This window comes from Pristis pectinata, chromosome 7, assembly GCF_009764475.1.
Source record: "Pristis pectinata isolate sPriPec2 chromosome 7, sPriPec2.1.pri, whole genome shotgun sequence".
Classification (NCBI taxonomy): domain Eukaryota; kingdom Metazoa; phylum Chordata; class Chondrichthyes; order Rhinopristiformes; family Pristidae; genus Pristis; species Pristis pectinata.
Window position 1 is genome coordinate 68,933,850 of NC_067411.1, and position 288,358 is coordinate 69,222,207.

At 39.6% G+C, this 288,358-nt stretch overlaps 2 protein-coding genes across 6 annotated transcripts; both read left to right on the forward strand.

The window, feature by feature from the left end:
• Positions 1-10,707: 10,707 nt before the first annotated feature.
• ror2 (receptor tyrosine kinase-like orphan receptor 2) lies at positions 10,708-213,965 on the forward strand. 3 transcript variants are annotated; one of them, XM_052019645.1, is made up of 9 exons: positions 10,737-11,093; positions 176,027-176,104; positions 187,523-187,810; positions 189,106-189,142; positions 200,884-201,011; positions 203,522-203,836; positions 206,402-206,656; positions 208,286-208,488; positions 211,089-213,956. In XM_052019645.1, exons 1-9 carry the CDS (start codon positions 11,000-11,002, stop codon positions 212,535-212,537), a joined length of 2,847 nt encoding a protein of 948 aa, XP_051875605.1. In that variant the 5' UTR covers positions 10,737-10,999; the 3' UTR covers positions 212,538-213,956. The 3 variants fall into 3 exon arrangements, with proteins under 3 accessions (XP_051875607.1, XP_051875605.1, XP_051875606.1); XM_052019646.1 differs by having other exon boundaries at positions 206,414-206,656; XM_052019647.1 differs by lacking the exon at positions 176,027-176,104 and having other exon boundaries at positions 10,708-11,093; positions 211,089-213,965.
• A 48,777-nt stretch (positions 213,966-262,742) lies between these two features.
• On the forward strand, positions 262,743-272,908 carry nfil3 (nuclear factor, interleukin 3 regulated). 3 transcript variants are annotated; one of them, XM_052019653.1, is made up of 3 exons: positions 262,743-262,998; positions 264,137-264,350; positions 270,822-272,908. In XM_052019653.1, exon 3 carries the CDS (start codon positions 271,088-271,090, stop codon positions 272,597-272,599), a length of 1,512 nt encoding a protein of 503 aa, XP_051875613.1. In that variant the 5' UTR covers positions 262,743-262,998; positions 264,137-264,350; positions 270,822-271,087; the 3' UTR covers positions 272,600-272,908. The 3 variants fall into 3 exon arrangements, with proteins under 3 accessions (XP_051875613.1, XP_051875614.1, XP_051875615.1); XM_052019654.1 differs by lacking the exon at positions 264,137-264,350; XM_052019655.1 differs by lacking the exons at positions 262,743-262,998; positions 264,137-264,350 and adding an exon at positions 264,358-264,628.
• The last annotated feature ends 15,450 nt before the right edge of the window (positions 272,909-288,358 follow it).

Consider the following 288,358-nt stretch of genomic DNA (forward strand, 5'->3'; position numbering starts at 1 on the left):
AGCAACATTTATAAATTAGGTTCAAGATTTATAAGCTGCTAAGTGGCCCTTTCGGTGAGTAAGTTTATCTGAAGGATATAAAGGAGGCATGAAGTGATGATAATAGTCCATTGTTAGATCTGGGTTACTGACTAAGAAGCAAAGGATGGTTCGATTCACTACTTATGTAGAAAGAAGCCACACCACCTATGTTTACAACCGTCCATTTCCTTGAGGCAGAGAGGGATTGAGGGAGAAAGAGAGAGAAGGTGTATCCTGGCTAGGGCTGGAAAGATAAGCATGGAACCAGTTTAGTCCAGTCAGCTTGTTGATGGAGAGGAGATGTTGGAGGAGGATCATACAGTTGACCATACTACAGAGTTCAGATGGATCAAAAAGGATGTGGAGGGGTGGGGGAGGGGGAGGGAGGAGGGTGCTGGGAAGTTTATGTTCAGGGCCATCCCAGGACAAACCTTTGAGTAATGTAATCATATTTACAGATGGAAATTGTCCAGGGAATCCGGGAAAAAAAGTGTGGGACTCATTTGGGGTACCCTAGTGGCTCAGCTGGTGAAGCTGCTTAACAGCTCTATTGATCCAGATTCTGACCTCCATTATCTATGTGGAGTTTGTATGCTCTCCCTGTGACTGTGTGGGTTTCCTCTGGGTGCTCCAGTTTCCTCTCTCATTCCAAAGACTTGTGGATTGGTAGATGAATTGGCCACTGTAAATTGTCCCTAGTGTGTAGGTGAGTGGTAGAAAGAGGGAGGAGTTGATGGGAATGTGGGGAGCGTAAAATGGGATTAGAGTAAAATGAGTGATTGATGGTCAGCACGGACTGGGGGTGCTGAACGTTTGTGTCTGTGCTGTGTGACTCTACAACTGTGATAGTTTGGCATAATATGAGGGCAGAATTAAAGTAGAGAATGCTTTGTTTGATACCTGCACAACTGTTTCAAATCTTTTTGAGTACAAAGCATTATTGACGACATTCAACATTTGATGTGTGACAGTAAAGCTCCTTTATTCAGCGCCCTCAGGACGTTGGTGGTGTCAGACTGGCAGAGTTCTGGACCACTGGATGCAACTGCTTTTAATGACCCAACCCACTTGTAATTCACTTTGTTTTAGATTTTACACAGTAGTATAATAATTTTTTTCAGCGAACCAGGCGTTTAAAGGGAATGCAGGAAATGAAGCCCTTGTGAGTTTAAAAAGAACATGGGAGTGGGGTTCCGTTGAGTGTAAAAGAGTGCCGGACTGAGCGCCAGTGAGTTTATGAGGAGCATTGGAATGGGGTCCGGTTGAGTACATAGCGAGATCAGGAAATAGGGCCCCGGTAAACTTAAAATGAATGTGGGAACAGGTCCTCAATCAGTTTATAAGGAGTGTGGGAATGGGACACTGGTGGAATTAAAGGGAGCAGCCAAACATCACCCTGTTAGCCAGATCCCGAACCACTGGGATTTCCAATCAGACAGTGGATTAGACTTTTAACGTTGTTGGTTTGGTTTGAAGATGTGATTTGCCTTGCTTCTGTTAAATATTGAGAAGTACAAATGGTTAAAATGTTTTTTTTCTGATGTTATCAGAATTTTAAAGACATAAGTTTATTCAAATTCAATTGTGAATTGCAGGGCTAAGTGCTTATTCTTTAAAGCATGTGAAATAAGTAAGCTGTATATCAATCTTTGTAAATCTTTTAATGACAGGTTTAATACATTAAAAATCTTCAACAGATCTGATATATAATTGTGAATGATTATGTATACTTGCCCTGTTTTTTGATTATTATTTTGTCTCTGTATTGGGAATAAATATTGTTTACTTTTGTGAAGATCAAGGCCTTTTGCATTATAGATACTGATATGGAAGAAGGAACTTTGGCCATAGATTGTTGTAGAGCAAGAGAGTCACTCATACAAGTCCATTCTTATGTCAAATACTCGACTGATCTTTCATCTCCATGAGGAAAGTGAGGCCCATTCCCCATATTGGTGTGGTGCACACAATCTCACTCTGATTGTACAAACATAGCATTTGTATGAACATTTAGAGCCAAGGTAAAGCACCTCCACCAATGTACAGATATTGAACTATCACATCTTGACCAACCCAAGATGAGAAGGCATGTGATTAGTTGCTGCCGATACCTTGATAGAGTTGGCAGTGTTCAGCCCATGCATTAAAATTAATCTCAATGTAGCAAACCTTTTGCATGCCTTATAGACCTTTGCCTTTGGTCAGGGTCTTGTGGTCTAATGCCTGAGGTATTCGAGACCTTGGTTACCATGGTAATGATGCTAGAAACAGGCATGTTATCTCTGATTACCACATACCTCCAGAAGTCTTCTCATAACTCTTACTCATACTACTGCCCCAACTAGTTCTGACTTATTTGGCGAGGCATAAATACAATTTTCTCTTAAATTAGGCTTCATAATATGCAAATTAATCATACAGGATTGATCCCTGCCATCATGCCATATACTAATTCAGAAAGAAGAATCTGTATGTTGTAAATTTCATTGACCAATAAGATGTTGAGGGCTGTTTTATTTGATAAACAAAACAGAGCTACAGATGTTGGTTTAATGTTGACTATGTAGAGTTTTTATTATGTATTGTTGTTGTTATTATTATTATTAATATATTGCAGTTGAACCTGAGGTACCCATACAGTTACTGTGAGAAATGTTCAATAGTGAAGGGAGCAGCAGTTTTATTAGTGTTTTTACTTTGTGATCTATGCTGTATAGAGATCAATTTTAGCACACTGGCTGAGCACTCCTAACTCTATAAAGTCCAGGAATTGTATCTGGGGTGTCTTGCACCTCAGCCCTTTTTTTGCTTAAGCTTTCTTTGCAATTGGCAATCTCCAAGGCCCATGTTCTTGACAGTACTTCATTGGTTTCAGAAACACCTACTCAGATTTTAGCTTTATCCTGTTCTCCAATGGATCAAGATGCATCCCAGTGTAGCATAATATGAAGGTTTATAGGGCACACAGATAGGAAGCCCCAGGTTCTTTCCTAGATGTTTGCTGAATTTAGCCAGGGAGGCAGATATGCTATTCACTTGACCTCAGCAATTTCTATTATTGTACCTTAATGCTTTTTAATATTCTGTGTCATCTGCAGTTTTATGTTGATTCATTATAGCTCACCTGTGTGTTAAACCTGTTGAAAGGAAAGCATTTATTTAGGCACCCAAAGATTAGTATAATCCTTCTCGAAAAAAACATAGTGCTCTCTGCATGTTTATATTCAAAGTGTGTGAACACACTGGCAGATGCATAATTATATGGATATTTAATTGTTTACTTCAAGACTTTGAAGCTCAGACATTAGCACTGTATAGCTTATTCTCCTTGATGATATTCGTAGATGTGCTGCTTACTTAAGCATAACAACAGATGGTATAAAATGCCTTTACTAAAGAAAATGGGCTTGGATGTTTTGGAGAAAGTTAAGTCAATATGTAAAATTTGGGGGAAAAAGGAGCAAAAGTCAAAGCATGGTGGTATGGTTAGAAAAGTGGTCCAAAAATGCATTCTGGAAAGCTTCTTAAAATATGCAGGGATTTCAGGAGATGGAACTTGAGGTCAAAGGGCTATGGGCTAAGCTTGTGCATTGGTGGAATGAAGTGAGGTGGGATTGCATAGAGTCAGAATATTAAGCACTGAAGTTATCAGGAGGATTTATGATGCCGAAGCAAGTTTCAGAGATGGAGAAATTTGAAAGCATTTATAGATTTGAGTTTAGTGCTTTCATCTTTTAGATGATGGACAACTACAAACCAAAGAGGACGGGAGGTGTTAAGGGGAAAGGTGATATGAAGAGGCTGAGTTTACTGATGGGAGGCTGGAAGGAAGGACCTTAAGGAAATCTTGTCTCCAGGTCACAGAAACATTGAGAATATATTTGGTGTATTAGGTAGGACAGAATGATTTGGAGGTCAGTGTATACTATCCTAAAAGAATTTCAAACTCCACTCAGGAATGTCATGGTTTTGTGATGGCGCATTTCAGCCTGAGCAACTCTCTGAAAATTTGTCGGAGTCAGTGATGTAAATAAATTGCAAAACTCCTAGTCATCTTACCATATTGTTGGAAGAAATATAGCTTCATCCACAACTTGATACCAGTCCACATGCATTCTGAGAGCATAAAGATAGTTGAAGGAAACTATAGCTCTCACCAATATTCATCTGGAAGGATGCCTCTTGAATGATATCAATAAACACTAAAGTGTATTTAAGATAAGATACCTTTATTAGTCACGTGTACATCAAAACACACAGTGAAATGCATCTTTGCGTAGAATGTTCTGGGGGCAGCCCGCAAATTTCGTCACACTTCCGGCGCCAACATAGTTTGCCCACAGCTCCTAACCTGTACCTCTTTGGAATATGGGAGGAAACCGGAGTATCCAGAGGAAACCCACGCAGACATGGGGAGAACGTACAAACTCCTTACAGACAGTGCCATTGAAGAATTCGAAAGGCAGTGGTCAATATTTGATTCTTGAGGCCAGTTATTAAGAAGTTGTGTAAGAATGCCAAGAGAAGCACTGTTGAAGGTGCACTATCTGCATTCCAACAGGAGTAGCAGAGCAATGTAAACTAGTTCCTGCATAGAACAACAAATACTGGAATTGGATGCAAAAAAACAAACTGCTAGAGGAACTCAGCGGGTCGGGCAGCATCTGTGTGCACGGTTGTTGTTTTGGCTCAAGACTCTTCATTTAGACTGCGAATATAGAGGGAAGATAGCCAGTATAGAGTGATGAGAGGGAGGGGTGGGGCAGGGGCTGGTAGGTGGAATCAGGTGAGCTGGGGAATGATGGGCAGATGGAGGCAGATGAGGGGAGGTATGGACAGAGGTTGGAGGTGATGTGGAATCAGATAAAGGAGGGATGAGGGGCAGATAGAACCAGACAGGGGAGTGTAGGCTAAGAAGGGTAGGCCAAGGGAAAAGAAACACAGGTGGACAGGTGCGTGGGTGATGGGCAGATGGAACCAGGTGGGAAAGGGTGACTTAATCTAGGTAATGGGGAGATGGCGGGGGGGGGGGGGGGGGGGGTTGGAAAAGGTGAACAAAGGGAGAGAGAACTAAGAGGACAGGTAGTAGTGGGAAAGGAACACAGGGTGTGGGTTATCTGAAATTGGAAAATTCAATGTTCATACCATTGGGTTGTAAACTTCCCAAGTGGAATATGAGGTGCTGTTCTTCTAGATTGCACTTGGCCTCACTGTGGCAGTGGAGAAGGCTGAGGCCAGACTGGAAGTTGAAATAACATGTAACAGGAAGCTCAAGACGATCCTTGCAGACAGAGGGCAGGTGCTCTTCAAAAGGCTTGCCCAGCCTACCTTTGGTCTTGCCGATGTAGAGGAGGCCACGTTGAGAGCACTGAAAGCAATAGACGAGGTTACAGGAGGTACACATGAATCTCTGCCTCACCTGGAAGGGTTGTTTAGGTCCCTAGATGCTGGTGAAGGAGGTGCTATAGGGACAAGTGTTGCATCCCCTACAAATGCAGGGGAAAGTGCCAGAGGACAAGGAGGGGTGGGTGGGGAGGGATGACTGAACCAGGGGTCATGTAGAGAGTGCTCCCTGCAAAAAGCAGGGAAGAAGGGAGATGTGACTGGTGATGGGAGCCTGTTGCAGAAATGGTGAAGAATGATACCTTGGTCTTGGAGGCCAGTGGGGTGAAAGGTGAGGACCAAGGAAACTCTATCCCTATTTTGTCTGGAGTGCAGCTGAGAGTAGATGTCTGGGAAATGGACGAAATATGAGAAGGGGCTTCATCAACTATGGAAGAAGGGAAGCCATGTTCCCTGAGAAAGGAGGACATTTCAGAAGTCTTGGAATGGAAAACCTCATCTTGAGAACAGATGCAGTGGAGATGGAGAAACTGAGAAAAAGGGATGGCATTCTTACAGGTGACAGGGTGGGAGGAGGTGTAGTCAAGGTAGCTGTGGGAGTCAGTGGGTTTATCGTAGATAACAGTGAATAGCTTGTCTCCTGAGATGGAAACAGAAAGATCCAGAAAAGAGAGAGAAGTGTCAGAAATAGTCCAAGTGACCTTGAGGGCAGGGTAGAAGTTGGTAGCGAAGGTGATAAAATTGACAAGTTCCACATGAGTGCAGGAGGCAGCAGCAATGGAGTCATTGATGCAGTGGAGAAAAAGTTGGGGAGTGGTGCCAGAGTAGGTTTAGAACAAGGACCATTCCACATAACCAACAGAAAGACAGGTGCAGTTAGGGCCCATTCAAGTAACCATGGCTACATCTTTAATTTGTAGATAGTAAGACCCACTCATCCTGGACATTCTCTCTTTTCCTCCCTCCCATCAGGCAAAAGATACAAAAGCCTGAAAGTACATACCACCTAGCTCAAGGACAGCTTCTGTCCCACTGTTATGAGACTATTGAAAGGTCCTCTTGTATGATAAGATGGGCTCTTGACCTCACAATCTACCTTGTTAAGGCCTTCCACCTTATTGTCTGCCTGCACTGCACTTTCTCTCAAATGGTAACGCTATATTCTGCATTCCGTTATTGCTTTTCCCTTGTACTACCGCAATGTAATGATGTGATGAAATGATCTGTATGGATGGCATGCAAAATAAAGTTTTCACTGTACCTTGGCACATGCAACAATAATAAACCGATTTACCAAGAGAAGTTCTTTAAAGGTAAGAGCAAGTTCTGCCAGTTGCATAAGAATGTGTATGCAAGTAACCCAAGTTGTTGTCAGTTTCACTGGTTTCACCATCAGTGCAACCTCAGATGCTGAGCCATTAATATATTTCATGCACAAATACAAAACACTCCATCCCTAACAGTAAGATAACTCCAACTACCATGACAATGTGTGACCACCTTCCAACTCTTTATTCCAGAGAAGTGATGCATTGGTAGGCAACGTTACTCTGTTTGGTTGTTCTTATGCTCTGCAGTGAGATGCAGACAGCCAGTTCTTGCTGTTATCAGGAGGTAAAAGCTCACAATAGGTCTGGAATATCACCAGTGGGAATATGTGGCTACAGTTAAATTGCAATGTTCTTGATATGAATTTTTTCTAGTATTCATATACAGATATTTTCTTTCATGTATAGACATGCATAGTAATTCAAAGATTAAATTTAAAGTAAGGCAGACAGAGTTATGGCAAACCAATCTTATCTTAATTATGGGGGTGAATCTTCACTTGGCACAAGACCCAACCTGTTGAATTCAATTACCCCTTTTCCAAATATATCCTAAAATTATTGATACATACAAACATTGGGAGTAAAGTTTTCATATAGATGAATGTATAAACATTAAAATATTGTATTACTTTTGCTTATTGAAATTTAAAAACCATCACCTGTTTGCCACTAAACTGTTGACCACACACTTTCTCAATAGTCCTCCATGCTAATAAACAGATCAGTTTTCTCAGGCAGTGTCCTTTCATAACCTGCCCTCCCACTAACCATACCTTCATCCCATTCAAATCTACATTCAACAACCACTTTCTCAAATGAACGTTTAATCTCTCCATCCTTACAAACACTGTCACTTCTAACCTCCATTCCATCTCCAATGTACTTCAATGAAATGTCATCTACCAAATTTGTACCAATTTTTCTTGAAAATTTCTGTTTGAATCAAACCAATCAGGTTTTTGTTCCTGCCACAACACCGAAATGGCTGATCATGGTTCTCCACTACTTTCCAGTGGGACTGTCTTTACCTGTCCTATCTTATCTGTTCAACCGTAGCCAGGAAATCTCCTACAATGGCTTTTCTTCCCTATCTCCATTCCATTACCTCAGAGACACCTGTGTGGAAAGTATTGTCATCGGAGCAGATATAACAAAGATGAAGAACTAGGAGAATGGAATGGAGCCCTTACAGGAGGAAGTACCATTGAGGTAGGTGAGGGAGTGTGTGGGTTTCTAGTGGATATTTACTGCTAGCCTATGCCCTGAGATAGAGACAGAGAGGTCCAGCAAGGGAAGGGAAGAGTCAAAGATGGACCATGTGAAAATGAATCCAGAATAAATTCCTTATTTCTTAACCATAGCTTCCCTTCTATGATAGTTGACAGAGCCATCAGTCACTTTTCATCTAGCTCCCACACTTCTGCTCTCTCTCCCTCTCCCTCCAGAAAGAACAAAGTTAGATTTGCCCAGCTTCTCACTTTCCATCTCACTAGCCTCTGCATTCAATGGATCATCCTACCCAATTTCCATCACCTTCAACTAGATATATCATTCCTTATCCTTTCCTTTCAGCATTCTAAAGGGACCATTCACTTTGTAACTCCCTGGTTCCCTCTGCCATCTCCATCAATCACTCACCTTCTCACAGCACCTTCCCATACAACCACAAGAGATGCAATACCTGGGCTTTTACTTCTTCCCTTCCCACCATCCAGGACATCAATTGGGCCTTCCAGGTGATGCAATGATTCACTTGCAGTGCTTCCAATTTAGTGTACTGCATTTGGTTCTCACAACGTTGCTTCCTCTATATTGGAGAAACCAAACGTGGATTGGGTGGCTACTTTGTACTTACTACAATTGGTAGTACCTACAGGAGGCGCTGCCTCAAGAAGGCAACATCTATCATCAAAGATCCCCACCATCCGGGCCATGCCATCTTTTCACAGCTACCATCGGGTCGGAGATACAGAAGCCTGAAGTCCCACACCACCCGGTTCAAGAATAGCTACTTCCCTTCAACCATTCAGTTCTTGAACCAACCGGCAAACCCTAATCACTGGAGTTTAGCAACGTTATGACCACTTTGATCACTTTGCACTCATATGGACTTTTTTTTGTTCTAATTGTGTTCTTGTAAAAATTGTGTATAATTTATGTTTAATTTATGCTTTTCTTTTGAATGCTGCATATATATGTGCCTGTGATGCTGCTGCAAGTAAATTTTTCATTGCACCTGTGCATACATGTACTTGTGCATATGACAATAAACTTGACTTTGATTTACAAAGCACCTGCGTTCAATCTGCAGGGGCAACTTTGAGCTTCCAGCTGCCTGTTGCTGTAATCCTCCAGTCCTCTCCCATGTTGACCTATCTGTCTTTGGCTGCCTCCACTATTCCAATGAGGTCCAACATAAGCTTGTGGAACAACATCTGATCTTTTGACTTGGTATGCTGTAGCCTTCTGGACCTATTATTGAATGCAACAATTTCACTTAATGTGCTTTTTCTGTTTCTATCAGCACTAGCCAGTTCTGCTCTAAGGTAGTTATCTGTAATGTTAACTTAGTTTTTCTCTTTCTAACCTGTTGGCCATTTCCAGCATTCTCCTTCTGACTCCAGGTCTCAGCAACAACTTTGATCTGCATTTCACAGTTTTTACACGTCCCTTTGTTTTTTTATTCTCTCTCCAACTCTCCTTAACCTATTTACCAGATCGCTCTGTAAACAGCGGTTCCAATGAGGAACCTTTGACCTGAAAGGTTAACATTGTTTCTCTTTCCACAGATGCTGCCTGAACTGCTGTGTATTTCTGACAGATTAATTGGTATTAGTATTGGTTTATTATTGTCACTTGTACTGAGGTACAGTGGAAAAACTTCTCTGACTATTCGTACAGGTCAATTCATACACAGTGCAGATACATTGAGAGTTAGTACAGAGTGCACTGAGGAAGTACTGGTTAAAAACAGTAACAGAATACAGAGTAGAGTGTCACAGCTACAAGGAAGCGCATTGCATGCAGACAGTAAGGTGCAAAGTTAAACAAGGTAGATTGTGAGGTCAAGAGTCCATCTCAACGTATAAGGGAACCGTTCAATAGTCTTATCACTGTCCACAACTCTCTGTAGTTTCTTGTGGTCCTAGGCAGAGCAGTTGCCATACCAAACTGTGATGCATCCAGATAGGATGTTTTCTATGGCGCATCGAAAAAAGTTGGTGAGTGTCAAAGGGATCATGCCAAATTTCTTTAGCCTCCTCGCCACTGGTCGTACTCTTCTCCACTTGAGGTCCATTACCTTGGTCAGCATGGACGATTTGGACTGAAGGGCCTGTTTCCGTGCTGTATGACTCTATGAAGTCCCTACCAATCTTCACTTTCCAAAAGGAGAGAGGCCGCCTTTAAACCTTTCCTGATATTTATAATCTCACAGTTCTTGTATAATTCTTGCTGATCTCTTTACGACTTTTTGTATTGCCTTTGTATTCTTTATAGCAAGTGGACCAAAAATGTGATCCAGGCAAGGACCAATCCAGATTTAGCCCAACTTCACTGTTCAATCCTATCCTTCCAGAAATAAACACTGGCAGCCCAAGTTAAACTGATGGCACGGTAGAGTTAAAAAGTGCCACAATTATAAAACAAACGAATGGTGTTTGTTCAATGTCTATAATTAAAGTGGAGAACAGGGTGGGACCGAGGCGCAACACAAAGAAATGAGGTAGTTTGCTCTTTTGAAGAGTCTTCGTGCATTTGTTCGTGCATTTCATTTTTCTGTTGCCGTGCATTGTCGGAGAATCCTCTGCCGGCTCCGTCGAGCTACATTTTCCCACCTGCAGGACGCGCTGTTAACTTCTGCAGAGGGGCGGTGAGTCCGGGCTCCTGACGCCTGGCTCGCGCGCGGGCGCGGGCTGGCGGGCGCGCGCTCTGGGGTCTCGCCGAACGCGGGAGCCCGTGTCTGGCGCGCGCACACGTACACAGACACAAAGTTTGAGCGGGGGGGGGGGAAGGGAGAGAGACTGTGCAGGACCACAAACCGTGCGCTCTCTCGGCTGCAGGAGATGTTGCAAAAGCCTCGCTGAGGAGCCGAATTCGATCAGCTCGGTGCCAACTGAGCTTTTGATGCCCGATTGGGAGGGAGTGTGCAGAAGAGGCCAGCGGGGCTTTGTGGAGCGGTGCAGTTTGGTGCTGCCCTCTCTCGTGGTTGGGTCTCCCTGGGGGGCACCGCTCAGCCTCTTTGGATGAACACGGCCAGGTCGCTTATTTTATAGTTGCTCTGGTCTGCGTTTAACTAACGAGTGATGTACAAAACCAGCATAAAGTCGACACTGTCTGGGAAACACTTCGTGCTGCTTCTATTGATGTGCTGCCCACTTTTCGGAGAGATTTCCACAGGTAAGAATTTTAAAGGCGGACCGGAGAAATTAATTTTAGAGGAAAAGAAAGATTGCTTAACTTGAAACTGCAACTTGAATATTTCAGCATTGAAGAATTCAGTCCACCGTAGTGTTTAAGCCTCTTTGCAATAACTTTATAAAATAAAAACTAAGTGGTGTGCAGGCTAACTTTGCAAAATATTTGCACCGAGAAAGTATGTTTTTTTTCCTCTCTTCCTTCCCCCACTGTGTGTTCCCAGCAAACAATGCTGGAAAAGGTAAACTCGAATAAACTTCTCATTTCCTGTCTGCTTTGGCGAATCCACGTTTGGAATCGGGAAACATCGCGTTTCACGTTAACAAGCAATACGATTGTTTTTAGAGGTTGCTAAACTCAGTGATTAACATTTGACCCTTGTTTGTGAGTTATAGTTTCTCCAGATTTCCGTTTGGTACATGCGAGTCTTCCACTGGAACAGGCTGCTGATGCATTTAAAAAAAACAAAAATGTGGTTGCGAAAATTTTTAGTACCCAGGGGATAAGGTGATTGCTTTCATTCGAGGCTAATTTTGGTCGAGCGATTTCCTGCATTTTATTTAATTATGCAGACGTTGAAATGGAATTAATAGCATTGGAATCGGGGGTTAAGAAAAGTGTGTGTTGCGGGGAGCGTTCAACTTTCATTAAGGTTTAAGTGCATCGTTGTGTGCGCCACGATATTGGGGTCTGATTTCTGTGTGGTTGAAGTTGGCCAACACCACATTTCCTAATAGGAAGAATTTGAGTTTTGTGTGTATTGGAGACATTGGATGGAGGGGAGCTAATTTAATTAGATGCATGTGTTTTTGTTGCCTGATAGCTAGAACTGTTCAATTATACTGCAGTATTTCTGTCCGGGTACTGGCTGTAAGAGAGAGTCATGATGTTGCAGATTAGGTTGCGCGTGTTAATCAGTTGCATATTGAGAGCGATGTCTTCCTGGCGAATTCTTTGTCGGTCCCTCTAATCCGTTTTCTTCTCAATGGGAGGTGACAGATGCTTACGTTTCCTGTTGTTCAAAGGCAAATTTCCTGGGTTCTGCCATTTGGTACCACTGGGGGTGGGGAATCAAACGCTGTGAAGATAATGCAGTTTAGATGGAGTTTATTTTCAATTGGCTTTTTACAGCCCGCTTTTGAACGCACGGCGATAATGCGTGATAAGACTGGCTGTGTGTGTGCTCTCGCTGCGAAGGAAAGCAGCCTGAAAAGAGATGAGATACTGATTTTTTTTCATTGTAATCTCAAGTGTTTCTTTTGAACCACCTATAAGAATGGACGGAGATATTAGTTCTAGCAGTGTGTGCGTGTGAATGCTTTCACTTAAACATAACCCTTTGTTGTAGCAGTGTTGGAATGCTTAACATTTCAGGCAGCAGCTATGGAGATGTATTCACGGTTCAGAATTTCTGATGTAGAAAGTACCTAAGTTTATAGATACACATTTTTGTTTCATTATCTCTTAATTGGGTCATGCCAAATGGATTAGTTAAGATGCATTAATGCATTATATTTCCGCTTTCTTTCGACACAAAAGTGTTTTGTTTTTAAACAAAGCAGCTGGTTTCTTTTGTGACAGTGACGTGGTTTAATACAGCTTCAAGAGATTAATTTTATTATGCTGTGCCAAATGATCAACTTTTGGATTCACATGAAGCAAGTTTTCTTTTATTATCATCATAATATTGATTGCACTTGTTCTTATTGTGAATAAAACTCGGATAATACTTGAACATGGAACAAATTTGCTGTTTACACCTTTTTTCCCCTATCAGCATAAGAAAATGTTGCAATCAACTTTTTTCCTCCCACCCCAACCCACCCTCCTTTAGGCCTGGGAAGGGGAGATCTGGAATGGTTGTAGCTCTCTGATAATGGAGACATTGGGAGTAACGTCCATCTTCACCTGATGGGCAGGGTGCCTCCATGGCTGTTTATCTCATATTTTCATTCTTTCTGTTGAATTTCACGATGAGGAAGTAGTCTTGTACACGTTACTGCCCAGGTGATCGAGTTGAAAATTGCCTCCCATTGACTGAAATCAGTAGTCTAACCTCTCCTTTTAATGTGAGGGTTTTGGCTCAACCAAAATATCCTTGCAGAACCAAGCTTCTGTCAGGTTAAGCTAACTGGTTTGGAATTGCTGCAATCACAGTCCTTGAAACCATTCTCACATCTGTCGTTTAAATTGTCAAAGATAATGTCTTTATGTCTGTCAATGCAAGTACATAAGGATGACAAGGAAGAGAAGTTTGACTCAGATTTGTCCTTTTGATAGTATGAAGGAATGCATTTGTGCCACTGCACATGTTGTTTTTACTTACAGCAATGATAAATGGTGAAAATTCAGCACACCTTTCAACACACTTCCTCATACTTGCAGAATTGGAATCCTGGTGCTCAGCAAGTTGTTGTAACAAATTCTACCATCCCACTGTAATGTTTTACATTTTAACGATTGTGCCAAGTGTTCCATCCTGAGTGAAAAAGATTTACCAGTCATATTTTGGATCACATTTAGAATCACATTTACAACATCACTTTCTGGTGTACTTAAGGTTGTGTTGATGTGCAGACTGATGTCTGTCCCCTGGTCTCTTCGCCCCTATAGTTCGATGCTTTCTGTTGCAGAAATTGCAGGTGAAGCTCTGCCTGGTCAGTTAATATAGATTAAGACCTGGGAGAATAGAGTTCAGTCTGAAAAAGGTGATTGGCTGCTTCTCAACCAGAGAAATTATTGTAGGTCTGGTTCCTATTTTAACCCACTAACATGTAGTAGCTGGGAAGTATTCATATAGCTCAGCTGCTGCTTGTGCGATGGCCACCTATACCTGTGTTCATAGGATGCTGAAACCTTAGCAATACATCCATAAAAGAATCAGGTTTATTATCACTGACATATGTCATGAAATTTGTTTGGCAGCAGTACAGTGCAAGATGTAAAAATTACTGTAAGTTACAAAAATAAACAGTGCAAAAGAGGAATAATGAGATAGTGTTCATGGACCGTTCAGAAATCCGATGGCGGAGGGGAAGAAGCTGTTCCTGAGTGTGGGCCTTCAGGTTTCTCTACCTCCTCCCCAATGGTAGTAACGTGAAGAGGGCATCTCCTGGCTGGTGAGGGTCCTTGGTGATGGATGCCATCTTCTTGTACCATCTCTTGAAGTCGTCCTCAATGGCGGGGAGGGTTGTGCCCGTGATGGAGCTGGCTGAGTCTACATCCCTCTGCAGCCTTTGATCCTGCACATTGGACCCTCCATACCAGGCAGTGATGGAACCTGTCAGAATGCTCTCCACCACACATCTGTAGAAATTTGCATGTCTTTGACATACCAAATCTCTGCCAACTCCTAATGAAGTAGAGCCACTGGCATGCTGCCTTTGTGATTGCATCAATGTTTAACCCAAGATAGATCCTCTGAAATGTTGACACCCAAGAACTTGAAGCTGCTCACCCTTTCCACTGCTGACCCCGCAATGAATACTGCTATGTGTTTTCTCGACCTCCCCTTCCTGAAGTCCACAATCAATTCCTTGGTCTTGCTGATGTTGAGTGCGAGGTTGTTGTTCCATAATCCATTAAACGTGGATACTGTTCAAATAATGAAATAAAAACTGCTGAGGAATGTATAATATTAACATGTCTGCTTAATTGAATTACATTAACAAATGTTAATACTTAGTAAATAATTACATATACAAATCTAAAGTTTATGGACTTGAAGGACATTGTGGCTGCATGAAAAATCAAAATCACAATCTAGTGTTCTAGCTCATTGTCAGCATCTTTAGAACTGAATAATAGAGGTTTGTATAGTCTAGGTTTAACATGAATATAAATGAGATTGTTGGATAGTGTCCAAAGATTGTTTGCTGTGCTGTTTGTTACTTTTTTGTTGTATTTATCGAAGTTATTTTTCACAAGCTAGGACTGTCCAATGCCTGAAACCTACAAGCTCCTCCTGGGGCAGCAGTTGTTACTTATTGTTTATTACTGTTCCCTGTATGTTTAACACACTTATGATGAGAAAGATTGTGTTGATGATGGAATAAAGGAGAAAATGGCTGCGTTTTGTTTTAGTTGCATCATGCACTGAAAACTCTTTTCAGCAGTAGAAATTGAATGTGCTGGAGTAGTCATGAATGTTAAAATCCATCTACTTATTTTGAAAATGCATAATGTTAGTTAACAAAACTTTAAAAACTGAGACCATTTAAGATGGCCTTGTATAATTTAATGATGGATAATCTAAAGATAAGCTCTAAAATTACAGTTTTGTTTCAGATAATTAACTACATTGATGTTTTAAGTTTAATTAAAACAATACTTGTCTTGTGGACATGTATGGTTTCAAATAGTAAGTTTTAATGCAATTTCTTCTAAACCCGTATTCAGTTAAATGAAAACATGATTTTCAAATAAACTCCAGTGATGACATTTTTGTCCTTTTTTTTTGTAGGGCCATGAAGAATTACTTGCCTACAAAGAGTTTTATTAATTTAATGGATCCCAGCTGGCAGTATTTGAATCTTTTGTGCTAAAAGAAATGTCTGAAATGAAATATAGGTGGTTTTAAAACTTCAAAATGATGTTAAATGTTGGTTTCATTGAAGACAAGCATGTAATGTAAAATTATTAACTTTGATATGAAAGTAATTAATGACTGATCTGTTTCTTTATTTCTATCTCTTGTACAAGTGAAATATTGTAGAAAGGATATTGTGCTTTGGATGAATTAAAATTGGGACACTAAAAGCAATAAATTTCCTCTGTGGCAATAAAATCATAATATATTATCAATGACAAGTTGCTATTATGCTTAAATTGCCTTTTCAAGTTCAACTTGTGTTACCTAAATTATGAATATTCATGTTCAAGGCAGTTTACTAAAATACTCTTGGTCATTTCAACAATAGACCACATTGCATGCAAACTGTAAGAAAATGCTGGTTTGCATAGGGTAAGCCATAAAAGCTTTGTGAGTTAAACATTTTCAAATAATTGCGATCTTTATGTGAATAAGCTAAACGTTACATTGTTAGGTGGCATGGACACGTGACACTTTCCAAAAGCTCAGATCCTTTACTCAGGTAACCACCCAGCTATTCAAACAAAAATCCCCTATGTATAGTTTTTGAAATCCCTCTTTTATTATTTAACTGTATTGACTTGACAGGAAACACTGATAAAATTACACTGAACAAACTGGGAATATATGCCTCTGTAACTGTGGTTCATTGGAAAATCTGTACATTGATATCCCTGTTCTAATCCAGTTTGAGAAATTAAAGGCAGCACAAGTACTAAGAGTTATGGTATCCCAAGCATTCTAGACTAAAGCAACCACTCTGCTATGCAGAACTAATAGCTTTGATTAAGGTAACCACTTCAGACTCTAAAAGGATACAAAGATATTACTGCATGATGGAAGAATTACTGTTTGAATAATATGATGCATCGTTAGTTTGGCCATATCCATGCATTCAGGCACTTAAAATTGTTCTGAGTAGAAGCTGATGAAATATAGTGAATTGAAAAATGGATCCTTAGCTGGCTACCTTTCAACTATATGCAGCAATATGTGGAATAGGAAAAAAAAAGGTCTGTAGAGAGGACAAGTTGTTCTTGGGGATGTTCAATGCAAGTGGTTTTGTATTACAAGCTGTTAAGGGTAGGGTAGCTACTAGATTATTGGCCAGGCCTGAACTATTGATCTGGTGACATCAGTTTGATTCTCACCACTACAGCTGAGGAGTTTAAATTTCAACCTAATTTGGATTAGGATTTTAAAAAAAGATAATTTCAATAAGGGGTGACCATGGTACTGCAACTTCTTGATTTATAAAAGGGATGTGTTCCTGGGGTGATTTTTTTGTTTGAAGTTTTGTAAATCAAAAATGCTGGATGAAATGCAAGATGTGCATTTCAGTGCAGTACAGCATATTCCTGTTTGGAGAGTGGAACACTATTGGTTATTAGTGAAAAATGTTTTTTTAAGTTGACAACCCCAAAGAGTCTATGGTGTTGTAATGAAAATATGTACGTAGAGGAATTACTGGGTTGTCATGAAAGCCCAACGGGTTTCTAATCTCTAATGTGGAAGAAAACGTACTGTCATTGCTCAGTATGGTTTGTATCTGACTCCAGACACACAGCAATGTGGTTGTTTCTTAATTGGCCCCTGAAGTGACTTGGCAAGTCACTCAGTTGAGGGGTAATTTCGGTTGGGCACTAAATAGTCAATGATATCCATATCCTGTAATTGCAGGGGTGGATAAGCAAATTGTGTATCTAAAATAACTAATTTTATTGTGGAGGGATTTAACTCTTTTGACATTTTTGTTGGGTTAGTATTGCCAATACTTAAAAGAATGTGATTGTTAATAATGAAATGTGATATCTCTTTTTATAAAAACTAACTTGATTCTTTGGAATAATTTTTAACTGAACCAGGTTGCTATTTGCTATGAAACATGGTTTTAAATTGACGTGCCAAGGAAATGTGATAAATACTGCAGTTACGTAGGGTTACTACAGGGCGCACTAGGCAGTACAGGGTAAAAGCAATAACAGTACAGAGTAAAGTGTCACAGCTACAGAGAAAGTGCAGTGCAATAAGGTGCAAGGTCACAACAAGGTAGATTGTGAGGTCAGAGTCCATCTCATTGTAGAAGGGAACTGTTCAATAGTCTTATCACAATGGGGTAGAAGCTGTCCTTGAGCCTGGTGGTACGTGCCCTCAGGCTCCTGTATCTTCTGCCTGATGGAAGAGGAGAGAAGGGAGAATGACCTGGGTGGGTGGGGTCTTTGATTATGCCGGCTGCTTCACCAAGGCAGCGAGAGGTAAAGACAGTCTGCTGAGGGGAGGCTGGTGTCCGTAATGTGCTGGGCTGTGTCCACAACTCTCTGCAGTTTCTTGCAGTCCCGGGCAGAGCAGTTGCCGTACCAAGCCGTGATGCATCCAGATAGGATGCTTTCTATGGTGCATCGATAAAAGTTGGTGAGAATCAAAGGGGACAAACCGAATTTCTTTAGCCTCCTGAGGAAGCAGAGGCACTGGTGAGCTTTCTTGGACCGTGGCGTCTCCGTGGTTGGACCAAGACAGGCTGCTGGTGATGTTCACTCCCAGGAACTTGAAGCTGTCGACCCTCTCAACCTCAGCACAGTTGATCTAGACAGGAGCACGTGCACTGCCCCCTTTCCTGAAGTCAATGACCAGCTCTTTTGTTTTCCTGACATTGAGGGAAAGGTTGTTGTCATGACACCATGTCATTAAGCTCTCTATCTCCTTCCTGTACTCCGACTCATCGTTGTTTGAGCTACGGCCCACTACGGTGGTATCATCTGCAAACTTGTAGATGGAGTTAGAGTAGAATCTGGCCACACAGTCGTGAGTGTACAGGGAGTAGAGGGCAGAGGGGAAGTGTTCAACAGAGAGATTTGGGTGATATTTGTTCTCTCACTTTCAATCTTTTTATTGATTTTCAAATTAATACAGATTAATACATCGGTGATTATACACGTGATACAAAGAGATTGGGAGGACAATCATGACATATATAGTCATAAAGAATAAAAATATATTCTCGGCCCCACGGTCTCTTAGTAAGTGAATATATTACAAAAAAAATCAAAAAGGGGAAGAAAAAGATTTATTGTATAAAAAAAATAAGAACACCCAAATTGGAAAAAAAAAATAAGTAATAAATCGAAACAAACTTTTAAAACAAAATCTTTAAAAAAAAAGGTGGGTCAGAACTTGGAGAACTGTGCTCAGTTCTGGTCGCCTCACTACAGGAAAGATGTGGAAGCCATAGAGAGGGTGCAAAGGGGATTTACAAGAATGCTGCCTGGGATGCGGAGCGTGCCTTATGAAAGCAGGTTGAGGGAACTTGGCGTTTTCTCCTTGGAGAGATGGAGGATGAGGGGGGACCTGATAGAGGTGTATAAGATGATGAGAGGTATTGATAGGGTAGATAGAGGCTTTTCCCCAGGGCTGAATTGATGGCCACAAGAGGACACAGGTTTAAGGTGCTGGGAAGTAGATATAGAGGAGATGTCAGGGGTAAGTTTTTTACTCAGAGAGTGGTGAGTGTGTGGAAGGGGCTGCTGGCAACAGTGGTGGAGGTGGATACGATAGGGTCTTTCAAGAGACTGTTAGATCGGTATATGGAGCTGAGTAAAATAGAGGGCTATGGGTAAGCCTAGTAATTTCTAGGGTAGGGACATGTTCGGCACAGCTTTGTGGGCCGAAGGGCCGGAATTGTGCTGTAGGTTTTCGATGTTTCTATTATTTGGCCATTTTAGAGCTCGTGATTAAACTAATGCTAAGAATATCAATGTCAATATAGTTTGAGGATAAATGAGGTTAGTTGGCATAGCAGTTAAGGTAAAGGATGTAGAGCTTTCACTTTCATATAATGCTGTGTAATTTGCTGATGAAGTACTTCGTATATTTTAAGAGTTTTTTTCTTTTAAAGAGACTGCTACCAATAGAAACTGAAGTAGTATTGATAGTAGCTATGTGGACAGATGGTGCTGAATATCTCAGTGAAACGTTTGTTGCATGAAACCGTTTTCCATGAGTTGGCTACTATTTAAGTATCTATTCTAAAATTGGATTGATGTGGGTGGGAGAGAACATGGGAGTTAAATATTAATTTCATTTCTGGGAAGGAGGTCTACAAGGCTTCTTTTCTAAGCTTGGGTCAAGGTGTAATGTGACTGGTTTTAAGGTGATGTAAGTGGAGGATAACAAAGTTAGATTACAGGTGTACATTGGTGTTTCAGTAAGTGGAATAGTGTACGCAACGTGAGTATAAATCTTACCTGCCCTACCCCACCCCTAACTTAATTTACTGCTGCTGCCCTATGATTTCTACAGTGTGTAATCTGAGATGTCAGGGAACTGAGAATTTCTTGGAGTGTGGTTGAGGAAGGAGGCCTTGAGGTCTGATTTCTATCAAAGAAATGTTCATCAGGTTTTCCTTGATAGTTCTACTGTTTGACTCTTAAGAAAAATTGCAGAAAGTCTGAAAATATTTACTTTTCTGAGAGTCGTATATGTTTGTTATCATTAATCCCATGCTGAATTTGTGAAATTCACTTAAGTGATACTACACAATTCATCTGGAATATTTTACAGTATGCTCATAGAATACAAATGCATGTTATTCATCGGTAGAATCTGCATTCTTTTATTCTGTCCTAATATCTTTCATTAAGTCTTGTGGTTTGCATAATGAGTAAATTGCATTAAGGAGGGAAAATAGGTGAGGCAGTTTGATCCACTGTTTGTCTAGTTTTCATGAATAATGTATAGATAGGAATTGTATGCACATTGATTCATTTAGGCCTCAATTTGGCTCTACCTGCTGTTAACTGAGAATTTCATTTAACTCATTAATGGGAACTTATTATAAAGTTTGTTTTGATATCATTAGAATCAGTAAATGTGCTGCTTTACTAACCAGTAGGAGAAAAGGCTATTTGTAAAAGAACAGTGGAGTGAATTTGGTTTTGTTCTTTTGGTATGCTTGCTTTATTTTACAGAATAATAATTTTATTTGTTGACTGGTTGGATAAACAAGATCATTTTAGCCTTTTATTTCAATGAAATTCATTAATATCAAATCGGCTCCAAAATACCTATCCATGTCCATTACACCCTTGGCTCACACAGAAAAAACATACTCTCACCATTGCACATTCTCTAACTTCTTGTTTTAAGAGGTAAAGAGAGAGTATGAGATGGGTCTGGCAGGTAAGGTCAATGAAAATCCCAAGGGGTTCTATAAAAGGGTGGCTAGGGAGAGAGTAGGTCCCCTTAGAGATCAGCAGAGCTGCCTATTTCTCAAGCTGCAGAAGATAGGTGGGATTTTCAATGATTTTTCAGAGTTTACTGATGAGAAAATCATGGTTGTTCAAGAGATAAGTGAAACTAGTGGAGATGTTTTGGAGGAAATTCATATTACCAGGAAGGAGGTGTTTGCAGCCTTACAGCATATTAAGGTGGATAAATTCCCAGGGCCTGACCCAGCGCATCCTTGGACCTTGTGGGAGGCTAGAAAAGAAATTGTGGAGGCACTTGCGGAGATGATTGCTTCATCGTTAGCCACTGGTGAAGTTCCTGAAGACTGGAAGGTGGCTAATGTTTCATTGTTTAAGAAGGGTAGCAAGGACAAGCCAGGGAACTACAGGCCGGTCAGCCTGACATCAGTAGTGGGGAAGTTACTGGAGGGAGTTCTGAGGGACAGGATCTACCAGCATTTGGATAGACAGTCTGATTAGGAGGAGTCAGCATGGCTTTGGGCGCGGAAAGTCATGCTTGATGAACCTTTTAGAGCTTTTTGAAGAGGTTACCAAAAAAGTAGATGAGGGTAGGGCAGTGGATGTTGTCTTGGACTTTAGCAAGGTGTTCGACAAGGTCCCGCATAGTAGGCTAGTCTGGAAGGTTGGGTGCCATGGAATCCAGGGAGAGCTAGGTAGGTGGATTCAAAATTGGCTCAGAGGTAGGAAGCAGAGGGTGATGGTTGAAGGTTGTTTCTCAGAATAGAGGCCAGTGACTCGTGATGTGCCGCAGGGGTTGGTGTTGGGACCCTTGTTATCATTATTTATATAAATGACTTGGATGGGAATGCATGACGCTTGATCAGTAAGTTTGCGGATGATGTAATTTGGAGGTGGTGTTGATCGTGAAGAAGAGTTATCACAGATTACAGGGGGATCTTGATCAGTTAGGGAAGTGGACCAAGGAGTGGTAAATGGATTTCAATACAGATATGTGTGAGGTGATGCATTTTGGAAAGTCAAACCAGCGTAGGACTTGTACAATGAATGGTAGGGCACTAGGGAGTGTAGAACAGAGGGACCTAGGAGTTCATTGAAAGGTAGGGTGATGAAAAAGGCATTTAGCACGCTGGCCTTCAGTCATGGCATTGAGTACAGGAGTTAGGACATGAAGTTGCAGCTGTATAAGTCACTGGTGAGGCTGTACTTGGAGAACTGTGTACAGTTTTGGTCACCCTGTTATAGGAAAGATGTGGTTAAACTGGAAAGAGCACAGAAAAGATCTGAGAGGATGTTCCCCGGACTAGAGGGCCTGAGTTATAGGGAGAGGTTGGCCGGTCTAGGTCTTTACTGCTTGGAATGTGGGAGAATGAGGGGTGACCTTACAGAAATGTTTAAAATTATGAGCGGTATAGATAAGCTGGATGGTAACAGCCTTTTCCCCAGGGTAGGGGGGTCCAAAGCTAGGGGTCACAGACTTAGGGTGAGAAGGGAAAGATTTAAAGAGGACCTCGGGGGCAACTTTTTCATGCAGAGGGTGGTGAGTATATGGAATGAGCTGCCAGAGGAAGTGGTTAAGACAAATAAATTGGTTTATTATTGTCACATGTACCAAGGTGCAGTGAAAAAACTTGTCTTGCATACCGTCCATACAGATTAATTCATTACAACAGTGCATTGAGGTAGTGCAAGGTAAAACAATAACAAAGTGCCGAATAAAGTGTTACAGTACAGAGGAAGTGCAGTGCAGGTAGACAGGTGAAAGGTTACAACAAGGTAGATTGTGAGGTCAAGAGTCCATCTCATCGTACTTGGGAACCATTCAATAGTCTTGTAACAGCGGGATAGAAACTGTCCTTGAGCCTGGTGGTACGTGCTTTCAGGCTTTTGTGCTTTCTGCCCGATGGGGTGGGGGGAGAAGAGAGAATATCTGCGGTGGGTGGGGTCTTTGATTATGCTGGCTGCTTTACTGAGGCAGTGAGCAGTGTAGACAGAACCCATGGAGGGGAGGCTGGTTTCCGTTGATATGCTGAGCTGTGTCCACGACACTGTAGTTTCTTGCAGTCAAGTTAGAGCAGTTGCCATACCAAGCTGTGATGCATCCAGATAGGATGCTTTCTGTGGTGCATTGGTAAAAATTGGTGAGGGTCAAAGGGGACATGCCAAATTTCTTTAGCCTCCTGAGGAAGTAGAGGTGTTGGTAAGCTTTCTTGGCTGTGTTGTTAATGTGGTTGGACCAGGACAGGCTGTTGGTGATAATACAATAGTATCATTTAAGAAGCACTTGGATAGATACCTGGAGGGGCAGGGCTTAGAGGAGTATGGGCTGAATGCAGGAAATTAGGACAGGCTGGGTGGGCATCGTGATCGGTATGGACTCGTTGGGCTGAAGGGCCTGCATCCATGCTGTATTGCTCTATGGCTTTAGGTAGTAGTGGGCACCTTGGGGGACTTCATTGTCCATTGAATGAACTGGATGTTGTTCTGAAGGACACAATTGGATTGGGCTAACAGTAGCTGGTGGCTGGATCAATATGGTGAATAACCTACTCAACCCAATCTTCGTGGATATATTGCTCATGAAAGCAATTGGTTGGAGCCACCATCGCATTTATTGTGGATACCCTGTTTTCTCTCTGAAGCAGATTGCATGGGAATCTAGTGGGATAAGCCAAGAAGATATACTAACACAACTGTGAAGCTTTGGTGTATCTCTTGCTGCAAAATTGTGTATCATTGCAATCTGTAATCTTATGCCTATATTATTGGTGTTGGTTTATTGTTGTCACTTATACCAAGGTACAGTGAAAAGCTTGTCTCACAAACTGATCGTACAGGTCAATTCATTACACAGTGCAGTTACATTGAGTTAGTACAGAGTGCATTGATGTAGTACAGGTAAAAGACAATAACAGTACAGAGAAAGTGCAGTGCAATAAGGTGCAAGGTCACAACAAGGTAGATCGTGAGGTCATAGTCCATCTCATTGTATAAGGGAACCATTCAATAGTCTTATCACAGTGGGATAGAAGCTGTCCTTAAGTCTGGTCTGACTGTAATTCAATGAAAGATGTGGGAGGGTATTAGGCAAAGCTAAAAGTGAGGAGCCAATCATAATGAAATTATGGTATAGCACTGCCTGCATGTCAATGAATGGGAATAACATCCCAATGACTGAAGTCATTTTGGCAATCTGCAATCCTGCCACATGCAGCCACGAATAATACCTTAATTATGAAACTTGCAGGAAAATGGTGGGGGGCATGTACAATCCTTCCTCAGTGGCAGAACATCTGGTGTGGGTGAGTGTAAAGGACAGAGCTGAAGCACTTGTAACTATCTTCAACAAGAAGTGAAAAGTGGATAACCCTCCTTTTGTCTCTTCCTGACCACCAGACCCATTTTTAACCCATTCAGTTTATGTGAGAATCAAAGAGCTAAACACTAGTAGCCTGGCAATAGCTTGTTCTAGGGCAGAGGCCCCCCCCCCCCCGCCCCCCAGAACAAAGTAAGCTAAGTTTTCCCCCAGCACACTATAACACTGGCATCTCCCCAGTATGTCTTACTCACAAAGCGGGTTGCATCCAATGCAGCCAGTTACAACCCACATCTTCTCTTAATCATCAGCAAAATACTGCAGTATTCAACTTAACCCATTTCATTGACAACCTAAATGCACCCTTCATGGCTCTGTCTGTGCCCCTGGCTATTACAATTATAAATCCCTGTAGTTTTGGTGGTAAAAGGTTACATAATTGAAGACCTATGCTTGCCAGTGTGACATTGTGGCTCGAGCATTCCTTGGATTTGAAAGTAAGTGCTGCATGTTTAACTTTGTAATCATAGTGTGCTAACTGTATAAATATCACTTTTAGTTTTAAATATTAGGTATTAGGATAGGTATACAAAATATTAAGAGGAATGGATAGAGTAGACAGCCAGCGCCTCTTTCCCAGGGCACCAATGCTCAATACAAGAGGGCATGGCTTTAAAGTAATGGGTGGGAAGTTCAAGGGAGATATCAGAGGGAGGTTTTTTACCCAGAGAGTGGTTGGGGCATGGAATGTGCTGCGTGGGGTGGTGGTGGAGGCAGGTACATTGGTCAGATTCAAGAGATTACTAGATAAGCATATGGAGGAATTTAAAATAGAGGGATATGTGGGAGGAAGGGGTTAGATAGTCTTAGGCGAGGTTTAAAGGTCGGCACAACATTGTGGGCCAAAGGGCCTGTATTGTGCTGTACTGTTTTATGATTCTATTAAAATACTGCTGTTGGAAATTAACTAATCTTTTTATGGTATCACTTTCAGACTAAGTGGTAGAACACCCTTTTCAACAAGGAATCTGAGTTTCCTATCATTCATCTGTTAGTTGAATGAAATTAATTTATCTGTAACTCTTGGTGAATCTTAATGACAGCAGCTCCTCTATCTCAAGGGTAAAAAGGCAAACAATCAGCTCCTGACGATTCTGATTTGAACCGTAGCACTTGCCTGCTCGGCAGCTATTTTTCTCCTTAGTTGACATTGTATCAGGATGAGACACAGTTGTGAAGAAGATAAATATCTGTGCCCAAGTACCTGGAATAAAAACAGAAAATGCTGCAATCGCTCAGCAGGTCAGGCAGCACTCGTGGAAAGAAAAACAGACTTAATGTTTCCAGCCGACAGCTCTGTTTTCCCTTTCCACAGATGCTGCCTATCCTGCTGAGTGTTCGCAGCATTTTCTGTTTTGTTTCAGATTTTCAGCATGTGCAGTTTTTCTTTTGCATTTCATGCACTAAGTAATATGTTGCTGATAACATTGATAAGAATAACTTCAAAAAAAATCTTTTGTACGACCAACCTTTTCTCTAGGAATCTTTGTTCGAGTGATTGTTAAAGCACTGTCTTTTTTCGCTGTTGTCTTGCTGTGTTTAACTTGTGACCACCTCTGAAGATTTCTGAAGTTATTACTACTTGACATGGTCTACAAATTCACAGGTAGTTTGTTTGCCATGTGTAAAAATGTTGCAATGAAAACGCCTCTTTTTCGGTTGGATCTCTGAGGCACAACATAAGCTGTCTGTTTTTGGCCACCCACTGGCACCTGGATCTAAAATCTCTCTAACCTTTACACATAGAACATCGAAACTAAAAGTAAAATTCAAATTACTTTTTTTGAAACAAAATAGTAAAATCTAATGAACGTGCAATTTCTGTTTTTTTTTTCCCCTATTTTGTATGGGAGAAAGTGGTACAAAAATAAATCTGAGATTTTTTAAACTAGCTGATATTAGGCTTCCACACTCAACTTTTGAGCTCTACACTGCCAGTACTTTGTCTATCATCCACCTTACTGGGTTCTCCTGCTCCCAGTGAAACAAAGTCAACACCTTTGTCCTTGTTATAAATTACTATGTCTGTGTACGATTTACTGACATTCAATGCTTGGATCATATCATGCAGCAGCTTGTTTTAAAAGTTTATTTGAAACCTTTTTTCACAGTAAAATTAAGGGAATAGTGAACCTGTATTGCTACAGATTTTCAGGAACGACATGCATTAAAGATGATTGCTGTTGGTGAAACAAGAATCTAAGAAAACAAAACAAGGACATTCCTGAAGGGACATTTTTCTCATGATTTTCATAATTCTGAGATTTAACTTGTTAGTTGAGTGGATGGCAGTGCATGTAGGAGAAATGGTATATTGAAATTTGTTGACACTGTATACAGAGAAGGAATTTTAAAGTGCAATTGCAATAAGACTTGTTTGTCATGAAACCAAAGGTATCGACCAAACCAGGAGCTGGAACCGCCTGTGGTGCTGCTCCATATTCCACCATTTTAGATGGCTGCCTATCTCCTTTCCATCTTATTCCTGAGGACAAAGATGGATTTCATGACGAGAACTGAGCCTAGAAATTAGAGTTGGGAAAACCATTGGTGCCGTTTTATCTAAGCATAAAAGGCACTACTTGCAATATTTTGCATCTCTTTTGAAGTATGTGTATACTTTTCCTGCTGAGATCCCACCCATCAGGTGATTTGACCAAATAGTTTCTGTTGTGATTCATCTTAACGCTGATGACATTTCTCTGTTGTATTTTGCATACTTGATGTGATCATTTACTGACAGAAATTGGATTGAGATGTAACAACTTAAAGCTGTCATTAATAAACTCCCAGTTTAACTTGAAGTGCACAAAGTGTGATTTAAGTATTTCTCTTCCTCTTTTCCACCCCCCTCCACACGTGCACACACGCACACATACACACACACACACACAAAATTTTATGGTGAAAGTCATTCCCTGTAATTTTCTGTGGCAGCCATTATTACAAATTGAGGTTCCTGTGAAATGCTATCTGTAGTTCACATATCCCTCGAACTGTGATCCAATGCTGTTGCTAGTTGTGGGGTTCAGGAGCTCCGTGCTTGAGGTAGGATGGGGGCCCATGTGGCATGAACACCCCTCCTTCCACCTCTATTTTCCAAGACTTCTTTTGTATATCTCATCCACTACCTCACCTTGTTTGATCTCATTTCTACAGTATCCTGAGATTAATGTGGGGTAATCACTTTAACGGTATTGACCCATTTGAACGGCACTCATAGCAGCAACAAGCAGCTATGTTTGTGAAACATGCAGGTTGGGTTTTGAGGCTGCTTAAAGGGAGTAAATCACTTTTTCTTAAAGCAAGGATTGCATTTTTTTGGTGACCTGATTGGACGTTAGCACTGAATGTAACCCCATTTTGTGTGCCAAATTTAAGAGATCCATTTTCCAGGCACCTATCTTCCCCAAGACCACTGATGCACTGAATTGTTTTGCAGTGTGATCACCCTGATTTTTAACAACTAATTAGAGGCTGCTTATTTTATGAAACACTACTGAGTGGCAGAATGAGCTTAGATTACCTTGTCCATTTCCAATGGATATTTTAGTCGCTCTTTGCTCTCTAAGCATGTTAAGTAATCACTGATGAAGAGTGGGTCCTGTTGTGTGGTGTGGGTGGGGACGTGGTGGAAAGGGCCTTGAGTGTAACATCATCCTTTTTTTAAGAAAAACAATGGTGTGAATATTTGGGTCTAGTAACAGATGTCGGAGAAGAAACAAAATTTTAAGGTTCTAGGTCTATGACCTTAAGTTAGAACTAGGAACAGTCAAAGATAAACAGCCTTTAATTTGCAGAGAGCAGGGGAAGGGAAGCGAGGACAAAAGGGAAGGTGAGTGGGATGGAAGGCAGGAGGGAGTAAATGACCAAAATAGTGATAGTGCAAGTTAAAAAAAGCCTGGAGCCAAATGCAGAATAATTATCTGAAATTGCCAGAGGTATTTGGAAGGAATGCTGGAAATTTCTAAACAGTTGCAAGTGTGACCCTGAGCAAGTTTTCCCAATTAGCTGGAATTGCGTGACGGGGAGATTTGTTTTTGTGTACGTGCATGCTTGGGTTCCAACCATCATTTGTAAAATTGTGTTAGTCAATCAGGGCAGCTCCTGAGGAGACTTAGAGTGGCTGGGAAATTTTAGGAAGTTTAAATGCTTATGTACTTAATCTACATCCATAGCACTAAACTTTAATAGCATTTGAAGTGTCTAAAAGCTTAAAAAATGGCTTGTTGATAAGGTATGCTTTTCTGAAATTAACAGATGGACAAAGTTGAAACAGAATTGAGGAAAGGTTGTATTTCTCAAAATTGCCTTTCTCATGGTGGAAACAGGAGGACTATATTACTACATTACCATATCCAGATGTTTGTCTTCCTGAGAGAGTCACTTATTTAGTTTTGTGCCCCATGAGACTGCCTCCTCCTTCAGGCTGGAATGTACTGCCTTTACTCAAAAGTGTGTGTTTTTCCTCAAGACCCCAAGATAGAATTTATTTCTAGCCCAGGGGGCATTGACAGTGTCTTGTTGATGCCTCAACTAACTCTATGATTATTTTTGTCAAAAGCAGACCTTTTGGCTTCATGGCTGTATGCTCAACTGTGCTTTGGGTAATTTTTTTTCTGAATCATTAGAGAAGTTCCGATTTAATTTCTTTCCAGAAATGTGCTCCCCACCCAGCCATTTTTCTAGGTTTCAATTTGTAAGGAGAGGGGAGTAAAAGATAACTATCTTAATTGTACAACTACACATATGCAGATATTGCTTTCTTTTCATCTTTCTTGGTGTTCATATATTTCTATGTACATTGTACTTTTCTCCTTCCTCCCTCTCAAATTAGCTGATATTACTTCAAAATTATTTGGTTCCATTGCTATGAAAAAGGATTTGATGACATGTAAAACTCCACTTTGTATTTTTTTTAACCACTTCTTAAACTCTCAAAATGCAAGTTTCTGGATCCTGGGCAAAACTGCAAGCAGGTCACTGGCAGGAAAACATACAACTTCAAGAGAATGAATTGCCAGGTGTTGTATAACTAAAGAAAGAATAACCTTTTTTTTTTCTCATACTCGATAACCACTTTATGCTTCCTTCTCTGCACTAATATTTTTATTCTCTCCCACTCCCTCTCTTTAAACCCCCCCCATCAGTAACGAAATTTTAGACCTCAGTTTTGCCGTGCACTCAGTATTTCTGTCTGGGATAGCAGCCTTCAGTGTATCTCTATTACCTCCAAACAGAAAAAGATTTTAACCGGTACTTTCACCCTAGCTAAATTTTCTCCTATACCAGTGCCACGTAAACAAAAAAATTAAAGTGGTCATTTAGTTACAGATGCTCTTTTGGGACATGTGTGCACTTGTCTACCACTATCATCTAAATAACAGTAATGACTGGATTTGTAATGTTCATTACAAGAGGTTCATTTTAACAGCCTGAGGCTATAAAATGTATCCTACAGTATATAAAAGCAAATTCATTACTGTCCACTTATCTCCTACACCTAATAATTGCCTTGTGCTGATCTGATATTTCATTTTCCTCTTCTTGACTAGGTTCTACAGAGTATACAAGTACGTGTACTATGACTTTTGATGCATTGTTGTATTAGGTACTGCTCTTGGTTGAGAGTCTGTTGTCTTTAATGAAGAATGTTCTATTGACAACTTTACCTCGGTTATTTGCCTTTGCAAGCAATAACGGTGGAATGCCTGCTGCCAGTGCAGGTTCCCTTCAAATTAGTTGATTTCTACCACAATATCATTTATTCTTTTGGTTTTGATTGTGAGCCTAATTAGATTGTGGGGTACTTTTTTATTCATGCATTAGGTGCAGGTGTTGCTGGCATGGCAGTTATTACTCATCCCAAAGCACCTTTGAAGATAATGAAAAACTGTCTTGAGCTGCTGCAGTTGGTCTGAAAGTACTGTGGTCGAATAGATTGTTCAAGATTTGACCAGCAACAAAAGGAATGCTGATAGTATTTCCATGTCAGAATGGGAACTTGCAGGTGGAAGCCTTTCCTTGCACATGCTGCCCTTGTCCTTGTTGCAGGTTTGGGAAATACTTCTGGAGTATTCTGAGTGAGTAAATGTAGTCCATTTTGTAGATGGTAATAGTGTACCAGTGATGGATGGATGGGGTGACAGTCAAGTGGCTTTCTATGATTTGCAATGTTATTAAGCTGCATGAATGTTGTTGGAACTGCAGGCAAGTGGCGAGTACTCCATCAGGCTCCTGCCTTGTGAATGCTGGAAAGGCTTTGGGGTGTCAGGAGGTGAGTTGCTCATTGCAGGATAGTTGGTCTCTTTCCTGGGCTTGTAGCCATGTTATGCTGGTGATGGGAAAGTTAAGAATCGTAATGCTGTTGTGCCTGGGGCAGTGGTGGAGGCAGGTACATTGGTCAAATTCAAGAGATTACTAGATTAGCATATGGAGGAATTTAAAATAGAGGGAGATTGGTATTGGTTTACTATTGTCTCTTGTACTGAGGTACAGTGAAAAGCTTGTCTTACAAACCGATCGTACAGGTCAATTCATTACACAGTGCAGTTACATTGAGTTAGTACAGAGTGCATTGAAGTAGTACAGGTAAAAACAATAACAGTACAGGGTAAAGTGTCACAACTACAGAGAAAGTGCAGTGCAATAAGGTGCAAGGTCACAACAAGAGAGATCGTGAGGTCATAGTCCATCTCATTGTATAAGGGAACCATTCAATAGTGTTATCACAGTGGGGTAGAAGCTGTCCTTAAGTATGGTGGTACATGCCCTCAGGCACCTGTATCTTCTACCCGATGGAAGAGGAGAGAAGAGAATGTCCCCGGTGGGTGGGGTCTCTGATTATGCTGGCTGCTACGCCAAGGCAACGAGAGGAAAAGACAGAGTCCAAGGAGGGGAGGCTGGTGTCCGTGATGCGCTGGGCTGTGTCCACAACTCTCTGCAGCTTCTTGCGGTCCTGGGTGGAGCAGTTGCCATACCAAGCCGTGATGCATCCAGATAGGATGCTTTCTGTGGTGCATCGGTAAAAGTTGGTGAGAGTCAAAGGGGACAAACCAAATTTCTTTAGCCTCCTGAGGAAGTAGAGGTGCAGGTGAGCTTTCTTGGCCGTGGCATCAATGTGATTTGACCAGGACAGGCTGTTGGTGATGTTCACTCCCAGGAAATTGAAGCTGTCAACCCTCTTGACCTCAGCACCATTGATATAGACAGGTGCATGTACACCGCCCCCTTTCCTGAAGTCAATGACCAGCTCTCTTGTTGTGTTAACATTGAGGGAAAGGTTGTTGTCATGACACCATTCCACTAAGCTCTCTATCTCCTTCCTGTACTCCGACTCATCGCTGTGTGAGATACAGCCTACAATGGTGGTATCATCTGCAAACTTGTAGATGGAGTTAGAGCAGAATCTCACCACGCAGTCATGAGTGTATAGGGAGTAGAGTAGAGGGCTGAGGATGCAGTCTTGTGTGGTACCAGTGTTGAGAATGATCATGTCAGAGGTATTGCTGCCTATCCTCACTGAATGTAGATATGTGGGAGGAAGGGATTAGATAGTCTTGGGTGAGGTATAAAGGTCAGCACAACATTGTGGGCTGAAGGGCCTGTATTGTGCTGTACTGTTCTATTAGTTGGTTGTTAGCCTTTTTTTGTCAGAAATGATTATTATCATACTTTTATGTGGCACAGATTTAACAGGCCACTTATTAGCCCAGGTCTACTTTCCTTTTGCTTTGTTCGTTGTTAGACTTGGTATGATTAGTAGACTGCAGATTAGAATTTTTCAAAGTCTTGCACTTAATCTAAAATTTAACCCAAACTATTTCCTGTGTTGTTGGTACCATTGAAGCATAGCTTCCATTTGGTTTGTCACCCTTTCAGAGTTTTCCAGCATTTTTGGTGTTTTGCTTTCTTGGATGGGGCATTTATTTGGGAGATCTGATTAGTGCTTTAAAACCATTGATCTGTGTTTTACTTGGTTTTACCACATGTATTTTAGATTTGTTTTTTGTTTTGCTGCTGATAATTTCATCCAGATTATGGAAACCCCTATAACAAATACTTGCCTCTTAGAGATATAGTCTCTCATATCCCTCATCTGCCTGTGTATAGTGTTCTTTCCCTTTTGAGTCCAAATGCTGTAGGTTTCAGCACCATTCCATTGTCTAGAGTCCACAAGTTAAGATGACACTTCTTAGTGTAGGTTTTAATGCTAAATTGCAACTTCTGAATTAGTCAAGGGCTCCTACCCTCATTGAACACACAAGATCCTGTGGCACTGTTTAAGGACAAGTAGGGGATTTCTCCTTGGAGATCACTTCTGATTAAATTAAAATCCAACCAGATCACAGCCAATAAAAATCTGACTCAAAGCTGGGTACTTATTCTTTACTTGATCTGACCAGACCCGATCCTGAATGTTTTGCAGAAAGTCGCATCCAGGCATTCAATTGAGTCCCATGAAATCCCTGCCTGAGAAAGGTATTCCCAGTCTGAGCGAAGACCTTTGTCTGCTTTCAGTTGAGGGTCACCACCTAGCTGTGGCACAGATGCTGACCTGAAATGATGTCTGGAATTGGGGAAGATTTTTCCCAGGTGATGGTCCCTGTCCACTAGCTTGCCAAATGTCACACTCTGACACTGAGTCATTCTTGAATCTCACACTGACAAATAACCCTCCCATTCTGGATCAAGTCTGTAATGCTCCCTGATCAAGTGTCCAGTCAACATAACCACCACCTGTCCACACCATATCAAGCTGGCCTGGATGTAGCCCTGAGCCAGCACGGTCCAACTCAAACCAAACCTAAATGTTTTGGCAAATGTAGATGTGGCCTCCCATATATCATTGAGTCCAGTTTGGCTCAGACTGCCTTTGTTTCTCCTCGTCACATTGCTGCTTCCCTACAACAGTGACAACACTTCAAAAGTCCCTAATTTGTTTTGAAGAATATTAGGATGTCCATGGATTATGAAAGACACTATATTTCTCCAATGGGTATTTACTTTTTCTTGCGTCTACCTTTTTAATTGAGCATTATCTTCATGGGTTAATCCAGACATTGAACATTTTTTTCCTTATGATTCACAAAAAAAGAACAGAAGAAAATGAGAGATGGAGTAGGCCGCCAGGAACCTCGAGCCTGCCCCACCTTTCGGTGTGATCATGGCTGATGTCGGACTCGGCTTCTTTTCTATTCCAGTTCCCCATAGCCTTCAATTTCTTGATTTTTGAAATACTTATCTATCCCTTAAATATTTCTAATGATCTGGCCTCCACCACACTTGTATCTAATCTTTCTCATTCTACCTATGGACATTCTCCCAATATTGCTGCTGTTCTTTATTCCATTGAGTTGTGAAGTACAACCAGTATAACTGTGAATTAACAAAGTTTTCTTGAATGCGCATCCACCCCACCCCACCCCACTGTTAATAATGCAGATAAGAGGTGTTGCACGTATCCTTATCCTTGTTTCTGCTTTTCCTTTGGAGTAACATTAAATTAATATTACAATTACAATTTCAGCTTTTTTTATGCTTCCAATTTATCTGACACTCCAGACTTGATTGCAATTAATTTTTGCTTGTTTGGTCTTGTATCCATGACCCATCATGTCACCACATTTGAGTTCTGATTCTATCTCTCTTGACTTCATCTGGTCTGAGTTCTTTTGCAGATCAAAAACTGCAGCTGGTTTGAAGGGATGTGGCTGAACTGCCTACATATTAAAAATGCTAAACCATTTGAATAATCCATTTCATATAGTATCCATGGGGAGGTGAGTATGTTTTTGTTTTGCCAAATGGCTGAAATAAGATTCATCAGCTTGTGTACATAATTAAATCTTGGCATGCTGTGAAAAGATCTCTATATTCCTGGCAGAGATATCAAATGAAAAATCTTCTCATCTCATCTCTCGAGCTCCTTTTTTTTGATGTTAAATCCAAATCAGAAGGCTGCAGGCTATCTTGTTCTACACTTCATGCAAAATGCAAATTCAACAGAAAAGAATGTTGGCTGTGGTAATTAGATGTAATCTGTCATTTTAAAAATTACTGCAAGTGTTTCAAAAAGGTATTTAATATATTTATACTATTTTGTTATTATAGACAAAGTGTTTGTGCAACTAAATGTCAAACAAAGCAAGTGTGTTCCTTTTTACTATTAAAACTGACGTTTTCTATTGAAGACGAGCTCATTTTTTTTTAAAGAGATTTTGCCATGGGGAATGTACAGGAAACACTTGGTTATGTAGTACAGGGGCTCCCCATTATGTGAAAGACATGACTTGTGGAAATCTAACTTTGTGCAAATTCTCTCATAAATTTTTAAAGAAGCCTTACTTCTTATGGGAACATTTTCTCTCAAGAGTGATGCTCTGGTGGGTGTGTGGTCTCTTTTTAAATTTTATTTACAGCGTGGTAACAGGCCCTTCTGGCCCAATGAGTCCGCGCTGCCCATTTTAAACCCAAATTAACCTACCCGTACGTCTTTGCAATGTGGGAGGAAACTGGAGCACCTGGAGGAAACCCACGCAGACACGGGAGAACGTACAAACTCCTTACAGTGACGGGAATTGAACCCCGATCGCTGGTGCTGTAATAGCATTGCACTAACCGCTACGCTAGCGTGCCGTGTATTGTAGGCAGCAAAGAAGTTTCTTGTTTTACTTAACTAGAAATGGATATTAATTTGATCGATAAAGTATTGCTGTATGAGTATCAACAGAAGAGATTTGTCCTGTCGGTTTCCAAAGCAAATCCCCTTAACTGGCCACCTGCTGTGAACCAACAGCTTTGTGGTCATTAGCCTTGGTAAACTAGATGTTTTTGTTTGCTGAACAATTAAAAGAACAAAACTAGAAAATGCTGGAAGTACTTAGCAGGTCAGGCCACATCTGTAGGAAGAGAAACAGTTAATGTTTCAAGTCAGACACTCTTCATCAGAACACAATGTTTGCTGATGATACTAAATTAGGTGGCATTGTAAGTACTGAGAAGGCTTCAAGAGGATATGGAGAAGTTGAGTTGGTGGGCTAGGACATGGCAGAGAGAATATAATGTGGAAAAAATATGAAGGTCTCCATTTCAGTGAATGTGACAGAAAAGATAGACTAATTTTTAAATGGTGAGAGATTGGGTTGTATTGATGCTTAAAGGGATTTCCATGTGCATAGTCAATGAGGCTAACAGAAAATGTTAGTGTTTTAGAACATAGAACAGTACAGCACAATATGGGCCCTTCGGTCCACAGTGTTGTGCTGACCTTTAAATCTCGCCAAAGACTATCTAACCCCTTCCTCCCACATATCCCTCTATTTTAAATTCCTCCATATGCTTATCTAGTAATCTCTTGAATTTGACCAATGTTATGATGAGAGCATTTGAATGTAAATATATGGTAGTCTTATTCCAATTGTATGAGATCTTGGGGAGACTGCATCTGGAGTATTGTGAATAGCTTTGGTTTCCTTACCCAAGGAAAGCCGTACTTAGAGTGCAGTGATAGTTCATTGGTTCATTCCAAGGAATGGTAGTTTGCCATATGAGGAGAGAAGTAGACTGGGCCTGTATTCTGCGGAGTTTAAATTAATGAAGAGGAGATCTCCTAGAAACTTGCAAAACTCTTGAAGGGCTTGACAGGCTAGAATGCAGGGTGGATGTTTTCACTGGTTGAAGATTCTGTGATTAGGAGCACATTTCAGAACAAGGGGAAGGCCATTTAGGACTGAGATGTGGAGAACTTTCTTTTCTACCCTGGAAATCTGTGGAGGCTCAGTAGCTTTCATTGAAAACAAATATCAGTAGATTTATGGGCATTGAAGGAATCAAGAGAAATGGGGATTATGCTGGAAAATGGTGCACAATTGAAAAATCAGCCATGATCTTTATGAATGGAGAGCAGGCTTGAAGGGTAGGAGGGCCAACTTCTATTTCTCGTGTTCTTGTATGGTCATATGGCATAGAAACAGGCTCTTCGTGCTAACCATCAAGCACTCATTTAAATGAATCCTGCATTAACCTCTCTCAACATTCCTATCAGCTCCCCAAAGATTCTACCGCTCCCCTACACACTTAAAGTGGCCAAATTAGCCTTTGAATCCACAGATCTTTGGGATGTGGGACAAAACTTGAACATCTGGGGGAAACCAAACAGTCAATGGGAGAATGTGCAAACTCCACACAGACAGCACCAATGGTCAGGATCAAACCCAGCTCCCTGGAGCTGTGAGGTAGCCCCTCTACTTGCTGCACCACTGTGATGCCCTGTTGTCATCATTCCAGCAAATCTTCCGTTACTTTTCTATGTCTTGACATCTTTGAGAAATAAATATATTCCTGTCTTTTTTGCAGGAGACACCACAAACCTCCAAGTAGTAGTGGAGAACATCAGGTTTGGCATAAATGAAGAGGTGAAAGAAATAGTAACAGAACTATGACTATCAATGCCTTGGCGGTCATTCTCCAGAATTTTTGTTTGATTCTACACTGATTGGAAGATAGCCACTAACTCCACCATCTATGAAAGGAATGAGAGAGAAAATCCAAAATTGCAGACTATTTAGCCTGAGATTTATTATAGTGAAAATGCTGGAATCTATTACCAAGGAAGAAATAATGGGTCACTTAGAAAATAACAATAGGATCAGGAAGAGTCATCATAGATTTTTGAATGGAAAATCATGTTTGACAAAACTGTCAAGAGTTTTATTGAAATTGTAATCAGCAGAATAGATGAGCGGGAGCCAATAGATATAGTGTATTTGGACTTGGCAGTCCTTCAGCAAAGTGCCATAGAAGTTATTAAATAAAATTAAAGCAAGTGGTTTTGGAGATAATGTACTGATGTGGACTCAGGACTGGATAATGGACTAGAAATAAATGGGTCATTTTCCATGTGGGGAAACTTTGACAAGTGGATTGCTGTTAAGATCATTGCTGGGGTGCTGGCTGTTCATATCAATGAGTTAGAGTCATACCACATGAAAGTGGGACCTTTGGCCCAGCTGGTCCATGCTGACCAAGATGCCCCGTCCTAGATAGTCCCATTTCCCAGTGTTTGGCCCATAACCTTTTAAACCTTTCCAATCCATGTCCCTGTCCAACTGTCTTTTAAAAGTTGTTATTGTACCTGCTGCAACGACTTCCTCCGGCAGCTGATTTGACATAGATACCACCCTTTGTGTTTTTTTTAAAAAGAAAGTTGCCCCTCAAGTTCCTCTTAAATCTTCCCCCTCTAGTTCTTGATACCTCAGCTCTGGGGAGGGTGGGGTGGTGGGGGGAATACTGAGTGCATTCATCCTATCTGTGCCCTTCATGATTATATACACCTCTATAAGATCACCTCTCAGTCTCCTATGCTTTAAAGAATAAAGTCCTAGCCTGTCCGACCTCTTCCTGTAACTCAGTTCTTCAAGTCCTGGCAGCATCCTTGTAAATCTTTTCTGCAATCTTCCCAGTTTAATACCATCTTTCCTATAGTAGGATGACCAAAATTGAACATAATACTCCAAGTGCAGCCTCACCAGCATCCTGTACAATTACAACGTGACCTCCCAACTTTTATACTTGATGCCCTGACTCATGAAGGCCAGCATGCCAAAAGCCGCCTTCACCATCCTGTCCAACTGTGACTCCATTTTCAGTGAACCTTGTACTTGTACTCCAAGGTCCCACCGTTCTACAAGGCTTCTCAGGGCCCTGCCGTTCACTGCAAAAGTCCTACCTGGATTTGAATTTCCAGAATTATTTCGCACTTATTCGAATTATTAAACTCCATTTACTGTTCTTTGGCCCACTTACTCAGCTGATCAAGATCCCTCTAACTTTTGGTAATCTTCATTGTCCACTATACCACCTATTTTAGTGTCATCTGCAAACTTACCAACCATGCCTTGTACATTCTTATCCAAATAGTTGATATAGATGACAAAAAACAATGGCCCAGCACCAACTCCTGAGGTACACCACTAGTTACGTGCCTCTAGTCCGAGAAACAACCTACCATCACCCTCTGGTTTCCACCATCGAGCCAATTGTATCCAATTAGCCAGCTCTCCCTGGATTCTGTGCGATCTAACACACCAGAGCAGCCGACCATGTGGAACCTTATCGAAGGCCTTACTGAAGTCCATTTAAACCACATCTACTGCCCTGCCCTCATCAACTTTCTTGATCTTCTCATCAAAAAAAACTCAATCAAGTTTGTAAAACATGATCTCCCATGCACAAAGCCATGCTGACTACCCCTAATCAACCCGTCTTTCCAGATGTACATATATCTTATCCCTCAGAATCCTCTCCAGTAACTTACCTACCACAGATGTTAGACTTACTGGCCTGTAGTTCCCAGGTTTTTATTTGCTGCCCTTCTTAAATAAAGGCACGATATTCGCTACCCTCTAGTCTACTGGCACCTCATCCGTGGCTAACGAAGAGGCAAATATCTCAGCCAGGGCACCTACAATTTCTTCTCTAGCCTCCCACAGTGTTCTTGGAGAAACCTGGTCAGGCCCTGGAGATTTGTCTATCTTCATACCTTTTCAAGACATCCAGCACCTCCTACTGTAATGTGGACTGTCCCCCAAGATCTCCCTACTAACTATTCCTAGTTCTGAAGTCATCTTGTCTTTCTTTCTCCATGGCAAAAACAGAGGAGAAATATTCATTAAGGACCTTGCCCATCTCCTGTAGCTCTACATAAATCACTTTGGATTTTCCATAATCTTCTCTGCCAAAGTTATCTCATGTCCCCTTTTTGCCCTCCTGATTTCCTTCTTGAGTACACTCCTGCATCCCTTGTACTCTTCCAGGGATTCACTTGATCCCAGCTGCCTTTACCTGACCAATGCTGCCTCCTTTTTCCTGGCCAGGGCCTTCATATCCCTCATTATCCAGGGTTCCCATCTCTTGCCAGCCTTGCCCTTCACTCTAACTGGAACATACAGACATCTCACTCTCTCTCCTTTTGTAGTTGTAGGAGGACAAAGTGTAATTCATCTAAGTTTGAAGTTGATGCATAGCTAGGTTGCAGTGTGCATTGTGAGGAGAATTCGGGGGATATAGATGGAGTAAATGAGTGAGCAAGGACACGTCAGATGGAAATAAAGTAGAATGGCATTTTTAAATGGCAAAAGATTAAAAAGTGATGATTCTCAGAGTGACCTGGCTGTCCTTGTGCACAAGTCACTGAGTTGATGTGCAAGTACAGCGATCAGTTAAGATGGCCTTCACTTTTGTGTCCAAATCCTCTTGCGATATCATTATTGCACCTAACTAGGTTCCTAGTGAGTCTTTACCCGGAATTTTGTCTCACCACCTATAAATGAATTTTCCTGTGATAGACAGAGTGCAGCCAAGGTTCACCAAATTGATTTCTTGAGATGGCAGATTTGAAAAGTTTACATTACAGTATGTCAACAGGAGGAGTTACAAACTTTCCTCCCTCTTTTTGAGTGGAGAAGTACTCCCTGACTTTTTAAAAATTATTGATCCCAATTTTAAGACTTTGCCCTTTGTCATGGTCTTCCCATGCAGCAGAAATAGTTTCTCTCCACTTCCAGTTGCTGTTTCTTGCAAAGCAATCAAGTTATTCCTTAACCTTCTAAATTCTATAAAATGTAGCATAATCTGTACAATCTTTCCTTTTCAAAAAGTTAATCTTTAGAGTTCTGGTCAACCCAGGCTGCTTTCATTCCAAGGACAATATATTCTTCCTAAATCATAGTGCCCAGAACCGCTCACTTCTTGAGGGCTTTCAGCTGCTAATCATTTATCTCCTTCCATTCTAATTTTCTAAATTTAAAGCCCAACATTCTTAAAGCTTTTTTTTTTACCAATTTGTGATATTTAGTAATGTACTTTGTTCTCCTGCAACCTCTAGTTTATTATTCAGAAATCTCCCTTTTTAAGTCTAAATTGCATGATCTCAAATCTGCTTATTATGCTATGACATTCATTTGCCATAATTTGGCCTTGTCTGTTTATAGATATTCAATAATTTAATGCTTTCATCTCCACTACTTGCAACACCAGTCATCTCCGTATCATTAGTAAACTTGGACATGTGGCTTTCCAAGCCATGATTTAAAGTTATTTATAAATAAGGCAAGTAGTTAGTGTCTCCAGCACATCCCTTTTAGATTCAACTGGTCACAAGTTGCCAATTTAAGTACCTGCCTATTATTCATGTACTTGGTGGTCTGCTGTTCAGACATTCATAACTGGGAAGATAAATGACCTTCAGTTCATTAAGCTTCAACTTCAGCTAACAATCTGTTATGAGGATCTTGATCAAATGCTTTTGGATGTCTACAAAAATAATATTAAAAGGAATCCTCCTATCCACTATTTTAGTCATCTCTTTTACAAAAAGAATGCAGTGATACATGTCGGGTTATCGCCCCATCCTTCAAGTAGTGCTGTGTGATCTTCAAGCTCCAACTAAAGGAGTCGTACATTCATCTTGCTGCACATCCAGCAGTAGCATTTCCAATAAAAGGAGGGTTAGCTGGAGAAAAAGTTCAGGGAGGACAACAGTAAGAAAAACCTACAAAAAGTATTTAAAACTTTACGGCACATTATAGCTTCAAAACTTAAACTTTAATGGTGACTTGATTTCCAGTCAGCTAATTCTAAAATAAACATTTTAAATATCAAACATCAGTTACATTAAACATATTAAGTACATGAGCATGTTCAATGCATTGAACAGTAGTGAAACACCTTGGGAATAAAAGTAATTAATATATTCAGTACATACAAATTCATAGATAAAAGTTTTGAGTTCTGCAGTGTTATTATTCCCAACAATGTCATTTTAGATTAGCTTTGCACAAATAGTATCATACAGTCATTCTATGTGCATGCTTCAGGTTTAGTTTTTTTTAAGAAAAGGGTGCTTCAACACTTTCATTGCACTAATGACTTGGGAATGAACAGCAGCACAAAAATGGATTGTTTAAATGTCATTGCTCACTGATGCAAAGCACAAGGCATTCATTGTACACACCATTCAGCTGCTGAAGAAAGAAAATCAAAAACCTTCGTGTTCTTAGTTTCATTTAAAGATTTGATACAACTTCATGACACATCAAGTAGTTCCAGGGGCTAGGAAGTGCTTCGCTATTTTAAACTCAACTTCTAGAACAAGGTATTTAAAAGCTTGTGGTCCTGTAATCCAAGCTACCCGTAAGGGGGGGAAAAAAAGAGACTTATTACAGGTAACAACACCCTATACTGCAGCAGAACGGTATGGCTCACTGAATACACAAAGGTTGGCATTTTCTTGTAGGAATAGCAGTAAGGCATTGCTGTCCAATTTTACTCCTTAATTGGCAGTGTCCAGTACCAAGTCTAACTGCATGTGTGCAGGCATTCAAAAAAATATTTTCTCTTCCACAAGCTTCAGTGCACTGATTATTAGCTGAAAGTGTCTTGGCGTTCCAATATGTGAGGAACATGAATTTGATGTTCTTCTTGAAAAATGCACCTAAAACTGGATATCCATTGAAGTCTGAATACATTTTTAATTACAAATAAATGTATTCACTGCTTTCAAAAGATTTATTTTTGCAACTGTGGATTTTTTTTAGATTTTTACATTTTTAGTTTTTTTTGAAATCTATAACAAAATATTCTTAAATATTCTTTTCACCTCATAGTATCTCCAACAATCCTATCTCTTTTCCCACTATTTTGTTATAGTACATCATTTGACATTAAAATAATTATTCTAACTTGCATGCCCTAGTTTACATACTGAGGATCCTTAAGTCAGAACAGTTATTGTGATGCTATTTTTGTTGTTCACACGGACCACGGGGTACCCAAGAACCCCAAGTTGCTACATAATCTTGGGGTGGTGTGTGAGACAGCTACAAGTGTGACGTCTCGGCCCGTTTGTTGTGGACAGCATAACTTGGGGCGCAAATCCTATTGGCAATTTTTTTTTAACAGAGGAGCTCTCACTTGAAAATTGACCTCTGTGCCTTTTTCTTTTAAACTTGTTATTCCTTTGGAGAGCCAATAGAAAGGCTAGGCTATTTTTCGGCTTAGTCGTCTATTGGCCCATATGTGGAAAAACTGTGTTCAGCTGAAGTGGGACGCACAATACTCTCTTGTGTTATGAGTAAACTATCCACAGCAACTGAACAGGAAACTTGACTTAAATTTCCTTTCCTTACTCCAGAGGTGCTGCAACTAATTAGTGACTTTAGAAATTAAGAACTGAACAAGCAATGTTCCTCATCTGTGTTCAGTGCTACACTAAGCAGTGAATTTAGCCGCCAAAGCTCAGACCAAGCCTGTATCCGGTATCCATGTGTTGATGTTAAACATTTAATAGTCAACATCCTTCAAATATATGACTAGAAAGTAATTTAACTGTTTAATAGTGGAAGCAGATTGTTATAATAATGCACTAGCAACTTGGAAGTCGTGAATTAAAATCTTACTCTGCCATATTGTGAAACCAAATCCAACAACCTGGTCACTTGTGCAGTAGCAGTAACACCATGACATATTACTGGCCCAGTAATGTCCTTGAACAGAATTTGCCAACCATATCCAATTGAATGCAGCACTAAGTAGTGATAACCAAGTAGTGATTCGGAATGAAGTTACGGGCAGACAAGATATTTGTCTTTATCACATGAAGAAATAAAGCTTTTTGCACCATGCCAAAAATATGGAACAACAACACGGGAATAATATTTAAGAGAATTATAAATCATTGTGATGAAGTACTTCTTCACAGTTCTGTCCGAAGTATACAACTTGGCTTTGATCAAGAGATTGAAAGCATCAAGATTTTATCAAGTTTTAATTAAAATAACATCCCCAAATGCTGGTCAGAAGACAAGGATGGTGGTGTAAAGAAAACTTTTATGTAGTGTGGAGGGAGAATTTGCAAGAACGGTGTCGGGATATCCCATGCATTTACAGAAGGAGCACAGGAACACAACAAATTTCAAGGAATCTAATAATTTCCAAACAGAGCCTGAGATCTATTAGTAGGGAGGGTGTTTTCTCTGATGTTCTAGAACCAGGTATCTGTCTCAGGATGGGGCAGAACATTTAGGACAAAGATGAGAAATTTCTTCATTCAGAAGGCAGTGAACCTGTGGAATTTGCTAACATAGTGAGGCCTGGAAGTCAAATTGCTGGATATATTTAGGAAGATAGATTTCTAAGTGCAAAAGGCATCAGTGGATATGGTGAGAGAATGGAAATATATTAAAATAGAGAATTAACTATTGAATGGCAGAGTAGATTTGGAGTCAAATACCTGCTCCTAGTTTTCTGTTTCTTTTAGGGTAACTGGAGCAAGCTGCAGCAGGACTTGAAGCAGAATGTTTTAAAAGCTAAATGAATTTCAAATTCAAGAAGCATTCCAGAATAGTGCACAAATTGCAATTGAGCACAAGAAAACTTTGTAATCCTGGAAGTCTAATGCCATGTGTGCTTAGGTTACCAAATCCCTGCTTAAAGAATGAGAAAGCATATTTCTGGTCACCAGTCATCAAGCATGTAGACAGAATGGAATCGGGAGATGGAAATGAAGATAAGCAGGGAAGAATGCAACCACATTATTGTGCTTTTTTTTTTGCATGAAACATAAACCCAGACAGCCCTTTAACCTCTGAAAATGGTCTGGCTCACAAGAACATTGCGATGTGGCCAGGCTTTTTTAACCCACTGGATTATGATTGAAACAATGATGTAGAGATTATATAAGGCATTAATACACCTCTCTGCCATTCACTTCACTTCACTTCATTTTGAATGTGGCGATGATTTAATTCTGTTATTTTGTTTCTCTGCTTTCAAAGCTTCCAGAAAACTTAGTTCACCAACCGTGTTTTCAGCCAATACCCTCAACTTCTGCTTCAGTGACTTGGCTTTTCAGAACAGCTCAATGAACATAACGTATAATTGGGCATTTTTAAATTATGCTGATAAACACAATTTATTAACACACAAGCATCAGCTGCTCGAGATAAAATTTGTGCCAGTAATCTATTAATCATCTTCCAAATTATCAACTGTAACAACATGAAAAATAAAAATGTTTTCCAAACCACTGCAAAACACTAAAGAGATGATCAAAAGGAAGGCTTGAAGAATACAGTTGAGTGAAAGAGAAGAACCTTCACAGAACAGGGGCTGGCATCTCTGAAGGATCCTTTTTCAATGAAGCAGTGAAAGGGGATGCAAAAAGGGAAGTAAAATACAGAATATTCGAGGTGAAAAAATTAAAGGATGCTAGGTGAAAGTAATTACGGCGTTACAGGGGATTTAAAACTTGAGGCTTGGTGCATTAATGCACACAAGGACCCAGAAGCAACCTTGTTTAACTTGGGAGAATCAGAATCAGGCTTATTATCACTGACATATGTTGTCAAGTTAGTTGTTTTGCAGCAGCAGTACACAAAGACAAAAATTACACTAAGTTACAAAAATAAATAGTGTGAAAGAGGAGTAAGAAGGTAGTGTTCATGAGTTCATGGACCATTGAGAAATCTGATGGCATGGGAAAAAGCTGTTCCTGAAATGTTGAGTGTGGGTCTTCAGGCTCCTGTACCACCTCCCCAATGGTAGTAACGTGAAGAGGGCATGTCCTGGATGGTGAGGGTCCTTAATGATGGATGCTGCCTTCTTGAGGCACCCCCTCTTGAAGATGTCCTTGATGGTGGGGAGGGTTGTGCCCATGATGGAGCTAGCTGAGTCTACAACCCTCTGCAGTCTCTTGCGATCCTGCGCATTGAAGCCTCCATGCCAGGCGGTGATGCAACCAGTTGGAATGCTCTCTGCCATACATTAGAGAAAATTGCAAGAGTCTTTGGTAACATACCAAATCTCCTAATGGAGCTGCTGGTGTGCCGCCTTCGTGATTGCATCAATGTGTTGGCCCAAGATAGACCCTCTGAGATGTTGACACCCAGGAACCTAAAGCTGCTCACCTTTTCCAATGCTGACCCCTCAATGAGGACTGGTATGTGTTCTCCCAACTTCCCCTTCCTGAAGTCCACAATCAATTCCTTGGTCTTGCTGACATTGAGTGCGAGGTTGTTGTGTGACACCGCTTAACCAGCTGATCTATCTCACTTCTATACGTTGCCTCATCGCCATTTGAGATTCTGCCAACAACAGTGGTGCCACTGGCGAATTTATAGATGGCGTTTGAGCTGTGACTAGCTAGAGTCATGAGTGTAGAGAGTAGAGTAGTGGGCTAAGCACACATCCTTGAGGTGTGTGTGTGTGCTGATTATCAGCGAGGAGGAGACGTTATTACCGATCCGCACTGACTGTGATCTCCCAATAAGAAAGTTGAGGAGCTGAAGCACTATGTCATTTCCTGAAATCAGTTTTCTGTTAAAATTCTGTGGTACAGCCCACGTTCTGCTATATGATTAGAATTCTCAGTCGGACCTCCCCAAAAAGATTGAATGTGGTGGGACCCCCCCCCCCCCCCCCCCCGGAAAAAGACTGGAGAAGTGATGTTGAATTGTGGGGCTTTACCCAGACATTGGTTAGAATGTGGAACTTGCCACCTCCAGAAGTATTCAAGGTGACTAGCAAAGATGCATTTAATAAAATGCTCGATAGACACCTGGAGGGGAGGAAATGGGCAGGCATGGTAGTGCAGTGGTTAGTGTAACACTTTACAGCGCCAGTGACCCGGGTTCGATTCTGGCCACTGTCTGTAAGGAGTTTGTACGTTCTTCCCATGTGTCTGCGTAGGTTTCCTCTGGGTGCTCCGGTTTCCTCCCACATTCCAAAGACATACGGGTTAGGAAGTTGTGGGCATGCTATGTTGGCGCCGGAAGCATGGCAACACTTGCGGGCTGCCCCCAGAACACTCTACGCAAAAGATGCATTTCACTGTGTTTCGATGTACGTGTGACTAATAAAGATATCTTACCTTAAATATTGCTGGGGTCATGATTCATGCCTAGCACAGATAGCATGGACCTGTTGAGCCCACTGTCCCATGTCTAAACACTATGTGACATCATTCTGCTCATTTAAACCGGTTTCCTCTAGCTGAGTGTAAATAGTCATTGATACAACATAGAAGCGGACCCTTTGGCCCATCAACCGGCCTGGCCTTCAACCAACCATTTTCACTAATCCCACATTAATCCAATTTTTGTTATTCTCCGCACATTCTCATCAACTGCCCACCCAGATTCTACTACTTGTCTACACTAAGTGCAATTTACAGTGGCCAATTAACCTCCTAGCCCACACGTCTGTGGGATGTGGGAGAAAACCGAAGTACCTGAGGAAACCCACACGGTCACGGGGAGAATGTGCCAACTTCACGTGAACAGCACCAGAGATCAGGATTGAATCCGGGTCTCTGGTGCTGTGAGGTAGCGGCTCTACCAGCTGCACTATTATGCCATGATGCCTACCTGACCGTGTGCTTGAGGCATTGATGCTTAGGCCTGAAAATAAACATGAAGTGAACTGTGTTCCTTTCCTTTTGGCTCTTGGATCAAAAGAACTTGTAACTTTAGGAGAGCAATTCTCTGCATGACTACATTTGAAGTCTTAACAGTGCTTGTCTCTGAATAAGCCAGTTATGGTTCAAGTCTGGTAGGAGGCAACAGCATGAAGTAGAATCTAACCAAATAGCTGTTGATGTTATACCAGTTGCTTACTGGACATGCTGGAACAAAGATCAGTCATTCTGGAGAGAACAGATAAATTGATGTTTCAAGTGTGGTCCCTTCTCCAGTATTGCCTATTTCATTTTTGAATTATGCGTTTGGGATTTTTGTTTTTGTTTTTAAAGTGTGTAATGTACAAGTTCCTTGCAGTTGAAATTAAATGAAGCTGAAACTTTTTACTGCAAAAATTGACCTTGAAGTGTACATAATTATAGAGACTGCAACTATGAGGAGTTTTCAAAGCACAATCCCAAAGTTGTATATATGTTATTCAAACTTCGGATTATGGAAGTGTCATTTAATGATGAATCATAGGAAAATTTGCATGGCTGAAGGGTACTGATCCTCAGCTAAGCAAAACTCTTTTGACATTTGCTGCCTTTAAGTTGAAAAATTTAACATCTAATGCATCAAAAATCCAGGTGAGGATGATGGTGCAAGAAAGCATTGTCAGGCTTTGATAAGTCTTATGAAGGGTCTTGACAGAGTGAATGATTCCTCTTGTGATAGATTCTAAAATTAGAGGTCACTGTTCGAAAATAAGATATTCCCTTTGTACTCTCCATTCGTCCCACCACCTTGCTTACACTTTAAAGCTGTCTTTTTTCCTCCTCATAATTCTCCAGTTCCAATGAAGGGTCTTCGATCTGAAATGTTAAGTTGGGTTTCACAAACCACTGAAATTCTGGAATGTAATACAAATGTGACTGACACACCACTGCACCCTCGAGCTCCTGCCAACAAGAGCTCTGTGTTCCTTAACTGTATTTAATGGCCAGTGGAGTGTTTTCAAAGTAACTCTGGCACTTGTTTTCAGTACTTGGTATTTACTGTTTATTTTTATAGTAAAGGCCCCATAATAAGTAGCTAAAGAATGGCTACTTTTGGTTGCAGTTGCTCAATTCATTGAAATTATTGAAACTGGATCTAGTCAAAAGACTGCTGGCTGGGAATAATCCCAACCAGTGGGTTAGAGGAGTGAGTAAATACCGAAATAATTTTTAAATTTCCTGAAATCTGCAACCCACCCAATTTTGATTCGGTAACATTTTCTTGCTTGTCTCTTTGTGGCGGTTGACTGAGCAATTTGATCCCATATCTCTATGTCAATGCAATTTCTGGATACAGAACAAGTTTGCAAATAGTTCTGATCTCTCCTGGACCCCTCTGCCCTCACCAAAGCAGCACAATTGATATTTGATGGTCAACAATATGGGCACCAAATCTAAAACATATGTTCACCAATGTGTATATTTTAGTTTTTTTCTTCCCCCTCCCCATCTTATTTTGGACAAATTTACCAAGTTGTTTTATTCCTTGGCCAGTGTTTTGGTTATGATATAGAAGCCTATTAAATTCCTTCCATTATTTTAGAACTGCTGTGGTAGCATTTGTTTTTAGCAGAAAATTGTTGTTTCCTGCAGCCCTTGGGGATCATAACAATATTCCTAATGCATGCAAGAAGTAGGAAACAATAGCTGTATTGTGCTCCAGTGATGGAGCTGAGTAACTGTCATGTTCTGTCAGACACATTGAGACTGATCTGTTTTAAATAAATACATAAGATTTCTGGGGTTAGTAAGAATGCAGAATATAATTTGTAGAGGATATATAATAACTAGTCCAATTAACTGCATTTTATTGTCCTGCTACATGCAGCTAAATTGGAATTGCTTTTGGATTCTGGCCTAGAAATTACAGAGATCACTATATGATGATTGCATACGTATGCTAATGACATAGAACCTGGTGCCGGGAAATGTCCATCAGTGCATGGTGCTGAAGTATCTGGTGTTACGCAATTAAATTTCAGTACTGCTATCTCCTTTTTGATTAAGAGGAACAGAAACTGAAGTATGGATTACTGAAGCAAATCTGGGTAGAAAATTATTGAGTATTCAAAAACCAGGTTGTGCTCAATTCAAATTTGAAAGTATTTCTTTTGATTTTAAAAACATGAAGATATTGGAAATGCTTAGCGGGTCAGGGAGCCTCTTGGGAGATCTGCAACATTTAACATTTTTTTTCCCCTTTTTCTACAGATGCTCCCTGACCTGTTGAGCATTTCCAGAATTTTGTGTTTTTACTTAAGATTTCTGGCATCTCCAGTTTTTTGCTTTTTATTTTCTTTGTGGGACTTGAAACTAACTTTAGCAAAGATTAGAAGATATGCAGAACAAAGTCTTGTTATTAGTGGGTTTTTTTTTGGTACTTTATTCTCGTGTTATCTTATCACAGGCCAGCTAATCTTTTTGAATAGAATCTAATCCTAGTTACTGAAAATGGGTCCATCTGACGAATCTAGCTCATATTATAAAACTTGTATTGAAGCTTTAATTATCCATTGAATGCTACAACAGCAAGAATCTAGTGTAGGGTAAGATCCCAGAGCATTCACAGAAGTCCATTCAGATAGAAAGCAATGGCAAACCAAAGGGGAAGAATGACTGAAAAGGGTATTCAATGAGATAGGTTTTGAGGACTGCCTTAAAGGAGAGGGAACTAAAGAGGTAAAAGGTCAAGTTTCCAGAATTGTTGCCTTTACAGTGCCAGCAGGGAAGCTGCTCCATGTGATATTTGCTCAATGTGAAAAGGTTGCCCAAAATGATTGCTGAATATGCCTTTTTCTGTACTACGTCTTGTTGCATTGCATTTCAATTCTTGTTTAACTTTAAGATTTTCACTCACTTAACCTTACTTTTGAAGACAGAGAGTTTCTCTAATCTTAGATCCTGATTCAGGGCACTGATAGGGTTGATTGATCTGGTGGTCTTTCCCTGCTGCTAAAACTTGGCTGTGTCTCTTTTTTCTCATGCCATTTTGTAAAATGACTTGATTGCATTTTGTGTTGTTGCTTGGCCAGAGTCGGCCATATCACTCAGCAGTCTGCATTATGGATCACGTGACAGGCGTTTAAGTGTACCAACACTGCCAGATCTTTCACCTTGTCCCCATAGTTTTGTAAGCATCACTTTATTTGCAGCACCATTCCTCAGATTGTTTCTTTTCTTTTGATATGTTATACCCAGACTCTATTATGTTGAACTTAACCTGTTTATTGTTCTATAAATTTGCTGATATTTGACTGCAGCTTTCCCTTTTGAGTTCCTTGGTATTTTTACAGGTTCTTTTTAACCTTACTGTCTTTGTAATTTGTAAATTTTGACAAGATTTTGTGGTGTTTCTAATTCTAGTTTTTTTTTCACCAACCGTAAGAGCCCGGCATTAATTTCTGGGGCTCAGTGCCTGGCAGCATTGTCTGAAGCAGTATATCCTGTGACTAAAGTGTAAATCTTTTTTTACGGAATGGTTGGTTACAGCATGCAAGGCAGTTTGGCCTGTTGGGTCCATACTGGCTCTTTTATAAGAACAATCCAGCTGCTCTCTGCCCACACCTGTGCAAATTCTCTCCTTTCAGATATTTATCCAGTTCCATTTTGAATGCTACAATTGAATTTACTATCAAACTATCCCTGGCAGTGCATTCTAGACTGTCACCACTTGACCCCAGCACCACTGGGAACATTTTCTCTCTACAGTCTTTCCCTTCAATGGTTCCAAATACGTCTCAATAGATCCCCTCTCGACCTCCTGAATCAGTCCCAGCCCCTCGAGTCTAACTACATAACTGAAGTACCTCATCCCTGGAATCATTTTGGTTTTGCGTTTCTTCTGCACCCTTACTAAAGTCTTCATGTGGCTCTCCGAACCTGACTTGATGCTCCAGTTTGTGACCAAGCTAGTGTTTTCCCAAAGGTTGATTGTGATTTCATCACTCTTGTATTCTCTTGCCTTCTATTTATAAAGGTGAAACCTGTGTGTGTGTGTGTGTGTGTGTGTGTGTTTATATTTATAAATTAACCACTTTCTCGACATGTCTTGCCATTTTCAGCAAAATGTATATTTACCTCTAGGTTTCTTTGTTCTTGTAACCCTTTTTGAATTGTGCTCTGCATTTACATTGCCTCTTCTCATTCTTTGTACCAAAATGTAATGCCATATTTCTCTATTAAAATTGCATTTGCCACCTATCAGCCCATTCCACAAGTGTCCCTAGATTTCCATGAAGTTCATACTATCCTCTCAATTCACCATCAAGTTATTGATTTTAAATGCAGTTTTAAATACTGTGTTTAAAAAAAAATCAGTATATTTACTTGGATGAGATTGGTTTACTGTGAGGGTACGAGAAAAGTATTTGTATTGTTCCTTTAATATCAATGAGCTTAATGACCAATACATGGTTGAGTTGGTAAGTTTTTGGGAAGGTACATAAAGCTTGGGAAGGAAAGCAAAATGTTGGAATTTAATGAAGGAGTTGGAAAGAATAATATCAAAAAAGTTGAAAGCTTATTCTAAGTTGTTCGTGGCCGAATTATCATAAGGCTTCTATAAAGTAAGAATTGCTCATCAATGAATTTCCCAGATTATAAACTGCTTATTTGCTTTGAAAATTTTGGATTGGCCTTGTACTTGCATTAAGACAATTAACTCAGCTCTGGTCACCTAAAAGTAGACTGTTTCTCGCTCAAAGTGGAATCTTCCAAAATCAAGGCTGGAGATTGCCATGTACAACTGTTTGCTCTATCTTGGCGACACGTGGAAAGTGAATTGTACTCTCTAAGCTTGGGCATTTATTTGTACAAAGACCATTCTCTTTTTGACTGAGGAACAAGATTTTTTTTTGGTGGTGATTTCTATCTTAAATGTTCCTGAGAAAAAAATTATGAGGAACTTGCATTGTTTGACTAACCTTTTAAGTATGTCTTTGGCTTATAGTGCTGCATGCAGCTGTTAAATTTTATTCTGTTCAAGATGTGTTCTAACAATAGGTCAGGCAAAGGTAATATTTGTTTTCTGAAATAGCAAGAGTTGTAGGATTATTGCACTATCTGAAATGAGTATACAATAAAGGGAAATTGTTTGCCCAGTGTCAAATAATGTGATGTTCTGGATAATGAGGACTTTGTGACCATCAATGAAAGTTGGACTAAGTGGGAATGAAAAAAATTGAGAAGATTCCCAAATTGCGACAATTGCATTTACTTTTTGCCATTTCCTTGTTCATGCTCCTGTTTTTGAGGCCAATACCATTTGTTGCTCATATATTTCAACAGTAATGCAAGTTGTGGGTTAGATTTTTGTTTCATTTTTTCAGGAATGGGATGCTACTGCCAAGGCCAGCATTTATTGCCCAACCCTTATTGTCCCTAAAGGTAATGATGAACCACCACATTGAACTGCTGCAGGCAGTCTTGTGAAGGTACTCCCATAGTGTGATTAGGTAGGAAGTTCCAGGATGTAGATCCAGTGAAAATGAAGAAAAGGTGATATATTTACAAGTCAGGATAGTTGCAGTTTGGAGAGAAATATGCAGGTGGTGGTGTTCCATTCTTTCCATGTCTTTCTTGGTGGTGTAGTTTCTGAGCTTATGAATTGCTATCAGAGAAGCCCAAGCAAGTAGCTGAACTGCATTTTGTAAATAGTGTACATTGCAGCCTTTTGTGTGTTGGTGACAAAGGAAATCAATATTTAGGGTGGCTGATGCAGTGCTAATTAAGCAGACTGCTTTGTTCTGGATGCTGTTGAGCTGGCTGAGAGTTGCGCAGCTGCAATTATCCAAACAAGTAAAAGGTATTCCATTACAGTCCTGACTTGGGACTTGTCAATGGTGGGAAGGATCTGGGTGTCGCTAGGTGAGTCACTTGCTGTAGGATACCCAGCCTCTGACTTGATCTTCCAGCTATAATATTTACATGGCTGGTCTAGTTGAGTTTTTGATAATTGGTTAATCCCTTGATATTGATGGTGGGGGACTTGGCCATTGAATGTCAAGGGAAAATCATTGGCTAGAAGATGCATCAGTCTCGTTTAGTTTCTCTGTTAATGCCACAGAATTAACTCGCACTAATAACAAGACATAAATTACTTGAAGTTGAGGCAGTTCTGCAAAGCAACTTGGCATAAATATTTTATTGTGCAGCTGTTATATTGTTTACCCTGTTGTTCTGAAAGTTGAAGAATGATATTTTATTTGATCCTCTTGCATTGTTAATATTTAAAATTTCGTGTTTCTTCAGAAGTGAGGATTACTGAGATTTCCATATTTTCTTGTAACATGCAAGGATGCCACGGGCTCATCAGATCTATGCTGTTTCATGAAGCAATCCTATTACTTCCCCTATTTTCCCTGTAATCTATTCTTCCTACATCAGACTCAACCTATCACCTACACAATAGGGGGAACTTGCAGTGGTAAATGAGCCTATCTTTGGGATGCAGGAGGCAACCCATTCGGAAATGGGGAGAAGGTGCAAACTTCACACACAGCTCTGGAGGTCAGGATTGAGCCAGGGTTGCAAGAGCTATGAGGTAATGGCTCTATTAGCTGTACCTCTGCCCAGTTCTCATGCACCATGAATATAAGGATGTTTAGGCAGAAAATCCTATTTTTACAGGATGGCTGTCATTTAGGACTGTTGACTACTCTATCATTACAATCAAATTGATTTAAAATAGTGACTTCAAATTTGGAAACTCCTCAATAATGTCAACAATTGTAAAAGTGCAAATTATGGCAGAAATACTACAAATTGAAAATATTCAGCAATTCGGGCAGCATCTATGGAGAGACAAGTAGTTAATGTTTCAATTTGATGACCTTTCATCAGATTGATACTTCGGGATCAATAGAGAATGGTTACTTACCTATAATAATTGTGATATTTAGAAAACATTGTACACAATTAACTATTGGTTTGGGTACTGTAGTCAGTTGACATGAGAATTCTCAACTTTTTACACATTTTTATGCACTGAACATATGGTTTTTGTAGCATATTAAAATATTTAGATGCATTCCAGATGTTGTAATGAGATGACTAATCTTCACCTGAGCAGGCATAATAAAATCTCACCAGGAAAGTTGAACGTGTGGTTTTTCTACGGTCTTTAACTGCTGTAAAAACATACCAAATGGGAAACATGATGGTATATCTGCCCCATAAAAAGCACTGATATGCAGTCCCATAGAGTTAATTGGTACCATTGACAAAATGGCAAAGCCATAAGACTCTACATTTAAGATGTAAAGATGTGAGAGTTACAGCAGTCTAGGTAAACAGTAGTAAATCTTTATAAAAGTTCTTAAATTTTAGGAGCATCTTTATTAATTAACCACAGTAAAGTTTACCAATAAAATTTACAAGTAATTGATATTGCTGCCCTAGTTATCATTTAATTAAGCATAATGGCTCATGGTGGCTTTTTTAAAAGTAAAAATGCAGCAACTGCCAGAAATTTGAAATAAATTCAAAATGGTGGACATGTTCATTGGGTCAAACAGCGTCTGTGGAGAGAGAAAGAGAGCTTAATGCTTTAGGTCAATGGTCTGTCATTAACACTGGAAAATGTCTTAAAATTTGTCATTTTTAAACTTAGAAAAGGGTGCATGGAGAAATGAAATGAGAGGTCTGTGCTAGGCATAAGATATTAAACCTTGCTCTCTAAATTTCAAGCAGCTGTTTTTGCCCTCTTAAAAGACTGCCTCCCCATTGGAGTTGACATCCAGTACAAAGGAATGGAAAGCTATTTAATCTTCACCCAAAGAATTGTGTCAAGATCTATGCCATTATTGCACCAAGAATGATCTTCAGTCTACACTGGATTTTTTTTGCATAAACTTGCTGTAGCCTGGAATTCTTGCTTACCAACGAGAAGATTAATTGAAGTAATGATCTTTGTGCACCAACTCTGCAGGACCACGCTGCCAAATTCTTTTTTTAAATATACAAACACTCTTCTTCCAGCTCACTTACAATAGTGATCAGAAGAAATGTGACAAAAAATAAAGCATATCTTAAGAAAACAGTCATTGACATCTCAAGCCCTCATAGAGTCTCAATGGCATAGCATTCTCCATTGGCCAGTGGTCGGCTTTGAGGAAAAGCATATTGCCCCAGAAGCTGGAAAGGGAGTGAGAAGGAAGAAAGGAACAAGAGCCCCTTCCAGGAGGAGCTGACCTGTGAGGAAATATCAGTGTCTTCTGTGAATGGGTTTATAGTTCCAGAATTGACTCCTGACTCATCTCTGAACCTGAAGGTAAATCTGTGATAGAGGCCATCCTCAAATTGAGGGATTGCCAGTTAAATAACAAATGGGAATTTGATTGATGTGTCCAAGGTCATGACTGATTAAACTAGGGTAAATACTGGGAGTTCCCATAAATGGTTGTAGGACCAGGAGATTCAGATTTTGGACAATAGGTGTGAGAAATGATTTTTTTTTCCCCACTTGGAATATTTAGGAATCCCATGCATATAAGGGTTTATTGAGGATAAGCAGCTGAGAGTAATTTGCAGCACTATGGGGAAAGGTGGGGGGAAGGGGACTGATGGAATTGGAGCCACCATAGACTCAAGAAACTGAATGGCCTCCTGCTGTAACAACTGTGGTTCTGTGATGGTCCACTGCAGGTGGGTAAAATGGGAGAAGTAACAAAGCACATCATGGTTCTGGAGGGGATGTAAATGGGAAAAGCAGAAACATCTGAAATTTGTTGAATTCGACATGAGGCCAGAAGGCAGTATTGCAACTAATCCAAAGACAAGGTGTTGATTCCTGAGCTCCTTTTGAACAACGCTGGAGGCTGAGGAAGTGGGTCAGAGTGGGAATGAGGTGGAGAATTAAAATGTCAGGCAGCTCAGTCCTGTATACAGTCTGAACGGAGGTGCTTTTCACGCCTGAAACGACCCATGTTTTATCTCCCCAACACAGGAGACGCCATCTTCAGCAGTGAATACATTTTTCCAAATGGAAGAAGCACATGTAAATGGCTGATTCAACTGGAAAGCATGTGGAGACACTTAGTGAGAAAGAAAATAAAAGAGCAGACATTGCATCTTTTGTGGTTACGCAGGAAGGTGCTGTGGGAAGGAAGAGGATTGTTGGAATTGATTGAAGAGTGGACCACAATATTTCGAGGGAATGGCCCCTCAAAAATTGGAAGCGAAGGAAAAGGAAGACTTGTTTTTATTCACTCCAGGGCTCTGCAGGCTGAGCCAGCATTTAATTCTCCATCCCTAATTGCCCTTGAGAAAGGTGGTGGTGAGATGCCTTCTTGCATCACTGCAGTCCTTAAGGCATGGCTATACCCACAATGCTGTTAGGGAGAGATTTCCAGAATTTTGACCCAGGAACGGTGATATATTTCCAAGTCGAGATGGTGTATGGTTTGAGGGCAACTTCCAGGTGGTGATGTTCCCATGCTTTGTTGCCCTTGTCCTTCTAGATGATGGAGTTGTGGATTGGAAGGTGCTATCCAAAGAGTCTTGGTGAGTTGCTGCAGTGCATCCTGTAGATGATACAAACAGCTGCTACTGTGTGTCAGTGTTGGGGTGAGTCCTTGTGGATTGGTTGCCTGTCAAGCGGGTGGCTATGTCCTGTATGGTTTCTTGAGTATTGCTAAAGCTGCATTCATCCAGGCAAATGGATAGTATTTCATCACATTCCTGACTTGAGCCTTGTAGATGGTGGACAGTCTTTGGGGAGTTAGGAGGTGAGTTACTTGCTGCAGAATTCCTAGGCTCTGACCGTGCCACATTTTGTATGTTCTTACTACAGTTCAGTTTCTGGTCAGTGGTAAATCCAGGCCTGGATATTGTCTAGGTCTTACTACATTTGGATGTGGACTGCATTATCTGAGGAGTTGTGAATGGTGCTGAACATTGTGCAATCATCAGCGAACATTTCTACTTCTGACCTTGTGATTTAAGGAATGTCATTGAAGCAACTGAAGATAGTTGGGCCTAGGACACTACCCTGAGGAACTCCTTCAAAGATGTCCTGTAGTTGAGATGATTGACCTTCAATCACCACAGCCATCTTCCTGTTGTGCTAGGTATAATTCCAACCAGCGGAGGGGGTTTCCCCTGTAATTCCCATTGACTCCTATCTGGCCAGATCTCCTTGAGGCCATATTCGATCAAGTGGTGCCTTGATGTCAAGGGCAGTTACTCTCACTTCATCTCTGGAGTTCAACTCCTTTGTCCATGTTTGGATCAGGGCTGTAATGAGGTCAGGAACTGAGTGACTTTGGCAAAATGCAAACTGAGGTTGTGTGAACAAGTTGTTGCTAAGCAAGTGCTGCTTGATAGCATTATCCCCTCTGTCATTTTGCTGATCAAGAGTAGACTAATGGGGTAGTAATTGGCTGGGTTGGATTTGTCCTCCTTGTGGACAGGACGTACCTGGGCAGGTAGATGCCGGTGTCGTAGCTGTACTGGAACTGCTTGACCAAGGACGTGGCAAGTTCTGGAGAATATCTTCAGGACTATTGCTCGAACGTTGTCAGGACCCATAGCCTTTGCTGTTTCAAGTGCCTTTAGCCATTTCTTGATATCATGTAGAGTGAATTGAGTCGGCTGAAGACCTGGCATCTATCATTCTGGAGGAGGCTGAGATGGACCATCTACTTGGCACTTCTGGCTGAAGATTCCTGCAAATGCTTCAGCTTTCTCTTTTGCACTGAGGTGCTAGGCTCCCCCATCATTAAGAATGGGGATATTTGTGGAGCGTGCTCCTCTTGTGAGTTATTTAATTGTCCACTGCCTTTCATGACTGGATGTGGCAGGATTGCTGAGCTTGGGTCTGATCTGTTGGTTGTGGGATCGCTTAGCTCTGTCTGTTGTATGCTGTTGTTTGACATACATGTAGTCCTGTCTTGTAGCTTCACAAAGCTGATGCGTCATTGTGATATATACACGTTTGGTGTGGCCATCATGCTGGAGATGCTGTAACACATTCATCGAGTGTTGAGACCGCTGGGGTGAAGATGAGAAAACAAATTGAGCCCAGGAGAAGCTAAATGTTCTGAGCCCATAATAACAGTTCCTCTTTGTCCTGCTGATACCTTCATCCATAGTTTTATTTCCAGTAGACATGCTGCACTCTTATTTATCCTCTTGTATTCTTGAGGTCATCCTCAACATTAATTCCTTTGACGTAACTTGCCCAGTCCCATTCATTTATCACCACATAGTTACTTTGGCTCCTGGTTAACAATGCCCTGATTTGATAATTTTCATTCTAGTAATTCTCACTCCTTCCTTGGCATCTTCTTTCTCCAATTTCTGTCATCTTCTCCATCTGTGTAACCCACCAAGATATCTATGGTTAGAATGGAAAATGCTGCAGATGCTGGAAATTGGAAATAAAAATTGAGAATGCTAGTAAGGTTCATTCAGCATCTGTGAAGAGGGAAATTGAGTTAATGTTTCAGGTTGATAAGCTCTCGTCAGATATCTGTGCTCATCTGATTCTGGCATCTTGAGATATATACAAATGTACTTGCTCCATTATTGATGGCTGTCAGTGCCCTTGACTCTAGAATTCTTTCTCTAAACCTTTCATTCTCTATCTCATCATCCTTTTTAAGGTGGCCTTTAAAATCAAGCTATTTGATCAAACTTTTTTTTATCATCTGCCCTAATATTTCCTTGTGGCTCAATATCAAATGGTGTATGATGAAGGTCCAAAGAAATGCCTTGGGTTATTTTGTGACATTAAAGGAGCTACGTGGATGATTTTTGGATATGAGTTTTTAAACTTGTGCCATCTAGTCATCATATGCACACTGTACTTCTGACAGCGTGTTGATGCCTTCAACTGAGCCACTAATGGTTTTGAGGAAGTGGTATGGAAGTAAACCATAGTGAGGTTTCATTCCCCTGTGCTGAGATTGCCTCTTGTTTGAATTGTAATGGTGGTTGGCAGGCAATCCCAGAGTGCAGTCCATCATGTACTCTCAAGTGGGGGCAAAATGCAAGCAGGGACAGGCTGTAAAGAAGGTGGAATGTCCCAAGTATTTTTCTGCTTTCCACCACCCAGTTCCCCTGCTTCCCCCACTCTTCTCGTACTCCCACTTGGCAAAGAATATTTATTAAACCATAACCAGGTATAATAAGGTGTGCATAAATAAAGCCATGTGGTTTTGTTCAGTGAGTTATGTGCACTTTTAGTTAAGTAAGAAACAAGAATGTTATTGCCAATTATGAAACAACTTTTTTTAATAAGATGTTTTGTTAGTGCATATAGTACCATATATAATTTAACTTAACGGCCATGCTGTTGACTTCTTGTATGGCTATTAACTTCAGACTTCTGTCAACTGATGGGGAAAAAATGCACTTAAATCTTTAAATTCAGATTTCCATTTATGAGCAGCTTTTTGCTTGATTAAATTACTGACTTGCCTGATAATTGAAAAATGCTTTACTTGATTGCATGCATGGCAGAGAAATTTCATCAATGAAAAACTGATTTTCTCAAACTATGTGAGGAGAGAGATGTCATTTTTGTTAATAATCAGCAAGAAAGAGAAAATTGATTAATCTAGTTACAGTGTCTTTGCGGGCAGGAGGATGGCTGTAGGAGGATGGGGGTTGGCTGTAGGAGTCCTAAGTGGAAACTTGTTAGTATGTGGTAGTAACAAAAGAATTTCCAAAGGCATTTTGCATCAATTATATGAATTCATAGAAACAGCTCTTTAATTTTACATGTTCAGTCAGGAGTGTAAGAAACTGTTTCTGGAAAATGTGACCCATATACAAGTTTAATGTAATTTCTCTTTTCCCCTCCTTCCTGTACCTGATTATTGCTAATTGTTCTATTCAGGTACAGTGTTTCTCTTCAAATCTGATTTTGTTTATTAATCTCAACCCCTTCATCCTTGCACATCAGCACTCTATGGGCAGCACAGTGGCACAGCAGTCAGTGCTGCTGCCTCACAGATGTAGGAACCTCTGTTCAATCCTGACCCTGGGTGCTGTCTGTATGGAGTTTGCACATTTTTCCCTATGACTGTGTGGCTTTCCCCCGGGTTCTCCAGTTTCCTCCCACACATCAAGGTGCATTGGTAAGTTAGTTAGCCACCATAAATTGTTCCTTTTTGAATAAGTGACAAAATGATCAGAAGGGGAGTTGGTGGGCATGTGAGAGAAAATGTGTGTTGGGGTAGCAAGGTGAGCGGATGTGGGAATGATGGGATTACTCTTGTGGGAGCTGGCATGGATTTGATGGATGTAATATGTATTTAATGTCCTTTCTTCTCAAGTCTCATTGTAGCCTCCTGAATTCCTTTACAAGTTTCTGGAACTCCTTATTTTGAAATTTGGAGTCAGGTTATACCACTGCCACAGTACTGAAACGATTCTGGCCAAAGTTGCCTTTTAATATCTTGCACAATTGTGAATATAATTTGGGTCTACAGCAGGACAAGGAAACTATTTGCAACCTTGACTAGTTGACATCATCCATTCTCCAGCAACACTCTGCTGTCATCTACTTAATGCTTCCATTCTTACCCAATCATAATCAGAAGACTACCTGCAGTGGATCCTTTTTTGGTCCTAACGTTATTGTTGGTGTCCTCCTTTCTCACTGCCACCACCCCCCCCCCCCCCCCAAAAGGATCTTTCCTTGGGCATATAGCTTGCCTTGTTGATTCTACATGGCTGTCACCCGTGGTTCCAGCACCATCTCCAAATTGTCTGATATCTGGTACTGGATGAGCAGAAATTTCCTCCAACTAAGCACCATCATTACTCCTCCAGTTCTGGCTTTTTGATATTCCCTGAACTTAATCACTTCACTGTTGTCAGCTCTGCCTTCATCTGGACAGTCCCTGTAATTCTGGAAGTCCTTCGCCAAACCTTCACGCTCTGCCTCCAGTTCCACCTTTAAGATAATTTCTTTATACCTACTTCTTCGATTGTTTTTTTTGGAATCAGCACTAACGTCTCTTTTTGTCGCTTGGCACCAGGTTGTATTTGATGATACTCCTGTGAACTGCCATGTTAAAGCTACCACCTAAATAGAATTTGTTGTTCATCACTTCTGCACTGTTAGAGATTTACAATAATTTAAAGTATTGGAAGTTTAAATTGGCTTGATTAGATAAATAGTTGAACTGTAAAATTTGTTTTTTTTTTAAAAAACTGTTTGTGACCCAAAAGCCTATGAATAAATGTAGAGTGTTATTTACAATGATGAATCATAAAAGAACATTAAGCATGAAATGTTCTTTCATTTCAGAAGGAATCAAATTGATTTATTTAACAGAACGTGAAGCTGGATATATCATGGATTTTACAAACTGTATTTAATCTCCAGAGATATTTTCAGCAATTTTTTGCTTTCCTTCCAAATGGAATCAACTGACATGCCAGAGTATTTATCCATATCCCTCAGACTGCTGCGTGCTTTCTTCAAATGAAACTTCTGCACTCTTAGCCATATGGTATTTGCGGTTTTCCAAGAAACGTTTGAACTTTTCTGTTCGATCATCTCTGTGATCTTAATCTAGACTGCTGACAAGATGCATATCCAGATGCCTTCTGAAGTGACTACCAGATCTTTGGCTTGGTTTCCCTCTGTCCTCAATTATTTTCTCATTCACTAGTTTTGTTTGAGAATTTCATGTTTATACTTTTTTATTTCTTGCTGACTGTCAATTATATTTGGAAACTCTTAGATTTGGTTGATCCCAAGACCCATGTGTGCAGGTTGTCCATGATTCCTGACCTGCAGAGGTATCCTAGCTTCCAGTACAGTTGGCAGCAGATTGAGCTGGCACATCATGCTAGTTAAGTGCATATTTGGTAGCTGGAGCCTGGGAGACAAGTTGGTCTTTAAGTTACTATGGTGTGTTAGCTGCAATTTGTGCAACGTCCCTTCTATGCCACTAGCTGCTCACTCCTGCAATAATAAGGCTCCAGGGACGATTCTTGAACTTTTTTTTGCATGTTCTTCATCACCAAGTACCTGGTATGTGGTCCATTTCTCTTTGTCTTTTTCTACAATTGTGGGAAGATTGGATCTTTACATTTTCTAATTTTACCTGCATCTTGCATTCTCCCCATGGTGGCCTTTCATGGGAGGAAACCCATGCTATGAAGAAATTCACTTTTTGCTATAAAGAAAGAAGTTGCTTTAAAGACGTGAGGTCATGCAAGGCATTCACAACTCCTGAAGCACCATGGGAAATGTGGTAGTCAATTTGTGCAGAGCAAGGTTATACAAAGAGCAATAAGGTAGTGTCCTGTTTTAGTGATGAATGAGGAATAAGTATTGGCCAGGATACCATGGACACCTTCATTGCTGTGCTCAAAATTGTACATTGAGTTTTTTTTTATGACCACCAAAGATGCTTCAGTTTAATCCCTTGTCTGAAAGGCATCATGTCTGTCAGTATAGCTTTATCCCTCAATGGAGATTGACCTAGATTTTTTGCTGCATTTTGAATCCATGTCCTTTAGACTTGAGATCTATTTACTACCTCTGAGCTGCAACTAACATCTGAAAATTTTTGATGTGCTTGATGTCTCTTTAAAATTCAGTTAATGTACTTGGGGAATTGCAAAGTTAACTCTGAGACTTGTACGAGGTTTACCTGAAAGAATATTGCACAGTCTTTGGTAACCAGCTTGAGAACGAATGTTCCATTGACAGAAAGTTCTTCTGTACTTGAGATTTCACATATTCAAAACGGAAGAAAATTTGTTTACCTTCTTCCAGATTAGAGAAACATTTGGAATTTGAATGCATCTTGAGAAGAAAAGTTTAAAAATCCAAGGACCAAAGAACAGCTTGGGAAGAACTGAAAGATTACTAGTTTCAGAAAGGGAAGCGATTATGGGGGAAAAGACTGGTACAAGTGGGAAAACTTTTTTTTAAAAAGACACTTATTGACCATTGTAAATAACTTGCATTGCAGCAGTTACAAGTTGTACCTTCAAACCACAAATGCTTGCAAATTACAGTAAAGGTTTATTCTTGAAATTACAGTCCAAGTCTATTTGAAGTATAAAACATGGAATACTCAGCAACGTGGGGCAGGCAGGAAAAGAAAAGTACCATTGTTGGAAATGCCTCTTAAAAGTATTCATAACATAGCGAAGGCTCTCCATCTCTGGAATTTAATGGTTCCGTGACTGTGTATCTCTGGCACTGAGTGGATTCTTTGCTACTATGAATTTTGGGTAAGGAATTGTATGTTCCATGAAATCCCAAGGGGCTGAAGAACTGAGAGTGAGTGACTGGAAATGGAGGCACAGTATGGGAAAGAAAAGCTGAAGGTTTGGAAGGAGAGAATTTTTTTCCTCCTTTCCTAGCCCTTACTTTTCACATTAAGCTTATTCACAAGTCTCTCCTGCTTTTGGAACTTCTCGCAAAATAGCTGCTAGTACAAAATCACAAATAAAATTATCAACTACAAGAAGTCCAAAACTTTAGACTCCACATGGGCAGAACATCATGTAATCAAACTTCCAGGAATGCTTTCAACAAGAGTTGGCAACTGTACTCCCCTCAGTACATTGCTGATATACTAATGACCCCCCCAACCCACTCCCTAATATGTAAGACATTATAAGCTGGAACTCAGTAATTGGGAAGGAGTTTCTGAACAACATGTTGAAAATAAGGACGTCTGTAAATGACGAACACTTGATGCAGGTCCTTTTTATCTGTGGCTAATTTACAAATTTCACAGTAAGATAAGTACATAAGCAAGTTCAGTTTCTCGAAGCCATCCATTTGTCATTTCAATTACTAGTATACAAAGGACATGATGCTTCAATATGTGCCAATTCTGCTTATCAGACTCATAGTCGTACAACACAGAAACGGGCACTTATGCCCACCAAGTCTGCAATGACCATCAAACACACAATTACACTAATCCTATTTTTTTTAATATATCCTCCTCACATTTCTTTCAACACTCCCCAGGTTCTGCCACTCAACTACATGCAGGGTGATTTACAATAGTCAACTTGCCTAACAGTCTCTGTGTCTTTGATGTGGGAGGAAGCTTGTGATCGCAGGGAGAACATTGCAAACTCCACATAGACAGCACCAGAGGTAAAGATTGAAACGGAGTTACTGGAGCTATGAGGCAGCAGATCTATTAGCTGCGGTACTGTGCTGCTCAATTTTTCTTCATTACTTGTTAAATGAATCTACATCTGAATATGCTTTATTCCTTTCTGACCTTCAACTAACCTTTCCTGTCTGAACTAGAGGTGTAGGATAGCCCAGGACCTAAAAGCATTTACTTAATGGAAATTGATACTTATTTACCCAGGGACATTATTGTTGAGATTTCCAGGCAAAGTTTCATATTCTCAAGAGAATAGGAATGAGTGCTTTTTTAATGTATGTATTATTATTCCAGTGATTCAAGTACAAATACCATAATAATGTAGACTAAAATTGAAGTGAAGAATGTAAATGTATTAATTGTATTATGACTTTGTTTGTGGCTTCTTGAGTCCATTATACAAGATTAATGCGCAGTTATATTTTTCCATTGCAGCAAAGTTGATTCTGTCTTGCAGTGAAATAACTGCAGTACAACTACAAACCAGCATCAATTTTCATAATTTACCACAAGTTATATCAGTTCAGGAAATGCTGCTATATCTGTTCATGTGATTTATCAAGGGGATCACTTTGTGGTTGTCTCACTTCTGGCAGGGAGTTCAAGTGAAGAAGTGAGAAAAACTTGGCAATGATATTTATCGTTGTTCACTGCACTCATTAGATTGATTCTTGACATGAAGCGGTTGTCTTTAGAGGAAAGATTGAGTGGGTTGAGCCTATCATTGGTATTTAGAAGAGTGTAGGATAGTATTGTAATATGATCCTCTGAGGAGGGATTGTCAGGGTGGATACTGAGAGGGCATTCACCTAGTGGCGGAATGTAGAACCTGGGAGGTATAGTTTCAAAATAAGGGATCACTGTCTGAGGTGGAGATTGAGAAACTTTCCTTTGTGATTCTGTACCCCAGAGAGATGTGGAGGCTGATTCATTGTCTGTCTTGGCCTTGAATATATTCAGACAGATTTTTGGTATGTGAGGGAGTTGAGGATTGGGGAACAGGCAGGAAAGCAGAGCTGAAGCCAAGACCAAATCTACAATGATCGTGATGAATGCTACAGCAAGCTTTTACGTTTGTAAAAATAGTTTGATTTGATGTGTAGATTGGTCTCCTTGAGATGCATTCCATTAAACCATGTTAACAGTCTTCCCAAATGGGAATGTGTAGTAAATGATTAACAAAGCCACTTAAGCATGAGAGCAGAAGTAACATTATGGATCATTCAACCTCTCTTGAGCTTTCTCTGACATTCAGTTTGATCAGGCTGTATTATGGTTCAGATCTATTTATCCTGAATATCATTACCTATCAAACGTCTATTTATTTTAAATATTGATTTCTTTTTTAATTGTCAACTGACCTAGTCTCTCAGTCTCATTGTATGGGGAGTTGTAGATTTCCATAACTCTTTCTGTAGAGAGGCGATTTGTGCCATTACTCCTGAATGGTCTCGATCTAAAGGTATATTGTTTTGTTCCAGATTTCTTAGGAAGCAAAATTGTTTTGAACTTCAAGAAATCCATTAATCATTTCAAACACCTGAGTCTTCTAAACCCAACAATGCAACCTTATGTACAATACCTCTAAAATTGTAAATTGATACAAGGAGCTTCCACAGAATTTGACATGACTTGAATGCATATGTTTGCTTTTAAAGAATCTCTTAATGGAGGAAAGTGTGAAAGCTGGGACATTTAGAGAAATTATCCTGGAATCTAGGGGTCAACTGAAGGCATTGCCATCAATGTGGAATGATTACAGTTAGAGGCCATGGTTGGAGGAGTGGAGATATCTTGGAAAGTTGGAGGTCTTGAGGAGGCAAAGCTGCTAGTGTTGGGTGGGGGAGGATTAGAATTTTAAAACAGATTTATTTCTTTGGAAGAGAATATAAGTTGGGGAACCCAGGAGTAAAGGATTTACAGAATGATGCAAGCTCTGGTATGTGCAACAGAGTTTTGGATGAAAGAGATTTGAGTGAGGAAGGCTATCCAGAAATGTAGTCAACCCTATACTACCTACCCTTGTAAATTAACCTTCTAAATCCCTATATCATTCTGACAAATAATCACTCTGCATCTACCAAGATGGATTGTGAAGTATATTGCTGAGAACTCAATTCAGTTATCCAGTTGAATCCAAACCACTATTGTTCAATTCTGGCTTGTATTGCACTCATTTTTGTATACCAACTTCCTTTTTAATTATGATACTCCTTCAATGATTTCTGCACATGGACTCTTTTAGTGATTTCTGTATGCAGCAGTAGGCTAGGAGTGTAAGCTGTTTAGGAAAATACAATGAGCAAGATTATGTCCAAGATTTATAGCCTCAGACTTCCCCACAGTTCGCTTATTCACTTAAAATGTAGCAAGGGGACATGGATAGATTATTCTCCACTACTCAGTTTATTGCCTAAATTAATGTTAGTAGCAAAACTGGGTTGCTGATGAAAGGTCTGTGTACTTTCATTTAAAACTTGAGCACAATCCATTTCTTTAAATTAGAAATAGATATAGAAGATACTGGAATTACTCTGCAGGTCAGGCAGCATCTGTGGAGAGTGAAGGGCAGAGTTAACACTTCAGAATAATCATCTGCCTGAAATAGTAACTGTTTCTCTCTTCCATGGTTCCACATAACTGTTAACCATTTTCAATGCTTTGTTACCATATCAGGTTTCCACTACCTGCAGTATTTTGCTGTATTTTAAAAAGTCGCATGTGGCTCCTGTATTTTTTATATGTGTGTATATATAAAACAAAAAGATACCAGGGAATTTTGTTTAGCTGGAAATCTGTTGATGGGGAAATTACTGGACTCTGTACTGAAGGATGTAGTGACACAACATTTCAAAACTTCAGCTGAATTAGATTGTGATGGATCAATCATGCTTTTTGTTTTGAAGACTTAACTAAAGGTCAGTGCAAAGTTTATGAGTTAATATATTGAAAATGTATCTCTATAATTTTCAGAAGGCATTTAAGTAAAATCTCTCCATTTTTGTGAGTGTTCTTTCAAACTGAAGCCAATGATACTGAAGGCAAATCATTGATCTGCTTGGTAGGTACTTGTACAGAAGGGTTAATGTACAGTGTTTGACAGGACCTTCCCAACCTGCATTCTTGCCATCTAGAATGATGAGTGCAACTGCATACTTCTGATCTGCTGAGTGTTTCTGGCATTTTCTGCTTTATTTCAAAGAACATCTGCTGTTTTTTTTCTGTGACTTTTTTTTACATCTGGCATTCCAAGGCCTGAGAAGAACCACTGAAAGCCAGAAGATGGGACTCTGTTGTAAAAGTGATGTACTGATAGATTGTGGAGAGCAAACCTTTTTAACAGTTGTTGTCCCAATTCTTGAAGTTGGATAGTCACCTGAATTGGCATAGTAATCTTGTATCAGTACTGCTTGGTGTCACTTATCTTAAACTTATTCAACCAATCCTGCTTTTTTTCTCGAAGCTAGCAAGCTTACTAAAATTATCTAATGTCTACTTTTCTTAAAAGGAAAAGCAAATGCAAGATTGATGGAATCTGCACGGCAGTAAAGATATCATTGCAACTTCCCAAGTTGGTTTCAGGTTTGAAATGCTTATTTCAGCATGTGGCAGGATCCAATTAGAGATTGGAAGGGATCAGAGTAAATGTCACAGCAAATAGCATTAGAATCTGATGAAACAATTGGCATGAATTCTTGGGAAGGAAATGCTTAGAATTGGAGTTGAAATGTAGCAAGTAAATGAATAATCAGAGGTTTTAAAAAGGAGCTTGGAAGTCTGGATTATACTTAATATTTGGAAATGTAACCTAACACTAAAGAGAGAAAGTCTCAGTTAATATGGTGTTTTCTGATCCAGCATTAACGTGGTTTTGATTAGTTGGCATTTCATGTTTTTAAACTTCTGTTTCCGTTCATCCCACAAAGCTGTATTCTCCATTACCATGCATCTGATTCCAATTTGCTTTTTCTGTTCATTGACATAAATAGACAGTTATCTGAGGTTGTTATTTTGAAAGCACTGTTCATGGAATCATAGAGAATTTACAACTTAAAGCCATTTGGCCCCTAATACCCATGCCAACTAGAAAAGAGCTACTCAGTTTAATCTTGCACAACTTGGTCCAAAGTTCTGCATATCATGGCTCTTCAAGTATCCAAGTACCATTTTAAATACAAGGTTTTCTACATTTATCATCCATATTGGCCAGTGAGTTCCAAAATCCTTTCAACTTCAGAGTGAAATTTATTTCCCTCATTGAACTAATCCTCTGCCAGTTATTTTAAATCCATACTCTCTTTCATAATTTAAAAAAAATTCTACTGAGGCTCTTAGATCTTTCCTGCCTATTTTATCTTGCCTCCATAATTTGGAGCACCTTAATTAAGATCCTCAGTTGTCAGAGCTACAAAGAAAAAGGAGGAGAGGCTGAGGTTTTGTTTGGAACAGCTTTGCAACCATGGCAACATCCTTGTAAATCTTCTGTGCCTCCTCTCCAGTACAATTGCATCTTTCCTGTAATGTGGTGACTGGAACTGTAGACAGGATTCAAGTTGTGGTCTAACTAGCATTTGTATAAAGGCCCAACATAACCTCCCTGCTCTGCTAGATTCTAGGCCTTGGCTAAGAATGGAAAGCATCTTGAATGTCAATGTAATCACCTTGGCCACCTGACCTGCTGCCTTTTTAAGGACATGTGAACATTCAATCCAAGTGTCCCTTGTTCCTCCATACCAATCTATCCCTCTGTTTATTGTGCATTCCTTTACCTTGTTGTACCTCCCCAGAAGAATTACTTAAATGCATCTCTGGATTAATGGAGACACATGACTGCAGATGCTGGAATCTGGAGCAACAAACAAGATGCTGGAGGAACTCAGCAGGTCAGGCAGCATCTGTGGAGGTAATTGGACAGTTGACATTTTGGTTCAAAACCCTTCATCTGGACTGAGAGAGGCTGGGAGGTGATAGGTGGGGGCAACAAAGGGCCGCAGATGGGAATCTGATTGGAAAGGAAGGTGGAGCATGAAATCAATTAAGGGAGGTGGGGTGGGAATGGTGGGGGGTGGAGGGGGAAGGGGATTAAATTCCATTTGTCTCTTTTTCTGTGCGACTGACCTGACCCCATCTATATCTTGCATCTAAAACTATTCTCCTTGCTGTCAGTCAAATGGTCAACTTTTGAAACATCTGTAAACTGCTTTAGCATGATCCTTGTATGTTTGTCTAAATCATAAATACAGTATGTATTACAAAAAGCAAGGTATTAAGTTCTTGCCCCTGTGGAACCACAGTGATGAGGCCTTTCAGTCACAAAAGCACCCATCAACCAAAACCCTTTCCTTCCTACCACCTATCCAATATGCCACTCTCATAGATTCTGTGTGCTTTTACATTTTCCACCAGTTTGCTGTATAGTACTGTTTCAAAAGCTTTTAAAATCATGTAGACGACATCGAGCGCACTGCCCTCATCTGCAGCATTGCCGTCTTCCCTTCTATCATGAAGATGGCCACAAAGTATTAAGAATCTTGCGTACGTACTCCACCGCCACACATACAGGCTAGCTGTTTAGTCTGTAATAAAGTCTACTCTTTGCTTTAGTAATTCTTTTGATCCTTTTGCACATGTAAAATATCGTTTGATATTATTATTGTAACAGCTGGTATTTTCTCACACCCTCATTGCTTTCCTAATTTCCCTTCTAACTTCTCTCTTACACTTACTATACACCTCAAGACCCTGGTATTTCTTATAAGCTTCCTCCCTTTTTTCCATTTTCTTTTATCCTCTCTGCACTTTGTTTTCTAGGTTTGACAGTCCCACCTGTTTTCTTCATAGAAACATGTTTACCTCTGAATCTCCCTTGAATGCCTCTCTTTGCTCTGACTGATTTGATTTACTTTCAAGTAGCTGTTTCCAATCCACTTTTGCTACATCTCTGGTAAAATTGGCGATATCCCAACTTTTACTGCTGTTTCATCTTTTGTCCTTCTCCATAATTATCCTAACTCTAGCTGCATTTTGATCACCACCGTAATAATGCTCCCCCACTGCTGCTACTCCCACCTGTCTAGCTTCTTCATTTCTTGTACTAGATCCAAAATTGCTGGTTCACCCACCTCCTCAACCATCTACCCGCTCCTCCACTGATCCCCACCCCCGCCACACCTTTTGTTAAACTTGCACTTAATCATGGGTTTCTTAAGCTAGTCTTTGCTCATGGGTGCAATATGTAGCACTCTATTTAAATGTTTTGATTCAAGTTCTGAAATACTGGAGAGAGTGATGAAATTCAGTGCTTCAAAGACCATCTACATCTGGCTGGCTGTCTCTACTAACTGGATACACATGTTAAATTGTCATATGCCATATAACTCCAGATCTGTTTTCACTTTCGAGATCTTTGACTATTTAAAAATAACCAAAAAAATGATTAAACTAAATATATCAATGGATGATTGTGAGAAAAAGCAAGTTCATATCCTGTTTACTTCTGAGCTAAACTGTATGGTTTAGCAGTGTATGTTGATCTAATTATAAAATCAAGGGAGAAGGCTGTTCCACTGCTTTTCTGCACCTTCAACTTAAATTTTGCCTTGATATTAAGCAACATCTGAAAGCTATCGATATGTCCCATTGTGGTATAAATAGTTATTATTTAAAATGTGTATTTCTAAATCCATGATTACTAAGAAAATGTGTTTCTATTTGCTATTATTCTTCGCGTTTATATACAAAATTTTTAACATGCAAATAAAAATATTTGACTCTAATATTTCTGATGCATTTTGGCTGAAGGAATTCTGCCATGTTGTAAGAGTTTCCTTTTATATTTGGCTGGTTAAGGTGGATGTGAAAGATCTTACTCCTATTTAACTATCGATGAATTCTTCCTATGCAGATTGGCTGCCATGTTTGGCAACAGAGGCATTTAACATTTTGGAACCTCCTAAAAACGAAACAGGTTTTATATAATTGAAAGTCTTGTTTCATTGGAGTAAGTACACTTATATTGACTAAGAACCCACGTTCCAGTCTCAGTTGTGTGTGGATGATCGTTTTAATGCACTTTTGCATATGACATCAGAAATCCTTTATCTTCAATATTTGTGTGGTTTTTATTTTGGTTTGAAAGTTGCAGTTGTGTTCGTTTTGTTATTCTATATTGTTTCACTGATGTTTTAACACCATGAGCTATATTCAGTCCAACAATCCTTAAAAGTTTCAGTCACCAAAAATAATTGACAGATATTGTGCTGAAAACTCTAAAGCAAATTAGGTTTGTGAATCTCAAGATTTTCCTTTTTGGAATGACAGTACCAGAAAACTTGTTAACTTCTGTCAATTGTCTTGATCACAGACTTGGAAATTATCCTTACTGGAACCCTACATTTTGAATGCAGTTGCACAGGTTCAGAGGGTTCACAAATCTTACTTGCCAGTCTAAACATTCAAATATACTGTTGTATTAAGTAACATTTTAGTCTTTTGAATTCTAAGTGCTTCATTATCCACTGTTGCCTCTTTGGATCTGTGTTGATCATACAGTCCAGTTACCCTTTTGGTTAAAATACAAACTGGTTTTCATTTCTAAATGTTATTTTCTGTTTGAGTTTTCACTTGATTCCAAAATGGCTTCAGTAACTCATCACATTTATTGATACTAGTAAATTACTTCATGCTGTATTTTCTCATTTGTTAAGCCGATCAGATAATTGAATGAATGCAGAAAATTTGCTAAAAGACATGGGTGACTTTATATTTCTGACACTACACCTTGCTTTCAAATATCAAAATCTAGACAAATGCATGATCATTCAACTTCATAATGAACCACCCCTCTTCTTCATTATAAATACAATAGAATTAAATCTGTTCATAATGAAAGCCAGATGAGTGAATTCCAGTGAACATTTGGTGTCATGTGGTTCCAGTGTAATTCTTAGTTATTATTGCATCAAACCTTGGCATGACAACAAGGTTAATCACAGCAAAAAGCCTTGTTACTGTCACAGTGGGACATTCATGAGTTGTAATGGTTACTAGGAGACAAGGCCAGATAGGTTAGCATTGTCCAATATATTTGCCTAATTTGGAGGTGACTAATTGCATTTTTGATTAAGAGAGAAGTGAATAATTACTGGGCATGTTTTAATATTTGCATACTTTGGTGTGTAATGAACACTTAAACCTTCTTGTTTATGCATTTTCCAGCATACCAACAAATCTTTTTTGTGTGCTTTAGTCTTTATTAGTTATCTGTGAAAATGATGTGTAATGTGGATAAATGTGCCCTAATCATCACCATGGAGATCTGGCAGTGTGTGATGAATTTTCATGATGAACATGCACACATACAAGTTTCTTCATACCTATCCAATGAAGTACATATCCTGCATTCGGGAACCAATGTTTGATGGTTTTGAAATTTGATTAAAAAATCTATAAGGGTTGATTTCTTTTTACTAATGAAATTTCACAGGACTAATGCCCTTGTGGGATATTCATTGGAATATTTTAAACCACTATTTACTTCATGGGAATATAATTGAACAAAAACTATTGATGCTTTGCCCAAAAAAAAGGCCAATTGGGTAATGATCAAATACTTGGTTTCCAGACAAATTTAAGGAATGTCTTAAAGGAAGAAAGGGTGGAGAAATTTCAGGGAAACATGTCTGTAAGCTAAAGGAATGGGAGCCAGTACTAGAGAGAAATTATATTCAGGGTTAAGTAAGAAGTCAGAATTGAGATGACATATATCTCTGCAGAGTTATAGTGCTGGAAGAGATTCAGAATCTTGAAGCGAGCCTACAAATTGATTTGAAAGCAAAGATGAAGATCTTTAAATTGAGGCAATTCACAGGAAGTGAACATTGGTCAGTGAGTGTGAGGCAATGGCTGATTGTACCTTGGTTTAAATTAGGATGTGAGCAGCAAAGTTTTACATGAGTTTGAGTTCTGAAGAGTGGCCAAAGTGTGGTGGATCTTATAATTGGCAACTGGAGTATGACTTCAATCACATCATACTTCTGAGCATGTGCTGTGTGCAGACTTTTCCAGCTCTAGAATGATGAGTAGGTGTATCCAGTTATCGGGGTAGCATTTGAAACCTAGATTACTTTTTTTAAATAAAAAGAATTCAAATGGAGCGAAAAATATCATCAACACTTGCAGTGTTTAAATTATTTGTATTAATTAAATGGTTTTTGTTATGCACTGTTCAAAAAGATTGTGTTTTAGGTTTCTCTATTGGTATTTAGATTGTTTGACCAATAGAATCATTTTTAGTCATATTTCCTTATTTTAGTAATGCAGTCATACATAGTCGTACAGCATGGAAAAGGCCCTTCAGCCCACCAAGTCTGTGCCAATCATTTACACTAATCCTATTTTTTATTTTCCTCTCTCATTCCCATCAACTCCCCTTGATTCTACCACTCATCTATATAAAAGTGGGTATATACAATGCCCAGTTAACCTACCAACCCTGTACTTTGGGACATGGGAAGAAACTGGAACACCTGGAGGAAACCCATGCTGTCACATGGAAAATATGCAAACAGACAGCTCCCGAGATCAGAATTGAACTGGGGTCACTGAACTCCAAGGCAGCAGCTCTGTAGCTGTACCATTGTACTGCCCCAGTTGTAGGTTTAATTTCAAAACATGCCTGCATAATTTTTGAAACTTACTAATTTTATTTTTAAGACTTTCCAAAGAATGAACTTTTCAATATTTGAGGTCTTTTCTTTATAGGACTTAGTTAAATAAAAGTTGGCAACTCACTAAATTTAGTAAAGAGCTAAAACTTTGGATCTTGGTACTGACGTACTCCAGGAACACATCAGGAAGTTGGGCACATCACCCACCCATTTCAATCACCCTTTAATGTTAGGCAGCGGAAGAATTATACTATAGAGCCTTAAGGCAGGAGCATAAACAGAGCAAACTGCACAATGTTTACAGCACATAAACTGACCATTTCGGCCAAATGTTTTCATGCCTGCATTTCTGCACCATCTATTTCATCCAACTCCAAAAACAGATTCTTCGATTCCTTTCTCCCTCAAGTTCTTACCTAACTTCCCCTTCAAGGCAGCTATGCAGTGTGGCACAGATATAGCCTGTGGTCATGAGATAAAGGTAAAGAGGTTTCTTTTGAAATTTGTGTTGGATTTATTAACTATCTTGTACTGCTTAATTTTAATTTCTTCCCTGAGTGAAAATGTGTTCTCTCTCCCTCCTTAATCAGATTCTTTTGTAATTTGGGAAACGTTTGGCTTTTATTTTCTAGCCTCTTTAATCTTTATTAGTTATACCTTTTCATTTCATTGAATTAAAACCTACAGCACAAAAGGAAGCCATTCAGCCTTCTAAGTCTGAGCTGGGTTTTAAAGAGGTGTGGTGTTTATCTTGCTGTTTGTTTTGACAGAAACACTTGTTTTTAAACTTGTTCAGTTCTCTTAAAATGGTTGCTTGGTTTGGTTTCGCTACTTTCTTCAGCAGATACTGGGATTAGTTGGGAAATTCTCTTTTGTCTTCCTTTTGAGAGCTTTGCCTAATGATTTTTAAATGCATGATCTCTGGGCATGGATCCACACATCAGCAGAGTTTTAAAAAAAACTGTGCTAAGATCATCATGTGGTGGGTCACCTCTTTCTCTTGGAATAAAGCTTAACAGCCTTAACATATTCAAACTCTCCATGTAATTCAAGTCCCTCATCCCTAGTAAAGTCCCAGTAAACCACCTTTTATAACCTTTCTGAAGGCTTTACAACTTATGCGCAGAATTGTCCACAATATTTCAGCTGAGTCCCAATGGGATCCCTTTTGTTTTTATATTCTCTGCCTGTAGTTATAAATCCCAAGAAATCCATATGCTTTTATAACTGCTTAAACAGCTTGTCCAGTAACCTTTGAAGGATTTGTGTGCATGAACGCCAAGGTCTCTTGTTCATTTACACTTCACAGAACTGTACCACTTATTGTACACAGTCTCCACATACCAGCCGTCCAAAGAGCATCACGTATACTCCACTTTTAACTTAATCTGCTGTGCTTCTGTTCATTTCACCATCCTATTTGTGTAGTCCTGAAACCACCTAAGTATCCACATCACCATTTATTACCTTGCCAAATTTTGTAGCACAACAATGCTCTTGGCATGCAAGTTTAAGCCATTTATAAAGTTGAATGTGCACAAAACTGATCATCGTGAAATACCACAGCAAATCAACTCAGTGTGGGAAAACATTCAACCACCATTGACCCTTGCTTCCTATCATTTTCTCCTTAATTCCTACAATCTTTTTTTCTATTGCACCTTTCCCATTGCTCCTGTTTCACAGTGCCTTTGTCTACAAAGTCAGGAAATGGTGAATGGGGAATTTTCAAGTAAAGCATTTAGGGTTTCATTGTACCTTCCCACTGCTTTTGATTAATCTCGAGTTGTATATTGTACAGCAAGAAACATTTATGTTTTATTTTTAAGACTTTAAACGATCAAAGTGATTGAAGAAAATAGCTAGGCTAAATATAAAGGTGCCTTGTGTGCACTGCATTACTGTTCAATTACCGTCTATGATGAAGGAAACTACCAATAGCCAAGTACTGAGTTGCCTAAAAACTATGACTTATCTGATTTTCTGCTACCTTTGCTACATGACATCTGATTCATCAAGACTGTCAAGGAAAAGGCAGCTAGAATTTCGGGTGCTAACAGTGAAGGGTTATAATCCATAGAACCAAAAAAACCATAGAACAATACAGGCCCTTCAGCCCCCCCATGTTGTGCCGACCTTTAAACCACGCCTAAGACTATCTAACCTCTTCCTCCCACGTATCCCCCTATTTTAAATTCCTCCATATGCTTATCTAACAATCTCTTGAACTTGACCAATGTACCTGCCTCCACCACTACCCCAGGCAGCGCATTCCATGCACCTACCACTCTCTGGGTAAAAAACCGCCCTCTGACGTCGCCCTTGAACTTCCCACCCATTACTTTAAAGCCATGCCCTCTTGTATTGAGCATTGGCGCCCTGGGAAAGGGGTGCTGGCTGTCCACTCTATTTATTCCTCTTAATATTTTGTTATACCTCTATCATGTCTCCCCTCATCCTCCTTCTCTCCAAAGAGTAAAGCCCTAGCTCCCTTAGTATCTCTTCATAATCCATACTCTCCAAACCAGGCAGCATCCTGGTATATCTCCTCTGCACCCTTTCCAATGCTTCCACATCCTTCCTATAATGAGGTGACCAGAACTAGATACAGTACTCTGTGTGGTCTAACCAGAGTTTTGTAGAGCTGCATCATTACCTCGAGGCTCTTAAGCTCGATCCCACGACTTATGAAAGCTAACATCCCATAAGCTTTCTTAACTACCCTATCCACCTGTGTGGCAACTTTGTGATCTGTGGATATGAACCCCCAGATCCCTCTGCTCCTCCACACTACCCAGAATCCTGCCACTAACCTTGTACTCCGCCTTGGAGTTAGTCATTCCAAAGTGTACCACCTCACGCTTCTCTGGATTGAACTCCATCTGCCATTTCTCAGCCCAGCTCTGCATCCTATCAATATCCCTCTGCAATCTTGGACAGTGCTCCACACTATCCACAACACCACCGACCTTTGTGTCGTCTGCAAACTTGCTAACCCACCCTTCTACCCCCTCATCCAAGCCATTAATAAATATTACAAAAAGTAGAGGTCCCAGAACTGATCCTGTGGCACACTGCTAGTCACAGCCCTCCAATCTGAATGCACTCCTTCCACCACAACAGGCTTCACCACAACTGTACTTTCTACAGGCAAGCCAACTCTGAATCCACATGGCCAAGCCTCCCTGGATCCCATGCCCTCTGACCTTCTGAAGAAGCCTACCATGTGAAACCTTGTCAAACGCCTTACTAAAATCCTTGTAGACCACATCTACTGCACTACCCTCATCAATCTGCCTAGTCAGCTCCTCAAAGGATCCTATCAGGCTTGTGAGACATGATCTTCCCTTCACAAAGCCATGCTGGCTGTCCCTAATCAGTCCACGATTCTCTAAATGCTCATAGATCCTATCTATAAGAATCCTTTCCAACAGCTTGCCCACCACAGATGTAAAGCTCACTGGTCTGTAATTCCCTGGACCATCCCTACTACCTTTTTTGAATAAGGGGACAACACTTGCCACCCTCCAATGCTCTGGTACCACCCCCGTGGACAACGAGGACTCCAAGATCCTAGCCAACAGTTCAGCCGTCTCCTCCCTCGCCTCGCGGAGCAGCCTGGGGAATATTCCGTCAGGCCCCGGGGACTTATCTGTCCTAATATTTTCTAACAACTCCAACACATCCTCTCTCTTGATATCTACATGCTCCAGATCATTAACCTTACCAACACTGTCCTCAGTGTCATCTAGGCCCCTCTCCTTGGTGAATACTGAAGAGAAGTATTCATTGAGAACCTCACCCACTTCCACAGCTTCCAGGCACATCTTCCCACCTTTGTCTCTAATCGGTCCTTCTTTTACTCTCATCCTTCTGCTCTTCACATAAGTGAAAAAAGCCTTGGAATTTTCCTTGACCCTACTTGCCAAGGCCTTTTCATGTCCCCTTCTTGCTCTCCTCAGCCCCTTCTTAAGTTCCTTCCTTGCTACCCTGTATTCCTCATGAGCCCTATCTGATCCTTGCTGCCTACACTTTACGTATGCTGCCTACACTTTATGTATGCAACCCAGTATTTGCAAAAGGCATTGGGAGCCTAACTGAAAGCTACTTGCAAGGATTATTCAAGCTGTTTTACATCAGTGGAAAAAAAAGTGTACATTTGTGCACATCCCCAAAATGTGGCTGGAATACTTTAAAGGTGAAATTTGGTGAACAGAAGGAAGGCTCTAACTTTTAAGTCACCACTTTGTTCCCTTTTTGTCTTTAGGCCTGAAATGGTGACGTCACTCTATTGGAGTCTTCTCTCTTGGCCTTCAAACTTTGTTTTTGTATGCTCTGCCTCCAGCTATAAATCTAAATAATCCATGTGATTCTACAGCCACTCAAACTGCTTATCCTGCAACCCTTCACTGTTGGCACCTGAAATTCTAGCCGCCTTTTCCCTGACACTTCTGATGAATCAGATGTCATGTAAGCAACTGCAGCAGAAAAATATTTTTTAGTTGACCTCTTATTGTAGGCTAAGGTCAATTTTGCCCAGATGCTGAATGTCTGAGTCAATCCAAGGCTCCAGATGATTTTGGTGTCAGTTCTTTTACAATCTTAATAAGTCTTTCCAATTCTGGTATATATTGCAGCTAAGATCCAGCTGAACACACAGATAATCTTTTCCAGAAAAAATGACTGGATAAAGAATCCAGATTAATTTTCTTCAGTATTTTCCTAGCTCGGAGGACCCTATTCTAATATGAATCAGCTTGAATTTGGCCAGGATTGTATATTGGACTTTGACCTACAGAGCTGTTAGGAGTTCATCAATAACATTTTAATGGTGGAACCTTCTCATAACTCAAAGTCATTTAAAAGTTTTTCTTTGCAATGCTGCAAAAAGACCTTGGCAGCACACTACAGAAGTGAGTTTTCCCCAACAGTCTAAACTAAAACCAAATTGTGCCCTGGAGCACATACCCATTGTCTTGTGCTTGACTGCATACTGTGAGGTCTATTGTGAGGTCTATTATATAATTTCTGGATAGTTTACAAAAAGCACTTGCCTGTACTTGAACATGGAAATCTCCGCTATCTATCAAATTACTTTGCTGTCTTAAATGTATCTGAAAATAGATTTATTATATGATATGCCTGAATTATGCGTAATTAATTTTTAATGTTTATTTTCAGATTAATTTACAAGCTGCAGTACTTAAATCTGTTTAATTTGCTATTAATTATCTACTCACCTGTATTATTCATATTTTTCATCTAACTCATTTACTGTGGTTTACCAAAGTGATAATGGCTTTTGTCATGTGGTGATCCTTTGATATGAGTACACAGCCTCAAAACTCTATCACATCATACTTTTTCCTACCATGCAAATAACTCTCTTGTACTTGTGCACAAAATAGCTATTTCCATGCCAGGAAAAACCTGATTTGCTGCATGCAAATAATTATTTTGTGCACAAGTAGTGCACTTCTGGTACCTCCCATGTGTGGCATAGGTGCACAAATGAAAGCCACTAAGCATGTGCAGTGAATACCAGATATTGTTGAGATTACTTGTGCATCATTGTGATCTGCAGTTGAAGGTTAGTTTAAAGGGGTCTGACCTTTTCTGGACTATAAGTTTCCTTCCAGGTAGGGTCTTTTATAAGTGGTATTTTTGTCTGTCTTGTTGACTGCACTCCCATCTCCATTGCCAACAATGAATGATACCAAGGCTTCAGTTGTCAACCAACACCCAACCTCCCCAATACTTTCACCACTGCCCCTGCCCGAGTCTTTCCGTGAGTGACTTTCAAGGTTTGCCACCTGCCCTCAACTGCATTTCTCTTTCTGCCCCTCTTCAGAGTGGCAAGAGCTGAAGGAGAAAAGGCTTTGGCACTAGTGGTTGGTTGGTTCCATAATGTCTGCTGCTCTGTACCTTGAATGCAGTAGAATATCACTGGCTGGGGGTCTCACACGAAGCTCTGTTCAGTCTGCCTGTAGCGTAGCAGGGATCTGTGAAGAAGAAGAAAATCATTTTTTGTCTATAGAAACACAAACTATAAAGGCAAAGACCTAGACTTGATTCTGTATGTTAGAACTGTTGAATTTATTTATACTCTTTGCACATCACGGGGAGTTAGCTGCTTGCATTTGTTTATTTCTACAGCCGAGCAAGGGTGTGGGGATTTTCTTTTTCTCTCCATCAGTCCTGTTAGAAGGTCAAGAAGGAAAGGATTGGTTCTAAAATAGAGACAAATTTAATTACTTCCACTACTTTGGCTTTTTCTTCCTGCTGACGAGCCTTAACAAGAAGTCTGTCACTGGCTTATTTATTGTTCTGCGAGTGGAGTGACAGTGGAATTGCAGGCAGTCTTTGTTATAGGTATAAATCATTAACGGCAAAGCAGTTACCATTCAGATGCAGGAAAATTGGTCTGACTGAAATAAGAGTGTACAGCACAGTAAGGTGCCATTTGACCCATCTTGCCTGTGATGGCACTTTGAGAGAAATGCCTGCACCCTTGTTTTTGTGCTATTTTATTTATTGCTTGTTCAGGTAGTGCATTACAGATCTCAGCAACCATCTGCATGGGAGGAAGAGGCATCTTCTCTTCAGCCTTTAGTTCTTCTTGACATTAAGAATTTACCAACTAGCTTGCCAGCAGAAACAATTGCTCGCAACTTGCTCTATCTAAGCAGCTCAAAGTTATAATTGCCTCCTATCAGGTGTACCACCTTATGCTCCAAGGAGAATAATCCCAGTGTCCCCAGTTTTCCCCATGTGATTTAAGGTCTTTCCTTTTTGGCTTCATCCAGGAAATGAGAGACTCTGCACCTTCACAAAAGCATTGACATTCTTCATAAAATCTGGGGCACAAATTGTATAGTTTGCTTTCTTTAGTTTGTATTTGATCCTTGATTGAATTATGGCACGTGCTCTTTGCTGCACTGTCAATTAGTTTCAATTGCAATGTTTTCTATTTGTAAGTAATTAATGTAATTGAATGGCATGGGCTGCCCTGGAATTGGAAAGGGGCAAACTGATGGAGAAAAGCAGAAGTGGGGAAAGTCTGAAATAAACTGAAAGCCAATGTACAGAAGGAGAACACATCTCAAAAGCAAAACTCTTTGCATCCTGTGCACTTACACCTGGGAAGGCATCACAAGTAACATATCCGATATTGTAGGCACAATGAAACCTTGATTTACCTAAATCTATCAGTGACATCTTAAAAAGATAAAAATCAAACTAATTTAACATTAGGGAAAACGGGCAGCAGAATTAGAGAGCCACAGTGTAATTCTAAGCATTCACACAATGGAGGGTGGGGAGAGAGGGAGGAATTCATTTTAACTCAAAAACAGGAGTGTGAGATCACTGAAGTATTTGTTTTTTTTTAAATATACCATTTTACAAGTGCAGCTTATAGGGGACTGTGCGAAAAGTGGAGTCAGAAGAAAGATTGTGGGGCTGTACTGAGCTGAACAGAGTCCTGTGTCTGAAAAGTGATTTGCAGCTAATGTGTATCATATATTCAGGTCAATGGAAAAAGTTGCCAAACTGCAGTTGCGTTTGACAAATAGTAGATCTAGACATAGTGCTCTTGAGACCTTGGACAGTGAAGTTATGGGTGTTCGTTCTATGCATAGGACCTCACGGAGCTTCATCAGTGACCTTCCAGCAGAAGTGGGGATGTTCATTAATCTCATTTGCAACTCCTTAGTGACTGAAGTAGCCCATGCCTGCAGACCTAGACGACATTCAGACATAGGCTGATTAGTGGCAAGTAACAACGAAGTTATGTGGCGTAATTAGTGGACCTAAACAAAAACAAAACTACCAGACAGTGACTACCTTCACCAAGAGGCAGTGTAACCACCTATTTTTGATATTCAAAGCATTATCGTTGCCAACGCCCCCCCCTCCCCCACCATCAATATCCCAAGGGTAATCATTCTCAGAAAATAACTGGATCAGCTGCATAAATATCGTGGCTACAAGAGAAGGTCAGAGCCTTGTATATTCTGTGTCCATCTGACACTCCAAGGCCTTTGCACTATCTACAGCACAAAAAAGGAATACATTCCACTTGCCTGGATGAATGCAGCTGCAACAATTCTTAAGAATCTCAAAACCAGCCAGGATAAAGTAATACATTTGAACAGCATCCCACCAACACCTCCCAAATCTGTGAGCTGTGTTGTTAGAAAGGATGAGTGCAGCAGGTGTATCAGAACACCACCACCTGTAAGTTCCCTTGCAAGTTGAACTCCATCCTGACTTGGAAATTTATAACCAGAACTTTATCATAGCTGGGTCTAAATCCTGGGGCTCCCTGCCAAGAGCATGATGGGGTACCTTCAGGAAGACTGCATTGGCTCAAGGCAGCAGTTCACTACCACTTAAATGTAACTACTGATGGATAATAAAAGCTGGCCTTACCAGAGGTGCCCAGATCCCAAATATGAATAACAAAAAAGCTATCATAGTGACCAGATAGGTGACCAATGAATTATGGTTTCCTAGAGTTCAGGGTGAATGTTGGGAGTCCTTGGGCAAATAGTTTTCTGTCTGACCTGGAAATGAGACTGGCATAGCTATGACTGGTAATAGAATAAGTTTAGTATGTGGGCTGAAAAGTCTGATTGATTGTGTATGATTGTATCAGGCTATTCTGAATTGACTAGTCTGGGAATTTCATGCATTTTTTTTTAAATTTTGCTTTAGTGGTTTTGTACAACTAGTTATCTTCATAAGCAACATAAGAGCATTGAGTCACACATTGTACTGGGACTGAATTCATGATTGTGGCAGACAAAGCATGAGACTCATGAGACCTAATATGGGAATAGGAGTAAGCAATAAGACACAGGATCTTTTACTTTAAACTCAGTTTCCTGCCTGAACCCCATGTTTCTTGATTTCATTACAGAATGATTTACAGCAATTCGATCATTTTAAGGTCACCATTACTGATAAGAGCCTTTTATTCACAATTTATGTAACTCAAATTCCCCAATTGTTATGGTGAGATTTTAACTTCAAATTATTAAGCCTGGACCCTGAATGTGTGGTCTACTAACATAATCAACGTGCTACTGTACCTCTTTGCAGGTATGAACTCTGGAAGTATACATCCTAGTCAATGACATAACTAGCTAGTAGCTGAGGTAAATCCTTGTTGTTCCTGACAGTGATACCACTTGGGAAAACTAAAAGACACATTATCCAGTCACTGGTGCAGAATTGTACACTTTCTACTCACCATCTGATCATTGTCTTATCTCCTGGTAAAGGCAATGAGAAGGAAAAAAACCTGTAGTGTACTTTGGGTGGGGGAAAAAACATCTCAGACTCCTCTCTGTCCCTAAGGCAATTAAGCTACGTCTGAGAGATTTTAACTGCCCTTGGCTCATCTCAACCACTTCTAATTTGCAACTAAATCCCTATAATTGGAAATGTTCTCATTCAGGAACTTGTCATGTTTCTTTTCATATAGTTTTGTAATGACTTGATACTTGGCACATCTAAGAAGTTTGTTCGTGTGAGTGATAGCTCTCAAAGAAAGTAAACTTTGCACGTAATACCTTTTCGTGACCTTAGGATATCTTATAGCACTTTATAGTAAATGAGATGTGGTCACAAGCATATCTGTGCAAGGCAAGTTAGCACTAATGGTTATATGAAAATGACCAGATAAAGTATGATGTAGATATTGGCCAGTTCACCATGAGGAAAAGAGAGACAAAATCAATAACTCGACTGCTATGAATTCTCTTCAAAGCAGTATGTAGAAATGGGAGACACCAGCTTTCAAAGTTTTTTTTAGAGATTTCTAGTTCATTTCTTCTATACCATTCAATAAAATATGGAAACAATTGATATCAACTTCCATCAATATAAGAACTTATCCCTTTCATCTGCTTTTATTTAAAACACATATTCCTATAATTTGGATATGTGACATCATCTTGGCCACCTTCCTCTGTCCCTTTTTCAGAGCTGTGGTATTCTTCGCCATGTGCAGGGATTAAAGTTAGACACTGCTTGAATTGCAGAGCACTGCTCTAACCATTGTTAAACATTCCACATTGTGATCTAGCTCTATGCTGGTGCACACAGTTCAAAAGGGCTATTAAGGCAGCATACTTGGGTTTTGTTTAAGATGCAGATGTGAACTAAAAAAAATAGATTTTCTTAAAAGTTGTGGGAAAAAAATACTAGATCATCTGCTTTGGAACCAATAAAAGTACTGCTTTTTTCTGTTTGTGGTTAGGAAAACAGTATCAAGAATAGTTGAATAATAACATTCCTTCTCAAAATTTGTGGTTAACACATCTTACTAAGTAGTGTTCACTGGTAAATTGGTAAATGAAAATTCTATGCAATTTAGATGGTCTTGGAGCCTTTCAAAAATGCATCTCCTTGAAGGACTAATAGTTGTATTAAACTGATATTCATGTCAACACAACTTAGTTGTTGGGACTTTGCTGACAACCATTGTGAGTAATGTAACCCATTCTAATGGATAGAATCCATTAACTAAATTGTTAAATGTGAGGTTTATTCACATTTATCCGTATTATTGTAAAAGATTATTGTAAAGCTGTTAACATTAACGATTAATGAGGTTTGGAATTTTGTCCCAAGTGGCCCAAATGATACTATCTTTGATTAATGTTCTTAAATACATTTATGAGTTAACTTAGAGAAATTCTCTTAACTGAATTAACACTGTTTTGCTGAAACAAGATGTCTCCAGATTTAACAATACCAGTACCAACTGGTAAATCCATTGCCATTATCTTGGTCCGGCTTTAAATACTGCGATGTAAGCCCACTAAAATGAACAAATAACCATTAGACACAAGACATTTATTATTAAAAATTGGAAGAAATTGTTTTCAATTCATGAGCCCATTTGGTACTGTTTGAAAATATTTACTAGAAGATGTTTAAAAGCCTAGTTTCCAGCTTAATGGCATTGCTCATGATTTTGTGGTCAGTGAAAAATGAAGGGGGTTCGTTGTATGGACTCAGAGAATTTCTATGGAGAATCTACAGTGCAATTTGCCACAATTAGAAACCCAAAACAATGTGAGCCCCTCTGCTGGGGTTTTGGAATCCAGGCCAGCAATCAACTGAAGAATCCTTACTGACACCTGAAGACTGAATCAGGGAATGTAATTTGCCGAATTTTATACAGAAACCAAACTAAAAGACAGTGGAAAAAAATATGCAATTATGAGAAGGTAGAAGTACTTCTGCTTTTCAATAGTTTTATATCTCCAGCAATAATTAAAATTTAGAGGAAGGGACTCCCATGCATGTAAAAGAGAGATTGATTGGTTACAATTAAACTGTCTCCTCATTTTGAAAATTCTCTTAGTCCTTGATCAGTTGAAGGCCAAACTTTAGAGTATTTTCTTGGTTTTTAATGAGGTAAGCAACACATCCTTGGGCTGCTTCATGTGTTTCAAAGTTCTCAAAGTTGCCCCTCCAGTGAGATACTATTTGATCAGGTGCAGCTTGTGCATGGACCGGGTACCACAGAAAACAGTGTCCTCATTTCTGCTCATAATTGCACGTATGTGACTGTGGGGTCCCCTCCCTTTTCCTTCAGTGAATGTTTTTGCTAAGGGTGGCATATTGGTGCAACATGTAGAGCACAGCTCCAGCAGCCCCTGGGTTCAATCTTGACCTTGCATACTGTCTGTATGGAGTTCGCATGTTCTACCTGTGAATGAGTTTTCCTTCAGGTATCCCTGTTTCCTCAAAGATGTGCTGGTAGGTAAATTGGCTGCTGTAATGTGCCCTTGACATATGTAGTTGGCAGGCAAATCATTGGAGAGTTGATGGGCATGAGAGAGAGAATAGATTGCGGAAAAATAAGTGGAGCAATTGGACTGATGGGAATGCTCTGAGAGCTGGCATAGACTCAATGGGCCAAATGGCCCTCCTTTGTCTTGAAAATATAAAATAAAGAAATTATGGCTGATCCTAGTTGGATAGGTTTTTAACAACTTTGAGTAACTTCTGTCCATGTTTTCCAAAGTACGAGTTGAGACCAACTTCTCAGGAGTAATGTTTGAAATCCATGATTTATGCCCAATGCACCTGAAGGTCAAGCTGAGTCCCTGTCTTCTAAGATGAAGGTAGACAAGGTCGTTAGAGAAGAAAACACAAAATCTAGTTTGGATGTCTGAGCAAACACCAAACATTTTAAAAATGGGAAATGCCACTAATTAAAAAAAAGAATTCCTTCTAAAGAGATTTGTGCAAGTATAACACCGTTGAACTGTACACTAATTCAGAACTGTTCATCAAATGGAATTCTATTTCACCTCCCCAGTTTCTTCAGAAAAGCAATGCAATGATGACATTCATGACTTGTTTGCAACAGATCAACTTGCCCAGTGGTTCAGTAAAATTTTATTTTGAGGGACTGAACTTTTCAAGAGGAAAGTCCAGAGTTAAAAAATGCATTAAATTGTCTAACTCCAGTGGAGAATTGGTAAGGAGAATCAATTACCTCATCGCCCCAGCTTTGTGGAGTGGGAAATCAGCAAGCACCTCTCATGGATTTGTTCACCAGAAATGTGTGAATGCAGGATTAGCACAGAATTGAGTTTGGGTTGCTTGTCGTCATTTCATAAGGCACATGGAGAAACCTGTAACACTCTTCTCTGCAGAGGAAATTATTATTGCCTCCACAGACAAAGGTGGAAGAAGACATGCTGCGTTATCTGCCTGCGTTTTCTTGACTATACCTGCAACCCCAGCCCTCTCCCAGTCTTTTCCATGGGGCAAAAATTGAACATTGGTGTAATTGATTTATCAGATTCTGTAATTATTCAGGAAGAGTCAAAATATTGACAGTCTTTAAGCTGAATCAACAAAAGAAAACCAGATTCATGAAGGTTCTTTAATAAGCAGTGAAAATATTTAACATGCTTAACTTTATAGAAACAGATGGTAACCCATAGATTTGTAAATTCTGGAAAATTAATTGCCTTAAGTGCATTCTCTGGTAATTATACTTTGTTCAGAAACTACCTAAAAATGTTCACAAAAATATTTCTTTGGCCTAATATAAGATATGAGTTACAAAAAGTTGTAACTCTTTAAAATGCAAACACTTTAAATTTCTGTGAACTTGCAATTCTGATTAAATTGTGATCACATAACTTGAGGACACGGTATTCTGTTGCCCATTGTTGTGGCAAGAATAGTCACATGACTTTGGATGTGTGGTTTTTAATTTTAACTTTCGTTACAGTTCTCAAATGCACAATTGTCAGTGACTCTGATGCAGGGTCTCGACCTGAAATGTCAACCATCCCTCTGCCTTCACAGATGCTGCCTGACCCCCTGAGTTCCTCTGGATTTTTTGCTTCAGCCTATAGCATCTGCAATCTCCTGTGACTCTATATTTTCTGTTGGTTGATCAATGAATGTACTTTAATGTGTTTATCGATTGTGCGGTAATCTCCTAATGAGCTATTATGGTCAAGACTGAGTTTTTTCTTTGAGGTTTCTAGGGCCTGGAATGATGTATAAAAACTTCTGTTCATTTTGGCAAATATAACATGTTGGATGAGATTCAACATTATAGTGGCTTTGCATCTGTCTTGTTTTGAATACTGCTTTGGAGAACAGAGGCCTAGAGGTTACAGTACATAGTTCCCTGAAAGTGGTGACACGTGTAGATGGTGATGATGAAGACAAGCATGCCAAATGCTTTCTTCAGACGGGGCATTGAGTACAAGAGTTGGAACATCGTGTTATGGCTGCATAGGATGGCACTGCACCTGTGTAGTTTAGGTCACCACACTATAGGAAGCATGTGATAAAGCTAGCGAGAGTGTGGAAAAGATTCACTCGGATGTTGCTTGGACTGGACAGCTTAAGTTAAGAGGGGAGGCTGGGATTGTTTTCCCTGGAGTGAAAGAGAATGAGGGGTGACCTTAGAGGTTTATAAGATGATAAGAGGCAAAGATAAAGTGGATGGTCACAGTGTCTTTCCTGGGTAGGGGAATCTAAAACTAGAGGGCATAGGTTTAAGGTCAGAGGGGAAAGATTTAAAGGGGATCTGAGTGGCATGTTTTGCACACGAAGGATAATGGGTATGTGGAATGAGTTGCCAGAGGAAGTGGTAGAGGTGGGTACAACTGCAATGTTTAAAAGGCATTTGGACAGATACATAGATATGAAAGGTTTGGAGATGGGTCAAATGCAGGCAATTGGAACTAGTTGAAGAAGGCAACTTGGTCAGCATGGACAAGTTGGGCCGAAGGGCCTGTTTCTGTGCTGTATAACTCTAACTATGTACTACTGTTTCCAGTACACAAAATCTAGTGGCCTCACATTGTTAGTTAGAGGCCTGACTTGAGTTGGTATTGGTTGTTGCCTGATCATCAGTGCAGATGGTATTGTTGAAATGCCATGAACTTGTTTCATTGGAGAAAGGTGAAATTACTACCAAAGACATTTTAAATTTTATTTGCATTTTCTACTGAGGTATCATAATTTACAATATTACTAATATTTAATATTAAGATCTAACTGTATGATAGGCCAGATGGAATTTGATAAACTATAAGTGATATCCTGAATTTATTTGGGGCTTGAACTGAAAATTTTAAGTAACTTGCATTAAGCTGTTGTTAAAATGAATATATCTGTGAATTGTTCAAATATGTTTTGGCTTAATGGAATTATTCTTATAGACATACTTAGGGTTTGAAATCAATGATGTTGAAATATTTGCTTTAATTTATTCTCAATGATTTTTTTGAACATTTTTACTTCAATTCTGAAAGTTTTCCAGTGTTCATCATGTATTTCTCTAGGCATCAATGATTTATTTGTACTTTTTTTGAAATGAAAACATTTTAATTAATCCAGCTGTATGTATCAATTAATCCAGCTGCTTTTCAAAACCATCTTTTAGAGAAAATTAAAGTTCCCAACTAATACTGCAATGCTACTGTGTCCCAAGACCCGTAATCCAGTCCTGTTTGCTTTAAAAAAAAAGCCTCTGGCCTGCTCCTCTCGGTGCTGCCAAAATCCAGACTTCCACCTGTTTTCTTTGGGATTGGATTTCGATCATTGGTAATTTATGCATGCAGAGAGTGCCTTGAGCAATATGACCAGGGTCTGTTAGTTTCGTGGGAGATGTAATCTAGAATTACTTTTAAACCAACAACAGGGCTGAATTTTAGTTCATTGTGGATAGGCAAATTCAGGGATATCTGAAGTTGGGAGCTGAAGAAGAACTTAATTTCACATTCCTATATGTAATGATTTTCTAAACTTTCTCTAGCTTTAGAGGAGGTATTGAACTGGGAACAATTAAGCCTTTCAGAACACCAATTCACTTCACGAGATTTGGTTTTTCCACCAATGTGATGAAGTGGAAATAAACTATGGGATATTTACATTTTTATTTGAATTTGAAAATAAATCTCCTTTTTATAAGCTAAATTATTCAACAAATGCACAGGAGGCAAATATATTTTAAAAAGCTCCAGAAAAGTGCTTGAGAGCTTATCATGTGATAATTGATATTATTCAAACATATATTAAAATATAAAAGCACACAATTCTTTTCATTCACTTATTAAAGTTGGATGGTTTTATTAAGCCTAAGGTGCATTAGGTTAGGAGCACAGCTTCATAAAACCTGGTAGAAAAAGCTATGCCCAACTTATTTGAGTGAATTTTGTGTTTAGTCACAGTTTCAACATTGAGAAGATGGCCACTGACAAAATGAAAGCACGGTGATCTGTGAGATGCAGCTGGCTGAGTGTCCTTGTTGCCGTTAATTCCTGAGATTTTGTGTTTCACTTGGCACTCCAAAGCGTTCTGCGAAACAGTTTGCTTACTGCATTATTCCTTGACACTAAAACCATTGTTTTTGGGGAGTGTGGGGGAAGCTTGGGAGGGGAACATGTTTATGATGTGTTAATTAAAAGGACAGGGACCATTTGTTCAGGTCCTAATGTTTCTTTGTCAGTTTTTTCCTATTAAGTTAACTTCAGTCTTTATTCCACTTTTGGCGCCAACCATTTGTGTTTTTGTTGTTTCCAGCAACCTCTCAATCTTTCCTTCCCCTCTTTCAGCTTTTCATACTGAGGTCTTCCTAACCTGCTTCTTTGAATTCTTTCTAATTAATTGCTGACCTCTTCTCCTGTCCCTCACGTAGGATGATGCATTTGTCCTGCTGTCCCCTGAACTCTGATAGATGCTTTCCTGTGGTGTCTTGCTGGAGTAGGTAGGGTGGGCTGGAGTGGGGACCCACTGGCGAGAGTAGGGAGAGAGGAGAACTGGTGGGGCAGCAGAGTGGAATATTGCTGGCACTGAAATGGATTATTGTGTGCTTTGAAAAGCCTGACCTTTGTCCTGTTGACAAACCTGGGGCTTCAGACTACAGCAATCCCACACGTAAACAGAGCCTCCTATGTCCAGATCTGGTCACGTGGGCACGCCCGCCAGACTGAGAGTGCAGAGCCTTAGGAGGACATCATACAGTAGGCCGGTGTGCTTGTCACTTCAACTGAGAAGCAGTACAAGTGTGAGGAGAGATCCACAACTATTCCTTGCTATGTTAGAGAACATCCAACTGTTGAGCAACAACATAAAAACATTTTTAAGGTGAGTGGTAGTGTGTCCCTGTTAGCTGTGGCTCTGTTGATTGCATTTACACCTCCTGAGCTAGGAGATGCTGGGTTCAAGTCCTACTTGAGCACAAAACATGAGGCAGACCCTCCAGCACAGTATTGATGGAGACCCATGCTGCTGGAGGTGCTTCTGGGGTGAGACATAGAACGGTGCTCCTGACTGCTCTTTACGGTAGACCAAAAGACCCCTTGGCACTTGTTCAGAAGATAAAGGGAGTTATCCCTGGTGCCTTGATCAATGTTTCCTTTAAAGAGTTGACCATTGGCACTGTTGTTTATGGGAGCATTCGGATGCAAGAAAGTCGGCGTCTTTATCATTACACCGCTGATGGCACTTAATGAAGTCTGCTTGAATATTGAATGCTGGGTAAAGTGCATCATAAATTACAGCCTTTCTTGGGGATGTGCTGATGTATTTGTTTAACATAATATTCAAAGAATTTTTTTTCACCTTTTTATATTTAAAAAAAAGGTTTTGAGAAAATATTCAAAGTGTAAATGTATCATTCAGGGCACTGTTGCCTTAACTGTAACAACATTCTATTAATTATCATGCTGTGACAGCCCAGACAACACAGTTCCAGCCTTGTCACTGTGCTGCACAGTACTTCAGCAGTGGTCGTCGGTGGCAGTGGGTTAGATGAGCAGCATCAGGGACAGCGGCAGTGGTGATGAAGGCCACAGGATCCATTGTCTTCCTGTTCTCAGCCTGGGCACGCTGCCCTCTTTGATCAGGTGCCAGGCCGGTCACGGTATAGGAAGTCTTGGCAGAAACCTTTCTGTTACCCAGTCTACGCATGTGAGGAACCTGGCCATGGTGCAACATGAGTATCTGCTGCCACTATGCCAACTTTTATTTAGAAAAAGCTCTTTTGCAAACATTAATTATTGCTCAAACTTCAGACAGGAGCTCAATGCCTTGTGGCAAGGCTGCACATGTAGAAAGAGCCTCGTATGTTCAGATTTGGTCATGTGGGCATGCCCCACCAGACCATGTCCTGTATTTAATTATAAGTGGTACCATTTATAATTTGGAACTTCTGGTCATTCTAATACTGGTCACTGTTGTCTGACCACGTCACGAGTTCACTTTTTTCAAGTTCAACCCTTTTTTGAAATTAAAAGGAATAATGCCCTCCACCACTACTTCATCTTTCACTTTGTTTCCCATTCAAGGACTTTAAAAAAAAATATTGTATTACTATCTCTGAAGCCTCCTGCACCCTTGACCATAGAAGTCTTTGTTACTTCAATTCCTGCCTTTTGTGCCTCCCTCGCACTTTATTCCAAGCATTGACAGCTGTGTTTTCAATTCCATGTCCTTAAATTTGTTCCCAAGTGTCTTTTGTCTCAGCATCTTTCTTGCTTTTAAGATTGTCCCTAAAATAATTTGCTTCACAAACCTGGGTTTTGTTCACCCCTTCTGATCAATTCACCTGCATTTTAGTGTTGTTATTTTTCTCTCCGGCCTCTTGTGGCACTTTTTCTTTGGCAATGTTTTACTATGGCTGAATCTACTGTTTGTAATGATGGAAAACTAATCAATGTTTGGCATTGTTACACTGTTAAAGTGACAGCAACTTTCTGAGTGTGCACAAGAACTATTAAATGTGGAAATTCAGAAAATGGAGTAAGTCACTTCTTGATTCTCCCCAGTTTGAACCATTTTGCACTTTAACCTGTAAATTGGTGACCTCGTGCTCACTGTAAAATGAACTGAAAGTTGAACTTTGTTGCATAATTATTAAATGAGTTTTTAATAAGCTATACTGGATCAAAATTGCCACCCTGCAAACTGGCATTAAAATAACTAATTTAATATGAATAGACTGTAATTCCCACATTTGCAAAATATTTTGGATTTTTAAAAATTATGAATTGTACAATATGTGTATACTCCAGTTTCTTTTTTACACTGTGCAAATGTTTAAAGTATTTAAGGTTGCTTTTTTTAAAAAGAAATGCTGGCTTGTCTGAGAATTCTTCAATGTAAATGATTGCTCTGCCATCTTGATGACAGGATCCTGGCATTGATTGATGCTTTTTGTGATCTCCAACTGCAGTGTCAGGGAAGATAAAATCCATGCCCCAGTGTTCACTAGATCTTTTTTTTATTGACCTACATTTTACTGGGTGGCTTTATTTAAGATTATTGGTGAGCACCATCACTTCACCACTGACCACAAAATGTAGGTCAATAAAAAGATGCTGCACACATGCAAGTCGTTACCACTATAGTGATTTGTAGATATTTAAATTCCTATATTCGCAATAGCTTTCCTTGTCTGCACCACTTTTCCTGGATTTGATCGTTACTCAGGTAGATCGTTATTCTAACTATTGAATAAGTCTTTTAAATCAGGACTTGACTGACAAAACCATTCAAGGTAATGGTGAGCTTTGTTGAATCAAAGGCAAGTCATCAATCCTTAAATGACATCATATTAGGCAAGCAATTATAGTACTTAAGTTGCATATTTATTCTCATCATGGTACTGCCAGAAGGCTCAAACATCAGTTGAGAGCTTTGGACCTCCTTAACAGTTAGTTGTGCTTTACCTCGTCTCAAGAATGGTTCAGGCAGTCCTTTTTCCTTCTGCATTTTAGTTTTGAAACCTTGCTTTATACTCTCTGCGAGTATTGCAGTATATTGCACATCTGAATATTTTCATACATCCATAATTTAACTATTCTTCTGTTTTCCTGCTATTTCTGCTTTTTGTGGATCGTTTAGTTAGTGTTTCCTATAGTTGCAATTGTGGATGAAATTCATATGATGGATTGAGAGAGTCATATGGATGGTAGATTACTTTAGTGCAATATAATTTTAAAACACTGTCTTTAAATGCAATCCAATTTTGGAAGGACAATAAATACCTGCATGGGCTAGGGTTTAACATGGGAAAACAAAATTACATAACATTTTACAGCAAAGTTCAATACCTGAACAACAAAGTACTGTGTGGTCTTGATTTTTAAAACAAAACAAGGCTGCAAGTATAGAAAGAGAAGCTACTCATTAGTCAACATACACTGGAGAAAACCTGGATGTCATTAACATTTTCGGATGCTTAAATTATATCAGAATTACTAGTTTGCTTGCGCTGTTATGGGGAAAAAAAAGTTCAACATCTTACTCCTGAATTTATCCTTTCTCAGTTGTTTTAAAAACAAGGTGACCCAACCATATTCTTGATTTTAAAATAAAACTTATTTTTCTCATGCGGACAAAAATTTAAAACTCGAAGTTTTGCATGGAAAGCTTACAAAACTTGAACAAAGGCATTGTTCAATGGAAGTATTAACCTTTTCCTACTTAAATCACAAGCAGAATCAAGAAATAAAATCAACTGATTCTGAAAATCTGAAAGAAAAGTCTATTTCAAATCATATTGCTTAGTCCCTGAGAGATAGAATAGTTATGTTTTTGGGTAGCATTATTAGTTGGTTACTTCTGAAGGGTCTAAATAAATCAACTTTTGTTTTCAGCCTTGGCTTCAGCATTTTTGTGTTTTATCTGTGAACAATGTAGATGTTAAAATCAGTACTTTGTCATTTGAACTGTGGTGACTGAATTTCTTTTTTAATTTAAAGTTATGATGGCAGAAGTTAAATTGCCCTTTGCTGTCTGATCACAAAGTCATTGTATTGACATTTCTGCCTGCAGCTCTGTGGTGATTACATTTGACATAAGCAAGAATGTCTAAAAAGATCTGTGGCTCAAATACTGCATTCTGTATGTTCTAAAGCCTATCCTGCCTGACCCCAGAAACCAAGTAGACTTGGGCCTGGTTAGTTCTTTGATGGGAGGCTATCTAGTAACACCAAGTACCAAAGACTTTATCTGGAGTGTGCCTGAGATTTGCCAATGATGCAAAGCTGTTGCAGGGGTTAAAGTGCCACTTTGGGACTGATCAACAGTGTGTTTTAAAAATAATTTTATGTTAAAGCATCACAGAGTAGTGGACTTCGGCTGTTGATTCCCTAGAGTTCTTGATCTCAACTTTGCTTACTGGAGGTTAGGACTAACAAATAGGGGTTAAAATGATACTTGTCCCTTGGTTGTGTTAGTGGCCTGCTTACGGCACACTGGCATCAAGTTGGAAGCAATCTGTTATTGGAGTGATTAATCAGGATGAATCGTGTTTCTGAGATATCTGGTATTTACTAGTTGTTACTAAAGGAGCTTTGTGTTGGCTGAGTGGACTAGGCAAATGGAAAGTAAAAGATAGTTACAGAAAATATACTTCTGTTTAAAAAACCATGAATGTTTGGGTGAACAGAGAATCTAGCTTTCATGAGCAACAAAAACTTTGCAATTCAGTGAGTGATTTTCATTGTTGGTTAGTTTACCTGTATAAAGTAATGTTTTATTTAAACTCAAGATTAATTCAAATCTTATTGACCCAGATCTTGCCAATTTAGCATACATTTTAAGTTCCTTATTTATCTTTTTATGATTTCTCTTTACAGTTTAATATTTAATATGAGTAAATTATATTTAATTGTCTGTCACAAATTGGTAAGACAGATACAAAACTGACTTGATCATAGACTACAGCGGATAGTAATGGAGGGGTGTTTTCCTGACTGGAGTTCTGTGACCAGTGGTATTTTGAGGGGATCATTGCTGGGAAATTTGTCTGTGATATGTATAAATATACATTTATAAATGTATAAATTATTTGGTTGAACATGTAGGTGGTCTGATTAGTAAGTTTGCAGATGACATGAAAATTGACAGAGTTGTGGATGAGGAAGGTTGTCAAAGGATACAGCAGGAAATAGATCAGTTGGAAACTTGGATGGAGAAATAGCAGATAATTTAATCTGGACAAGGGTGAGGTAATGCATTTTGGAAGGTCAAATGCAAGAGGAAAGTATGCAGTAAATGGCAGGACCCTTGCGAGTGTGTCCACAGCTCCCTGAAATTGGCAATACATTTGGATTGGGTCCTACAGAAGGTATATGGCATGCTTGCCTTCATTGGTTGGGGTATTGAGTATAAATGTTGGAAAGTCACGTTGCAGCTATCTAAAACTTCAGTAAGGCCTCATTTGGAATATTGTGTGCACACTATAGGAAGAATGTGGAGGGTTTGGAGAGGGTGCAGGAGAGATTCACCAGGATGTTGCCTGGATTGGAAAGTATTAGCTGCAAGGAGAGGTTGGACAAACTTAGATTGTTTACTCTCCGAGGCTGAGGGGCAACCTGATCAAATAACTGAAATTATGCGAGGCATATATAAGGTAGATGGTCAGAGTCCTTTTCCCAGGGTGAAAATGCTAAATACTAAAGGGCATAGCTTTAAGGTGAGAAGGGGAAAAATGTTAAAGGAGGTGTGCGAGGCAAGTTTATTTTTAGGGTGGTGGGTGTTTGGAACATGCTGCTGGGGAGGTGGTAGAAACAGATATAATAGCAATGTTTAAGAGGCATTTAAACAGACACTCGAAGGGGCAGGGAATAAAGGAACCATGAAAAGGGAGATGGGATTATTTGGATTGGCGTCATGGTCAGTGCAGACATAGTGGGCCGAAGGACCTTGTCATGTGTGTACTGTTCTAGGTCCTATGATGCAGGCAACTTGTGTGTTTTGTTTTTGCAAAATTCAGTTTATTACCATACAGTTAATGAGTTTGTATTGCTTGCATCTTGTTGTGGCCAGGTTATATTTCTGCAGTAATAGAAACTTAATTACAGGGGTTAATTTACTGTAAGAGAACTTTTTACCATCAGAGACGTATGAAAATATTAACTGTCTTAATTTGGATTTGGGGAGCCTGATATTTATCAGTCTCAAGAACCTTACTGGAAGAAATCTTGTTCAACATGGTCTTTCACCTATTGAAAAGAAATATCTGCACCCGAGTCTGCTGATGGAAATAGGGCACTGGATTTCAGAGCGAAGATATCAGGAACAAAAAGTGAATTAAAATTAGGGTAAAACTTATCCTTGACCAATATAAGGTGCAGAGGGATTTCCAGTGAACACACAATTGATTTCTTTTGAAGTATTTCTGATGATGGAAACAATAACATCTCGTATTTGCATGTCGTCATAAACAGACAAAGAATCTTCAGGAATGTTAACATACTGATATTGTGCTTGTCCATGGATAAGGAGATACTGGGGCAGATGCCCTAAGTTTTCATCAGAGGTAGGTTTTAGGGAGCAGCTTAAGAACAGAAAAGGGGAAGAGAGAGAAGGAGATAGGCATAGGGAAGGAATATTAAAGGTTCTATCAGGAACTCCCATTTGATGCATGGCAAATCTTGGTTTGTCCACCAAATAATTTCCAGGTTCTGATATCTTATCACCTATGTGGGTTAAGGCAGTATTGGTGGTAGGATTTTTTCTCCGGTGTTCTGGTGGAAATGGGGGTGGGGGAAGCAGATCATGAAGTCAAGAGAGAAGATCTCCTTGGGTGGGACTTTGTGCTTGAGGTAGGAAAGGGTTGGGAGTTTTGTGTGGGGAGTGGCTTGGGGTGTGGCAGCCAGAGGAAGGGGCAGTAGAGTGGCATGGTGGTTAAACTGTTGTCTCAGAGCTCCAGAGACCTAGGTAGAATCCTAACCTCTGCTACCTGTGTGGAGTTTGCATGTTCTCTCTGTGACAGTTTCCTCTCAGGTGCTCCAGTTTCTTCTTGCACCCCAAAGACTTAGAGATGCCCTCGTGTTTGGGAGTGGGGGAAGAGTTGATGGGGATACAAGAGGTCAAATTGGATTCGTGAAGGATTAGCGTAGATGGGTGCCTGACAGTTGGCATGAATACAGCCTGCTAAAGGACCCATTTTCCTGCTGTATGAATGCATGACTCTGAATTGGGAGAGGTGGTGGGGCTGGAGAGAGGTTTGATGCCTTGGTGGTCAGGGAGAGGAATGAGATTTTGGGGAAAGAGTGGGTGCATAGGAGAGGATCGAGAACTGAGGAGGATCAAAACCTGTAGTTGAGGGAGATGGGGTTGGAGAGGATGGAGACCTGAAGTGTGTGGGATAGGGCAGAGTAGCGAGGGTCACCAGGGGAGGGTGGGAGAGGGCCAAGCCTGGTGAGACTGGGGAGGGAGTTGGAGGCAGTGGTTGTTAAAAGAATCACGGAGAATGGAGGGTGGCAAAAGATGGAAGCCCAGCAAGGTTGGGGGTGGGGTGGGCAGAGGGGCTATGGTGCAATTGGGGTCAGAGACTGGAAAATGACCCATATGGGGCAAGTGGGAGAGTGTGAGGTATGGAGTAGAGGCCAATGAGATGGTAAGGAGACAGTAAAGGTGGGAATGTGCCTGAGAATGCCAGGAGCTTCAGTGTGAGTGGGAAGTGATTTCCTCGGAGCAAAATGTTAAAGATGGCCAGTTGGATGAAGTAGGCTCCTTGGGCCATCTGGTAGGTAACACTGAGGCAGGCCCTAACAGTCTCGTTATGACCTGCTTCAATGGTAGAGGGCTGTACTATCAATTAACTTTAAATACCCAGTAGAATTTAATACAAGGGATGCTGAATAAGTGTTGCATGTCACCTCCTATGCCCAGTAATCTGAAGCTCAAGCACACATTGCACAGGGGATTTTAGCAGCAATTTTGGCTCATGGTCCTCAGGTGAAATCTGAGAATGGCCCTCTGAGCACAAAAAGGTTGGATGCTTCTGGCTTGGCCACTGCTAGCGCAGTGATTCATTTTGGGGTGGTCGAGAGGCTGGAATCTGGACACTTGCAGATGTGAGGGTTAAATCACTGGAAGAAATGGGAAGGGGGGGGGGGAAGGTCACGGATGAAAATTTTACTGGCATTGAAAATGCTTTTGTAGCCACAATAGAGATGGCTCCATATAATGTCTTGCCAGACCCTCCCTTCCTATTGGAACCCACTAACTACTAATTTAAGTGCTGAGGTTTTGAGGAGACCTTGAACAGGAAATAACCAGCTTTTTGAATTGTATTTGATATGACATTCTGAAGGGTTTACGTATATGAAAGCTAAAATGCCATACCAGTTTAAAAGCAAAATGCCAAAATAAAAACAGGAGATTGCTGTGTACTTTATCCTTGCTGTCATAGCTCAGAAGCCTGGACGCATTTTACGGGCATTGCCTCCTTGAGGGAGAGACAGTGGGCAGGAGTTAACTACTTTAAAGAACAAGATGGTGGGGTGTACCTCTTGGAGAGACAAATCGGAAGCTGAAAGCCATCTGCACGGAGTGAGCTTCACCATCAAGAAACACAATGCCTCTCCCTGCAGAATTGGTGGATATTTTATGACCCTTTTGCCTTGCTCTGATATGGAACCAACGTACTGTAATCATCAGTGCATAGTCCCCAACCAGGAGGCTATGGGCAAGGCCAAGGAGGATTTCCACTCTGACCTTGCGGGGATGGGGACCCAGGTCTACATGCCAAAGAGAGACCAATTCTCCTGGGTGACTTCAACACCAGGGTGGGAAGGGACAGAACCTTCTGACAAGGAATGGTCAGCAAGGAAGGTGTAGGAAAGATTAACAACTGGATCTTTCCCCGACAAAATTCTTAGAACATGGTCTCATAACCAACACCCTATTTTATTAGCGGAAAAAGCATAAGATCTCATGGTAACACCCTCTGCATATCTGTGCCGTGACATGTACTCAGGACTGTTGGACTGATCACTCCCAATTCTGTTTTGTTATCTCCATCAACCTGGCCCAACAGTGTCAGCATCAACATAAACATTGCTACAGGAAGATTGATGTCAGAGGTATTGAGGACCCCATGATGGTAGCTCTTCTCAGACTGTTCCTCCCAGACAGTTGTCACCTCCTGGCCTATGGGAGCCACAGTGTGTCAACAGTTTTTGGGCTACCCTTAAATTCCTCATAATTGGCACCTGTGAAGAGACTCTGGTCTTAGTTTGGATTAGCAGGATTAGTTTGAAAATGTCAAGGAGATCAAGGAGCTGATTAACTGCAAATCATTCCTGAATTAGAAGCTCCACTCTTCCTCAAAGGGAAAGGAAAGGCTCCACTGGTACCTGAAGACCGAGATCCAGCAGAAAACCCATGATCTAAAGAATGAAGCACTGGAGGCTTAGCAACTTGCTGACACTTGTGATGCATGTGGGTTATTCCATGCTGTGATTGGTCCTCTACAGCCCAAATACCCAAGGCCATGCCCCACAGGAGCCAGGGTATGAACTTGTCAAGGACAGAAGGACTATCAGTGCTTACTGGAAGGAACATTCCAATGACTTCCTCGACCATAATTTTAGCCTTACCACCACTCCTGACCAACAAGGTCAAAAAGGCTAATACCATCTTAAAAGAAGTGCTGGTGAGCAGGTGTATCCCTACTCAGGTTCTAAAACTTGGCAGTAAAGAGCTTCAGTCACAAATCCACAATCTCATCATCCATGTCTGGGAAAGGGAAGATATCACCAGGAGAACTTGGATGCCATAGATATGACTTCAAGAAAGGAGATGTCTGACTGTAGTAACTTCCCAATGTGTGCCACAAGGAAAGCCATGGCCAAGGTTGTCCTCAACCACCTACTCCCAGTGGCCAAACAGCAGCTTCCCAAATCGCAGGGTGGAATCCATCCAATTAGAGGCACAGTCAATGTGCCTCCAACTTAAAGAGCAATGATGGGAGCAGCACCAATCCCTACATAGCTTTTTTTTTAGACTTCACTAAAGCCTTTGACACCGTTAACTAGGAGGGATGTGGGGTACACTCCTCAAATTCATTTACATATTCCATGATAATGAAGAAAATGTAAGTCATGATCCTAACCAATATTCAGCAATGGAACCAATATCAGTGAAGCCTGGTGTTAAACAAGGTTGTGCCATTTCCCCGACACTTTTCTCAATTTTTCTGCGCCTCAGCTCTCACATGTTTATTGGGACAGTGAAGCTAATCTTCAGGACTAATGGGAAACTGTTCAACCAACTGCGACTACGCTCCACAACCATGGTTGCGTAAACCTCAGTAGTTGAGCTGCTTTATGCAGATGACGCTTGCATTTGCATGTGATCGTAGACCAAGCTCAAGACTGAACACAAGAGGACCAGCCTTAACATAAAAACCCACAAGAGAAAAGTGTCCACCATCCCAGCATGCTATGCATCGCTGCCCTCTGGTGATAAAGGTTCATGGTGAGGTGTATGTTTTCCAAGATCACGTCATATCTTGGGAGACATTGCTGATGAAAATCCCTGTTGCCTTCAGTGCACCAGGATGGCTTTTGGTCAGGTGGTGAGGTAAAAAAGTGGGTTAGAAGATCAAAACCTCAAACCTGGCACTAAACATGTATTCAGCTGGACAGCAATGATCCCTACCTTGTGATAGTTCTAAGACCCAGACTACCCAGACGAGGCACTGGAAAGATGTCACCTCTGCAGTCTCTGCAAAATCTTTCAAATCTCCTAAAAGAATGAACAAATCAATATTAATGTCTTCTCGACCAACATCCCCAGCATTGAGGATCAAATTGCACCCATGCCTATGAACAGACAGTCTATTCTGAACTTTATCACAGGAAGAGATTACTAGATGAAAGATTCACCAATATACTCAAAGCCACCTTGAAGAAATACAATATCCCCACTGACACCTGGGAATCCCTGGTTCATAACTGCTTTAAGTAGAAGAGGAATATTCAGGATTGTATTGAGAAACTCAAGTCCACATAGTAGGAGCACGCAGAGGCCCTGCGTAAATAGAGGAAAGAGCACATCATCCCACAAAGAAGCCACTCACCTGCCCCATCTGTGGAAGTCTGCAGTTACCACATTGGCCTCATTAGCCACCTTGGAATTAAAGCATGTCGTCCTTGATCCCAAGGGATTTGCTAAGAAAAAGTTGTTATCCTTGAATGCTTAGGAGCTGACTGAATGTACATAACAAATTAATTTAAGATGTTGCAATAATTTTGATCTAAATTCAAAGTATATTATAGGTGAAAATGTTACTGCAAACTTTGAATTTTCTTAAGATATTTTCATATGGTAAATAGGACTTGGAATTTTTTTGTTACTGTTAGTAACCACTTTGACATGTTAAACTCATTTGCAAAGTTTTGATTTTGTAATGTCAAATTAAAATGATGAGTCAGATTTGCTTCTAGGATTGCCTCTTGAAATTTTATACATTTTTTTGAAAAAAAGCGCTAATCTTTTTCTCTCTAGGCATTAAGTAGAGTTCCTGAACAAATATTTTGCTGATTCTCTTAAAATTGTGTTCAAAGCTGTTCACTTTGTAGATTTGACTGTTCATGTGTTTACAGTATTAGATCTTTAATGTCTGACTTGCAGATTTATTCAATGACTTAAAATAACTTGCCTTTTATGATTTCTTGTCACTTTATTACGTGATCTTAACCTCTTTGATGAATTGCTGAAACAGTATTTAAAAAAACACTGGAAAATTTTGAATTACAATTGCAAGGGATCCACGTGGTCCTACTAACCATTTTCTTCTGGTTATACCTTGTGTTGGCTGCTTATAGTGCACAAACATGCTGATGAAAAGTCAGTTCTGGCTTTGAATCAAGTCAAACTGTGCAGTATAATTTGGCAGTGAAGTTGACCAATTTGTGTAGTGGAGAGTACCTTGTGGAGATTCAGTTAGTGCAGTGCTGCAGATGTTGAGTTACATTTATTGCCATTTCAAACTTAATGCCACTTTTCTCTCCCAAAGAATGGCAGTTAACACCCATGCTTCAAATAGTTCCAGTAACCCACCGTTTCTCTTGAAATCGTACAATCTGTTTTTGGATGGTGCAAGCTGACTGCACTCTGTCATAAGTGTGTGATCTCTATGATTTCTGTTTATATTGTCAAATATTCACTAGCCTGACCTTTTTTATAAGTCCATGCTAGCCTTCTCTCTCAGTTTCTCTTGCCCACTCTTTCTTTCCTTGTGCCTTCTCTCTTAAAACACAGGGTCAACAATCACTCTCTACTTATTTATAGAATCTAATAATTTCTGAACACTTATTGGCTTATGCCATCTAGACTACTTTGGTTTCACTCTCTCTTTTTCTTAATGTTAGAGTGGCCTGCAATTTTTAAATCTAAAAGAATGATTCCTTGAAGTTTCCCATGCTATAATCTTCCATCGTTCTCCCTTACTTCCATGTAAATTGTGGAATGGAACCAATGAAAATACACCATGACCACAATTGCTGGAAGAATTTATCCAATCAAGCAGCATCTGTGAAAAGAGAAACCAGTTAACATTTCAGGTCAAAGACCGTTCATCAGAATGAGAAAGAGTTCCAAAGATTCTCAATCTTATGAGAGAAAAAAAATGCTGCAAATCTGAGATAAGTAGCAATAGTAGCAGGGATATTGAGGAGCAGATAAGGAAGCAGATCCTAGAAAATTTCCCAAACTTGTTTGGCATCTCCAGACAGTGAGGGGTTTGGATGGGGTGGAGTTTGTTAAGTGTGTTCAGGAAGGATTCTTGACACAGTATGTAGATAGGCCTACAAGAGGAGAGGCTGTGCTTGATTTGGTATTGGGAAATGAACCTGGTCAGGTGTCAGACCTCTCAGTTGGTGAGCATTTTGGTGATAGTGATCATAGTTCTATCTCCTTTACGATAGCACTGGAGAGAGATAGGAACAGACAGACTAGAAAAGCGTTTACTTGGAGTAAAGGGAATTATGAGGCTCTCAGACAGGAAATTGGAAGATTAAATTGGGAACAGATGTTCTCAGGGAAAAGTATGGAAAAAATGTGGCAAATATTCAGGGGATATTTGTGTGGAGTTCTGCATAGGCATGTTCCAATGAGACGGGAGTCACGAGAGGATACAGGAACCGTGGTGTACAAAGGCGATAATAAATCTAGTCAAAACGAAAAGAAAAGCTTACAAAAGGTATAGAGAACTAGGTAATGTTAGAGATCTGGAAGAGTATAAGGCTAACAGGAAGGAGTTTAAGGAGGAAATTAGGAGAGCCAGGAGGGGACATGAGAAGGCCTTGGCAGGCAGGATTAAGGAAAACCCCAAGGCATTCTACAAGTATGTGAAGAGCAAGAGGATAAGATGCGAAAGAATAGGGCCTATCAAGTGAAGCAGTGGGAAAGTGTGTATGGATCTGGAAGAAATAGCGGAGGTATTTATTGAATATTTTACATCAGTATTCACTATGGAAAAAGATCTGGGGGATTGTAGTGTGGACTTGCAGCAGGCTGAAAAGCTTGAACATGTAGATATTAGGAAAGGGGAGGTGCTGGAACTCTTGGAAAGCATCAAGTCGCCAGGGCCGGATGAGATGTACCCCAGGCTGCTGTGGGAGATGAGGGAGGAGATTGCAGAGCCTCTGACGATGATCTTTGCGTCATCGATGGAGACGGGAGAGGTTCCAGAAGATTGGAGGGTTGCGGATGTTGTTCCCTTATTCAAGAAAAGGAGTAGAGATAGCCCAGGAAACTATAGACTGGTGAGTCTTACCTCAGTGGTTGGTAAGCTGATGGAGAAGATTCTGAGAGGCAGGATTTATGAATATTGGGAGAGGTATAATATGATTAGGAATAGTCAACATGGTTTTGTCAAGGGCAGGTCCTGCCTTACGAACCTGATTGAATTTTTTGAGGATGTGACTAAGCACATCGATGAAGGGAGAGCAGTAGATGTAGTGTATATGGATTTCAGCAAGGCATTTGATAAGGTACCCCATGCAAGGCTTATTGAGAAAGTAAGGAGGCATGGGGATCCAAGGGGACCTTGCAATGTGGATCCAGAACTGCTGGCCCACAGAAGGCAAAGTGTGGTTGTTGAAGGGTCATGTTCTGCATGGAGGTCGTTGACCAGTGGTGTACCTCAGGGATCTGTTCTGAGACCCTTACCCTTTGTGATTTTTATAAACGACCTGGATGAGGAAGTGGAGCGATGGGTTAGTGAGTTTGCAGATAACACAAGGGTTGGATGTATTGTGGATAGTATAGAGGGCTGTCAGAGGTTACAGCGGGACATAGGATGCAAAGTTGGGCTGAGAAGTGGCAGATGCAGTTCAACCCAGATAAATGTGAAGTGGTTCATTTTGGTAGGTCAAATATGATGGCAGAATATAGTCTTAATGGTAGGACTCTTGGCAGTGTGGAGGATCAGAGGGATCTTGGGGTCCAAGTCCATAGGACGCTCAAAGCGGTAGCGCAGGTTGACTCTGTGGTTAAGAAGGCATATGGTGTATTGTCCTTCATCAAGTGGGGAATTGAATTTAGGAGCCGGGAGGTATTGTTGCAGCTACATAGGACCCTGGTCAGACCCCACTTGGAGTATTGTGCTCAGTTCTGGTCACCTCACTACCGGAAGGATGTGGAAGCGGTAGAAAGGGTGCAGAGGAGATTTACAAGGATGCTGCCTGGAATGCGGAGCATGCTTTATGAAAGCAGGTTGAGGGAACTCGGCCTTTTCTCCTTGGAGCGAAGGAGGATGAGGGGGGACCTGATAGAGGTGTATAAGATGATGAGAGGCATTGATCAGGTGGATAGTCAGAGGCTTTTCCCCAGGGCTGAAATGGTGGCCACAAGAGGACATAGGTTTAAGGTGCCGGGGAGTAGGTATAGAGGAGATGTCAGGGGTAAGTTTTTTACTCAGAGAGTGGTGAGTGTGTGGAATGGGCTGCCGGCAACGGTGGTGGAGGCGGATACGATAGGGTCTTTTAAGAGACTGTTGGATAGGTACATGGAGATGAGAAAAATAGAGGGCTATGAGTAAGCCTAGTAATTTCTAGGGTAGGGACATGTTTGGCACAGCTTTGTGGGCTGAAGGGCCTGAATTGTGCTGTAGGTTTTTCTGTGTTTCCAAGTGAATGGGTCAGACAGCAACAGTCGAGGGAGAAAAACAGAAATAATGTTACAGGGTGTTGACCATGTATTTCTCTTAGTTCTGATGAAGGGTCTTCAACCTGAAATGTTAACTAGTTTTCAGAGATGCTGCCTAACTGGCCGAGTTCTTCCAGCAGTTTTGTGTTTATTTCTGATCCCAGTATCTGTAGTTTTATTTGTTTTCTACTTTTATTTTCCTTGAATGGACCAGGGACAGTCTACTTCAAAGGATCATTGAAAAGTATACAGACTTTGTCTACAGTTAAAATAAAATCTGGAAATGGCAGGTTCTTTGAAGACAGAAACAGTTACTGACCTTTCATCATGACTTTATTGCTTGATTGGTAACACTCTTGATTTAGAGTTCCACTCCAGACGATTGAGCATGAAAATTGCCCCACTGCAATACTGAGGAAATGCTGCTCCCTTGAAGCCATAATCTTTGAAAGAGATTTTGTATCTCAGCCTATGTACTTTCTTGGGTGAATCTTAAAGATCCCATCCAAGGAGTCACCCCCTTTGCTCTTGCCAATATCTATTTCTCAAGTATCACTGAAAAATGTATCTAGTCAGGGTATCATTTTGTTGTTCCTGGCAGCTTGCTGTGTATCAAAATATTTATTTCATGTTATTTTTTTCCCCACGTTGCACCCAATGAGCAACTGCAAAATGTGGTTTAGGATTTCCAGAGATAATGTCATGATACAAGTCTGCTCTTGGCCCCAACCACAACAGGCTTAGCAGCCTCTAAAAGGTAGAAATTGTCTTTTATGAATTCACATTAAATTTGACTTCCATGGGGACTTATGACCCCCAGGAACCTGCAAATATATGAATTGTGTGCAGAAATAGGCCACTTCATCCCCTCAAGCTTCTTCTGCCATTTAATAATATCATAGCTGTTCTGACTGTAACCTCAACTGTGCATTTCGGTCTACTCATGTTAACCTTTCAACCCCTAGCTTATCAAGGATCTGTCTTCTTTTGCCTTAAAATATTCAAAGTCTCTATTTCCACCACCCTTTAAGGAAGAATGTTCCAAAGATTCAAAACCCTGTAAGGGTTAAAAAAAAAATCACCTCATCTCTATATTGTTTTTTTTTAAAGCGGTGATCCTCAGTGAATCTAGTTCTAGTTTTTCCCGAGGAAACATTCTTTCCACATCCATGCTATCAAGTGTGTTTCAATCGAGTCTCCTTACACTCATCTGAACTCCAGCACATACAAGCCTAGCCTGCCTAACCTTTTTCAGAAGGCAATTCATCCATTCCAGATATTAGTTTAGTAAGCTTTCTCTGAATTGCTTCTGATGCATTAACATTATTCCTTCAGTAAGGAGACAAATACTGTACACAGTACTCCAGATGTGGTCTCATCAATGGGCTATATATAACCAGCATAACATCCCTACTTATGTATTTAGTTTCCTATCAACAAAGTTAATATTCTGTTAGCTTTCCTAATTACTTCCTGTATCTACATCCCAGTCCTTTGCAAATTGTGTACTGGGACACGCACTTCTTGGAGTTCCACAATCATCATTTTAGATGCTATACTTTTGTATGTTTTCTGCCAAATGGACATTTTCACATTTTCCCACATTTACCAAGTCTTTGCCTATTCAATTAACCTATTTCATTCCTTTGTAGCTTTGTTATGTACTCTTCACAGCTAAGTTTCCCACCTAGCTTTATGCTTCATCCTGGTCACATAGAAATTTGTATAAAGTTCTGGTCCCGGCACCTATCTCTATGGTACACCTCTTGTTTCCTTGTATCAAACGGAATAAGACACATTCATGCTTGCTCTGTTTCCTGTTAGCCAGTCAATCTTCTGTCCATGCCAAAATATTACCTTCTAGTTCATGAGCTTTTATTTAACTTTTTGATGCAGCACCTTTATCAAATGCCTTCTGGAAATCTAGGTTTAATATATCCTCTGGTTCCTCTATATGAACAACATGTGTTGCTTCTTAAAACTCCTATAAATTGCTCAAATTTAATTTTCCTTTCACAAAACCACATTTACTGTGCCTGATTACCTTGATTTTTTTTCCCCAAGTACCCTGTTATAATGTTTTTGATGATAACTTTTAACATTTTCCCTCTGAAGTCTAGCAGACTGATCAGCAAATCATAGGAAAGAATTTTCATAAGCAGGAAAGCACAAAGTAAAATGCAGTGAAGTTAAACTCGTGTACAGAAAGAAAAATAAAGGTTGGGATGCACATATGTTATTGAAGAAGCGTCATGCTTTTAAATCTATTATTATTTAGAACATAAGACATAGGTGCAGAATTAGGCCATTCCAGCCCATCGAGTCTGCTCTGCCATTCAATCGCAGCTGATTTATTATTCCCTCTCAACCCCATTCCCCTGCCTTCTCCCTGTAACCTTTGATGCCCTTACTAATCAAGAACCTATCAACCTTTGCTTTAAATATACCCAATGACTTGGCCTCCACAGCCGTCTGGGGCAATGAATTCCACAGATTCACTTCCCTCTGGCTAAAGAAATTCCTTCTTTCTATTCTAGAGGGATGCCCTTTTACTCTGATCCTCGACTCGCCCACTACTGGAAACATCCTCTCCATGTCCACTCTGTCCAGGCCTTTCAATATTTGTTAGGTTTCAATGAGATTTCCACCCCCCCCCCCCCCCCCATCCTTCTAAACTCCAGTGAGTACAGGCCAAGAGCCATCAAATGCTCCTCATATGTTAACCCTTTTGTCCCCGGGATCATTCTCACCAACTTCCTCTGGACCTGCTCCAGTGCCAGCACATCCTCCCTTGAATATAGGGCCCAAAACTGTTCTCAATACTCCAAATGTGGTCTGACCAGTGCCTTATAAAGCCTCAGCATTTCATCCATGCTTTTATATTCTCGTCCTCTCGAAATTAATGCTAATGTTGCATTTGCCTTCCTGACTACTGACTCAACCTGCAAGTCAACCTTTAGAGAATCCTGCACAAGGACTCCCAAGTCCCTTTGCACCTCCAATTTCTGAATTGGTACCCCATTTAGAAAATAGTCTACAGCTTTATTCCTTCTACCAGAGTGCATGACCACACACTTCCCTTTGTTATTAAAAATAGGGAGTTCTTGAATGCTGTTGAGAGAGTGAGCCGCCTTAATATTTTTGTAGTTGGTGTGGTTGCATATGGGTATGCCATTTTAAAGCCTATGCCAACAATGAGATAAGTTGTTCATGATTTTCAACTATTGCAACTCTGATTTCATTTGCAGAGAGAGCAACAGGGAATTCTGTGGCATAGCAGGATATCTTGGGTAACTTCTGAGTTTTTTTTAAAGAGGAGACCAGAATTTGCTGTCAAGTTTACAGAAAAAAATGATGACTGCTGATAGTTTGCTGTTACTGTCACAAAATTCAGACCTATATCTTAATTAAATGTTTTTAAAATGATGCTATTGCTTATATAGGAAACTACCACACAAACATTGTACTCTAAAGCTAAAGGACATTTCTGCTGAAAGCAAAATAACTCTCAATAAAATAGACCCTTTCTTCTAATTTTCAGATTTTTTATTTTGTATACTTCATTGCTTAATAAAAACACAGTAATGTTATAGAATCCCAAAAAACCATGTGGGGGTTGTATGTCTTTCCTGTTTCCCTTGTTCTCTCTTTTCTCTGAGGAACATTTGTTTCCATCTGTTTGATAATGCACAAGTTAGAACCAAAGAAACACTTAACAAATGTTACTTTGATGGTGGGGTATCTCTAGATATTCTTCATCAACCTTTCCTAATCTTGTAAAATAAATTTCATTAGATTGGTGATTAGAGAAGGTACATTTTGTATTTCCAAAGACAAGCCTCTTAAAAAGAGAGATTGAATGCAAGCATATCTACATTTAATCAGCAACCAAAAAGCTGAATGGTTTTTAATTAAAATCCAATGAAGATAATTTCAAAGGATAAATATTGAAAAACATAGAATTTATGAACATTCCTAAGATTCCAACGTTTTGCTTGATTTCTTTTAAAAAAAACTGCTGCTTGAAACATAAATTTAGGTTTAAATAACCTAATAAGGGCATGGCGTTCTATCAAGGAAGTAAAACACTAATTTGTACCAGATGGTATAGAAATAAGCCTGAGGGGGTCTTAACTTTCAATGACCTGAAGTGACAACTACCATTCCATACAGCTGCTCCTGATAATAAGAATCTGCTGGGGTGAGGAGGAACACAGCTAAAGATTGATTTTTTCAAGTCTTTCTGAAATTCGTTGAGCATTTCCTACTTAACCAAAATGAAAAGGTCCCAAATTCATTATGCCCTTCTTCTGACACAAACATCCTTGAAGATCTTTTTTTCCTTTGCCTTTATAGCTCAGAAGTTTTTAAGTAATGCTATTGAAGTGTCAAAATAGAGCAACAGGCATGCTGCCAGGCAGTTTGACTCCTTAAAAACCATGGGCTTTATCCAAGCTGCAGACTTTTTTTTGCCCCCACATGTCACAAACATATTCCATAGGAAGTTTTTTTTCAACTTAATGTTTTTCAAAGACTTGTGTTCCAAGAACACCTTCTATAAATTTCCTGTGACCAATGTGAAATTAGAAAAGTATCTTAACAAATTAACTTGTCTCCAATACCTCTTGTCATATTCATTCATTTTCACAATTTGCAGAATTGCTATTTACACCAATTTTGATTGTACTATTTTAAACTGAAGGTTCATTTGAAAGTACAATAACTTTCATTTATATAGCATCTTTATCATAAATCATCATACCAAGGTGTTTTTACAAGACCCTTTTAAAGAAAAAAGAAACATTAAGTTGTAAATACAAGAAACAGGTTTGCTTCATACATTGAAAAGCTTGTTTCTTTTCAATTGCAAAAGATACCTTTTCATCTGAAACTATGCTGAACATTCTTAATATTAGTTTTGAAATATTTTAAGGGGATAAGAATTTTCAGATTCTTGTTTGTGTGTGTGTGTGTGTGTGTGTGTAACTCTGATCTTACTGTTCCTGTAAAGTATTGACTCTGAAACCAGCATCAAAAATATCACTGATGTACACTTTATAAGGAGAGAGATGGGTGGATGGAAGGAGAGCAGAGCCAGGAGGGAACAAGTGGAGGGCAGAGGCTTGGGTAAGGTGGGAAAGGTCTGGACATTGGTGTTCCACCCCTTTCAGATGCACTACTATCAAATTTGTGCAAGTTTGCAAGCTATGGTTCTACAAGTGATTGTTCCTTGCAATGACATTGCCCTCATCTGTTAACTTCAAGTGAAGTGGACTTCACCGCTTTTATTTCTCACAGCGCTGGCCAGCTACCAAAGATCGGCATTTAACTGCTGGCTGCTGCTGCACGAGTGGGGCTTGTTTCACAATTAGGTTGAGCCTCGGTATGCAGGCTTCCCTCCAGCAGTTCCTGGAAGTCCCTGCTGGGAGAATATCTGAGTTTGCAACAGATAAAATTCTGTTGCATTCAGTGGGATTCGGGTAATTTTCTCTGCTGGTTGCAGATCATGGCCATTGGGCCTTTCTTGGTCTGGGACTCGAACTTTATGGGTCAGGGAAATATGACAGAACTAGGGTGTCCAGTACTGATCTTATGCCAGACAGCCAATTTCCCACTGAAATCCAGGAAGTCCTGCACAGTAGAGGATTGTGCTGTCCCCGTGTATACTTTTTAAATTGGTTTATTATTGTCACATGTACCGAGCTACAGTGGAAAAACTTGTCTTGCATACTGTCTATTTAGATCACTTCATAACAACAGTGCATTGAGGTAGTACAAAGTAAAATAACAGAATGCAGAATAAAGTGTTAAAGTTGCAGAGAAAGTGCAATGCAGGTAGACAATAAGGTACAAGGCCATAACGAAGTTGATTGTGAGGTCAAGAGTCTACCTTGTACTAGGGTAGCACTCAGTAGTCTTATAACAGCGGGATAGAAGCTGTACTTGAGACTGGTGATACGTGCTTTCAGGCTTTTGTATCTTCTGCCTGATAGGAGGGTGGAGATGAGAGTATGTCTGGGATGGGTGGGGTCTTTGATTATGTTGGATGCTTTACCAAGGCAGCGAAGTGTAGACAGAAGTCCATGGAGGGGAGGCTGGTTTCCGTGACACGCTGAGCTGTGTCGACAGCTCTCCGCAGTTTCTTGCAGTCACGGGCAGAGCAGTTGCTAAACCATGCTGTGATGCATCTGGATAGGATGCTTTTTATTGTGCATCGATTTAAAAATTGGTGAGGGTCAAAGGGGACGTGCCAAATTTCTTTAGCCTCCTGAGGAACTAGAGGTGCAGATGAGCTTTGTTGGCCATAGCATCTATGTGGTTGGACCAGGACAGGGTATTGGTGATATTCATTCCCAGGAACTTGAAGCTTTCAACCATCTTGGCCTCAGCACACTGCATGCAAACAGGATCATGTGCACTGCCCCCCTTCCTGAAGTCAATGATCAGCTCTTTTGTTTTGCTGACATTGAAGGAAAGGTTGTTGTCATGACACCATGTCACTAGGCTCTCTATCTCCTCCTGTTCTCTGACATCGTTATTTGAGTTATGGCCCACTACAGTGAGCATTGAATTTGATAATATTGGCTTTATCTTGTCTCTGCACTTGGTAACATTAATACTTTGCATCCTTTTTACTTGGCACATGCCACACCAGAGGCACCATGAACGGTATTGATAGTGCTGTTCCTTGTCTGAATTTACAGGCTGTCCAACAATAACTGGATTAAGTTACACTTTGCAGAGAATTTAAATGACCTTGTAGCAGACTGGATCATATTACACTTTACAGACAAAGTGTTGGGTGAGTCTTGTCCTTCCACATCCTTCTGTTAAGAATAAGAAGTCTACTGTTTCCAAACAGTGATGGAAATAGATGCAGCCAATTTGTTCACTCCTCCTTTGAAGAGCCTGTGTGGCCTGAGGGAATTCATCTACAAACAACAAAGCTGTTAACTGCTGTCGCTTTGGGATTGTAAAGAGAGAACGATTAGTTTGCTGCAGTAAGAAGTTTTTGAGTTGAGATACTCAGGAAGCAAATACATTCAACCTACTTGCATTGAATAAAACTCATTGCTAAAGTTGAATACAATACAAAAATAAATACTAGAAACAGTATTTTTTCCATTTTATTTATATTTGGGATCTGAAGTATGAGCTTAAATGTGGTATAGTGATCTTGCTTTCCCGTCTGGATATTTTATGACCTGCAATGTTGGTGCATGTCAGTGTCCAAACTTGGGTATTAATCCAAAACTGGTACCTAATTCTGATATGAGGAAAGATGCGGTCTGCTTCCTGGAGTTGGGTCAGGTCCTGGTTGAGTAATACACTATTATTGCAGTGTCTGTTTACCTTATGCCATGGCACTCTCTTATGTTAAAGTGCATTATAAGAATGTCATTTTTTGTGCATATTTCCCACAAATGGTAAGTTTATCTTTTCACTTTAATTTTTGATTGTCCACTTTTATTAACCTCCTATATTCCATTAGGGTTAACAGGTCATTGGAGAGTAGTCACTTCTGATGCTTTGGTGTGCTGTATGTACTGGGAGAAGAAACTCTGGGCAAGAACTAGTTGAATTGATAGCTTCAGGTCTGATCAACAATGAACAACACTTACACAATTGATTGGTGTTATGTGCACCAGCAAAGGGTTCGTTACCATGTCTGTGAGATGTACCAGTATTGCCCCATAATCCAATTTCAAAAATTGCTAAGAATAACTTTGTTGAAAAAGTTAAAATTCTTTGTAGTTTTGGACTGATCCGATTGAAGCTTTGTGTCGTGACTAACAATAAGCTATTACTGAGGACCTTGTTTAAAAAAAAAGTTGCAATCAGCATCTGTCAAATTATATTTACGTGTATAAAAGAAATCACCTGTGTATATACTTTAAATGTAAAATTATTCCATGGTTTTATGAACTTAGATCTTTGCCATTTTAAAAAATGATATATGCTGTTGTCTTGGTGACTTTAGAATTGTTTCTTTGAAAGAAAAGATCTACATAGTGTTGATTAAGACCATGTGGTCCTATTTTTACAAATATGCTGCCAGTGTGGATTGTTTCAATTTCTCAAAGTACTGTAAACCTTTCCATATTGATGGTATTCCTGGTATCAATTATTAGAATTTATGGGTCAAAGAAAAGGGGGAGAAGTGCCTGCTCTTTGGAGAGGGGAGGAGGATTTCTCCAGTAGGACACACTTTCCCTATTACTTTGCAGTTTCTTCAAAATGTATATCTATTTTCCTTTTGTAGGTTAATATTAAATCCACTTCCATCACCCATTCAGGTAATGTATTTTAGATTATTGTAATTCACTGAGAAAAAGAAATTCATTTCATCTAGTTTTCCCTCTAGTTTGTTTTTTCTGGTTATCTTTAATCTATGTTCTCTGATTACCATCTCTCCTACCAAGGAGGCAGCTTCTATCAAATCTCCTCAAATTTCTGAACAACTGTATGAAACCTATTTTTAACTTCCTTTGCTTAAAGATCAAGTATTCCAACTTCTCTTATCTTTCTCCAAAATTAAATACCACATCCCTAATTGCACAATGTTAAATCTCTTCTGTATCACTGCCAATATTTTAATGCCCGTCAAAAAACGGTAGTGCCCAGAATTGGATGCAATTCCGTAAACTATGTATAGCCAATGGTTTGTAAAGGTTTACCATCAGACCTTTGCTTTTGTACTCCATGCCTCCGTTTGCAAAGCTGAATGTTGTGTATTTTTAACTGTCCCCTCAATGTATTCAGAGATTTGTTTGTGAATGGTCTAATTTCTTCTCCTGCAAGTCTTTTAGAATTGTTCGTTGTAGATTGTTCTGTCCTTTAGTTTAAGACTGTTTGTCAAAAGTAAATTGTCTCCACGTCTTTTGTCACAAGGTTTACACAGAAGTAAAATTTTGAACAAAAAAGTCAGATGACGTGTTGGATGAAATGTTACCCTATTGCAAATTCTGCTTGTGGTCTCATGTTGACTGCAGAAATTCTGGTGAACAGAAAACTGTGGTCAGATACTCATGGATCATGTTGTTGTATTTCAGTCCTTTCATGTGGGAACAAGTGTTCTGCTCAATAACTTTTTTTTAAAGTTTCTAATGGTGAAGTGAGCTAAACATAATTCCATAATAGATGAATGCTACCAAGTTGCAATGAAAAGAAATTTTGCTTCAGTCTCATTTTGCCTCTTTGGTATTTTTTCCATTTCCTCTTTGTTGAGTGCTCTGTATATGAATTTTTGTATTATTCATTTTAAGTTGATTTTATTTTGTACTATAATTTTGCATTCTTGGATCAATTGCCCCAATACAGGTTGCTTGCAATTTAAAGCCACAAGTTAACTTCAAGTGAGCAGATGAAACTTTAGCTGTGCTCTGAGAAACCATTTTTGTATTGGTTCTGTGATGTGCCTCCACTGCTCACTGCCAGCCACATGGCTCTTGTCAAAACCAGAGTAAACATTGCTGGATTTGCTAAGAAAGGCGGCTGGGAACAGGGTCATCCTTGTGTCTGACCTTAACAAATCTGGCGAATTTACTTCGGAGCTGCTGCTAGTTGTATGAAACAGATGCATCAGGTATAGTCAACATAGGCATGGCACAAAACCACAATAAAAGCTTTCAGAGATTTTTATATTTGGGGTCAATATGAACTTTGTTTGAAAATTAGAAAAATTTTATTTGCACTGGACCACTTTGCACATTAAAATTAGATTAATGTTTATATGGAATGGAAAAATAATTATCTTGGCACTTAACTTTCTGGGGAAAAAAGGAGTTACAACGTAAACATTTTTCTTTAAGCCTTGTGCATTTTATCCCTTCTTTGAATCTGGTCTGAGCTGATCAAACTGCATGAAACAAGTGAGATACATATCCATGGTTGAAATGCATCTTGACCAAGGGGGTCAAACATATGGACCACAGAGCAGTCCTTTCAGAGGTTCAGTGTGCCAAGCAATATCTTAAAAAATTTCTTCCTGCCAATCCAGAATTTCAGCCTTCAGGACTGAGAGGAAGAGGAGCCATCTTATGGCAGGGAGTGGTACAGGGCTGGAGCAGTCTGAAAGTGGATAATAAGGAACTGTGAGTAGGCCAGATTGAACTCCTATGATGTGGGGAAGGGTAAATGGAGCCTTTTTTTTATATATATAGCAGTGACTAGAAGTCTTAACAAGTTGCCATGCTAGATCAAGGTTGGAGGACATCACAGAACAAGGTGAACGGTCACAAATTGAAAACACTGCCATTGAAAGTCATTGCTAATGGTGGCATCAGTGGCTAACATAGGTCTGTTTAAGGTCTGACGATAGTTTACAAAGCTAGGCACGAGAATGAAAAGCAAGAGTTCAATCATTTTAATTATAGATTACTTCCTGTCACATCCTGAACAGATTCATGAGGGATATTAGAAAGGTGAAAGTGTGCCTGCGTACAAAGAGGCATTGGAATGAATTCAAGAAGTGTTTCCCAATGGAAAATGACTAGACACTGCTATTAGTGACACTAACTAATTTTATCCTAACAGACATGTACAAAAGTATAGATATACTTCACATACATTTCAAAGCATTTAAAAAAAAAGGATCTAAAACACTTGCATTCAAAAACTCTCACTACTGCTGCTTTTCATCTTGAACATTTTGCCAACAAATGGAGAGGAAGATTGAAATATTGATGCAAGCAACATGCTAATGTAAATTAGGATCATATGCCTAGCAATTCGCTTACACCAGGGACAGCTTGCAGTGGCCAAATTACCCCAGCAGCTTGCATGCCTTAGGGATGTGGAAGGAAACTGGAGCACCCAGGGAAAATGTGCAAACTCCACACAGATGGCACCCAAGGTCTGGTTTGATCCAGGGTCACTGGAGCTGTGAGGCAGTGATTCTTCTAGCTGCAGTGGTGGGGCTCATTACTCATGAACTAGACTGTTCAAGAATAAGGAGTGCTGACCTTTACAATTCTGCAACAAAATTAGTAGTATCTATGTGCAGAAAAAGTAAACAATGGAGGAGAATTTAACTAGATGCTTCAAAGAATGAGGCCAGAGAAATTAAAAAAACAAAGCATTACGATAGAACCAGAACACTTGGAGATAGTGGACATTGAAGAAAAGAAAGAAGCAGTGAAGGGAAAAAGTTTTCTTTGGAACGTAGAAAATCCAGTATTTTATTTTTCTTCCCTAATTGCCGTCAAAGGTGAGGTTGAGCCACTGCCTCAAGCTGATATTCTTTCATCAGAAAGACTATTAACTCGAATAGGGATTTCTAAGATGCGGAACCAGTGACGCTGAAGAACTGGTGTTTTTTTTCTCCAAGTCAGGATTGTGTGTGACTTGGAGAGGAACCCGCAGGTGGTAGTGCACCCATGCATCTGAAGCCCTCTCCCTTCTAGATGGTAGATGTGGTAATATGGGAAGTGCTGTCAGAGTAAACGACGAATTATGAAAGTGATTTTGTTTTTGGATGGTACATATTGGAGATGCTTAACAGCCAGTAGTGGGAATGAACTCTTCAGATGGTGGATGGGATATTAGTCAAGTGAGCTGATTTGTTCAGGAAGGTGTTGACCTTAATTGTTGTTGGAGCCACACTCAGGCTGGTGGGGAATATCTGATCATATCCGATTTGTGCCCTGTAGATGGTGAAATGTTTTGGTATGTTGTGAGGTGGGTCACTTGCTGCAGGATACCCAGTGTCTGACCTGCTACTGTAGCCATAGTTTCTGGACAGTGGTGACTCAGCACTCTGCAATGATAAAGGGTTAGTTAACTACCTTGTTGTGAAGAAGCCCCCAGGAAATAATAACCACAATATTATAGAATTTTATATAAAAGTTTGAAATGATGTAATTCCATCTAAAAACAGGATTTTCAAAAGAATCTGAAGGTATGGGGGATAGGGTGGCTGTGGCAGACTGAGAAACTACGTTTGAGTATACGACTGTGGGCAGGTACTGTCTGGCATTTAAAGAGAATGATTCACTTGGAATATACACTGCTTTCAAAGCACACAAACCCAACATGAAAAAGTGGTATTAAATCCAAGGAAAATGCTTTAGAAAGTTGCCAGAAAAAGCAGGAAATCTGTGAATCAGGACCACTTTATCAATTTCGTGCTCATGCTTTGCAGAATTCTAAAGGAAGGAAAAATGGAAAATCTGTGTAAACTAGCTAGAAATAGGAAAAAGCATCCTATAAATGCTTTAGGTGTGTTGGGGGAAAAAGACTAGTAAGGGCAAAAGTTGGTCACCTACAGATGGAGATAAGAGAATATATAATGGAGATTTAAAAGAAATTACCAAGAAAGTTTAAAAAAAAGTAAATGTGTCTGTCTTTACAGAAGTTGTGCAACAACCTCTCGGAACTACTGGAGAAGAAAGGATCAACTGCAAATGAGGAAGTAAAAAAAATAGTTTAAATAAAAATACTAAAGCTAGTAAACCTGAAAACTGATTTTAAAAAAGACCCAAGCACCTTATGATCTGCATCCAGAGTTTTGAAAGAAATGGCTGCAGACAAAGTGGACCCTCTTACAAACTTCTCTTGATTTTGGAACCGAGGAGAGCAAATGTGACCCCGCTATTTAAGACAGAAGGCGAGAGAAAACATGGAATTAATTGACCTGACATCAATAAGTTAGGAAATGCAGGAATTTATATCAGAGAATGTGAAATCATGACACTTAGAAAATAATAATGACTGAATAGTGAACATGAATTTATGAAGGGGAACTCTATATTTGAGAAATCCATTGGAGTTCTTTGAAGGTGTATCTGGGAAAGTAGATGAGGAGGAAGCAATGGATGTGGAGTGTTTGGATTTTTGGAATGCTTTCAAAGAGGTCTCACAGGAAGTTGCTGAACAAGGTTAGAGCACGTGGAATTGAAGGAAACATAATAATGTAGATTGAGAGTTTTTAAATGAATAAATAGAAAAATAACAGAGGGAATAAATGGGTCCTTCTCAGGCTGGTAGGCTGTGGAAGGAAGATTTAGCACTCTGCACTGATAAGGGGTAATTAATTATCTTGTAGTAAAGGAGCGCCTAAGAAAGAGTGACCATAATATAACAGAAATGTAATATTAAGTTTGAAAATGATGTAATTCAGTCTGAAAATGGGATTTTCAAACTACTGTGGAGATCGTTGCTTGGGCCCCAGCTATTCTATTTATTTCAACAATGTGGCTGAGGGGAACAAAAGACAGGAAACAGTGGGAGTGAGACTAGTGAAGAGAATGGAAAGTGGTTTTGAGGACATATGGATAAATGATGTGAATAGGGATTTAAAAGAAATGGCATCTGTGTCAGATGAAGTATAGTGTGGAAAAACGTGATAATTCATGAAGCTGGATGTGGAGCGGATGTTTCCTCTTATAGAAGTATCTAGAACTAGGGGGTCACTGTTTAAAAGGAAGGGATTTCCCATTAAAGTTAAATAAGGTGAAGCTTTTTCTCAAAGGTTCATGAGCAGTGGGAACTTTTTTTTCCTCAAAGGGTGGTGGAATTGGTATCCTTAAATACATGTAAGGCAGAGGTTGATGTGTACTTGATAAGCAAGGGGGTGAAAAGTTACTGCAGCGAGATGGGAGTGCAGAGTTCATGTTACTAAATGCTGGGAGAGGAAAGTGGTCCTCTGCTCCTAATTTGTGTTCATGGGTCACACACTTGGGTAGAAAAAAACCAGAAAGGATTTGTATTTTTTAGTATGTGAGAGCTTAGGAAAAGTTGATGTTCAAAGTGATCTGGGTGCCCTTCCACAGAAGTCATTGAAAGCTGATATGCAGGTGCAGCAGGAGTACAGGAAAGCACATGTATGTTGTCCATAATTGCAAGATTATTTGAGTATGAGCATTTAATTTTTTGCAATGACTAATTTGTTTTATTTCCTCATTTGCATTGGGCCCTCTTCTCTGGCACTTCTGGGATTTTTCTTCGTCTTCTGTGAAAGTGGATATAAAATATTGTTTAATACCTCCTTTGTTTCCTTATTCTGTTCCCAATTATTCCCAATTTTGGTCTCCTTCCCCAAAGCAGGATTTACCTACCATGGAAAGAGTGTAATGAAGATTCCCCCCCCCCCAGACTAATTTCTGGGTGGGTAGTATGTTATATGAAGAGAGATCAAGGAGGTTAGACCTCTCTTTGGAGTTTAGAAGAATGAGAAATGACCTAATTGGGCTCAACAAGGAAAAGAGGAGAATTTTTATTTCTGGCTGAGGAACTTATTACCGTAAAGGTAGCATCTGACTACATCGAGTTTTTTTAAATAAAACTCATTTGTCATTAGATTTATAATTGCTCAGTGACTTGTTCTACAGAGCTGTTGTTTAAAATTATGAATGAAATATTTAATAAATTGAGAGTTTCCAATAATGACAGACCAACCATTCTAACCAACACTCAGGTATACTGAACTCTAAGTATTCTTTACCTTGAAATTAAGCACCAAACAGGATTAATGAAAACCAAAAACCAGACAGCAACATACACAAGTTTGTAGCATTAGGGGATCAGAGTTGCAGAGTAAGGATCAGCCACTCAGGTAAGTTAATTGGCCACTGTAAGTTGCCCCTAGTGTGTTGGTGAGTGGTAGAATCTATAAGGAACTGATGGGAATGTGAAGAGAATGCTATATGATTAATGTAGGACTAGTGTAAGTGGGTGCTTGATGGTTGTTGAAGCTGGCCTAAGAGGCTATTTCCATGCTGTGTGACTCTGAACTCCAGGTCTGAAATAAGGAGAAATTTCTTCTGGCAGAGAGTGGTGAATAGTTGGAATTCTCAACCCGAGAGGACTGCAGAGGCTCACTCATTGATTGCATTCAAAATGGAAATAGATTTTTGGATATTAAGGGAATCGAGGGAAAATGGAGATGAAGTACAAGATCAGCAACAATTTTGTTCCATGATAGACCAGGCTTGAGGGGCCAAAGAACCTTTTCCTGCTCCTATTCATTATGTTATTATGAAGGTCATTAACAAAGTAGCTGAAGATGGTTAGGCATAATATACTGCCCTGGGAGATACCTGTGGTGATATTTTGGGATCAGGATGATTGACCACCAACAACCACAACCATCTTCCTTTTATGCACAGTAGGAACAGAATCATTGGCGTACTGAGGAGTCCTGAAATAAAAAAAAACAGAAAACGGTCTTTCCAGGTGAAGCAGCAATCCCCTTGCATTTCTTCCAATGGAGTATATGGCATTTGCTGCCACCTCATAGCTCCAGCAACCTGGGTTCAATCCTGACCTCAGGATTTTTGCATATTCTCCCTGTGACTGCACAAGTTTCCTCTCGGTGCTTTGGTTTCCTCCCACATCCCAAAAGACATGGGTTGGTAGGTTAATTATCCATTGTTAAACTGCCCCAAGAGTGTAGGTGTGCGGATGAATCTGGGGGAAGTTGGTGAGAATGTGAGGAGAATAAAAATGGGATTAATGTAGGATTGGCATAAATGGGTGCTTGATAGTCAGCATGGACTTCATGGGCCTGTTTCTGTGCTATATCTCTCTATGAATGTTGCCTCCTCTACATCAGAGAAACCAAATGAAAAATGGGTGGTTAGTCCTTGGGAGTAACCCTAAGGTTCTAGTTGCCTGCCTCTCTGATTCACCATCCCAGTCCCACTCTGACTTTTCTCTTGTGTCTCCTGCATTGTTACAATGAGTCCCAATACAAGCTCAGTGAACAACAACTTATCTGGGCATGTAGCAGCCTACAGGACCTGATACTGAATTCTCCAACTTGCTCGTTCTTTCTGTTTGTGTGAGGAATGGCTATCCTTGCTTGCCATTTTTTTTCACTTTTTTTCTCTGTGTCATCTGGTATGCTGGGCACAATGTTACACCATCTATAAAATATGAGCAATACATTATACAGACAAAGAAACTATTCTGACCTTAGCCACCTCATTATTTCACCCTTTCATAGAAATTCCCTGTGCTCCACCATCACCCTTCCCCATCTTCTCCACTGCCTAGACTAACTTGCTTCTCTCTCATTTCTATTGAAGGGTTCCAGACCTGAAACATTGACCTTCTCTTACCACACATACTGCCTGACCTGAATTTTTCCAGCATTTTCTGTTTTTCTTTAGGTTTATAGTATCTATAGCAATTTTTAATTTTTACAACTATTAGTGTCTACCCCTTGACCAGGGTTTCTTGATGCCACACATGGTTAAATATCAAGGGCAGTCAGTCTCTCCCTAGCTCTGGAATTCGGTTCTTTGATCCATGTTTGGACTAAGACTGTGAAGTCTAGACCTCTGCAGTCCTGGAGAAACCCTAACTGGAAGTCATTGAGTGGGTGATTGGTGAGTAAGTGCCACTTGATAGCAGTGTTGTTACTACCATTACTTTGGTAATTGAAAATAGACTGATTAGGAAGTAATTAGCCAGATTGCAGTTTTCCTGCTTTTTTGAACAGGACATCCCTGGACAATTTTCTACAAGGTTGGGTAGATCCCAGTGCTGCGTTGGAACAGCTCAGCTAGATGCATGGCTAGTTCTGGAATGCAGGTCTTCAGTACTACATCTGAAATGTTGCATGTTCATGCAGCCTTTGCTGTATTCAGTGCTCGCATACATCTCTTAATGTCATGTGGAGTGAATCAAATTGGCTGAAGCCTGTCTCTTGTGATGATGGCAACAATTCACCCACTTAGTGCTTCTAGTTATATGGAATATCATAAAGTTAAAAAAGGAGATCAGATGAAGGTGAGGGTCAGTGTTCCAAAAATACGTCAAAATTGAGTGGTATGCCTGCGAGTTCATAAACCATACAAAAATAATTGGAGAATTAGAACCAGTGAGGGTATTATCCAGTGGAGATGTGATTTTGAATTTGTACAGGACTAGAAATTAATATTTCTGGAGAAATTCCTTCAGGAGGCATAAAGAGTGAAGTTGAAGGTGGTTCTTACTGATGCAAATACGTAGACTGAATAAATTGTCAATGAAATTCTGATTCTTTAAAATACTTGAATTCTGGTCATAATCCAGTTGGAATGCTGTTTAATGACAGAATGCTGCAAATACAGTGCATTGAGAAGCACCTGAAAGCAAAAACTAGATTAATGCTTCATGCCCGTCAGCTATTTTCAATGTTCTGGTATGTATTTCCTGCATTTCCTACTACTTTAGGTTTTTAATATCGTATTTTACTACCATCACAACTGGTGTTTATTTCTACTTATGAGAGTAAATTATCAGAGAGTTTTAAATAGGCGTTTTTAATGCCTCAGATAAGTAATCTATTCATGTGATCTTAAAATTATTCCTTGAATTTATTTGCTTATGTTAAAAATGCACCATACCTAGACTATTCATGAACTGCTTATTTTTGGTGGAGGATGTGATTATAATGAATGTTAATTCGAAGAAGGAAATTGCACATGACTGTGCATACAAAAGAGATACTTTAGGCAATTGGTAGAGTGAAGTAATAAAATCAGTAGGTTCACTGGTCCATGACTTAGAGCTCTTCTGATAATCTTTGATGTTGCCAGTTTGTCTTGTTCATTTTCTGGCTTGACGTAACTACTGTTTATTTACCAAGTAAATGAAATTTAAATTGGTAAATTGGTTTATTATTGTCACATGTATTGAGGTACAATGAAAAACTTAGTTTTGCATGCTATCCATACAGATCATTTCATCACATCAGTGCACTGAGGTAGTACAAAGGAAAAGCAATAACAGAATGCGGAATAAAGTGTTACAGTTGCAGAGAAAGTGCAGTGCAGGTAGACAATAAGGTGTAAGGCCACGACTAGGTAGTTAGTGAGATCAGAAGTCCATCTTATTGTACGAGAGGTCCATTCAAGAGTCTTATAACATCGGGATAGAAGCTGTCCTTGAGCCTGGTGGTACATGCTTTCGGGCTTTTGTATCTTCTGCCCAATGGGAAGGGGAGAAGAGAGAATGTCCAGGGTGGGAGGGGTCCTTGATTATGCTGGTTGCTTTCCAAGGCAGTGAGAAGTGTAAATGGAGTCCATGGAGGGGAGGCTGGTTTCTGTGATGTGCTGAGCTGTGTCCACAACTCTCTGCAGTTTCTTGCAGTCTTGGGCAGATCTGTTGCCATACCAAGTCATGATGCATCTGGATCGGATGCTTTCTATGGTGCATGTATAAAAATTGTTGAGGATCCATGGGCACAAGCTGAGGAAGATGTGATTCATTGATGGTGATTTGAATGTGCCAAGATGTTATTTGTACTGTACTGCTGGTGGATGTTAAGTTCTCTCGGAGCATCCAGTTTGAACTGGAGGTTGTGGCTTGGAGCTGAGAAACGGGGAGTAGGAGTACCGTGCCTAATGGATGAGAGCGCTACCCTTAATGAGGGTTGCTGGTCCACCAGTGTCATATTGCATGAAAGCTGAGGTAACATTGAAATAGTGAGCTGGAAAAGTGCATAGAAGGAAGAGGAAACGGTGAGCCATGATATCTTCATTTGAAGATGAGAGAATTAGATTTATCTAAGCTGTTTGAACAATGCTGCCCTGCAATACTGGTCACAATACAAGTCTGCAAAAGACCATTTAATTATAGTTCAGTCTTCTGACCTGAGAGTTGGGAAATGGAACACACAAGAAGCACAGCTTTCAATAAAACAATAGCTTGCATTTATAGAAAACCTTTAATGTAGTAAAATCTCTAAAGATGTTTCACAATAGTGCTATCAGACAAACTTGGGCACTAAGCCATGGAAAAGGTGGGGGAGGGGTGGGAAGCGAGATTCAGGGAGAGAATTCAAGACCTTAGGGCATTGGCAGCTTGAAGGCATGGCTGCCAGTGGTGGGCTGATGGAAAGTGGAGACTCGGTGGGGGAGGGGGATGCCAGGATTGTTCCAGTGCAATGATTACATATTCATTTGGTATTCTACCATGAACTATAATGTGGTATGATAGTTTACAAATGTATACATTGTAACTTGATAGCTGAAAAATAATTCATTTATTCCTCTGATGGCTTTAGTCCCATTTCTGTCATACGTTTAAGAAACAACATCCTGGATATTTTTTATGTGAGGATTTTGCTTAAATTTTACCAAAGTATCTGCTGGAAATCTGATGAAAAGTTATTGCACTGTAAAAGTAAATGTTTCTCTTTCTGCAGATTTACCTGACCTGCTTAGACTTTTCAAGTAACTTCTATTTATGTTGCTGTTGATTTGTGTAGGTGAGGACAAATAATTGGACATTTTTGTAAGGAAATATGAAAAAGTATATTTAAAGGAGACCATTCTGCCCATCAAATCTATGCTAGCTCTCAGAGCAATCCCATCAATTGCATTCTCCCACGTTTCCACATAACCTATTCTCTCACACATGCCCATCAACTCCCCTATGATTCTCGTACCGCTTACCTATAGCAGGGGCAAAATACAATGGACAAATTAATCAACAACCAGCATGTCCTTGGGATGTGGGAGGAAACTGGAGCATGTGGGTGAAACCCACTAAGTCACAGGGAGAATGTGCAAGCTCCAGACTAGCAGCACTGGAGGTCAGCATTGAACATGGGTCCTGGGCTCTGGAGGCACTTGCACCACATGCAGTGCCACTGTGCCTGCAGAGATGCATTTAAAAAAAACTATTGACTGGACAATAATGACCACATTGCACATTCAATGGAAAGAACATGATCCCTAAATAGGGACAATGAATATATGTGCATATGAACATTATATAAAAATCAGTGTGGTTTCTTTGGGTAATGGAATTGTCCAAACTGATTTTATTTGAGATAATTTTTCTTTTAAACTCTAATGTTAAAATTGAAAATTGAAGAAGCAATATAGAACTGGAATGTAGGACTATGTACAACAGATCCCTAACCAATTAGGGACAGTTAAATATAATCTTTTACCAGAAATTTATGGTTTTTTTCGATGCACATGCACATAGACATGACCTCTGCCTCATCAAAAACTTAAGTTAGGGAAGACTTTCCTTCGACAACATTTGAAGAAAGGGGGAAGTAATCATTTAATTTATGAACTGTAGTATATTCCTTCTCTGTTTTTAGCCCTAACAGCATTTTTTGTGCATCTCATCCCTTTACTGTCTGTCAGTAGTAATATTGAAGTTATTAAATGTTAATCTTTCTATCAGTATTCGCATTCTCTTCAAGGATCTGACTGATCTTCTGATCACCCATTCAATATATTTGTTTCCTTCGATTCATCCCATTAAAAGCCTTCAACTATAGAATGGTTTTTTTAGATCTTCCTGTTTAAGTAGTAACTGGGAAGTGGACACTATTATGATAACTTATCTCCTGCAGTCCACCCAACAAAGGTGCTCCTGCTGCTGGCTGGGGACCTCCAGAATTCAAAGCCAGCAACGATGAATGAATGGTGACATATTCCAAGTCTGCTTGGAATATGATATTGAAAGGAACCTGAAGAAGGTGCTTTGTAACAGCCTTGCTGAGTTACTAAAGTGCATTTGTAGAAGATACACAACCCAAGCACAGTACATTAGTGATGAAGGGAGAGACCTTTAGCCTATTGAGTTAATACATTTGGTCTATGCTTGCTTATGCTACCTTTTGATTTATCTCATGGATTGAACATTATAGCTTATAAAGGTATGATACTTAAGTGTTGGAGAATAAGTGTCCCTCCTTCTACTCATTATCTTCATTAGACTTGTGTCAGTTTTTGTCACTTCAACAGGATATTGTTGGCAGAAAATGTGCTTATTTTTACCAGTTTACTAATGAGACCCCTGACATCTCTGTGGGAAAAGTAAAACTTTCATCTGTGTGAAAAGGTGTAATTAAACATTTGCCATCAAATCAGACCACAAATTTGCAGTGTGTAGAACTCCCATTAACCTTAAGTTCTGAGTGAACAGTTAATCATTTCAATAATTACTACAGTGATAGAGCTATGGAATGCATTACTGGATTGTAATAAAGCTTTTGATGACATCATAAACCACATAAGCAGGGTCTAAGTAGTTTAAATGTCAGAATCCTGGGATTATATTACAGCCTTCAACTTCATTCAGAGCATCTGGTATTTGGTTTTAATAATCTGTGTGAAGTACTTGATAAAACTCAACCATGCCACTTGAGATGGTGATTAAGGTAGATGTTAATAGTTGCGAGTACTGCTTTTGTAATGTCCAATGGAGAGTTTAACAGTTTTTATCCTCGGGGAGTAATTGAGTTGTCTCTTGTAGAATAATAGAGTAACTGTTTGAATGTAACATATCTATCAATTTTTGAGAATGCAATGAAAATTTAGCTTCTACTTACCTTAAATCTTAAATGCATTGTAGCAGATCTGGCATTCCTGTTCAGAGAAACATAGAGCAAACAGAACAGCACAGGAAGCCATTTAGCCCCTCAGTCTGCACCTGATCTAGAAAAGCAATCCACTCCTATCTCTTTCATCACATTCATGCTTGTTTTTCTATAAGTATTTATCCAATACCGTACTGAAGGTTGTTGATGAAGCTGATTACCTCACCTCCAATTCTTTTGCCGATTTTCTTCAATCAGACATTGTAAAGAATTTATTGTTACTTGCTCTTTTGAAATCCCTTATAATTTTAAACAAATTGCAAATCTCCATTTTCTCTCTTCAGTAAAACAGAACAAACCCAACTTCCCCAGTCCATATAATTATAATTCCACATTCTCAGGATCTCATCAGTACTTTTCCCCCAAAACTTCACTTCCTTCCTAAACTGTGGGGTGAGATGCTCCATCTGGGGCAAAACCACCGTTTAGCACAATGTCCTTTCACCCTCACTGCTATTTATAATGACCAGCGTTACATCTGCTTAATTAACTGCAGTGTTGACCTGTCAAACCACTTGCAAAGATATGTGCAGAATCAGGTTTATTATTGCTGACTTGTATGTTGTGAAATTTGTTGTTCTGTGGTAGCAGTCAGTGCAGAACATCCACTCTGTTCTTTTATTGCACCTTTTTATCATGTGCATTTTCTCATTGTTTCTGCAAACTCTTCCACCTCGAATGTGTTGTATGAATTTCTCAGCTCTCTGCAGTTTGTATTCCACCTCCCAGCTTTGTCAGTGACGTTGGATATAACAGAGGCTGTGGGAGCAACTGTAATATTAAAGACCTGTGGTGTGGAGCTAGCTAGACTCCTAGTCAGGCTTTTCCAGTACAGTTACAAAGATGGCATCTACCCAATAATCTGGAAAATTGCCCAGCTATGAACCCATTCATAAAAAGTAGAACAAATCCAAACCAGCCAATCACCGCCTGATCAGTCTCCCTTCGATCATCATCAAACTGATGGTACTGTAGGTGTTTTGGCAGTCATATCAAGCAGAACTTAGTCACCAATACCCAGTTTCAATATCCAGTCTCGACCTCATCATAGCCAAACATGGACCAAAGAGCTGAATTCTAGCAATGAGGGAGAGTGACTTCCCTTGACATCAAGACAGCGTTTTGACAGAATGTGGCAGCAAAGCACCCTGTTTAAAACCAAAGTTAATGGGGAGGCACTCCAGTGGTTGGAGTCTTGCCTTGCACAAAGGAAGATGGTTGTGGTTGTCAGAGGTCAATTATCCCCATTGCAGAACATTACTGGATTAGTTCTTTAAGGCAGTGTCCTAGGTCCAATCATCTTCAGTTACTCCATCAGTGATGTTCCTTTCATCATAAAGTTGGAAAAGGGAATGTTCACTGATATTTTGACAGTATTCAACTCCATTGGTATCTCCTTGGCAAATGAAGCAGTCCATGCCGACATGCAGCAGGACCTAGGCAACATTCAGGGATGGGCTGATAACTGGCAAGTAATGATCATGCCACAAAAGTATCAGTCAATAACTACCTACAACAAGAGAGCTTGACCACCTACTCTTAACATTCAATGGCATTAGAATCCTACCATCAATATTCTGGGGCTAAAGGAGCAAGTTAGAGTATCCAACAGCTGTTGACTTGCATTCTGACACCTGCAGGTCTTTCCACAATCTGCAAGGCACAAGTCAGGAGCACAGACCAGTGCAACACCAGCAACTCTCGAAATTCAGTGTCATCCAGGACAAAGTGGTCTGCTTGATTGGAACTCCATTTCAATGCACCATTAGGATGATTGTTTATAGTGCTTAACATCTACAGAATACACTTCAGTTATTCCCCAGGCTGCTCTGACAGCCCTTCCGACCCTTGACCTCTATCCTCTAAGATTACAACAGAATCTAGATAAACTGGGAAAGTGGGCAAAGGAATGACAGATTTGGGTATGTAAGAAGTTAGTCATTTTGGGAAGTTAAACCAAGGTAGGACTTGCATGGTAACTGTCAGGGCCCTGCTGAGTGTTGCAGAACAGAGGCCTGAGGGGTACAAGTACATAATTCCCTGAAAATAGTCATAGTTGGTCGTGAAGTCCTAAAGCATGCTTGCCTTTGATCGGGATATTAAGTACGAGAATTGGGATGTCATGTTAGCTGTAAAGGACGTTGGTGAGATCACACCTGGAATATTGTGCGCATTTCTGGTTGCCGTACTATAGGAAGGATGTGATTAAGCTAGCAGGGGTGCAGAAAGGATTCATCAGGATATTGCTGGAATTGGAAGGTTTGAGTTATGAGAGGGGATTAGATAGGCAGGGACTGTTTTCCTTGGAGTGAAGGAGGCTGAGGAGTGACCTCAGAGGTTTATAAAATCATGAGGGGCACAGATAAGGTGGATGGTCACTTGTCTTTTTCCCAGGGTAGGGGAGTTTAAAACTAATGGATGTAGGTTTACGGTGAGAAGGGAAAGATTTAAAGGGGACCTGAGGGGCAAGTTCTCCCACACACAGGGTGGTGGGTATATGGAACGATCTGCCAGAAAAAGTGATGGAGGTGGATACAGTTACAAAGCCAAAAAGGCATTTGGACAGGTTCATGGATAGGAACCTGTCCATGGGATATGGGCCAAATGTGAGCAAATGGGACTAGCTCAGGAAGGCAACTTGGTTGGCATGGGTGAATTGGCCAAAGGGCCTGTTTCCATGCTATATGACTCTGTGGCTCTATTTTATAGAAGATTTCTGTTAGCAAGTAGGTTTAAGATTAGTTTGCCTTTTGAATAGCATATAGAGCAAAACCTTGAAATTTGATTTCTAAATTCTGGCTTCATTCTCAATTTTTTTTCAATTAAATAGGAATATTATTCTGTGATTTTTTTTTCCCTGATGGCCATGGCAAGCAATCGTGCATGTTAAAGTTGCATGTTGAGATTTGATAGCCTGTTGATTATATTTGAGTTGACTGGATTGCTTCAGTCCCTCCATGTCCAGGTGGCTCATTGACTGCCCTTTGACATATCTGCAATTCATTGAGTCTGTGATGCACCGCTTGTCCAACAAATAGGAACATCTGTGTCCCAGGTGAATGCAATTCAAAACGGTGCAGGAGTTATCTTTTGCATTGAACATCTGAAAGCAAGATTGTCAGATCTTCAACCCGATTTTCATTGGACACTGATGTTGCAGACCAGATTTTGCACATAGGTGGTTGGGGTGGGAGTGTTTCAGTTTCCAGACTATCTGAAGTTGGAGAATGTGTTATTTAAAATGACTGAGCCTTGATTGTTCATATGGTGGAAGTGCAGAGTTACCCATGACCTTCTCATTCCTTTGAAGTACAATGGAATACCTTCTCTCTCTGAAGACTATAATATTCAAAGACACTTGCAGCGTGGATTTTAGAGCACTGCCTACACTAAAGTGGAGTTCAAACCTGTAAGTTGACATACTCAGGACTCAGCACAGGTCTTCAGTGTATAGGGTACCAGGTACTGGTCTGTCTACAGAGGTTAAGAGCATCACGTCATCAGGGTGATCCAAGCAACTACTTTGTTTCCTCTCGCCATCGTCTTTTTGTCAGAAATTTTGAGGTGTTAGTAGGTCTAGAATTTGATCTAGAATGAGTCCAAGGTACCGTAGATATTTTTCATGCATTATTTTTATTCAACCAAATGGCACGTGTAGCACTTTATTTGCCTGAGAGTTGTTAAGATGGAATGAAGAAAAGGCCAGTTTAGTCCTATTGAATTTCAGAGGTAGTCCTCTGGAGTGTGCACATTGTTTACAGGGAATGTAATTGCCTTTAATCAACCACTGCTTTTGAAGGGGAATTATTCCAGCATTTCGCATCTGTTTACCATCTTTATGATGACCAGCAAAATAATCCTTCATAATACGTGCCAGCTACAGCATCCTGGCTATAGAATTTCCTAGTAAAAATTGTATGTTACTATAAATACAGTTCATTGAAAAAGTAATGACAATGCATATTATATATACTTCCATGTGAATGTCACTGTGTATCAATGATGCATATAATCGCAAATTGTTTGTGTCTTTGTGGACGTAAGTTAATGTCATGTAGGGTTGGAGGATGTTTCAGCACATTAAAACTCCTGGGGCCTAAATGTTAAATTATTGCAGTTGATCTGCTGGTGTCCAGTGTCATGGGAGAAGGGTCTTTCCTGCCTAGCCATCACTTTTAATATGGAATCTGGTATTTGGCAGAACTGATGAGGTTTATTTCAGTGATGCATTCCTCCTGTCTGTTTGCAGTGAAGGAAAGAGGGACATAATCTCAACAGGTGTGTCTTGTGCGTCTGGCAGCACCAAGTTATTAGTTTTTGAAAGCGCTCTGAAAATTTAATTTTGGGTAATTGTGACTGGTTTATTGGCAGCTCTCTGTGCCATGTATTTGCTTGTCTGGTCTCCTGCTCGCGCTCTGCCTCTAATTATTATTGGAAATATTTACCTTCTCTAACTACTTACAAATTTATAAAAATTAAAGCCTATTTTCCTTGAAGCTTTTGGAACTATTTTTAGGGACCAACTAAACCTAGGATGGAGGAAGCTCATCTTAATAAATTTTCTGAACTTTAAAGAATCATTATACTTACAGGTGTACAATATGCACAGTCTGTTTACAAAGTTCAAAATGGGTCTGGTTTTTATTTTCTCCCACTCCTCCTTACATGTCCGCTCACATCTACACAAATGCTATCAAAAATTATGTAGTAATACAAATGATATGATGAATTTTCTTCAGTGTCTTGCAATATTGGTTAACTAAATATTACTTGGTGCAGCATACTATTAATAGTTTTTATATAGCAGTGTACTGCAAGAAGTTGGCCAAGGGTGCTTCATAAGCATTATCTAACAAACTTGACATCAAACTGCAAAGGGGTAGGTAGAGATGACCAAAAGCTTTCAAAGGTATGTTTAGGGGAATGCAAAGGTTACTGAAGACTTGGCCATCATTGATGCCATCATTAAATGTGAGGATGATCAAGAAGTCAGAATTGGAGGGGAACTGGTGTTGGTGGACATAAGGGCTGGAGGAAACCATGTAGATGGGGAATGGCAAAACCATGGTGGAATTTTGGAAAACAAGGTGAATTAAACTGCTAAACTGGAAGTCAGTGTTGGTCAAAAATTATTTAAGAAAATGGCAGCATAGTTTTGGATAACTTTCTTTATAGATGGTAGAATGGGGAAGGCTCACTAGGAATGTGTTTGTATAATCGAGATTGAGGTAACAAGGCAAGGACACACATTTTAAGCAGTAGTAGGGTGAGGCAGTGGCCAAGTTGGGAAATGTTGTGCATTTGGGAATAGGCTGCCTTAATGGTGTTTAGTGGTTAGTAGCTCATCATGGGTGTAGTGGGTAGCGCAACACTATTACAGCGCCAGTGACCCGGATTCAATTCTAGCTGCTGTCTGTAAGGAGTTTGTACATTCTCCCCATGTCTGCGTGGGTTTCCTCTGGGTGCTCTGGTTTCGTCCCACATTCCAAAGACATACAGGTTAGGAGTTGTGGGTATGCTATGTTGGTGCGTGGCGACACTTGCGGGCTGCCCCCAGAACACTCTTTGCAAAAGATGCATTTCACTGTGTGTTTCGATGTACATGTGACTAATAAAGATATCTTGTCTTATGGGTCATATATTACACCAAAGGTTCAAACTTTTCACTTCATTTTCAGGCAGTTACTAAGAAGGAAAATGAAGTTCAAAAGCAAACTACTGTTAATGTGAAAACCTGAGAGAGGACACAAGATATGAGGAGTACTCATCTGGTCAGACAGCATTTGTGGAGAGAGACAGAGTTAAGATGGGAGAAGAATGAAGTAGAGAATGGAGTTTGTGATGGGGCCACGGAGAATGCATTTGGTTTTCCCTATCTTTTTTAGTTTAAGGAAATTTCTGCTCATCCAGTGTTGGATGTCAGACAAGCAGTGTAACAGTTTAGAGACCCTGGAAGCTGGTGATGAAGTGATTATCACTGCAAAAACTGATGCCAAATTTTTGGATAATGTTGCCAAAGGGTACTTTGTAGAGAAAAATAAGAAAAATCAAGCTTAATTCATTGGAGCAAACAGAAGGAATGTAAATGTGTGGGAAGAGAGGCCATTTGGTGATTCTCTGGCTGTGACCAGACTGAAAAGGATGGAGGTAGTCTCGTTCACCTGGGCAATGAGAGAGAGATGATGGAAAAGGATGGTGTCAAGAATGGCAGTCAAACTGAGGAGGAGGAGGAGTTGGAGCAGTTGATTAACTTCTGTTGCAATCACATTGAGTTAAAAGCATCAGCAAGCAGGAAGATGCAAATTTAGCCCCTCGTGCCTGCACCGCCAATCAGCAAGGTCACAGTTGATCTTTTACCTCAAGGCTTCTTACTTGTACAAACCTCATGCATGTTGATTCCCTCAATATCTTAAAATATATCAATCTCTGTCTTGAATATACTCAGCTACTGAACCTCCACAGCCCTCCTGGGTAGTAGTGCCAATGAGTTAAGAAATTTCTCCTCATCCCGGTTCTTAATGACTGACCCTTTATTTTTGAGACTGCGACATCTGGCTCTAAACACTCCAGTCAGCGGAGATGTCGTCCCTGCATCTGTTGAGCTCCATGAGAATTTTGTATGTTTCAATAAGATCACCTCTTGTACTAAACTCCAAAGAGCACTGACCCAGTCTGTTTAATTTCTCCTTGTGTATGTGGCAACCCCACCATTCCAGGAATCAATGTGGGGAACCCTTTTTGCACTCCCTCAATTGCAAGAATATCCTTCATCAAGTAGGGAGACCAGATCTGCGTATAACATTCCAGGTGTGGTCTCAGCAGGGCCCTATATAATTGCAGTAGGATATCTTAACTTGTATCGTCTTGCAATAAATTTGCCTTCTAATTACTTGCTGTGTCAGCAAATCAGCTTTCACAAGGAAAGGTCCCTCTGAACAGTACCTCACAATTTTCCAGGAGAGGAGAGCATGAATTCAGAATGTGACAGCCTGTTGAAGGACTTTGGAGACAAAAGTGAGGTTGGAGATGAGGCAGTAGTTTGCAAGGTTTTTTTTGTATGTGCAGGTTTGATAGAGAGGGGAACAGTATAAGAGATACAATTGTTAATAATATCAGCTATTGTGGTGGTGGATGGGGGGTGCCCATGAGCAAAAGCTGGCTGTTTGGTTATTTAGTTGGAATAGGGTCAAGCTGCAGGAAGCAAGTCTCATGGGCAAGTGAGGGGAGGGAATATGATAGGAGGATAACCAGAGAAAAATGCAGATTCAGGGCGAGGGCAGATCAAAATGTACTAGGAAAGATGGGAACAGCAGAGATATTTGAATGGATGGTTTCAATGTGGAGGAGAAAATGAGAGGAGATTAAGAAGTGGAGGTTGGAACGGAAAAATGAAGCTGGGGGCTATCTTTGCATTTCAGGACAATCTTGGAATAAGTAGAGAACAGTTTTGGCATAACAGAGCAGAACTGAATAATTTTTTTATGTGATCCTGTCAGCAGTGCTGGTGAACAGCAAAACCACTTATCCACTGTATCCATTTAAATCTTCCTCTCCTTTTTGGGCTGTTGGCATAATAAATCTAGACATGTACCGTTGAAAACCAGAACAGTAGAACTGAAAGAGTTCATACCCTGTCATAAATGTGATTAAACAATGCTCTCCTCCCGCTTCTTGAAAGCAATGATGCCTTCTGGCCCAGAGCTCTGTACACTCCCATGCTTCACTCATTTGTTCATTTGGTAGTTTACTAGATGTGTTACTCCCTCATGATCCTAATGTTAATGGCTTCACTCAATGTTTGAAGGACAAGTTTTGAAGATAAATAAAATGTATGTATCCCCAACACCTTTGCTTAACTGAAGTGAGAATAGTGTTTAACTTCTGAGACTTGATGCTTTCCTTATTAAGAGCACAATTAGTTTAAAATTCAAGAATTATAAGATCATTATTACTGAACTAACAATTTATATATTGTCATGGTATTGAGCTAGGATTTCAGGATAATATTTATCTAGTCCTCTGGTTTTCTATTGAAGCTTAAACCAAGGATGCCAATATTGAAATGAACAGATTCAGGCAGCTCAAGAATTTTGCTGATTTTCATTGGTGCTTGTCTCTTTGAGTTGATTTTTTTTTAAAAAATTGAGCAATAACAGGTGTTCATTGTTTAAAATGATGCAAAGATGGGAAAGTATAATACATTTTATAAATTGCCATATCTGGAAATTCTTCTGAGCTGTTGTATATATTTTAGCATGAGTATATGCGTGACTCAATTTGTAGCCTTCTGGTCTGAGTCAAGCTTCTGATGGCAGACATAGCGATTGATTAACTCCATAATTTCTTCCTGCGATTGTTAGTCTGTTCCTACCTTCCACATAGGGACCTGTAATTTTATATTTATTGTTTCCATGAAATTCTGTTGGTGGTTAAGACACCTCCTTCAAACCATTTTTCAAACTGACTGAAAACTTCATGCACAACTTTGCTCCATTTTCTTAGCATTGCTGCAATATTATAATGCCTTTGGTTTTGATCATCATCGTGGGAAGAGTACAAGTGCTTTTAACCATGGAATGTAATAGTGTGAAAGAAATGGAGTAGAAAATGACTCAATTGTCCAGAGCAAGCAACTATAATGACAATACACAATTTAATTGTAGTTTGAGATCTTGACATTTCCTTTGGATAATGTCACTGTTGAAGTGTGACCAAAAGTTTTGATGCTAAGAAATTTTTTTTACAGAAATGAATATTTTTACTTTGATTACACCATTATTTACAAAGCAACAAGCAGTTATTTTGCTGTCCAAATGACTAAAGATACTTGCTCTGCAATTTAGAAGAAATACATATTTTAATTATGTAGCCCAAGATGATTTGTAGCAGGAACCTCAAACTTTAGCCCAAGGCAATGTACACGATATGATTTATTGTGTGTTTTTTTTTCCTCCTTCATCATGGAGATTGCACAGGAAGTGTTGGGGAGAGGATTGGGTTGGTGGATGGGTCAAGGCAGAGAGCCTTGAGGGTTTGACTAGAAAAGGGTGGGGTAGGTTGGTCAGGAAGACTATTGATTCCCAAAGGTTAAGAAGGTTAGGGATGAGGAGTGATGAAGAGACCATTGAGAGCTGAATTGGAGCGACTTTGAAGAGAGGAATGAACCATGTGTCAAAGAGATGCTCAAGACCTGAGGGCATGGGGTTAGAGTCAGTTGTGGGGGTGGGTGTTAGAGGGGGAATTTCATATTAGAATGCCTGACAAACATTTCTGCCTTTCGTCTAAAGCTCCAAAGAAAAATGGCCCTCCAAGGTGTAACTTAATTTAGCCTGTGGGCTAGAGTTCCAGGTTCCCGCTGTAAATCATCTCGGGCTTTTTATCATATAAAGTGTATGGTTTATGCTAAAAGGCAAAGTGGGTGAAACAATTCCCTCTTTGGTCACTTGAGCATAATTGCCCTTCAGGCAATTGATAAGGAAGTGGTAGACAAATAGGGAGACCTGAGCATTAGTTGCATATGTGACTCTCACTAAAATCTGAATTTCCATAGCAACAAAAATTAGAACAAGAGGAAGCAAAGTTACGGTCTGTCCAGAATAATCTGGTAATTCCACAAACAGATCCACTTGTGGTTGATTTACAAATAGAAAATTAATTATAGTTTCAAAAAGGTAGCTGCTAGATTGAGTCTGCAATAGGTAGTGAGCCAACATGAAGGATAAATCTACTTGAACTGGTCCTTACCAATCTATCTGCAACAACATTGGTAGAAGTAACAACCACATAGTCCTGTCTTTTCCACTGAGGATACCCTCCATATTGTTGCATAGCACTACAATCATGCTAAATGAGATGGGCTCAGAAACAATGTGGTAGTTCAGAACTGGGCATTCATGAGGCACTAGGGAACACTGGAAGCAGCAGAAAATATACCTCATGGGCTGCCATATTTCCTTGCTGAAACCATTACTGTTGAGCCAGGCAATCAATCCTGGAGTGCAGAAGGGAATGCCGGGAACAGAACCGGGATTATCAATAAAATGAAGTGTCAACCTGGTGAAGTTCCAATGTAGGACTACATACATGTTTAAGAGCAGGAATAACATGGAGCCAAACAATCTCTCGAGCAACAGATCAAATCAATGATCTACAGTTCTGCCACATCAGTCATCTGTGATGATGAGCAATTAACATGCTCATGAGAGGAAGCATCAAGAGATCTCTATCCTGAACAATGGCAGGGTCCAGCATGCAGTGCAGAACTAACTGCCCCCCCCATCCAAGCTGTTCCTATACAGTTTCCAAACTGACATCTATCTGGCAATGTTAAAAAAAAATGGCCAGGTGTACCCAGTTTGCAAAAAGTAGGACATACCTAATCCATTTAATTACCATCCAATGAGCAAAGTGATGGAAGTGCTTTTGACAATACTATCAAGTAGCACTTACCCTTCAGTAGTCTATTCATGGATGGCCAGTCTGAGTTTTGCCAGCAGCACCACTTGGCTCCCCAGACTTGGTCTGAACATGGACCAAAGAGCTGAATTCTGGAGGTGAAGTGAAAGTGACTGTCCTTGCCATCAAGAAAATGTTTGACTAAATGTGGCATTAAGGAGCCTTGGTAAAACTGAAGTCGATGCGAAAACAGTGCAATGATTGGAAACATAACCTGCACAAAGAGATGTTTGTGGTTGTCAGAGGTCAATCATACCAGCTGCAGGATAGCATGCAGAAGTTCCACAGCTGTCTTTAACTGCTTCAACTGTCCTTCCGTTGTAAAGTTAGAGGTGTGGATATTCAGTGATGATTGTGCAATGTTCAGTTCCATTTGTAACAATTCAGCAAAAGCAGCCTATACTTGGTATGTAACATGACTGAAATGACATTTGGGCATGAGCTGAAAAGTGGCAAGTGACATTTGAATCACAAACATGCCAAAAACTATGCTCAACAAGAGAAAGTCTAATGACCTACCCTTGTCATTCAATGGCGTTACCATCACCAAATCCTCCCTCTCTCCATCGATATTCTGGGGGGTCACCATTGACCAGAAACTTAACTGGATCAGTCACACAAATACTGCAGCTATAACAGCAAGTCAGAAATAAAAACAATGCTCTGCAGGTCAAGCAGCATCAATGGAAAAAGAAAACAAGCTTCTCTTCAACTTGATACGTTAATTCTGTTTCTTTCCATAGATGCTGTCTGACCTGCTGAGTATTTCCAGCATAAGCTGTTTTTATTTCAGATCTGTATTTTTTTTCTTGTTTTCTGGAGGTTGGGTACCCAGCTGGGTGTGACTTGGCTCCTGATATCCCTAAGCCTTTCCATCATCAACAAGACGGACATATCAGGAGTGTGAAGGAAGACTCTTCACTTTCCTGGATGAGAAGCTTGTCATCATTCAGGACAAAAGCAGTCAATTTGACCAGCTTCCCATCCCATACCCTAAACACCAGTGCTGCACAGTGATTGTACTGAATACCATCTTCAAAATGCACTTCTATTATTCCATCAGGCTATTCTGACAAATCCTTCCAGAGCCATCGACTTTACCACCAGGAAAGACAAAAGGCTTCAGAAACCGAGGAGCACCACTACTTGCAGGTTCCCCTCCAACTTGTATGCCATCCTGACCTTTAACTATTCTGCCAATCCTTTCTCATTGCTGAGTTGAAATCCCTTTACTCCCTCCAACAGCACCATGAAAGGACCTTCACCAGAAAGGCCCACAGTGTTTCAAGATGGGCATTCACCACTATATGGATAGGTAGTAAAGGCTTGCTTTCTTGGCAATACCTGGATCCCAAAATATACATAAATTATCAAGAGTAATTGGTTTAGTTAATTAGACCATAGTTAAACTGTATCTCTATTCCAATTACCTGCCATTAATCAGTGTGCTTTTTTTAAACTTCATTTAACAAAAGCAATTGTAACACAAAAGCAATTGTAACACAAAATGACCTTTGTCTCTACTAATGGTTGTAGACAACTCTACTGTCACCTTTTCATGATGTGCATCTGTGCACAAAGCCCAGTCTCATTCTGTTCTGTTTGAAGTATTGCTGCTCTTAACCTTTTCTTCCAACATGTCTCTACTGGTCTGCATGTTCTCCATAAACATTATTTGTGGAATTCTTGTCAGAAACTTCCCAGAAATCTACAAGTATATGATTTTAAAAAAATGCTTCCATCAACATTATTTAATAACCTGGAGGAAGCTGAAAAGATTTCTTTGGCAGGATCTACCCTATTTAGTGGGGGAAAACTACACTAAATACAGTATGATGTGATTTTTGAATTGGCTACTTAAAGCCAATTTAGAAGGAGTCTTTTTTTGCTTCACTATCTTTTGTCTATAACTGCTGTTTTTTTTAAAGTAACTGTTACTTTGACAACTTTGGTTTGCACTCTATCACAGATATTCCCTCTGTGCTCTCCACCTTCCCCCTCTCTACAACTTAAAATGTGCCAGTCTTCTCACTTTTCCAGATCTGTTGAAGGGTCCTTGGTCCAAAATATTGGGTGTTTCCCCCCACTGATGCTGTTTGACCTGCTGAGTAATTCTAGCATTTTGTTTTTATTATGTAATTAGACAGAGAGAAGAAACACTAACACTAATTTAAGCAAAATATAATAGATACGATGCATGTCTCAAGAAATTACGTATTAATGCTAGAATACAACGTTTCTTGCTTTGCATTGCTCTAGCGAGAGTGACTTAACAGTTGAAGTTCTCAGTCAATGTTGATTTGGCTGGGAAAGATGGAACTTGTGTGTGGGCTGAAGACTGCATAGTAATATAGGATATAATGGTAAAGGGGAAGGGGGTGTTATGCTTTTTCAATTTGCTTTCTTTGGTGATGAAATCTTTAACAGCTTGAAGTGTTGATTCTAGCTTGAGGTATCTTAAAAAAAATTTTAATCAGCAGATTCACTACAGTCATTTAACTAAATTGTTACTCATGGGACATAATAATGAGGGAATAATATACCCAAAGGTACCAAAATCCATGCATACAATGATGTCAATTTAAAATATTACTGTTAATTTCAGTTACTTTGAAAGCTAGGATTCTTGTCTAAATTGTGATGAAATGTATTTTTGGAATAAGTGGTGTTTGAAAAATTGCGCAGTAGTTTGGCTTTGGTTACCTAACTGTAGAACTGAATATTTGCTAAATAAATACAGAATTAATTTTTATTTTTTCAGAAAATATTGTGATGTTACACTCTACAATGAGTAGGAGCTCTCTTCCATAACAAAACTAAGTTTTGCAAATTGAACATTTAAGATTGTTGCAATTAAATTATAACTTCTAAATTCTTTTAAGGAACAATTGTACATTGAGAAACCATTTCCACTGCACAAGGTTTCAATCAAGCATAAAACATACCAGAAAGAAAAGGGAAGTGATGATTTATAACTGGGAAGAGTGGTCTGTCTGAGGAGCTGCCAGCACTGGCGGTGAAATACATCTCTGCCCTCTGAGAATTTAGTCATATTTTTGAAATGTTGCCTGGAAAAAAAAATTGGAAGCAGCAAAATGTGAATGTAGATTAACAGTTCAAAAATTGATTCATTTCTTCCCTGTTAGATAAAAATGACTTGACTTCTCAACTTTTTTCCTGTCTAACTGGCAAACATGTATAAATATACATTTTTGAAATAAGTTTTAAAGGGGTCTGATTTTTGGTGAAGTTTATCTATTTTAAAATGACAGCTTACAGAGTAATGTTTTTGAATTTCCAGTGATTTGGAGGATATGATATGGTTCTGGCATTACATTAGCAAATATTTTTAAATTTCACACAGCAGTAATTTATCTTTTTATTAATGTTTCCTGTTTTGAAAGATCAGTAGGATTTGTCATTTTAGGCGTCACTGGGATAAGTTTTAAATCTAAAAAATGTTAACTGATTTGGCCAACTAGTCATTTCAGTACAAAGGCCTTGCATCATAGGGTTTTAATTATTTGCTCAAAAGACTAATGGATTTTCATCTTTTTGTTACAGGCGCAATTTTGTCAGATAATTATGGTTGTTTATTCACTTTCTGGTGGCCAATCAGCAAATTGTACCAATCAGACATTCATCTGGTTGCAAGAGGTCAGATACAATTTCAAGAGATGCAAATTATTCACATCAGTGTGCTGGGCTTTGAGGTGCTTCTCTGGGCAGGATGTTTTGATCATAAGATTAGAAGGGGCAGACACCAGGGTAGCAGTGGCCCAGATTACTACAGTAGCTATGAAAGAGCACTACTGCAGAGGGAGCTGTGTGTGCGCGGATACATATTATTTAAAAGATGACAGAAGGAATGAAAAATACATAAAGGTAAATCTAGCTGATGGTTTTGCTTGAAATGCCCTCTACTCTTGCATCGCACTGAACATTCTTTCACTCGCAGTATGCTTGCTTTCAGAGAAAAGAAGTATTGCTTACAGATCACTGAATTCTGACTACAATTTTCTATACCACATCCCTAATTTCTTAGTATCCACAAAAGTCAACCTCCATATTTCAATGGATGATCTACCATGATTTCCAAAACCTCCCAAGGTGATGCCACCACTGGATATGTTTTACACCCACCGCCCCCCCCCCCCCCCCCCAGTCTTCCTTCTCAACATCTTGAAGGGAGTGTTCCCTCCACAAGATCCTGGTTCATTCATTCTATGCCCACCAATACCCACTCCCTTTCTCTGGCACCTTCCCATGGAGCCCCAGGAGATCCCACCAGCCCCCTTTTTCCTTCCTGCTCCAAATGCAGCTTCCAGTTGATGCAACAATTCACTTGCACTACTTCTAATTTAGTATATTGCATTTGGTGTGCATAATATGGTGGTCTGTACATTGTGGAAGCCAAACACTATCTGGGTGACCATCCTGTGGAACACCTCTGTTCGTTCTGCAGGAGTGATCCTTCCAGTCATTGGCATGACTCAGATTCAAAGACTCTCCATTCAATTCAACAACTTCAGATCATCAGCCATTCTAGTCTTATCTCACTCTGCTCCCTTGCTCATGGGTTCAGCTTTTATCTGTTGTCTGCTATTTATACCTTCTCCAGGCATATCTATTCACATGTCTGTCTCACCCTCTTTTAAGCTGCATCTCCACTTGTCATTCAGTTCCAGCTGATCTCCCGCCTATCACTGAGCTCCCCTTCTGTCCTCTGTCCCAGCCCCCTTTTCTGTGCAACTTAAAACTTTCTTTACCCCATTTCCAGTTCCACTGAAAGGAGAATATGGATATAGAACAGACTTAATAGTCAGATGCTGCCTGACCCTCAGCTGAACATTTGTAGTATCTTCCATTTTTTGTTCCAATTTCTTGTATCTGCAATATTTTGCATCAAACATCTCTGTCCCTTTTGCTGTTTTATCAGGTCTTCTGCTGAATTAGCTTTAAGTCCTATTATGATTAAGCTCTTGATTTTTAATGGATCTCCCTGGCCAAAATTTACCAGTCAGGCAACCCCGAAAACACATGATCTGGTCACTTACCTCATTACTGTTCAGCAGATGTTAATGACTACGTTAACTACTGCATTCCCTTTGTTAAAATTGTGACCACACATCAAAATTACTGCTTTGTCTTTAAAGCATTTTGGGACATCCTGGAGATGTTACAAGATCTCAAATGTAATTTTGTTTTGAGCAAAAACTACTTTTATTCTTATTTTTGTATAACTTTTTTTCATTAGTCCAAGCTGCAAACTAGCTTCACTCTTTTATTCTTCCCTATTGTAACTAAATCCTCCAGACCATAACCTTTCTTTTCATGGATTGTATCTGCACTATTTCTCCTACCAGTTATGACTGGTGGCTTTAATTTTCCTATTATAACAATCACCCCACCCCTCCCCCTCACCAACCAACCTCACTCCAAGTTCCTAGTTTAAAAGCTTTGCCACTTCACTATCGATCTGTTTTGCAAGTTCACTCAGACTTCCCTGTTAATTTATGGCCTCTTTTGGCAGAATATCTTCCATCTGTCCAAGGGCCGATGAACATCCAGTAAAGTGGAACCTCTCTTCCCAGCACCATTCCATTCACAATCATTGATTGTTCTAATCATTTGTTCTTCACCACTCTGTCACGTGGTTGGGGAAATAATCCTTGGAATACCACTGTTCTCAATTCTTCAGATTAATTTCACTGAATTTAGAGTTTGCTTTACCAATATCTCTGACACCCACAAAGACCAACTTGACTGATTTATTCCACTTTTTACATGCTGCCTTTTCTGCCCTAAATTTTAAAGAATAAAAGCCTCACACCTGGAATAGTTGGTCCAGATTGTCTGGATCTTTCTGAATGGGGCCCATCGACTGATGTATGTCAGTATTGTGCACTGAACTTTTCCACATCTGGAAAAGCAATCTTCTTGACCGCAACCATGCCGGAGCTGAACAGTGGCAGGGTCTTGCCCTGTGTAACTGAGACACGAGATCAAACACCAGCCACACAATTTCAAGAACAACGATTTGCTTGGCAGCAAAGCTGTATTCTAGCTTGCTATTTGTCAGAACTCTCAAGATTTCAGTAAAGCCTTCAGCAAGATCGTCGTGATAGGCTGATCCAGGAGATTAAGGCACATAGTGACTTGGTAGATTGGATCCAAAATTGGATTGGCCATAGAAGATAGGGTTGTGGTGCAGGACTGTCATTCTGACTGGAGGTCTCTGACTAGTGGTGTTCTGCAAGGATCAATGCTGGGACCTCTGTTGTCTGTGATGTATAGAAGTGATTTGGTGGAAAATGTCGGTGGTCTGCAGATTGCAGATGACATGAAAATTGGCAGAGTTGTGGATAGTGAGGAAGATTGTCAAAGGATACAACAGGATATATATTAGTTGGAGATATAGATTAGTTGGTAATATAGACAGAGAAATGGCAGGTGGAGTTAAATCTGGACAATTGTGTGGTCTTGTACTTTGAGAGGTCGAATGTATACAGTAAATGGTAGGACCCTTGGGAGCATTGTTGTTCAGAGGGATCTTGGGATGCAAGTCCATAGCTCCCTCAAAGTGGCAACACAAGTAGATAGGGTGGTAAAGAAGGCATACAGCGTGCTTGCCTTTATCAGTCAGGGCATTGAGTATAAAATTTGGCAAGTCGTGTTGTAGCTGTAGAAAACTTTTGGTTAGACCACACTTGGAGTTTGGTGTGTATTCCTGGTCGCCGCATTACAGGAAGGATGTGGAGGCTTTGGAGAGGGCACAGAAGAGGTTCACCGGGAAGTTTAGATACAGGGGAGAGGTTGGACAAATGGATTGTTTTCTCTGGTGCATCAGAGGCTGTGGGGGTGGGAGCAACCTGATAGAATTGTATAAAATTATGAGAGGCATAAATGAGATGGTCAGTCTTTTTCCCAGGGTAGAAGTGTCAAATATTAGAGGGCATAGGTTTAACGTGAGAGGGAGGAGGTTTAAAGCAGATTTACAAGGCAACTTTTTACACAGTAGTGGGTGGCTGGACTGTGCTGCCAGGGGAAGTGGTGGTAGCAGATACTCTAGCAATGCTTAAGAGGCATTTAGACAAGCACATGAACAGGCAGGGAAAGGAGGGATATGGATTATGTGCAGGCAGATGGGATTAGTTTAAATTGGCATCATGGTCAGCACAGACATATTGGGCCAAAGGGCCTGTTCCTGTGCTGTACTGTTCTAAGTTTTCAATGCCTCACTGTCCCAAAGATTGAAGCATGTTCAAAAACTAACAAAAATAAAAGCAATGAGATTTTAAAAATTAAAATAAAATCCCTAAAAACACATTTTAAAAAATTAGAACTGAATATAAACTCAACTGCAAATGCTTTATTTTATTACAAAACTAACGCCTTATTTCTGCCTTCCTTCCTCATACCTTTAAAATCTCCATTCAGGTGAATGGGCCCATGGATCTAGCACCAATGTGTAGTCCAAAATTGCTGGTGGAGCTGGGCCAGTAAGTTCAGGCCTTCTATATTCACGTAAGAGTTGATGACCTCCTGGCATTTACAATGGAAATCTGGTCCAGTGTGTCATATTTTCTAATAGTTAAATTTCCCCTCGCTATGGGATTTCTAGCTGTGGTGCTAGCTCTCTCCCCACTTGTTTGTTTGGGCCATTGGTAGTCATTTGATGGCCAAGCTTAGACTCCATTTCCTCGCAGGGTGCTCAAGCTTCAAATCTGTTTGGAGCTTCAATGTCTCTGGGTGATTCTTTAACTGCACTTTCTTATAATGGGCATTTGCATATCTTTCTCCCACCCCCCCCCCCCCCATCTCTTCTACTTCCTGCTCACTGACTACTTTCTATGAACAAATTCTCAAAATTAGTGCTCCAAAGACTTTTTACGCCCCTTGATTTTCCTGCATTGTCTCCAACTCTACATCGATTCTTAGATGGAACAAACAAATCAGAGATGTATATCCCATAGATGTGATTTTCCTAACGCTGCACCCCTTACTGGGATGATGCATCTTTCTTTCAATAGTGCTATTATAAGGTTTATTGTTTGCTCTAGTTTTTAAAATTTTTTTATGTATCATGCTTAGCACCCACTTAATCTAGTTCACATCACTGTTATCAGCTCATTTTAATAAGGGAATACAGTGTGAGGATGCTACTTTTCAGCACAAAGTACAAGCACTTTGGGAGATTTTTGAACGATACAGTCTTTAAATTTGGAAAATGTCAATTATATCTTAGCTTGTTCAAGTGCTTTGAGATGATTTACTTTGTTAAGGTGCAACTTAATACATGCTCTGTTATTTAAATGATGGCTTGTTCCAGTACTTGATACTTAATGAGAAAATCAAAATAAAATGGCACTCAGCTCATTTTAAGCTTTTCATAACTGTATTTGTAGTTTCTGCGAGAATGCTGAATATTCAGAGCAACAGGGGCTTTCTCTTTGCTATTTTAGAAGGTGGAAAATTTGAATTTGGAGTCACAATATCAAGAATTTAATGATAAACCTTCAGTCCAAGTTGAGACCAAACTGTATCAGAATTATTTGAAAACATTCTTGTTGCATGGTTGCATAATTTTCAGAAACGTTCAGAAGGTACAAGTAGAAACTTTTCATATGTGAAGGACATATTAAGAGGTGGAGCTAGAATCAAATAACATAATTGTTCTTATTCTTGACTTGGTCTCAAATATGGCTTGTTAGAAAAAAATATATTCCTGTTCTGTTTCTCTTGCATTTAATTCACATGATTTTATTTTAAAAAAGTCAAATCATCCATGGTTTGCAGAATAAAATTTACAATGCAAGCTTGTGTACCAACACGCACCCATAAAGCATGAAGATTTGTCTAGTTATACTTCCCCTCTCTCTTCCTCAATTTCCGTTCATGTTACTAAATAATAAACATGATCTATGATCCACAAGGTACCAAAGAGGCATTTTGTACAACAGAATGTGGATTAGATTGCAGCTGTACCTGTGTGATTTTATTTGCACAGATGCTTCAGAGGCAATGTAATTCTGGACCATCTGGGTTTCAATATAAAGTGAACATGCACTGTAGGAATCTTGAAGGTGTTTTTTAATTGTAATTGCCATAAAATGCAACATAGGTTTGGACAGTATGACCCGCTGTTGTTGAGAAATGAAAAAAGACCAGGTACTCGGTGAACAAAATAAAATCAGAAAATGATGGAGATGCACAGCAGGTCAGGCAGCATCTGCAGAGAGATAAACAGAGTTTCATTCTGATGACCTCTCATCAGAACCAGGAAGTGTTAGAAATGTGGGTAGCACAATTAGTAGAGCTGCTTTGTCACAGCTCCAGAGACCTTGGTTCGATCCTGACCTCTGGTGCTGTCTGTATGGAGTTTGCATGTTCTCCCTGTGACTGTGTGGGTTTCCTCTGGATGGTCTGGTTTCCACCCACATCAAAAAAAATGTATGGGTTGGTAGGCTAATTGATCACTTAATTTTCCCTGGTGTAGGTGAGTGGTGGAATATGGGGTGAATTGATAAGAATTGGGGAGTAATAAATTAGATTAATGTAAGATTAATGTAAATACGATGTTGATGGTCAGCGTGGACTTGGTTGTCTCAAGGGTCTGCTTCCATGCAGTATCTATGACTCTAAACATGCTTTACATTGCAGAGAAGGGGGAGCTGCTGAGAAAACAAAGGGAATGCTCATGATAAAAGTAGAAACCAAAAGAGTGAATGATGCAAATTGTGGTGGTGGCAGCTGAGAGAGGGTGGTGAAGCCTTGTTAATTGGAACCTGTCTGGAGCAGATGAGATGAATGAGGACACGGGAGAAAAAAAGTACTGAAGCTGTGACATGCAAAACATTACTGTTTCTGGATGTTGGAAATGAAAGTACCTGGCAAGTCAGGCTGCATCTGTGGAGGGAGAAAAATTCAGTTAATATTACCTGTTGATGATCTTTCATCAGAATTGGCTGGTTCTAATGCAAACTGAAGAAGACCAGTTACCTGAACTCGCCAAATGACACTGGAATATGAAATTATGGGAGTTACAATGAAGCAGCTTTCATTTTCCAGGCAGAATTGTACCTGGATCGCAACCTTTGCAGTTTTAGTTCCTTTTAATTCTAAATCTAAGTAAATAAATGTTTATAACCTTAGTATTGTAAGCACCAGTAGAAAGTTCTTAAAGTCAATTTGATGTTAGATCCTGTGTTTAATAGAACTACTGGGAAATAATTAAGTTACAGGTCCTAATAATATTGTCATGTATTTCCCTCCTCTCTAATGTAGGCATTCACTTGTTGATCAGGTTAAACCGGCATTACTGTGATGAACTGAATCCTGCTGAAGATGGCCAAGTACATCTCCCACACTGACCCTGCAGTTGCATTTGTCTTTTGCAGCCACGCAGCTCTCCAATATCCCCAAACCCTTGCTGCTACGGCATCCCACAGCGGAAAATGGTCCACAAGCTGCAGTCGGGCCTCAGGCAGTGGAACCTGAAGTTGGACCCTCAGACCTCCCTGTTGCTCTTCTGACAGCTCGTGCTGTCAAAAGCCTTTTCAACTGTATCCATTTGAGACCTCCAGAAATAGGTGGAATACACTTAATGGGTTTTTTTTTAGGTAAAATAAATTTCAAATGGTGCATAGAAATACTTTTATGCCAGCATGTAGTTTTAATTAAGAGACTGAAATGAAGTGTATTTATCCCATCAGCTCTGTTTGATCAGAAACTGCCCTTAGACTTGGTGAGTCTAGCAGTGGGGAAGAGGTCAGATGCCAGTGCATTTGATTCCAGCATGTTCAGTATTTGTGAGTTGCAATGCCTTGGCAGGGAAGTTATGAGCAGGAGGACAGGCAGCAAGGAACAGACCAACTCCTACCTAAAATTGGTCAACCTTCTGAAGATTATAACATTCTTCCCTTCTAGCGTAGACTATTCTAGCATATTCACCACTCCAAATAATTAAGCAGTAACTTTATTATGTATACTTCCACTAAGTTAACATGGAATCACAACACTCACACAAGCCACCGCTTCTAAACCAAGTGCAATCTAGCCCAGTATTCAAGCGAGAGAGAGTAAGCACAGTGGCCTTTAAAATTCTATTGTGTAATGTGCTATGACATAGAACTCTTATTAGAAACCCAATTGTGTTCAGCATACCTCTGGATTTTTGATGCATGCACTCTCCAGGCATATACATACAGAAGCCCTTTGGTCTGTGTAGTCATGTCAAATCATATGCAGAATGAGCTTTGTCACTTCTGCAAAATTATACAGCGTAAAACTCGACTGCTATAGGCCACTTGCTGTGAATTAGGCTGTAAATGAAGGGTTGAGGTCGGTTTTGATAGTTAAAGCTGCAAAGGAATCCAAGGTGTCCATTATCTTGCATTAATCTTCTTTTAATTATTGTTTGTAATTACTCTCAACTTTTATCATTACCTTTCAGCTGCTGATGTAATCAGGTAACCTGTCCCACAAACCTCCCTCCTTCAACTCCCCTGATCCCCTTCTTCCTCACCTCCTGGACTTTGCTCTTTCTAACCTAAGGGTTTATGCACACTCCTGTTGTATTTCATGAGGATGTGTCCACACATCATAGATTTTGTATTTCTAATAAAATACCAGGAAAATGTTTGGATATTATACTAAATGCCAATCTTTGAGCTTTTAAAATATACACAAATTGAGATTTTCATTGTCCTTGGTGTGTTTCCAATTATCAAGTATTATAAATATTTACATTTACATTTTTTCTCATTTGTATTTGCAGCTGTTGAGTGTAGTTAAGGGTAGAGCTGGAAAAGAGTGGGAAGAATTGACGAAAGAGCATCATGAAACTATTGGAAAATTCCAAATGGTCTATAGTTGAATTTATTGTAAGAACATTTTGAATTTACTTGATAAGGTATTGAGCAATAAATATTTCTTCAGTACCTCATTATGAAACAACACCATTTTCTTGGACTTTGGAACCAAGATATGTACAATGTATAACTTTTGAAATGTCTTGTTTAAAATCTTGACTAGGAAATGAATGAGTCTAGTTGCATTAATATTGAGGGTCAACTGCAATTTGCCATAGTTAGTTCCTAAGCAAAATACTCCAGTAAGGGTCATTGAGTGTCGTGATTATATGTTAACTTAAATAGAAGTGTGTATAATTAAGGCGCAGTTCACTGGCAGATTGGAATAGTCTACCCAGGGAGATGGAGAATGTTACAAATTTTGGAAGGTTGATAGATTTTAGGCAGAGTTGGCTGTTGAAGAAGAAAAGATGGGATGAAATTTAATGCTAATTTTCCATCTAAAATGGCATATTTGAAATATGGTGCATAAGTATTCAAATTGCATGTACTGTATACTCTACATTGTTTAAAAGTATTAGCTACTTTTCTTGTTCCCTAAAGATATTTTTTGTTGAGCAACGATAATAGAAATGACCAATCTGGTGTCCTTCAAGCAATCACAGTTTATACAATCCTAGAAATTGTTTTTGACCATGGTGGATTTTATAGATGAACTTGATCCAGTTTTAACTGTGTTTATATGTGTACATATTCTCCAGCAAGATTAACCAGTGGTTGACATCTTCTTCCATCCCCTTGCTTCCACTGCAACACATAAAACTCCAAACCGGGGTCTCGGAAGTATGAGACAACGAATATCTTGAGAGCCACTTTTCCTCGGTAATGCATTTAATCAGCCCTCTTCATGACCCTGTATTTTATTGTCTTGAACTACTCATTGGTGGGGAAATTACCACATTTAATAATTTTGTGCCAGGTTATCCTGTTGAAAATAACTCTTTAGATTCATTCTACATTTGAATCAATCTTAAATACTTCTGTGGTGCAAAAAGAAATGAAGTAATAATCAGTGAATGACATTTTTTTGTCCTTTTACTATATCTATTTGACCTTCACTCCTCAGATGAGACTGATGTAGGCCTGATGCTGTCAAGCCCTTGCCAATGCTGCTATATAGTAAGACCAGCCCATATTAATTCCTCACGTCATTATTCAAATGTTTCTCATTGGGACCATATGTACAGTTTCTTCAGCACACACTATATTTTCTTAAGTGTATGCCTGTTAATGATATTTACCTTGCAGTTATTTTATTCTGGAGTTTATGTGCTTGTAGTTTGTCAAATTAACAAGTATTATGCATACTGAATAATGTTCCCACTTTTTGGGGGGGGGGGGGGGAGGATGGGGGATGGTCGGGGGGAAACACAACAGATGGTAGTAATCCTGAAATTCTTAGAGCAATTGTGATGGATTATTATTTTAAAACATTTAATAAGTGGACTAGTCTTGTGCTTTCATGTCCATAAAGCAGATTTATTTCAGGCATCAAGAGCGCGATTGATTTAATTAGCATCTGCCATGCATATATCACACTTATGAACTGCAGGTGCTGTGTATAATAAGGGAGATACTTTCCAGGTTTTGACAGCTCTGGATACTTGGATCATTGTTTCATACTGAATGAATAAATTAAAATGAAGGTGAATTTTAAAAATTATTCCCTTTTTAAAATGCATTTTTCTAACCAGGTTTCATTTTGCTTCATTTACTGATCTTTTGGATAATGACTGCCACTGCAAGGAAATGCAAAATGGTATGTTTGTGACTTTGTCATATTCTACTTGCATTTCAACCATGATGTTCCCAGTACATGCAGGTGCAATTTGTTTGATGCGGTCAAGATACATGAGTTGAACTGTTGTATTTCAAACTGGGGAAAACTGGATTTAAAGTCGATGTAAGTTTCCATTGAGACTGAAAATGAAAGCTTGCAATTTTGCTTCAATAGTGCAATAGTGGACATGTTGAATATATTTCTTCCGATGGTCCTAGACAATATCAATATAGAGTCAAGTGATTCTTTCAAAAATGATCTGGTTAGATATCTTGTATTCATGAAGAGAGAGGGGATCAGAAATGGTTGTAAATTGGAAGTAGTTGTAGACTGTGCTGATAAAATACAAAGGACAGTGATATTTGTGGCTGCATATCTGTAAGAGGGGTAGGTTTAGCAGCTAGAGTTGTGTACCCACACTGACTGAATATTCTCATTGGAATACTCCATGTTTTCTATTGGAAGAAATGAGATTCCCTGCTTGCATCTGTTACTGAGTCATACAGCACGGAAGCTGGTCCCTTGGCCCACCGAGTCTGCACCAAAAGGCACCCATTTACACTAGTCCTAAGCTGGTTCCATTTTATTCTCTTCACTTCCATCAACCAGCCCCCCCCCAACCCCATATTCGAGGTATTTTGAGTGGCCAATTAACCCTACAAGTCTTTTGGGGTGTGGGAGGGAACCAGACCACCTGCGGGAAACCCATGTGGTCTCATGGAAAATTTGCAAACTCCACAAAGGCAGTGGCGGAGTTTAGGATTGAACCCAAGTTGGTGGACCTGTGGATCGAGAGTGAGTTCATTCAGATTAAGGGCATTTAGATGGATTTGTATCAACATTGTAGATTAAGAGACTGTTAAAAGCATTTCCTCCATTTAGCTTCAGAGAAGTTGTATCATTATTCTTGCAGTCAATTCCTTAGCCCAACCTTTTTCTCAAACCTATCAGCAAATGTAGATTCATTCACTTTGCATGAAGTTTTATTCATCAGATCTCTGCTACAAAGCGTTAGATCCTGTCTTCTCATCGTCTCCTTAACCCACCACCTCTTGATAATGTCTCCAAACAAATTGAATACATATGTTGCTCCTTGAATCGAAGTCGCTGCCCCAGATGTATCATCTTTTATGTTTGAAAGTCCTTCATTCCGATTAGACTAATTAGTATTTGAACATATACTTGAGTTCCAGGTAACCAATTAATCACATATGGATTATCAAGAGTCAAAACAGTTTGTGAATATCAAATTAGTAACAGGTGACCCAAAGACTTTGAAATGATACTGTATAGTAGTGGAAGTTGTTAGATTGCAGAATGGTAGAAGAAGATGGTAGACTGATTCTTTAAAATGGCCTCTGGGGGGGGAACATGGTTAACTTTTCCAATGATTTGCTGACCAAGTCTGGGAGGGAAATCATTGTTGGCTTCATTAATATGATTTTGACCTTGGATGAGGCTCCATTCACAGCAAGCTGCTTTATGAATGGCAGGAATAGATGGAGACACTGCTGGGATTTGACAAATAAGTAGGTCTCTGAAGTGAAAATTAAATGCAGTGTGACAGTTGGAATAAACATCTGATCAGAGCAACAGAGGCAAAAACCTTGGAGTTATTTAGTGCCATTGAGGAGAATAATGGTATTATAGTATTGGAATAAACATCTGATCAGAGCAACAGAGGCAAAAACCTTGGGAGTTATTTAGTGCCATTGAGGAGAATAATGGTATTATAGTTAAAGAAATTAAAATCTAAATAATCTTCGTCATTTGTTCCCATCTTGTAACATTCCGACTAACAAGCTTAATTTCTTCTGGAAGCATTTAAGATACTGAAAGCAGGAGGAAGGCATACACTGTCATCTACTGGTCTTCACTTTCTGTGGGGAAAAGTCGCAATCTGTTCAAACTCTTCTAATGGGTGCACTGATATCATAAATTTTGGAAAAAATCTCTAGTCCCACAAATAATTAGACAGTAACAATCATCTTCATTTCATTTCAATGTCTTTATATCTTTTTCATAAAATGGAGACCAAAATTACGTAGAGTACTCTAAAGTGTAATTTAACTAATATTCCATATAAATTCCTCCACTTTATGAGCTGTAATGCCATCCTGGCAGTAGTGCAGCGGACTCGAGCTCCTGAAGCCCGGAACCAGCTGTGCATTCAGTCAAGCTGTTCAAATACAGTTATAACACAAAGATTTACTTGACAAGGCAGAAACTTCCCCACATATTCCTCCAACAAAAAGCTGGACCAATCCAGTCCAGCCAACTGCTGCCTCATTAGTCTCTTCCTGATCGCCAGTGAAGTGATGGAAGGATTCTTCACAATGCTATCAAGCTCCACTCGCTAATAATTTAGCTGCACAATTGGGTTCCACCAGGACCACTGCTCCATAAACCATTCAAGCTATAGTCCAAACATGAACAAAAGAACTGTGTTCCAAGTTTAAGATGAGATTGATTGCCCTTGACTTCAAGGTGGTCTTTGATGTGAAGCCTCAAGGAGCCTTGTAAAATTAGTAGGCATGAAGAGGACAACTCTCCGTTGGGTAGAGTTATACATAGCACAAAGGAAGTTGATTGTGGTTGTTTGAGAGCGATCACTCCAGTCCAAGATATTGCTACAAATGTTCTCTGACCAGTATTCTAAGTCTAATCATCTTCCGCTGTGCCAATAACTATTCTTCCATCAAAAGGTTGAAGGTGAGGACATTGAGTCATAATTGCACAGTGTTTCACTCTCATTCTAGACTTCTCGTATTGAGGTAATTGTGTCTGCTTGTGGCATCACCTGGACAACATTCAGATGGGGACTGATAAACAGCAGTGAAACTACACAAGTTACAGACAAAGGCCAACTCCAAGAAGAGGAAGTCTAGCCACATCCCCTTAACATACATAAGTATTACAGTTGTTATTAATATCCTTTTGAATTGATATTAACAGTGCAAAGTTACCTACTTTGGTATGAAGGATAGAGAAACTGAGTTAGAAGCTTATAACTTTTGGTGTAGCGGGGAGCTCGGTGCACTGGTTCACAATTTTTTACACCAAATCCCATGCAATAAACATTATTTGCTGTGTCTGTAGCAAGTTAAGGTCTTATGGAGATTGTGCAAGACTTTGGTGGGACCCCATGGAGCATTGTGTTCAGTTTTGATCCCCTTGGTAAAAGATGGATATAATTGCCCTGCAGTCTTTCTAGCTTAGTTTAGCTAGACTGAATTTGGGGATTTTAACAGAGGGATTTGGAAGGTAGTAATCTCTCCTAAAAGAAGAAATAAGAAGTGTTTACATTTGGGCATACAAAATTCCAAGCAGCATTGAGCATTTAGATGTTCAGAGGCTGTATTCTCTATCTGAGAATATTATAGAAATAGCATTTGTATCTCAGGATAAAGAATCGTCCATGCAGTGATGCAAGGAAAGACTTACTTACACAAAAGGTTGGTATTTTCTACCACAGAGGGCTGTAGATGTTCAGTTGCTGAGTGTTTTTGAGGTTGAAATAGATTATTGCACACAAAATAAGTATGTGGGGAATAAGCAGGAAATTGGATTGAGGTACAGGATCGGCTGTGCCTCAGTTGAATTGCAGAGCAGAATTGAGGAGCTGTGTGGCCTATTCTTGCTCCCATGTGTCCTAACTATTTTTTTTTGCTAACCTACAGCCAAGTATTGAGCTATTCCCATATTTTACCCAGACTTCCCACAATTTTGAAATTTATTTGTTGTTCAAATTCATTTTGGAAATCCTGTGCACAAAGGATTTTATGGTTTACGACTTGGTCATTTTGTCACTTCAAAGAAAATTGGGAGGTTAGTTTGACATGAGCACCTCTTTCCAAAGTTGTGTTCATGGTTGTCGTTGTATGGATACTCATCACTTAACATGCTGTTATATAAATAATTATGAGGAGTTAATTTGAAGATTCCATTATTTTACACGTAATTGATACGTGGTCATTATATTTGGAATTGCTTGTGTCAATGATACCTTTTGAATTTGGGCACTGGATTACTATTTCTCCAATTTGCTGGTCATTCTCCTGTGTCTATGGATTGCTTAAAATAATTGGTGCAAATGAGTGGGCTGCTCTTGATATTTTGGAATGTGTACCATCTAAGTTTGGGGATTTAATTAACTTAAGCTTTTCAGCCTGTTTTCTATTTTCATCTCAAACTTGTATCCGGACACAGCCAAATAACACATTTCCATGTAGGAAATAGTGAATGAAGAATTAACATGGTTATATGAACAGCCATCTGCAGGAACCCTATTCCAAATAGCAATTTTCCAGGTTAAAAAGAATGTTGGAGGATTATTTTTGAGTAAATATAAATAGAATTTGTGCATTGAGTTTAATTGCACCAAATAGGATTTTATAGATGATAGCAGGGCTACTGACCTGATGGCTAATTGTGGATAAAGTAGTCTGACCAGCAGATTTACCAGATTGCCACCTGATTCAGATTTGCTCTGGAGTTTTGTGTGAAATTCAGACGTTTTATGTTTCAAATTGTAAAGAAAATGGTGATTGTTGTAATCTTGAAATTTTGGGGCTGCTCGTTGAGGATTGAATTGTGGGAGTCGTAAGGGTTAACATTCGAGTTGTAAGCCTTCTACAATAATTATGGGATAAAATTTGACGGGTTTGAAGATTAAAATGAAAATAATACCCATAATTTGTTTTAAATGGCAATAATTCTGATTAGCAGAGCACTAGATGTTAACTTGTGTTGTTTCAAGTGCAAATTGGAATGCCGTGATGAAAGCATACTTTAAAGAAATAGCATGTCATGGTTGGCAACCTGGATTTGGTTATGATTACACTCAATTCGGAACACGAGCATTCAATAGAAATTAATTTTAAGAGCTTAATCAGATTAATAATAAAAATATATTTTAAAATTACAAGTAATAGCAACAACAATTCTTCAAATTTCTAATGCTTTGAGTTGTATTTTGTTTACATTGACCCATAAAGAGACCTGAATGTTGGTGGTGTGGCCAAGTTTATCGACTGGCAACAGTATTTCATTGAAAGTCAGCATTTTAGTCAGTTATAATGGACTAATTAACAGAACGGTGAAGAGAGATAGCAAGGAGGGTATTGAAAAGGTGTAAATGGTGACAGAGAAGGAAATGAATGGAATTGATGAGAAGCTGGGAGCAGTGCCTTGTTGAGAGAAGAGCAGCAATGCAGGAAGCAGGCTTTTGAGTGGAGCAATAAGTATTCTTTCATGTGTTTGGAGGTTATGGAAAAAGATGAGTACTCATTGGGTTTGGGAGGTAGAATGAGAGTAAAAAGGAAGCCCTACTTTTACATAACACCTGTCAAACCCTCTATGTCCAAAAATGGTTTGCAGCCCATGAAGAATTTCTGAAATGGAATTGCAACAGTGTTATGAGGTGAGTTGACAAATGAAAGAATAAAGTGTGCCACTGTGAATGGAGAAGATTTAAGGAAAGAGGAAATGTGAGCAATTGAAAAGAATAAACTATCACTGAACTGGTTCATAAGGTGCCAGCTTGCTAATGTTCTTAACTGAATGTTGGGCTGTAACCATTTGAGTAATTGGGTATTTGCTTCGGGTATTGAAAATCTAAATGTTATTTTGTTTCAACATTCTCTTATCAAATGATCAATAATCAAGTGGCTACTAATAGTATCTAAATGATTAAAATGAATCAAAGTGTGTAACTTTCTGACAAGCAACTACTTAGTGGTCGTCCTGATGAAAGGTTATTGACCTGAAGCATTAACTCTGTTTCTCCCTCCACAAATGCTGCCTGACCTGCTTTGGGGTATTCTATTTCAGATTTCTAACATCTGCAGTTTTTGCTTTTAATCTGCAGTTTCGGTCCTGTCCAGGATAATGGAGGAAAATGTATCATCCTTGTATACTGTTTGAAGTTGATATTTTCACATGCACGTACTATCTTGAGCTTTAAACCTTATGGACGCATGATTATTTTTTGAAAAAACACTTACAAGCTATTTGTAGTTGTGTATATTGGCAATTTTGTGGGATATTTTCCTGTACCACCCACATTCCCTTCATCTTGAGCCAGCCTTCAAATCTTTTGGGATGATGGTGTGAGCACAAACTAGGGGAAGAACTGGCATCAATTTTTTTTTGAAAATACTATCTGCAGAAGAAGTTGCATTTCTTTTTAAGCAGGATGCTCTGTTATTGTAGTAGAATTAGAATTGCATTTTATGAAAATGATTCATGTGGCAGAAGGAGGTATTCAGAGACAGGATGATGAAAATACTGCAATTAATATTGATTACAGAAATAAAAGTTTTAAACAGCAGTCTATGCAAATAAAATAAAATCATTGGTGAACATAATATTTTAAGAGGACTATAATTTTTAAAATTAATGATAGTTGACAAATACTAATGGATGCATTCCTCTCTGTTTAAGTGACCAGTGGTTCACTGATCATAAGGAGATACATTAGACTGGGCAAAGGGACACAGATTTTGCAGGGTAGTGAAGCTTCAGAGATAATTGGTATTGAATGAATTGATTCACTCAAGTTGGCAGTAGGATTGCTACCATTGCCTCTGTATCTCCAGATAGAAATGCAGAAAATTGACTAAAATTGCCACTTCTGGAATATTAGCTTCTGATTCCTGCGGTTTAGTAGCTGGACATAATGTGGGTGTGGAGTGGAAAATAAATTTCAGATATTGTGAGAGTATGAGGTGATGGATTTTCTTTGGGTGAATGCAAAGTCCACATAGAAAATTAGAGTCTCGAATACAGATTCAATGGGATTAAGGAATATAGATACTCTAAGCAGCTAGTGGCAAATCATGTCAATAAAACTTACAATTCTTTTCTTGCTTGTGAAGGAATAGAATTCAAAAGGAAACCAATAGTATTAAAAGTCTTGTTTGAACCCTGGAAGTATTGTGCATGGTTATAGTCTCCATATTACCACTGGAGGAACTGTAAGAGATAGTTACAAAGATAATATGAAAAACTGAACTGGATGACAGTAAGGAAATACTGAACAGGCTTGGTTGATTTATTTTATAAAAGAGGGCTAAATGGTGATCCAATAGAGATATTTAAAATTATAAAAAACATTGATAAGGTATACGCAGAAATGTTTTTATCAGAAGTCCAAAACCAAGGTACATAAATTAAAGGTAGTCCCGTATTAACCTAGACATGAGATTCTGCGTATGCTGGAATCTGGAGCAACACACACAAAATGCTGGAGGAACTCAGCAGGTCAGGCAGCATCTGTGGAGGGAAATAGTTGACATTTTGGGTCGAGACCCTTCATCGGGACTGGAAAGGAAGAGGGCAGAATCCTGAATAAGAAGGTTGGGAGAAGGGGAGAAGCTCCGTCTCACCTATCACTTGCCAGCTTGTGCTCCTCCAGCATTTTGTGTGTTGCCCCATATTAACCTAATAAAGAATCCAGCAGAAACTCGTTGTGTAAAACTGTTCAAGTGTAGATGCATTTAAGATGTAGCAAGTTCAACTTTGTGCATTGTTGATTTTGTAAACTCTAAAACACTGTGGTTTACATTGAAGCAGAAAATGACAATTGGGTCAAATTCATCTTGTCATCATTAATACAATGAACTATTTGAACCAAATGGTTCCAAACTTAACACTTGGCTCGTTCTGAGCTAGGGGAACCCCATGAAGATGGCAATTTGCATCAGGGCTAGGCATCAGTAATGGGAATCATTTCATCTCATTTTTGCTGCAAAGTTCACAAGAACGAATATCAACACTGGGCACATCTGTAATATGTAGCAATTCCTGCCCCCTGCCCCCCACACCACCCAAATAATTGGATTTTTACTGTAGATTTTTTTTCCTGTATTCATTTCTTCAATTATGCTTTCATACCTTGCTCATTTTTGTCTTTTTGTCAGCATACACTTTTCTTGCAACTATCTGTGAAATGTTTTTGGACTTATTTTATATGTTTTGATGATTATATGTACTTTTTTTGTTATGTGAAGAAAGATCACTAGAGCATGGGACTATAGCACTGCTGATGTTTGTGAAATAATAACCCAGCATGAGTCACTTTCTTCAAGAGAGGAGGCAGAGGACGAATTAAATTGCTGATGTAATTTGAGGCTGAGAGAAGGGTGTGGGGAATGTAAACTAAAGCAGATGTTTTATGCTTGGAAGATTTTATCAGAAGAGTACAAATGTCTCCACTTAAGTAACATTTCTTCTAAAACTTTTCTGAAGCACAGCATTTTTACTTTAAATGTGTATTGTTGCTTAGAAACAAAATTAAGTTTGTAGTTTTAATTTCTTTCAAATAACACCAGATATAAACCTGACATTCCCACAATATTGGAACTGGGTGAATTTGTATAAAAGTAAGCAGGAGAAATAAATGATGTCTGCTGCTTTTGTCTGAATAAATACTGATGAAATGCCACAGTAAGTAAGTGACATATCATTTGACAGAATATCTCCTCAATCATAAAAACACTTACTTGCATCCCTATATCACCCACCCCTATTTCAGCTGATCTGCTGCAACAAAAACAAACATCTACACCATTTCTTCCTTCATATATTTTTCATTATTCTTGGTCATTCCTTTTATTTCAGAAATGTACTTTATTCATGACATATACTGTAAATACAATTGACACAGCTTTCTCTACATCTTTTGTACCATCAATTCAATACATTCCCTCACAATGTGTCAGCATCACTCACATTTCCTTAAACAACACACTTGTGAATAGAAAGGCTGTTAGACAGAGCTCAGCCCCTCAGTGTCCAGTGTAGGCAGGACTGTGATCCTGCCCCACAGAGCCTTTGCGATGGATGCATTGAGCTTCACTGCATCCCTCAGCACGTACCCTTGCATCCTGGAATATGCCAGTCAGCAGCATTTGTTTGTAGACATCTTATGCTGGATCACCAACAAGTTTCAGGCAGGCCAAAGTGCATTTTTCGCCAAGTTGGTGATCTTCCAGCAGCAGTCGATGATTGTCTCAGTATGTGTCCCTGGCGAACAGCCCTTAGATCAGAGAAACTGGGGGAAAAAAATGGCAGATGGACTAAATCTGAAACAAAAGCAGAAAATGCAAGAATAACTAAGCTGGTCAGGCAGCATCAGTGGAAGCTGAAACGGTCAATGTTTCAGGTATGTGACTCTTGGTCAGAACTGGGAAAGAGAAAGGTGCAAGCTTGTAAGCATCTCATTCTTTCCCAGTTATGATGAGGGGTCGCAAACGTGAAATGTTGATTGGTTATCTTTCCACAGATGCTGCCTGATCAGAATTTTTCCAGCATTTTCTATTATTCTAAAGGTTACAAAGTCCTCTGTAATGCTGCTCAGAACAAACCTCAGTAAGGACCCTTTCAACCTTGTTCAGACCTTGGCAAACACTGTCCACAAAGAGGTGGACAATTGTCCTGAGGACGTTGTGTGACAGGAGTGAGACTCTGGCCATGCAGGAAGGATCTAACGGGAGGCCTCTTTCACTGGTGCTTGGTCTGAGTTCTGGCGATGAAGCATTCTGCGAAGTGACTTTGAGTTGGGGAACCTTCCCACAGGATCCACCGTGTACCTTTCCCCTAGGGCATGCAGGATGCTTGATTCACTGACCAATGGACTTGTGGTCAAAGGTGTTTTACTGCTTAAACATTTCTACGAAAGACTGGTGGTGCATAAGATCCAGCTGAATGGGCACGGCCTCATTGTGCGGCAATGAGGCCGTGCCCATCCTTCCCGCAACACCAGGGACAGTTAAAACCTCAGCAGGTGGTGACAAATGATGTTTATGTCATTTGCACACATAGCTTTATGCAGCCATGCCCAAAGGTGGCCATCAGAATGAGGGCTATGTTGGGTATGCTTTCCCCCCATTTTCTTGGAAAATTGTAAATCACGACCCACCAGGTGCGATGCATCTTAGTTCTCCAGATGAAATGAAAGATGGCTCAGGTGACTGCCATGGCACACGAGTGGGACGTGGGCCACATCTGCACCATGTATAGCAATGTCAAGAGAATTTTGCACTTGATGATCAGGTTCTTGCTCACCATTGAGAAGGAGCACTGCTCCCACAGTCCCAACTTCTCTTTGACCTTGGCCATCCACTCTTACCTATTCTTACCATGTATCCCAGCTACTCCAAACTAGATCCCCAACACCTTCACATAGTCAGACTTAGTGAAGGGAACAGAGAAGCAGTCAGGTTAGATGGCAGAAAATGTTCTTGATCACACCTCCTCACCTTCTTAACCTACCATCTGAATACCCCCTGATTATATCTGTTGTGTCCGATATGTCTTACTCACCCATCATACTTGTTCTTGTTGAACCACGTTGGCTTCAAATTTCTACAATTTCTCGATTTAAATTTTTTTCTTTCTTTTTTCAATCCTCTCATGGGCTCCCCTCTTAGCTCTAGCTTTCTTTATCCATAATACCACCCACCAAGCCAAAGCTCCCTTTTGTCTCATCATTGGCTCTGGCTTCAACTACCTTGGCCTAATGTTTCTGAAAATCCATTTTTAAAATTCTTTTCCTGTCCCTCTTCAGAATTAAACTTTTGGCCATGTTTCCTGATTATCTCCTCCTTTGACTCAGCATCTGTTTTTGATTATGCCTCTGTGCAGTGTTTTAGGATGCTTGAAAGTGTTAAGTACACTATATAAATGCAAGTAGTTGTTCTATTAAAATCATTGCAAAAAAATGGTTTGGAAACATTATTGCGTTGTACAAATGTACATTACTGTCATTTAAACCAGTGCCATAATAATAATAAAAATAATTACTCTCCTGAATTGTATCCAGTAAAACCGGAATACATAGGCCACCCATGGAAACATTAACAGAGGCAAGGTACGGAAGCTAAGCACTGAAACATGACCTTGTCTTTCTAAGTTCTAATATTGCTTGCTGATTAATAACTAAAGTTGGGGAGAGGAAATAGAAATAACACTTGAGAGCTCAGAAACTTTGCTTTTTGTGCAAATATATTTTGAGAGATTTACCATTGCTTAGAACGAACTCTAATAATGACTAAAGCTTTTGGCCGAGAAACTCTATTGTGCAGAACAATACAATGGCATTTAAGCTAAAAAGAATGATTGGCATATACTAATCAGGAATTGCATGTCTGCATAAGATGTTTGTTGAAAATATAGCATAGTCCTCCATATGATTGCCATCACTCCCACAGATTTCTATGGTGTTTCCAAATGGTGGGTGCCTTCAGTGCAGGAGCAGGCTTTGCCCAAAGGGTCAAGACTTGTTTTAGTTAAACAATCTGTCTCTGTTGTACAACTGTGAAGAATTCCAGCAGTGTATAACTGCACTACAACAGAATGGTTACAAAGTCATTGCCCTTCGAAGTAAGTACCTTTCTTTCCCCAAAGGGATCCAACAGCTGTGGTCCCAGCTTGATGCTCTGGTGACCACCTCTGATACAATGCTCAATTGGCTATCAGAGGTACATGGTTCCCATGTCCATCACACCACTGTCACTCAAAAGCAAATTTACCCTAAAGCCACCCTATGGAAACAAGTTCCAATTCCCATTGGGAAGTGCCACTTTCAGAGATTTCCTCAGCAGTGAAAAATTGTGGAAGCAAGTTTACACTTCTTGCATCACTTTGGATGTGCTTGCATTTTATGAGCGGTTATGCATTACTTTCTGATTTGTGAGCATTGGACGCCCTGTGTGTTAGACCATTGTTCTCCTAGAACTTCAGTCGAGACTGGCACAGGCTCCCTGCAGTGTCACTTTGGCATGTGTTTTTATTTGTTGTTTTACTTCTAGCCCAATGTGTCATTTTTAATTCTTTAAATAACCATGTAATTTGCATGGCAAACTAAGTCGCTATGTAATTAACACATGGTTAATAATAGAAACAGCTTTCTTCCACCCTAAGTTATGAACCTTTGCAACAGCAGTTCTGCAATGTTGTCCCTACCACCATATTAAATTGGTTGTTCTGATAAACAGTAGCTGCAAGTTTACCCTTCTCCCACTCCTGACTTGGCACCTGTGGGGTTTTTGCTCAATAACTGCATGAAGCATTAAATCGCCATGAGACGGAATTTAAAATGAATGAAAATTAAATTGCATCGACATATTTTATATGGTACTTGTATAGCTGTAAAACTTAGCCATACCTGCCCCATTTCCTGCTCCATCTGTCCAATTCTCCCTCTGCCCAAGTTGGCCCTTAAGTTCAAGACAGGAAATTGCCACTCCAACACCCAAGGCCCCTTACTGCAAATCTGAACTAGGCTAAGATTGAATAGACACTGGGAGAGTCTTTACTCTTTTTACTATGTCCTGGGATATTCCCTACAATCTTGCCTTGATGCATCCACTTCCAAGTTCATTTCAAGGCATGTTTTATAGGGAGAGTAGAGGGAAATTAAAAAATCTCAACACCTAATTTTTAGTATTTCTTACTTAATTTTATAAATGGTATAAAATTATATAGTAAAAATTTGGATATGGCCCTGGCTTGTGTGGAAGGTGTACAGTATGTCATTTGGAAACTGAGGGCAATCTAGTTTTTAGAATTTCTAATCTTTCAACTGTCAATTATTCTGTTGGTAATGTCAGTTATATTTTCCTGCATTTTGTTAGTATTAAACAGTGTCCCTACAGTGTAGCTGTGATATAATATGCCTGAGAAGTAGATATTAGTATTTCCTTTTTAGTTCAAGGCCACTCTTTGAAAGGTATTCTGTAAGAGTGTTGTGCAAACCTTTGATGGAACACAGATTTCCAGCTGCACTTGTACTCATGGAAAGCTTCTCATTTCAGTCCTGTTGACAGTTGGCAGCAGAGTTCAGGCACAGGGGAAAAAAAAACTAGGAGCAATAGTTTTACTAAATGATTTTATTTTAATAACTTATTTCACTGTAGGATATTCTAATAGTGTTCTCTTACTGACTTTTACCAGAGACCAAAGAAATATTATTCAAACTTAATGCAGTTAATGTTCCACAGGTGGGGGAAGAAAAGCTGCCTGCGGAAACTCAAAAGACACATGGATCATCATGTGCTGCGCCCACAAAAGAAAGGGAGGTTTTGAACATCCCATGGATATGACAACTGCTGTCTCTCGGCTAGCTAACTTGTCAAGATTCAGCCCTGGAGGTTGAACAAATCATCTAGACAAAGATAAAGGCATGTTATCTGGTATATAGGTATAAAGATAAAACATGGACAATGTCATTGTTAATATCTTTATCAAATCCCTTTGACCTTGCTATAGCCAATTTGGTATTGTTGCATTTCTAATGTATCTAATTGTGGTAATGAGTAACAATCCAGCACCTTCAAGCTCCTTAAAGGGTTGTTGTACATGCCACATTGAATTATCGAAACTGTTGAACTGTAACAGTGGAACCTCTGTAAGGTGATTGCATTATCAGTTTAGGTACACGGACATAGGGGATCTTTGTCATTGAAGGAAATGCTGATTTTGATCAGATCACAAAGTGTTACACAGCATGGTATCACCGCACTGTTTAGAACATTGTGCACTTTGTGGAATGATTGTATAATAGTTATCAATATGAGTATGTGAGCTAGTTATGCAGTACTTCACTGAAGAGCCTTTGCACCATGACCAATCTTGTTGATATAAAAGAGAGATTTTCAGAGAACTTTTTTTTCTATAAATGGGCATGCACAATTGCACTACTGGTTCAGAACTCTTTCAGAATCAACCAAATGCCATAGAGAATTGTGTGCTTTGGAACAAAATAACTTGACATCTACCAGTGAATAATCGTATAATATTACAACACTTTGCATTACGTTAATCCATTAGTAAATCTGACATGGCATTATTTATACATTACTGTATATGGATTCCTGACATTTTAAGTCATTTTAACAGTGCTTTGTTTATCTTCATGGTATAAATGGAAGATGTGGCAGGCAACCACATAATATTATCCAGCAACTAGGTGTAATACTCCATAATTTACTCTTTTCAGTGGGTCTGTAAACTGGAATATATGATATCCATCTGATAGGTTATTATATCTTCTCTCCATAGAAGATTGCAAAATAACAACATTCTTCTTGGTGGTCACAATAGCTGCAACTATCTGTTGTTTAATTTTCCACATTTGAGATGTGTCATTATCCATACAGCTTGATAAATTAATTAATTTAGAACTTTAATGTGATCCTTTTGCAGTTTCCTGTGAACATCTAGCTTGTCGTGTCTGGTTCATTATTCCGTTGCATTTTAGCCGATGAAATCAGTTTGGACTGTAGCCAGGAGGTGTGTGTGGGTCAGAGACACACTAGAAGCCACTTAGGAGGGGTACTGTGATGAATTTCAGGGACTTCAGATGGGAAGCGGGTGGGCAGTTAGTGGTCTGTGGGAGTAGGGTACTGTGGGAAGATTGTGATCAAGAGTAACTTGAAGCAAAGGATGGAGAAGCTTTGGAGATGTTGTGTCAATGACTTAAACACATTAGTCCATGAAGGAAATTTTCTGTTCATCCTGGCCCACAAACAGTACTGTAAAGATGTCAGCTGTTATTACCTCCTCGCTTGCTTTTAGCTGGCAAATTTCCCCAAGCCCTGTGAAATGAGATCATTTGCCTGTAGTTAAAAATGGAATGTGTTAAAAAGCCAAGGAGACTCATTATAACATACTTCCTGTGAACAGATTGGTCATCCATACAATGTCTCGCCTCCATTGAGATCAGATGTGGGGGATTGTTGCTGAATTTCTGTTCCAAACTCTCTTCCCTTTAACCTTCCCCAGACCATGTTCTCCCAATTTTGTGAGTTAAGATTCAGTCCCTTGAGTTTAGTCTCTTTCTGCTATTTACAGGACTTCCTGTCAATATTTTGAATAATTAAAACTCCAGTGCTAATCCATTTTTATGGTCTATAGTGAGATTGATTTGGAAGTGGGAGGGGGTTCAAAGTGTAACAGGATGAAGTGATGAACAATAAGCATGCATCAGAGTATAATGATGATGGTGTAGTTTCTGAAAGGTGGAAACGGGTAGGTGCAAGGACTTATTGTTAATAACTTGGGTGCGCAAGCAAGTTGTAAGCCTATTAAATAAGAACATAAGAAAATAGGAGCAGGAGTTGGCCACTCGGCCCTTCAAATATGCTCCGACACTCAATGTGTTCATGGCTGATCTGTCCCAGTCCTCATCTCTTCCCTGATCTTTCACAAATGCATCTACTTCCACATTAAATACCCCCAATGATCCAGTCTCCATAACCCTCTGGGATAGAGAATTCCAGAGATTCACCACCTTCTGCAAAAAGTTCGTGTGCACCTCCATTTTAAATGACAGCTGCCTAATGTTGTAACTATGTTCCCTCATTTGAGATTCTCCCACTAGTGGTAACGTATTCATATCTACCCTTTCATGTCTTCTCAGGATCTTTGAAGGTCTCAATGAGATCATCCCCATAGTTTTGAACTTCAAAGAATATAGGTGTAATTTGTTTAAATTGTCCAATGTATCCTAAGTGGTAAAAGCTTTAGGGTCAGGGTTAATGTTATCAGGTGAAGGGAGATTTAAGTTAGTTGTGCTGGTAGGTAGATGTGGAAATTAAATATAGTACCAACTTTCAAAATAAAGTATATTTTTGATAATACAATGAATTGCCCAGAATTTCATCATGAAAATAATATAGAGGAGCAATTTAAGAAAAAGCTAATAGGATATTGGTATTCATACCCAGCGGTTGTACTGGAGCTTTACAATGCAGGGCTCGGATGTCCTTTGGAGTACTGTATGGAGAAAGTGAGCTCCATGCTACTTCAAAATGGTCAGACTAGAAAGGCCAAGTGGATGCTTTAAAATTGGTGAAAATATATTTATAATGGACATTAACTCATTCCAAAATGCTGTTTTATCAGAGTTAAGGATCAGAATATATTTAGACACTCTTGGTTGTAAATTGAATAGTTTGGAAATGTTACCTGGAGCTAACATTCTTAAATTACTATTGTAGCTTTCAGAAAACTGAAGCTTCTCAAACTAAAAGAACGAACATCTTTATTCCTTATTACCAAAAGGAATTCTGCACAATTGCTTAAAACTAATATGTATTCTGTAATGGAAACTGCATGTAAATTATTGTGTTTACTTAAAAATTGCAGGCAATTCGATTTATATTTGCTTGTTAAAATACAGTTACTCTAGTAAGTGAGATTAAAAGCAAATTGATTCAAAAATGCTACTTATTGATCCTATTAAAAAATTGTATTTTTTGTTGGATAGAATCAGATTTATATTTTTGTGTTATAACAATTGGATAGATACTTTATATTGATATACACGTTTGAAGCTTTCGGTTTTTAGATACTGCATTCATAAATAAGCAGTGTAGTTTTCCAAAACAAAAAAAGTGCAAGGATTTAAAGAAAACCTGAATATTAGCATGATCTAGGGCAAGCAGTGCAGAAAGATAATACACTTGTAAAAATATTACATACTGCTGAAAAGGATTGCTTTCCACATTTATTTTTTTATATTATATATGAAGTGCAAGTCTCTGCTCAGTAGTAGCACTATTGCCTCTGATTTGGAAGTCTATAGACTTAAACCCAACTCTAGAGACTTCAGTATGTAATCTAGGTTGACACTTCAGGGTATTACTGAGGCTTTACATTTAAATGTGACTTTTTTTTAAGATGAAACATTAAACCAAGGCGCCAGTCTGCCAGTTCAAGTGGTCGTAAATGATCCTTTGACACTATTTGAAAATGAACAGCATTGGGCTGGATGGGTAGGTATGGGTGAAGGTGGGGGGTAGGGTTCTGATGCTTTTCCTAATGTTTATTATTTAACAAACATCACCATTTCATTTGGTCATTTATTTTATTGCTGTTTGTGTGATCTTGCTGTGTACATAGGGGCCACCAAAGAAGACTATACTTTTAAAAGTACCTTATGGATAGTTGCACACACTTATGGATATTTTGAAAATATAAAACAAACTATATAAATGAGTGTTCCATATAAATGCAACTGTAAAATTTACCAATTAGTAGCTGATTTGTTGAAGCTGAGGGAAACATTGGAATGCAAGTTGCACCCAGTCATATGATGCTCTCTTTTAGCTTGGGTAATAGTTTGGGTGTGGTAACTCTGTTTATATTGCTGGGTCAATGATCTAGAGAACATGAACCAAAAAATCAAATGTGTGGTGTCTTTTTTTTCCCTTAGCACTACTGGACAAAAAATGACTGATCCTGTTCCACTCTGGAGTTATCATTTCCATGTGGAATTGCACCAGTCTGGAAACTTGACCAGGCACTTCTGGTTGCGATTCCTTGGACGGCCAATGCAGTTCCCAGAAAATTGGATCAGATTGTGCTGAGCAGCCTCAGTTTTTTTTAGCTCAGCTGCCATTTAAAGGGGGTCTCCTAAGGGAGGATCTAGTCCAGTGCTGTTAAGCTGACTCAAGTCCCCTTTTTAACCTTTGTAACTTGTACCTCAAAGTTTACAGTCGAGTTTATTGTCATATGCACAGGTGCAATATGAAAAACTTGCAAGAGCATCATAGGCACGTAGCATCAGATACGCAACAGTCACAAGAAAAACATAAATTATACAGAATTTTTACAAGAAAGAACACAATTAGAACAAAGAAAATTCCATTATAGTGCAAAGTGGTCATAGTGTTGCTATACTGAGGTAATGATTAGAGTCGTGCTGGTTGGTTCAAGAACTGAAGGGTTGAAGGGAAGTAGCTGTTTTTGAGCCTGGTGGTGTGGGACCTCAGGCTTCTGTACCTTGTGCTCAATGGTAGCTGCGAGAAGATGGGATGGCCCAGATGGTGGGGATCTTTGTTGATAGATGTTGCCTGCCTTCTGTCCTCTGGTCACCCCACCAAGGTGCCCATGAAAGCCCCAATCTTGTGACCAGAGCTCCAATATCCATCCAAGAGGCCCCCCACCTGCACCTCCCTCACTGCCTGTGTCTCCTATAAGCTCTGATCTCCAGGGACTCTTACCTTCCTGAAAGCTCTGACCTAGGGTCAGTCCTTGCAATTACCCACCCCCATCCTGTTATCCTTGTCTCACCAAAATAACGTCACAGAGTCCTGCAACACTGATCCACTATATCTATGCTGACGATCAAGTACGCATCCATTTACCAGCACTTGCATGCCTTGGCAATTCAAGTGCTTGTCTACATCCTCCTCAAGTGTTGTGAGGGTACCTGCTACAGGTCATCCCCTCAGTCAGTGTGTAACAGGCAATTGGTACAATCAACAGAGGGGCTGAGGTCTGTGATGGAGGGCCTACAACCAAAATGGTTATTGGCACTCTGTACATCAACTCTACAATACACTATTAACAGCACCAAAGAATTTCCAGACTGATTTCAAATTCCACCATTGTAGTTGGATAATTTGGGCTCTTTTTCCTTTTTTTTTAAGGAAAGAAATTTCAATTAAAATCCTGAATCCATGAGAGTGACTGTGAAGCTGATAAGTTGTCCTTGGATCTCTACTGCCCAATTTATTGAAGGAAAGATCTTATCCCTAACCAGATTCGTGTAACAGTTCTATTGTTAAACCCAATCATAAATGGTGGTGGACAGTTTAAGGGCTAATGGGAGGAAGGGACACAGCAAAATTTCTCAGGAAGGTTTCCAAGGCCATCCCCCTTTAGCTGCAGCATCAATGATCAATCTTCACCATCAGGCCAAAAGTGAAAATGTTCACTTTTTTTTATTTGTATAGTGTTAATTCCATTCGAAGCTCCTCAGATGTTGAAGCATTCCATGTCTGCATGCAGCAGCAAGACCTGAACAACACTGAGGCATGTGCCGATTAGTGGCAAACAGCATTTATACCAGTCAATGATCATCTTCAACCAGACTGTCCGGCAACCTACCCATTTTATTTCGCAATATTAACACTATTAAGCTCCCACCCATCAACATCATGCATATTTATTAAGGAGAAACTTAAGTGGAGCAATGGCAAGTATCCTGTGAGAAGTGCCTCGCCTCCTGACTGTACAAAGCATTTCCAGTATCTACGAAGCAAGGAGTCTGGTGGAAAACTGTCCATTTACCTGGATGAGTCTAGTTCCAATCACATTCAAATGCATGAACTCATTCAGGACAAAACACCTGCTTAATTGACATACAATTCACCATTTCAAACTTTGACTCATTTTACCACCAGTGGCTGCCATTTGTACCATCCACAAAATACATTGTACAAGTCTTCTTTGATAGCATTTCCCAATCCCATGGTTTCTACAATGCAGAAGGATAAGAGGACAGGATCACAGGAACACCGCCATCACCTGCAAGTACTTCTCCATGTCACATCCCATCCCAGTTTGGAAATGCATCACGGTTCATTCCTTTGTTGGGTGTAAATCCTGGATCTATCCAACAGCATCCTGGGAGAACCATCACCATTAAAGGCAAAGATCTGGATTGCAGCAGTTCAAGAATATGATTTATCACTAGCTTCTCAAGGCAATTGGAGATGGGAAAATAAATACAGGTCTTCCCTGTGATGCCCAGTCACATCCCACCACTCGTTTTTGATTCTGGCCCCATTCAAGCCTGTTGATTCTTGAATACTCCATGAAATTGTTTAACAAGCTACTCAGTTGTATGAAACTGCTGTAAAAAGTTCACTGGGTTTGTCAAGCTAACTAGGGATACATAATAAATACAATCCTTTCCAAGTACATCCACATCCTGAAAATACTAAACTAAATATGTGCTTTTGGCTTACAGTGGGAGGAGAGAAAGTATTAGATATTCCACTAACTTTTAAAGAATCTGATTTTTAAAATTGTGCATCAGCCTTTTTGTTCAAGGAGAAGACTCCCTGTAAAGCAGTGATGAATTCGAGTGTAAATTACTATCATGTTCTACCTGGGCTTGTGCTTACTACAAAACAGATACAATCTGTGTTAGGGAGTATCACATTCCACAATAAAAATAGAAAGCAATCATTAAAGCTCCACAAAAAACCTAGATCTTCAAGTAAATCAAAATAATCTAACCATTTAAAATCTATAAATGAAAGTGTAAATATGCAAGTTGAGGTAACTTGGTAAATATTTAAAAATCCAGTTTTTAACTAATGGTGTTTTAACCCTTTGCTTTCCTGACACTACTTCTGTGAATGCCCTGGGAAAAAATCCCTCCCACATCACCTAAGCATTTTGAAACCTTCAGCTGTCAAATCTTTGGTCCTCACCTGTACCTATTACAACTTTTTTTTTGCAGACGCTGATCTGCTCAATCAAACTGTGGCCTCCAATGTTAGTAGCCTGATTCTCATTAAAATCATTACCTTGTCTCACCCGAACCACTCCCCTGGTAAATCCTGTGTCTCTGATTCATTAAGTCCAGAGGAGTAGAACTGAATGGATATTACTGATGACTAGTTTAGCTAAGCGCTGTCAGGTCTGGCTGAGCTGCATAAAGAACCATTGTCCCTGTTTCATCTGACAGAACTGTTCGTAACTCCGGGATCATCCTGGAAGGGGAAGATAACTTTTGCTGCAAAACATTTCCATGTTTCCTTCAGGCTTACCTGCAAAGCATGTGTAAAGAGTTTGTGGAGTTCTTTTGTCATTAAGATTCAAAACTGTCCAGTTTACTGCTTCTAACATCTCCCTTCTTCCCTCTCTCCTGTTGGAATCATGTTCATTCCAGTAACACAAATGTTCACCAATTATCAGCCCCTTCCAGAAAGTTGTATGGGTCTTGCTCCTTGGAGGTATGAACTGTTTCACTTGTGGAGGAGTTATGAAAGGAATTGAACATTGTGCATTTATTTTTAAAGATTAATTTCTGGAATCTCGGGGTCACCAGCATTTATTACTCATCCTTAAGTGCCCTTGAAGTTGATGGTGAGTGGCCTTCTTGAACTGCTGCACTCCTTCTGATGAAGGTACACCTACGTAGCTTGGATGGTTGTCCTCGAAACAAGGGAGACTTGAAGTAGATGTGCAAGATTCTGACAGGTTTAGAAAAGGAAGACAAAGGTTATTCCCACTAGTTGGCGCAAGAACTGGGAGGTGCAACTTTAAGATTTGAGCAGGAAATGTGGGGAGTTAGAACCTTTATTCTGCAGTAAATAGAAATGGCCAGACACTTGCTGCTTATAGAGGTAGTAGGGACAGAGACTTTAATAATTTCAAAAGGAAATGCATAGGCACTTGAGGGAATTACACTTGTAGAATGATAGGGATAGAACTGATAAGTAGGATTGGCTTGATTGCCCTACAGAGAACTGGAACAAACTCAATTGGTTTAATGGCCTTCTTAACCTTGATGACTGTGACCATTCCCCACCCAACCACCATTCTCTATGTATTTCCTTATCCCTGAAATCCACCATCTCCTTGCTGAACTGTATCCCCACTAAACTATTGATCACAAACTTCCCTTCCTAGCCCTTCTGTTGAATGATGTTAACAATTCTCCTCGAGTCCTGTCCTCCTCTCCATCAAATCTGCTGTTGTTGACCCAAACCTCCAAGAAGCAATTCTTGCAAACTGCCACGACATATCCATTCTCCCTTTCCTCTTCTAATTCTGTGGATGTATTATAGCCTCTCAAACGCATGACCTTCTTGCCCAAAACTGCTTATTTGAATCCCTCCAGGCAGGTTTCTGACTCCTCCAACAGAGTAACCAAACTGCTTTGATCAAAGTCCCTCTTGATTCAATGTGGTTGTGCCAAAGGGTAATCATCACTTTTCCACCTTACTGACCCATGTCCAACCTGTTCTGTCCTCCTCCTTACACCCTGCTATAAAGCTTCCTGTGTCTCTCCTCCACCCACCCCTTTCTCTATATATTAAAAGCTCATAAATCTCAATTTTTCCCCGTTCTGATCATTAAATTGAAATGATCATTAACCAGGCCATTAAATTGAAACACAACTCTTTTTCTCTCTCTATAGATGCTGCCTTATCGCAAGTATTTCCAACGTTTTAACTTATTCCAGGTTTATCTCCCTTCTACATTGATTATAGTGATTTCAGTGACAGTAGTAATAGGGGCACAAAGTCACAGTCTTGATGGGCTAGCTATGGAAGGCAAAACACATCAGTGTTCCCAGTTCTATTTCCTATTCATTTGAAGCTGTGCTACAGAAAATCTGTGGAATAGATCATGTTTATTTGTAATGCTCTGTCTGGCCATAGGGCCTGACCTAATCTTCTCTCTACATAGCATATTGCCGTTTGAGAGAAACATTCACTTCAGATGAAAGGAGGGCAGGAAAATTTTCCTTAATGAAAACATTAAAGCAGCCTAATGCTTTATGTTGGACACATGCAGCAGATTTAATAAACCAAATTTAAATGTCCTCCTAAGCTGCATTCGTATAACACTCTTTAGGAACTCAAACCAGTTTGAGCCAACTTCCTGGAGGAACTGCCACAGGCTCTGAACTTTATTGCACTGCGTGGTCTTTCAGGTTATTCTGCTTTACTTTTATTAGCATGGACCCATATCACTATGTACACACAGTATATATAATTGTGGTATTATTGTGTTCCATTTCACAGAAAGCTTAACATCAAAAATGTAGTGGAATTTTTTTGCAGATAGTGTACAAAACTAGCAAGGTGTTTTAATGGCAAACAACCCAATGGGTTGGGTATATACTTTTACGTTGCTGTTTATAGACAACTGTCCAGCTGATCATCTTGCCTGCATTGTTGAGTGTGATGTCACTGTTGTTTCTGGTGAGTTAGTAGTTCCCAGGGTTCATTCCATTTGTATATAATGGTCTTTATTATTTTTATCATTCACTTTGACAAATATATCTTGTAGCCAGCATTATAACTAATCATAAAATTTTTAAAGAAGTATTTGTTTGATGCCTCATTTAAAATAGCATTCTTTATTATGAAGACCAAGAAAATCATTTTTGATATATAAAAAAATAAATTCTAATGAAAGGCTGAAAATACCTGTAACAGAACAGAAAGTAACTGCAGACCTGACAAAATTTGAGCAACAATGGAGTACAGTCTATTTTTTCTATTTCCAGAGATCCAGAAGTTACCAATAAAGAGAATTAATTTGTTTGGGAAAAATCTAGAGTTTGATTAATTCGACTGAAAATGCAGACACTAGTTATAGAATCAACAGAAGGAAATAGGCCCTTTGGCCCATTGAGTCCCTGCTGACCATGCACCAATTTACACTGATCCTACACAAATCCTATTTTATTCTCCCTAATAACTTGGGCTTTGAATGGTGGGGTGGGTGAGCTGAAAAGTTTTTTCATTGAGTTCATGATATGAGTACAACTTCATTGGAAGTTAATTGGCTAGCTGGGTTCTAATCACCTTTCTGTTGAAACATATTCACGAATGGTCCTGATCTCTCCTTTCCTGTATTAATATCCACTTTCCTTGCATCTGTCAGTGAGGTGGCTAAAGACTTTATAAATTAAATTTGCTACACAGGTGGTAAGGAAGTGGAAACTCTCCAATTACTCAATTCAGATGGTTTCGGCAGTGAGTAAATATGCCATATGGTATGGGGAGATCTTGATTTTCCTCCGTCATTTGTGAACACACAGCTCTGTCTATCAGCACCCACTGTTGATGGTCATTGATCGAGAATGACGATGTTGTTAAGGTGTAGGCAATTTTCAGCATTGTTGAAGCGTGTTAAAGAATGGGGGGAAAAATATATAGTAATGGAAAATGATGGCCTCGTAAGATAAAAACCAAGACTAAGGTTATGTAATCTGGAATGATTGAGAGGAGACATGGAGTCTTAGTCAATCAGTATTGAAACAGGCCCTTCGGCCCACTATGTCTGTGCTAGCCATCAAGTACTTATCCATACTAATCCCATTTCCCAGCATTCAGTCTATAGCCTTTTGTGTCATGGCATTTTCAAGTGCACTTCTAAATGTCTTAAGTATTGTGAGAGTACTTGCTTCCACCAGAGATGCTGGAGGTCAGAATAGATAGAAATATGGGATATGCTGAAGAAACTGGAGCAAGGCTCATATTAGAAAAAACTGCCAATTTGGGCTAGGTGAAGGTAATGAAAGGGATAGATGCTGCCGTAACATTTAAAGTGAACAAGAAGGATATTGGTTTATGCAGTGGAGAGATATGGATGTGAAAGCAAGAATTTACAGAAGAGCAAGAAAACGATCAACTCATCTAAAATTCTGTGCTGAAGAAGATTGCTCAAAGTCCCTTGCACAGCAAGGAAGGCCAAACATTCCTTCCAGGACCAAATAAGGCCCATTTGTTCCCATGAGATTGTGAAAGTCAAGGGAAGCCAGCATATTTTAAACATAATAAATTAAGATGATCATCACAGTTGTGAAATTGGAAGGAAGCAGAAATGCAAAACCGCAAATAAGATGGATGGATGGGGTCAAGAAGTCTATCGTATTGTCTCTGCATTGGCTTTAGGATGTATTTGGTGATGGGTCCCATTGAATGAGCAGGAATCAATACTCAATGGCACCTCAAGGACTCTGGTTGCCAGCAACTGGATTCACTGATTCCTCCATGACTGGAGATAGGTATAGAAATGGTACTGACATTTTAAGTTTTTTAAGTTTCTGCATACTATTTTTGAACTATGGAGTCTGCCTTGAATTTACATCAAAATTATGAATGTTTGTAGAGGAAGACCTTTATGGGAAGGAATGAACTCTACTAATAAATCATATGCTTTCTATAATAAATTTCATGCATTAGAAGCTCTGCAGTTGGTAGTTGTGTTTATAAAGTTTTCAGCGTTACTGATAAACTACAGCTGTGGTTGAAAAGCACAAAGGAGATGTAAAACATATTGAAGGGAAGGCATTTTGCACAACTTACCAATACAGTTATTGCAGCCTGGAGGAATGGCATCCTTTTATTCTCATTTATTTAGCCTCTCTTGTTCATTGCACTGTTTCATCAGGCTGGTTTCTGCAGATTGTTGCTCAGTGGTTAATCTAAATATTTCTCATACTTGTCAAAGCTAAGGTTGAATTTGAAAAAGTTTGGCTGTTGGCACCTTTTCCACTGTGCAGAACTGCTGTAATTATTGCCATATTTTTCAGATGAAGATAACCTGAATGCCACGATTATTGTGTGATAATGAATTTTAAAAAATCTGTTTTTCTGACTCTTTATAATGTTTACAGTCTGTATTTGGGTCATATTTTAGTGCCACAGAAGGAAGGAACTAGGTTGGCCATTGTGTTTGTATCCTTGTACTTTTGAGTGACAAGTTCATGTACATTCATTCTCCTTTGTTGCAGTATCAACCAAATTACTGTCATTCATGTACCAGTCTTGGCTGTAAATATTCATGTTTGGGGACATCACTCCAAGCCTAATCTTGTTTCAACCAGTGCACACACATAACTGGTTTCAACGTGATGATTAAATCGTGTTCAGGGTTGGATGTGATGCCCTCAACAATGCTTCCATTGTCAATATTTCTTATTCACTGAGCCACTGGGAGAACTGCTGCACTTTGATCTTTATAGTGGAATAGTGGTAGATTTTTTTATGACCAACAATTTTACTTCCAGATGAAGTTCACCAGTCTGATCCAAGTGGCTCCATTGGAACGGGAGGAGACCAACACAGTCCTCTGCCTACAGCTGAAGGTAAATGCTTTTATTTTTCTCTTATTTGTCAGAAAATGAGAATTTAGCTAGTTTGCCTTGCAATTGATCAGTAGAAGTGCAGCTTCTCTACACCAACATGTTCCCAAATTAAAGGGAAGGTGGAAATTGTCTGTGACTTTGAGAGTTTCCAAACAAACTGCTTAGTGGTTATATAATCATTTCTCCAGCATGTGTACATAAGCAAATTTTATTTATTGGTGTCCACGTTATTTTATTTGTATAGTTAAGGGAAGGAGCATCTTGCAGTCAGGGGAACCAGCACCCTTTGCTTATGTCTTTGGAATATTGTGAATGCTATAGAACTGCTAACTTCTGATACTTTTGAAGTAGAGTTTTATCAGACCAGTTTACTACTACTAGTCATGGTTTGTTATTTTTCTTGTATTGATTTCCAAAGTAATCAGTAAAATTCTTAAACATGTTGCAGGACGAATGTGGAGGCTTTGGAAAAGGAACAGAAAAGGTTCACCAGGATGCTTCCTGGATTAGAGGGTATTAGCTATAAGGAGAGGTTGGACAAACTAAGATTGTTTTCTCTGAAGCATCGGAGGCTGAGGGGAGAACTGATGGAAGTTTATAAAATTATGAGAGGCATAGATAAAGTAGGCAGCCAGAATCTTTATCCCAAGGTAGAAATTTCGAATGCTAGAGGACGTAGCTTTAAGGTGAGAGGGGGGAAGTTTAAAGGAGGTGTGCAGGGCAAGTTTTTTTTAAGAGAATGGTAGGTGCCGGGAAGTGCTGCCGGGGTGGTAGTAGAAGCAGATGCAATAGTGGTGTTCAAGAGGCTTTTAGATAGGCACATGAATAACAGGGCGGGACGGTAGCGTAGCGGTTAGCGTGACGCTATTACAGCACCAACGATCAGGGTTTGATTCCCGTTGCTGTCTGTAAGGAGTTTGTACATTCTCCCGTGTCTGTGTGGGTTTCCTCCGGGTGCTCCAGTTTCCTCCCACATTCCAAAGACGTACGGGTAGGTTAATATGGGTTTAAAATGGGCGGCGCGGACTCATTGGGCCGGGAGGGCCTGTTACCACGCTGTAAATAAAATTTTTTAAAAATTTAAAGAATATGGAGGGATATGGATCATGTGCAGGCAGAAGGGATTAGTTTAATTTAGCATCGTGCCTGGCACAGACATGGTGGGCCAAAAAGCCTGTTCCTGTGCTGTACTGTTCTATGTTCTACAATATATCTTTATTTCTGGAAAGATTTGATGCATTCATTGATATTTTTGCATGACATTTAGGCTCTGAATCTGGTCCTTTCTACCTCTCCTATACTTCTACTCGCTGCTGAACATTCATGGCTACTGCTGGGTGGTCTTTTGGTCAGCACTGTTGTCCTCTATTCGCCCCCAACCCCATTGACTTTTTGTCTTTAAGCACTCTTGCAACAGCCTCTTGCCCAACTCCTCTTTCTCCTTTCAGACTCTACTGAGCCCTTCAGGACTTTAATCACATTCAGCCTCTTCCTTACCATTTCCTCAGGTCTTGCTAAACTGTTATGTTTTCTCTGTTTGCCTGTCTGTTGAGCAGTATATTCTCCCTTATTGATCTATATAAATTCTGGATTTTAAAATAGCACTGAAGTCTGCAAGCACAAATTTTTGTTGGGCTCTTATCTTCCCCTCCCGGCAGTGATGAGTGCAATATCTATATGGTAACAGCAGTTTGCACTATAAGTACTCAACAAAGTAAAAAGGAAATTTTAATACACACACACACACACACACACACACACACACACTCCCTCTCACTCCCTCTCCCTCCCCCTCCCTCCCCCTCCCTCTCCCTCTCTCCCCCCCCTCTCTCAAACAAAAAGTGATATTTATCTAATCTTAATACTGAAAAGTGTGTTAATAATCTCAGAAGGTGACCAAATTAATGGCCCTGCACTTTTATCACTGTATTTCCCCCACTTCCTTGTTCTTTCCTCATTTCTTGTTGCCCCACTTTGCTTTTCCTCTTCCTTTCCTATTATCTCTCTCATTGTGCTCCCTGTTCCTCATTACACTTCCCCAACCCCATCCCCCTATCACTTTTCTCATCCTCGTCCCCATTTGTTCTTCCCCCATTACCTTCTCGCTCTCCATCTTCACCTTTTTGCCATTTGTTTTCCCTTATCCCACTGGTCCCACCACCCCTTTTCTTTTCCCTCTCTTGCCCTCTCGATCTGCCCATCACCCACACATTTCCCCCCTCCGGTTCCCCTCCTTGCCTCCTTCCCTTTATTCCATGGTCCACTGCCCTCTCCTATCATCTTCAGCCTTTTGTCACTTCCACCTATCGCCTCCCAGCGTCTTACATTATTCCCACTCTCCCCCTCCCCCACTCTTCCCCCTCTCACTTGGATCTACCTATCACCCTCCAGCTCTTGCTCCACACCCTCCCTCTATCCTTTTATATTGGCTTCTCCCCTCTTTCTTTCCAATCATGATGAAGGGTCTCGACCCAAAACGTTAACTGTTTATTTCCCTCTTTAGATGCTGCCTGACCTGCTGAGTTCCTCCAGCATTTTGTGTGTTGCACCAGATTTCCAGCATCTGTAGTCTTTCCTTGTGTCTTAATTTTATTTTCTGCAGCTCCGGTAATGAAGTTGACTCCGAGAATAACGGTGCTGGGACTACTATTGTTTACAATTTATTGACATTCCTCTCATTTGCATTAATGCTTCTTCTCATGCCTCTCTACCAAAGTCATGGATACTTTCACTAGCACGCACTATGATACTGTTATACGGGATGAACAATGAGAGCACTGTTGGCAGTCAAAAATACCCTTGGGGCTCCAATGTCTTCATATCTGTCATAGGGTCATATATGACTGAAGTATTAAAAATACTTATTGGGGATGAAGCAACTATGCCAGGCCAAACAGGGATAAGTTAAATCAATCAGCCACTAATCTCAGATGGATTAATTATATGGATAATATAAAAACGAAAGTCTGTCGTTCTCAACCTGGTAATACAATTAAATGAAAATGTCTTGATTGCACTTGTTTTTTTTCTAACCGTTTCTTTTCCAGCTTTTGTACTAAATTATTTCAGATCATCAGGCAATATATATAGAACGCTGCCTCTTGGTTTTCAGTATCATTCTATGCTCTTTGTGCCTGCTTCTTCTCACATTGTGTCAAGTTTCTTGAAATGTTGTATAAGGTAAAGGGATGCAAGTTTTGCAGATCAGATTTCTTTTGGACCACATCAATGTTGAGTTTTAGAGGGTTGATTTCAATTAATTACATGGCATTGTCCAGGAACACAGCCTGCTGTTCATTTGGATCTTAATCCCAGCCATATGGCAATAAATATTTTCTTTTAAGTCTTTACACTTCATCACCTGCTATTGAAAAGGTAATAGGCACCGTCTCCCTATATTTGTTTGTGTAATATTTTGTTTACACATCAGCATTATTACTTAATATTGAACCATAATCTCTTGTATGGAAGATCTTTTCTGACAGAATTGATGCAGTACACTTGCTAATATCTTAATATCACAACTTTACATGGAATTGAAGACTGACTTTATAATTTTCCTGGGTGTGAGGGGAGGGTCTGAATGAGAAAATTCTTGAAAGATCATAAAAGGACAATTAATCTATTGTTCATTGGGAAGAGCTTAAAATATAGTACATCCTACTGCCTGGATGAAATGTCTACAAACATTTTATTTCTCAGGTTATCCTGGATGTTTGAGGATCTTTTTGGCTGAAGTGACATTCATTCAATAGCGTTAGGACCAATGTTACTGTAAATTTTTGAAATCACATGGGTTTCTGTTTACTCCTGCTTTCCCCAACTGCTCATTGACCCTAAGGAAATTATTCCCTTTCTGTGTGATCCACAGGCACTAGTCGAGTGCTTGAGCCCAAATGAAATATTTAACTGTTAATAAGTGGCAGTGCCAGATCCAACCAAGGGTGAATCTATTACCAGAGTTCACTCAGCAGGGATTTAATGTGGAATGTTTCTTGTTTGTGTGGAATGTTCCATGGTGGTGCGGTATGATACTTTAAACTGTGTGTTTATTCAGTCATCAAATCAGTTTTCAGCTTTTAGAATCTGTATAGTTTTTGCTTAAGCCATCTTTAAAGCCATATTTAAAGCCGTTATCTAATATGATTAGTGTGTAAGTTGTAAATAAGAACCATAAGTCCAGAAACTGCATCCTTTTTGCATAATTCTTTGATGGTTATGGCTGGGTGCACTTCAGTCCTCCAGCTACCTAAGCCGATTTTACACGCTTTGCTTAAATGTTACATACTTGGGTATTTTAGCAATACTCTGGGAGATATTCCAGGAATACAGGCAGTAATTTCCACTAGTCCTAATGAGACTAGAGTCTGCTTCGCACCTCAGCACAGAAGAATCATCTTGAAAAACTTCACAGGAATTAATAACTACAGCGGTGTTCACTTTCTTTCTTGGGAGGAGAGAATATTCTTTTAGCAGTACATTTCTTGGGCTGATCTTAAGCCTCCAATCAAAAGCCCCCATCTCTGACATGAATCATCTCTGAGGGCTGGGCATCCTTGTTACATTGCTACCAGGGAATGAGGATCCAGTCCTATTAAAACAATCCCATATCTAAAATTTGAGATGGGTTGTAGGAGGTGAGTTTGGTGAGAAGTTGCTCCAGCCTGCTGCATGTTTGGAAGCATTGTGGGATTTTTACCATTGCTTGTTCTGGGGAAGGAGAATTAGATATTTGCATTATATAGAAAATACATCTTCTTTCTCCCCTATTTGAAGAGCATTTGTTTTTAATATATACCCTCATGTGTTCGAATTGTTGGTCATACTAACCTTGGGCGGCACCCAAAGCTGTGAAGTCTGCAGTAGCTCCCCCGTGCTCCATCACCCTTTATGACTGGGTTTGCACTCCGTGTGTTCCAGGTACATGTACATCAATGTCTGTGTAATTTTATGTCCTTTTTTGGTTAAGAGTTATTTCAAGAATGGTTTGTAATTACATTCCGTCTTTAGCTAACTGGTAAAGTTGTAAAATTTTGTCTACAGGCATAACCACAAACCTTTCATTGTTCTAGCAGCACAGCGCAAAAGTAGTGTCAGCTTCATTAAAACAATGTGGGAAACACAGAGACTACATAAAACATTTTGCCACTTAGGAAATGGTTTTTTTGAACTTTGTTTTACTTATTTGTGACAGTTGATTATGAAGTAGACAGATAAATCTGCTGGATTTTTGTTTTCAAGTGCTTATAATATGCTGAAGGGGCAGACAGATGACAGAGTAGGGGAATATTAGTTTGAATTACAGAATGAATCACTGGATTAAAGAACTGAAGAGGAAAAGCTTGATTGCTGAAAATATTTTTGCTGAACAATAGTCCTGCTGTGTGAGAAATTGGTTCCATATGTGACATTTCTCCAACATACTTGAAAGGCTCTCCACTATCATTTGCATAAGTTTGTTTTATATATAAAAAAACTGATAGCACAAATGAAATCAGTGAAGAAATCTTAAGTGCTACTGCAATGAGAATATGAGGGCAGTACTGATCATTGTACATCAGTTTATAATGGCGATGTATAATTCTTCCCTGAGTGTTGGATAGATACGGATATAGTGTTCCATGCATCTCTGTAGATCTGAATGCCTTTACCAGTGCCTTATGCTTATGAGGTAGCTGGAGGACTGAAGTGCAAAGCTAGTGTATTTACCTGCATAATGTCTGTTGTCTTCAGCGAACGCACTCCTGTCCACAAATCTAAGCAATTGTATTTCTGTCATGTATTTGGAAGATCTCTGCCTGTTTATAGAATCACTATAAACAGTACAATGCACTAAATGTTGCATTAATTTTGAATTGGTATTCAACCAACTGAGTTAGCAGCATTTGTAAAGGTTTGATGTGAAAATATAATGGTCAAATCAGAAAGTTCTTGCATTCTTAGTTAATTCTGATCATGAGGAGTACTGAATATTCATAATTTGATGTAATGAATATCACCATTGTTGTCTCTTTACTAAATCTTTTTGCATCGATCCATAATCTTCTGCTAAAGTGCACTTGGCTTTTAAGTTTGCGCGCAGTGGTGAAAAGAAAATAAGAGAGCAATCTGGTAAATTCTAGCATTCTTACCAAATATTTTGGAAAATCTTTGGATTTTCCACTCATATGATCTGAAGTGGCTCTTGCTATTATCAAACTTCGAAATCTTTGAACCAATCTTTTATTCATAAAAGAAAGTTTTCTCATCTCAAATTTCCCCACTTGATATTTTGACATTTAAAAATCATGGTCTGTCATTTCTTTTCTGGCTTTTCCACTCTTACCCAACCACTCACTGACAAACTGACAAGCAATTCAACTCCATGACAAAGCTATAATCTGATTTTCCAGTGGGGATGTTACGCTTCATAATCACTGGATGACAGACAGGACTACTCTTATAAGCATTAGCTTTAATGGTTGTGTTGATCTATTTGCTGTTGTAAAAATTGAAGGCGGCTAGTTATATAGCTGCATAAAAAGGGAAAAATTTACATCGTTATGGAGGAATTGGGTGAGCTGGAATAAAGTGCCAGCTGAGTCATGGCAGAGGTGGAGTTTTTCCAGTGTGGAACTTTAAAGGCTGGTCAGCAAGATGTGGAAAAAGCTGAACTGTTTTTTGGAGGGGACAAAAATTTGAAATATTTGAAATAATTTCATTTCAATTTTGTAACTGAAAAATTGGCACAAATTATAGAATTTTATATTGAAATGTTTCATTTAATTCACTGAGCTGCAGTCATCTCCATTTCTGCATGCAAACAAAAATGATTTATCTGTCCAATTTCCCCTTTCTCTCTCAAACTAAAGCAAGAAATTCATGAAGCACTCAACAGGTCATGCAGTATCTATGGAAAGAGATAGAGAGTTAATCTTTTAGGTAAAAGACCCTTCTGCAGAATTGGGAAGAGAAAGTTACAGAGAAGGTCAGAGGGGACAGTGGTTAGGGCAAAGGGAATATCTCTGTTCGGGTGAGGACAGGTTGTCGTGGGGATAAGATGTAGATGAAGTTAACTGATTGATAGATTAATGAAGGAAGCTAGAGAGAAAGCAGCTTTGAAGAAACACAAAACCTATGAAAAGATAGAGAGCACAAGAGAGAAAAAGACCACAAACAACAGATCATAAAAGCTGCAAAATGCCCAGCAGGTCAGGCCATGCTAGTGGATAGAGAAAAACGGAGCCATTATTACTTACTTTCTCTCCACCCAAAGATGTCAAATTTTCTTCAGTGCCTAAAACTTACCTTCTGATCAAATGGATTCCGCATTAGAAGGTTATGCTCCCCTCATTTACAGTTTTGTCTAATTATGTTATCGGAAGATTGCAAAAATCCTCCTGCATCTTAAGGTAGTAAGGTGGGTACCTGATCACCAAAGCATTAACTAAATTTTAAGAAAATTTGTAGCAATCTTGATGCAGTTCCAGCAAATAGAAATGGAATTATTTGAAGAACAAAATTGGACAGAGCAAGTTTTCTCTGTACAGGTCATTCATCAAGTAATGCTGGATTCTTCTTGTAATAACTTCACAGTTGGCTTCTGTTCCTATTGGTAAATCATAGCAGCAATTGAAAAATTTTGAAGGTCATCAACCCTTCCTGTGACCCAAAGGTTAACTTTTCATGAGTGTGCAGATGGCTGGTTAGTATTTCTGATGGAAGATATCAGGGTCCTCTGGATTATATAAATTATAGCACTCCATTTCCAGCTTCCATTGCCAGTGAACACTGGTTACATTATGCTTGTTGTATACATTTCATTAGGGATTTAATGATTGCTCGTTATTTGGCTGCTAGAATTGAATCTTGGAAGCCACTAACAAAATCGGTAATCGACTTTGTTGCTTGTATTTATGGTGTAGTGGGTGTGTTTATTTGCAGAGCGTCACCCATTTTGTTTGACAGACTTCCATTCAAAATTCAATGTGTTTTGAAATTACCCTATCCTGTGTATGTTTTTTTTGATATCACAGGGAAAATTTGCCTAAATTACAGAACATTTTTTCACTTTTGAGACTCTTATCTATTAACACCATACTATACTTTCTAAAGATCCTTCTGCATAGGCCTAAAGCTCCCTCTCCTCTCACAAAAAAAAAGAACTTTATAGTTCTCATGTCAACTTTGAGTTAAAAATGGCACATTGATGCTTTATAGTTTTATGCCTTGGGGTAATATACACAAAGGGAAAATGTAAACAATACAGTTACCATGCTGCTCTTGGTGACTGAGGAGGGATATCAGTAAACTTGGCCTTGAGCATTTTCATGATGCTATGCATGCTGGTCACAGATAATGCCTGATAATTCTCATTATAATCTTCTGGTAATGATCTCTGTAGATAACTCCCTGTAAAGGCAATTGAGTAGTTAAGCCCAGAGAAATGATGATCCCTGATTTTGTTTTAAAAACTTGAATTATTCAGTCTGGTGTAGTGATATGTACACTGACAGAGAGAGGATCCATCATTAAAGGTTTTTTGAGGTGATTCCTTACAATAGTGTAAAGGCATATCCAGATTTTATTCTCAGGTGTGGTGGGGGTGGGGGCAAAAGAAAAAAATCAACCAACTGATAATTATAAAAGGCAATAGACCACAAGGGGTGTTTGGCTACAACCATACAGGATTTTGGCAAGACCACAACTGGAATATTGCCTTCAGTTACAGTCTCTATATTTCATATGTTCACAGGGCTTGAGGAGGCCGTTCGACCCATTGAGTCAATGCTGGATCTCAGATCTATCAGTCCAATTCCTCCATATATTTCCCTGTAACTGGTTCTCTCTCGCATGCCCATCACCATAATCCCCCCCCCCCCCCCCGTTTCTTCTTCCACATTAAGCTGGGGGACTTTGTCCTGTGGAGAAAAACATGACCAAAATACACATGCTCTCCGTAGAGTTAAAAATAAGAGAGAATCTCATTGAAATGCATAAGAATCCAAGAGGACCAGTTAAGATAATGCTGTAAGAATATTTTCCTGGAAAATATTGTCATCTATAATTAAAGATAGAGTAACTGCCGTGAAATATTTTAATTGGTCAAAAATGGTTTTATAAAGGATAAATAATTCTTGATGAACCTGTCTGAGTTACTTACTTTGAAGAAGTGATGAAAATATTAGAATGAGTCTGTCTGTGGATATTTAAGTCATTTGAATGATTTCATAAAATTCCAGAGGAATTTTATAAAGTCATTCGACAGACTGTTAACTAAGGTTGGTGCTCATTGAACTGATGGCAAATAATTGTCCTGGTTAATAAGTTGGCTAACTAGCAGATGATAAACTGTGTTCATTGGCAAGTACTCAAACAGACAGGTTCTACAAAGGGCTGCAACAATTCGTTGCATGTATAAGGTAAGTTGATGGATAGAAAGCCACAAATTGAGTTTGCTCATAACCAGACAAATAGGCTATTAAGCAATTCATTTTGGTGCTCAAGATTTTTAGATCATCATGCCGTTTGCTAGGATGTTAATAGGTGCAGGTAAAGGAGATAGAAACTGAGCCTGTTTTGTTGGCTGCACCTCAGAGCATGGACACCTGCCTGCCAGTTGATTTCATTGTATTGCTAGATCCTTAACATCTTTATGCATGTATGATGCTCAATTTCTGATAAAAGTTTTGAGTGCATCCCAAACCATCAACAAGCCCACATTCTTATCCAAATATTTTTTTTATCACTTAGGAATTTGTTGAAAGTAGAAAGAGATTGCATCTTCTTTGCAATGTACACTGATTAAGTTCTGATTTGGTTGTTACGCCCAGAGATCTAATCAAGGCTACCACCATACCTTGTGGGACAAATGAAATGTGGGGAATACATTGCAAGTGCTGCAGCAATTATAGGTGAAAGCATTGATCTCAGCTCATGCTCCCCAGTTAGATTAATCTAGCCTGGTGTAAGGGATGATAGGCCATAGTTTGATTTCTGCACCGTACAAATAACATCTGCTGTTCATTACACTTGTCCACAGACCTGAATTGGGACATTAATTTGTAACTTAATGAAAAGAATTTACTGTTGGGGTCATCTCGCACATCTCTGCTTATTGTGGCTTTTCAATAAGCAGAGTTATGTGAGGTAACCTGGTTCTAGCCCAGTAGGTTTTAGAAGTTAAAAAAAGTCTTGGTTTAAAGAAAGAGGTTATGAAAAGAAATTTCAGCTATCTTATTCCTGTGTATATTTTGTAGTCTTCATTTAGGATGAATTAAAATGTTTAAAATACTTCACAAACATTGTGCTTTTTTTCCTTTGGTTTATTACTCTGAATATTTGTAATTGGCTGCTTAATCAGCTTGATGACATCAGAGCTGTTGGAAGTCAGGGAACTCTGAACTCTCTGAATTCAGTATCAGATAATGGGAAGTCCATGCCACTGCAATTGCTGGGTCTTTGTGGGCAGCTTTCTTTAAGGTCAGCAGGGTTGGTGCAACTATTTCACAGCAAAGTGCAAGATCCACACCAGACTGTTAACAAGAGAGCAAGCCAGGTAGTGAAGAGAAGATGCCATCAAACATTTTGGAAAGGCTAATCTTTTTACTTAGCAGATAAGGCCCCATAGGTCTTTCCAGGATTTTGTTGTTTTATACATCTGTCCTGCTTTTCTATATTCCTTTAGTGACGCTCCTTTATCCAACCACCAAGCATCACAATCTCTGTCTGTCTCTGTCCTTTCCTCTATCTGGGCTGAAGGCTGTATTTTCAATTACAATAAAACACCAATAATTAGCTATCTGCCTATTCAAAATCCCCATGGTTAGGCACTCGCTGGGGTCTTGTTTTCCATTCTCCTTTTAAACTTATTGAATTCATTGGAAAACATTAATAATGTGTAACATCTTAAAATAAAGTGAATCAAAAGTGTGTTGGTGTATCAATAGGAATAACATGTAACAATCCAGAAAATTGACCAGTTGCTAGGATGGCTGATAATCGGACTTCTACTGTATTGAGCAGATAAGAGTGAATGTACTATATTTTTTAATGATCTCTGTCCAGTCATAAAATGTTCTCTGTTCAATAAGGAAGGTTCGTGACCAATCTCCCAGAGAAGGATCATCTACTTTGTTGTAATCTGTCACCATAGACCTTGTCTTCTGAATACTATACAGTTAAAACTGCCTGCCAGTTTAATTCATTTCATTTGCTTGGGACCACTGCAGCACTTTTGTCCAGCTTTTTCCCTTGTGACCTCAAGCACACTTTTGATCTAATGTTTAAAGCCAATTAACTATGTATTATTGTGCATCTGTGGCTTTTACAAAATTAAATTAAAATTGATTAGATGCTGTGAAATTTGAAACAATGTGTTCTGCTTATGCAGCTTGTGCTTGAGTTTTGAACTGATTGTTTCTGACTTTTAACTTCCAGGCTATTTTCTGACCTTTCTGGCTCCTGTGAACAATATCACAATAGTGCAAGGCCAGACAGCAACCTTGCACTGCAAAGTTGCAGGGAATCCACTTCCGAACATAAGATGGCTGAAAAACGATGCACCAGTTTTTCAAGAAGCAAGGCGGATCACAATAAGGAAAACGGAATACGGTTCCCGGCTACGAATTCAAGATCTGGATACAACTGACACGGGCTACTACCAGTGTGTCGCATCTAATGGGAATAAAACCATCACAGCTACTGGGGTACTGTATGTGAAACTTGGTATGTATCTTTTTATATGCATATATGAACAATAGACCTTGGGTGTGGTCATTTCATGCTCCCTCCTATCCACACTTCACAAACTACACTGCTGACGAAAAACAGAGCTAACGTTTCAGGCCAAAGACTGCTTATCAGAATAAAGGATCTGCAATCTGAAACATTTAGCTCTGTTTCTCTTTCCATAGATGCTGCCTAACCCCCCCTCTCTCTCCTCCAGCCCCCACCACCCCCCCTTCACCTCCGGCTCTCCACCTCCACTGCCCCCCCCATTCTTCCTTTCACATACCCCCCGAGCCCCCATCACCCATTTTCATCTCCCAGTTCCACCAACCTGCTACCCCCTGACTTTACCCACCGTATCCCCTCCTCCATCTGGTTCCATCTGTCCTTCATCTCTCCCCATTATCACCTTATCAGATTGTAGCTCTTGTAGCCTTTATGTCCCTGCTTAACATCCTCCAGCCACTGACCCCACCTTCATCCTCCCCTCGTCCCACCTGGCTCCATCTGCCTCTTTTATTTCCTCATCTGCTTCCACCTATCACCCACCTGCCTCTGTCTCCCAACTCACCCCTCCCACCTTCCTCACCTGACTCCTGCTCATCATCCTTCTCCCCTATCACCTACTGGAGCCCATTGTACCCCTCCCCCATCCTCTTCCCTCTCCACTCTCTATCCTGATGCAGGGTCTCAAGCTGATTCCCCCCCCCCCCCCGCACAACAGTTTTAATTACAGTTAAATAACCAATACAGAACTAACAATTTATTTCTCGAAGTGGTCTCCTTCCTTCAGATTTTCATTATCGTTGGAGATATAAAAATTAAATAAAATCATTTTATTTAAAATCCTAACTTTTCTTTCATCTCTCAATAGCATCTTCCTTCCATACGTCATTTGACATTTAATTAAATATTCAATGTAATATTTGCTGTTCTGGACATTGCATGTCTTGGTGAGTATTTTTCACTCTGGTTGGAGAGGAGATGCAATATTGCTTGCTACATTCACAAACATCTCAGAAACCCACAGAAGTTAATGTGCTGTTCCGGCTCTAATTACTTCAAGTCATAATGCAAAAACCCGCAAAATTTCCATGGATAAGTGTTGTCAGTGATGAATGCCAGTCACTCATCTCAGACTGACAGCAAAATCCTGTGCCGGGAGGAAAGTCTTCAGACAATTACCCTTCAAATATTCTTGAGACAAAAAAACATTGTATGGACCATGTTACTTAGCAATGTTTTCAGTATTTTGTTCAGTATTCATTTTATTTTATATTCTTTTCTTATAGGTCAGTCTCCTACTCGCAATCCACATCACAGTTCACAGTAAGTATTACTAGCTGATGAGTTGACTTATATTTTTTTCAAAAATTTTGAGTGCCTTTTTCAAACATTAGGACTTTATTACTTTTTGTTTAGTTTTTATTGCATATTTCCAAGATCAGCTATGATGGGTGTTCTTATTTATTACGTTTTATTTTAAAACGTTGGGAAACATCTTCTTGTGGCACCCTCCCACAATGATGCAGTTGAAGTGAATTCATCACGCAAGAAAATATGTGGGCAACAAACTATGTTCCTCAAAGCTTTGCTTCTTCTCCAATCCTTTCTTCCCACCACATGTCCCCCTACCTCACCAGCTCTTTTTTTGCACTTGCGTTGGAAAAAGTTTAGAACTGCAGCGTAATATAGTTTCCCATTTGCCTTTTACTTCTGTTTACTTCATTTTAATGTCTGGGAAAGAAATAAATAATCACACATTGTGGTTATTTCATTATTTCCAATTACACAATTTTGTTTTGCTCTTGTTACTAGAGAAACCCACTGGAAGTGACACCCATTAAGGGAGGGTTTCAGTCTCATGCTAAGGAGTCAGTGTTTTGAGTTTGTGTGGAATTTTCTGTCTGAACAAAAATATTCTGCAACAAATCCTCAATTCTTACAGCTTATTTTTTTTTCCTTTGGCTTCAATGTCTTGGGTTAATTCTTTCATTACACAGACCTTGTTCAGTGCAGCCACCACCCTCAAACTGCCAAGTGATATTTGTTGGTTTTGGCAGCTTCCATTCCTGACAACCTGGCAACACCGATCTTAAGACGGACAGAATCTTGGAGGGCTAGGTATACAAGAGGTCAAAGGGAAAAGGCTGAAACAAAGGCTTCATTTCATTCGCATGTAATTCATCTCCATAAGGAGGTGAAATAAAAGTGTACAGTTCCAGCCAAGATCAACTTCTATTATTAAAGTGCATTTTCCAGTTTTTACTTCTTTAAGCTTATTGTGCTGAAGTGGAATGGCACCATTTTTATGCTTTGGACTTGTGACTCCTGGATGATGATTCATTGCCCCATTTATGTTGAGGAATCATTTCCCAGTTTTTCCATGTTTATACTGTAGGATGGTTTCAGAGCCCTGGCAAGCAATATTGGAATGGCCATGCATCAGCAAAATTTAGTCTTCTGCTATTCAGGAAGTGTGAATGCAGTGTTGAACAATTTTGTGTGCACCTGGCTACAGTTGAAACAGGAGCGATAGGGAGCAGAATTAAGAGAGAGAGAGAGAGCCATACACTGGAGCTAAAACATAAATTGAAAAGTGGTCCTGGTAAAATCTCTGTGAATATGACTGATGAAAGAGCAGGGCAATATATTAGAGACCAATAGTATAGGAAAAGAAAGAGCATGAAATTTGTAAACAGGTTTGAGACTAATAACATTTTTTTATAATTGTTAAAGATTCTATTTATCTATAGAAATAGTTTGATAAAGAAAACGTGGTGAAGGGACTGTTCTGTATTTTACTGCCATGTGTCATGTCTCCAGCAAGGAAAGATCAAATTTCAATAATAGTTTTTTCCATCTGTTTCTAACATCTCACTAATTATAATCATGAAATATAGTTTCAAAGGATTTGTTCACAACTATCACAACCAGTGCTATGTGCCTGATTTTTCAGCTTAAAAACATTTTTCTTAGAAATTCAATCATGTATCCTGTTCAACCTTGGTGTTACGTCATAGAATTTCTATGCCTGTGTCCAATGAAACAAACTGATGTTTCCAAATATTGTGTAAACTGCCAAGATGTCTCTCTGATTCATTTGTTGCATTTTAGCGTTACAAGTTTTTATTGAACCAGTGGCAACTTCGGTTATGTTGAAAGATGCTTTAGTTATTTGTAATAGTAACTAAATGGATACACAAGTAGCTAACAGTAATACAACCATAATTCAGTAAGTGGGTGTATTGTTAATATTCATGCAGATGTATTCCTGATGAATACTAATTTTTAAATTAGTATTTTGAACCTCGCATTGGTGTTTATTCATTACAGATCATTATTAGTGATCGACTTAAATGTGCTGCAGTTATCATTGTTACCAAAACACAACACATGAACAATGGAATCATTTTTTTTTATTTCAAAAGACTTTTTTTCAAAAAAAAAATGTCAGGATGAATGTTGCCCAACTCTATCCTGTGAACTGCTGGTGCCTCTTGACTCGTGTACAGAACAAATTAATCAACAAATGAAGTTTTACTTAACTGCTTTCACAAATCGACTGCACCACCTTTAAACAAATGGAAACTCATTTTATTGAATTACAAAGCAAATGCACCCAAAATGAAAGTGTCATAATTATAATTGAAAAGCCAATTTATCACTTCTGGAACCTTTCAGTAATCTTTTCTCTTTCCCTCAATACCAGTTGTTTTCCCTTTTTTTTACTGGATTATCATCCATCCTGTAGCTGAATTACCCCATAAATTGTACTTTTTCATATATAATCCACTGGACACATTAATGCCTTGAGCCAATTTGGTGTACTGTGTTCAGTGTTGCCTCTGCCAACACTGGAGAAACCAAATGCAGATTGGGTGACAGCTTTACAGAACACTTCCATTCAGTCCGCAGCGGTGATCCAGTGTTTCCCGTTGTCTGTAACTTTAGCTCTCCATCCCACTCCCACTCTTGAGTGTGCTGCCTTTGGTCTCTTACAGTATTTCAACAAAGCTCAAACATGAGCTCAAAGAACAGCATCTTATCGCATAACTGGACACAAAACAGTCCTCAAGACCCAACATTGAATTGAACAATTTCAAATAATCACCTTGTCCATTTTGTATTGGAACTGGCCAGTTCTGATGAAAGATCATCATTGTGTAATATTAACTTTGTTTATCTCTCCACAGACATTGTCTGATCTGCTGAGAATATCCAGCATTCTGTTTTTTTTTCCAGATTTCCAGCAACAGCAGTGCTTTGTATCTCATAGTTCCAGCATTGCTTTTCTTCACTTTCCCAGGTTCTCCTTTATCTCCTATTCACATCAACTCCAGTCAGATTTGCTGCAAGTACCAAATCTTCACTATCACCATTTTTGTAATTCACTCTTTCTTGGTCTCCACTCTATCACAGACAGTCCCTTTGTTCTCTCCACACCCCCACCCCCAATCTTCTCTGCAGTCTGATTTCTAACTTTTCATGATTCTGATGAACTGTCATCAACCTAAAATGCCAAATCTGTCTCTCTGTCTACAGATACTGCCTGACCTGCTGAGTATTTCCAGCATTTTCTGTCTTTATTTCAGCTTTCCAGCATCTGTAGTTTTATTGTGTCTGTGTGTGGGGGTGGGGGGTGGGGGATTGAATTCTTATACTGGTGTTTCAGATCATTTTGCTACGAAACTACATTAGGGTTAGTTTATATTTTAGGAGTAAGAGGCTCAGCTTACGAGCTGGTTCAAACTATTTCAGTTGGTGGATTTTTCAATCACAATTTTGTGGTACTATTTCAGACATTCTGTTAGGACACTTGTCTATATTGGTTTAGAGATAAATGTGACACTCATGAAGATGACTGAATACATACTGAAACACTATGGGACTTGCATCCATAAATATTGCTGAGCACAAACTCTTGAAATCCTGAAGGCTAATGTTGCCGCTCTGGGAAAGCAAATTAGTCAAATCCTGAGAATTTGTTTGCAGAGATTCTCCATTTAAATCAATGTATTACAATAACAGCAAAAACATTTTAAAACCCCCACAACACAAATCTAGTTTTGTTATCCAGAGACAATATTGTTATACTATATTTATTTGTATTTAGGCATCTGAATACTTTGCTAATATTACAAAATAAGTTTAGGGGTTTTAATTAAAAATAAAGCTATTGGGTTATCTTTGTTTGCTGAACTTGTACAGATGTGTCAGAAATATATAAAATGCCATCTTGTATCAGATGTTTAATAGTGGAAAAACTCCATGCTGAACAATATTTTGGTGTTGACCTTGCTGTTTGTTTATACACTAAATGGTATCCAGGGTTTGTAATGAAATATATAATATTGATCTGAGTAATTACAACCATCCCAGGTACTGAAGACTAAATCTTGTGTATACAAAGAATCCTTTTATTTTTCCTTTCTTGCTTGCTGTTAATCTACTTGGCTATAACATGGTGTGTTCATTTGGAGCTCTATTTCATCTACTTTGTTTGCAATGATATATATCCAGTCGTTTCAAGCCAATTAATAGCTGCTCTGCCAAAGATAGTGAAGTTTCAGCATAAAAAATGTGATTATATTAGTTTTATATTTGTGTCAGCTGACTACAATGCAATTTTGGGTACTGAGTGAATTTCAGTCAGTTGAATTCCTGGCCAACATAGAAGTCCTGATGTAGGGCTTCAACACGAAATGTCGACAACCACCACTGCACCCCCCCACCCCCCCCACAGGTGCTTCTCGACCCACTGAGTACCTACAGCAGATTGTCTGTTACACCAGATTCCAGCATCTTCAGTCTCTTGTGTCTCTTATGCCAACATAATTGAGCTCGCTTCCTGGAAGAAAATCATTATTTTGCTTCAGATATTTCTTAATGTAAATTATTATTATTGTTTAGATCTTCTACACAGTTTCCATGAATACTTTTTAGTCATAAATATACACTTGCATTAAATTCACTGTTCTTAAAGTGCTGATGGGGGATCTCAACTATAATATTATAACTTGATCTCTCAATCAAGTTTTGTCCAATTCTAGAAGCATGGGATAGATAAGTTATGCTACCAATGTTCAGATGCATAGACAGGAATACCCATAGCACTGTAAGATTGTTAGATAAAAATTCAGTACAAGGAGTATTGTAGGTAAGGCAAATGAACTTAGAGCATGGATCAGCACATGCATTTATGAAAGGGATGACCACATTAATGGGACTATATTATAGACCTCTCAATAGTCAGCGGGATTTAGAGCAACAAATTTGTAGAGAGATAGAAGACAGTTGGAAGAAAAATAAGGTTGTGATAATAGGTGATTTTAATTTTCCACATATTGACTGGGACTCCCATACTGTAAAGGGATTGGATGGGATATAGTTTACCAAATGTGTTCAGGAAAATTTCCTTAGTCAACATGTAGAGGTCCCAACTACAGAGAGCATGATACTGGATCTCCACTTGGGGAATGAGACAGGGCAGGTGACAGAAGTGTGTGTAGGGGAACACTTTGGATCTAATGATCATAATTCCATTAGTTTCTAGATAATTATGGAGAAGGATAGGACCGGTGCTCTGGTTAAGATTCTGAATTGGAAGTAAGGTCAATTTTGATGGCATCAGAAGGGATCTGGCAGGTGTGGATTTGGGATAAGCTGTTCCTGTTAGAATAAAACACAAGGCTAGTAGGCTTAGGGAACCTTGGTTATTGAGGGATATTGAGGCCCTGGTAAAGAAAAAGAAGGTGGTGCATATCAGGTATAGGCAGTTAGGATCAAATGAGGTGCTTAAGGAGTATAAGAAATGCATGAGAGCACTTGAGAGAGAAATCAGGAGGGCAAAAAGAGGACATGAGGTTCCTCTTGCAGACAGGGTAAAAGAGAATCCCAAGGGCTTCTAAAGCTATTATAAGGAGCAAAAGGATAGCAAGGGACAAAATTAGTCCTCTTGAAAATCAGCATGGTCATCTATGCATGGAGCCAAAAAAGATGGGGGAAGATCTTAAATGAATTTTTTGCATCTGTATTTAGTATGGAGACAGACACAGGGTCTATAGAACTGAGGCAAAAGAGTAGTGAGGTCATGGACCGTATCTGGATTACAGAAGAGGAGCTGCTGGCTGTCTTGAGGCAAATTAAGGTGAATAAATCTCCAGGGCCTGACAAGGTGTCCCCTTGGACCTTGTGGGAGGCTAGTGCAGAAATTGCAGGGACCCTGGCAGAGATATTTATAATGTCCTTAGCCACGGGTGAGGTGCTGGAAGATAGCTAATGTTGTTCCATTGTTCAAGAAAGGCTCTGAGAATAAGCTGGTGAGCCTGATGTGAGTCATGGGTAAATTATTGGAAGGTATTCTAAGGGACAGGATATATAAGTATTTGGATAGACAGGGCCTGATTAAGGATAGTCAACATAGCTTTGTGCGTGGTAGGTCACGTCTAACCAATTTTATGGAGTTTTTTTGAGGTGGATCCAAGAAGGTCGATGAGGAAAAGGCAGTGGCGTTGTCTACATGGACTTTATCAAGGCCTTTGACAAAGTCCCACGTGGGAGGCTGGTCCAGAAGATTAAGTCACTTGGCATTCAGGATGAAGTAGTCAATTGGATTCGACATTGGCTTGGCAAGAGAAGCCAGAGAGTGGTCGTAGATGGCTGTCTCTCTAAATGGAGGCCTGTGTCTAGTGGTGTGCCACAGGGATCGGTGCTGGGTCCATTGTTGTTTATCATCTATAATAATGATTTAGATGACGTGGCAAACTAGATCAGCAAATTTGCGAATGACACCAAGATTGGAGCGTAGTGGACAGTGAGGAAGGCTATCAAGGCTCGCAGTGTGATCTTGACCAGCTAAGTAAATGGGCTGAAAAATGGCAGATGGAATTTAATGCAGACAAGTGTGAGCTGTTGCACTTTGGGAGGACAAACCAGGGTAACACTTGCACAGTGAATAGTAGGACTCTGAGGTGTGTGGTAGAACAAAGGGAACTGGGAATACAGATCCATAGTTCCTTGAAAATGGTGTCACAGGTAGATAGGGTTGTATAGAGAGCTTTTAGCACTTTGGCCTTTATGAATCAGGGCACTGAGTACAGGAGTTGGGATCTTATGTTGAAGTTGTACAAGATGTTGGTGAGGCCGAATTTAGAGTATTGTGTGCAGTTTTGGTCATCTGCCTCCAGGAAAGATATCAATAAGCTTGAAAGAGTGCAGAGAAAATTTACAAGGATGTTGCCAGGACTTGAGTACCTGGGTTATAGAGAAAGGTTGAATAGGTAAGGACAATATCCCCTGGAGCGTAGGAGAATAAAGGGAGATCTTATAGAGGTATACAAAATTATGAGGGGTATGGATAGGGTGAATGCATGCAGGCTTTTTCCCCTCAGGTTGGGTGAGACTAGAACTAGAGGGCACAGGATTAGGGTGAAAAGTGAAATATTTAAGGGGAATCTAAGGGGAAACTTCTTCACTCAGAGGGTGGTGCAAGTGTGGAACGAGCTGCCAGTGGAAGTGGTAGATGCAGGTTCAATTGTAACATGTAAGAGAAGTTTGGATAGGTACATGGATGGGGAGGGGTTTGGAGGGATTTGATCTGGGTGCAGGTAGATAGGACTAGGCAGAAAATTGGATGGCATGGACTAGATGGGCCAAAGGGCCTGTTTCTGTGCTGTAGTACTCTATGACTCTAGAAAATTATCAGGTTGAACTGGGTCTGTGGGGAGAGAGAAAGAGTTATTGTAACAGGTTGATGAGTCTCCTTTGGAGATAAAGTTGGCTCTTTTGCAACTATCTGATATTTGGTCAATTTATCATTGGTAATTCAAAATATTGAATGAAAAGAAGTCCTCCTGCTTTGCTATCTTTCCTGTTTTAGTATATTGTGCATGTTCATTGGATCATATTTGAGACTCAAATCATTTTGGCTTTAGCCTTTTGACGTGAATACCATTTAAAGGTATTGAACACTCAGGGGTTTCTTTCTTGGGCAACAAAGCCACTAACTTGATTTTGAATATTATGCAGTCAGCTGCAATTAATTTTTCTCCAACCTACCCAATTGGGCTGAAGGGCCTGTTTCCATGCTGTACGGCTCTATGACTGCAACAAATAGCATAAGAAAAAGTACTGCAGAAAGAAGATGGGCCACTAAACCCTCAGTCAAGGTTCTCTCCTCAGTAGCACAGTTTGTGATTTTCCCCTGTGGCTTTTCTAATATCTGCACCTTAAGAGGGTGCAGCAATGTACTGAACAATACAAAGAAATGAATATAAAAGGTCTTTGAACACAGATTTCTCAATTGCACTAGGTGCATCTTGCCCTCTTTGTAAACCAATGCTGTTGCTACAGCTGTGATTTGTGTTAATAATTGACAGAATAAGGAATTTACTTGGAAGAGTAACATTCATTGCACATCCCTAAGGCTACCTCAGTACATGCTTTTGGTGATCAGATCTCTGGAGTGGAATGTGAGCTCACAACCTCTGAGAAAAGAATGTTTCCAACTAGGAAAGCCCAAAAGTCATCAGTGAACTAGTTGGATTCGTTTCTAATACTAACCTGTTATTCCAGATTGTGTTACCAAATTCAAAAAGACAAACTGTTATGGTGTAGATTTGAAGTCACAGATTATCAGTTAAACTCTAGATTATTAGAACAGTAACATGACCTCTGTGCTACGGTAGCACCTAGCATTTAGTTGCTATCTCTATGAAAGGAACAGACTGCATGGCCAGCTGAAGAAATAGTTGTTTGCTTTCATTTTGCTGTGTGAACATGTCATTCCCACAGTACTGAGGGAGACTTGTTTTCAGTCTATGTTGAAATGAACCTCTGGCAAACACTCACTTTCCATCTGTTATGTTTCACGTAATCAGCAGAGGAAAATTGGATGACAGGTTAAGAAAGTTCATCAGGTGGAGGATGCTTTCAATTCAGCCATTCTCCTCTCTCAGATGTCCAGTGCTATTTCTGATCTATGTGGTGTCCCTTGGTGACATCATTTGAAAATGTTCTCATGTCCCATGTGTGTTGACCAGACCCAGATCAATCCTTCCAGATCCTCTGAAATACTTTTGTCTTTGATTTGTCACACTTCTTACCCAATCTCTAGTAATGGATGAGCAGAAATTTCCTCCTTCAGGGGAGGAAACCTGCCATCATCAGCTGACATGTATGTGACTCCAGACTTTCAACATTTGATTGACTCGTAAATGCCCTTTGAAGTACCTCATAATACACTCAGTTGTACCATTACCATTATGTTCAAACAGAAAGGATATAACTGGGAGAACGACCTGGCATCAACCTAAACACTGAATTCAGTCACAGCAAAGTCACATCCAGCCCAGACAATATTACAAAATCCTCCTCACAAAGATCTGATGATTGGCGTCTTAATTGGGAGGGCTGACGCATAGACTGCTCAACAACAGCCTGAAGAAATCATACTCTCAGAATCGTACCTTGCAGACAATCTGCCAGACTCCTCCATCATCGTCCCTGGGATGTCAGCAACAGAAGTAGCAGCAGGATGGTATACAGGACATCACCACCTGCTCTGCTCCCTCAATTCAATAATCAATGCTCCTCCATGTTGACCAACACTTGGAAGAAGCACAGAAAGGAGCAAGGGCGCAGAATATATTCTGGATGAGGGGTTTCAATGTCGGTCACTGGGAGTGACCTGGTAGCACCATGACTGACTGAGCAGTCCTGAAGCATATCACTGCTGACTGTGGACACAAGAGACTGTAGCTGCTGGGATCTGGAGCAAAAAAAACAAACTGTTGCAGGAACTCAGTGGGTCAGGCAGCATCTGTGGAGGGAAAAGGATAGTCCGTGTTTCAGGTTAAGATCCTTCATCTGGACCGTCAATGCTTAATGGGACAGATTCAGAACAGACCTGACAGCACATAACTATCTTCTACGAGGTGCTGTGGGCCATCAGCACTGCCACAATCTCATGGCCTGGCATATCCCTCGCTCTACATTACAATCTGCCCAGGGGATCAACCCTGGTTCAGCGATGAGTGCAGAAGGGACACCTGGCATACCTAAAAATGAGGTGCCACGCCAGTGAAGCTGTAATGCTAAACAGAATAAACGGTATGCACTGGAATGAGCTAAGCGATCTTGCAACCAACAGATCAGGTCAAAGCTCTGCAGTCCTACTGCACTGAGCTGCAAATGGTGGTGGATAATTAAACAACTAACAGGAGGAGGTTGTTCCAGGAAAATCCCATCTTCAGTGATGCTAGGACCTATCTTACAAGTGCTTGAGGCAAGACTGAAGAATTTACAATCCTCCCAAGGTTCCCACCAACCTAAAGGCCAGTCTTCAGCCATTCAATTCACTTTAGGTGATATAATGAAATGGCTCGGAGCACTGAATACAGAGAGGCTATGGGACCAGTCAATACCCCAGCTGAAGAATTTGAGACCGAAACTAGCTTATTCCCTAGCCAAACTGTTCCACCACAGTTACAACCCTAGCATCCACCCAACAATGGGGAAAATTGCCCAGCTATATCCTGTATACCAAAAAATGGCAAATCCAGTTTGATTAATTACTGCCTGACTAACCTATCTCAATCATCAACAAAGTGATGAAAGGTTTCACTGACTGTACTGTTGAGCAATGCATACTCACCAATAACGTATTCATCAATGCCTCCCTTAGGCTTTCCCAGGACCACTTGATTCTAGACTTCATTGCAGCTTTGGCCCCTCAATAAGCTGAATTCCAGAGGAGTGATGAGAGTGACTGCCATAGAACCATAGAGCACAAAACAGGCCCTTCGGCCCACCATGTTGTGCCGTCCATCAAACCACCCTCACGCTATCTAACCCTTTCCTCCCGCATATCCCTCTATCCCACATTCCTCCATATGCCTATCCAACAAGCTCTTGAACCTGTCCAATGTATCTGCCTCCACCACCTTAACATCAAGGCAGCATTTCATCAAGCGTGACATCAAGGTGCCCTCGTAAATAGCTGGCCAGGGGAAAACTCTCCAATATTGGAGTCATACTTTGCATAAAGGAAGATGTTTGTAGTGATTGGAAATCAGTCATCCCAGCTCTAGGACATTACAGCAGGAGATCCTCAGGGTAGTGCCCTAGACCCGACTGTCTTGAACTGCTTCACCAATGACTTTCCTTCCATCATAAAGGTTAAGTGTGGAAATGTTTGCTGCTGATTGCGCAGTGTTCAACTCCTCACGAATTAAGCAGGCTATGCCTGCCTACAGCAAGACCTAATCAACTTACTGGCAAGTTGGGATGATTGAAGTTGTCTTCACGAGCAGATCTGAAGCAAGAGAATGACACAAACTGAAAGTGAAGTTCTATTATATAAATTCAAGTTGTTTTGGATGGATTTGGAAATAGTTTTAAAAGGATTGATGGTGGATGTGCAATGCTTAATATTTAAAGGAATATTTTTTAACTCTCAACATATTAAAAAAAAAACTTGCATGTCGGATAGAGCCAATATAGCCTTCCTGTCCACCACCTGGAATTTGCTCCATTTCTAACTGAAGGGCTTACACTGCCCATTTTGTAGTACGTTGGGATCCATTGACCCATGCATAGACCTAAAGCAGGAAGACATGCCTGGTGCAGAAGTATCTGCTGAAGCAGTTGGTATTAAAATAATGACAAAATCCTCTGGTCGTGCCTTTTACTAAATTTCTGGGGCTGATAAGGGCCATAAAATCAGCAGAATCTGGTTAAACTATCAAATGCAAAACACAGCATCATTATTCCCTGAATTTTAACTATGGAAAGTCATTATTTGCTATCAATCCAAACACACACTGGGTAGCCATTAACTGTTAGCATGTGTTTCTTTATACACACTTCTCAATATCTGATTACTTGGATAAGTTTAAATGATACCTGTTTCACTTGAGTGGCCATCAGGAAAGATTCAGATTTTCAATCTGGCCCTCATATTAAGAAGTTTGTGCATCACTGGGTTAAATGAATTACCCAGAGCAGGAAACACACCATCCCTTTGACGTTCCTAGCATAGGCTCAAGTGAAATGTATTTATTTTGCAGTGATGATGATAATGAAGATGGATTCTGCCAACCATATAGAGGAATTGCCTGTGCCCGATTCATTGGAAACCAGAGCATTTATGTTGATTCCCTCCAAATGCAGGGAGAAATTGAAAACCGAATTACTGGTAAGCAGTGTATCCCCCTATCACAAGCTATTAACCATTTGCAATTCTCATTGAAGAGAGAACGCTGCCATTTTTTAAAAATCAAAAATAGGTTGCAAGACAAACCCCTCATCATTCATATTTAAAAATGTCTAGACATATTGTTTGTTTTTAATCTTTGAAAATATATTTATACTATTGTGCATGCCACACAAACTGATTTGTCTGCATGTTCAAACAAAGAGCATTTTTCAGTGACATTTCTTTCTAGTTTTTGAACTCTAGCCATTGCTTGTTGAAACGGCTGTACTTTCTCTTTCTGTTTATTAAAGTCCTGTTTAATGATGTAGGACTATCATCTTGAGGTATATCATTAAAGTTAGAGGAATAAAAAATATGATTGGAAAATTTTAAAATAATAGTTCTTTAACTTTTTGATGACGTGTCTATATAAGAGCTACACAATTTAAAAGCTGAAACAAAAACAAAGCGAATTGCCCAAGTTTGTTGTGCACTAGTTCATCTGCCTCTTACTATCATATGTACTATCTCCTTGTGATGTTATCTGTGTCTTGATTTGACTCTGTCTCCCACAGTGTGGGTCAGAAGCTCCAACTTTTCCTTTCCCAGCAAGGCTGCCATTTAGTGATTTGAAATACTGTTGATGCCTGTATTTATAGGAAAGAAGTTTATGTAAGATGCTCATGGAATTTACAGGAGTGCAATTTACTTTGGCAAGAGCAAAGTCGTACCTTTTGTGATCTTGCAGTCTGTTTGTCCTTTTATTTAAACTCGGTGGAAAAGAAAATCATGCAGTTTGTAAAACAGACTTTTTTTCATCTTAACACACAGGTCAAATTTCACCCCTTTATTATTTCATTACAACTAAAATGCTTATTGAACAATTTTGACATGACGGAGATACTATTGTATTGCCAGGAATTATTTTTAAACATCAAAAAATAATGAAACAAATTGTAATTGTGCAAAACAGAGAGGGCCTGAGAAATTTAGCTTTGAGGATAAAATTACAGAGTTCTTGCTTGAGTCACGTTTTCTGATCCATAAGATTTGTGCTACTTGCTTTTTGTTACGAGGTATTCCTCCACTCCCTTCATAAAATGAACTATGACACCTTTGCTTTGTTTTTGCCTTTGATTAATCCTTTTTCTCTTTCTACTGCTTCCCAGCCTGCCCCTTGTCCTCTTGCTATTTACAAGTCTTCAGTGAGCATGTTATTGCTAAGATTGTAATACCACTATAACAGGCACTGCTTTCAATGCTGATGAACTATTTTATAAAGATTCTATTATCTCTGAAATGATTAAGGTGCCTTCAAATTAATGCCAGATAAATGTTTCCAACATGTGCAACAAATTCCTTTCTCAAGACTGAGCATTTGGCACATTATCCTCCTTCCTTCTATTGATCGGTTTGTGCAAAAGTTTATTTGAAATGTGCAATTCCTGTGTTGAACAAGGTAGGATTTTCTAGCAATACAAGGGTCTACTGTGCTGACAATATGAATGCAGCAATGAATATTCACTTCCTTTAGTATAGAGACACCATATGGTAAAGTGAAGCAATTGCTGCCTTGTAGATATTTTGAGACGTGGTAATTAAATATTGCTTGATAAATGAATGAAATCAATGGAAAAGGAATGATTTACTGACATGTTTTCAAAGAATAAAGATCTAAAGTTGTTGAATGATGAAGCTTTTGGTTTTGGGTGTTGATTTTATTTCACAACGCATTAGAATTAGTTTGGGTTGCACCCTCCATGCAATGAATCTTTATTTGTCCATGATAGACTTCAGTGCCATTTTGCTTCCAAGCTGATAAAACTTTGTCAGCTGTCACTGATAGTATTTGATGGGAGGAAATGGGTAAAATCTGGCCCTTGTACAGTTTAATGTGGACTTAAAGGTGGGATACTTTTTGGGGATTCTGGCTCCCAGTAGCCTTAATCCAAACAATTTTGAGAAGTGTATGTGGAAAAGGTTACTCTGCGTATCAGTATCAAAATAATATTGCTTGCATTTGTTTTGCATTAGTCAGTCTATGTTACTCTGAACAATTAGCATTTATGACCAACAATATTAAATTGATCAACTGTTGGATCATTGATAACACAGGTATGTTTTGTTTGAAAGCATCATTTGCTTTGAAGTGAAGCTGTCCTTGGCTGGAATTCATTCCAAATAATTTTGTTGAACTTTCTGTAAAGAAAACCACTAGTGTGTATGTAGTTTTGCTTTATTTTGATTTTCATGAAAAGTTCACTATCTAAAATTTCAATTTCTCACATTTTTAGTGACCAAGCAACATTGGGGGGAAAAAAAATTATCTCTTTTCTGAAGGCTAATGTTATTGATATGAAATATTTTCACTTTAGACCAGTTGAAGCTTGAAGTTAGTGTGATAATCAAAGCGAAAATGTATAGCTGGTACAAGTAAATTATAGTAATGTACTTGATAACTATGGTTTAAAAGCAGTAGTATTCAAATCAATTGTGTTTTCCCATTTCAGCTGCATTTACTATGATTGGCACTTCCACCCACCTCTCGGATCAGTGCTCACAGTTTGCCATCCCATCCTTCTGCCACTTTGTGTTCCCACTCTGTGATGATAATTCCCGTAACCCCAAACCACGGGAATTATGCCGGGATGAGTGTGAAGTTCTGGAAAATGATCTGTGCAAAACAGAATACATTATTGCAAGGTCAAACCCGCTCATTCTTATGCAGCTTCAATTGCCGAACTGTGAGGACCTGCCACTCCCAGAAAGCCCGGAGTCTGCAAACTGTATGAGAATTGGAATTCCCGTGGATAGGATTAACAAATGTAAGTATGAAAAAGATCATTTGTTGACAAATCACATCAATCATTGACTTGTTGCATCTTCCCAATGATCTTCCTTAGATCAAGTTGTCATTTAACTAGATATCAGGTGTTAAAAGACTCTTACTGATCACAAGGCATGCAAAATCTACTTTAAGGACAATTAATGCTGAACCTGAGAGAATATATAATCTAGAGCTACAAAAATTTGTAACCTGATGCTCAAAATAACTCAACAGCAGCTGATCCTGAACTTGCATTACCTCAATATGCTTTTTTACTGATATCATCATTTTTCTAGTCCTAGTTCTCAAATCATTAACCTCATTCTGAATGTTGAAGCATCCACATAGCTGGTGATAATTCTGTACATTTCCTTCCCTAGATATTAATCTCAAAATAACTTCCTGTCTGAGCTCTAGGCTTTTGTGCTTACATGCACACCAGTTTTAACTGGTAATAAGTCAGTGTAACTAAAAATGATAAGGTTAACTGTGTTGTTCCACTCTTCTAGATTTATGTTACTTTGCATCTTCGCAGGTTTTGTTTCATAGAATTTTAAAAAAACCTTTCAAAAGAGTAACCCAAAATAACTTTTTGATCCAGAGAGATAGAGATGGAGAAGGGTGTATACAACAAGAATGAAATATGTTTGTACATATTTTGCCTTGGTTTCACAAGGGTGAAGTTCCTCAGGGTCTCATCCACCCTATTGTCACACTGGATTTTTTTTTGCAGAAAACTTTTCTTATGATGCACATATGGTTTCTACAGAATTAACTACAGAGTTTTAACAGCCAGCTAAATTAGTATTTTTGTGAATGTGGTGTTTTAAAATTTGTTACTGTTTTTTAGCTAACAGACTTGGGAGGAAAATCTAAGTGTTTCTTGCATGTGTAAACTTCAAAATTAGCCCTGTTTAGTTTTTGAATTTAAAGGCCAATTACTCAAAGTCAAGGCTATCGCATGAACACTATTCAGAGATGTAAACAACCAAATTTGACTCAAGTCTGTTGGAAGTAAATAGTAGTTAACACTTGAAAATTTGCCAAAAAGCATCCTAAGACAGTTTGAGAGAATGAGCAGGTTGATATTCTTGAAAGATAATAATTCTATGTGTATTTAACAGTTAATTTATAAAACTTTTAATTACAGTTTTTACAGATATACTTCAAGTATTGGATAAAATCCAAGTACATATGCATTTTTTATGTTACATAAGTCTCTTGTTTATTGTTTAATGAATGCCTCAAATTTTAACATTTGAAAACTGGTGAACTTTTACAGTTGCTTAAGATAATCTGGTATTTAATAGGAAAGTTGAGAATGTGCTGTTCATTTATTTGTGTGAGGTAACTGAAATGCTATGAAGATCTTGGCCAGGCTAGATCTATTTGAAATTAGAAGTTGCAATTCACCCATGAAACAAGATAGGTTAAAAATGATCGAATCTGACAGGGAATTATGACAGCCTGGTTTTGTTCGGATACAGATGTGATTTTCTGTCGTGAACATTGAAAAAGGAATGTATTTGAATAGTGACACAAATATTGCTTCACAATTGAAGAATAAAGATTTCTAATCAATTCCACTTAAGTAAAGTAATGAAATGGTGTGAGTTTTAAGTGTAGTATCAATGGAGAAGCCTTCCTCTCCCAACCCAATTCAAGGATTGTAATACTCTGAAAATGGAACTTGTGCACTGGACTTTGTAGTGAGTAGAACCATTGGTTGTGATGTGGTTGCAGTAACTAGAACAATTTTGAGCCTCAAGTTTTCAAAAGTACACCTCCTTAGTAGTTAAAGTTTACTCTCCCAGTTGGCTGAACCATAAGTTCATTCGGCTAACGGCTAAATGCTTATTAATAGATCCTTTAAAGCCATATCATTGACCAGCAATCAGGATGTTAGCAAGTGATAAGAATCTCAGCAACAGCACTACAAAGTTAGATGACATGCAGCCACCTATACTTTTTATTTTATTAAAAGAATTCTTATGATTCCATCTGACTAAATACTAGATTTAAGTTAGTAAGCCTAATTTGCAAATGTATTTGTAAATTCCAGTAATATCCTTGGAACATGAACTGTTTTAATGAAGATTGCTGTTGAAGTTTGTTTTTACCGAGTCAACTGACTAAGATAAATAGGAAATGGTCAAAAAATAGATTTAAGCAAGAAAAATAAGAGCTGAGAAAGTTTCCTGTACATAGTGCGCACTCTCATCTGGCTACATATTCATTTTGGGGGTTACCCTATGTAAAAGTAAGTTATTGAATTAGTTGTTATTGTAAGATGTAGCATGCAATCAAAAATATTTTAAAGAAACCTGACACCAAGACATGTCAGCCACTTTGCCCTACTATTACATGTGGATTTTACTAGATTAACTGGAGAAGATTAAATTAATATTGGCAAAGTGTAACTTTTTTAAAAAGTGGCTTGATTGAAGGTGGTGTAATAGAAGAACCAGCATTAACTAGTGGAATAACTGGATTAGTTCTGACCATTGAAGTGCAAGGCATTAAGTCTAGTGTTCCCTATATGCTAAGTGTATCTTTGTTTAAGTTGGCCATACAGATCACAACTGCTACAATGGCAGTGGAGCAGATTATAGAGGAACTGTCAGCGTGACCAAATCTGGGTACAAGTGCCAGTTGTGGAATTCCCAATACCCTCATGCCCACCAGTTCAGCAGCTTGGAATATCCAGAACTTGGAGGTGGCCATGCTTACTGTCGAAATCCTGGTGGGCAAATGGATGGACCTTGGTGCTATACCCAGAGCGAAGCTCGTCTCGAACTCTGTGACATCCCTGCTTGCCGTAAGCATAGTAGCCTGTTTCATAATGTGTAACCTGCACCATAAAGACAAAAGTTAAATGTTGATAATGCGACAATAAACATGTTACAGTATAATGGTGAATTCACCTGTTTGTAATTTGAGCATTAAATAAATAAAAAGACAACCTATCATTGACCCAGAGACAAGGTGGTTGAGTGGATTAGCTTGCTAACCCTTCAGTTTTGGAGATGTCCTTGATGTGAGCTCTTGACTATACACTGATTATCTATTTCCACCTCTGTAACCTCTTCTGAATCTGATCTTGCCATAACTTATCTTTAGCTGAAACCTTCATCTATGCCTTTTGTTAAGTTTAGGCTTGACTATTCCAAGCAGTCTTAGCAGTCTTTCTCAATCCAGTCTTCGTAGACTTGGGGCAGTCCAAAAATGTGCTACTCATTCTTTAATTTGCTCCAACTCCCATATTAACCACTAATCCTGTGTTTCGATCTACATGGACTCATAGTTAAGTAAAGCCTTGGTTTTACAATGCTCACCCTTATTTTCATATCCATACATGGGTCTCACCCCTCAGGATCTCTATTATTTTGTCCAGCTCTGTAATTTTCAGAGCTATCCATGTTGTACTGATTCTGGACTTTTGACCATGCTTGAATTTAATGTCTTCATCGATGATAGCTGTGCATTCACCTCCCAAACCTCTCAGATATTGCACCCCTTCCATAGTTTTGCAAGATCAAAGATGTTATTTAAATCCAAGTTTAAATCCTGTGAGAGTGTGGCAATGGCTTTTATTAGCAAAGGGAGTAAGTTATGTTTAAAAGGCAGACAGTGCTTCAAAGACAAATTATGGTTTTGAAACTGTACTCTGGGATTACCTGGCCATCTGCTTAGGAAGAGGTTGGAGCCTCCAATAAGGATTTGAAGTTTTTGTCGAGCTCTTGTGATGGTGCCAGTTTACTGATGTTTAGCTGGACAGAGCTCTGGCTCACTTGTGGCTTGATGAGACAAGTATACCAGTCAAAAAACAAAATGCTGGAGGACTTTTAATTTTTGCTCCAGATTCCAGCATCTCTTGTGTCTCCAAGTATACCAGTAAGCTGGGGAAGTAAGAAATTTATTATTATTTTAAATACTTAAGTTTACTCTGTTATGCCTAAGATAATATCTATTGAACTACAAAATTACAATAAAATTTGCATGCTTACCTGTTATATTTTAGAGCACCTACTGAAATAATCAGCAGTAAAGTTATTCCAAAAATAATAGATTTGGGAGTTTGAAGAAATATTGATAAACGATTGGTAAAGAAAAATGGCTGAAAGTAAACTTATTTTAATGGTGTTTCAACTTCTTCCCACTTTCTCATCAACTTGCATTTTATTCAGAAAAATATTTATTGCAATATTAAAAATATGTTTAACATTTTTAATGACTATTACTAGAGTTAGTAATTTAAACACTGTTCCCATCTATGATTCTCCAAATTAAATTATGAATTAACTTCTGCAATTATCTTTTAAAAAAAACAAAATCTAAGTTTATAAGTAAATCTAAGCATATTTTGTAGTTATTTCAATTTGTATTATGAGATGCTCTAGAAAGGCAAACAGCCATATCAACATCACATCTGTGTTCATCTCTGCAGATCCACGTGAAAATAGCAAAATGGAGATTCTGTACATCCTTGTCCCAAGCATTGCCATTCCATTGGTCATTGCTTTGCTATTTTTCCTAATCTGCATGTGTCGAAACAAACACAAGGCTTCTACACCTTCTCCACAGAGGCGCCAACTGATGGCATCTCCTAGTCAGGATGTGGAGATGCCACTCATTAGTCCTCACAAACAGGTAACTTCTGTACTAATTTCTTGCAATCTTGTGATGATTTAAAAAATATTTTCTTCTCGCCTGTCAGCTTAGCTAAGTGGCAATATTCTCATCCTTCAACACTGTGAAGGTTTATGTGCATAATCTACAATGGCATTCTGGTGCAGTGGTTAAAGGGTGCTCTGTTATAAGAGGTGTTCTCTTTGTCATGGAATGTTAAACCAAGATCTTGTTTGGTTGGTCCAGTTGTGGAAATGGATTTGAAAATCCAATTGCACTATTCAAAGAAGAGTTTGGCATTTCTCAGCTGGCATTCCCTGGTCATATGTCTTATTGCTTATTATAGTTCTCACTGGTGGAGAAGAGCTGCCACATGTGTATGCAGTTGTAAATTGTCCCAATGTAATTGGCACTGTGAAGGGCTTTGAAACATCTTGGGATGAAATTTGTTTAGAACTACAGCTACATGATCTGTTCTTGGTGCTGTATTTAAATAAACACTTCTAAACTCAAGATCTCTTTGGCACAGCTACAGCTTAAATTCCAGGCTCTTGTATTTCCACAGAGTTTGTGCTATTTGATGAACACAGTTGGCTGGCTTGGTGTAGGCTAAATCACCGTCTGGATGGAAAAAGGTCCTGGATGACTGGAAATTCTACCCCATTTAGACTGGAGATTTGTATTCCATTTCGCAATTTTGACCCAGGGTTCAGCCGCCCACTCCCAATATTCTGTCAAAGGGAGTTTCCAAGTTCTCCCAGGAAGTTCCTTTCTTTATGTGATCAAGGTCTCATTAAAATTGACTTGATTTAAGTCCCTTTTGATGTCTACTTGGCTAAGTAAATGTCCCTGTCCTTGAAATTCAGGACAGCGTCTCCCAACAAATTGGGACCTTGCGAATCTCTAATTTACTGTGGCAGATCTGATGCACTTTGGGAACTTGACCAGTTTTCCAAAATTTCTATTTGATGACGCTGCTTGGAAGACCTGCTGTCAATCTGTTTATGCTTATAGATAATGATCGTATTGCTCTTGGCATTTCTACATTAGAATCCTGACCACTGTGACATTGAGATAAAAAATTCTTCTTTTGAAATTCAAGGATTCCTCTTAAAACCAGACTAAATGTTAAGCAATTATAATCATTCCTTTTATTGAAAGTATAATTCACCAATTCTAATGAAGATTTTCTGATGTACCTTTTTAATTAGAGCCAAAAGCACTGAATCATATGTTTTAGCCAAGTCTTTTCCATCACCATTGCACAAGCACGAAGCCTTGTATACGGTCACAAATATTAACATTGGACCTTGTGAAATCTTGTGCTAATTGCCACATGCCTCTCCCTAAGCTGATGAATCAGTTTCTTGTCATATGCAACACCATTTGGAAGCATCAGAGAGCACATCTGGTATGACTGGAAGTACCATTACCAAAAAAGCTGAATAGACTGTACTCACTTTCCCAGATGTATATATTTTGTAGAAGCTAGCTATTGTTCACCAATGAAACTACTCGAAGAATAGAGCTGCCAGACTAGGTGACAGGGGAAGTAAAGGGAGGTGGGGTGGGGGTTGGAGGAGAACTATTTGACCACGTCCTTGCTAATCTCCTTAACAGAGAGTAACTGTAGGAATGACCATCTCAAAGGCCATGTGGAGAAATGGCCCTAACCTCTCACTGAAGGTGACGACACATTGTTGGGAGCCATGGTCAGAGTTGTTCTGGCAGGTCAAAAGTGGCCATCCATGAATCACTGGGCCTGTAGCAGCAGCAACAGAATTACATTCCACACCAATCTGTAAGCTCTTGTCCCAGCACATGCCTCCCTCTACTAACAAATCAGGCAACTATGTGTGGCAAGGACCATGGAACAACAATCAGAATTAGTATTAGCCTTAAACAAAAATCATTGCTAAACTATTGAAGTTGCCACACAGGACTTCATGCAAACTGAACTAACGTGTTGCAGATCGAGGTAAATTATTCCATGACCAACATCCTGCCCCAGCGAGTCGGGAACGGTGGTAGACATTTATATAACCAACAGGAAATGGCAGCGCCACTTATAACCCCAGCCTCACTGATGCTGAGTCTCAAAATATGAATGCAAAGAAAACAGAACCAGAATTCCAAATGGATTGTCCAACTCGGTCTCATCACGAGCCACCCACCAACAAAGCAGCCAGTCTTTGGCTGATTGACTGTACTCACTTTCCCAGGTGGTTAGATGTGTATATTTTGTAGAAGCTGGCTATTGTTCACCAATGAAACTACTAAGTAGTTCAGTACAGATTTTTTTAAATGGCATTTCCAGTGATTTTTTTCTTAAATCCAGTTAATCACAGGGGTGGAAGATTGGATATTGTCAGTAAAAATGCTCACTTTCAGTGACAAAACCATTTTTAGCTGTATTAATAAAGGAATTAAGGAATTATTTTCTAATGGAGAGACAGAATCGACTGCATTCCATCAAACTGTCCTATTGCCTTGTTTCTTTGAAGATTTTTAATTTGGAGATGGGCGACTTTGTTAAACTGTAATTTAACAGGCTCAATTTCCAGATTGTGCACAGGTATGCACTCTTAAGGTAACCAATTTCTTTTGGGTTGTCTTTTTAGGGGAAATTGAAGGATATTTGCCTCTCTGCAGTGCGCTTTATGGAAGAACTTGGAGAGGATCGGTTTGGGAAGGTGTACAAGGGGCATCTGTACAGCACTGGCCCTGGCGAACAAGCACAAGTTATAGCCATTAAAACCATGAAGGATAAAACTGAAGTGTCACTCAGGGAAGAATTCAAACATGAAGCTTTGATGCGATCTCGGCTGCAGCACCCAAATATCGTTTGTCTTCTGGGCATAGTTACCAAGGAACAGCCCATGAGCATGATCTTTAGTTACCCCTCCCAGAGCGACCTTCATGAATTCCTAGTGATGCGATCACCGCACTCGGATGTTGGAAGTAGCGATGATGACAGGACAGTGAAGTCTGCACTGGAGCCGGCAGACTTCCTGCACATTGTGACGCAGATAGCAGCCGGCATGGAATACCTATACAGTCATCACGTTGTACACAAGGATCTAGCTACTAGGAATATCCTGGTGTGTGATAAACTCCACATCAAAATATCTGATTTAGGCATTTTCAGAGAGGTTTATTCTGCAGATTACTACAAGTTGATGGGGAACTCCCTTCTGCCAATCCGTTGGATGCCGCCTGAAGCTATCATCTATGGCAAATTTTCTGTCGATTCCGACATATGGTCTTTTGGCGTAGTGGCGTGGGAAATATTTGGCTACGGGCTCCAACCCTATTGTGGGTATTCCAATCAAGATGTCATAGAAATGATAAGAAACCGCCACGTGTTGCCTTGTCCCGATGATTGCCCTGCCTGGGTATACAGTTTGATGCTGGAGTGTTGGAACGAATTTCCATCAAGACGACCGCGATTTAAAGACATCCACGCACGCCTCCGAGCATGGGAAAATCTATCCAACTATAACAGCTCTGCTCCTGCCTCTGGGGGCAGCAATGCCACACAGACTAGCTCCCTCAGCACAAGCCCAGTCAGTAACGTTAGCAATGCAAGATATGTGGGACCAAAGCAAAAAGCACATTTTCCACCACCTCAGTTCATACCAGTGAAAGGACAGATGCGGCCAATGGTCCCACCGCCCCAGCTGTACATTCCAGTGAATGGCTACCAGCCAATGCCAGCCTATGGTGCCTATTTGCCAAATTTTTACCCAATGCAAATCCAGATGCAGATGCCTCAGCAGTTACCCCCACAGCTGGTGCCAAAGACTGGTTCCCATAACAGTGGAAGTGGATCTACAAGCACGGGCTACGTTACAACAGCACCCTCAAATGCTTCCGGTACAGAGCGCATTGCTTTGATCCCAGACCAATCAAACGGGACAGAAGATGAGCCTAATGAGCCCACTGTTGTAGATGAAGTACCTGCACCCGAGAATCTCCAAGAGGAGGAAATGTTGGTACCAGAAACAGAATTACTCGGTGATGCTGACACACCACAAATTGCTGATGTGGAAGTGGATACAGAAGCATGAACCATTTTTTCCCCAAACACAGATAGGCCATATCAATTTCTGACACATTAGTATGATAAGAAAAAAATGTGAAACAACAGTGTTAAACCTATAATTTCTTTTACTTTATCGAGAACATTTCTGTTCATTACTGACATGGGTTTAATTAATCTGTGGCCTATCTATTTGTATTATGCTGCCCTCAAAGTTGTCATTGGTAATAAGAAAGCCCCAATTCTTGCAATTTATATTCACTGTTCAGTAGAGCATATGCACGCAGCAATGGTGGGCAGTTTTGCAGACTTGAACAGATGTGTTCTGGAGGTTTGCATCTCGACTGAATAGGCAGTTTTGATTTTCTACTGTTGCTATGCAACTTTACACTGTCAAGCAATATCTTGTATTTATAAAATGGTATCCTAGATGCTGAGACTTTGAACTGTAATGAAACATGCTTTATGAAGTAAAAAGTGATACGTGGGGAAAGGTTACCAACAAATATCCTCCAATTCTAAGGGGAGGTGGTTTTGTTTTATGTATTTGTACATGTGGATGGTAGTTACTCCATTGTCTTGTTATGAACATTTTAGTAGAATGCTGAGGAAAGACATTTGGATATCTTAACGGTATTGTGAATCACAACCCACGTCTCAGGCTCCTGATAAACAATCAGCTGGCTGAAATGAAAAAGGCTGGATGTAAATAACATGAAGATATTTTCATGGGGAGAAAAGAAAAATTAAAGAGGATTCTGAAATATCCTACCATTTCACAAAAAAAAAGAACCAGTATGTAGCTAGCTACTGTATGGCATTTGACAGAGGAGAGCTGCTCTGCTTTATAGCAACACTGAGAAGGCAAAAAGCTATGTTACAAAGCAAACAACACTTCACTGTCACGTATTAACCAGTAAATGATGGTTTAACTGCCTAACTCTATTTTGCGTGTATAATGTCAAGTAATTGATTACAGATTTCCATTTTTAAACACTAAATAAAATATTCTTTGTAAATACAAAAATGGATACTCACTTTTAAAATTCCTACAATTTGTCTTAAATTGCCAATCTTTTATGTTTGCAAACTCTTAACTATGGAGTTCAATCTTTATAACTTTTTGAAAGGAATTGTGCTGTACAGAAAATGAACTTTGCATTTTTACAGACATTAAGCCTTTAATTGTAATTTATATTTCATGATATTTGATAGATTTTTGACATATACCTGAATGCAATAAAAGTTTGATTTTATAATTTAACTGTAAACATGCTAAGTAAATACATATTTCATTTGATTTGCCCTTTATTGTGTGGCCTTTAAATTTCCTGTTTAGTTTATAAGGAGGTTCTTGCTAAGCACATCAAAAGATTTGCATTACTGTAATGAGCACACTGTTTATATATTTTGTAAACCAAGCTGCATAGCGTTTCAAATAAAGTGATTAAATACCAGGCATATGGAGTGTTCTTATTATAAGTAGTGTTTTTGGTGATAAGCCACATTAGATACGATGCAACTCACTTTCAAGTGATTCTTGTACCTTCAAATGAACAATGTGAGGCAACTTTATAAACTTAATGCAATTTGGTCAATGCTAATTCTTTCCACATGCAAAATAGTTTTCATGCAATTCTTGCATTTAATCCATACAAAATTGGTTTATTGATTTCTTTCCTCTTTTCAGAGTCTCTTAAAATCATCTTTATACTTGTGTTTTTAGTCTATGTGGGTGTAAGAACAGAGAGGCAAAATCAGACTGCGTGAATTAAAACTGAATGAGCTCATTCCACCATTGCCATGAAAGCATCATTACCACTGGACCTTTTGATTTCAAATAAGAGGTTTCCCCTATTGTGGGAGTGACTCAGCTCCAGGAACCACAGGAAATAATTATATGTTTACTCTAAAATAAAATGTTCATGTGCCATGTTGGTGCAGATATGACAAACATTTATACCAACTTAAAAATAAATCTACTCTTATAGCTATATTGGTGGAGGTGGTTCTGCATTTCTTCTTTACCCAGTGTATATAATTATTTCCTGCACTTTCCCAAGAGCCAAGAACATTGTTAATCATATTCAGGACTAGAGGCTGCTCTTGCTGAATGACCAACAAAGATTTGCCCTCTGACTGAAGCCGGGGAAATGATGCACTGAGCTGCTACAAACCATGAAAGATGAAAAGCAAAACATTAACAATCCCAGCGATCTAACAAACAAATTCAACTGGAATGAACCTGGGTGCCAGTAATACTGAGGCTATAGAGGAATCTTCACCTCCAGTGTCCAGGGATACCATTCTAATTTGTACCTTTAGCAGGATTCGCCACTCAAATTCCATGTCCTCACTGAACAGCACATCCCTGTCCTAGTAGGTTGAACAGATGAAGTGGCCGTGCAAAGACCTGGACCATCTTGTGTAAACTTGCACCACAGTACTTAGTCATCAGTACAGCAAAACATCTACTGAGTTACTATAGTGAGTGAGTTGAAATACTGGATGAGGTAAATATTGTAAAAGAAGAAATGTTAAGGAGTTTTATTGTCTTTGAAACTGGATAATCAAGCCTGGGTCACAGACTTTAAAAGAACCAAGGAAGGAAATTGTGGAGGCCCTGACGATATTTTTTCAATCTTCTCTGGCTACAGGAGAGTTGCTAGAGGATCGCTAACGTGGTATCATTGTCTACAAAGAAAAGGTTAAACCAAGCAATTACAGGCCAGTCTTTTTAACCTTGGTGTTCAGGAAAGGACTGAAAATTTTAGCTACAAGGGAAATTTAGGAAGGTTGGAGTTGTTTTCTTTGGAACAAAGGAGGCTGAGGGGAGATTTAACTGAGGTGTATAAAATTGAGGGACTTACAGTAAATGGGAAGGACCTACTTAGCAGAGCGGTCAACAACCAGATTTGAAGTAATTGGTAGAAGAATTAGAGAGGAGGTGAGGAAAATGTTTTCCAGCCAGAGGTTGATGGGGATGTGGGACTCGCTGCCTGAAAGGGGAGTAGATAGAGAAACCCTCATCACATTTAAACAGTACTTGGATCTGTACCTGAAATGTAGACCTTGTTTCTCTTTTCTCAGATGCTGTCTAACCTGCTGATTTGTTAACAGCATTTTACATTTCAATTTCAACATCTGCAGTTTTTTACATTTTTATTTTGCATACAAATAGGCCTCTAATCACATGACAACACTGAATTTCAATAGTGATTCATGGGCAGTAGAGATTTAGAATCTGCTTATGCTCGGGTTTAAATTAGTTTTGCAGACCAGATCAATTTCCTTTATTCTCTTGTTTTATTTAAACCAGTAATTTATATTTGAATTTCACTGTGGACTGTATTTTTTTTAAATTCTATAAAAAATGCTTTCCTTAAACTAGAGTATCTTCTAGAATTCACATTTTTTCTGATCTATTTAATGTAAAACTATAGCTCTTAAAATGTTATTTTATATCTGCAATATATAAGGACTTCAAGTAGAATAAAATAGTGCACTCATAATTTCTAAAATAGACTTTAGAATAAACAATAGCAATTAGGAAGCCTATAGAAATATTTTCAATAAGCAAATGTCGGATTTGACTGTTTTAATTAGTTTTTTTTTAACATGTATAGTGTTTAATACACCTCAAGTGGCTGCACAAGGAATGGCCGCTTCCTAGTTTATTGGTTCGTCTATTAGGTGAATATGTGTTTTCTCATTGGTTGGTTTGGCCACAGGTATCTAATAGGTTTCCTGATTTAGACTATTGTTAGCTAAGGAGTACCCTTTATCTCAGGTATAAAAGGTGTCTTTTTTTTGTTAATCACTCTCTTGCTTATCTCTCTCTTGCTTATCTCTCTCTCTTGCTCTCCTCCCTCCTTCCCCCCACCCCACTGGCCCTAACTCATCTCCTAGTAGTAAAGCTAGTGCCACGTGCTCTGTTACTGTTTCTTTGTTTTAAACTTTTCCGATAAAACTTTGTGAAGCACCAAGTTGTTTTCAACTCATTCCTGGAAGAACCTGTAGATTCGAAAATAACTGGATCCGACACAAACGATCATATATCTTTAACGTTACTAATTCCCACTATAAATAAACAACTTTGCTATAATTGTGAGGTGTTACATTTTGAGAAGCCAAATGAGGGTAGACTTTCACAGTGAATAGTAGGGCCCTGGGGAGTGTTGTAGAGCAGAGAGACTTGGGAGTACAAGTACATGGTTCCCTGAAAATGGTGTCACAGGTAGACAGGGTAGTGAAGAAGGCTTTTGGCACACACTGGCATTCATCAGTCAGGGCATTGAGTATAGAAGTTGGGATGTTACAGTTGTATAAGATGTTGGTGAGGCCGCATTTGGAATATTGTGTTCAGTTTTGGTCACATTGCTGTAGGAAAGATGGCATTAAGATGGAAAGAGTGCAGAAAAGATTTACAAGGATATTGCCAGATCTCGAGGGCTTGAGTTATAGAGAGAGATTGAGCAGGCTTGGACTATATTCATTGGAGCATAGGAGAATGAGGAGTAATCTTGTGTATAAAGTCATGAGGAGCATAGATTGGGTGAATGCACACAGTCTTTTTCCCAGGGTTGGGGAATCAAGAACTAGAGAGCATAGGATTAAAAAAAGATTGAATAGGAACCTGAGGAGCAGCTTTTTCATCCACAGGGTGATCAGTAAATGGAATGAGCTGCTGGAGGAAGTGGTTGAGGCAGGTACATGAACAACATTTAAAAGGCACTTTGACACATACATGGATAGGAAAGGTTTAGAGGGATATGGGCCAAACACAGACAAATGGGACAAGCTTAGATAGGCATTTTGGTCGGCATGGGCTGAAGGGCTTGTCTCCATGCTGAATGAATCTATACCTCTAACTTCCTGATGCAGGGTCTCGACCATCCCTTTCTATTGATGCAGTTAGTTTTTTTTTGCTTCAGATTCCACCATTTACAGTCTCTTGTGTCTCCAACTTTGATTGATATGGCAGCCTTAACATAGCAAAACATTCACATAGGTGCATTGTCAAAATAATGTCATCGGACCAAATAAGATGATGTTAAGGAAGATATCCAGCAGCTTAATCAGAGAGTTGGATGTTCGGAATATCTGAAAGGAGGAAAAGGAAATTGAGAGCTGGAGAGATTGGAGGTTGAGGGTGAATTCCAGCAAATCGTGCTTTGGCAGCTGAGGGCATAGCTGCAAAGGGCGGAGCAATTAAATTTAGGAAGGACAAGATGATAGAACTGGGGCAGCAACGATACCTTTGATTGTAGGGCTGGAGGAGATGCGAGATATGGTGGTGTGAGACAATGCAGAATTTTAATTTTAATGTCAAAGCAATGCTTAAATAGATGGCAGGCATGGTGTAGCAGTTGGCGTGATGCTATTACAGTGCCAGCGGCCTGGGTTCAATTCCAGCTGCTGTCTGGAAGGAATTTGTACGTTCTCCCCATGTCTGCATGGGTTTCCTCTGGGTGCTCCGGTTTCCTCCCACATTCCAAAGACGTACAGGTTAGGAAGTTGTGGGCATGCTATGTTGGCGCCGGAAGCGTGGCGACACTTGCAGGCTGCCCCCAGAACACTATGCAAAAGATGCATTTTACTGTGTTTTGATGTGTGTGTGACTAGTAAAGCTATCTTATCTCCTCTTAGTACTGGTCAGGAAGCACAGAGGTGAATGGGACATGGTGCAAGCTGGCACAAAGGGAGTGTTTTGGATCACCTTGTGTTTGCAAGGAGTAGAACAAAGGTAGGCTGGGATACAGAGCAGTGGAATAGACATAGAAGTAGTGAAGAAATGGATGAAGGTTTTAGCAGAAGATGAACTGAAACAGAAGAACATTGTTACAAAGATATCATAATCAATCTATCCTGGAAAGTTTACTCTCCAGGGGATTTGTTACCCAATAATTCTAGTGCACCCAAACTGATGTATAAGATGGATGTTTCAGCAGGCTACTTTTCCTTTGACTGTATTTATGTTCCTTGTCACCAGATGCAGAGAATGACAATAATGAGCTTTATTTATTGAAATAAAAGTACCCTATTGAAGAGTGCAAAATAAAAAAGGAGAGTGGATGAATTAAAATGGAAATACTCAGCAGGTCAAGAGGCATCTGTGGAGAGAGATTTCCAGCATCTACTTTTTTGTTTTGCTTTTCAATTATTTAAACCCACAAAATTTTAAAATAAGCATGAAGACCTCAAATACCATAACAAATAATACGCTTATTTGATGTTGGAAATGCACAAACTGGATTTGAACTGCTGTAGTTACATAATATTTTAATATGAAGTTGTAGCAAGATTTTCTCTGGTAATCATATTGTTAACAGGTCTCAATTATTTTTTCACTTTGCAGCTTTAGTCTTACAGTGATTCATAATGTATATTTGAAAAAAACATCTGTGGTAGAAAATTCATTTAAGCCAGAGCAGAACATGCTTGTGACCATTTCTGGATCTCGTCATACCTCATTATTAAGCCAGCCCCAGGCTATCCCATTGGGTTTCATACCAGTGATAGTGATAGGTTTCGACCATGAATCACCCATCTAATGATGCAACATAACTTTTCAGTGTTGCAACATGATTTTCAGATGTAAAGAACAGTAGCAGTTATTAACACTTTGCTCTAGACATATTTTACTTAAATGCAGCCTTAACTCAAATTTTATTACAGAGTCACAGAGCTCTACAACACAAAAACAGACCCTTTGGCCCATCTAGTCCATGCTGGCCTGGTTTTCTGCCTAGTGCCATCTACCTGCACCTGGACCATAGCCCTCCATACCTCTCTCATTCATGTACCTATCCAAACTTCTCTTAAATGTTACAATTGAACCCACATCCACTACTTCCACCGGCAGCTCTTTCCACACTCGCACCACCTTCTGAGTGAAGAAGTTCCCCCTCAGATTCCCCTTAAATATTTCACCTTTCACCCTAAACCTATGACCTCTAGTTCTGGTCTCACCCAACCTGAGGGGAGAAAGCCTGCATGCATTCACCCTATCTATACCCCCCTCATCATTTTGGGTACCTCTATAAGATCTCCCCTCATTCTCCTGTGCTCCAGGGAATAAAGTCCTAAGCTATTCAATCTATCCCTGTAATTCAGGTCCTTAACTTCCGGCAACATCTGTGTAAATTTTCTCTACATTCTTTCAAGCTTATTGATATCTTTCCTGTAGGTAGGTGACTAGAACCACACACAATACTCTAAATTCGGCCTCACCAACATCTTTGCCAGTCTGCTTCACAGCACTCCAGATGCTGCCAACTTAATAGGGAGAATATTCACAATCTACGTTGAAACTTCCGTGGACCACCAATGCCATTTCTCCAATTAGAAATCATTTGTAATTGGTGTTTCTCGTGCTCCTTTTGCTGGATAACTTGGAAATAAACCATAGGCTCTAGAGAGATTGGAGGCATGCATAGGGAATACATGGGACTTAATGGATAAAGTCTTTGATAAGCAGGGACTCGAGCTCATATCTGGACTTTTACAAAGAGCAGTCTCTATGCAAGTTACGCTTCAACAGGATGGTTCACGATGAGAGTTGTGACTTCCTTCAACTTGAAATTCAAGCTTGCATTCATGCCTGGACTGCTCCAGGCATTCATGCCTGGACTGCTCCAGACATTCAAAGTCAAGATCGTTTGCACACTCAACTTCCTAGCTTTGGGCTCATTCTCGGCCACCAACACTGATTTGTGCCATGTCTCACAATTGCCTCCTCTCTGCATTAGGGAGGGTCACTGGCGTTCTACACCCAAGGAATGATGACTTCATTTACTAGTGTCATCCTAAAGTAGGAGGTAGAGAAGGTGTAGGGATTTGCCAGCATTATAGACATCCATAGAGCAACTTCATGGTCTGATAAGTGGCAAGTAACATTCATGCTACAAAACTGCCAGGTAATGGCCACCTCCAAGAAGAGAGATTCTAACCACCCGCCCTTGACATTCATTGTTATTATTGTCACCAGGTATACCACCATCAATATTCTGGGGGTGACCACTGATAAGAAACTCAACTGGAACAAGTCAAGTTGCGTTTATTGTCATTTGCACAAGTACAGTCAGATAATGGTACAATAAAAGAACATTGCTTACAGCAGCATTACAGGCACATAGATTCAGATAACACACAGAATGTAAATTATACAAGACAGTGAAGGAAAAGACTGCAAAACAAGACGTTAGTAAAAAAAACAATCAGAAATGAGTACATGGTAGTGCAAGAGGTGGTACATAGTGTTTCATTGCTGAGGTAGGATTAGGATTGTGCAGGTTGGTTCAAGAACCTGATGGTTGTAGGAAATTAGCTGTTCCTGAATCTGGTGGTGTGGGACTTCAGGCTTCTGTACCTTCTGCCCAACGGTAGTAGGGACTTGTGTCGATGCTTTCAATGGTAGGGAGGGCTGTGCCTATGTTGGACCGGGCTGAGTCCACTACTCTTTTCAGCCTCTTGTGCATTGGAATTGGTGTACCAAGCCATGTTGCAACCAGTTAGGATACCTTTTACACCTGTAGAAGATTGTTAGAATATTTGGTGACACTTCAAACCTCTAAGCTTCTAAGAAAGTAGAGGCAGTGGTGTGCATTTGTGGTTACATCCATGTGCTGGACCCAGGACAGGTCATCCAAGATATTAACACCTAGGAATTTGAAGCTACTCTCTCCATCGCCAATCCACCAGCGCAAACTGGAAGGTGGTCTCCTGACTTCCCCTTTCTGAAGTCAACGATTAGATCCTTGGTTTTGTTGACGTTGAGTGAGAGGTTGTTGTTGCAGCACCATTCAACCAGGTGTCCTATCTCACTCCTGTACGCTGACTCATCACCACCCATGATTTGGCCAACAACAGTGGTGTCATCAGTGAATTTGTAGATGGTATTGGAGTTTTGCTTAGCCACACAGTCATGGGTGTAAAGAGAATAGAGCAGGGGCCTGAGCCCTGCAGTGCACCTGTGTTGATGTTCACACATAAATAGCCTGGTGACAAGAGTAGGTCACAAGTTGGGTATCCTGCAGTGAGTGACTCACCTTCTGACACCTCAATGCTTTTCTCCATCAGCTAGGCACACGTCAGGAATATGGTAGCACACTCTCCACTTACCCAAACAAGTGCAGCTCCAATGACTCTCAAGAAGGTTGACACCATCTAGAGCAAAGTAGATTGCTTGACGGGCATGTTATCAACCAGCCTAAATGTCCATTTCTTCCATCAGATAGACTCCTTCACAAGTCATGAATAGCTCTGGATTGTAAATGTAAGCTTGTTTATTTTTCCTTTTATTTATTCATTTTTTTGGGATCCAGCTGACACTGACAAGGTCCGCACCTGTTGCCTATCCCTAACTGCCACTGAGAAGGTGGTGGTGAGCCGGCTTCTTGGACCACAATAATCCTTCCAATGAAGGAACTCCTATCGTGCTGTTGGATTTAGACCTAGCGTCTTTGAAGGAATGGCTTTATATTTCCAAGTCAGAAAGGTGCATGAATCTGCAGGTGATCATGTTCCTGTGGCTGCAGTATGCACTATCTACAAAATGTAGTTACTCACCCAGGCTGCACAGAGCACACGTCCCAAACCTGCAGTCTTCCATTACCAAGAAGGATCAGGGCAGCAGATGTACTGGAACATGACCACCTGCAGATTCCTGTCCAAGTCATGCACCTTCCTGACTTGGAAATATAATGCTAAGCTCCTCAGTCTGCATTCCCAATGGCCTTCCCCTGACTGCTTCCCTCTTGTGATTCTCGTTCACTTCCTCAGAGCCAACGTCATTATGTGGACTTACCTTCTAATCTGCTGACACACATCTAGATCCCCCTGCACTTTTCCCTGACTGCAGTTCACTACTGCCCGGTGTTTCCTTCTGTGCTATTCCCTCACATGAGCTGCTACTCTGGGGTACATTTGTGATAATACAGTCACCTCTCCATTTCTTGACAATCCATCTCCTCCTGTTCTTGCACTATTGACCGTGTCGCTGTTATCTTTCTTCAACCCCTGTGTGCAGGGAGCTGCAAAGATAAAGCTGATGGTAATTAATGCTTTTAAGAAAAAGTATTAGAATTATTTAATATTTCAATTGATATTTCGATCCTGATCCCTCCGCCTAACATACAATCAGAAGAAAAGTCCCTTATAATTAACCTCAGAATACTTCACTCACAAATAAAAAGAGTTTTGCTCATCAGTATTTACTACTGTACCTATAGCTTTAAGAGAGTTCATGATGTGATGAGATAAGGTCTAAGGTCACTAACTATAAAAACAGTATCCACTACTTGTAAACTCAGAACTCCATGACCAGAATCTATGATGAGTATTTGCCTGATTATACATAGTTGTGAGTGGTCTGTTCCATGTAATAGAATTATTGTTTAGTTCCATACTAAGTAATCCAGTATGTTGAGGCATGGAAGAAGACAGCAACAAAGACCATGATTTATACATTATTTTATATTAATTTTTTTCTCACAAGTCTTTGAATCATGGACTGCATATTCTAACGCTATCCAACACGATCCGACACTAGCAAAGCCCCAAGGGTGCAGGATTATTGGAGTTTTACTGTAGCTTTTATCTGAAGACTGAAATTTAGATTCAAGTAATTACATAAATCTGCATTATTTTAAAAAAAAGCAAAGCAGTCTCAGTAATTTCAATCACGTAACTCTTAGATTGTTACCAAAAGTCCACTTGGTTCGCTATGTCCTTTAAAAAAATGTCATCCTTACCTAGTCTGACCTGTGTATGAGTCCAGGCATCTGCGGAGGATGAATTCACAGAGTTTATAAGAGATGATTTTCTATTTCAGTATGTTGAGGAGGTAACAGATAACATGCTATTTTAGATGTAAAGTTATGCATTTCCAAAGGGTTAATTAATAGTCATGTAGTTAAGTGGCCTTTAGGGAAGCGTGATCGTTATATGATTGAATTTAATATAAAGATTAGAAGTGATTCAGTTCAATCTGAAACCAGGGTCTTAAATCTAAGCAAAGCAAATCATGAAGGTCTGAGATGTAAGTTGGCTATGGTAGATTGTGAAACTAAATGAGCAAATGTTAACGTTTGGAGAATCAATGCATAGTTTGCAACAAATATAAATCTCTTTAAGACACAAAACACAACAAGAATGAGTTCCAGCTATAGTTAACAAGAGAAGTGAAAGATAGTATTAGATTAAAGGAAAAAACTTATTGCCAAAAAAAAGTATTAAGCATGAGCACTGGTAAAATTTCAAATTTCAGAATGAATGGCCAAGAAATTGATAAGAAAAATGATGCTAGAAAATGAGAGTTATCTAGCAAGAAACATAAAACAGATCATAAAAGTTTCTATCAATATGTAGGAAGTTAATATGGATACCTCACAGACTGAGACAGAAGAAGTTATTATGGGGAATAAGGAAATATTGGAGAAATTAAGGAAACTTTTTTTTCTGACTTCATAGAAGAAGGTACAGAAAAGCTGCTGGAAAATAATGAAGAATATGTCTAGAGTGAACGAGGAGCTGAAAGAAATTAGTATTACTTAAAAAAAGTATTGGAATCTGAATGCCAATCAATTCCCAGGACCTGGTAACCTGCTACATGAAATTCTGAAAGAGGTGGCTGTGGAGATTGGGAATGCACTGGGCATCAATTTTCCAGAAGTCCATAGGGCCCAGGACAGTTCCCACAGGTTGAAGCTGGCAAAGGTAACCCCACAATTTAAAAAAGGAGAGAGAGAGAGAATGCAAAACTATAGACCTCTGTTGCTATTTCCAGTCTTCCCTCATCCATCTGCCTATCACTGCCTCCTTAGTTCGGAGGAATTGGGGATTTGCAATAATAAATGTTGCATTGACAACGTCATCCACATCCTATGAATAGAAATAGAACATAGAACAGTGCAGCACAGGAACAGGCCCTTTGGCCCATGATGTCTGTGTTGACCATGATGCCAAGTGAAATTAATCCTATCTGCCTGCACATAATCCATATCTCTCTGTTCCTTTCATGTCCATGTGTCTGTTTAAATGCCTCTTAAATGCAACTATCATATCTGCTTCCACCACCACCCCTGGCAGTGCATTACAGGCACTTACCATTCTCTGTGTAAAAAAAAACTTGCCCCATCGCCCTTAAACTTTCCCCCTCTCATTATTCATGGGCTATATGAATAATTGCATAAAATTATGGGATTTTTAAAACTGATTATTGGTTTAAATAAATACCCATCTAACTACAAACTGGACCAGGAAGGGTTTAAAGGATTAAACAGCAAAGTATAAATGTATTCCCATCATCCCCTCTCATGACTACCCCAAGCAACCACAAAAAAATGACTTAGTGGTTTATTTTTAATAAAGCCATTACAAATACTTTTATATGCATTCTTGTTAATGCAATGACAAATGATGTCATCGAGAATTAGCTCAAAGAAAATACTGAAATCAAGGGCATGAGTAAGCTGTAATTAAAAGCTGACTAAAATTCATTGTAGCCCTGTTCTATTGGCAAACGTTTGGTGGAATACTGTCAAATTCAGCCCACACACTGAATGCCAGAATGGATTTATCCTCATGGTCTCTGGTGAAACTGCTGATGCCTTCCTTGTCCTGGCTGCAGAGAGTAGTGTTGTCCATAGTTCCTCTATTTAAAGACCCTTTACACCCTTCCAATCCAAAGAAAAGTCATTTTTACAAAGAACCAGGGACTAAGTTTGCAAATGCATTCCCGTGATTCTATGATTGGTAAATTGGTTTATTATTGTCACATGTACAGAGAATACAGTGCAAAATTTTGTTCTGTGCGCCATCCATATGGGTCATTTCATCACATCAGTGTGTTGAGGTAGTACAAGGGAAAAGCAATAACAGAATGCAGAATAAAGTGTTACTGGTAGTGGTGTACATTCCACCCCTGGCAAACGTCAAGCTGGCATTGGGGGAGTTGAACACCGTGATGTCTTCTCGATCATCACGGGGACTTCAACCAGGCCAGCCTGAAGAAGTCTCTGACCAACTACCACCAACACATCACCTGCAGAACCAGAGGAGCCAACACTTGATCACAGTTACACCACCATCAAGAACACTTTGCATGCCATCCCGCACCCACACCTTGGCAAGTCCGGTCACCTGGCTATGCTTCCACTCCCAACATATAGGCAGAGACTGAGGATCACAGCACCAGTGGTGAGGACCGTGAAGGTGTGGTCAAGGGAGGTGGAGGAGCGTTTACAGGACTGCTTTGAATCGGTGGACTGGACCATGTTCAGGGATTCATCTTCAGATCTGAATGAATATGCCACGCCGTCACTAATTTCATCAAGACCTGTGTGGATGAGCGTGTGCCTTCGAGAGTGTACTGAGTTTTCCCAAGCCAGAAGCCTTGGATGAACCAGGAGATTCGCAGTCTGCTGAGGGCTAGATCTGTAGTGCTCAAGACTGGTGATCCAGAATCCCACAAGAAGTCCAGGTACGACCAACAGAAGGTCCACATGAAAGCAAAAAGACAATTCTAAGTGAAGCTCGAGACACAATTAGATGCATGACAGCTATGGAAGGGTTTGCATGCCATTACTTACTATCAGGTGAAACCTAATGGCATAAATGGCAGTGATGCTTCACTCCCCGATGAGCTCAACGCCTTTTATGTACAGTTTGAAAGGGAGAATAACACTACACCTGTGTGAATCCCCACAGCAGCCCTGTGATCTCTGTCTTGGAAGCCAATGTCAGAACATCTTTCAAGAGGGCGAACCCTCGCAAGGCGTCAGGCCCCAATGGTGTACCTGGCCGGCTGCTGAAAACCTGTGCCGACCAACTGGCTGGAGTGTTCAAGGACACCTTCAACCTCTCACTGCTGTGGTCTGAGTTTCCCACCTGCTTCAAAAAGGCAGCAACCATACCAGTGCCCAAGAAGAGCAGAGTGAGCTGCCTCCACAACTATCACCTGGTAGCACTCACAGCTGCCATGATGAAGTGCTTCAAGAGGTTGGTTATAGCGAGAATTAACTCCTGCCTGAGCAAGGGCCAGGACCTGCTGCAATCGCCTACTGCTGCAGCAGGTGTACAGCGAACGCAGTCTCACTGGCTCTCCACTCTGCTTTGGAGAACCAAGACAATGGCAAACCATACATCAGGCTGCTGTTTATCGATTACAGCTCAGTGTTCAAAACCATCATTCCCTGAATACCAATAATTAAGCTTCAAAACTAAGCCTCTGTACCTCTCTCTGCAACTGGATCTTCAACTTCCTTATCAGGAGACCACAGTCAGTGTGGATCGGTAGTAACATCTCCTCCTCACTGGCAATCAACACAGGCGCACCTCAAGGATGCGTGCTTAGCCCCCGCTCTACTCTCTCTACACTCATGACTGTGTGGCTAAGCACAGCTCAAACGCCATCTATAAATTCGCAGATGACACCACTGTTGTTGGTAAAATCTCAGATGATGATGAGGAAACATACAGGAGTGAGATAGATTGGCTGGTTGACTAGTGTCGCAACAACAACCTCACAATGTTGTGGTTGGTGTTGACCACAAAACCAAGGAATTGATTGTGGACTTCAGGAAGGGGAAGTCAAGAGAACACACAACAGTTCTCATCGAGGGGTCAGTAGTGGAAAGGGTGAGCAGCTTCAAATTCCTGGGTGTCAATATCTCGGAAGATATATCCTGCCCAACACGTTGATGCAATCATGAAGAAGGCACTCCAGCAGCTCTACTTCATTGGGAGTTTGCGGAGATTTGGTATGTCACAAAAGACTCTTGCAAATTTCTATAGATGTGCAGTGGAGAGCATTCTGAATGGTTGCATCGCAGCCTGGTATGGAGGCTCCAACACACGGGATCACAAGAGGCTGCAGAGGATTGTAGACTCATCCAGCTCCATCACAGGCACAACCCTCCCCACCATCAAGGACATCTTCAAGAGGCGGCGCCTCAAGAAGGCGGCATCCATCATTAAGGATCCTCACCATCTAGGATATGCCCTCTTCTCGTTACTACCATTGGGGAGGAGGTACAGCAGCCTGAAGACCCACATTCAATGATTTAGGGACAGTCCATGGAAGGGAGGCTGGTTTTTGTGATGTGCTGAGCTGTGTTCACAAATCCCTGCAGTTCCTTGCGGTCTCGGGCAAAACAATTGCCATTCTTCCTCAAAGGCAGCAATTTTATGCCTTGTACTTAATTCCACAGCTATTAATTAACTTTGCTGTCTCTAATTTTGGGACCTTTTGTGGTACCTATGGAAAAAAAATACATAAACTGCCATTATAACCCTTTTTGAGAATAATGGGTACAATTTCCCAAATAAGTCCAGGATCCAATCCCGGCTGCCCCCCTCTACATAGTGAGGTGCATCAGTCTATGCAGTTAAAATAAAATTGCTTGTGTGTTCTTGTATACTGATTTTGGCAATCTTCCCTGACACTTTCAGACTCAGTAGCATCTCTGAGTCAGTTCTCATAATGTGTAAAAGGACTGAACGTATAGCCATTACCACCTCCAATGGCAAATTGGACATCAAGCTTTTGGCCCAAGATTCCTCTTCAGTTTGCTGAGTAACAATGGCTTTGTTATTTTCAAGAGTAAATATCAGTGTCAATTCCACCTCCGAAAACCTTTTTAATAATACTGATGAAGTTTCTTTTAATAACCACTACGTGCTTTGAAAACAATTGTGACTAGTGTATAGAACAACATGGACTATTTGTGGCAAAATATATTGCAGAACATGGGGAATTATCTTTAAATTATTCCTCCCTTCTTTCTCTTTGGTGCAGGAAAACACTTAAACTAAAACTTATGAAGATTAATTGTATTTTTGGCAAGTTAGTATGAATTTTGGGAGGACATCACATACATTAATAGGGTCAGTATAAGCAAATTCTCAGTGAGTGACTAACTTGTATTTATATTAATGTGTCATTGTTTAATAAGTCATTTTTAACACAATCTTCAATACATGCTGGTAAAATGTTGAGATCACTAAAGTTGATCAATGCTCAAAGGATATTTTTAATGTATACCTCATTTTACTAAAAAAAAAGCCTGACATTGTTAATGAATATGTTTCTATGTTCCGTTTCTGATATGATTTATGATTGTGTTCTTGTAATATGTCTCTTGGCCAGCAGAGAGCACCAGCGGGTCAGCTGAGTTACTTGTTCCTTTATTTCTGTGATGATGGGAAACTATACACATGGAGTATTATATTTATGAAATGGTGAACTTGGCATTTGTTGACTGTGTTGATTCTGCTATTTTACCTTGGAGTTATGCGAGGATCTGGACTCTTATTTGTTGTGGTTATTATCATAAAATGTACTGTTGGCAATATTAAGTGGATGAATGTTCAACAAGTTTGTTGTTTAATCTTCTGCTCTTTCATTATTTGTATCTCTCTCTCTCTCTCTCTCTCTCTCTCTCACTTCTGTTTTAGTAAGGATGATAACCTGTCTAACATAAACAGATAAATGTCCAGGTAATATTGCACAAAAATATCATGTGATGGTTAAATTTTTATCTAACAACAATCTTGGCTTTTATCACCATGTAGGATGTAGGAGAAGAAACATTAGTCAAAGGAAAATATCTTCCAATAAAATATTTTAATAATTGATAAAGCAGTAGATGTCTTTCAAAGATTTGAATGGATGTTCACTGGAATATTTAAGTCAGCCTCATTTACACCTTGGAAAGGCAACAATAACGGCAGTGCTGTATTTGGAAGAATTATTTAGTTGTGTTGCAAAAATTTAGAAGATGTTGTCAACAGAATTGTTAGCAAAGCAGATAATTATGTGCTACAAATATAGCAAGTAAAACATTAACCCTGCTTGAATTGAGGAACAAACAATATACTATAATAGACTCTAATAATAATTGTAATAACTATTACTCAAATTAACACACATAGCTGTCAGTGCACAGCATGAAACAATGCAGCAGTGGGCTCCTGCAGCCGATCTTGAACCAGTATATGACATTTCCACATTCACACTCACTGTTCCTGCCTCTCGAATCCAATATTAAGTGCCACATTCGTGACAGTTATGTGCTGTGAATCTGTATCTGTTGACAAGAAGACTGAGATGCCTTTCCACCTCTTAAGACTGCTCTCCTTGGGCTAGATTTAATGTCTGGTGGTTAACATTGTTTCTTTCCATGTTAATTATCTTGCAAAAAATGATGAATGTAAAAGTGAAGAAAATTAGAAATGATTGCTATTTCCTGCTATGACATTTATTCAGCATCAGGATGGGCCTCTAACTGAGAGAAAGTTTCACTGCTCTAAGCTTCGAGATCTAATGGCTACAACACAATTAACTATAGTTTTAAGCCGTATATTTACTATAGTGAGAAATGTGTTTGTCCTGGACAATGCTCGACATCTTTCCTTTTAGATAACTGCTGTTCTTCAGCCAATATGACCAGCGCAAAGTCATGTTTCTTTTCAGTGAATAATGTTTGGAATTAATCAAACAGCTACTTTTTCTAAGAAGAAGAATTTAAGCATTGCTGGATTTAGCCTGAAGCCGACTATTTGTACACACCATCAATTATTGATGTTCGAGTCCATAATCAGGAATATCAACCACCAGGTACATGTTATTACCAATTGTTAAAGATATATTTTTCTTGCAAGTTTATATTGGCAATTTATTGTCCAAAGAGCAGTACAGCTCTTCTATCACTTGTATTAATTGCATATATTTTGTAATTGTATTTAAGTCTTGTCCATTGCCCTCCGTACATTTATAAAGAGAATAATGCCTTGTGAGAGTAAAGTGCTCATAAGATGCAAGAAATTTGAAATAAAGCTAGGAGTCACTCTATGACGCTCATAATTATTTAAAATGTATATGCAATGAAATTCAGTGAAGTATATTCACTTCTGGTCTTATAATGTCAAAAATGTGTTCACAGTTATTAATTCATGATAACATCCACACACAAAGTGCAGCAATGGTGACTTAATCACTGCAAGTACAATATAACAAGTAAAATCTTCTTTGCTAGGAAATGTTTGGTCAGAACAAAGTGCTCTATAAATAAAGAAATCCTGTTTATTCAGTGGTGATTATCTGAGCCAGTTCAATGCATTTTCATGCAACAGGAGTAAAAATAACTTGGAGTATTTATTTTTCAATAGTTTTCCTGCAAATTCCATGGAATTGTGTTATGTGTGGTCTCATGCTTTTCAAATAAATAATCATTTCAAATGTGGGCACATTACCTGGAAAAGAGTCATCCCTTATTACAGCAACCATGCATAAAACTGAGAAGTATTCAGAAAGGTTTTGTGCTGAACCTTAAATGTTGACCATTGTTCTTCAACATACTCTTAATCATAATTATACATTATTGTGGAGAGAACTTACTTAAAAAATTGAGTTTCTAATGCCTGCAAGAATTCTAGGCACCATGATTTGGCAATTAAACTTCTGCTGATGTTCTAGTAGATGCTTATGACAGAAGATTGACAGATAATTCAGTTCAAGTGATTAATTAAGCATTTGAACATACAATTGTCTGAGCAATACACACCACTTTCTATTTACTGTAATAATACAAAACCTTTAATTTAATTTATTTTAATACATTTTCTAGTATATGCATAATTTACATCAAGATTTCTTAATAATGTCACAAGACCTTATCAAAGGATAATACTCTTCGGAATTCAGTGTTGAATTTTCTGCTCATGTAGTTGTTGAAATCCATTTTCTGCTCATGTAGTTGTTGAAACAATTATTTCATTCCACAAATTATCAGCTGATCTGCTGAAGGCTTCTTCAGGAGCAGTAGACTAAGTAAAGGCAATGTGATTCTAGACTGCAAATTACATCATGAGTAAACGAGGTCATTCAATCAATTAGTGACAAAGTCCAGAATTCACCCATGTAAATTCAGTTCCGTAACTATCAAAAAGAATCCCATTGCAAAACTAGAGTTCTGTATCATATTAATATCAAGGAAGTCCTTATTGAATTAATGCAGTTCGTAGAATAGTTTGAACACCAAATGATGTCAAAGAGTGCAAAATGGATCATGTGATTCCAGTTTGATAAGCAAATGTAAATATATCCTGATAAAATACAGTTCAAGTAGTAAGTCATACCTTATTGCTCCCAAAATAGCTGCCTGTAGTAATTATTGTTGTTTATATTAGAATCCAGATAAGTTGGAATCAGTTTCTAGAAACATATAGATTCATAATCTTAGCTGGACAGTCATAACTTTTACAACCATCTATGAAAATGGCAGGCAGGGGCTCAGCTTAACATCTTATCTGAAAAAAGGCACATCTAGCATTCAAAAATTCCTTCAGCACTGCACTAATTTAGTGGCCTAGCTTTTGTTCTTGAGTTTCTAGAATGGTCTTGAACATACAAACCTCCAGTGTCAGAGACAAAAAGGCTTGTGAAATGTACAGATACAATATTGTAACTAATTTTGTCTCTCAGGGTTTGAAGTGTGGATGAGCAAGTTAATGTCACCGGCACTGACGTTGTCTGGCGAAGGAAAGGCATCAATCAAATGGAAGTTATTTGAATACGACACAGGCAGACAGAGAAAAACAACTGTGAAAAGAACCGTGGCGGAGAAAGATGATTTCTGTGATGAAGAACATACAGGGTTAGAAACTTGGCTTAGGTTGATTCAGATGTTGAGATTGAAAGCAGCCTGATTCAGCCTGAGGCAGCAGTCAAAGAAACAGTAAAAGCAGCAAAGTGAGTGATCTCTATCTCGATGACACAGAAATCCGTAAGTTCCTTCTTCTCTTACCAGACAACCCTTCTGATTCAAGGATAACTTGCTTCCACAGCAATCCTGTGGGTTCTGAAGTGACTACGCAGGCTCTTCAGATAAGGCAGCTCAATGCAACTAGCGTATGGGCTGCTGAGATAGGTGTATGCTCCTTCCTCTCTTTGTCCTTCTGCCTCCATGCCCTCCTGTCAAAGGGATTTAAAGTTCCTGGTGCATTCTTAGATGCCGAGATTCTTAGAGCAGCCATAGGCCAGTGACTCCCATAAGTAAGTGGAAATGTTGAGGATGTCCTTGTCGTACTTTCTCTGTCCTCCTGACAATCGCCTGCACTGCTGGAGCTGAGAGTAAAGAGAAACAATGCAAGGTTCAGGGATCTGCTATTACTGTATGTTCCTGTACATTTTTGCTCCAGATTCCAGCATCTGCAGTCTCTTGTGTCTCCATTCATCTAAGGCCTCCTTGCCACTGGACCAAGACCTTGTTTATCCATAATATGTGAGATCTGGTGTAGCACAGTCACCCTGTGATAATATGCACAGACATAACTAACTCACAATATTTAATTGAATCATCAGGGCCCTCACCAACAATGCCAACACCAACAGACCTGAATATTACTCAGCCACCAAAGCTCTGAAACTCACTTGCTTTGATATCACTCAAGGGGCAGGAAATGTGCAGCTAAAGGAAGAAAACTTCATATACACCTTCATCTGGATAGACAAACTGGAAGAACATCATATAAACAAGGTTGAGTTAGTCAGCAAGAATGAACTATCCTGGTGTCTTGGCGACTCCCCCATCAGATAAACAAACGCCTTGTAAGCCTCTAGCTCCCTTTGTCATGGAACCATTGGTCACACTCATCGGCACGTATGTCCTGGTCAAGGAAGCAATGGATAAGAGTGAACATCAATTCTAATCTGATCCTTGACTCAAGTTCCAACCAGGTGACAAGTTGACTCTCCTTTGTAATTTTGGTGCCACTGCCGTAAAAGACACAAACTTCTCTGAATGGCAGGAAAGAGATAGGAACAGCTAACTCAAACTGAGTTTTTCTCCTGGCAGAATGAGCTGGTAGGACTTATTTTCCTACCACACCATCTTTCTGCTACTGAAATGAATTGCAGAAATTGCAACACTTCTTACACTCACAGGAATAGAATTCCAGCTTTTAATCACATTATTAAGGAAGAATTTGACTCTGTTGCTGGTCCTGAACTTGCCCTTTACTTTTGCCAGTTTGAGTCTTCCTGTCCTATAGATGTGCTTTAACTTGAAAAAGAGGTCAGGATTTGATTTTGTTTTGTTCTAATTAGGAACTAAATCAATAAAATACAATTCTAAAATCTGTCTCACTTTAATGCAAATAAGAGATCAAATGTTTTCAGTTAAGCCTCACCATTCAGGAAAGTAAAAACTCATCCAAAACAATAGCCATTCATGGTAATAGTATCTAAAGAAATATGATTTCTTCCATACATTGGGAAAAGTTTTTCCATTTCTGTAACAGTACAAATGAACAATCATTCATTTTGTTGGCCCAACTTTAACAGCAGCAATCAAAATATTCTCCATCTAATTTCCAGCTTAATCACTTGTGGAGACAACATATAACCCTGAAACAAAAAAAAAAGTTTTTTTCTTCCTTAGGAAGGATTCCCAAATCAGGCATTATCAGAAATGTTCCTACTTATTCAAATAGAAAGTATTAGCCAAAACTGACAGCATGCAGGGACTTTCTGGAATTTGCACTTGACTAAAATCTCACTGAGGAATTAAGTCAATTTGGATATAAATATATTGATTTACAACTTCTTACAAGTTCAGACAAAATTTCCTTCAGAGACCACATTACTGCACTATGACACAGGTATGCCATTTAGACTCCTGGCACTCCTATTTCTAAACCAGCACTCTTATCTGTCTCCACAGGAATGTACAGTAATAGCAGATCCCTGACCCTTGCATTGTCTAAAATGACTTGGGGCTGTTGTTTCTGAGTAATCATTTGTACATGGGTGCCAATGGGAAATATACCAGGTGGCGTTTTGGTCCTGAATTCAGCCACAAATTTGACAATGCGCAGGTATTGTTCCACACAAAGCCCTCTCTGTCTTCATTTTATGTTATTATTATTTGGAAAATGGGATGACATTGCCTCATTTTGGCAAAGGCCCCAGACTGTAATTGACTGCTATTACTTATAGCATGGTTTGCTTTTTAAGATTTTTTTTTGCTTGACCTAGTTTTAACTATAGTCTGAATTTATCTTCAGGGTAGCACATGAGCAATATCTTGAAAATCTGCCAGTGTGAATGAGGCATCGAAATGTGGAGCAATGTCTTCCACAGCTTCCAAGTTGTTGAATAATTTTGATTTTTTGAATATGTTCTTAAAGGATAATGACCTAGAAATTTATGTTTGCTTAAAAAATAAACATTAAAATGGCAGTCTAGGGGAGACTCTGGCCAGTTTGCTTCAGTTCTGCTAGGGAGTGATTTTTGTGTAAACAAGTTGTGCAAAGGGTTTATGTTGAAGCATCATAACTTAGGATCTTCTGTGTATCATTTCAGCTGAAGCTTTGAAACTGATAGTTCTCAACTGCAGCAACTGTTGGATTTAGTTGGCCAGCAGTGTGTGAAGTGCAGTGATGAATTGCTGATTGTGTTTGAAACCCTGCATGAGATCTCCAGATGTATGGAGAAGCCTAGCTCCAGCCTAGTTTATGGATTTACATGTATCCAGGAGCCTGCCACTTCCAGTGTGGCACTGGTGGCCAACTCCATGCCTATGTTCATGGACCAACTACGATACAGTTTCTGAGGCAGACGTCACAACTTTGATTGCACTGCAGACAGTCACCATGCCGTGTATGAGCACTGAAATGGAAGCTCTGACTCAGGCACAGTGACTCGAGATTCCACTGATGGCAGGAACTTGGAAGGTATTATGGCACTCTAGCAGATTGCTCAGCTAGCTAATGCCCATCCTTGTGGGACTGACAATGGCTCCATGCGTTTACAAATACATCATAATTTCTGAGGATGACAGTGCTTACACCCTTACTACTATAGTACATAATATGTCAGCCAGCAAGCCCAGTATTCTGCCACTCATACTGAGATGGTGCATTCCCAAGCTAAGCCTAAGCTACCTTGTGGCCCAGAGCTGCTCACAATTGCCCTTCTCGGTGATTGTATCCTCCTCCATTCCAAGGAAGAATGCATCCACTATATTGGCTGCAAGTACAAGGAGCGTACTTTGCAGAAGTAACGGGCAAAGTCATGTAGAAGGGGCATAAAGGGAGTGCACAAGTGTGATTAGTCCAAAATTGTGTGATTTTTGGCATTGATTTGATGTTGATTTGCTTAGTTCTGGTTTTTACATAAAGGGACACTGGAATGATCAGTAACAAGGGGAGCCAAAATGGGAACAGAGGAACTGGGGTGCTGGGTGTCACTGAGAGGTCAGCATTTGCTGCTCATCCTATTTGCCATTGCCTTTTGAGGAGTCACCTTCCCAATCGCTACTGTACATGTGCTGAAGGAACTTACATTCCTGTGACAGGGAGAGCTCCAACGCTGCGTAAGGACAAGTACACAGGAAAGATGAGGGATGGGGGCAGATTTAGTCCCAAGTGAGGATCCTTTGTGACTTGAGGTCTGCCTTGTAACTGTTAAAATATGCAAGCAACAGCTACTGTTATCTTCATAAGTCTCAGACAGGGAAATGACATACAAAGGACTTCTGCAGCTCCACCTCTGAGGATACAATGGAAGAGTGACGCTGAAATCCATCCTTATACATCTTGTGGCATTGCTTCAATATGCACAGGTTGATTTCTGCCATTGTCAATCTAACATAATTCAAGCTATTGGAGCGATCGGTGGGTTAGACCATTCTGTGTAGTTCAGAGATCCTATGTGATTGGTGGGCTGATGAGGCTACATCTTTGAGGTAATATGTTTGCATTGAAGACTTGATATCAGCTCTGTGGAAAAGGCAGGGCATGATTCTTTACAAATCCAGTGACAGAAGGTTTTGTAACCAAGAACTGCAGACTGTAGATTCATATTTGACACCCTCCTTTTCTTGACCTATAGACAAGCAAGCAGTTGAAGGGTAAGTCAACTCAGAGAATTTGTTAATAGCAGGTAAGCATATAATTATGTTTCAAGAGCCAGTTGTATGTCAGGTATAAATTTTGACATTTTGAAGCGGTTAATCAGCATGTAATTACTGAAGATACAAATTCTGCAAATCTGCAGCTCCTTTGATACAAAACTGTTATAAATTGCATAGGAATCCAGCTGCAAATTAGTTTGGGACCTAAGTAAACCAGGACCCAATCTGCACCCAATTTCATGGAGAGCTTGCTTGAAGCAGACAAACATCAGTTTGTCCGTTCCCATTGTGGTTAAAGGACTTTTGCAATCTTCAGGCCATTAATATTGTAGGAGTGAACAAAAATACAGATTTTGGGATTAAAATAAATGTGAAACTATTAGTGGTGAATAATTGCTTGCATTGTATGTAAGGCAGTATTCCATGTTCGCTTGTAAGGACACAGAAACACCCCCAACTAAGCTGACATCATTAAAAAAAATACTGAAGGTGAAATCAGGATGTAGAATAGCAATATTTGAATTAGTTTCTAGTCCATCCAATACAGATTTGAACATTAATGGTGTTTGAAGAAATGTTTATAAATCAGGACATAAACTTCTCAACAGATGACATTTAACCCCTTGTAACTATTAATGTATAAATCATTAGTCTCTCAATAATTCAGGAAATTTGTGACATTTTCACATTTGGAAGATGGAAAATCTTTCAACGATCGATGATGGCACTACCTTAGAAAATGTCAACATTCGGTAATATTAACATTTCTCCGTTTCACAGTTAATACAAAGGCTGATAACTTTGCAAGAAATATTTGCAGTGGTCTACACAGTTATAATTGAGTGAGCACCCAAACTAATCTGTCCAAGGTTTATACAGCAGTTCCACATTATTAGATGTAAAGCCTAGAAATCATAACATATGCACATTGAAGCCTACATTTTAAGTACAAGTTGTCACAATGCAAATTATAATTAGGAGGAAACGTCAAGACAGTAATCATATAAATACAACCATTATCCATTTTCGTTTTGCAATGATAAATTCTTTATGGCACAAGTATCTTTCAAAGAATTAACCTAAACAACATTTTACTCTTGCTAATCCATAACCTATGAGTCAATTGCATAATATTTACTGCAATCTATACACACCTACATGTTATGAAAGCAGTCTTGCTTTCAGATTGGGTAAGCTCTCTTCCCGTGAATCCTGTTTGGCAAAGGTATGCTTCTCAGCTATATATATATTGGCCCTCATGATGCAGCATACCTTCCTTATTTTTGAATGACATTCACCTTTTTTATAGAACATAGAAAACCTACAGCACAATTCAGGCCCTTCGGCCCACAAAGCTGTGCCGAACATGTCCCTACCCTAGAAATTACTAGGCTTATCCATAGCCCTCCATTTTACTCAGCTCCATGTACCTATCTAACAGTCTCTTGAAAGACCCTATCGTATCCGCCTCCACCACCGTTTCCGGCAGCCCATTCAAAGCACTCACACTCTCTGAGTAAAAAAACTTACCCCTGACATCTCCTCTATATCTACTTCCAAGCACCTTAAACCTATGTCCTCTTGTGGCCACCAATTCAGCCCTGGGGAAAAGCCTCTATCTACCCTATCAATACCTCTCATCATCTCATACACCTCTATCAGGTCCCCCCCCATCCTCCGTCTCTCCAAGGAGAAAAGGCCGAGTTCCCTCAACCTGCTTTCATAAGGCATGCTCCACATTCCAGGCAGCGTCCTTGTAAATCTCCTCTGCACCCTTTCTATGGCTTCCACATCTTTCCTGTAGTGAAGCGACCAGAACTGAGCACAGTACTCCAAGTGGGGTCTGACCAGGGACCTATATAGCTGCAAAATACCTCACGGCTCCTAAATTCAATTCCACGATTGATAAAGGACAATACACTGTATGCCTTCTTAACCACAGATTCAACCTGTGCAGCCGCTTTGAGCGTCCTATGGACTCGGACCCCAAGATCCCTCTGATCCTCCACACTGCCAAGAGTCCTACCATTAATACTATATTCTGCCAACATATTTGACCTACCAAAATGAACCACTTCACACTTATCTGGGTTGAACTGCATCTGCCACTTCTCAGCCCAACTCTGCATCCTATCTATGTCCCTCTGTAACCTCTGACAGCCCTCCAAACTATCCACAACAACCCCAACCTTCGTGTCATCTGCAAACTTACTAACCCACCCCTCTACTTCCTCATCCAGGTCGTTTATAAAAATCACAAAGAGTAAGGGTCCCAGTACAGACCCCTGAGGTACACCACTGGTCACCGACCTCCACTCAGAATACGACCCTTCAACAACCACTCTTTGCCTTCTGTGGGCCAGCCAGTTCTGGATCCACACTACAATGTCCCCTTGGATCCCATGTCTCCTCACCTTCTCCATAAGCCTCGCATGGGGTACCCTATCAAACGCCTTGCTGAAATCCATATACACTACATCTACTACTCTCCCTTCATCGATGTGCTTAGTCACATCCTCAAAAAATTCAATCAGGCTCGTAAGACAGGACCTGCCCTTGACAAAGCCATGCTGACTATTCCTAATCATATTATACCTCTCCAAATGTTCATAAATCCTGCCTCTCAGGATCTTCTCCATCAGCTTACAAACCACTGAGGTAAGACTCACCAGTCTATAATTCCCTGGGCTATCCCTACTCCCCTTCTTGAATAAGGGAACAACATCCGCAACCCTGCAATTTTCCGGAACCTCTCCCATCTCCATCGACGATGCAAAGATCATCGTCAGAGGCTCCACAATCTCCTCCCTCGCCTTCCACAGCAACCTGGGGTACACCTCATCCAGTTCCGGTGACTTATCTAACTTGATGCTTTCTAAAAGTTTCAGCACCACCTCTTTTCTAATATCTACATGCTCAAGCTTTTCAGGCCGCTGCAAGTCCCCACTACAATCCCCCAGATCTTTTTCCGTGGTGAATACTGATGTAAAGTATTCATTAACTACCTCCGCTATTTCTTCCGGATCCATACACACTTTCCCACTGCTGCACTTGATAGGCCCTATCCTTTCACATCTCATCCTCTTACTCTTCACATACTTGTAGCACACCTTGAGGTTTTCCTCAATCCTGCCCGCCAAGGCCTTCTCATGTCCCCTTCTGGCTCTCCTAATCTCTTTCTTAAGTTCCTTACTTTTAGCCTTGTACTCGTCCAGATCTCTAACATTACCTAGCTCTCTGTACCTTTTGTATGCTTTTCTTTTCCTTTTGACTAGATTTATTATAGCCTACGGACACCATGGTTCCTGTATCCTATCATGACTCCCCTGTCTCATCGGAACATGTCTATGCAGAGCTCCACACAAATACCCCCTGAATATTTGCCACATATCTTCCGTACTTCTCCCAGAGAACATCTGTTCCCAATTTCATCTTCCAATTTCCTGCCTGAGAGCCTCATAATTCCCTTTACTCCAAGTAAACACCTTTCTAGTCTGTCTGTTCCTATCCCTCTCCTGTGCTAACATAAACGAGATAGAATTATGATCACTATCGCCAAAATGTTCACCCACTGAGAGATCTGACACATGACCAGGTTCATTTCCCAATATCAAATCAAGCACAGCCTCTCCTCTTGTAGGTCTATCTACATACTGTGTCAAGAACCCTTCCTGAACACACCTAACAAACTCCACCCCATCTAAACCCCTGTCTGGAGATGCCAATCGATGTTTGGGAAATTAAAATCCCCCATCACAACAACTCTGTTATTCTCGCACCTTTCTAGGATCTGCTTCCCTATCTGCTCCTCAATAACCCTGTCACTATTGGGCAGCCTATAAAAAACACCCAGTGAAGTTATCGACCCCTTCCTGTTCCTAACCTCCACCCACAGAGACTCCGTAGACAATCCCTCCACAACGTCCACCTTTTCCGCAGCCGTGACACTATCTCTGATCAACAGTGCCACTCCCCCACCTCTCTTGCCTCCCTCCCTGTCCTTCCTGAAACATCTAAAACCCGGCACTTGAATCAACCATTCCAGCCCCGGAGCCATCCAAGTCTCCATAATGGCCAGCACATCATAGCTCCAAGTATCGATCCAAGCTCTAAGCTCACCCGCCTTTTTCACAACACTCCTTGCGTTAAAATAGACACATCTCAAGCCTGTCTGAACACGTCCCTTCTCTATCACCTGCCTATGGTACTTCCTCCTAGCCTCCCCTGTTTGAGAGCCAAACACCTCTTCCCCAGTCTCTCCTGTACGGATCCCACCCCCCACAATTCTAGTTTAAACTCTCCCCAGTAGCCTTAGCAAACCTCCCCGCCAGTATGTTGGTCCACCTGGGATTCAAGTGCAACCCATCCTCTTTGAACAGGTCATACCTGCCCCAAAAGAGGCCCCAACGATCCAGAAAACTGAATCCCTGCTCCTTACTCCAATCCCTCAACCACGCATTTAGCCTCCTCCTCATTCTGTTCCTATACCCACTGTCGCTTAGCACAGGCAGTAATCTGGAAATTATTACCTTTGAGGTCCTGCTTCTCAATTTCCTTCCTAATTCTCTATAGCGTCTTTTCAGGACCTCATTCCTTTCCCTACCTATGTCGTTGGTACCAATATGTATCACAACCTCTGGCTGTTCTCCCTCCCCCTTCAGGATATCTTGGATGCGATCTGAAACATCCCGGACCCTGGCACCTGGGAGGCAAACTACCTGCCGAGTTTCCTTCCTGCATCCACAGAATCGCTTGTCTGCCCACCTAACTGTAGAGTTATCAATTATCCAGTTCTGTTTCCCTTGTTTTTTTTCCGTATATTAAACTAATATATGGGTATAGATTCCTCCCTTTCCAAATTTTATGCTCATTCTGATTTAATTATTTCCACTTATTAATAGTAAAAGATATGTCTGCATAGTAGCATATATACTGAATATTTAAATACTAAAAGAGAGGTAAGATATTTGGTTTAAAAACTAGAAGAGAGGTAGGATATTGATCTACATCAGACCAATCTATTACATTGTTGGCACTTGCAAACTTCCATCACAGCTTGGAGGCGATAGGGGTGAAACTGATACTGTGCAAAACATTTTTCAGACATACTTTAAAATTCTGGATTTATAGTCATAATGGAATTTACAATTAGCTCAATTTTGCTTCATTGCTTGAGGCTGTTGCTTGCAATCCCAGGGGTTGAGGTGACAGAGCAACTATCTCTAGGGGTAGAGGAGGAATGGAACACCTGCAAGGCCTCAAACCACATGGATAGGAAAGGTTTAGAGGGACATGGGCCAAATGCAGGCAAATGCAACTCGCTTAGCTCGGCATCTTGGTTGGCATGGACAAGTTGGGCTGAAGGGCCTGCTTCCATGCTATATTGCTCGATGACTATGACTCATCAGTCAGGAACTGACATGATGAAATAGAGACGCATGATCAGACCTGAGACTGTTAACTGTGGCCAGAGACAGGTTCTGTGTTGCTCATTGGCCTGTCCACTGCTTGAAGACCATCTGCACATATTGCAGAACGTTGCAGGGAGGTAACTTGTGAGTATTGAAAAGCAACTGGCACTGGAAACACGTCATTTGTCAATGGATACAAAGGAGGGAAAAGAGTCCACAGTTGGTGGCAGCTTCATCCTGAGGCTCAAATGCTCTGTGCTATTGACTCAGGTTGGACGAACCCAGTCAGAGAACTTTTCCAGGATATGGGAGTCACTGATAAGGCCAATGTTTACTACCCATTCCTACTTGTCCCTGAAAAGTAGTGTTGAGCCACCTTTTTGGACTGCTGCAATCCTTCTGGTGAAGGTACTCCCACAGTGCTGTTTGATAAGGAATTCCAGGATTTAGATCCAACGATATTTTTTTCACATTTGGATGGTGTACAACATGGAGGGGATCCTCTAGATGATAATGTTCTAATATGTCCTTCTTGGTTATAAATATCTTGGATTTGGGAGGTACTGTCAGAGTAGTGTGGGTGAATAACTGCAGTACATCTTGTAGATGGCACAGTTCAACCGCTGTGTCGTGGTGGTGAAGCGAATAAATATTTAGGGTGAGGTGCCAATCAAGCAGGTTGTTTTCTCCCGGATGAGAGAGCTGCTTGAGTTTTGAAGCTCAACTCATCCAGGCAAGTGGAGAGTATACCACCATACTCCTGACTGTGCCTTGTAGGAAAACCTACGCGTCGAGATGAGTCTCTCACCACAGATCACCCAGCCTCTGACCTGCTCTCATATGTGGTCTAATTAACTTTTTGGAATATATGACCTCCAGGTGCAGAAACTCATTGGTGATAATCCTATTAAATGTCAAGCATGGGTCTTTTGACTCTCTCTTTTGGAAATGGCCATTACTTGGCAATTGAAAGGCATGGCCGTTACTTGCCACTTATTAGCCTATGCTTGAATATTACAGGCTTGGAGAATTTATTTTTTCTGAGAAGTTGCAAATGGTATTGATCATCATCAGTGAACTTGGAGGGGCCACTGGTTTCTGTGATGTGCTGAGCTGTGTCCACAACTCTCTGCAGTTTCTTGCAGTCCTGAGCAGAGCAGTTGCCATACCAAGCCGTGATGCATCCAGATAGGATGCTTTCTAGGATGCATCGATAAAAGTTGGTGAGTGTCAAAGGGGACATGCCAAATTTCTTTGACCTCCTGAGGAAGTAGAAGCGCTGCTGAGCTTTTTTGGTTATGGCGTCTACGTGGCTGGACCAGGACAGGCTATTGGTGATGTTTCTTGGTATCATTTGAAGTGAATTGCAATGGATGAAGGTTGGCTTCCATAGTAGTGAGGAGCCCTGGAGAAAGTAGAGATGGGTCACCTATTCGGCATTTCTGGCTGAACATGGTTAAAATGCTTCAAGCTTTTCTCTAATACTCACATGCTTGGTCCCTTTGTTGAGAATGGACAGGTTCTTGGAGCCTCCTCTCATAAACTCTTTAATTAAACACCACCATTCTCAACCAGATGTGATAGGACTGCAGATTTATTGTGATCCATTGGCTGTGATATCATTAGCTTGCCTATTCCATGCAGATTTTGTTGCTTAGCATAGAGTGGTCCTGTACCTCAGCTTTACTAGGTATGCCTGGTGTGGCTCCTGGCATGCCCTTCTGCACTCCTCATTGACCCAGAATTGATCCCTCGCATGATAGTGATGTAGAGTGAAGAAAATACCTGGCCATGAAGCTATAGATTATGGTATTGTACATTTCTGTGCTCCTGATTATCCACAGTGCCTCAATGTTGCCAGTTTTGAGCTGCTTGATCTCTTCTGAGTCTGTCCCATTCTACACCATTGTACTGCCACATAACGTAGTGAAGAGTGTCCTCACAGAACTCCACAAGAACTTCTACCAATGCAATGATTGAGCAATGAATGAGCATCTGCCACTGGTAGATTGGTTAGGGCAAGATCAGGTAGGTTTATTCCACACGTTGGTTCACTTACTACCTGTTGCAGAGCTAGCTTGGCACGAGTCCTTCTGGACTCAACCAGCTCAATTGGTGGTGGTCCTACCAAGCCACTCTTGATAATGGACATGGGGATGGTCTTTTGCTATATTATATAGTTGTCAACCCACTAGTTATGAAGCTATGCTTCTGTTGTCCTCACCACATTCAATTATATGTTTAATAAAATTCTAAGTAGTTAATGGCCTGGATTTGGTGATTCAGACAGTCGGAGTACATGGGAACCAGGCTGAGATAGCAAATTGGATGCAAAATTGGCTTGGTGGTAGTGGAGGGTTGCTTTTAAGACTAGAGACCTGTAACCAGTGGTGCTTCCTTTATTGTTCATCATATATGTTAATGATTTGGAAGATTGTAGGAGGCGTGATTAGTAAGTTTGCAAATTACATCAGAATTGGTGGTATAGTGGACAATGAAGAAGGTTGTGTAAGGTTACAACAGGATATTGATCAACTGGGAAAGTGGGCATGGGAATAGCTGATGGAATTTAACTTGGACAAGTATGAAGCATTGGCATTGGTTTATTATTGTCACATATAGACACATGTATTGTCCATAGAACTCTGGTTAGGCTGCATTTAGAGTATTGTGTGCAATCCTGGTCACCTCACTACAGGAAGAGTGTCGAGGCTTTAGAGAGGGTGCAGAGGAGGTTTACAATGATGCTGCCTGGATTAGAGGGCATGTGTTATCAGAAGAGGCTGGACAAACTTGGGCTCTTTTCTCTGGAGTGGTGGAGGCTGAGGGGTGATCTGTTGGAAGTGTATAAAATTATGAGGGGCATAGATAGGGTGGACAGGCAATATCTTTTTCCCATTATTGAGCGATCCAATACCAGAGGGCATGCATTTAAGGTGAGAGGGGGTAGGCTCAGAACAGACGTGAGGGGTATGTATTTTACTGAGAAAGTGGTGAATGCCTGGAATGTGTTACCTGATAGGGTGGTGGAGGCAAATTCATTGGGGGCCTTTAAGAGGGGCTTGGATGGGCACATGAATGAGAAGAAAATAGAGGGATATGGGCATTCTGCAGGGAGGAGAGAATAGCTATGTTGGCACAACATTGTGGGCCGAAGGACCTGTTCTATGCTGTACTCTTCTATGTTCTATGTTCTAACTTCCCCACTTCTGACCTTATGATGAAAGGAAGCTCATTGATGAAGCAACAGATGGTAACTGGGCCTAGAACACTGCTTTGAGAAATTCCTGAAATGAAGTCTTGAGACTAATCTGATTGACAATCATAAACTAGAACCATTTATGCTTCTGCAAGATATAACTCCAACCTTTGGAGTATTTTCCTTCAATGCCCATCACTGCATTTTTACCAGGGCTTCTTGATGACACATTAGGTCAAAAACAACCTTCATGTTGAAGGAAGTTATACTCACCTGCTTGGTCCGTGTTTGGACCTAGGCTGTGAGGAAGCCTGATGCCATGTTGTCCTGGTGACGCCAGCACATGTTGAATCCATGGATTACTTTCCACATATATGTCATGACACCCAGCATGACCTTGCTACCAGCTTTTAACTACCACTCCTCTATCTTTATAATTTTAGATAGCAAATGTGCCATCCAGTACTAGCTGAAAAAAATCTCCTCATATAATGGGAATAGCAAAGCCATTATCTTCAGTCTTCATCAGAAACTTGGGGACCTTTCACTGATTCCGTTTTTCTTTCGGTTTGTAACTGAACCAAAATACTACAGATATCTATCTCCAGCACCCGTTCATTAACTCTTTTTCTGTTTTGCTGAGTATTTTCACATTTCTTGTAACCTTGGTGTCACTTCTTACTGCAAGATAGTTTCAGATTGTGTGTACATGCCATTACTATGACTTTGGTAATATTCCTGCCTCAGCTCCTGCACACATCATCTGCAGATGAAACATCCAATGCAGTTCCAGCTGGTCTCCTTACTTCCACTTCTCATAAACTCAAGGTCATCCAAATCTTTACTGCCCCTGAGCTAAATTGTACAAAATTTCCCTCACCCACCACCACTGCACTTACTGCACCAAGTGGACCATGGTTAAACAATGCTTCAGTTTTTAAGTTCTCACCCTTATTTCCAAATCCCTCTGTGGCCATTGCTCATGAGCTGATTGATATGCACAACCTCCTATCCAGATTATTTTATCATGATTTCTATGTCCACAGAATACTTTGATATTTCTTTTCGCATACCTTGATAGTTTAATGTCATTGTTCCTCCTTAACTTACTGATTTTTTTAACTTCTTTCCTATTGTTGTATTCCATGTTGTTATCTCAATTATTCTTTTTCCTTCCTTATAATTTTGCCCCATCTATTTATTAATTTGTGATGTTTCAGAATTAGTTAATTTATTTGCATACCTGAACCAAGTTAACAGTTATTGGCAGCAGTCTCCATCTTGAGAGTTGTATTGGTTTATTGGTTGAAGAATGCTGATCGGGGATCTTCAGATGACCTTTTTGGTCAGTTTTCCATTCTGAAAACAACCACTTTATTTGGAGAAACTGAGTTACAATTCAGGACAGATGTGGAAGGAAAGTTTACTTCTGTTGACTCTAAAGATGAGAGGAAAACCCTTTCTTTAATTTTGCACAAATTATTAATCACATTTCAAAAGTTACCTGAATTGCTTGTATGGAAAACAAGAATAATTTAACACTGGTACCATAAAGCATACAGATCTGAGATGGCAATTATGACTCAATATTAGGGAAAAGTTCAGCATGTGGCTGTATCCTTTCCCACTTTATGGTAAAACTGGAAGATTAATGACAAAGGATTCTATAAGACCAAAGACAGCATGAAAGGAAGCTGTTTAGTAATCATGCTTGTTTTTTTTGCAAGTCTAATCAAAATTTGCTTTCTCCTATTTGACTGGTATTTTCTTCTGCTTCAAGTATTTATCAAAAAAATCCATTTCTCACAACTTCAAATAGCAAGGATTCTTTTGTTGTGTTTCCTTGTTTTCTTGAAGTGCACTGGCACATTTAGGGATTGATGTATTTTAGTCTCCCCAGGTCTTTTCATTTCCCACACCTTTGAGTAGCTTTTGATGAAGTGCAAATCCCCATTTCTTGCTTTTCCTCTCAAAGTCTGGTGTTTTTTACTCAGCCATATTAAACTATATCACACCATGCCTTCTCATTCTGCTAATTTGCCAATATACGTCTTTCTGTTCTTTTTTTACTCTTTGCCCAATCCCCTTCTTTCAATCCATTTTCTCAGTAAAAAAAAATTATCAAAATATAAATATATTCAAATGTATATAACTACACAAATTCTAAGTTTGGCCTGAGCACGGAAGCCACTGTGCAGAGAATTAGGAAAATGTAGAGGCCCACCTCATGCTTTTTCTTCCTTTAGGCCACACAGAAAAAGCTTAGGCTTTTTCTTCCTTGGTCTACAGTAAGTTATCCCAGAACCCCTTTCCCTCACTTAGGAAAGTGTTGGTGGAAACTAAAAGCTGGTCAGTTTTCCAACAATCAGCAGCTACTTCCTATCCACTTTCCACCCATTCTGGATAAGAAGTGGAGTGTGGCTTAGCAGTTAAATCTTCCAGAGGAAAGAGTGAAATTAACTTAAACTAGCAGTTCCCCATTGCTAACCCAGTGGCAGTTAAGGTCTCCGGTAATAGTTTAAACTTCTAAGTTCCACAAGGATTTTAAACTCTCATCTTAGTGTTTGGTTTTGGGCCAACACTAATTTGTATTCCTGGGCAGTAAGTGGATATGAAAGCTCCAATAACACATCCCTCCGGCCAAGTGAATAGCTACCACAGCTTATCACAAGAAAGTGTAATTTAGTACACAAATGTTGCACCTAAAATAAAATACTCTCAATTACTTCTTGTCACTGTAGTTCGATGGCCTCAATGCTATTTCCAGATCTTTGCTATTTACAGGTTTACAAACTGGTTCACCATCCTTCTTTGAATCATGATTCGTAAAGGAGTTATGTTGCAATGGTGAGCAGTTTAAGTTTACTCAGTTCCTGAAATAGCAAGGAACACTTTGTGCCAGAATTCTGATCAGATGACCACTGAGGATTCTGCACTGCAATCCTATCTCCTTTCTGATCAAAAGGAATTTAACTTTTTTTGTTTATTTTGGTTAAGTTATATCAACACCAATGTGACCATTGTGTCCAATGTGTTTTATGCACAGAAGTGTCATGTGACATACCTATGTATTCCATTCTCACAATACTATGAGAACGATTACCTTGATTAAATCTTCCAAAACGTGAACAGAAACAAATTCAAATTAAACTGATATTCCAAAGTCTTTGTTTCAAGCATGTTCCAGATGTTCTTAAGGGTTACTATTTCGTGATTCTATCCCTTGAATAGTTTATCAAATTGCACTGCTGATGAGTTGCATTAAGAAAGGAGAAATGTATACCAAAACAGAAACTGCTGGAACTATTCAGCAGGTTGTTTGGCTTCTGCAGTAGAAGAGCAGTTAACATTTCACATCAATGATCTTCCATCAGAACCAATAAATGTATCATTGTATTCATCTAATGACTGCTTCAGCTCTATTTGAATAAACAGCCAATAGGTACTGCTCTTACCTGAATCTACACAATACTTTTCTTGTGAGTGGTTAGAGGCATGCACATCATTAGTAGAGAATGCTGATCTTTGGTGGAGTCCAGTGCCTTTATCGTTACTCAGATTGGATGAAGTTGTGTTGATATATTTTAACAAACCCATTATCCCCTTTGGAACGAACATCAGATTCTGTCTTTATTTCTTTAATTAACCTTGTTAAGTTAGCACCGGATGTTTTTTAGAACTCTGGTGAAAGCAGTTTGGTTGCTGTAGTAGGGTGAAATATGAACTGAGGGATATGCATGCTAAGTGAGCTCAGCAAAGAGTTCAGAGACAATAACATATTTAAGGAACTCAGGAAGAAAAAAGGGAATTACAGACAGGGCATGAATGAGACGGAATAGGTTTTTTGAGGAAGAAATCTGAAAAATGTTGGAGTAACAGCAAAGCATACTGTTGATGTCAATTTACAGTAAATTGAAGAAGCATCAAGTGTCCAGTTCCATTCTTCTAACCTCCTCCCTCATGCTGCTGTGACAAAATCAAGATTCTGTAACTCTTTTCTCACAAGGTCTCAAAGCTTTGCAATTTCCTGCTTACCACAAATCTCCCTTCCTCAAATAGTCTTCAGACTGTAAAACAATAATTTAACATTCCCAAATTATTCCTTCTTAATTTAACATATATTTTTATTATGCCCTTTACCTAATAGCATGCACCTTGACCCACTGTAATAAGAATCCATTTATTATCTGATAGTATCTTTTTCATATGTATCCAAAGTGCTGTATGGTTATTGTGATATAGATTGATATGGGGAATGAAGGCAGTGAAGGGAACACCAATTGAAGATGAATTATATTATTCCTTTATTACCACAGTGGGGAGGATTATTTTCCTCACCATAAAGTCTTTCACATTGGTGGTCTACTGGAACACAAAGAACTTTGGCCTTCTGAAATGAAGAAGGATTTTTGCCTTCTCAATTTAGTTGATTTAAACAATAAGACTGTGAAAATATATCAGCTCTATATCTTTATTTATTAGTTGAAAATATTTTTGTATAACAAGCAATACAGGGTTTATTCATATTGAATCAAACATGTTTTGATGAAGTAGTTGTCCTTCTCAGTAATGTGGAAATAGCCTGTTGTCTTGTTAACCATTGAAAATATGACTATTTTCTGTCGTATGGCAATGAGTGCTTTTGATTGTAAATGTCATTGACTTAAATGAGTCATTTAAAAAAATATCAGAGTCCAACAAACATCATTTACTTTCTCCCATTAATCAGGCTGAATTTTGACATGCCACCAGGTTGGGTGGGAGAGAGAAGGTTGGAGGATGCTGATGTGCTGTCCCCAGCAGTGTACGGGAAGTTGAGAGGTTTCTGCAGCACACTTGCACTGATTTTTTTTTAACCAAGCCTTCGGTTGCTACCCATTTTATATTTGGATTAACTTGGGCAATATAATATCAAATATGATTCAATTTCAGCTCCACCGATGTTTGACAACTACCTGGACAACAACCAAAGCAGAAAAAGTGAAGTATATGTGAACCGCTGGACTTGGCATCTCTTTGCTGTAACCTTGCTGGGGCTGTAAGGAACCACTGGGACATTACCTTCCCTGCTGATTGGGTAATTATGCCTCCAGAAAGAAAATGAGGCTGGGGGGTGACCATGGAAATAAGCAGCAGGAGCTCCTGGAATTGGGGCCAAAACTGATTTGGTGAACCCATAAGATTAGGAAAGGTGAGTAGACTGACACTTTCATCTCCATCCCTGAGTACATTGACCCCTAAATCCCTCACTCTACCTGTTAACTCTACTCCAGTATATCACTCCTCACACACACTCACCTTACAGGGACACTAATCCTTTTTTATGGATGCACTTCTCCATCTATACTTTCAACCTTATCCTTTTACAACATCTTGCCTTGTTCTCGTGGACACCATTAACAAAAGCTCTTCATCCTTCCATTCAGAACAGGCCCTTCCCTCACTCATATCTCTCTTCTTCCTCCTTGCAAGAAGGAATGCACAAAATAGCAGGAAAACAGAAAGAACTGGAGCCGAACCTCTGCAGAAGCCAACCCATGGAGTTGAAGGGAAGGAGGCTTTGGTTATTCCCAAGATGCATGGCCATCAGGGACGAGAATCCCAGCTACCTTGTGACAAAATTCAACATCATTCACTCCCATTGTAAACAAGACTCACTTGTGTGGGTTTGAAGTCAGCAGCAAGTGAAAAATTATCATGCATGTGGCAACAAGATCCTTACATTGATTGTTCTAATTCATGTTTGTAGTCCTCCAGCAGTCATTCACACAACACACAGGACATGAAGAAAGGGTGGTAACAATGACTCCTTCTCCATGGAGGTCACTCATTCTAAGGATGCACCATCAGAACAGTCAAGCAGACCACGTAGCAACTTCTCAGTGGGTTCAGCAAGAAGGATGATTGGATTTTCACCTGACGACTCATGTTCTCAAATGAACAGGAGCAGATAGTGGAGCCTGAAGCATGTTGGAGGATGCAGGATGCTCCAAGCCCTGAGGCTGATGTACCTTCCGAGCATCAATAAGAATGTGCAATGAACTGGCAGGACCGTGTATTTGCAGAGTGATTACACACATTCATCTTGAGCATGATGTTGAATGTGGGCGTCTGATGATGTACTCCTTCCTGGGAAAAGAGACCACAGGCACGGAGCATCAAATGCGGCAATCACACAAGCACCAAAAATAGGATACCAGGTACCATACCAAACTGATCTGCTGCAAAGTGCTCACCCAGTCATTGTCATCAAGGAAGTGCAGGGGATCCATGAGAGGGGTGATGGTGACAAGTCACATGGCAAAAGGGGTTCTGATCAAAACACTTCCTCTTCCCATTGGTTGGTACTACCACTTTGTCCCTGAGACTACTAAGCATGCTGCCTTGTATCCCAGGTGTTTTTCTGAGCATGTGTGTGGCGTAGTAGACTATGTCACGGCACCCACAAGCTCCAAAACCAGAGGAATTTGGTCAAGCATCACAACAGTCAGAGCAAGGACCTGAGCAGTTTGCATCTACCTCTTTTGAAGCCACAGGATTTGCAACACATGGGACTATTAGGAAGAAGAAGATTAAACATACATGGTGGCATAAGTTATGCAAGTGGGTGTTTTATGCAGTGTTAGAGTGCTAAGTTTGTGTTATTTTGCCATTCATAAATCTCGTTTGTTAAAACCATTTTCTGATCTTGCAGGTATTTGATTTAGGGGCTACCAAGAACTTTTTTAGACTGGCTGGACGTAAATTGATAATGAGAAATAGGGATACACATCACTGATTGGCCCCTTTGTTCATTTATATCGTTACTGTTTTTCTCTCCTCAAACACTGTTCCTCTCTCCTTCAAATCTTCATCATCAACCATTTCCACAAAAAAACCCTTGACCCCTACATTCTCACAAACTACTTTCCCATCCCAATCTCCTTTTTCTCTTGAAAATCCTTTTACCTTTTTTAGTTCTGAATTCATGCTCATATTTTCCTGGAAATCCATTTCTGCATTCCTCCAATGTAGCTTATGTCTCTGCCAAAGCATTGAAGTATTTTTTAATCAGAGTCATAAATGACATCCCATGTGATTATAGCAAAGGTAATCTAGCCCCCCCTCATCCTCTGCGGCCTTTGATATGGCTGACACTCCATCCTCCTCCAACACTCCTCCATTGACATCCAACTGGATGTGAATCCAATCGTCCAACTCCAGCTGAGCTCAGAATATTACCGACAATGTCTTTTCTTCCACTGCCTGGGCAATTACCTCCATTGTCTTCTCCCGTTTCTCATATATATGCTGTTCCTCAGCAACATTATCTAGAAACAATCACAGTCTTCGCTATGCCATTTACAACCTTGGTGCCTTGTTTTACCTGAGATGAACCTCAGACTACATATCCACAGGGTCAATAAGACCACCTACTTCTGCCTCCATAATGTTTCTGATTCCAATCCTCCACCCTGCTTCATTTTAGCTCTGCTGAACTTCCATTCAACCGCAATTACCTATGAACTTGATTTTTTCATTGGACTACTGGCTGGGCTCCCTCCTTCTCCCACCTGTAAACTTAATCTGCAGCAAGTCCTTTTGCTAGCTTACATCCATTGGCTCTCAATTAAACAATTTTAAAATTCCTTTCTTTGTTTTTGAATCCTCTCATGGCCTTGCCCCTCCATATTTTTGTTATTTCCAGCTGTACAACCCTCTGAGATATATCGTTCTTCCATGTCCAATCTCTGCACCATTAGTAATCTTAATTGTTTCATCATTGGTGCACCTGCCTTCACATTCTAAGCCCCTATGCCCTGGAGTTCCTTTCCTAAACCTTTCTACTTCCTCTTTATTCCTTTTTAAGACAATCTTTCAAACCTATCTTTTTTGACCAAGCTTTTGATTATCTGCTCTAATGTTCCTGAATGTGCTTGTGTTAAATTTTATTTGACAAATTGTTCTTGTGGTGCACCTCTGATGATTTTATATACCAAACGTACTACATAAATACAAATTATTTTTGTTTTTTTTTTGCTCCTTTGCTGTTTGTAAAGTTCATTTGTTGTTTGTAAGATTCCTTAGTATTCAGGGTTATTTAGAAATCAGATAGTGTAACTTATGAAGGTTAAAAAATAACTCACAATAGTGAGAACTTGCAGTTGCGTAAACTCCACCATTGGCTTTTCATTATTTGTATTGACTGCTCCTCATTTTCCTCCTCACTGCATCAAGGAGCTCAATGCAGTGTTCGTCTCCTATATGTCCAAACCTTAGCACTGCACAAAGTTGCACAAGCAGCACACCACCACCACTCAGGAGATCCTGACACATTTAGGGTCATCAAAGCACCTGAAACACATCTTCAGCATGCCAATGCCTTTCTCAGTGACACATTAGACTGTCAATTAAACTGAACCATAATGGCTTTGGTTCCTGGGTTTCTGATCTTTACACATATTTTCAGCTATTCTTTAAAGGGATTTGTTCCTTTCCTCCCAACTAACTTTTAATTCTATTTCAAAATGCTGAGAGATTAGGGAGTGTGAAGAGTCACAGGATGAAAGTGTGACAGCATAGTATTACTCAGGAATATAGTGCATTCCTGCATGAAGTTCTTTTTGTAGTTGCATGCAAGCTGCATATTGAAGGAATGGAAATCCTTGTGGTTGATAAACACTTTTGGCCCATTTGGGAGTGACTTTGACTTCATTGTGTAGTCAGTGACTATGCCCTCCAATGGCAAGCAAACTAGATGCAATTAATTATGCAGCTTGACAAGGAAGTCATATAGAAGTTATGTATCTGTGTGTCAATTGCAAGATCCTGGAAGTATTCCTGATTTAAGGAATGGGATGATTTGAGACATGAGGTTGAGGACAATGGTGACTATGACAGGGTCGGTAAGTTTATGAATATAGCTCCCAGATTCACTCAACACTAACATTACAATAACATACCTATTTGCTGTCAACTCTTCAGCCTTCCCCAACACTACTGTGCTGTTTCTTACTTTCTCTGGTGAACTCTGGGAAGCTTGGAAAACTGAAGTGGGTTAAGTTAAAACTCTAGATTCTATTTACTACCACTCTTGATGACCTGTTGATATACTAAATCTGACAACCTATCTCTCCATAAGACATAGGAACAGAATTAGGCTATTTGGCCCTTCGAGTCTGCTCTGCCATTCGATCATGGCTGACTTATTTTCTCTCTCAACCCCATTCTCCTGCCTTCTCCCCATAACCTTTGATGCCCTTACTAATCAAGAACCTATCAACCTCAGCTTTAAATACACCCAATGACTTGGCCTCCACAGCTATCTGTGGCAATGAATTCCACAGGTTCACCACCCTCTGGCTAAAGAAATTCCTCCTCATCTCTGTTCTAAAGGGACGTCCTTTTATTCTGAGACTGTGGCCTCTGGTCTTAGACTCTCCCACTACTGGAAACATCCTCTCCACATCCACTCTATCCAGGCCTTTCAATATTTGGTAGATTTCAATGAGATCCCCCCCTCATCCTCCTAAACTCCAGCGAGTACAGGCCCAGAACCATCAAACGCTCCTCACACGTTAACCCTTTCATTCCTGGGATCATTCATGTAAACCTCCTCTGGACCATCTCCAACGCCAGCACATGCTTTCTTAGATATGGGGGCCAAAACTGCTCACCATACTCCAAATATGGTCTGATCAACACCTTGTAAAGTCTCAGCATTACATCCTTGCTTTTATATTCTAGTCCTCTTGAAATGAATGCTAACATTGCATTTGCCTTCCTTACTACTGACTCAACCTGCAAGTTAACCTTTAGGGAATCCTGCATTAGGAATCCCAAGTCCCTATCCACTTCTGATTTCTGAATTCACTCCCCATTTAGAAAACATTCTATGCCTTTATTCCTTCTACCAAAATGCATGACCATACCCTTCCCTACACTGTATTCCATCTGCCGCTTCTTTGCCCATTCTTCCAACCTGTCCAAGTCTTTCTGCAGACTCCCTGCTTCCTCAACACACCTGCCCCTCCACCTATCTTTGTATCATCCACAAACTTGGCCACAAAGCCCTCAATTCCATCATCCAGATCATTAACATATAACTTGAAAAGTAGCGAACCCAACACCAACACTTGCGGAACACCAATAGTCACCGGCAGCCAATCACAAAAGGCCCCCTTTATTCCCACTCTTTGCCTTCTGCCAGGCAGCCAATCTTTTATCCATGCTAGTACCTTTCCTGTAATACGATGGGCCTCCTATCTTGTTTAGCAGCCCCATGTGCGGCACTTTGTCAAAGACCTTCTCAAAATCCAAGTAAACAACATCCACTGACTCTCCTTTGTCTCTCCTGCCTGTTACTTCCTCAAAGAATTCCAACAGATTTGTCAGGCAAGATGTCCCCTCAAGGAAACCATGCTGACTTCAGCCTATTTTATCATGAGCTTCCAAGTACCCTGAAACCTCATCCGTAATAACGGACTCTAACTTCTTACCAACTACTGAAGTCAAGCTAACTGGCCTATAATTTCCTGTCTTTTGCCTCCCTCCCTTCTTAAAGAGTGGAGTGACATTTGTGATTTTTCCAGTCCTCTGGAACCATTCCTGACTCTAGTGATTCTTGAACGATCACTACTAATTCCTCCACAATCTTTTCAGTTACCTCTTTCAGAACCCTGGGGTGTAGTCCATCTGGTCCAGATGACTTATCAGTCACAGTTGCCTCATCCTCATTCGGGCCTTTCAGTTTCCCAAGCACCTTCTCCTTAGTAATAGCAACTACACTCACTTCTGCCCCCTAACTCTCTCGAATTTCTGGCATGTCGCTGGTGTCTTCCACAGTGAAGACCGATGCAAAATACTCATTCAGTTTGTCCGCCATTTCTTTGTTCCCCCTTACTACCTGTCCAGCGTCATTTTCCAGCGGTCTGATATCCACTCTTGTCTCTCTTTTACTCTTTCTATATCTGAAAAAGCTTTTGGTATCTCCTTTTATATTATTGGCTAGCTTACCTTCATATTTAATCTTTTCTCCCCTTATTGCTTTTTTAGTTGCCTCCTGTTGGTTTTTAAAGGTTTCCCAATCCTCTAGCTTCCCAGTAATTTTTGCAATATTGTATGCCCTCTCTTTTGCTCTTATGCTGTCTTTGACTTCCCTTGTCAGCCACAGTTGCCTCATCCTCCCTTTAGAATGCTTCTTCTTCTTTAGGATGAACTGATCCTGTTTCTTCTGGATTACTCCCAGAAACTCCTGACATTGCTGCTCTACCATCATCCTGTAGACCAGTTAGTGTTAGACTTCCTACTGGCTGAGGAAGGTGGTACTTGTGCCATTATTGGTCAGGAATATTCCTGACTCATCCGAAGACATCACTGATTTGGCTGCACACATCCAGAAGGAGACTGACAAGATCAGAAAGATTGGGCAGGAGTTATATAGGACCCCTTTGTCACCTTGGGGGCCCTTTAGCTGGCTCCATTCCCTGTTGGGGGTTGAGGTACCTCCATCATACAATGGATACTCAGGGCCGTCGGATCCGGTTATTTTTGAATCCGCAGGTTCTTTCAGGAGTCCAAGAGTGAGTTGAAAACAACTTGGTGCTTCACAAAGTTTTATTGGAAAAGTTTAAAACAAAGGAACGGTCACAGAGTACATGGCACTAGCTTTACTACAAGGAGATGAGCTGAGACAAAGGAACTAAAAATGAGCCAAGGCCAGGGGGAAGAGAGCAAGAGAGTGATTAACAAAAAACAGCACCTTTTATACCTGCGATAAGAGGTACTCCTTAGCTAAGAATCGTCCCTTCAGGAAACCTTTTGGACACCTGTGGCAAAACCAACCAATGAGAAAACACATATTCACCTGATGGATGAACCAATAAGCTAAGAAGTGGTTACACCTTGTATAGCCACTTGAGGTGTATTAAACACTATACATGTTAAAAAATGACTTAAGATGGTCAAATCCAACAGGGCCTTATTTCTGCTGGTTGTGATATTTGTTTTTAATCTCTTGCCTGAGATCACTCTGTAGGGTGATGGCCCACAGAGCAGCCGCCTCCATCATGACCAACAGCCAATCACCCCTGATGAAATCATCGCAGAGTTCCGGAAACGCTGTGCAATTGAAACTCAATAAGATTTGTGTTGTCCTTTACACAAAAGGGGAGAAGTGTGGTCGCTGTGGCAAGGCAAGGGTTAAGATAGTGTTCAGACAGAGATGGTTTGTAGACAGTCTGCAGTAACCCGTGCTGAGCAAGGTCCTTGAGAGCATAGCTCCTCTTTGTACAGCATGGCAGCCGAGGTCACCAGGCATACCAAGGCAAGATAAGGATGCAAAGGAAGGATTGCAAGGCACACACTAACTATTGGACAATTACTTTAACTCATAGGTATTATTGGCCATTAACATGTAGGTTCTATTGGTCATTAACACCTATATTAATGGAACATGATTGGTATTTTATGTATGCAAATAAGGGATTCTAAGGTATCCAAAGATTTTAATTGGTCAATATCTGTTTAAAAAAGACAACTCTTTGTTGAAACTTTAGAATAGTTCGGTGATAGGGGCCGGACTTTTTTTCTTGTAATACCAATGCATCCGATTTTAGCTTCTCCCTCTCAAACTGCGAGATGAGTTCTACCATATTATGATCACTGCCTCCTAAAGGTTCCTTTACCTTAAGCTCCCTAATCAAATCTGGTTCATTGCACAACACCAAATCCAGAATTGCCTTTTCCCTAGTGGGCTCAGCCACAAGCTGCTCCAGAAAGCCATCTCGTAGGCATTCTACAAATTCCTTCTCTTGGGATCCAGTACCAACCTGATTTTCCTGATCTACCTGCATATTGAAATCCCCCATGACCACCGTAACATTGACCTTTTTACATGCCTTTTCTATGTCCTGTTGTAATTTGTACCCCACATCCTGGCTACTATTCGGAGGCCTGTATATAATTCCCATCAGGGTCTTTTTACCCTTGCAGTTTTTATTAACTCTACCCACAAGGATTCTACATCTTCTGATCATTTGTCACTTCTTGCTAAGGATTTGATTTCATTTTTTACCAACAGAGCCACCCCACACCCTCTGCCCACCTGCCTGTCTTTTCGATAGGATGTGTGTCCTTGTTTACCTCCCACCTGTGATCTTCTTTCAACCACAGCTCTGTGATGCCCACAATGTCATATCTGCCAATTTCTAACTGCGCTATGAGCTCGTCTACCTTATTTCATATACTGCGTGCATTCAAATATAACACCTTCAGTCCTGTATTCACCATCTTTCTTCTCAAATTTGTCTCCATGTTGCCGGATTCTTATCCCTTTCTAAACTTTCTGTCTTATTCTTTATTCTGGAGACTTCAGTAACCTTTCCTGTGCTCTCCTTCCCTTTTACTTCATCCACATTTTTCCAATCTGTTGAAACCACCCCCTTACTATTTAGTTTAAGGCCCTATCTGCAACCCTAGTTATATGATTCACCAGGACCCAGTGTGATTCAGGTAGAGCTCGTCCCATCAGAGCAGCTCTGTCCTTCCCCAATACTGGTGCCAATGTCCCACGAGTTCAAACCCACTTCTCCCACACCAATCTTTGAGCCACACATTTAACTCTCTTGTCTTATTTACCCTGTGCCAATTTGCATGTGGCTCAGGTAGCAAATCCAGACATTATTACCTTTTTGGTTCTGCTTTTTGAGTCCCTAGCTGCTCAAATTCCCTCAGCAGAACCTCTTTCCTTGTTCTACCTATGTCGATGGTACCCACATGGACCACGACAACTGGACCTTTCCCCTCCCATTCCAAATTCTTCTGCAGGTCGGATGAGATATCCCAAGACCGGGCACCAGGCAGGCAACACAGCCTTCAGGTCTCTCGATCCTTGCGACAAAGAATTGTGTCTATTCCCTGACTGTACTATTCCCAATCACAACTACATTTCTCTTCTCTGCCCCCTCTTGAGTGGCTCCCTAAACCACAGTGCCACAGTACGGTTGCTCATCCTTCTCCCTGGGAGTTGCTCCCACACAGTCCAATATGCTTGACTTAAATGCTGATCAATGGATTAGAAGAGTACAGCACAGGAACAGGTCCTTCGGCCCACGACGTCTGTGCCAAGCATGGTGCCAAATTAAATTAAATCCCTTCTGCCTGTACGTGATCCATATCCCGCCATTTCCTGTGTATTCATGTGTCTATCTAAAAGCCTCTTAAACGTCACTATCGTATTTGCTTTCACCACTACCCTGCAGCCCATTCCAGGCACCTACCACTCTCTGTGTAAAAAAAACTTGCCCCACTCATCTTCCTTAAACTTTCCTCCTTGCACCATAAATGCATGTTCTCTAATATTTAACATTTCTACACTGGGAAAAAGATTCTGACTGTCTACCCTATCTATGTCTCTCATAATTTTATGAACTTCTATCAGATCTCCCCTCAGCCTCCAATGCTCCAGAGAAAACAACCCAAGGATTGGAGGTAGCTCTCCGACATATTGTCACTTTCGGCATATTTGGCTTCCCACCAACTCCCAAACACATTTTCTCAGCAGATCTACAGGAAGGATGTGGAAGCCATAGAAAGGGTGCAGAAGAGATTTACAAGGACGTTGCCTGGATTGGGGAGCATGCCTTATGAAAACAGGTTGAGTGAACTCGGCCTTTTCTCCTTGGAGTGACGGAGGATCAGGGGGGACCTGATAGAGGTGTATAAGATGATGAGAGGCATTGATCGTGTGAATAGTCAGAGGCTTTTCCCCAGGGCTGAAATGGTTGCCACAAGAGGACACAGGTTTAAGGTGCAGGGGAGTAGGTACAGAGAAGATGTCAGGGGTAAGTTTTTTACTCAGAGAATGGTGAGTGCGTGGAATGGCAACGGTGGTGGAGGCGGATACGATAGGGTCTTTCAAGAGACTTTTGGATAGGTACATGGAGCTTAGAAAAATAGAGGGCTATGGGTAAGCCTAGTAATTTCTAAGGTAGGGACATGTTTGGCACAGCTTTGTGGGCCGAAGGGCCTGAATTGTGCTGTAGGTTTTCTATGTTCTATGTTCTATCTCTCATTCAGCCTTTGAGACTGATGGCAGAGTCTATTAATCTGCTCAAAACAGAAAAGCAGGGTATTATTAACTGGTGAAAGATTGGATAATGCTGATGTTCAAAGGGACCTAGGTACTCTTGTTCACAAGTCACAGAAAACCAACGTGCAAGTGCAGCAAGCAGTTAGGAAGGCAAATGATACGTTGACCTTTATCACAAGAGGTTTTAATTTCAGATCTAATGATATTTTATGTAGGGCCTTCATGAAAATGCACCTGGAGAATGGTGTACAGTTTTAGTCTCTTTACTTATAAAAGGATATAGTTGCCATAGAGGGAGTGCAGTGAAGAATCACTAGACTGGTGATGGGTTTGCAGAATGAGGAGAAATAAGAGGAGATCTGACAGAATTTTACAAAAACCAACAGAGATGCATGGACTAGATGTATGGAGGATCTCTGGCTGAGGTGACTTGAACCAAACATCACTGCCTCAGAATAAGTGTTAGCCACTCAGGACTGCGATGAGAAAATATTCCTTCACATGGAAGTTGGTGAATATTTGGACCTCCCTACCCAGGTGGGCTACAGAGACTCACTCATTGAATTCATCCAAAACAGAAAGCAATGGATTTCTGTACATAAGGAGAATCAAGGGATATTTGAATGGAGCAGGGAAGTGGAGTTGAGATGCAAAATCAGCCATGGTCAAGATGAATTGCAGAGGAGGCTCAAAGGACCAATGGCCTATTTCTGCTCCTATTTCTTATGTTCTTATATTAATCGAATAGCTATTAAAATTATTTTAAATACAATTGGCACCATTTGAAAAATGATCTGCATTAAAATCCCATGCCAAAAGTTATGCAACATCATGCCCACTTTGGCAACAGCAATTGATGTTGAAATTTCCTGACTACTTAGCAGACACCAGAACCAGAAAATCAGATCAAACAAATAAATATCAGTGTAAACAATGAACGCTGAATGATGCAAGAAAATCTCACACTATTTGCACCTCTCTCAAGATCATAAGTTGACATCAATTATAAATTAAAGCATGGAACCATTATATATGCACAAAAAACATAGAATGTTTAAGAAGTTGCATTGAGGAAGGTCTTCAGTTTTTAATGTATGGCAACATAAACATGCATTCAAAAGAAAGCACAGGCTAGTGTAGAAAAATACATACAATATATACAAAAATAACGATAAAACAACTTAAATATGTCCTAAAGTATTGCTGTGTCCAAAACTTTTGGTATTAATTTACACACATTTCAAACCAGTGAAACTACAGATAATTATTACAAATCATATTTTTTCCCTGACCCTGGATCTAACTTATGTAACTTTCCCCTCTGATCCCAGCTAAAATGACCTCTTCAAAAAAAAACCATAAAACTTAAATCAAATCAAAACATTGTCCAAAGGATTGTTGATGTGTTCCTGATCTTCCAGTACCCACTGGTGATGCCCATGGGTACCTAGTCGAGAGCACATCTAGAAACAGGGCAGGCGGTCTGGCCAAATGAATTCCCTGACAGGTCACTGCTTGGACCTATTAACACACCTTGGCCAATCCCAGGAGCAGCCCCATGAGGAGGCTCCTCAGTTTGCTCCCTTTGCACCCGCACCCCCATATAATCAGGAGTGAGGAACAAAAATGCAGCTGTACATCTAGGAATTGCCCCTTCAAATAATGCAACCTCTCACACCTTGGAACATGGACTCCCCTGGGCCACAAAGATTGCAAGCAGTTTGTTAGCCCATGAACCCACTTAAAGTTAAATGTAAAAGAATTCACCACATAACACCCTCCCAGCCCATCCCCTGAGGGGTTGTGGTAATTTGAGTGCACTGATTTTCCACCACCACTGTGGTGAATGATAAATGAATCAAAGTCCTGCGTGATAAATGGGCATTAAAAAATCAAGGAAATTTAACAGTACCGTAAGCATGTGTAGCATGTTACGTGTGAATTTAAACCCGTTAGTTTAGTCCAGATGAAAGGTCTCCACCTGAAATGTCCACTTCCCTCTACGGACGCTGTCTGACCCACTGAGTTTATCCAGCATTTTGTTTGTTGACCACACATATACAATACACCCAAATTCCCTTAATCTTTTACAGGGAAATTGCCTTACACTGAAACTGGAACAAATTCAGAGGAAATTCTGGGTCAGCGTACCTCAAGCTCCTTTGCTACTTATTTTTACTTATCAGTTTTTATTCCTAGTAAATTAGTGCAGCTATTGTCTGGCAACTCCTTCAACGTTTTGGGGAAAAATTAATTTTCACAAGTTCTTCGCTGGTTAATTTTAAAGACGTGATAAATCTACGCTTAGTCTTTCGAAAACAAAGTTCCCAGCACAACCACAAAACTCGAATTGCCCCGGTCCTGCCCTTTGCAGCCTCCTCTCGGGGGATCGGACCACCTTAAGGGCGACTTGGCAGTGTCCCCACTGGATGTTACCTAAATAGCGGTTTAGTGAGATCAGCACCCACCCCCACGTCTGCGTCCCTAGCTCTATTTCTCTCCAGTTATGCAACAGCCTGTGATAATGTGCTGTTTTTCAACCTAACCCGGCACAATCTCAGCACCCGCCCTCTCTGTGCCTTGGTTCCGGCCGCATTGGCCGCTCCCTTGTGCCTAGTTGGGTGCTCCCTTTCGCTGTGCGGTCGAGCGCCCTGTCAATCAGGTGCTTCCTTTTTTTTCCACTCTGGCTTGGTTGCTCGGCGGCTGACCTACTAACACACATCTCGGGCACCAGCAGCAGCAGACGTGCGGCTTTATGTGGAGAGGCAAGGCGAGGTTTTCAATGGGAAGTCGAAAAGAGCGAGCTACAAAGTAAACCCGGGAGCACTTTCACTGTTCGCAACGAGCTTTGCTTCGGCATTTACTGATCGCATTTGATCGTGCTTCGCGAGGTAGGTAATAGTTTTGTCTGTTGCCTTTTGGTGTACTGTGTATTAAAATTGATTTAATCTCCGCCTAAAGGCGCAGAGCTCCAGGGAGGCAGCGTTGCGCGTCTTACTGTGACGAACAGCTTCTATATATAAATTCTCTAATTATAATATCTATCCATAGAGGAGACACTGACCACACCATCCTATTATGTAACCACAGGAGCGCTGTTAGTCGTGGTAACGAGGGTCTAGATGTTCGGCGTGTGAGCACAGAATTAGAGAGGGGTCCCAAAACACACAAAAGATCACGGTAGATGAATAATTTTGTAACAAGGAGTTAGGATGCCCTTGCTACAGAGCTCACGTATGTGTATGCATTTCCGAACAAACAGGTTGGCGCTGGGTGGTACGCGCAGCGGACAAATAGCCTTATGTGATGAATTTCCATTTTCTCGTGTATATATTTTATGACATTATTACGCTATTATTAATAGGTTGTTCGCCTGCCGAGCACATCCTGTGCCTTGTACTTGTAGGGGTTGTTCTTGGAAACATTGCATAATATAGCCATTATAAAACGCTGGCAGTATCAAGAAGCTGAATGGACGCTTTTGTAATCCTGCTATTAGGAAATTAGGACGCGGGTGCAGTGCTGTCTTGTCCTTTTTTTTGTAACAAAAAGAAAGTATTTTTAAATGACACAGCAGATATGTATAATCTATTGGTTGGAAGCGGTAAGGGCTGCCGTTTTGATATAAAAATCTGAGTATTTCCATAGCCTTGTGTTACTCGCATCGGTTAACCGATCGCTCAAATGTAACATACATTGTGACTCCTGGCCCTTTGAAGCGAGTCTGTTAGAAAATGTTGCACAATCTAATCGGGAAAGAGGGAAACTGAAAGTCGAAAGAGACCACGTTAACCGTGCAACTATTACAAAGCAGGTATGTCTTAGAAAGAGCTCGAGGATTGTTTGAGGGTAACCAGGAATTGATTGCTTCAAGTGAATAAGGTCTTAAAAATGATTGTTGGAATTTAACGGACCTAAATCCCTTTCCCAGTACTTTGCTCAGAAAATACGGAGGAAATCTTTGTTTATTTTTAAAGAAAAAAAGTTTTTAGTGATATGCTGCAGCTTCTTGTGTTTTTCTTCCCCCAGTACAAAGGAGTATGTTGTAGGCGTTGGTGTTGGGAACACGTGAAGGGCAGCGGCTGCATTCCTTTGTTCAGGGTGGATTGGAGTGAAGAGCAAGTCGAAGAGCTGAATGAGGATGAATCAGCCGCAGGATCAGCTCGGATGCTGCTTTAGTCACGTATTCTGACTCTCACTGTCGCAATCCAATGAGAGGGAAAGAAAACACACACAGACAGAGGTACATTACATTGTGAGGCAATCGCTTCTGGATTGACACATCGTTCCAGAACATTTCATCAGTGCAGCGATAAACACCTTTAAACGTTATCGAGGCGCGCAATGAGAGAAAGAGAGAGAGGGTGGTGGTAGGGCACTGCTTGACAGTGACTGTAAAAGATGAAAGCAGCTTGTTCAAGACGTTCTTTCGTGGTGGATCTATTAGTTTAGCAAAAGTTCCCCACTCCAGTTCTCTTTGATAGATGACCATCTAATGTGTCCCAGCTCTCGGTTCTCTCGGTATGATTGTTTTGATTTCTAATGATAAGTATATGGATTTTTTCCCATATAAATCTAGCAAATTGTTAATGACTTCAGAGAAAGCTCCGAACTTCGCAGTTTTTAAAAGATCAGTTTATTTTGAGCAATGTGCACTTTTAAAATATTCATTCAAATATTAATTTCCACGACAGTTGAATCTGTTCAATCCAGTCTTTCAAAACAGACAAACGGATTTTGCCCATTCCTGGTCTGGCTGTTTTGGTTGCACTTGTTTTAATGCTTTGTTACATTAAGTACATTATAGCGTTTGAAATTTGTGTCACTATTATTGTTGACCTGACAGCAGGAGTCAATTGTGTGTGGCTGGCTAAGTAGGTCATTTGTATAATGGCTTTATTTTCCTTGGTTAGTAGCGTTGTCATCAACAGCACTGGAGTGGATCGTTGAGTTGTAACGCGGGTACTGTTCTCGAGAGGGCGCCACGATTATCTTCATTTGTGTGCAATGTCTGATTCAGGGTCGCGACAGAAAGTTTTTGCGCGGCTCTAAAATTTAACATTGTGAAGAAGTAAGAAGGAAAAGCAAATAAAATTATAATCCTTATGGAAACTTTGGGCACTAAGGGATACCACATAACCTCCTGTTTTCTGATGCCAAATGAATTAAGATTTCAATTGGTTTACCCAACATATGGGTCAAGGAAAGCCCTTTTAATCCACGTAAATTCAACGATTGTTAGTTTTCCATGTATCTTTTCTCAGTGACCCATCCCTGCTGAATCCTGCCAGCATAATTCTAGCATTTTATTCAAGTGTATTTGTTTATCTTCAAGCTGTGAGCTGGATAGTGACGGAATTGCCCACTGCCTATCTACTTGAATGTCCATTTGAGTACTGCCTTAATATAACTATAGAAAATCTTGTGGAACCACACTTGGGAGTATTGAGTATAACTTTGTATCCTTTTACATTGGAGACTATTTGCTATGGTGGGAGTGAAGATTCACCAGGCTGGTTCTTGAGATGGCATGTCTGTGATATGGGGAGAGACTGAGTAGGCTCAGCCTCTATTCTTTACAGTTTAGAAGAATGACCTCATTGAAACTTTGCAAAATTGTCAGAGAGCTCAACAGGATAGTTACAGGGAGGATGTTTCTCCTTGCTGAGGAATCTAGAATTAGCAGGTCACAAAATAAGAGGTAGGTGACTTAAGACTGGTATAAGGAGAGAGTTCTTCACTCAAAGGGTGGTGGACTTTTGGAATTCTCTAGCCCAGAGGGTTGTGAAGTCTCACTGATTGATAGCATTCAAAAACTGAGATTGGTGGAGTTCTGTATATTAGAGTAATTGAGGGATATGGGGATTGGGCAGGAAAATGATGTTGGTGTAGAATATCAATTAAGATATTTTTGAATAGTGGAGCAGGGGGTCCATGACCTATTAGTGCTCCTTTCCCTTATGTTCAAGAACCAGTGTTGCTTTTAAATCAGTTGCAACACTTTGATTAGTACCCTAAGATTTGTCAGCAGCACAGTCCTGTGATATCTCTGATCAGTCTTATAGCACAGTCAAACTGCATATCATCAATCCAATGAGATATTAGGATTTTATCATCGTTTTATTGCATACTGTATTAAATGCAAGTGGATTTTCAGTATACTTATTTTTCTTTAGCAACAAAAAGTTAATAAAACCCAATATTTACAACTACTAGGTATTAAGAAAATTGGAGCAATACAATTTCCTGTAAGTATACAATTGGTGTCACTCATTCTATGAAAGTAATAGCGATTGTGGAAACTTAACCATTTTGATTTCCAAGACAAATAAAATGAAATATGTTTGTTCAATCATCATCTTCAGCCTATTCTGAGAATAGAAAGACAGTCATAGTTACAGTTGAGTAATGTAAGAAGCACAAAGTGTCATTTGGTACATGTAGAACATTTTTTGATTTCTGCCCTCAAGGTTTTCTAGAATAAAGATAAACAAGGATTATATTGCAAAATTGCTTCTAATTTTGAATGAACCTTTAAAACTTAAGTCTGCTTGTCTTCACCTTACTAATACTGGACACTTTTTTATGGAGGCAGGGTCTATTATTGTGACCTAAAAATTGTGATATACTGAGAGCATTTTTGTAGTTCAGCAAATATCTTATCTTGAAAAATCATGTGGATGTACTTATATCCAATGAATTGTTATGTGCAAGTTTTTAGGGAGGTAAGAATTAACTTGATATTTTTGGATGGCGCAGTGGCTCAGCTAGTAGATAGCCACAGCACTAGAGACTGAGACCTTAGGTCCAGTCTGTGTGGAGTTTTCATGTTCTCCCTTTGACCACAAGGATTTCCTCTGGGTGGTCTGGTTTCCTCACACATCCCAAAGGTGTGCTGGCTGGTAGGTTAATGGCTACTGTAAATTGCCCCACATGTGTATATGAGTGGTAGAATCTGGGAGAGAATGTAAAAAAGAAGGGGAGAAAATGATAAGAAGGTGGGAAGAACAAAAAAGGGGGATTAATGTGGGATTAATGTAAATGGGTGATTGATGGTTGGTGCGGACTCGCTGGGCCAAAGGGCCTGTTTCCGTACTGTAGCTTTCTATGACTATGACTTAATGGTTCAGTAAACAAATATTTTAATGCATTACTGAATTAAATTATTTGTTTGGTACATTTCTGTAGAGAGTGAAGTCCACTAATTTGCTAGGGAGTTGATACTAGTGCCAGCCTTCAAGATAATATATATCAATGATAGTAGATAAAGTAACACATATAGTTCAGAATTAATGGACAAATTTGAATATAATATTAGTGTTTAATATTAATCAGCACTTCACTTGCCTTCCAACATTTAAAATTATTTATTGAAAAACCTTAATAAAATTCATCATGCCATTTACATCAAGATTGGGAAATGCTCACATAAATCATCAATTTATCAGGAAATTATTGTTAAATTATTTTTCAGGTATGTTTTTCCATTTAAGCCTCAGCCATCAGCATGCTTACATTCCTCAGTATTCATTTATACATTTTCCGTAATGAAGCACAATAACCTTCGAACCAGTACTAAACATTACACTTCCCACTGTGGAAATTGCTGCATCCATTTGTAAATATGTAAAATCAAAGAACTTCAGTAAATGTTTCAGGAGGAACTGGATTGATATTTTCATGAAAGGCCTTAACTGCTGACTGGTTAATTTATTGAAAAAAAATATTTCACCCATGATTTCAAATAATCAACAGTTCCTGGGATCTAACTTTGCAGAGATTATTTAACTTATTGAAAAAAGAGTAATGCTCTGTTAAGTAATGAAAATCTGCATTACAAGAAATAAAAGCATAAAACAATTATTTATTTGGGAAGCTGTTCCTTCAGAGTTGAAAGAGTTAATGATAGCTGAAATAAGCAATTAATGACATTGTTAAAAGGGATATTTTAGTCCCATTTCAAGAGCATTCCAGAATTATTAATATTCTTGGAAGTAATCAGACAGTTATTTTTACATATACTGTATCTGAATCGTAGATTAAATTATTAGAAAAGGGAATGAAGGCTCAGTCAGTATCCAATTTACCATCAGCAAAACTTTAAAGATAGATTTTGTAAATGGAATAAAATCTGATTTTAATAAAATCTACAACTTCATTCATAACAAATCTGAATCATTGACTCCTATTAAATTAATCTTTATAGAGGTTCTGAGAAGTTCTCAAGTCTATAATGGAATATCATAGCCATTGAAATATTTTCTACTGATTTTTTAAAATCAAGAACTGTCCTTCTTCACCATGTTCTGCTAGAGAGAAAAAAGATTAATGACTAAAATGTATAAATGCTCTATCCTGTTTTAGGTGTTTCAGTAGTTGGAATTGGATACAATTCATAAAAGTGGTCATATTTTGTAACGTTTGTTTTAATTTCAAAAAGCAGATGGAAATTGGAGAAGGCAGATTTGCAGAGAAATAAGACTGTTGTGTTTAAATATGATGTTTAATTGCAAATGGAGGAAGGAGATTTTATGTTACTTCATATTTATTCTTGATTTAGATTAATCAGTGTTGTGGTTTACTATTAGTGACGATAACCCACTACCAGGATGAATAATCCACCTGATTCAGAGAACATTCAACCTTCTGACTTGTTTTTAATTTAAGGAAAGAAATAGCACATTTTAAGTTCATATTTACCATATTTAGTGTACAGAAAACAATTAGAAATAATAAAGGCAACTTACCTCATGGCTTAAATATTGTTTGACTCATCAGTGCTGTAGATATATTTATTTTACATTCTTTAACAAAGAAAGATTAGTTAGAATACATTTTCAAACAAAAGCAGTGAACTCCCTACTTTTGTTTTGTATGGACCAGTGAAGCTATACAGTCAAGTGTCAGAAGTTTTCATCTGATACTGTACTTGATCATTTTTTTTTGCTACATGCAGACTGGTTATTCTCAGAATTGCTGGTAACCATTTCCACTAGTAATCACTCATGGGATTTAACTTGGTGGGATCCAGGCTCACTGAGTAATTTTCCAAGTTGTGACTAACAAAAATAATATTTATTGAGTATATGGTTATTTTCAGCATATAAATCTTTCAAGAAGCAAACCAGTAAAAATACAAATAGTCCTTTTAAGACAAACTGACTACAGTACATGATGTAATATGACAGCAGTTTTTATCTTTTTTTAATCACCAGTCTCTTTTGCTTGGTATCCTTATATTCTTATCTCATCTGTGTTTTGGCCCGAGCTCTTGTTGCTATGTACTTCTGACCTCTAGATATAGAGTTGGAAAGATTGCTGATGGAACGGTTGCAGCTTCAGTTGTAGTCCGTCAGTCATTATTAGTGATACAAAAGGGCTTCCCTGATTCCTTGATCTCTTTAGAATTGATGGATAAATGCTCTTAAAAAGAAATACTGACACAATTTTCATGGATGTTTACAATAGAGGAGTAATTATACCACAAAAAAAGGCTGGGGAATGTACATTTTAAGAAAAAGTATATTTTAGGACGATACTTAAGAAATTTACATGCATCTGCATTGTACTTTAATTTTTTAATAAATATTGTTACTTGAATACAATTTCGTTCATAACAAATCTTACATTCTCTTGAACACCCATTTTGATCATTCAGTCTGCTGTTTAGAGAATATGCATGCATTGTATGAATTTAAACACATAGGGACATGTTGGCCCATATTTCACCTTGATATCATGAACAATGGTAAAGCAATGGCACTTGCAGCTGACCTTGAGGAGAGCTGCCTGCAAAGGTCCAACAATCTCTGTGGTGTGAATTTCAGGATTTCTGATGCTGACAGCTCTTGAGGACCACTGGTATCAAGCAACTGTGGCGTCATCAAGCAGGCTAAATAGGCAACCTCAGTGAATAATTCTTACAGAAAACAAAACTGGGAAGTGGAAAGCATCAAGCTAAACAACTCTTTTTAAACATTTTATTATGAATTCAAGATTGGACGTGGGGCTGCTTTTTAACTACAATCTTTAGTTAAAAAGGAGACCACATAATTACAGACATGAAATCAGTTTTATCATCAGTAATTAAATCTTAATATGACTTTAAAACTTACACCTCTTATGATAAAATTTAATTTTTTATATAGTTTTTACAGCAAAAGTAGTTTGTAAATACCAGAAGTTCTCGCATGTTTGCTGGTTTGAGGATTAAGCTGGGAAAGATGGCAAGTCAGCCCTCCCAGTGGAGTTGCAGGGAATTGCTGTAACAACCTATGGATTTCCGTATTTTAATTTGTGTACATTCAAACTCCAAGAGTTTCTACCAAATTTCTTCCATTATAACAGAGAGCACCGCTGCCTCATGTTTTCTTAATGCAGATTCTAAGTCCGATCCATGGTGAAATTAGCTCTGTGAAATTAGCTCTATGAAATTGAATAAGCAATTTTGAAAAGAAATATGAGCATCAAGCTTCCAGATGATGTATGCCTGGACCTTCATGCCAGGTTGGTAAAGCTAAATGCACTCTATGATTGAGTCTGTCGGTGCACTTTGCCTCTGAACTTCATTCCAGTGAAGTCAAAGAATTCTCGAGGCAGACTGTAACACACTCTTGAGAGTTTAGCACTGCCAACATAGAATGAAATTCTAGGCAATGGTTTAATGTTGCATTTGTTTCAGAATGATTAATCTGTTTAATTTTCTTTCTTCCAGGTCATCGATAAAATTACAGTGCAATTGACAGACTCCTTCTAGCAAGTCCAAAAAATAATTTTTGCAGCTTTGTTTGAAATCTAACCGGTAATGAAGATCTGGGTAAGGTTAAGGTTTCAGATTTGTTTGTATTGCAAACAGTGAAAGTTTAGGAATAGAAGCCTGCTAATGGAAGCAAACTCTTCATTGTGGTATATTCTAGAAAATAGTTAAGAACTTTTTGTGTCCCATCGGTCATACATCCACACAAGAACAAAGTTGATATAATGGAAGCTCAGAGACCAGCACTCCAGAAAAATACAGCATTGGTTGGATCTTGCATTTCTGGAGAACAAATGGTGGTATTAGCTCCTGCTTTAGAAAACATAGCAGAGACTTTTTCTGCAGAGGACAGTTTGCTGAGTGATGACTTGAGCATCGGGTCTCTCAAACAAAAATCATCAACTTGTCGTAGAAAGCGGGAATTCATACCCGATGAGAAGAAAGATGCACTATACTGGGAAAAGAGAAGAAAAAATAATGAAGCAGCCAAAAGGTCACGTGAGAAGCGACGTTTGAATGACATGGTTTTGGAGAACAAACTGATGGCATTAGGTGAGGAAAATGTAAGACTGAAGTCAGAACTTTTAGCTTTGAAATTAAAGTTTGGATTAATTACTGCGGCATTTTATGCCCAGGAGATACAGAATCTTGGAAATTCTCCAGGGCCGTGTTTTCAAGACTATAAACCCTCCAACATAAATTTAGCTTCTTTCCCACCTGACCATGAACGCAATTTTCTAGCAAATGGTTGTATTTCTGTCATTAAACACTCACCACCAAGTTCATTGTCAGATGTTTCAGAAACATCTTCAAATGCCAGGGAAAGTCCTCTTCTCCAAGTTGCATGCAAAAGCCCAACCAGTACCTTCAAGGTTATAAAACAAGAGCCTCTGGAATTCAAACTAGATTCTAGGACCTGCTTAAGGGAATCCAGTGAGGATAATGGTTCATATGTTGCAACTGTATACAGGAACTACATTGGGAGTGCCTTCAGTGGAAATTATTCCCATTCGCCACCTTCTTTACAGATTACTAGATCATCAAGTAATTCCCCAGGAACATCAGAAGCTGATGAAGGCATCCTAGGGAAAAATACATCTGAAGAGGATGGAGAAGATGAACAGCGAGTACCAAAAGGCCCAATTCCCTCACCTGTAGAACCAAAAATTGTGAGCAATGCCACAGTTAAGGTCCCTGAATCAAACTCTTCTGCACTGCCTCATAAGCTTCGTATCAAGGCTAGAGCAATACAGATTAAAGTAGAGAATGTGGAGGCTTATTATGAAACGGCGGAAAAACAACCATCTGCCACCAATATTTCCGCTGAAAGATCTTGCGCATTAGACAGTGCAACAATGTTTAAATGCAATTCCTCAAAGCCAGTGAACTCTTCCCTTGCTCCTTTGTCTATTCAAGTAGCAAGCATCAATGATTGGTCTCAGAAACCAGAACTTTGGCGTCAAAAAGAAATTGAAGAGAAATTGGAAGGGGCAATTAAAAATGTTCAGCCATGTTCTCCAGTTGCACTAACAAACCAATTGGTTAATGCTGGGAAGGACTCTACTTGCAATGGCATTCATCAAGGGGTACACTTGGAATCTGAGAACTTGTACTTAAAACAAGGTATTGCAAACTTAAGTGCAGAAGTTGCATCATTGAAAAAACTGATAGAAAAGCAGCAGGTTACTGCTTCGGACTCTGGCAAAAGCTCTACTGAGAAAAGATTTGCCAACTGAGATTCCCAGCTGAAGTAGAGTAGTACATTTTATACTATGCTAAATTTTCACTGGAACTGTTGTCATTTCACTGTAGTTAAATTGTAATTTCTTGTAAATGCTTCTGTATGTTCTGAACTGTACATTATGAAATTTGTCTTTTGTGGACTTTGTGATAAACATCGTATGATGAAAACATTCACTTCTGTACATTCAAATGCCTGATGCAATGCTACAGACGAATCTTTTACCATTTTGTTTTATCAGACATCAAAAAGCAAAATATCAGGTACAACAATTAAACAGTTGATGAATAATGAGGCTTGCCTGATTTTGTTGAATAAGGGAAATAGTCAAAAATTTATGTTTGTATTTCAGTTTGCAAATATGAAGATTCTGTTACATCCAATGGCTTAAATAGTATTGTCTCTATCTTGGCAGGTTGTGGTCTAAATTAAAAAAATAAGTCACCTGCAAATGGAGTATTTATAGTCAGTATATATATGAAATTAAAATTGAGGATTGGTGAATTAAATTCACACTGCGCAATCTTTTACCTTAAAGTGCTGTTCACTTGAAAACACTACTTTCAGAAAATTGTGCTTTTTATTTCAAATTTAATTGAATTTGAAAGGATTTTTACCTTTAAAAAATTTTTAATTTTGTTTCTCTTTAATTTGGTTTATGGGAATAGAGAGCTCTTTCATTTTTTTAACAATAAGTGTCAGGATCAAGCATTCTCAGCCCTGTTTTATATATAAAATCCTGTTTGGATGATAAATAAAACTCCCTTGACTCTATCTCTGAGAAATACCTTAGCCCCAGTTTTTATTTATTTGTAGGACGTGGGCATTGTAGTTGGTTGGCGTGTATTGCCTGTTTCTCTTGCCTCTGAGCTGAGTGATCATTTCAGTGGGGCATTTAAAGGCAACAATAATACAACTGGTTAGTAGTCACAACTCAAACTGGATAAGACTGATCAATATCCTTCCCTGAAATGCGACTAGGGACCCAGATGCATTTTTATGACAATTTGGGACTTCCTTAGTCTCCAACATTGTAACAATCTTTATATTCTGTTTTATTTAATCACTTGAACTTAAAATTTATCTGCCATGTGAGATTCAAACTTGTATTCCACTTGTATAGTCCTGGCTTCAGTCAACTAGTCTGGTATGTTAACCACTATGTGCATACATCCATAATAATTAGATTTTCTATTACCTACACTGTTCATCCCAATGTTTTACCTAATTTCACTGGACTATATGTTGCCTTGATTGTATACAAATTTCACCAGGAATCTGATTGCGGTTCCACATTATTTGAAAATACCAGAAAGAGAACTATTCTTATATTCATACCTAGGTTCCAGGCTAATGAAATGGAGGTGCAATAAAGTCATATTTTATATTTGTGTATGAATGCTGGTAAAGTGTGCATTTGATCCATAGGCCATGTGCCACATCGCCTTTGGATCAAATGCCCACTTGAACATTATGAACAAGGACATAAATGTGAAAATACTTTTACATTTCTGTTAACAGATGAAAATTGGCTTTTTGTCTGTACTCAGCCTGTTTTGTCAAAGAAAATTTGGGTAAGAAATTTACCATTAGAAAGCTAGTTGTGTGGTGAATTTTAAAGTTTTTAGAAGTGATTTTAAGGTGGTAACCAAAACGAGTATGAAGCAACTCCAGTAAAACATTTCTCCAGAACTCTGGACATTATGACTACACTACACATGAGCTGCAAGGCAGTTGCTTCAACCTGCTGGTCAGGGATGACAGGAAAGTGCTGCGTTTCCATGCAGAAGTGGCTGGCTGGCATTGATAATGAGTGTATGGTGGATGATTTTAAGGAGAGGTGGTCGGCAATGGTAAGCGTGAGCTGGCAGCAGGCATGAGATTTTTGGGAGAAAACACAAAGCATCTTGAAAATTTAAAAAGCTCCTGGTCTCATTTTTAATGTGTCCTGCTGTGTTATTTTAAGATCACACAAGACCTGGTATAAATGGCCAGACTGTATGCAGAGAAAACCTAAAAACTGGAGTCAGAGTCCTTAGATAATTGTCAGAATCCAAATAGTATATTTACATAACTTGTTTTCTCAAGTGGGTGGATTACTTACTCTGTTTAAAATTACATAAGGTAGGTCTTGACCATTAAGCCCTGATATTTCCACTGCTGTCAGTCTCTCAGAAGAGAACAAATGAACAGTAGCTGACAGCTTGGTAGTGTTCACCACATTAGCTTTAAATTGTCAGTACATTTTAAAACTAAAATGGATACCAAATCAAAGTAATCTGAAAAAAAACTTAAATGCTCTGTAGGATTGTATTGGATGCATATTATCCAGGTTAACTTTCCCCAAAGTATTTAGCAATATAGTTCAGTTGGAAACGGCATTAAATATCACCTTCCATATTAATTAATGAATCAGCCTGGTGAAGTGCAGAGCAGGGAACATCTTGGGTTCAGCCCCTTTACAGTACTGATTTAGTTGTTTCAAGTTTGAATGGAGTAAGATGTTCCAGAGTGTCTCATGTTTTGATTCATAGTAATAAATTACACTTATTTATAAAATAAACTGTAACTTAAAGCAAGCAGTTGAGGTGCTGATAAACTTAAGTTTACAGAAGTCATTATCCAAGTTGAACTGCTTCACCATTTGCTTTGTAAAAATGATACCTCCTTGTTGATCTCACCATTGAAGAACATTAGGTAGGAGTTAAACTTGCTAGTGAATGTTAAGTCTAATCCATTCCAGTCTAAGTATCCTTTCAATGATGTGATAATGTAAATAACTTCCAATCAGACTCTTCAGCACTTTTACAAATGTGAAATCTTGTTTCGTTATTCGAAAAGTCTAAACTAATTTTTAAATACAGTTTAAAAAGTCTTTTACTTTCTGTCCGTCTCTCACTCAATCCAATTTTACTTCCAACCCTCTCAATCCAATTTTACTTTCCCACCGCTTTTTTTCCTCTATCTGATTTGACCTTGAATTTGCACAATCTATTTAAATACTACTGCTATTAATTTCCCAGATCTTTAATCTGATATTTAGGAATATGCATATTTGCTTGCCCGGTTCACATAGGTTCCAAATTTCCAGTTTGCTCTGGTATGCCATTCGCAACTGGTATTTTCAGCAATTAGCTCCTCAGAAAATTTAAAACCTAAACATGTAAGGGCAAGAAATATGAATGGAAGCTGCTCTTAAATGTCCTGCTGGAGTGAATTTAGTTCAATAGTTCGTGAGGTCCAGGAACAGAAACAATTTCCATTCCTCCGTGCCTGCAATTGTTTTCTGAGTTCAATGTTTAAACCTACTATTGGGTAATATCCCATAACACAATACCTCAGAAGGAATCAGCAGAATTATGGAATTTGAAGAAAAAAAGCAGTGTAAATTATTAGTTATGTGGGACTAAGAGGTCACTATAACAACAAAGCTTTTTTGCAGAATCTTTGAAAATTTAAGACAAGGAATGGGATCATTCATCTCATTGTCTTGATATCAATCTGAAAAGACCTACTCAGCTTAATACTACTTTCCAGCACCTAGTCCTAACCTTGCAAGTCACAACTCTTAATGTACACATTCAAGTACACTGTCTAAATGTGATGAGGGTTTCTGCCTCCACCTTCAATAAAGGCATTGGCTTCCAATCCTCACCAAGCTTCTGGTGAAAACAAAATCTTCACCTCACCTCTTATCCTCCTATCGTCAATTTAAATCTATGCCCCTTGGTTTTTTACCTCATTGCTAAGGGAAACAAGTCCTTCATAGGCCTTTCAGAATTTTACACAACTCTATTAAGTCTTCCATCAGCCTCCTCTACACAGGGAAAACAGCCATAGCTTATTCAATTTTTTTTCTAGGGACTGCAATTTTTCAGTCCTCACAACATCCTCAAAAATTTCCTTTACATAATCTTAACTAAAATTGCATCTTTCTTGCAATATAGTACAAAAACTGTATGAGGTACTTAACCCATGGCCTGACTAGACATACAGTTCCAGCATAAGCTCCATGCCTTAGCTAATATAGGAAAGCATCCATAGCCTTTTTCTTCTTCTTTTTCTTTTCAATCTTTTTATTAGTTTCCAAATTAATACAGATTAATATATAACATCACTGTTTGTACATGTAATACAAAGAGATCAGGAGAACAATCATAGCATAGATAATCATAAAGAATAATAAAATATAAAAAAAATCTGTAGATCCCACGATCTCTTAGTAAATGAATATAATATAAAAGAAAAGAAAGAAAAAGATTTATTGTGTATATAAAAGAAAAGAAAAAAAATCCCCAAATCAATAAGAAAAGTTATAAACAATATATCAAACCAAACCAAAAAGAAAAATTTCAAAAGACAAAAAAACAAAAAAAAAGACTGGACTGAAATTTCTCAATAGAAACAGAGCAATATTATGTCGTCACCTCTGTTCCTCTAAATTGGAAAGTTATTGAAGAGGGATCTATATCATGTGAAAATATTGAATAAATCGACTCCAAATATCTTCAAATTTAAGCGAAGGATCAACAGTACCACTCCTAATTTTTTCCAAGTTTAAACATAATATAATTTGAGAAAACCATTGAAAAGTAGTAGGGGGTATTGGATCCTTCCATTTAAGCAAAATGGATCATTTGGCCATTAATGTAACAAAGGCAATCATACCATAGCCTTTTTAACCAATTGTCTTGTTACCTGTAAAGATCTGTGAACATGTACTCCAAGGTCCTTCTATCTCTCCACCCTCAGTATTGTTCCATTTATTGAGTATTCCCTTGTGGCTGCACCTCCCCAAATGCATTACCTCACAATTTTCTGATTTGAATTATATTGCCATTTTTCTGCCCAACTGATTAAACCATCTATATCTTAAGGTTGTCTAAAACTTTAGTCCCCACTATCAACTGCATGACCAATTTCTGCAAGCTTCTTTAACATGCCTGCTACGTTTATCTCTGAATCACCAATATACTTTACGAAAGACAATGAACTGAGTACTGAACGCTGTTGAACTTCACTGTTGCAAAAAAAAATCTGTCAAACATCACTCTTTGCTTTCTTTTACTGAGCCAATTTTGGATCCATTTTGCTGCTTTCCCTTGGATTCCCTGGGCTTTCACACTTAGACCACGCTGCCATGTGGGACCTGGTTAAAAGGCTTCCTAAAATCCATATAGACCAATCAAACTCACTTTCTTCATTGACCATCCTTATTAACTAATCAATTAATTTAGTTATACATGAGCTTCCCTGAACATATCCATACTGTATGTCATTGATAAAACTATGACTTTCTATATGCAATATACTATTCCTCAGAATTGATTCTGATGATTTACCCATTAAAGTTAAACTAACTGTAAATATTTGCTTTATCCCTTCCTACATTTTTAAACAATAGCCCAATGTTAGCTGTCCTCCAATTATCGTGAACCACTCCTGCTGCCATACTTCAGTTTTGTACCTCCCTGCTCTTCGTCTTAAAGAAAAACTCTTATGCTCCAACAAAATCTGCTTCATTGTTTCCCAAATTACTTCAGCTAAACTATTTTACAAGAAATAATATGTCACTGTGAAACAGAATATTTGACCATTTGATTTAAAAGTGGATGGTTTATTATGTAGTTATGCCCTAGTCCATTATTCCTGTTTCTCCTCAAGAGAGGAGAAACTTTTCAAGAGAACTCTTGGCCTTAAAATTGCCTTCAGCATTGAACTCTGTTATCATCATGTCTTTTTTTTTCCCAAATGGTCTTGCTGTTTAATCAGGAAAACATTTCCTGAGTCATGCAACAGAATCTTTGGAAATCATATGGAATTAATCAAATACTAAAATCAATGCCTTTCAAGGATTGTTTGCACAAGTAACAATGGTCACAAAAGTACAACACTTCAATATGTAATGCCAATACATCCAATTAGTTTACAATCCATCAAGAACTACTGTATAATGAAAACTTATTCAAACAACTGTTGTTTCCTTCCCATCAATGAGAAAATATTCATGGCCCACTGGCTATATTTTCAAACATGTATGCATAAATTTTCATATCTGTATGTGTTTTCTAAATATGAAACACATAACACTCTGCAGAAGATACATACTTTGGTCACGATGTGAAAACAAATACAGAATTCCATTTGGCATTTTACAAGTACACAATTATTATCCAAAAGTTAGAACTTAAAATTTTGACTTTTTGATTTCAAATATTTATGTAACTGGTGGACTATTAAATCAACACTGAAAGATTTCTGCAGCAAATAAGGAATTGCTCAGAATGTTCCAGTACTACACCTATAAATTATAAAGTTTGAAGTAATTATTTTAAATCCATAAGGTCCCAGTGACCTTTAGTGAATTTACAATGTTATATTTTGATGACAACATTTGTCATCTTTTCATTTCACAATATTCATATAAGTTTGCTTATTTCAAAGTTTGACATATTTACAGATCCTCATTAAAAGAAAGAATCCCAACTTAATTGGTTTGTACTTTGAAAATGAGTAACAATTTTAATATCAATTCAGATCAATCAACTGCTTTGTTAAGATTTGTTTGACAGCAGTTATTAATTATCAGTTAGATAAAATTATAAGTTATACTGCATTGAACAAAAGAAGCAATGTGACCAGGACTAGAACAATGCATAAATACTGAAGTGTATACAGATCAAAAAAAATCCATGAATATCTTGAAATTTATTTGGAATTTTGTTTTGAAATATTTCTACTCATGCTACAAATGCCAACATTTTACTCACAGGAATGCAACAGAGATATCAATGAGAAGTTCTACAATTTTTAAAGCAAGAGGCTTTCCTAGTTTGATAGATTGAGTTAGAAAGAAAATGCTGTTTTTGATCTACAAACAAAACAAGCTTCAAAATAAAATATGGAATTTCTCTATCATTAACTTCTGCATTTACGTTGTAATTCTTAATCCTATACTGATCAAAAATTTATTTGTGGCCCCAGGAATTGAGGGCAGTTATTGTTGAAAATGCTGAAAATGAACCCCGTTCTGCAGCCAACTTCCTCTTTCGTGGTATGTCCAGAACAAAACATAATGACACTTAAATAGAGTAGTTATGTTATTTAATTGGCCATCCTCCAAAATGGCAGTTATTCATAATACAGATTATCCTCTAAAGAAAACCTCTACTTAGTAAACATCATTTTACACTGTTTCCCATGGTAAGTGGCAGGGGTCCATTCTTATTAACAAACATAAATATAATCAATTGCTTTCAGCTTTTGGCAGACTCATTCGTATAAACAAGAAACCTGCTTAAAGATTAATTATAAAATGACTGTTCCAGACTGCACTTACTAAACAGAAGATGAACAGGTGCCAAAGGCCAAGTATGAATAAGACACACCAGTAGAAGTCAAAATTAATCACTTTATGAAAACATTTAAGGGTTATGAAATATTTCTACTTTTCAGGTAAATGTTATTTTTATATTAATTTATGATTCCTTTTTATAAAGTAGTACCCTGTTCTCACTTGCCGTGAGTGTAGGAAGGTACACAAAAGGTACAGAACGCTTGCTAAATCTCATACAATCTCATACATTAGTGGACCAGTAATGGTGTCAATAATTCCATTCTATAGATTTCACTGTTGTGTTCTATGTTTAGTTTCTTCTGTTCTATATTTAGATAGCAATGAAAGATATCTGATATTTATACGGTGACATGTACCTTCAAATATGATGATTCTACACATTCAGATATTATTGATCCCAGATGGGCAAAGGCACGGAAAAAATTATTAAAAGAACATCTTCTCCTTACTCAGCTAAAATATTATTTGTACTTTACATTAAGCAGTTTCTTTGTAATGATGATTAGGGGATAAAAATAAACTTTGCATTTTGCGCATGATTTGCATTTTACTGTCATGATCTGACAGTTGATATGCTTCTCAAGGTATTGGCAAATAAGCAGGTCTGAATGAAGAATCAAAACAATCATTAAATTTGGTATTGATATTGGTTTATTATTGTCACTTGTACCGAGGTACAGTGAAAAACTTGTCTTGCATACCGATCGTACAAGTCAATTCATTACACAGTGCAGTTACATTGAGTTAGTACAGAGTGCATTGAAGTAGTACAGGTAAAAACAATAACAGTACAGTACAGAGTAAAGTGTCACAGCTTCAGAGAAAGTGCAGTGCAATAAGATGCAAGGTCACAACAAGGTAGATCGTGAGGTCATAGTCCATCTCATCGTATAAGGGAACCGTTCAATAGTCTTATCACAGTGGGGTAGAAGCTGTACTTAAGTCTGGTGGTACGTGCCGTCAGGCTCCTGTATCTTCTACCCGATGGAAGAGGAGAGAAGAGAGAATGTCCCAGGTGGGTGGGGTCTTTGATTATGCTGGCTGCTTCACCAAGACAACGAGAGGTAAAGACAGAGTCCAAGGAGGGGAGGCTGGTGTCCGTGACGCGCTGGGCCGTGTCCATAACTCTCTGCAGCTTCTTGGGTCCTGGGCAGAGCAGTTGCCGTACCAAGCTGTGATACATCCCGATAGGATGCTTTCTATGGTGCATTGGTAAAAGTTGGTGAGAGTCAAAGGAGACAAACTGAATTTCTTTAGCCTCCTGAGGAAGTAGAGGTGCTGGTGAGCTTTCTTGGCTGTGGCATCTACGTGATTTGACCAGGAATGCTGTATTTGCTAAAGTTAATTTTGGAGAATTGCTATATTAATTGCATATAACTGTGTGCAACTTCAATTAAAACAACATGTCAGTTTGAATTTCCAATAAAGGTAACTTGCCTATAAGGAAATTAATGCAATCTTAACATTTCAAATACCATCACAGTATTTTTGAACCAGGTTACTTCATCAACAGTTAATTCCCACAGCAACCCTGGCCTCAGGCTGATTTGCTAGGTCATGTTGACATGGAAAGAGGATGTGCTGGAACTTCTGAAAAACATTAGGATAGATAAGTCACTGGGGCTGGACGCAATGTTTCCAAGATTATTATGGGAAGTGAGGGAAGAGATTGCTGCTCCTTTGGCGACGATCTTTGCGTTCACACTGGCCACAGGAGTAGTGCCAGATGATTGAAGGGTGGCAAATGTTGTTCCTTTGTTTAAGAAAGGGAGTAGGGATAACCCAGGGAATTACAGACCAGAGAGTCTTTCTTCAGTGATGGGCAAATTACTGGAGAAGATTCTTAGAGACAGGATTTATGGGCATTTGGAGAAGCATAGGCTGATTAGGGACAGTCAGCATGGCTTTGTGAGGGGCAGGTCGTGCCTCACAAGCCTGATTGAATTCTTTGAGGATGTGACAAAGCACATTGATGAAAGTAGAGCAGTGGGTGTGGGGTACATGAATATTAGTAAGGCGTTTGATAAGGTTCCTCATGGAAGGCTTATTCAGAAAGTCAGGAGGCATGGGTTCCAGGGATCAAGTGATACACTTCGTGAGATCGAATTTGAAGGCAGAATACAAGGTTAATGGCAGGACTCTTAACAGTGCGGAGGAACAGAGGGATCTTGGGGTCCAAGTCTATAGATCCCTCAAGGTTGCTGTGCAGGTTGATAGGGTTGTTAAGAAGGCGTATGGTGTGTTGGCCTTCATTAGTTGGCGTATTGAGTTCAAGAACCGCGAGGTAATGTTACAGCTCTATAGATCTCCAGTTAGACCACACTTGGAGTATTATATTCAGTTCTGGTCGCCTCATTATAGAAAGGATGTGGAAGCTTTAGAAAGGGTGCAGAGGAGATTTACCAGGATGTTGCCTGGATTGGAGAGCATGTCTTATGAGGATAGGTTGAGTGAGCTAGGGCTTTTCTCTTTGGAGAGGAGGAGGATGAGAGGTGACTTCATAGAGGTGTACAAGATGATAAGAGACATAGATCGAGTGGACAGTCAGAGACTTTTTCCCAGGCCGACAATGGCTAACATGAGGGGACATAATTTTAAGGTGATTGGGGAAGATATAAAGGGGATGTCAGGGGTAAGTTTTTTACACAGAGAGTGGTGGGTGTGTGGAACGCACTGCTGGCAGAGGTTGTGGGGTAGATACATTAGGGACATTTAAGAGACTCCTAGATAGACACTTGAATGATAAAGAAATGGGGACTATGTGGGAGGGAAAGATTAGATGGATCTTAGAGCAGGATAAAATGTCAGCACAATATTGTGGGCCAAAGGGCCTGTACTGTGCTGTAATGTTCTATGTTCTATGTTCTTGCCCTTTCAGAGATATTCCCTTGTCCCATTCATCCTCCCCTAGCACTTTAAAATTAACATATTGTCTTTTCCAATTCTGACGAAAGGTCTTTGACTTGAAACATTAACTCTGTTTTTCTAGCCACAGATGTTGCCTGACATGTAGAGTGTTTCCAGCATATTGTATTTTTATTGTATATTTCTGAGCAGTTCCTTGCGATGATCCTATTGGTGGCTTCCAACCCGTCCCAGTTAGACCATTGCTGGATTTTTGTGATAAATATTTAATCTCCGTTAATTGTGCAAGGATTAGGTTATAATTCTATACGCAATGTTTCTTAAATGCATTGATTTATCAATAATTTATTGAAGAAAAGTCATTGGTTGAACTCTATAGATAACCACTATGACAAATTCCATGTACTCAGAACTGGTTGTGACTGCACATGAACTCTAATGGATAATGTGTGAAAAAAACATTGATTTAAAAAAAATAGAATTACAGGTCAATTGACCTTTTTGCTTGTTTATGCATACTGTTAACTGGATTTATGTTTGTGCTTAAAGATCTCCAATTGACATGAGGCAAATGATATTTACAAAATAAACTCGTTCATTAGATAACAGCACTTTAGTTGACATAGGGATAACTGAGCGAAACTGGACCAAATGTCCAGACCATTTACAATTTAGATCCTTTAATTTAGATCACAATTTGTCTGTTGTGGAAATGATCTAACTTCCATTATGTTCCTGGCTCCCATCAAAGCATTGTGGACAATTTGATATATAGCTTATTAATCACTAGAGTGAATGAAAAAGAAAACATATGTAGATAAATCTTATGTATACAAGAGTGTTAGGAATCAAATTGAAATATTATCATGACCATTGTATCAGTAAAGATCTGAAACATAATTCCTTTACCATTAAGTCACAATAAATCTGACACAAATCTCCTTGCTAGATGAAATCACAAAAAAAAGAACAAATCCTTTAGACACAAGAGATTCTGCAGAATCTGGAATCTGGGCCAATACATACAAAATGCTGGAGGAATTCAGCAGGTAAGGTAGCATCTGAAGAAGGCGTATGGAGTGTTGGCCTTCATTAGTCGGGGTATTGAGTTCAAGAGCCGCGAGGTGATGTTGCAGCTCTATAGAACTCTGGTCAGACCACACTTGGAGTATGTGTTCAGTTCTGGTCACCTCATTATAGAAAGGATGTGGAAGCTTTAGAGAAGGTGCAGAGGAGACTTACCAGGATGTTGCCTGGATTGGAGAGCATGTCTTATGAGGATAGGTTGTGTGAGCTAGGTCTTTTCTCTTTGGAGAGAAAGAGGATGAAAGGTGACTTGATAGAGGTGTACAAGATGATAAGAGGCATCGATCGAGTAAACAGTCAGAGACTTTTTCCCAGGTTGACAATGGCTAACATAAGGGGACATAATTTTAAGGTGATTGGAGGAAGGTATAAGGGGGATGTCAGGGATAAGTTTTTTACACAGAGAGTGGTGGATGCGTGGAACGCACTGCCGGCAGAGGTTGTGGGGGCAGATGCATTAGGGACATTTAAGAGACTCTTAGACACATGAATGATAGAAAAATAGGAGGCTATGTGGGAGGGAAGGGTTAGATAGATCTTAGAGCAGGATAAAATGTCAGCACAACACTGTGGGCCGAAGGGCCTGTACTGTGCTGTAGTGTTCTATGTTCTATCTTGCCTGACCTGCTGAGTTCCTCCAGCATTTTGCACGTATTGAACAAATCCTTTATTTGGGAATGGCAATAAGCAATATTCATACATGGTAAAATGAATAATATTTTAATTGTAATCATATACTAGATCTTTAAGAGAAAGTAGTTTACTTGATTCAGTCAAATAATTTGTATTCATGGTTTCACTCTACAAAAATGGAACAATATAAAGAGAACATCCAAGAACTGCCTGAGCAGGTTAGGCTGCACCTGTGGGTGGTGGGGGGATCATGGTGTTGGAGGGAGTGGTGGGGGGTGGGGTGGGGAGAGAGTGAGTGGGAAAGAGTGAGAGAGAGAGAAAGAGAGAGAGAGAGAAAGAAAGGGGGGGTGTGGGGGCGAGAGATAACATTTCAGGTCAATGACCTTCTGCCAGAAGCAGGAAATGTAAGGAAGCAGGCATGGTTTAAGTGGCAGAGAGGGGGAGGGGTGGATGGAGACTAATAAAAATTCTCAGATAATACTGATCGGTGTTGACTGAGGGAGGTTGGTGAAAGCTTGTTAGTGGCAGCTAATCCATCCATAGGAAGGGTAAATGGAGGGTGAGTAGGCGATGAGAGAAACAAAGAAAAACAATGCTGGACACACTACAGATTCTGCAGATGCTGGAATCTGGAACAACGCACACAAAGTGCTGCGGGAATTCAGCAGGTCAGGCAGCATCTATGGAGGGAAATAAACAGTCGACATTTTGGATCCCGAAACGTCAACTGTTTATTTCCTTCCATAGGTGCTGCCTGACCTGCTGAGTTCCTCCAACATTTTGCATGTGTTGTAAAAAATGCTGGAACTATGTGATTTAGAATGTAGTAGTTGGTGGAAAGCTGAAATAAAAGAGAATGCTCAAAAATCCCCAGCAGATCAGTCAATATCTGTGGAGAGAGGAAAACTAGATGACCTTACAAATCTTACATCAGAACTGTCCAAATCTTGAAAAGCACATAAAAATGACAGATGCAGAAAATATGAGAAGAAAAAATGATAGTGCTGGAATCACTCAGCAGGCCAGGCAGCATACACAGTGAGAAAAACAGAGCTAAAACCCCAGGTCATTGACCACAGCAGCACCTAAGATAAGACCTTTATTAGTCACATGTACATCGAAACACACAATGAAATGCATCTTTCGTGTAGAGTGTTCTGGGGGCAGCCCGCAAGTGTCGCCATGCTTCTGGCACCAATATAGCACGCTCACAACTTCCTAACTCGTACGTCTTTGGAATGTGGTAGGAAAGCGGAGCATCTGAAGGAAACCCATGCAGACACAGGGAGAACATACAAGCTCCTTAGAGACAGCGGCCGGAATTGAACCTTGGTCACTGATGCTGTAATAGTGTTACACTAACTGCTACACTACTGTGCCTCCTATTAAGAATGAAAATCAATCCAAAATGCATCACAGACATTCCCTAACCTCTGAGCCCCGCTCCCAGCACTACATACCCTTACACTAGAACGTTCTGAAACAAACTGGAATGTCAGGTTATCTGAAATTGATGTATTTAAGGGCAGGAAGAAAAGAATAGAAAGATTTCCTGATAAGATAAGATGATGTGAATGGAGTAGCAAGTCATAAATCACCAGCAGAGATGACAACATATTAGGCTGAATGTTTCAATACTACAAATTCTGTAATTTTCTCAAATTTGGCAACCGCTCTGCCCAGGATCACAAGAAACTGCAGAGAGATGTGGACACAGCCCAGCACGTCACGGAAACCAGCCTCCCCTCCATGGACTCTGTCTATACCTCTCACTGCCTTGGTGAAACAGCCATCATAATCAAAGACTCCACCCACCCAGGTCATTCTGTCTTCTCTCCTCTCCCATCAGGCAGAAGATACAGGAGCCTGACGGTTCTGTATCCAGGTTCAAGGACAGCTTCTATCCCATTGTGATAAGACTATTGAATGGTTCCCTTATACGATGAGATGGATTCTTGACCTCACAAGCTACCTTGTTGTGACCTTGTACCTTATTATCTACCTGCAATGCACTTCCCTGTAGCTGTGACACTTTACTCTGTACTCTGTTATTGTTTTTTACCTGTACTATCTCATTGCACTCTTGTACTAACTCAATGTATCTGCACTGTGTAATGAACTGATCTATCCAAACGGTATGCGAGACAAGTTTTTCACTGTACCTCGGTACAAGTGACAATAGTAAACCAATACCAATACCAAAGTTGATATTTCATCTTAGTAACAATCTTGATGTAAGATTTAAGAATGGGCACATAATGAACAAAAGCAGAGAGTGCTAGAAACACTCAGCAGGTCAAACAACATTTGTGGAGAGTTACACACAAGCAGCTGAAGGAACTCAGTGGGTCAGGCAGCCTCTATGGAAAGAAATGGACTCGTTGATGTTTCGAGTCAAAACCCTTCATCTGGAGCTGAGAGTTAACTGTTCTTTGACTCACAGTTGTAAAGTATGCCATCAAGTCTACTTCTCATTGCATTGAGACACAAATGGATATTTATGTATATTTAAATGGTAATTTACTAAGCAGAACACATAAATTATTTAGCACAAAAAACAAAGTGCTGGAGGAACTCAGCGGGTCGAACAGTGTCTATGAGGGGAAAGGAATTGTTGACATTTTGGAGTGGAGAGGGAAGATAGCCAGTATTAAGAGGAGAAATAGAGAAGGTGAGGCAGGGGCGGGTAGGTGATAGATGGAAAGAGGAGGGGTGAAAGGATGATGGACAGAAGAAACAAGGTGGGAAGGGGGAGAGGTGGAGTTGGTTGAAAGAGGCAGATGGGTAATAGGTGGAAGCAGATAAGGGGAAAAAAGAGGCAGATGGAGCCAGGTTGGGGGAGGGGAGGGTGAAGGTGCAGATGAAGAATGAAGGGTGATAAGCAGGGACTTAAAGGCTACAAGAGCTGGAATCTGATAAATAAGGAAGGTGATAACGGGAACCATTAAGGGAGAGATGAAGGGCAGATGGAACCAGATGGGGAAAGGGAAAGGGTGGGTGAACCATGTGGCTAATAGGTGGGTGGAACCAGAAGTGGGGGGGGGAGGGGATGGGGACAAAAATGCATAATGGGGGGCTGGTTGGGGTCTATGAGAAAGGGAATAAAAATGAGAGGCTCCGAGGGGGATCAGAAGGAGGGAGAAAGACAGGAACACAGGAGGCAAGGGGTACCTGAAATTGGAAAATTTGGGTATGTGTTGAGTATTTGAAATGTTGGTGCAAAATGAATGTTCCAAATGTCTATGACAATGTTATGTAGTCACATAGTAGGCTTTCCTGTCTAATCAGGATCACAGTATAAATATACATGGAGATTAGAAAGTTCATTCTTAAAGACACACTAGCACATGTTTTTGAAGAGAAAGACACATTTGTGTAAATCCCTTTTCTTCATTTTCAATATAAGGTACAAGTGACATCTATCATGCATCTTCAATGAACAATAACCTTAAAATCTAGTCTAGTAACTGGTTTATGGTGTCTTCCTGATCTCCTGCAGGATTCGGTATTGATTCAACTTGTGGACTATTTGCGTCTAGATTTGAACTCAAATAAAAAAAACATCTGTTTCTTTGGAACTGCTCATGTTTGGTACTTCACTTCATGGGGTCTGCACTGGATCCAATTCAGACACAGCTTCCTGATCGAAGGTCTCACCATCTAGACGTAGTTCATCTCCAGCAGTGATCATTTGATCGACATGAACACTTTGGATTTTGTTATCAGTTTCAGGCAAATACCTCTTGGTTTGTAAACTTCTACTATGGTTCCTACCTCTCCCTATATGAGCTTGATTTGCTTTGTGGGCTAAGG

Coding starts and splice junctions, on each gene's coding strand:
- ror2 (XM_052019645.1), top strand. CDS start 11,000: ATGTACAAAACCAGCATAAAGTCGACACTGTCTGGGAAACACTTCGTG. Junction 11,094..176,026: donor TTTCGGAGAGATTTCCACAG/GTAAGAATTTTA, acceptor TTTTACTTCCAG/ATGAAGTTCACCAGTCTGAT. Junction 208,489..211,088: donor TCATTAGTCCTCACAAACAG/GTAACTTCTGTA, acceptor TTGTCTTTTTAG/GGGAAATTGAAGGATATTTG.
- nfil3 (XM_052019653.1), top strand. CDS start 271,088: ATGGAAGCTCAGAGACCAGCACTCCAGAAAAATACAGCATTGGTTGGA.